The 288,358-nt window shown below is 41.8% G+C and overlaps 5 protein-coding genes and 1 long non-coding RNA gene across 12 annotated transcripts; 4 read left to right on the forward strand and 2 right to left on the reverse strand.

Moving 5' to 3' along the window:
* Window positions 1-786: 786 nt before the first annotated feature.
* On the forward strand, window positions 787-125,027 carry LOC109875454 (tenascin-R). Of its 2 annotated transcripts, none has more exons than XM_031810552.1 (22): window positions 787-1,044; window positions 68,481-69,088; window positions 73,518-73,994; window positions 82,764-83,027; window positions 84,220-84,335; window positions 86,650-86,800; window positions 90,029-90,298; window positions 90,744-90,947; window positions 92,118-92,207; window positions 92,530-92,793; window positions 94,526-94,792; window positions 99,738-99,857; window positions 100,502-100,645; window positions 103,668-103,787; window positions 104,530-104,673; window positions 107,456-107,586; window positions 112,854-112,986; window positions 113,339-113,490; window positions 115,480-115,576; window positions 118,663-118,824; window positions 119,608-119,771; window positions 120,442-125,027. In XM_031810552.1, the coding sequence occupies exons 2-22, from the start codon at window positions 68,539-68,541 to the stop codon at window positions 120,562-120,564; spliced, it is 4,143 nt and encodes a 1,380-aa protein (XP_031666412.1). In that variant the 5' UTR covers window positions 787-1,044; window positions 68,481-68,538; the 3' UTR covers window positions 120,565-125,027. The 2 variants fall into 2 exon arrangements, with proteins under 2 accessions (XP_031666412.1, XP_031666413.1); XM_031810553.1 differs by having other exon boundaries at window positions 90,762-90,947.
* A 15,498-nt stretch (window positions 125,028-140,525) lies between these two features.
* LOC109874909 (uncharacterized protein KIAA0040-like) lies at window positions 140,526-146,360 on the forward strand. The gene has a single exon (XM_031810192.1). It carries the CDS (start codon window positions 140,634-140,636, stop codon window positions 140,952-140,954), a length of 321 nt encoding a protein of 106 aa, XP_031666052.1. The 5' UTR covers window positions 140,526-140,633; the 3' UTR covers window positions 140,955-146,360.
* Window positions 144,739-176,515, reverse strand: LOC109875075 (tenascin-N-like). Of its 2 annotated transcripts, XM_031810190.1 has the most exons (16): window positions 176,372-176,515; window positions 170,916-171,341; window positions 169,663-170,034; window positions 164,943-165,206; window positions 162,345-162,527; window positions 161,637-161,726; window positions 156,882-157,145; window positions 155,032-155,295; window positions 154,049-154,312; window positions 150,573-150,703; window positions 149,985-150,123; window positions 149,531-149,682; window positions 149,277-149,373; window positions 148,966-149,130; window positions 148,621-148,784; window positions 144,739-148,072 (listed from the first exon to the last, which is right to left on the reverse strand). In XM_031810190.1, the coding sequence occupies exons 2-16, from the start codon at window positions 171,337-171,339 to the stop codon at window positions 147,947-147,949; spliced, it is 3,099 nt and encodes a 1,032-aa protein (XP_031666050.1). In that variant the 5' UTR covers window positions 171,340-171,341; window positions 176,372-176,515; the 3' UTR covers window positions 144,739-147,946. The 2 variants fall into 2 exon arrangements, with proteins under 2 accessions (XP_031666050.1, XP_031666051.1); XM_031810191.1 differs by lacking the exons at window positions 154,049-154,312; window positions 155,032-155,295.
* A 13,208-nt stretch (window positions 176,516-189,723) lies between these two features.
* Window positions 189,724-202,028, forward strand: LOC109875123 (uncharacterized). Of its 5 annotated transcripts, XR_004206416.1 has the most exons (8): window positions 189,727-189,822; window positions 197,012-197,075; window positions 197,240-197,330; window positions 197,524-197,603; window positions 197,778-197,969; window positions 198,084-198,171; window positions 198,906-199,030; window positions 199,577-202,028. It is a non-coding gene; the product is annotated as an uncharacterized LOC109875123 (long non-coding RNA). The 5 variants fall into 5 exon arrangements; XR_002252782.2 differs by having other exon boundaries at window positions 189,724-189,822; window positions 197,012-197,330; XR_002252784.2 differs by having other exon boundaries at window positions 189,737-189,822; window positions 197,012-197,330; window positions 198,906-199,417; window positions 199,577-199,933.
* A 13,281-nt stretch (window positions 202,029-215,309) lies between these two features.
* LOC109874846 (serine/threonine-protein kinase PLK3-like) lies at window positions 215,310-223,097 on the forward strand. The gene is made up of 15 exons (XM_020466874.2): window positions 215,310-215,625; window positions 216,505-216,612; window positions 216,715-216,831; window positions 216,930-217,059; window positions 217,257-217,344; window positions 217,445-217,540; window positions 217,821-218,019; window positions 218,365-218,491; window positions 218,593-218,702; window positions 219,238-219,361; window positions 219,635-219,718; window positions 219,821-219,983; window positions 220,130-220,259; window positions 220,489-220,599; window positions 220,736-223,097. Exons 1-15 carry the CDS (start codon window positions 215,419-215,421, stop codon window positions 220,928-220,930), a joined length of 1,989 nt encoding a protein of 662 aa, XP_020322463.1. The 5' UTR covers window positions 215,310-215,418; the 3' UTR covers window positions 220,931-223,097.
* A 1,737-nt stretch (window positions 223,098-224,834) lies between these two features.
* Window positions 224,835-227,741, reverse strand: dynlt4 (dynein light chain Tctex-type 4). The gene is made up of 2 exons (XM_020467582.2): window positions 227,604-227,741; window positions 224,835-226,841 (listed from the first exon to the last, which is right to left on the reverse strand). The coding sequence occupies exon 2, from the start codon at window positions 226,827-226,829 to the stop codon at window positions 226,119-226,121; it is 711 nt and encodes a 236-aa protein (XP_020323171.1). The 5' UTR covers window positions 226,830-226,841; window positions 227,604-227,741; the 3' UTR covers window positions 224,835-226,118.
* Window positions 227,742-288,358: the final 60,617 nt, after the last annotated feature.

Genomic DNA, 288,358 nt, shown 5'->3' on the forward strand with positions numbered 1-288,358 from the left:
TGTCTGGCTTAGGGTTTGGCCGGGGTAGGCCGTCATTGTAAATAAGAATTTGTTCTTAACAGACTTGCCTAATTAAATAAAGGTTCAATTTAAAAAATGCTGTTTTACGAGATGTTATGAATGCAGCATTAGACCAAGGCTCTACCTCTTCAAGAAAGTGTGGCTATGTCTGATGCCACCAACTGGATTATGGATTATTGTAGATGGTAAATATAATTTTCCTGTTAGACCTTGTTATGATATTCAGAAAGTATCAGAATTGTCCAACTAAGTGGTAAGACCTTAGTGGTGAAAGGGTAAGCTTCAACTTCGTGACACTTCAACCACAACCTTTAAAAAGTTCACAACCATCATCATTCCGCTGATATATCCCTCATGGGGTTTTAATCAATTTCTTGTCAGTCAGGTAGAAGCATCAATGAGTGTTTGTTCACCTCTGTGTCTAGTTATTTGGTTATGATTGCCTGCTGAAACATGAATTCACATCTCTGTTACAGAATATTTTCTTGAAGGCAGGGGTCCTGCTGCCTGCTGACAGCCCAGGTTGCACTTAGTTCTTCAGATGTATCATGCGTTTGCCCAGGCACCCTCCGCCTACCCTCCCCTTGTCAATGTGTGCTGAGCTGGGAGAATCATAGTGAGATGGCCACAAGCAGTGTCTGGAACGCCCACTAGGGGCTGCACTAGTAGAGGAGCAGCACAGAGAGATCAATACAGCACAATGAGAGAAAGCAAGGCGAGAGAGAGACAGAGGCAGAGAAAGAGAGCAAGAGCGAGAAGTGGACATTGCCCAGCTTCCCCACTGCAGCCGTGAGAGGCAGAGAGAAAGGAGAGCTCACAACTGAGCAGCCGTAGTAACAACGGGGCTGACAGATTGATACTTGGCTGAGAGATCGATACAGTCGCCAAAAGACACTGGGAGAGTGAGAAAGAAACCTCTTGGAGATCAGTGTAGAGTGAGCGAAAGGGACCTGCACCAGAGGGAAGATAGAGATAAACCCGAGGCAAATTTAAATTGTTCATCTGGCTGATTTCTCCAACTGGGTAAGTTACACTGCATGTTTAAATTATGGTGAAATGTATGGCAGGTGTAGCTCCTTTCCTGGCGGGGGTTTGGTTGAGGGTGGCAAGGTAACAAAATAATAGGGGGCTTTATATCAATAAAAACATAATGATGAGAGCAGATGGGCCACAACAATATAAGGCTAATGACCCCCAAGCAGGGACTAAACAGTGGACAAAATCAGGAAACTAAAACACTCTGTTTTTAGACTTAGATCAAGCAATAGAGCAATTTCACATCTTAAATTCAATGATATTGATTACATTTCACAGGCTATTATTCAAACAATAAAACATGTGTTTTTCTGAAATCCAAAAGAACCTGCATATCACAGAAAATCTGTATTGTTCATTAAACCTTTTTTTTTAAACCTAGTTTGCTGCTCTGTACCCAGTTAACCTATAATATACTATATGGAAATATGTTTATAAAAACAATTAATCTATTCTCTATTATTACAAAACCTTATCTAACAATGTTCAATTGATCACTTATGTGTAACATCTATTGAATACTCTAGATGTATAGCTTTTATCTGTGTGCCGTGGATACAATATGAGACATACTCATAACTAAGTTAATGCCAACCAAAGTTTTATGTTTCATTTGTGTTTCTAAGCTGTTTTGGGGGAACACCATGAGCATAATATCACTACGTGTCTCTAATTATTATAAGTATTTCCTTTTTAGTATTCCCTTTATTAAAGTGTCACACATGTCACACTTATTCCAAATTACGCTGGATTCTGAGGCTTCTGAATGGATCACTTAGCAAGAAAAGCAGGGATTGTCATTTACAGATGTAGGATCTTAATTTGATCCGCCTGTTGCAGAAAAACGTGTAGTGTATTTTTAGGTTTAAAAAGGCTTCTCAAGTTTGTAATTTCCACTTTTTGTTTCAGACTTGATTTTCTCTTACAAAATTTTTTATCAACCCCTACCAAAAATATTCATTAATTTATCATCCACATAATAATTCACATATCCTGTTGCTGCAGGATTATTTTCCTGCTCTAGCAAACTGGCTCAAAATAAGATGCTATATGTCAAATATTTACATGATTTTTCTTCAGAAAATATCAAAGGAACTCAATGTTTCATCTGCTGTTTATATGTGTGAAAAGTTTTAGTGCCTCATGTCAAAAACTCCTGTCTTTTAAATTCTGTGTAACACCAGATCTGTCACTGAGTCACTGAGTCTGGATCACATTGTTGTCTGAACCTAAATCACTGCTATCATTGTACTTTTGTTTATTTCCCCCATTCAAATCTTAGCCAAGTTTTATTGCTGTGCAAAAAATAATAATACTGTGTACATATCCAATTATTTTGTAATGCTGTGATAGTCAGATAAGGATGTCATGGTGTATCTCGATCTCCAGAAATAATATGTTTATCTCATGCTGTTCTTTAAAAAAATATACACACGGCTATATATCTGCTGTTCCACTCGACAGCATCACCCATCGAAGGTTATTATCATAGATTTCAGGTGTCTAATTTGTCGAAGTCAGCTGAGCATATTCTCCAAGAGGCAGAGAGTTGGGGGTTTGATGTTAGATATTGTATTGATATTATAATCTGGTGAGGGGGTGTCGTAGGACCTACCCTATCAGATGATTTACAGTGTACAGAAATCTCATACCAATGCAAAATACCTCTGTTGGTGCTTTCACTGTTGTGACTGTGAGATATAATTTGGTACATTTTAGGCACCACCTCTGTGTGGTGCTGAGAGAGTCTGCAGGTATAGAGTAATCTTTCTCTGTTGAGAGATATAATTTGGTTATTTTAGGCACTACCTTCGTGCTGTGTACGAATTGGATGTAGACTGGCTGTTAGTCTGTAGGTAGAAAGTAATCAGTCTTCGGATTCATCATACCTTACAGCCTCTCAATTCCCTTCTCCCCTGTGGCCCTGCGTCATTAGCCTGAGCCATGCTTTCAAAGGTTTTCCAAAGTCTCAAAATGTACATACCATTCTCTTCTATTTCACCCACGGTTACATCTAGCTTGCTAACCATACAGTGTTCAATGAATGTGAATATGTGTAAAATGGCTGGAAAATCACAAGGCATAATATGTCTGTGCCATATGTTAAGAGAATTGATAGAAAAACATAGTCACCAATTCCTTGTGGACTTTTCTTTCTTTCGTGAATCATACTTAGAAATAGACTCATTCATTAGGTTCGGTAACAAATATTCACATCATGCTCTTTCTCTTTTCCCTGTCAGCTTATTATACTACTCTAGAGCTCAGGACCGTTTCTTTTTGCACTCTATGTGAATAATTAATATTTACCGGAGTGCCAATGGGTGCCAAACAACACGATTATGTTAGTCTATGTGGTAATTAAAAATGTACATAATATTTCAATCCTGGGGATTTAGTTCTCTGTTGCGCCCAGAAGTGATCGTGTTAGGGAAGTTTCCCCCATTACTCCTCATTATTCAGCATTCAAATGGAGATATTTCAATCATTTGCATCATCAATCAGATAATATATTCAAACAAACAGAGCTGCCAAAACATACCAATAGCCAGATCCACCAACATCTGTATCATTGTGTTTGTATTAGGCTTCTGTAACAAATAGACTGACATTGTGATTAACAGCTTTTTGAACAACAGAGCAACTGAGGACTGATAGTCTCTGGTTCCATCTATCATGAAATCCCATATTAAGACTTTAAAAAAATAACAATATTCTAAAACTTAAAATCAAAGGTCATTAGTTAATGACAGTGGATGCATGCAATGCACAATGATCATACAGTATAGAGACGCTATGTGGATGCCCTGGGATATACACCTTCCACACACAGTCTTGGTCATTCCGTTGTGGTCATCATGGTCCATTCTGTCATATTCTCAATCTGTTTGATAAATGGTCTATAGACCCTGCACTGATTCGTCTTAACCCCTCGCTGAGAACGCCACACAAGCATTTCCATTTCACAATATCCGAGTAGAGAAAACAGAAAACACAGAAACAGAAACACACAGACTCAGGCTGATGCAAATCTTCCTACCTACACAGCCCTCTGTTTCCCTGGCCAGATATAGAGTTAGAGCCCTTTTGAAATGTACAATGTCACTTATTATCATGCAGCTGTGGTAGCATGGCTTTCTCTCCTCGCCAGTGGGGGGAGTTAAAGTGCATTGGCTTGTAGCGGTAGCCAGGCTTCTGGCCTGTGGAGAAAAGCTCTGGAGACCGTCCTCCGGCGCAACAACGCACTAGTGTTGAATTTAGACCATGACCGTCTTCATTAATGCGTTTATGATGAATATATGAATTATGCAGATCTTATCAACGCTGTTTCTGTTTGGCTGGTTGCATACTGTAGGAACGTTCTGGGTGTGTGTGTGTGTGTCCTCTATTCAAAAAGTCTGCATGCTTATTGAGCACAGAAACAATACCAGACTCAGATAAATGTTAAGTGACAGTGGGCGAGCAACAAGTCAGCAGTTTGGTGGTCGGAAGTCTGATCGGGCAAGATAGATTCTGACTGCCCACAGTTTGCTTTGAATAGCAGTGCTGAGCAGAGAAAATCTGCAATCGATGGAGGGCTAAGAAAGTCCACTTATATACTACTCACTGACAAAGAACATTTGTCTTATCAGCTCTGTTTGATCATGCCTGAGCTAACCGGGCGATTGATTATGCCATAAACCCGGAGGAAATGGGGAGAAAAAAACATCATAAATCAAATATGATTTACAGTAGCTGGACAGAAGCTTTTGATTAGCTTTAATGCTCCTCAGATTCACAGTGTATTACTGCTTGTGTAGATAGAAAGCCCAGAGAACACTGGAACGGAACAGCAATCAAAGGTTAGGAGGGATGATGATGAAGACCATCCATTTTCAGCTAAAAACTATTTGAAAGATAGGCCCACATCCGTTTTTCTTCTTTTTGCTATTTTGTTAGAAAACTTCTAAGATCAGACGATAGAAAGTATCATATTTAGACCTATACTCTTTATATTTGTTGAAGCATTTTAAAAATGTTGATCTTCACACCATTCATGGGATTAGGTCATCAGCCCCAGTTTGGCATCATTTCTGTGAAGCCTACAATATGATGCTTCAAATAAATCATTTTGAGGAGAAGATACAGTATCTCTTTTACAAGCATTTGTTTAAGCAATGTCATTTTTATCCACCTTTCCTCCTCCAAACGTAAGGGAACGAGGAGGGCCATGCTAATGACTTCTCATTAGTGGGATGGGAGATTGAAACTGAAACTGGATTTATTCCATTATCCACAGCGTCCATTATGCTGGTGTTATACTTTCTTCCTTCTTGATCCCTGGTCTGTTCTGGGAGATCACCTGCAAACATTTACAACTCTTAGCTATACTTCTTCTCTGAATCAAATCTGTTTTTAAATACCAAGTGTGAAGAGCAACAGAGCAACAGAAACAGGATGTTTGCTGTAGACCTCTGGTCCATACAGCATCTCCAAGGAGGAGGCAAGCTTAAAGTTCAGTCTCGGCACTCCCCAGCATGCAATGCAGGATGTTCCATAGATGCAAAGATATCTACCCAAGAGATACCTTAGCTGAAGGGTAAATATGTTTGGGGTGTTTAGATTCTCTTTCTCTTCTTATCTGTATTGCAGTATCAGATGTTACTTCCTAATAGTGTGTAGACAGATACCCAGCATGGAAGCACAGCTGTATCACTTCATTGCTTATCTAAATCTATATGTGCTTTAGGCCTATATAATGTGGAAACCAATCAGGATTGCACTGCCACTGACCCTCCCAAGTTAATTGATATGTGATTAAGGACTAAAGTAACTATTTGTTCCAGCAATTAGAGAGGAGGGTGTCATTAACCTAATATGTTCTTATAGGTCACACATTTCCCATTCTAAGCACATTGACGCACACAGTCACACATGCACGCATGTACGCACGCACACACATACACACAAACCAACAACAATTGTTCCATTTATCGCACTCGCCATGGTACAAAAGTATGCAGGGCACTTAAATATGCTTGCATAATTTGAGTTGTTTCTATTTTTAGCACCAAAAAGCTAAAATAGACGTATCCTAATGAATCAGATGTAGAGAAATAAGCAATTAGCAGAATACACCAGGGTACACTGTCTTTGTTGTCTGCAGTATTTAGTTACATACTTATTTTGGAAATGTGTTTTATTTCAGCTAGTGGCTGTCATTTACCCTTTGAAACCGCCTCTGTGTGCTATATGCTTAGTTTGCTTACACTAGTGAATCCTGTCAGGGGGCTTGCATTGTCGATGTCAAATCCTTATTGCCAAAGGACACTGTGTACAACAAATGTCCATGTGGTTCACTGTGCCTGCATCAGAATGGACAATGACAAGCCGATGGGGAATAGAGTTATCACAGTCCCGTGGGCAGTATTCATGTTTCTACTGTCTACAGTGTTGTTTCTTCTGTGTCTACAGTATTGTTTCTTCTGTGTCTACAGTGTTGTTTCTTCTGTGTCAACAGTGTTGTTTCTTCTGTGTCCACAGTGTTGTTTCTTCTGTGTCTACAGTGTTGTTTCTTCTATGTCTACAGTGTTGTTTCTTCTGTGTCTACAGTGTTGTTTCTACTGTGTCTACACTGTTGTTTCTACTGTGTCTACACAGGTGTATCTACTGTGTCTACACTGTTGTTTCTACAGTTTTTACTGTGTCTACAGTGTTGTTTCTACAGTTTCTACTGTCTACACTGTTGTTTTTACGGTTTCTACTGTGTCTACAGTGTTGTTTCTACGGTTTCTACTGTGTCTACAGTGTTGTTTCTACAGTTTCTACTGTGTCTACAGTGTTGTTTCTATGGTTTCTACTGTGTCTAAAGTGTTGTTTCTACGGTTTCTACTGTGTCTACAGTGTTGTTTCTACGGTTTCTACTGTGTCTACAGTGTTGTTTCTACGGTTTCTACTGTGTCTACAGTGTTGTTTCTACAGTTTATACTGTGTCTACAGTGTTGTTTCTACAGTTTATACCGTGTCTACAGTGTTGTTTCTACAGTTTATACTGTGTCTACAGTGTTGTTTCTACAGTTTATACTGTGTCTACAGTGTTGTTTCTACAGTTTATACTGTGTCTACAGTGTTGTTTCTACAGTTTATACTGTGTCTACAGTGTTGTTTCTACAGTTTATACTGTGTCTACAGTGTTGTTTCTACAGTTTATACTGTGTCTACAGTGTTGTTTCTACAGTTTATACTGTGTCTACAGTGTTGTTTCTACAGTTTATACTGTGTCTACAGTGTTGTTTCTACAGTTTATACTGTGTCTACAGTGTTGTTTCTACAGTTTATACTGTGTCTACAGTGTTGTTTCTACAGTTTATACTGTGTCTACAGTGTTGTTTCTACAGTTTATACTGTGTCTACAGTGTTGTTTCTACAGTTTATACTGTGTCTACAGTGTTGTTTCTACAGTTTATACTGTGTCTACAGTGTTGTTTCTACAGTTTATACTGTGTCTACAGTGTTGTTTCTACAGTTTATACTGTGTCTACAGTGTTGTTTCTACAGTTTATACTGTGTCTACAGTGTTGTTTCTACAGTTTATACTGTGTCTACAGTGTTGTTTCTACAGTTTATACTGTGTCTACAGTGTTGTTTCTACAGTTTATACTGTGTCTACAGTGTTGTTTCTACAGTTTATACTGTGTCTACAGTGTTGTTTCTACAGTTTATACTGTGTCTACAGTAGACTACTGGAACAATTAAAAGCTGCTGTATTAATAATTTTGGGCTTCAGCGGCATCAGAATGGCTTGATACAAAGGACTTCCTGATGGCTCCTGGGCAGTGGTAGTAATTACAGCAGTGGCGCTGATTAAATTTAACCAGTAATTAAACAAACATCATTGAGAGCCCAACAATTACACTTTTCTCTTGGCTGCCTCACTCCCATCATCTTGCCTTTATGCCTGCCTGACTTTCTGGCTTTCCAGCCCCCCTGCAGCTGTTGGCCAGTTAGATAATTTTAATTCCAGTTAGACAGTGGTCGGACACATTGATATTCCGTGCTTTGTTGACAACCTTTTCCTTTCTCTTGCTAGTTGAGACACGGATCAAAAAAGCAAACCTCATCTAAGAGGATAGATGAGGTTTGCTTGTGTTGGTGGTCTTTCAGTCGCTAGTTCTCCCCATCTGTGCAGGCAGATGGAGGACCGCTCTCACATAGCTATGTCTGCTGCCAACTCCTCTCCATCCTGCTCTATAGTTTAAAGGAAAGGAAGACTACTTCTCAGCATCACAGCTTCACCAGTATCTGTGTTTTGAGAGCCTGGCCATTATCTATCAACCCTGTTTGTTTCACTTGCTCGGTCAGTGGTGTGGTGATTGTTCTGCTGAGGATGGTGAAAATTGATGTGCACTCATCATAAAAGAGAGCTTCTGAGGCTGAAGCTTTAACATTGAGATACAAACAAATGTTGGTTGGCATAATATTTGAATAGATGGTAGTTGTGGAGGGATGCCAATGCTTGCTTAAAAACTTGAAAAGTGTTTACCGTGGGTATTCAGAGCTGGAGAGGGGAAATCCATATTTTTGTTCTCTTGGTGACCACAGTTGGTTTTATTGTCTGAAAACACATTCTGTGTTGCATGATATTCAATACTTCTTGCTGAAAGCCGCAGGTTTTTGTATTCTAGATAACTGACCTTTGACTAGTTTGTCTAGAATAACTGTCTACTGAACAACATACATGTCTTTTGTATTCCGTTGCTTCCCCAACTTCAAACTGGCTAAATTAACTTAAAAAACATATCATACTGAAGTGGTTCTTATGATCTATTAAATCTAACAAATACACCTCACAGTAGTTTGTTACTGTGAATGTGAGCAAGGACATCCTCTCCTACACCATAACAGAGAACATGCTGTTGTACTTCTCTATAAAGCAGATTCAAAGGCTGGATGTGGTTTAATAAGTCACACCTCCCACTTCCAGTCTGATCATCAGCATTTAAAAGCAGTCACACCTCCTCAAGTCAGTCTGCATTCATATTTCTCATTACATGAGCCAGTCCACCCAGAGAGATCACACAATGAGCTATTCTTCGCCTCAGCCCAGCATTCAGTCAGTGGTGCATTGCAAAGGGCTTTCATAGAGGAGAGGAGGACATTGGGACTGGCATGGAGCTTTGTTCCAATTAAGCTATTTGGACAAATGTCAGACCAGCCTCAGAGAAAGAGAACATCTTTCACAGATCCAGTAAGACCAGCTTCAGTGTATAGAAGATTTAGCAGTCCACTGGAAAAATACTTAGACATAGATGTTGAATATATGGATTAAGTTAAACATTTATTTTGTGAAGTCCTTGGGAGCTAGTGAAATAAAATAGCATTTCCACTGATTTCACTCAATATCCACTTGACCTCAATGTGCATTGACTTTGTAGACTGAAGCGAGACAGTTAGGGCCCAGAAAAAAAACTACGACCTTTACAATATTTCCTTAGACATCATGACACACACCAGGCATTTAAACGCCCCAACTTCTCAAATCCTCCCCCACGGAAAGCACTGGGTTGTTCTCAATTAGTGTCTCTTTATGCGTTGAGGTAGCACAGCCCAAAGAACATGATGCAGGCCTGATGAAGTAGTTCTGTTGTTGAATAATTGACCAAGCAGTTCCGTCAAATTTAGACATATTAATCAATGAGGTACAAATGATGTTTTAATTTATGGGTGATTGTTCATATGATGTGTAGGCATACTTATTATTTGTGGAATAGGCTTATGGAATTATTGAAAGTGTTGGTAACCAGACATTGAAATCAGCATGCTGAAAGAGAGAAGTCTGTCTATGGCGATAAGACAGCAACCATTTCAGAGTAGGCTGCAATTCTCTTCTCACAAGCTTGGGATGTCTTAAAATGAGGATCCCTTTGAAGTGTGATAATTCTAATTGGAATTGGCATAGCAAATGAAAAATAAAGGCATGCTAAGACATCTAAAACAAAACTGTTGTATGGGAAGAAAAATATATATTAAACAATAAGACAAGAAAGGTTAATTGGCTATTTTCTTTTCCAATTATCAGCATGAGCAGTGTAAAAAATACATTGAAACAATAGCTGGTCTATACTATTTGTTTAATATTGCATATTGCATGGTGCTGCATGCAATACTCACTATGTTTCCCTACCATAGTCGCTCTAGCCAGCAATACTAACCATGTCCAACTGCTTGTCCATTAATCGGTGAATGTTCCAGAGAGGATGTGGAAGCAAGGAGCCATGAAACGAATTAGATAAATGTTTTCGGAGAATATTTAAAAAGGAATGCATGAACCTTATTGAGGCATTCATGCTTGAAATTGGGTAAAATCACATATTGGGAGGTACATGTAAGATCCCATTCGCTCCTATTGTTAATGCTGGAACATTTACCTTTGTCCTCTCTTGTAAGACATGTATGAGGAAGAGTCTGGGTCTGCATCCCAAATGGCACCACATTCCCTACAGTATGTAATGCAATACTGCTGACCAGGGCCCATGGAGTTCTGGACAAAGTAGTGCACTATATAGGGAATAGGATGCCCTTTGGAACTTAACCTGGGATGACAGTGATTTTCACATCCTGTCTATAATTTTCAATATACCTGTATGTCAGAGCAATAATATAATATAGAATCCTTGTGGAGTGAGGAGACAATAGTGTAAGAATATAATGGGATGGGAGGAAAATAGCTTTAGTGTTTCTATCTACTCCCTCCCCTCACAGCAGGATGGCTATGTGGTGTAGCAGTGCTTTAGAGGGACTGTACATCTCATGTACCTGTCTGTTGGGTTTCTCTTGTAAATATGGCATAAAGATATACATTGGGGCAAAAAAATATTTAGTCAGCCACCAATTGTGCAAGTTCTCCCACTTAAAAAGATGAGAGAGGCCTGTAATTTTCATCATAGGTACACTTCAACTATGACAGCCAAAATGAGAAGAAAAAAAATCCAGAAAATCACATTGTAGGATTTTTAAAGAATTTATTTGCAAATTATGGTGGAAAATAAGTATTTGGTCAATAACAAAAGTTTATCTCAATACTTTGTTATATACCCTTTGTTGGCAATGACAGAGGTCAAACGTTTTCTGTAAGTCTTCACAAGGTTTTCACACACTGTTACTGGTATTTTGGCCCATTCCTCCATGCAGATCTCCTCTAGAGCAGTGATGTTTTGGGGCTGTTGCTGGGCAACACTGACTTTCAACTCCCTCCAAAGATTTTCTATGGGGTTGAGATCTGGAGACTGGCTAGGCCACTTCAGGACCTTGAGATGTTTCTTACGAAGCCACTCCTTCGTTGCCCAGGCGGTGTGCTTGGGATCATTGTCATGCTGAAAGACCCAGCCACGTTTCATCTTCAATGCCCTTGCTGATGGAAGGAGGTTTTCACTCAAAATCTCACGATACATGGCCCCATTCATTCCTTCCTTTACACGGATCAGTCGTCCTGGTCCCTTTGCAGAAAAACAGCCCCAAAGCATGATGTTTCCACCCCCATGCTTCACCGTAGGTATGGTGTTCTTTGGATGCAACTCAGCATTCTTTGTCCTCCAAACACGACGAGTTGAGTTTTTACCAAAAAGTTATATTTTGGTTTCATCTGACCATATGACACTCTCCCAATCTTCTTCTGGATCATCCAAATGCTCTCTAGCAAACTTCAGATGGGCCTGGACATGTACTGGCTTAAGCAGGGTGACACGTCTGGCACTGCAGGATTTGAGTCCCTGGCGGCGTAGTGTGTTACTGATGGTAGGCTTTGTTACTTTGGTCCCAGCTCTCTGCAGGTCATTCACTAGGTCCCCCCGTCTGGTTCTGGGATTTTTGCTCACCGTTCTTGTGATCATTTTGAACCCACGGGGTGAGATCTTGCGTGGAGCCCCAGATCGAGGGACATTATCAGTGGTCCTGTATGTCTTCCATTTCCTCATAATTGCTCCCACAGTTGATTTCTTCAAACCAAGCTGCTTACCTATTGCAGATTCAGTCTTCCCAGCCTGGTGCAGGTCTACAATTTTTCTTCTGGTGTCCTTTGACAGCTCTTTGGCCTTGGCCATAGTGGAGTTTGGAGTGTGACTGTTTGAGGTTGTGGACAGGTGTCTTTTATACTGATAACAAGTTCAAACAGGTGCCATTAATACAGGTAACGAGTGGAGGACAGAGGAGCCACTTAAAGAAGAATTTACAGGTCTGTGAGAGCCAGAAATCTTGCTTGTTTGTAGGTGACCAAATACTTATTTTCCACCATCATTTGCAAATAAATTCATTAAAAATCCTACAATGTGATTTTCTGGATTTTTTTCCTCATTTTGTCTGTCATAGTTGAAGTGTACCTATGATGATAATTACAGGCCTCTCTCATCTTTTTAAGTGAGAGAACTTGCACAAATGGTGGCTGACTAAATACTTTTTTGCCCCACTGTATATCAAACATATATTTCACACCTTAATATTTTATCTTTATACTTTTTATTAATTTAGAATTGTCTACAGGCCATATAACTCCCTTTATCATTCTGTCCTCACGAGATTGCCCTTTTAATCTGGATGGTGACACGTTGTGTCAATTTACGCGCTTTGAAATCATTCAATGTGACAATTTAACAGTGTCAACTCAAAATGATAGTAGCGCAGCATACCCATGGCGCAATTTATCCAGAGGAATTGTAACAATAGATGACTTAACCTGGAATTTGCCAGTAATTCCCGGGTTAGCTCTTTTTAGTTGGAGTAAGAGATGTAAGAGACTTAACCCAGCATGTTAATGAAATGTTGTCACTACATTGTTATTATACAGGTAACTAAGCAACTTCATGTAAAATATTATAAACACAATACCTGCATGAAAATAGGTGTAATATTAATCAATAATATTGATGTGTTATTGTGTTCCAGATAACACTATTGTCTCAGACAGTGATCAAGTAAAAGCTCAGAACGCACCTCAACGAAGTGAAGCAGCACTCTTCACAGTACCATAATTTACATTTTACAGAAGCTCTTATCCAAAGCAAGTGACTTGCTCAAGGGCACATCAACAGATTTTCACCTAGTCAGCTCAGGATCCAAACCAGCAACCTTTCGGTTACTGACCCAACCTCTTAATCACTAGGCTACCTGCTGCCCTAATAACACATTATTCCTACACTTCATCACAACCATGACTTAATGCAATTTCTATTTGCATTTTTCAAGTCTTGATAGGCGTAGATACAAGTCTATCTTCAAATCACTGCGTTTGTCGCAGCTCTCACACATCCAAAATGTTTAACATCACAAGTTTAACAGAAATCCGTGTCCACTTTGAATACTAATTCCCTTGTTCTTTTGTGTGAGGCTGCTGTTAGTCACAGCCTGTTTGACACCACCGCTCCTCTCTCTGACCGGCTGGACCTACAAGTGCCAAGAGTCAGTCGCTCTTCCAGACTGAGGCGTGCCTTAACATCCCGGTGCCCTGGGCTGACAACACAAGCCAATCCATGATTTTGTCCACCTTGGCCGAGACTAGGTGCTCCCATTTATCCCTTTGTGTTGTTAATACTCTACCAACTAAGCAGGGTGTTTTTTGAACACTTACACTGCTCTAGTTTCTAGTTACTTCATTAATTTTGGGGCCACTGACTGCTCCAGCACAAAGTTGGCCCATGCCAGGCATATTGCAAAAACCAAAAAAATAAGTCCTTGTTCACTGTGCCATATCTGTCAAATACTGTATGTATGTACCAGTATGGTGGATGGGGGTGTTAGCATCCCCATGCTAATACCAGTGTTCTACTTCTCCTCTAGCTCAGAGGTGTTTCCAAAGCATGGACTGATTTGACAGGGATCAATAAGTACCTCTGGCAGCTGGGATAAAAGACAACACCAGTGTGCAACACAGAATGTGACTGTTTAGCCGATGATTAACCAGGTCTAAATATTAGGCATATAAAGAGATAGGATCTGTATATCCCCATAGTGGTCAGTCAATTCCCCAGAGGATAATTAAGATTGGAAAATATGTCTATGTTTTAGGTCACTGTGATGGAACACAGACAGTAGACTGTTGAACGGGCCAAGAGGAAGTGGTGTTACTTGCAGCCGCTGTGAAGGGTCGTTAAGGTTTTATCAGTTACTCTCTGGTCTCACTGTGACAAGATAAGTGATTGTCCAAGAATCCCCTGTTTAGAGTGACACCAGATGCTGAGCTGAGGTAGTGAATGAGTGCCTGCATGAGGTCGCAACTGTCTCTACAATAAAAGCTTCCCTGTTTCATTCAACATTTTCAATGCCGCATTCACAATAGTAAAATGCATTGTCATGTTCAAGCACTTGACAAGTGCCATTAACAGTTCAAATTCAACCATATTGCGAGAAAGGTTCATGCATATGGTATACATTGCATCTCTATGGTTCTAAAATCTTCAGTGCATCTGTCACTGGAAGGGGAGAGAGGTATGATTAAGTACTAAAACAACCTGAGTGTCTTGACCACTCAGCCCCTCCCCTGGCAGAAAGCAGGTGGCGGAATGGATTAGTATTCAGTGCAACACAACATGCTCTGCCTTTTGGGAATAGAAATGTGCTCCTATACTCCCGTGGAGTACGTTATAAGGCTCGTCAGCATGTAGCCTGTAGCTTGCCTCCCCTGTTTGGGGAAAAGGATGACTTATCATTTTCTGATTGTTTTTATTAAGGGCTACATAAACAGCACTCTGAGGCCAAGACATTTATGGTAATGAAGTGAATTTTACATAAAAAGTTTAAAGACTTTGCAGTTACCAGCACACAGTAAGTGACCGACCAATGGAGAAAAGCCCTCATAAAACGTTTTTGGGGTGTGATTATGAATGGCAACTACATTCACTAGGTTTTGCATAAAAATTAAGAATTGAGAAAAACAGAAATAATGATATGATAAATTAGAATTGAACGTGAATTAATTGAAGAAATATGCATTGTCTCTTTGAAATCCATTAAACCATTGTATTCATTTATTAATGACGTCCATCTCATTTAATCCACCATGTCATTTAAATGAAGTCCAATTTCACATCCTAAATCCCTTACAATGCCTCTAAGTGCATTTCTTGCGCTGTAGCTAGTTGGCATTTAAACATTTCTGGCATGAATTAATACCATAATGACATTTGTACAGAATTGCAAGATTATGAATGTGTTGAATAATACCATTTTAGACGCTGTGCAAATCGTAAAACGTAGCCTACATTTGTATGGGATTTAATTGGTAGTTGCTGTCACTGGGTAATCAAAACAGAACTAAAATATCAAACTTTTTTTTCATTAGCTGGGACATCAGTAGATTATTGGGGCTGAAAAGTGACAGTCAGAAACAAAGCTATAGATATTGAGACTTGTTTAAGTAGTTGGATGTGCCTGGATGTTTTGACTTTGTGACTCCCCCCACTCCCACCCCATGTCAATGTGGTTGCCATGGGAACCGGTCAGGCCGAGATGAAGGGCACATGGGGTGGAGAGGGCCTCTCGAGGCTGCTGGACTCACCGGCTGTGACTCCAGCTCTGTAAATTAAATGTGGTCAACATTGTTCACACTGGTGTGTGGTGGACACACAACACACTCAGGTAATTGCCACACAGCCATGGCTTTGAATTCGAATGTGGGGGATAGCCAGAACTCCTGCTGTTGTACCCTTGAGCAAGGCAATGAACCTATGAACCTGTGGTGGTCCCTCAGAAAGAATACTTCATCCAGTAATATAACCTCAACCTGCATTTGAATGAGTCTGCGGTATGGTGCAGCCAAATCATGTAGCAAATCATACACTGCCAAGTGATCTGTCCAATTGGCTGGTTCATAGGGCCTGGGGCAGCTGCACTAATTGAGTGGCGAGCCTTTTGCTGGCTATGGAACAGTACAGTGGCCTTATGGAGCCTGGGCGCAGATCATATCACCTGCTCTAGTACCAGGTATGCGGTCAGTGGAGTGTTGACTGGGCATTGTATAGACTGGGTTCAGACCATGTAACCTGCTCTAGCACCAGGTCTGGGGTCAGTGGAGTGTTACTTGGCCATTATGTAGGCTGGGCCCAGACCTTTAGAAGAGGGCTAACACACACACACTACCCTGCTTATCCTGTTTGTGCTGTTGGGTGTTACAGACCCAAAATCAATAGACATTACCATCTGCTCTGGTACCAGGTCTGGGGTCAATGGAGCTTTACCTGGGCTGGCTACAAGAGTAGCGCTAGAGCCAGAGAGCACAGGGCTTTTTAGCCTCTGTTAGGGCCAACCACCATAATTCAGTATGGGCAAAAAGCACCAAGTGTATCATGTTATATAGATACATCTTACCTTGTGGTTCAGCTGTTTCCTTGGTCAGCCACTGAGAAATTGTGACCACCCACGTAAATGTGTGAAGTGGTGGGCTGGCTACATGGCCACTTTGCAGCAGCGGCCTGCCATAACGGAGGTTGACACCAATAGAAATAATGAATGTCCTCCATTTGGATTCTGCTGTGTCGGTTTATGACTTTTCGGTAGATGATGTCAGGGCTCTTAATGATAAATGGTGGCACTCAAAGTATATTTCTGCTCAACAGGTAAATCATTCCACCTGAGGTACGCTATTTTCTGGGCTGCCTGGGGATTCAATCTGGCGGTGTGGTGCTGTGATTTGACAGGCTAAGGATTGATCTGATTTTAGGAAATGGCTATTTTCTAGCCAACATTAAAATGAAGCATCTTTTAAAGGCTTTAACTCTACCATACTGAATTCTCTTTACTTCAGGATGTCCATGTTGCAGTGTGGGTCTCTAACTATTACTGTTTTATGAGGTATGTCTTTTAAAATGAGTTTACCAACATAAGTTTGAGACTGTCGGAAGCCCTGAAGCCTAAAACAAAACAATAAAAGTACTCTTGGAATTATCTCGTCCGAATTATTAATAAAGATTAACTAGTCAGCGGCCACACCCCTGTGAGCCCAGGCATCACATTAGGCGTCATAGAACCGCCCCTTCACACCAGACTAGAAAACATGCAGCTGACTCTTCATGTGAAATTGTTTAAACTACAACTATGCCAAAGAGATCCACGGTAAACCCGGACATCTCTAATGGTTAAGAAGTCAGAGAACGCAAGGACAGAGTCTCCACGTTGGAATGGCTACAGTTCTATAGACCATTAGACCATACAGCATAGTTTTGGCTACACGGCTGGAAATGGTTAAACTCTGAGACTATCGATCACTTCAGAATAAGAGCAAATTCTAGACTACACAAATTACTGGTCTGCAGCTAGAAATTACGTCTAGAACGAGAATACCGACAACCGCTGAAGCAGCTATTCTACGAGAACATTTCCGAATGGTGCTCTGAAGTATCCATTCTAACTGCCTACAACAACGAAAGACATTGTGGCTTCTGGGAAAATTAACCAGAGACTCTGATAAACTCTACAGGATGATTGAGTGTTTTCAACGGAGAGACAACAATGACATCCAGGCGTAAATATGTACATTGCAATTTCTTTCAGAATGAGCGGCCATTCATGCATTTCAACTAATATAATTATAGACTGTGTATAGTGAATCCATTTTGTCTTTCCTGCTCTTTCTCAGTCCCCACCCCTTTCCTTTGCCTACCAAGCCGTCATATCGGGCTTAGCCCACTAGGGACATTTCTATCATTGTTAGTAACCAATATCTACTGTTCGAAAATCCACACTCTCATTTATGTAAACGTATGTTTAATCACATACGTTTTCCAATATTTAGATGTAAACCTGACAGCTGGGAAATGTACACTTTAACATCTTCAGTGTAGGGGGCAGTATTTTGATGTTTGGATGAAAAACGTACCCAAATGAAACGGCCTGCCAGAATCTAGAATATGCATATAATTGTCAGATTAGGATAGAAAACACTAAAGTTTCCAAAACTGTCAAAATATTGTCTGTGAGTATAACAGAACTGATATTGCAGCCGAAAACCTGAGGAAAATCCAACCAGGAAGTATTGTTTTACCTGAAAGCTCTCTGTTCCATAGCCTGCCTTCGCTCCATTTAAAGGGATATCAACCAGATACATTTTCCTATGGCTTCCCCATGATGTGAACAGTCTTTAGACATAGTTTCAGGCTTCTATTTTGAAAAAATTGCGAGAAAGATCACATCCCGTCATTGTATGGCTGGGTGCTAGCAGCGTTTTGTATGCACAACAGCTTGGAGCAGACATTTCTCTCTCTCTCCTATTGAAGAAGCTACAGTCCGGGTTGAAATATTATTGATTATATATTGTAAAAACAACCTGAGGATTGATTATAAAAACGTTTGACATGTTTCTACGAACATTACAGATACTATTTGGAATTTTCGTCTGAGATGTCGTGACCGCTCGAGCCTGTGGATTTCTGAACATAACGCGCCAACCAAATGGAGGTATTTTGGATATTAAAAAATAATCTTTATGGAACAAAAGGAACATTTATTGTGTAACTGGGAGACTCGTGAGTGCAAACATCCAAAGATCATCAAAGGTAAGCGATTAATTTTATTGCTTTCCTGACTTTCGTGACCAATCTACTTGGCTGCTAGCTGTTTGTAATATTTTGTCTACTGAGAGAGATGTCCTTACATAAACGCTTGGTATGCTTTCGCCGAAAAGAAAGAGAGAGAGAGAGAGAGAGAGAGAGAGAGAGAGAGAGGTAGTGCCGGAGGGGAGCACGTACATGCAAGACACACTGGATGATCCAGGTATGTAATTAGTATTCCCTTGTTTGAAAGGAGTAAACCAAATGCAAAGAGACACTATCAACACTATTTTACGAGGTTGCCAAGGAGTTGAAGTGGGACAGGCATGGCTTGGTTTCTGCGGGTGCTTCTCTGTAAAGCTGGGCCCACTACATCACAGAGATCCAAGAGAACAGCTCTTGGTAATCGGAACCGGCTCATAAGCAACTCATCATTATTGGCCAGTAAATCTTGCTGGTCTCTGTAAATGTGCTTTCTCTGAATTCTTCCATTCGCCAAATCTTCCAACAGTGTCAAAGCAGCTATTGTGAGTCATTACGCATTTTAATTGAATGCCTTTTAATACCCACCCATTTGAATGTTAGTCACCCAATTGCCAAATACCTTCAGGTGTGGTAATTACCCTGATTGTAACTGACAATGACAGTGCCATTATCACATTGATAGTTCTGCGCGATAACAATACATGAAACTGTACACTCGTATATGCCCGACTGAGGCATCGGAAATGGCATCAGTTTAAGCTTAATTTGTCCTACTGTTGACCTTATTATTTATGAGAATACATTTCATAACATGCAAGTATTGATTAATCATTACAGATTAAATTAAATATGATTCCCAATTAAACTATGCAACATATTTGAGGGGTTCTTTTGCAAAAACAGATATCTCCATTTGTATTTATTATCCTAAATTGTGTTTTTTTGTGTGTTTGTTTTGTGTGCACTCCAGGGAACTCTTCATATATAATACGTGAGAGGTAATATTTTGATTTATTTTACACAATGGTATCACTTTCAAAGCGTCCTTCTGCTATCGGAGTCACAGCTTCTCATTTCTCGAGTTTATGTGCGTATGTACAGTATGAGTCAATGTGTCCGTGGAGGACCGCACATTCTCCCATCAAGTTTGTTTTATAAATCCCAAAGTTTGCTTAGAATGTGGCGTACGCCTTCTTTTGTGACTACACAACGTTTATAAATGAGAACCCAGGTCATCTGATGCAGCACTCCATCACTCTTCTTCTTGGCAAATAGCCCTTACACAGCCTGGAGGTGTGTTGGGTCATTGTCCTGTTGAAAAACAAATGATAGTCCCATTAAGCGCAAACCAGATGGGGTGGCATATCACTGCAGAATGGTGTGGTAGCCATGCTGGTTAAGTGTGCCTTGAATTCTAAATAAATCACTGACAGTGTCACCAACAAAGCACCCCCACACCATCACACCACCTCCTCCATACTTCACGGTGGGAACCACACATGCGGAGATCATCTGTTCACCTGCTCTGCATCTCACAAAGACACGGCGGGTGGAACAAAAACAATCTGATTTTGACTCATCAGACCAAAGGACAGATTTTCACCAGTCTAATGTCCATTGCTTGTGTTTCTTGGCAAAGGACATCTCTTCTTCTTATTGGAGTCCTTTAGTAGTGGTTTCTTTGCAGCAATTCGACCATAAAGGCCTAATTCACACAGTCTCCTCTGAACAGTTGATGATGAGATGTGTCTGTTACTTGAACTCTGTGAAGCATATATTTGGGCTGCAATCTGAGGTGCAGTTAACTCTAATGAACCTATCCTCTGCAGCAGAGGTAACCCTGGGTCTTCCTTTCCTGTGGCAGTCCTCTTGAGAGCCAGTTTCATCATAGCGCTTGATGGTCTTTGCGACTGCGATTGAAGAAACTTTAAAAATGATTGAAATGTTGCTGATTGACTAACATTCATGTCTTAAAGTAAGGATGGCCAGCCTTTTCTCTTTGCTTATTTGAGCGGTTCTTGCCATAATATGGACTTGGTCTCTTACCAAATATGGCTATCTTCTGTAGACCACATCTACCTTATCACAACACAACTGACAGGTTCAAATGCATTAAGAAGGAAAGCAATTCCCCAAATTAACTTTTAACAAGGCACATCTGTTAATTGAAATGCCTTCCAGGTGACTACCTCATGAAGCTGGTTGAGAGAATGCCAAGAGTGTGTAAAGCTGTCATCAAGGCAAAGGGTGGCTACTTTGAAAAATCTTGATATGTTTAACACTTGTTTGGTTACTACATGATTCTATATGTGTTATTTAATAGTTTTGTTGTCTTCACTATTATTCTACAATGTAAAACAGTGAAAATAAAGATAAACCCTTAAATGAGTAGGTGTGTCTAAACTTTTGAGTGGTATTGTATATACAGTGGGGTCCAAAATTATTTACACCCTTGATAACGATGAGCAATAATTAAATAAATAGTTCAAATTCTGTATGCTCCTAAACAATTGGTAAATTATATGATTTCATATTAATACAATTGCTCAGAGAAAGAGATTTTGTTTAGCAAATATAAATATTTTTTCTCAAAAAGGTAGGGATCAACATTATTGACACCCCTTAAGATATTCCCATATTCCTAGCACACAATGACTACATCAAGCTTTTGACTCTACAAACCTGTTGGATTTGTATGTGTAGTTCGTTTTGGTTGTGTTTAAGACTATTTTGTGCCCAATAGAAATAAATGATAAATAATATATTGTGTGCTTTGGAGTCACTTATATTGTAAATAAGAACAGAATATGTTTCTAGACACTTCTACATTGATGTGGATGCCAAAAAAGGTATTGTATTTTCACATACACCAGATAGGTGCAGTAAAATGTGTTGTTTTACAAGGTCAGCATAGTAGTACAGCACCCCTGGATCAAACTAGGGTTAAGTGTCTTGCTCAAGGGCACATCAGAGACTTTCCACTTTGTTGGCTCGGGGAATCAAACTAGCAACCTTTTGTTTACTCGTCCAAAGACATCCTACCCTCCCCTGCTATTGGTAATAGTGAATCGTCCAACTCCAACATCATCATTACTAAGTCGTTAGACTCCAACACCATCATTAAGTTTGCCGATGACACGGCGGTGGTAGGCCTGATTATCGACGACGATGAGACAGCTTATAAGGAGGAGGTCAGAGACCTGGCAGTGTGGTGCCAGGACAACAACCTCTCGCTCAATGTCAGCAAGACAAAGGAGCTGATCGTGGGATACAGGAAACGGCGGGCCGAGCACAACCCCATTCACATAGACAGGGATGTAGTGGAGCGAGTCGAGAGCTTCAAGTTCCTATGTGTCCACATTAGTTGTGGTCAGTGCCGTTTAACATGAGGGAGGACAATTTGTTTTCCATGAGCATGGCCTTATTTCTATTACAGCATATTGGTTGACTCTCATTCATATTTCATTCATCCAGTTCAATGTAACAGCGATAGGTTTAGGCTACTATATGATACTCAAATTTTCCCTGTCATTAGTCCAACATTTGAAAACGAGAGTTTCTATTGTACAAATGCAGGTGTTTATCCACATTTTATTCCGCTTGCTTCCGTTTAAGAAACGTTTCTCAACAGAATCGACGGAATGAATACACCTCTGATCATGCATAAACACAGTTCACTTTCATAGCAGCCACGTTGTATTCCTTCACGCATCTATGCGCTCACCTTCTCTCACTTTGCCCCTTCGCTTGTGGACGTCCATGCACAACACATCAGCTGTATGTGACCAGGTGAAAAAACCTTTCCAAGCCAAACTGCTACACACAGTTGTCACCATATAAGCTAAAGTAACATCAAAGTCAGCACAGTAATAGTTCCAGTCTTGTGTTGGAAAGTCATAGCCAGCTAGCTAATATAGCACCCCTCTGTTTGAGCAGGGTATTTCAGTAGGCTAAACTAGCTAGCTGCATTTACTAGCTATCTCTCTCTATTTTTCTCTTGCTTCTCCTTCCTTTTGGAAGAAATTAATAATGTTCAAAACTGTTCAACTACTGTCTTTCTCTCTCTTTGAGTTTACTACTCACCGCATCTTATGCACTGCAGTGCTAGCTAGCTGTAGCTTTTGCTTTCAGTACTATATTTATTCTCTGATCCTTTGACATGTCAGTTCATGCTGCAAGTGCTCTGATAGGTTGGAGGACGTCCCCTGGAAGTTGTCATAATTACTGTGTAAGTCCATGGAAGGGGGTGAGAACCCTGAGCCTCCTAGGTTTTGTATTGAAGTCAATGTACCCAGAGGAGGACGGAAGCTAGCTGTCCTCCGGCTACACCATGGTGCTACCCTACAGATTGCTGTTGAGGCTACTGTAGACCTTCTTTGCAAAATTGTGTGTTTTAATCAATTATTTGGTGACGTCATTATATTTTGTACAATTTCAATTTGTATTTTTATGAAATTCACTGAGGAGCCTCTACTGGTCCACATCACTAAGGATCTATCATGATCCAAACACACCAACACAGTTGTGAAGGGAGCATGACAACTCCTTTTCCCTCCCAGGAGGCTGAAAAGATTTGCCATGGGGCCTCAGATCTTCAAAAGGTTTTACAGCTGCACAATAGGTATGGCAACTGCTTGGCATCCGAACGCAAAGCTCTAGAGAGGATAGTGCGGACGGTACCAGTACCCATTTTTTTAGCATAGAATATAGCTCAGTATTTGAATGATTTCTTCTATACAGTCATTATTGCTCATCTTTATCAAGCGTGTCAATAATTTCGGACCAAACTGTATGTACATTTTTTACTAAGTGCTTCAAACAAGATACTAGGTCAGTACTTAATTCGGCTGGAGCTGCCGGATGTAAATAGAAACGTATTTTGACTTGTTTGACTTGTTGAAACAAAGTTTAGGGGTAGATTTTCGGATTCCTGTCTTGGCATGTTGAACGAGTGGATTACTCAAATTGATGGTGCCAACTTAACAGACTTTTGGGGTTATAAAGAAGGATTTTATCAAACAAAACAACACTAAATGTTATAGCTGGGACCCTTCAGAGGAAGATTTTCAAAAGTAAGTGAATATTTAATCACTATTTGTGAATTTATGAAACCTCTGCCGTAGTAAAAAATATTGTGGCGTTGTCCTCAAACAATCGCATGTCATGCTTTCGCTGTAAAGCCTACTGTAAATTGGACAGTGCAGTTATATTAACAAGAATGTAAGCGTTCAACCAATATAAGACACTTGTATGTACCTAAATGTTTAATATCCATAATTGATATGATTATTTTTTCACGGGAAGCCTAGCCCTAAGAAGATTTATTAACAGCATTGTTTGTGGGTGTCCCTAGCATTTCCAAAAAACAAGGAGCTGTGACTGGATCAGTGGTTCACCAATCTGGACCTTGATGGGCCTGGCAACAGTAACAAGGGGTGATGTGTAATGAAACAAGGGTGCCTGTACCCTGGGTAAAAAATATTATCGGGGAGGGGAGAACATTTCTTTGCAACCATCAGGTGATGTCCCTGGGACAAACAGAGAACTCAACAAAGACCTCCAGGGGACCAAGAACGTTCTGGGGACATTCAGGGGACCCTCACACAACATCCCAAGAAAGTCCCAAGAAAGTCGTTACCTTTCTTGCCTGTGTAGATAGGCCTAGTCTTTGCCATTGCATTTAGCCTACTTCCACCCAATTCTTAATTCACAATTGGAAGATTACAGTATTTTATAATAATAATATACAATTATATTATAATAATAATAATATACAATTATATTAGACCGCACAACGGTCTAAGGCACAGCGTCATCTGGGTTAGGAGAGGGTTTGGCCGAGGGGGCTTTACTTGGCTCATTGTGCTCTAGTGACTCACATGATTGTGGCAGGCTGGGTGCCTGCAGGCTGACTCCGGTTGTCAGTTGAACGTTGTTTCCTCTGACACATTGGTGCAGCTGGCTTCCAGGTTAAGCAGGTGGGTGTTAAGAAGTGTGGTTTGGCGGGTCATGTTTCGGGAGACCCATCACTTGACATTCGCCTCTCCCAAACCTGTTGGGGAGTTGCAGCGATGAGACAATATCGTAATTGGATATCATGAAATTGGGGAGAAAAAAAAGGCCAAAATACAAAAAAATGTGTGATCCACACATGGTGGTGTCTTCATCTCAATGTATTTTTTTTTGTGTGTGTGGGGGGGGGGGGGGACTTTCAAATATATTCCATTCTCCTTTCTCTTGTTTATATTATGGCTATATTCCCACTTTATGTACTTAAACTTTCACATGTGTGATTTTCCATGTTTATGAAGCTTGTTGGTGCTTGCTTCTGTGCACAAATAATTTGACAGCTGCAGTTTGAGATTATTTATTACCTTTATCTTCTCTGGCTGCTCCCAACAAATTACACTCCACTCCTTGCTCCACACTCATGGAGTCATATGAAAATGTCAGCAGTCAGATGTCAATAGCGCACTGAACAATGGGTTGACAAACAGGAGATCCACATTTGATGCGATGTATGCAACCCTTTACATGATCTGGCATTCAATAGCAGCCCTGATTTAGACTATCAAAGAACTGTCAATTAATAATCATATCAATTGATGGAATCAGTGAATGGATCGCTGCAGCAGAGGTCTGACAAGCACAACAGGCGCTGCATAGCAAATGAGCCCTAATTACACTAATAACAATTAAGTTGTTAGAACGATATAATAAATCTTGATCAACCAACTTAGTATCAAATTTGAACTACTCAGTAATTATTTTTTACTAGGTAATTGAAACGAGATGCTAAGAATAAATATCTTTTTTTATGAAGTCGTTTGGATGAGATCATTTCAAGAGTTTAGTTTTTTTTGGGGGGGGGGGCGGTGGGGGGGCTTCAGGGCTTCCGTAGGAGACTTCCTTGCGGGTAAAGTACACTTCATGCAATACAGTGCCACTTAAGAAAAGTCCAAACAAACAAACAAACAAAAATACAGCCTATTCATTGCTATAAAAGCTCAGTTTTAATTATGTATGGCTACAACAGCAATCCTTTCTTTTTGGCTCTAGCCAGCACTCTTTGCCAAGCAGCTGAATCTTTTGCACAGTCATGGAAGTGTTGCAGAAGCAGAAGCCAACATTAGAAGCCTCTTTCAACCGTGTCCAAAGCCATCTACCTTCCTGAATACAGAAGTTAGCTGTTTCTAGCCTTTCTCTCCCCCTCGCCATGGACTGTGGAGTCTGTGGAGAGAGAGTGAGGGAGAGAGAGATAGATAGAGAACATTGGAGAGAGAGAGAGGGTCTTGGCTGCAGGACAGGTGCTGGTTTTCATCTCTTTTGGCTGGACGAACACTCAGGAGTATGTGTTAGGTGCAGTTGGGTCCGCTCTATTACTCTGCCTGCACCTCCTGGCAGACAGAGATGTAAGAGGCTCCCAGGAGAGAGAGTCCAGCCCCAGTCTGGCTACAATCATCTCCTCAGCTTTCTGGATCTGGGGCTGTTCCCCAAATAGCACCCTGTTCCCTGTATAGTGCAGTATTTTTTGACCAGGGCCCATCAGGCTGTGGTCAAAAGTAGTGAACTATGTAGGAAATAGGTTGCCATTTGGGATGCAGACTGGCGCTGGCTCTGGGTCTGTCCCTGGCAATTGCTGGTTGTTGGTCACAGCTTTGATTCTCTCCCACAGCTCCCATATTCCTTTTAGTATCCCATAACAGTGTCATCGTGTCTCTCTCTCCCAAGATACAGTACGTCAATGCTCTGACAAAAAGGTAATTCACTTTGCGCTGTGGGAGGGTTTCATGGGGTTCTATTCCTCATATTATTAGTGGAGCCAATGAACTTGAATAAAGACAATGTGTTTTTACACAGGCAGGTGTTAAATAGTCAGAAAGCATTGCAGCATTTCAGTACATAAGCCTACCACTATGGGAGTAGAGATGTTGATGTGGTTGGTGAGAGGCTGTATGTGGTGAATGACACATTACACACAGGGCTGTGAAATCTGCTCTGTCAGTTGTGAGGGAGGAAATAACAGCTAGAGGAGGACAGGGTCATTTTGGTTGTAAGCCATGAATGAAAGCTTGTCTCAGCAAGGGAGCTTTACTGCCCTGGGTTATAACTGAACTGAATACTGTTTACAATGCACTTATTAAATCAATTAGGGATAGCTATTAATACCCCTAACTGGCACTGAAATTAATCAAACCCCTCAGGTTTAGGAATATCATGGAACTCATTTATCAAGCCTGTATGTGTGTGTTGTGTGTCTGTGTGTGTTCACACAAAGTACACTATTTATCAATAGCCATGTTGCTGCCCAATGATCATACAATTCTGCCACAGTGTTTGAATACATTTTCCCATAGTGGAATTATGGCAGATTGGCACTATAATTATGCTTCTCCTTCCATTGTTTTAATGGCATAGTAATAAATTGTTACTGTTTTGTTGCCATGAACTTGGTTACATAAACTATCCTAAAACATTATTTTGCCGTGATTAATTTAATCCAAATTGGCAGACTTGAACAAAAGCTTCAAACTATTCTTCTGCAGATGAATCAGAATTACTTTAACAATGTTTAGCATTTCTTATTGGAGCTGTAAATAGAGAGGCAATATAATAAGAGTTGAGAGAGTGAAATTAAGCAAAACAACATCAGGCTCTCTGTTTGCAAGAGTTATATTTGACATTTTTGAGAAAAATGTTAACTTTCATATGCATCCCGCTGGTATATACTGTCTGCTCATTGATGATGTAACACAAATTAATTAGAGAAGTAAGAAACCACTCCACCAACCCAATCCACATTCCCCACTACAACAAAACACTGCAATATTTGATATATTTGTATTAACATCATTTTGAAGGCTCAGGTTGCTGCTGGCAAGGTTCATATTTATACAGTAAGATTTCCCTTGTTAGATCTTAGGAGAGTTCAATCTCTTTCCTCCCGCTCCTGCATGTTTCAGCGACATTTCCCCTCCCCTTCGAGCAGTTGTGATTCATTACAAGGTCACCATAAACAAAAAGGAACAGTTGTTCTAATTCTCACTATATTATTGGCCAGCTTTATTCCTACAGTAGCCTTTCATTCATCACCTGCCCGGTGCCTGCCGCATACGTAAGCCTCTCTAATTAATATAATGGACTCTGGTTTTAATGCTGGAGAAATTATGCAGTCGTTTATATGCTGATTTGCCATTTTTCAGCATTTGCCGGAAGCAACCACGAAATCTGAGGGTCAGTTCACCAAGTATATCGCATCAGGGCATGTTTCACACTGAGTCAAACAATGCTGAGCTATTGACATAGGGCTCCCGAGTGGCATAGCGTTCTAAGGCACTGCATCTCAGTGCTAAATGCGTCACTACAGACCCTGGTTCGATCCCGGGTATCACAACCGGCTGTGATCGGCAGTACCATAGGGCGGCGCAAAATTGGCCCAGTGTCGTCCAGGTTAGGGAAGGTTTTGGCCAGGGTAGGCCATCATTGTAAAATAAGAATTTGTTCTTAACTGACTTGACTAGTAAAAGAAAACATTGAAGGTTGTGTATAGCTTAAAGAATACGAGTCAATTGCCTCGGCTCAAATGACTACCTCCCCCTGTATTATTAGGCTAAACCTGTATCAGGAACAGGCAGGGAGAAATAAACATCACCGGACAGTAGTGTAGATGCGAGTTTATGCATACGTAGGGAATGAGAATAATCTAAATTATATTTGTGCTCTTGTGAATGACATTATCCAACCTCTGAAGTTACGAGGAGATACATATTAATTTTGTGTTCTATCTTCTGGTTCATGGTTTTCCCTACAGTGCAGTGCATTTGTACTCAGACTCCTTACTTAGAGGATTATGAAGGAGACATGTTGTACTAGGACACATGTTCATTTGAACCAAAGAGTGCAGCCTGTCTCTCTGGAATGGAAATTAAGTGCATACTCACAGGTAGATTGCTACACCCAAGGTCAACCCTATACAACTATGACAAAGACCAAGGGTCCCCAATAAGGAGCTCTGGCAAACTCTGCGTTCTGTCTCAACAAGAAGGACCATTTATCTGCTTGTATGGATTAGATGTCCATTACCACATCTGTCCTTTATTACAGGGAGTCCCAGACTAATGTTTGCAAGTCCTTAATTTGTAGATTTGTTTCAATACAGTCTGGCTTAAGGTAACTAACAGGAGTGAATACAGAACACAGAGTTTGAAGCTCTGCGTGATACTAAATAACGAATTACCTTGTATTAAACATCTGACTGTTAACAGCATGGTTGTGTTTGCAATTGGTTGTATAGTGATTATTTTCTGTATTATCAAATGAGGAGAGACAAACTTATCAGACAAGTCAGAGTTATACTTAAACTAAATCTTTATTCACATATTAACATGGGAGCAGGTCAATACAACACACACATACAAAGTGAATCGATTGCGTGCTCTGCGATAATGATGGCTGCTCGACAACCCACCCGTAGGTGATTCGTTGAGGACCCCGACACAAATAATACAACACCTTTTTTATCGCAAAGATACACCCTCCTGAATGTTCATGACAAACAACAGATGTATGGAATGGGTCACAAGGTTAGGATTCGTATGAAAGATACTAATAATTCACTGCAGACAATATCTGCTGTAAAAACTGTTACCATTGTGTAGAAACCAGGGTCTGGCCCCCAAAACAAAGTTCCTCTCATAATTATCCATACTGGAGCCATCTTCACCGTGGTACCGCAGCAATCTCCCTCACATGAATGGAATGTGACTTGTTAGGTTTATCACCTAAGGCATTGTAAATCTACTGTCAGCATTAAACTCCCAGAGGCCCACTCTCAGCTCACACAGACACAATAGAGCTCTAAGAATCCCTGATTCTGTTGCATAAAACAACCATTTGATGCAGTTACAGTATTATAACAATCTTGCAATTTTCCTCTCACAGTTGTAACGGTTTACATGAATTGCTTGCTTTCCTGTCGTGTAGCATTGTAGAGGGTGAACCCCACCCCCCCTCCAGTGTTCTTTCAGCTAAGTCTTGTAAAATATCTGTCTGGCAAAACACTGGAACCTTCTCATATTCTTTAAACCTCTCAAGATATTAGCTGTATGGAGAGTTGTCAAGACGTTACATACATTTTCAAAAAAGTATCAATGCATGCTATACCTATGATGGAGTACCATTGGGATAACATCAACAAAAAGTACATTTAACTTCATCCAGGGGCTGAGCATTTGTAATAACACCCTGTTGTTGGTGTCATTGGGATATGGAGGCCATTAATTTATCATAGCCTTTCCACTCCACCCTACCGCCACTTCTAATATGCAAGCAGTATATCACTCTGCTATTGCACATCAATAGAGACAGGACTCTGGGTGACTGTACATGTGAATGGTTTGATAAAATCCACTTTATAGCCACACAGTAAATCACCAAGCCTATCTCCCTAGCAACAACACAATATGGTGTATGCTGAGGTTGTGAACTTTGCATCTTGGAAACTGGCTGAGAACAAATCTCACAAAGCATGTCAAATATTACATTTTTGGTAAAACAACAAACACGACAGGAGTTGGCCATTAATGGCTAAAGCAAAAACTGATCTGCTACCAGGCCAGTAGGAAGTTTTATAGGATGTGATTAATGAATGATATCCTCTCATCGTTAATTGTTTGTGGAAGACTGGTTTTAATCAGATTTTCCTAAATATCGAATGAAACATTGGTTATGGAGTCTCACATCTATAGCAACTGAAACTACTTTTCCTTTTTTTGAGAAGCTGCAGAAACAACCAGCATACCAAAATATTCTTAAATATTGTGCACGGTGTTACAGAAAATCTCTTGCCTACGGTGCTATCACAACTCGACATTAATAAGGACGACATTCATAACTCACGCTCTAAACCTCCCATCCCATAAAGAATTTCCACAAGACCTTTTACATAACCTTGACATTTTACGATCGTTCAGTAGAGATATTCAGTGACAACCTCTGACGCCACTAAAGCATGGGTGACATGCAAACGAGGGAAAAGCTTAGAACATGATAAGACAAAGCAGTACCTAGCAACCTTCAAATACCACCTTAGGACAAGTTTTCTATTTTCATTATCATAACACTTGAACAGCTCATAAGCCAGTCCCCTGGTGGGTATAGGGAGGAGTATTGACCTGTTAAGAATATGGGTACATTCCACATTACACCCAATTCCCTACATAGTGCACTACTTTTGACCAGGGCCCATAGGGAATAGAGTGACATTTGGGACACATCCCTGTTAAAGTATGGCCCCTCCCACAGTGAGGAAGTTGGATCAATGAGCAGAGAGCTCCTGGGGCCCTCCCATCAAGTTGGCAGCAGGACAGCAGGAGTGAGATGAATGGGACACAAGCTCCCGATCAATAATTATCTCAACAACACCCGAACGAATAGAGAAAGTTAGAAGGTAAACGGGGGTAAGGCAAATGCAAGCATCTGTGTTTGTTGGAAGAAATTCATCCAAAGGCTTGTTGTAATGGCTGACGCTATGTAATGTCAGATATTAAGCATCTCGCCACCTCCTCCCCCTTTCCTCAATCATTCCATCCCAGATAATGTTGAATTAATGTGTTAAATGTCCAAACCATTGTCCATGCTCATGGTACTCGTGGCTCTCTAATGGGACTGAAAACTTCTTTGTCATTAAAATCCCATCATTCAAGATGACATTGTCTAAGGATGTTGTAAATATCACTTTATGTGTTTCACAAAATCCAAGGACTAAATGACCATTCACCCATGCGGCATCAACCAGTGTGATTCTAGCACTTTCTGAATTTGCCTGGGCAGCGGAATTGCACCAGAGCCACTATTCACCAATGAGGAATTAGCAATTTATAATGAGACATATTTAGTACATAAATTAGTAAGAATGTAAAATTCTAATTTGGCAGTTAAAGAATATGGAAAACCTTGCTATAGCCTATGTTGTTGCAGATGGATTCTGATATGGACAGGCAGCTACAGTACCTGTCTTTGCAATAGTTTTACATGTTTTTCTGAGAAAGGGTGACAGCAGGTGGGAATGTCAAACAGGATCATTTCAGAAACAAAGATGTCCGTCCATTTGCTTCCAAACAGAGCTGCAAAGGTCAAGTCAATAACTCTCAGCTTGCACCCCAAATGGCACCCTATTCCCTATATAGCGAACTACTTTTGAACATTCCTTTGGGCCCTGGTCAGAAGTAGTGCTTTATAAAGGGAATAGGGTACGATTTGGGAGACAATTTCACTTTCTACCTCCGGCCATTAATCCCTGCGTCATACGTCTGTCATCATGGGGGGCCAATGAGATATACATAGATCATGTCATCCTTACGCTGCAGGGCACTCCAGCTCTTTAAAAACACTCCATTGATTTCAGTGGTTCATGTGGGTCACGTATTTCGTCCAGATCAGAGACCATGTTTTTGTTTTCATTTTCTCTATGTAAGTGTACATAATAGATTTGAACATGCCACAATAGGAATTTTGCCCATAATTCATCAAATGTTCATGTAATGTCATCATGAGAAATAGCGTATAGTGGAGTATGTTTATCATTAAGTGTACATTATAAGTATATCACCCAAACCGTACTTCAAGTTTTAGCAGAAATCTTGGTCCACATCTGTTCCTCAGTTGAGATATAACTAGTTGAGATATAGCTAGTTGAGATATAGCTAGTTGAGATATAGCTAGTTGAGATATAGCTAGTTGACATATAGCTACCTCTGCTATTGTCGCTGGGAGATATTTACTACTCTGTGACACGTCGCTGCTATTTTCTCCCAAACCTTCAATCAGGAGGGTAGGGTACACCAAAATAAACAACCACATTAATCAATCATCCTGTCAGCCAATCTGTAGATCAATAAAACTCTCATCAAACGTTGCTAGCAGAGCAATTCATCAAGACCTCAGACTGATTTCTCTTGGAAATAGACTTGGGGCGATACAAAATGATGTATAAATAGCAGGTAGATGCTTCCTGATCACTTGTCTCAGTTGACCACTGGATGTGGTTAGATGTTTGTTGATCAGAGGGCCTATGTACTCTTTGGGAATATGCTGAGTAAACCTTAAAACCTTATGGTAGTTTAACCTTCACGTGATTGAGTGTAGTAGTCCCTGTTTATGGGTTAATACATGTGTTTACCTTTGATCTTTTACAGTAGTTGTATATCCCAATACTGTAACCTACAAACAAAGTGAACAAAAAGTCATCCATTATCAAACATATTGCATTCAGTTTTTTTTGTGTAGTGAAGTTGATGTGCCAAACTGTCCTCGCCTGTGAAGGAAACTTATGTTAGACGCATCTATTATGCATGATGAACCTGAATGATACTCAAGAGACAACTTGAATATTTTGTCAAAAGTATGACGCGCTCGTCATGCTAAAATGAATATGGTAACAGCCTGTCAAAAGTAAATATAATTTGTACCTTGGGAGTCGGTGATGTGTAGAAAATGTCTAATTTATATCCAGCATCCATCTGGTTATACAGTGTTTTTGAAAATATATTGTATCTGTCTCCATCGCAGCTAATGCTACTGTATACTCAAATTATTGAATAGCAGTCATCCTCGAGATCTCAGTAGGCTTTGAGATGTTTTTATTAATGGCGTCTATCTGTGTTGGATGCTGAAATATAGCATTACAGAAGTAAGGCCTAGGCTGATATGTGTACCACAGACAGCGGAGTTCTTTATCCTCTCATGAAAGGACCTGATATGGAGCAGTGCATTATCTCCCATCCTTTTGTTGACTCCTGAGAGTGTTCTTAAAATCTTGTTTTAGAATACAAAAAAATACCAACTAAAAGCGAAGTAACACAGTGAAGGTAATTGTACTACTACAGAACATAAAGGTCTGTGTTGATACATTGACTATCATGTTCTAAAATGGGTTTATTGGATTTATTTGGTCCAGAGGCTTTAGACAACATTTTCCAGATGTACTATGGTCAACTTTAAAGCCAAATAATATTTGATAGTTTAAATAGGTTCACTGGCTCCCTCCGTTTGATTTCTATAGACCAAGATCTCTTTTAGTCCTCATTCAGATGTATCTTCCAAGGGTCCTGTTGTTTTGTGGAATATAATATTGATTTACTTTCTTTTGATTTATTTAAGAAATATCTCCTAAGAAATCACTGATTGTATTATTCATATATCTTATGTGATTTGGACATCAATACAGAGGCCTGTGAAGGCCTGTTAGTCTGTTTAACACAGGGCTTGCCTGGCCGCAGCTCAGTAATCACTCATTAAATTGCACTAGGACTAAAGGGCAGTTCCAAAGGCAGCATACACAATCAAAGTTACACCAGCTTAAATATAGCCTTTTCTAGCAGGTCATTGAATAGAACGTAATGGTATTACTATGCCTTCCACTAACCAAAGCTGTATTTCGCTCACCTCCCAGTGTGTGTCCTCTGTAGAACAATAGTACGTGGGGGGAGCTATCCAGGGTGCTGAAGCAGTATGCTGGACAGATGCTTTGAATGTGATGTGTGCTCTTTGCCACCTCTACTGCACTAGCTGTAAGGACATTTAGCCTATAACACAGAGTAGCTGAAGTGCGGTGTCAACAAGAGTAAGATCAGGGTATAAAGAAACACTGATATGAAACGTATTCTGCTGCTGGCCTATAGCCCTGTAGCCACTCCCTACTATACGGTATGTCAGTCACGCCTAATGGAACATGTCTTAAAGAATAAGTGTCATAAGCGGGCTGTGCATGGCAAAACAATAGTACCCTGTCTGGGATGCAATAGATGGTGGAAGTGTAAATACTGTGAACTATCCATGAAATCAATGGGCCACTGGCGGCTCTGTCTGTTCTGTCTGCTGTAGCTCTACAAAGTAGACTTGGCCACATAAAGGATGTTTATTAGCCTGACCATGCTACACTGGGGCCCTCTGTCATTTTCTGATAATAGGTCTGGTGCCACCAATGGAAGTTATATCTCAGCTGGCTAAGACACACTCAGTAAGAGGAGAGGGGAGGTAGTTAGTGCCTGTCTCGGGGGGGCTTCCGTTCTGTTTCGACAACACGCCCAGTGTTCTCAATTGGGGGTACGCTTGTTTTTCACAAATCATTTCAAAGGACACACATCTCCCAGGGTAATTATTTATCCAAACACAAGTGGAGCTGGCTGACAAGTATGTTGTTGTATGACATGAATACCACAAAGTGAAGTTTGTGAAGTTTATAGTTTGGGTTTAGAACCACAATGTTAGAGATAGTAAGAGATGAAACAATTGTATGATGTTATCTTCTTAAGATGTACCTTACATTTTATCATGCAATGTGACTCTAAACTCATAATCCCATGCAGATGTATGATATAAATAAGTTACTCAATATAGGTCAATGTGAGCCTTCAGACAAATTGCAAGGGAAAATGATATGAATAGTGCTGTTTTTAGCTATATAATGGACAAGAGACTTTGGCCTGCAGACAAGAGACTGGATGTCTGTTTCTTTTTTGTTTTCATTGGGAACCACTTTGCAAGAAAACGCCTAGAGATTTTGCAGAATGTGCAGATGCATTTTGTGTAAAACTAAATCTCAAGTTATTTTAGTTTCTACACACAAAAAATACATATAGTCATTGTTGGTATAATTGAATCCAAAAGTACAATAAAATGAGTTTAAACCTCTTTTCCTCGTTCTTAACTTTACAAACCAGGTCAAGGAAAGGAACATTTTGCAAGCTCGTCATAAAACCTGCCTCCATATCTCTGAGGGTCAGCCCTTTGAGTGAGCTCGCTGGAAGTTTTGGGACCGTCATGTCATGGAGGACAAAAAGAGAAAGAAGCTATTTTAATTAAAGCTGGCAGATTTACTTGTCGAAGTGGGTTTAAAACATCACCGGTCCGGGCTGATCAAGGCCGAGTGCCGGCCATAAAAATGACTTATGCCAGCTACCCCAGTAAAGGATCCCCCTGAGCGATTGGTGGTAAAATTAGTGGAGGCATTTGGAGGCTGTTCTGTAATGAGGAAAAATAGCACTCAGTTCATCTCCTGACAAATAGCAGAGTTGCCAGGCAAGCAGACGCCGGGTTCTTTTTTTCACCCAACTTCACCCAGTGACCTGTGTATAGGATTGTGGGTGGCACATCAAAATAGAGCAGAGGACAAAATGAGTGTTCCGCTTAGCAGGCTTTGTCACCGCAAGGCTTTCAGCTTTCATGATCTGTGATGTGGGGCCCACTTGCACTGCTATCTCTAAAGTGTATTTGTTATAACGATCCATTGTTCGAACATGATTAAGAAGTGAATAATGGTCCCACCCATAGTTGTAGGAACATTGACACCCAGGGCAAACTTAGGGCTGAATTAAAACAAAACCTTTACTGCAATGTGGATTTACCTTAGTGCATGTCCGATTGAATTCCAGCCCTAGTCTTATACAATAACACCCTTTATGTCATGGCTTTTCACATGTGATTTTATTGTTGGATAAAATAGTGCAATAATGTTATTGATTCTTTCTCTTATTATTCTGACAGTCAATACCCTGTTGGATATCAAATTGAATATCAAACACATTCATCTTATATTTGAGGAAGTATTATTTCCTACTGTTATCATTTCAGACATCTGTTCCAATAAATGAAGGTGCAACGGGAGGGTATATTACTAAGTTTACCAGAAAACTACCAGAATGTTGGTAACTTTAAAGGTATATATGGAATTTTATCAGGTGACATCTAGTGGCCCTTTTGGGTACTTCAGATTATCACAGGTGTCTGTAATTCACTCTGGCCCTGTGAGGTCTTATCACATGTAAAATATATATATTTTAAATCTAATAAAACGATTTTAAATTAAAAAATGGATGACAAAGCTGGAAAACATTATCGTAAATATAAACCATCAAATAATGAATATCATTGATGTTTAATGTGAGGGTTTCAGTAAGAAATACACTTAATAAATGTATATATATATAAATATTTTATATTTATATATTTAATATTTAATATACTTAACTTTTTTTTTTACTATGCCAATATGTCATTACTATTTGCAGTTGTAAACACAGTCAATAGTTGGAAGAGTTATGTTTTTCATTAAGTAGCCTATTTTCTCTTCAACCATATGGTCTATCTACTAGAAACGCATGGACAATATGGACACAGATGTAAAAAATGAATACTATATGAATAAATGTTCTAAAATGAATTCAAGCATATATTACCAAAGTTACAACCATAGATTACCTTTTAATGACCAAAATTACTAAAAATTCCAGTAACTGTGCCCTAGATTTCTTAAATACATGTGGGTGGTTTCTCAGGGGCCCTTTCTGTTGCTGTTCTCTGCCTTTCCCTGGTACTCAGCAGCAGCATGGCTTCTTCAAATGCAAGCTTCACGATTAACGTCATGTCTCCTTCAGCCCACCCACTCCAATAAACTGGGCTTCATTAATATGCTGTTCTTCGCAAGCGTGGAGCAAACGCCATGTGATACTGAGAGAGGCGCGTGGCATGCCGACAAACAAGCAGGGGGTTTTGAGAAGCACAGGTTTAATGTGCCATTGGCAGTCCTCAAACACACAAGTGTACTTGTGTGAAGTGCAACCCATGCAGCCGCTGTTGATTGCCTCGCTGCCAGATTCCATGAAAATAATCTGACAAGAACCCTCAAAAACGGGCCTGTTCTTTGCTTCACTATTGTCAAGCTTTGAGGTGAAATCAAGGCAATGCTTTTATATTGGTGTCCCTATGAAAGACTGATACATTTATTCCTGGGTGAAAAAACAAACATGTATAATCGTATTATCTTTTCTCCAGCTGAGAGACAAGCTGCTGTGAGGTGTGATCATTTACCACCTGTATAAAGGGTCTGCTTTTAAAAGGTTCTGTTTTTGTGTGAGAAGACATGCTTATTTTGGGAATAAATAAAGTACAGGAACTAGAAGAAAACTGACTTGCTAATAAGCACCATGCCATCCAGAGTGCTTCAAACAACGACGGCACTGAAAGATGGGAGAGTACTTTTTCATTCTGAGTAGCTAGCGCTATCTATGGAAACCAAGAACCACCACTCAAATTTGACGGGAAGCCCAAGAAAATGCCTGCTGTAGAATGACTATTTTTCTTAATCTGTGTTTTGAGCCATCACTTCAGCTGTTGTGTGCTCTATTGCTCTCTCATTTGAGCTCTGTTCTTTATTTTTGTAGTTGTGCCTTTGAACTACAGAAAAGCAGTCGGAGTGGATTGAAATGGGGTTTATTGATTTAAACATCTATTTGTTCCCAGGTTAGGATAACAATTTATAGCATTGGTGTGGGGGAATTTGCTGATATTTATGCATGCTTTGACATCCTGTTCACTTCATCCGTCTTCACTCTAAAAGTGCTTGTTTGAATGTGTTGCTGTGTATTGTGCAATCTGTTTTCGTGGTGAATAAATATTTAATTCAAGCTGAGAACTGACCTTGTAAAAGAGCAGGGAGGGAAATATATCATCACACTTAGGGTTGCGTCCTAATTGGCACCATATTCCCTATATAGTGCACTACTTTTGACCAGAACCCAATGTGGCCTTTGCTGCTGAATATGACCAGAGTGAATGTAATGAATTCTGTCATGTGCTTTGTGCATGAGAGCACTGTGTTTAAAGGGAAGAAAATGTGATCACAGAGCTTTATGACCTCAAGAGCAGGTTAAAAGGCTCAGGAGGATTGGCAGCACAGAGACGGCTCAGTGCAGACTGAGTCAAGGCCGGCTCTCTATATGCTGCAAAACCCTTGTGTTTGGGTTGTTTCCATTTCTTTCTAAGGCTTCCCTGTCTTTCATGTTGTCACTAAGGTCTGATAATTTCTAGTTTGCATTTTAGTTTGCTCTAAGTAGCTGTATCAAACTGAGCCCATGCTTCAAGGATTTTTGATGGTATCAGGTTAGTTTCAGGTGGCGATAGTGTCATTTACCATGATGAATGACATCACCTAGTCAACTTGCTTGAAACTGGCATTATGGGATTATTTATTGGCTCTGTTGTCATCGGCTACATTTGAGAGGAGGTAAATATGATTAACTGTCAGTGAATGCATGGATTCACTTCTGACTATATGACTTATGGCCCATAACGAGATATTTTGTCTCAGTTGTGGCTGGCCACCATTTTGTATTATTAGCATAAGAGATGTTTAACTCCCACTATCGTGGATACCTCACTCTCAGCAGTGGCACATTTGGTGGTATAACTTTGAAAGGATATTGGTCCTCTTGTAACACATATTTATGGTTCAGTGACTCCAAGAAGGATTGTTTTGTTTTTTAATCCAATCTGTGCACAGAATGTTGAGCAATTCAATGTAATACCCCATGACTATGGCACACAGAACTCATTTCAAAGGAGTTAGTGTAGTAGTACATTATCATAGAATTAGGAATTCTACTTTAAATACTAATTTAATAGGATCTCTATTTATATTCTATTCTCCATTGTGACATTATTTGAAACCCTCTCCTAATAAAAGCATTCGTTCGAGGCAGACAATGTTTCTGACAGAATCATACAATGGAAAGTCCAACACAGACATCACACAGAGCACAGTGCCCGCATAGATTTGACCTGCCAGCAATTCCTGCCATTGCTATCACCAATGGTATGTTTAATACTGTTATCAGTAGGTTAACACTTTAATCCAAAACTTTGAGAAAGCATGCATATTACATGCAGTTAATCTTTCAGAATTACAAGATGGAAAACTAGAGGATCAAACCATTTACTGTACAGCATAAACACCATTCAATATTGACATTTCTCTACACCTTTGTTTTTATCAACAATGTCTACATCCACAGACAGACCATCAGACAGACAGACAGGCCATTTACCGTTGGAGCTGAGACACAGAGAATGGAGGGAGTACAGGCCTGCGTCTCAAATGGCACACTATTCCCTCTATGTTGCACTACTTTTGACCAGGGGTGTTAGTGGAGAGTAGTGGCTAGCCAGCTAAGCTAACCATCACCAGCCGGAGCAAGGGGGGCGTGATGGGACAGCAAGGTGCGCTGCTGAGGCAATGGACCTGACTGTCTCTCTACTCTGACCGGCTCTCTCCTCTGCTCATCTGATAATCAGACCATCAATGATTCTTCCGATCGCACTGCCATCAGATATGCTTCCCTGATGATCCATCATACCTTCCAGTTCCGTTACTCTCACCATTTATTGTTGATTGTAGATGTTTTTGTACTTGTATATGCAATTCAGCTGCCATGTATGCTAAATACAAGTGTTTTAAAATAATTTGGGAAGCATCCCTGGTCTTCCTCCATCCATGTTTGCCTTTCTAATTACTCCAGATAGGAACCGGACAGTGGTTGTTGCAAATGTGCATTGATTTGGGGGGATTCTGAAGGTGTATCGTATGTCTTGAATTTCACAGAGCCTGCTGCGATAGAAAGGAACCCTGTGCTTTCTGCCTGGGCCCTGTCTGCAGCCAGACTGCAAGAGTACATCCCAAATGGCACAATGTTATTTATATAGTACACTACTTTTGACCAGGTCAAAAGTAGTGCACTATGTAGGGAATAGGGTACCATTTGGGACACACATGAGACATTGATCTGCCATGCAACAATTTACAGTATGTACGTACCTTGCCCATCCAGATGGCTCAGGCCAACTAAGTGCTTGTTTTCATCACTCAACATCACTAGTCCAAACAAATCAGTAGGAAAGGTTAGGGAGGTGATTTCAGTGCATCTGGTCAATGACCAATGACCAATGAGCCACTTTAGTATCAAACATGCAGTGATTGCAGCAATGCATCATACATACTTGAGATATGACTAGTTTGATTGATAATATTAAATTGGTATCTTGTGCTAACAGGGCTTGAAGAAGTCGAGTGCCACTCTTGCTGTGTGTGAGAGGGAGAGATCAGATGTGGTGTGTGTGAGAGGGATAGATCAGATGTGTTGTGTGTGAGAGGGATGGATCAGATGTGGTGTGTGTGAGAGGAATAGATCAGATGTGGTGTGTGTGAGAGGGATAGATCAGATGTGGTGTGTGTGAGAGGAATAGATCAGATGTGGTGTGTGTGAGAGGGATAGATCAGATGTGGTGTGTGTGAGAGGAATAGATCAGATGTGGTGTGTGTGAGAGGGATAGATCAGATGTGGTGTGTGTGAGAGGGATAGATCAGATGTGGTGCGTGTGAGAGGGATAGATCAGATGTGGTGTGTGTGAGAGGAATAGATCAAATGTTAAAGGTGCAGTGGGTGCAAGTGTTCTCGGATCAATCCAAGCATGGTCAGCAACAGGAAGGTTAGTCATTGGACAAAAAAGGAATTGGCTCCCTGCAATCATTGATATACGATTGTGAATCAAGTCTGAGACCTGCAATTGTTATTTTAAAAGAGGATTTGTTATTGAATGAATGCATTATGTTGGAATGTGTTGTTTTTCCTTTTGTAAGATTGTTCAATGCTGGTAGAGAAGTGATCTAAATGTGATTTATTTGAAGTTGTTCTACACGTCTTTCTTTTGGTCTTGGATCCTGTGTAGTGTCTATTTTGATGACTTGTCTTTTTCTTCCTGTATTGTTATATTTCAGGACCTAGGATCTTAATTTGAGGCAGTTTGCTACAACATGAAAATAATCCAGGAAATATTCATTATTATTTGGACAATTAATGGAAATTTTTTGAACGGATTGTCTGATTTTCAAATCAAGTCTGAAATTTGAAAGTGGAAATGACAAACTTCAGAAACCTCAAAAACGTTATTCCGCAACAAGGTGATCAAATTAAGATCCTACATTTGTGTGGGCTCCCGAGTGGCGCAGCGGTCTAAGGCACTGCGTCTCAGTGCTAGAGGCGTCACTACAGACCCTGATTCGATCCTGGTCTGTTTCACAACCAGCCGTGATCATGACTCACATAGGGTGGCGCGCATTTAGGGGAGGGTTTGGCTGGGGAAGGCCATCATTGCAAATAAGAATTTGTTCTCAACTGACATTGAAGGTTGTGTATAGCTTAAAGAACACTAGTCAATTCCCTTGGCTCAAATTATTACATTTCCCTGTACTATGTACCTACAGTAGGCAGACACTGCATACATACAGATGTGTAGACGTGAATAATGCTGTGGTATTCTTTGTTCCTACCCCTCTCTCTCTGGGTAGCTTTGAATAATGGAACACCTTCAATGACTGAGAATCTGTCAGCTTCACAGAAACTTGGAAAAGGACTGTACACCAACTGAATATGGTTTTAGATGAGATTTAATGTAATTTACCTGCCTAATGAGACACAGAGGCATTTGTCATTTCAACCGGAGCTCGCTGCTGGTCATGGTTTGCTGCATTGTGTACCTACATCTCCTGCTTGATTGGTGGCTTATTTTTAGTTGTCTGGGAAAGTCAGGGCGGCCTTTAATGAATGAGACCTTTTTCCAATTGTTACATAGGAGAAACCCACAGTTGCCGAGATGGCAATGTTCAATGGTAAGACCCAGCCAAAGAGGGATAGACCTTTGTGTTAGATTCAGTAACTACCCTACATACAGGACAGACATTAAACATACTGTATCTTTCCTTACAAGTACTGTACCTTACAGAGGCCTCCACAAAGAGTGGCCATGACCATGCCCACTGAATCCAGGATACATCAGATAACCACCCTACATACTGTACAGCACAGACATACTCTATCATAACATACAATATTAAAGAGGCATCCATCTAGAGTGTCAATGGCCATGTAGGTGCCCACTGAACTTGAAAAGTGATCATAAATATTCCCTGTGAAAATACTCAGATTGGACACATTGAGTACCTGTTATTTCCTTGTAAGATCCCCATTGATGCAGTCCATGGCCCTGATGAGAGGTACTTCATCAGCTCCAAATTCACAGGAACTGTCACAGTCTTGAATTCTCCATCTCCATTTCAAAGCAGTGACCAAGGGGTCTCTGCTCCAAATGACCCCAACTACTTTTGACCAGAGCCCTATTGACCCCCCATGTGCCCCACTATGGACCCTCCCATAGCCCCCCCTATGGACCCCCTATGCCCCCCCTATAGAAACCCCTATCAACCCCCCCTATAGACCCGCCCCCCTCCTATGGACCCCCCTATAGACCCCCCTATAGACCCCCTATAGACACCCCTATAGACCCCCCCTACGGACCCCCCTATAGACCCCCCTATAGACATCCCTATAGAAATCCCTATAGACCCCCCTATAGACTCCCCTATAGACATCCCTATATACCCCCCTACGGACTCCCCTATAGACCCCTCTATAGACATCCCTATAGACCCCCCTACGGTCTCCCCTATGGACCCCCTACGGACTCCCCTGTAGACCCCCCTATAGACCTCCCTATAGACCACCTATAGACCCCCCCTACGGACCCCCCTATAGACCCCCCTACGGACTCCCCTATAGACCCCCTACGAACTCCCCTATAGATCCCCTACGGACTCCCCTATAGACATCCATATAGACCCTCCTACGGACACCCCTATAGACCCCCTATAGACCCTTCTATGGACCCCCCAATAGGCGCTCTATAGACCCCCATATATACTCCCCTACAGACCCCCTGTGGACCCCCCAATAGACACTCTATAGATCCCCATATATACTCCCCTACAGACTCCCTGTGGACACCCCTATAGACGCTCTATAGACCCCCATATATACTCCCCTACTGACCCCCTATGGACCCTGGTCAAAAGTATTGCACTAAATAGTGAATAAGGTGCCATTTGAGACTGAAGCAAAGTAGAAAATCAAATCAAATGTTGCACAGTTTAGCAGTTGTTATGACTCAGTTGTTATGACTCAGTTGTTATGACTCAGTTGTCATGACTCAGTTGTTTTGACTCAGGTGTTATGGCTCAGTTGTTATGGCTCAGTTGTTATGACTCAGTTGTTATGGATCAGTTGTTATGGCTCAGTTGTTATGACTCAGTTGTTATGACTCAGTTGTTTTGACTCCGTTGTTATGACTCAGTTGTTATGACTCAGTTGTTATGACTCAGTTGTTATGAATCAGTTGTCAATGCAGTAAAACAACAAAACACAGCACACTACAGGATATATGTCTATATGCTATCCATTTTTATTTTTAATCCCAGGCCCCCGTTCCCGCAGGAGGCCTTTTGCCTTTTGGTAGGCCGTCATTGTAAATAAGAATTTGTTCTTAACTGACGTGCCTAGTTAAATAAAGGTTAAATAAAATAAAATAAATATATTTTTGTTATCAAAGAAAGTGTAGAGCCAATTGGCCAATAGCATTTAATTGCCTGGTTTTATGTAGGCTGCTGAGGAGTAATAGCCACTGAGCACTTCTGTCTACATGATAGATGCTGTTAGTGGATGTCTGGGTTGGTTGTGTTGTAGAGGGTGTCGAGCCAGGAGCACTGGGTTGAGGAAGTCCATGTAGTGGAGTAATAAGAAACTATGGTTCACACAAACCCAAAGGAGTTCCAATTGGAAAGCACTCGTGCTTGGGCCAAAGTACAGAACTGGTTAGCCCTTTCTGTGATCAGTCTCACAATTCAGTCCTATCAAAGCAATGAGTTGTCACAACGTGCATGCCGTACCGTTAGGGGAAAGATGTCTACACAGTATATGCTGTCTATTTTAGTTGAATTAAAGAAGTCTACACAGTATATGCTGTCCATTTTAGTTGAATTAATCACGTCTACACGGTATTTGCTGTCCATTTTAGTTTAATTAAAGCACATTTTCTTATTTTCCTTTAATTTTATTTGAGTGAATATGACATTTCCGAACCATTTAGAACAACACACAACCCAGTACAGACCATATTTGCACTTCAATTCAACTGTTGTTGTTTTCTTCCATAGTTATTAAATGGCTTGCAGAGGTCAATAGTCTGAATAGTAAGTCCTCTGCCATTGAATAGACAGCAAACACGAACAGTTACCATGGAATGTCTATTGTTGCCAGCAAAAATGTGAACTTGTGAAAGAGAACTGGGGAAACTGCTGAGCGTTCTCAATTCAAATGGAATCTTAATATCTTCACATAGAGGAATACTGTAGACTAGACTACCCCCACTGTAGAATTATAGAAATATTTGTGTTTTCCCATTTCTGGCACTGAAAATATATTTCATTTCTCATTGTGATGACACCATAGATTATTAAAGGATGTTGTGAATGTGTGATAGTATCAAATAGGATGTATGTGAAAATAAGTTCCTGTCATAGAAAAGGTAAACATCTAATTATACTGTACATGCCCAACTGAAATGCATAGTCATGATATTTGTTGTGGAAAGCAGACCTGGGTTCAAATACATGTTTTTGAGTATCTGATATTAGAAATACTTTTCTGTGTATTTGAGTATTTTCAAATACACAACCCAAAACAAGTACTTTTTTAAATGCATGGGAGTGTATTTGAGTCAGTGTATTTGACATTTTAAAATGTATTAAAAAGACATTTGAGTGTACAAACCATTAGGAACACCTTCTATTTCCATGACATAGACTGAAAAGGTGAATCGAGGTGAAAGCTACAGTGTCTTGCGAAGGTATTCACCCTCTTGGCATTTTTCATATTTTGTTGCCTTTACAACCTGGATTTTTGGGGGGTTGTATCATTTGATTTACACAACATGCCTATCCCTTAGAAGACGCAAAATATATATTTTTGTGAAGTAAACATGAAATAAGACAAAAAAAACTGAAAACTTGAGCGTGCAAAGCTACTGTATTCGCCCCTCCCCCCCAAAAGTCAATTCTTTGTAGAGCCACATTTACAGCAATTACAGCTGCAAGTCTCTTGGGGAATGTCTCTATAAGCTTCTTCACATCTAGCCACTGGGATTTTTGCCCATTATTCAAGGCAAAACTGCTCCATCTCCTTCAAGTTGGATGGGTTCCACTGGTGTACAGAAATCTTTAAATCATACCACATATTCTCAATTGGATAGAGGTCTGGGCTTGACTAGGCCATTCCAAGACATTTAAATATTTCCCCTTAAACCACTCAAGTGTTGCTTTAGCAGTATGCTTAGGGTCATTGCCCTGCTGGAAGGTGAACCTCCGTCCCAGTCTCAAATCTCTGGAAGACTGAAACAGGTTTCCCTCAAGAATTTCCCTGTATTTAGTGCCATCCATCATTCCTTCAATAATTCTGAGCAGATTCCCAGTCCCTGTCGATGAAAAACATCCCCACAGCATGATGCTGCCACCACCATGCTTCACTTTGGGGATGGTATTTTTGGGGTGATGTGAGGTGTAGAGTTTGCGCCAGACATAGTGTTTTCCTTGATGGCCAAAAAGCTACATTTTAGTCTCATCTGACCAGAGTAGCTTCTATCTTCTATGTCTTTTTTTTCTTTAAGCAATGGCTTTTTCTGGCCACGCTTCTGTAAATCCCAGCTCTGTGGCTTGTACAGCTTAAAGAGGTCCTATAAACAGATACTCCTCCGCTGTGGAGCTTTGCAGCTCCTTCAGGGTTAGCTTTGGTCTCTTTGTTGTCTCTCTGATTAATTCCCTCCTTGCCTGGTACATGAGTTTTGGTTGGCGGCCCTCTCTTGGCAGGTTTGTTGTGGTGCCATACACTTTGTTGTGGTGCCTTACACTTTTTAAATAAATAATGGATTTAAGGGTGCTCCGTGGGATGTTCATATTTTTTATGACCCAACCCTGATCTGTACTTCTCCACAACTTTGTCCCTGACCTGTTTGGAGAGTTCCCTGGTCTTCATTGTGCCGCTTGCTCGGTGGTGCCCCTTGCTTAGTGTTGCAGACTCTGGGACTTTCAGAACAGTGGGGCAAAAAAGTATTTAGTCAGCCACCAATTGTGCAAGTTCTCCTACTTAAAAAGATGAGAGAGGCCTGTAATTTGCAAATAAATTCATTAAAAATCCTACAATGTGATTTTCTGGATTTTTTCTTCTTCTCATTTTGTCTGTCATAGTTAAAGTGTACCTATGATGAAAATTACAGGCCTCTCTCATCTTTTTAAGTGGGATAACTTGCACAATTGGTGGCTGACTAAATACTTTTTTGCCCCACTGTATGCTGAGATCATGTGATAGATCATGTGACACTTAGATTGCACACATGTGGGCTTTATTTAACTAATTATGTGACTTCTGAAGGTAATTGGTTGCTTACAGATCTTATTTAGGGGCTTCATAGTGAATACAGATGCACACACCACTTTTCCATTTATTTTATTTTTTTAAATCTTTGTGTATTTTTAGAACAATAAAAAAAAATCATTTCACTTAACCAATTTGGACTACTTTGTGTATTCCATTATATGAAATACAAATAAAAATCCATTTAAATTACAGGTTGTAATGCAACAAGATAGAAAAAACTCCAAGGGGGTGAATACTTTTGCAAGGCAGTGTATGATCCCTTATTGATGTCACTTGTTAAATCTACTTCAATCAGTGTACATTTTTATTTATTTATTTTATTTTACCTTTGTTTAACCAGGTAGGCAAGTTGAGAACAAGTTCTCATTTACAATTGCGACCTGGCCAAGATAAAGCAAAGCAGTTCGACAGATACAACGACACAGAGTTACACATGGAGTAAAACAAACATACAGTCAATAATACAGTATAAACAAGTCTATATACAATGTGAGCAAATGAGGTGAGAAGGGAGGTAAAGGCAAAAAAGGCCATGGTGGCAAAGTAAATACAATATAGCAAGTAAAACACTGGAATGGTAGTTTTGATGAAGGGGAAGGAGACAGGTTAAAGAAGGATTTTTAAGTGTTGAGACAATTGAGACAAGGATTGGGAATGTGTGCCATTCAGAGGGTGAATGGGCAAGGCAAAATATTGAAGTACCTTTGAACTGGGTATGGTATTATGTGCCAGGTGCACCCGTTTAAGTGTGTCAATAACTGCAACGCTGCAAGGTTTTTCACGCTCAACAGATTTCCATGTGTATCAAGAATGATCCACCACCCAAAGGACATCCAGCCAACTTGACACACCTGTGGGAAGATTTGGAGTCAGCATGGGCCATTATCCCTGTGGAACACTTTTGTCACCTTGTAGAGTCCATGCCCGACAAATTGAGGCTGTTCTGAGGGCAAAAGGGGGTGCATCTCAATATGAGGAAGACGTTCCTAATGGTTTGTACACTGAGTGTATGTGATTGAAATGTTTGAAATAGTATTTGAACGCAGGTCTGATGGAAAGTAAAATTTGTATACATATTTAATAATCCGTAGAAGTTCAATTATGAATAGTTCACATTGACTTAAGTGATTGGATTTCAACCATGTCAGAATTCAGCCGTGAGACTAATAATTCTCCACGTCATTGCATTTTGTTGGTCTCCTCCTCGTGATAAAGTCAATTCAAAGTCTCAGTCCATGAAATCAAATGACCTGCCTTTGCTGCATGACAACGAGGAAGCTGTCATTATCGAAGAACATGAATTACAGTTTTTCACACGATGGACCACTTTCTTTGACTTATTTAATGTCACACTGGGCAGAGCATTTATCAGAATGTGTTTACTTCTCTTGGTTAAGTTTCACATTAAACCAATGTGTTTCTGTTCAGTCCATCAGCTGCCATATCCTTAATGCATGCATACATGCCCCCCCCCCCCCCCACAGAAAATACTTTTCCTGTTAGTGTTAAACCACTTAGTTCATCTGTCATATTATATTCTTTATTTTTCCCTTTATGCTCTCAGTATAATTTAGATTGACACTGTAGGTAATAAAGACTAATCTAAAACACTTATTTATAAACTTTCATGTAGGTATATTGACTTTCAATTACGATTGTTTTGGCAGGTATGCATATGGGCATATGAGCATTGGAGCATAGCTGACTGAGAGTACAAAGTTGCTTAGAGACAAAACACTATTTATATGCAAACTGAAGACACAAACGGAAGAGGTTTTAACCAACATTGTATAATTATGTTAATGTATATGCATATCAAAACCTTTCACATTCCTTGCAGGTTCTCACGCCAATTGACTTGACTTGAGATGGTATGGTTTAGGTCTTGCCAGTTTTTGTATGCCTTCATTGTAACGTGCCATTATGACGATCCCCATGTCATTTCAAATGAATGAATCCAACAAAACAGGAAACAAAAAAGACATGAAAATGTTATCAGTGGTTTTGACTTCAGGCGAAGTGACAATGCATGTGTTAAACACTAGTAGTATCAAATAGGCCACGGTTGTATGTATCTAATGATAGTCCAAAATAGCTGGTTTTCTCTGGTGAACTTATGTCCAGACTTCAACATGTTAAAAGTGTAATTGGGGTTGATGGTGAGGGATTTTGACCCTTTAGTTGCCAATTCCCTGGCTGTATCCCAAATAGTACCCTATTCAATATCTATTGTAATACTTAGGGAAGTAGTGCAGTTGATTGGGATGTAACCTCTGGCTTTGTGAATTGTTTCATGGTTGTAGGCGACTCCCTCTGCTGGTGACACTATATAGTTGCCCTGAGTTCCTGTAAGTTTATAGTTTCTAGCCCAGGAGATATTAAAATAACTGCATGATGCAATATAGAAAGTGGCCATTAAAGTAACGATTTACAATGCAGCATGTTCAAGTAACTATTGAGTAAGTAGATATTTGTTAATACAATTGATGACCATTTCTAAGTATTGCTATGATAATAATTCGAAACTACTATCTAAACGTTCAGCCCAAATGTCGGGTTCAGCAGAGAGTTTCCATGGTGATTGGAGTGAGTGGCCACCATGTACCATAGTTGAGTAGACGGTATTTCACACTGTATGGAAAACAGCCTCCAGTAAAAATGAGTTTTGATGACTTTTGACCTTAGCAGTAAATGACTCCCAGATGGAGTAATCCATTGCCTTTAAAAATCAACTCTGCCAACAAATTTGGTTGGGCGATAACAAAGTAGTATCCTCCCCATGTAAAATCCTAAAAATAGAATAATGTATTCCTCATTTCCACTCTCAACGTTGCAGATGATGGATGTCCTCGTCTCCAGCAGAGCCATATGCTCACAGGGTCCATCTGTGGGACCTTTAACATACAGTACAAAGGCAGCTTCTTATTCTTATGTTTGTGTTCTGTGCTATCCTATTTGAGCACTCATTGTATGCAGGCAGGGAGGCAAAACATATATTAAAATGCAAATAATTTCTCCTAGTTGTCTTGAATTAGAGGCTTAATGAATACTGATTTAAAAAGAGGATTTCATTATTGTGACCTTGCCATCAGTATTGAGAACAGCATCCTCCCATTACAGTATATGGATGCTGTTGGGTCTCACTATGCAGTTGCCATTCCTCAAATTTGTAAAAAGGTGCAGTTTGAAGCCAACAAACATAATTTAACCATGGTGAAAAAAGACAATTTAAGATACCAGATAAAAACGACTTCTCGGTTCATGTACTGTAGCAATTTCAGCTATATCAGTTGATGCTTTCTGAGTTGCACATTGATGATCCATGAAGCGGAACTCTCATCTGATAACAAAGCAAAAAATAATCAATAAAGAATAGACAGTATAGGTCATGAGGGTTTTTCTGTGAAATAACTTTCTTTGAAGTAGTACATTCATTGACAGAGAATGTGTTATGGTAGAATGCCAGAGTACATCAAGTAAAATCCCTGGTGTTCAAGTGTTCCCCTCTGAGGAGAGAAAGAACATGAGGCTGATTTTAGGACTGATTCACCAACAGTTCCCCTGATACACATCCGTTCTGCGCACTACTTCCACAGACAAAACTGGGCCAATTGATCTCTGTTTAGAGACAGCATGTGTTCAAGGGCAGCACCATCAATGCTTCCCATGCTCCCCCTCCACACAGCGCCAACAGCCCAACGGCCCAATGCATCCCAATGCATTGATCAGATCCTGGCCTCTTCTACAGGCCAGTCCAATATGTCAATCCACATCTGACATCCAGGCCAGCACAGTCCACTTTTAGTCTAGACACCACCAGAGGGTTGGTTGGCTTCACAGCCAATAACCTTGTCCCGGACGATGATGAAGTGGAATACTGCCTGTGGTGTGGCATCTACACGTCTATATAACCATCTATTGCTGCCTCATCCAAGCAGAGAAATCAACCTCCATGAGCTGCCTTGGCTTATAAACCGTAATCGAAAGGTCAGATATTTGCCAGCTAACACATTGTCAGTCAGAACTCTATGCGCATACCAAAATACTTTTGGTTGTGCCCCGTCCCCCATCCAGGGAGGCAATGTCATCTCTGAAGTGATAGGAGTGTCTCAGATGCTTGTGACAGTTGTGACAGAAGCCTTCAGAAGTCTGCCTGTGCCGTTGTCAAGACACTGTCAAGCTGACTGGCAGAACAAAGGCCTGACGTATGTCTCCGTGAGAACTGTGGTGCACAGCAGAACTCACTGTGAGATATTGTCTCAGCTAATCAGCTAATTAGAACATGTGTTTATTTTATGTCTGCAAACTTTTCAACGCACTTGAAGAGACGGTCAAATAAATAACCAATACTTCTATAACTTCATCACGGAAATGGTCAGTCTTAGTTGCATCTCCATCTCAGATGCATACGTTATATATAGGATGCAGAGAGCTTCATTTGCCAAAATTCATTGAGTGAGTCCTGCAGTGAATATTCTGAGGCACAGGAGGGAATCACTTTCAACATGTTGCTTGTGGACCTTGAACACTCCCCATTAATCCACCTTGTTTCCTCTAAATGATCTCCCCGAATGTGGGTCCTCCAAACGTCAGTTGTCAGTTGTTACTGTAAGTGATCTCTGTGACTCACTAATCTCAAAATGAGTTTGGTAAGGAACGTAATGTATGCCTTTGTTTGGTCATTTGAGCCTTGACTATATGAACAAGGCAGAATTCAGTAGAACTGGGAACCAAATCCATGAAGATTGTGTGACGGCATCCGATCTGAAATCAACTGACAAATATCTAAGGAAGCCTCTGTAGGTTAAGAAGGCTAGGCAAATAGATGGCTACATTGATTGTGTTACAATTTCCAATGAGCTCACCTAAGCACTCATTCCTAAGGCTACTCAAGTAATGAACCTTCCAATTGCCGACCCAAACATTTTTCACAATGTTAATTGACACGACATCTTACTTGTTACTGAGGGCAGCATATGGTACTGTATAACAGGCAGGGGTACCAAACAAGCAAAAAACAAATGCTTGTTTTTATCTCAGAGGTAGGCATATTCCTAATCCTATCCCTACTGTAATAAGGGTCAATAGCAATTGATTGAGGAGGGCACTTTCCCTCTCTCTCACGCTCTCTGCCTCTGTGTTTCAACCTGGAGGAAATCCATGACTGGCCTCCTGTCCTTACCTCCCACCCAAACACACTCTGCTCCCCACACCTCTCTGCTCCCCACACCTCTCTGCCTATGAGTGGGCTGCAGTCCAAGGAGAGAGTGAGGGTACTGTAGGTAGTCACTAGATGTAATAGATGCTATCTTTATTGGAATGCTCCTGCCTCACTATACTGATACGGATTGATTGGTAATACATTATATTAAGGTACCCTTTATAAGCTTTATAAACCCTATATAAAGGCCCTGGGTGTATAAAGGCCCTGTGTATAAAGTGTTAGCCTACCGATATATCTAAAATCATGTCTATTGTTTCTCACATCTAATGTGGCGGGTTGCTGCAAGGTTCTGTACTGTAATGCTAAAAAAAAGTGTGTAAAATGAATTAATTTCACTGTCTCTTGCTTTTTATCCAACAATACTATAAAGCGTTTTCTCAAGTATTGTAGACGGGTTTGGTCTTGAGAATCTGTACCTCCTTGCAACAATCTCTGATAGGCAGGGGATACATATTTAAGGTGCTTATGGTGTGTTTAGCATGAGAAATGTTTCCATTGAGGGAATGGGTCTTGTAGCGAATCAGCGGTGGCTTGTATGCCTCTTTACCTTCGCTGCTATGAGAAGTGGAAGTGCAGTAGCAGGTTATGAGTGTCTCCAGAAGGCTGTTGTTGTGTTTGCCACGAGCCATAAAGCCATTAAAAACCTCTTAATAAGACATGGCCTGCCTACAGCACATTACTTGAACTGTCAGTTCTTTTATGCTGCCTTTGATGGATACATTTACTCTTTGAAAGCATGGGAAAAACACAACACTGCTCTCAGCTCCCAGCCAGGAGTGCATGATGGGCTTATTTTAAGGCGTTGCTAATGTTGTACATTTTTTGAAGATAAATAACTGACTGAATGGACTGTGCAGATCAAACCTTTTTGCATGAGTTTTAGGGTAAAAGCCATTTGATTTTAATATGTTGCCCATCGCTAGTTCACTACCTGCTGCTTTCTGACTACTCTATAGAACTGTTCTTCATTGAACCCTGCCTCTCAATGAAATGCAAGAGATAAAAACACTTTAAAGATCCTTGAGTCTGGCAGGCAGGCAGAAAGAAAAGTCTCCTTTCAAGCTGAAACATGTCTGCTTTTTGTCCATCTCAATAGAAAGAGCAAGTGGCATGTCATTTTGAAGATGCATTTGAATAAGGTAAGTTTTTTGGTCCCCATCACTCCACTAGAAAGATTGTCTTATGTTATTGCCTCTAAATCCAGGGCTGTAATTTATAGCGGCCAGTGCCAAGAGACGGATTTATGGATTTTAATCAATTGTCTTATTTGGCATGCAGAAATGTCAGATAGTCATAGATATTCACTGCCAATTTTTTCCAGCCCTTGCCCTGCTGGGAACTGGCAACACCCAGATTAATAACTGTGGAAAGGGCCTGTAGTCCGCTGGGTTCAGGTTAATCCTACCTGAGACTGCTGAGTGAGAGTTGGCATCCTGATTAACTGAGGATTCACTTAATGGCTAGCTTAGCTCTGTAAACACCCTTCAGCAACTATTGTGTTTCCTTCCAAAATCCTGTTTCATCGCTCGTGGAATAGACTTATATCTACACTACCATTCAAAAGTTTGGGATAATTTAGAAATGACCTTGTTTTTGAAAGAAAAGCATATTTTTTTGTCCATTAAAATACTATCAAATTGATCAGAAATACAGTGTAGACATTGTTAACGTTGTAAATGACTATTGTAGCTGGAAACTGCATTTTTTTTTGATGGAATATCTACATAGGCGTACAGAAGCCCATTATCAGCAACCATCACTCCTGTGTTCCAATGTCATGTTGTGTTAGTTAATCCAAGTTTATCATTTTAAAAGGCTAATTGATCATTAGAAAACCCTTTTGCAATTATGTTAGCACAGCTGAAAACTGTTGTTCTGATTAAAGAAGCAATAAAACTGTTCTTCTTTAGAATAGTTGAGAATCTGGAACATCAGCATTTGTGGGTTCGATAACAGGCTCAGAATGGCCACAGTCAAATAACTTTCTTCTGAAACTCATCAGTCTATTCTTGTTCTGAGAAATTAAGGCTATTCCATGCGAGAAATTGCCAAGAAACTAAAGATCTCGTACAACGCTGTGTACTACTCCCTTCACAGAACAGAGCAAACTGGCTCTAACCAGAATAGAAAGAGGAGTGGGAGGCCCCGGTGCACAACTGAGCAAGAGGACAAGTACATTAGTGTCTAGTTTGATAAACAGACGCCTCACAAGTCCTCAACTGGCAGATTTATTAAATAGTACCCGCAAAACACTAGTTTCAACGTCAACAATGAAGAGGCAACTCCGGGAGGCTGGCCTTCTAGGCAGAGTTGGAACGAAAAGGCCATATCTCAGACTGGCCAATAAAAACAAAAGATTAAGATGGGCAAAAGAACACAGACACTGGACAAAGGAACTCTGCCAAGAAGGCAAGCATCCCGGAGTCGCCTCTTCACTGTTGACGTTTCCAGCTACAGTACGTAGCCATTTACAACATTAACAATGTCTAGACTATTATTTCTGATCAATTTGATGTTATTTTAATGGACAAAAAAATTGCTTTTCTTTCAAAAACAAGGACATTTCTAAGTGACCTTAAACTTTTGAACAGTAGTGTACATATATTAAACTGATAACTAAAAAGTATCTAACAAGACATACTTGGTCTCGCCTAACATTAAAAATGCATGTGGCATTTTTGTATGCAGTGATAGCAAGCTTATAGACTAGTTGCACAAATGTTTAAACCCAGAAAAGTTAACTCCATAGACAATTGAAAGGTTCTACAAGAGAAGCAAGTCAGCCCTTGCTGTCTCTGCCTGGCCGGTTCCACCCTCTCCACTGGGATTCTCTGCCTCAAACCCTATAACGGGTGCTGAGTCACTGGCTTACTGATGCTCTTCTATGCCGTCCCAAGGAGGGGTGCATCACTTGAGTGGGTTGAGTCACTGACGTAATTTTCCTGTCTGGATTGGCGCTCCCCTCGGGTTCGTGCTGTGGGGGAAATCTTCGTGGGCTATACTCTGCCTTGTCTCAGGGTAGCAAGTTGTTGGTTTGAAGATATCCCTCTAGTGGTGTGGGGGCTTTGCTTTGACAAAGTGGGTGAGGTTATATCCTGCCTGGTTTGCCCTGTCCGGGGTTATTGTCGGACAGGGCCACAGTGTCTCCCGACCCCTCCTGTCTCAGCCTCCAGTATTTATGCTGCAACAGTTTATGTGTCGGGGGGCTAGGATCAGTCTGTTATGTCTGGAGTATTTTTACTGTCTTATCCAGTGTCCTGTGTGAAATTAAGTATGCTCCCTCTAACTCTCTCTTTCTCTCTTTCTCTATTTCTCTCTTCTCTTGGAGGACTTGAGCCTTAGGACCATGCCTCAGGACTACCTGGCCTGATGAATCCTTGCTGTCCCCTGTCCACCTGCTGTCACCAGTCCACCCCATTCCACCTGCTGCTGCTCCAGTTTCAACTGTTCTGCCTGCAGCTATGGAACCTTGACCTGTTCACCGGATGGGCTACCTTGTCCTGCACCTGCTGTCTCTGACTCTGAATGATCATGATCATGGTCATGATCATGATCAACTGTCATTTACTCCTGAGGTGCTGACCTGTTGTACCCTCTACAACCACTGTGATTATTATTATTTGACCCTGTTGGTCATCTATGAATATTTGAACATCTTGGCCATGTACTGTTATAATCTCCACCTGATACAGCCAGAAGAGGACTGGCCACCCCTCAGAGCCTGGTTCCTCTCTAGGTTTCTTCAGAGGTTCCTGCCTTTCTGGAGAGTTTTTCCTAGCCACTGTGCTTCTACAGTACATCTGCATTGCTTTCTGTTTGGGGTTTTTAGGCTGGGTTTCTGTATAGCACTTTGTTACATTGGCTGATGTAAAAAGGGCTTTATAAATCAATCTGATTGATTGATTGACTGTAAAATAAAGAGCTATATTAAGCCTTGCTGGACTAAAAAGGATTTACTTCAGTTCAGTAGACCCTCAACCGTGCTGGTTTTTCTCCTGCTGTAATGCATATAATACAGCACACTGCCACTGTCATCATTTCTATTGTTTTCCTAATTCAGCAAGCAAGTTGGTGAGAGTTATGGATTTTGCAACCAGTGTTGAATTCATTATTCCAGTTAGTAGTTTCTTTAATAAAAGCTGGTATCAAAAGGCTTTGATACTCAGATAGTCTTAAACTGCTAACAATGGCTCTTTCTGCTTGTAATTATCCTTCTAGCCAACCCAAAATATTGCCTAACGACTCACACTGAATTCTTCCGCTGCTCTATGCTCTCCACCTACTTCACTCTGAGACTGCCATCATTAAAGTTGTTTGTGCTGATGTCAAAATTAGGGATGTGGTACAAAATAAAGTAATCAGCGATTTGATCATTTCTAACCAATCAGTGGAGCAATGCCAATGGCAAATTTTCGAAACGCTGCTTTATCCATGTGTGTTCTGACTCTGTCCCAACCCATTGGTATCTGGGACCATTCAGAACATTTAGAATGTGTCTGCGTTCCAGAAATCGTCGGCGAGGTGCTCAGATCCAGACTCATTGCGAAGAAGAAACTAACGTCCGTTGGCGTGGCGTAGTGTTTGGCCTGAGCAAGGAGCTAGCCAGGCAACCAAAAATATCCTTTACTTTAAAAAAAAAAGTATCATAAATTGAAAATCTCAATTTAATCGAAAGCGTTCCTTAGGGATGCTGGCCCATGTTGACTCCAATGCTTCCCACAGTTGTGTCAAGTTGGCAGGTAGTGGATCTCTACTACGAATAACTCGTTCCATCTCATCCCACAAATGCCCAATTGGATTGAGATCAGGTGACTGGGCAGGACACTGCAGTAAGCTGAATTCACTGTCACGTTCCTGGACAATCCTAGCTTTGTGACATGGGGCATTATTCTGCCGAAAAAAACACATTCGCAGATGGATACCCTGCTGGCATGAAGAGTTGCACCTGATTGACAATGATGTTCTAGATATCCTGTGGCATTCTAACATAGATCCACTTTCATCAAGGGGCCAAATGTGTGCCATGAAAACACACCCCTCACCATCTGTAATGTTGACATGAGGCATGATGGATGCATGTACTCATGTGGTTTTCTCCTTACCCTAGTCCTCCCATCAGTTTGAAACAGCAGGAAAAGGGATTCATCAGACCAGGCAATGTTTTTCCCATTCTCCAGAGTCCAGTGTTTTTGTTCTCTAGCCCACTGCAACCGCAGTGTCTTGTTTTTTGCTGAAAGAAGTGCAGCTCTGTAAGATCGTCGGCTGCCATACCCCATTCGTGTCAAGGTACGACGATTTGCGCATTCTTTTATGAGTCTTTGGGCCCCAATTTGGTACTGGACTGTCAGTTGACTAACTGTAGCCCATCTGTCGCTCTGCACAATTCGTGTCAGCCTCCTTAGTCCTCTTTCATCAATGATCCGTTTTCGATCAATGGCCTGCCGTTGGCCAGATGTTCTTGGGTGGTGGACCATTCTTGATACACATGGAAAACGGTTGAGCATGAAAAACCCAGCAGTGTTGCAGTGAGAAGTTTTCACATTGTTTGGCTTTTCCTTTTCGTTTTGTTTTGCAGTGAAGGCGAACTTGATGTTCTGTAGTCAAGGTTTTCAAACTCCAGTTATGGACTAGAATTCAGAGCGAGAATATGAATGGGTACAATGTTGGAAGCAAAGGTTTCCTTATATTGTTTGAGGAAAGTTTTACTGTATATTGTTTGAGGAAACTGCTTAGAAATACATTAAAAAATGGTTTAAAGCACATTTTTCAAAGAAAAGGGACAAAATAGGTTTCCCGTGGCAGGTGATAAACGATGACTGTGAGGCAATCCATCTGCTGCATCAACAAATTGGAAATAGGATCTCCAAAAGATTACAAATTACAAGATATCAGCAATGATTCACACTGAGAGACCAGCCACAAGTAGTACTGTAGAGGCTCTCTCCTTCTCCTTACAGTGGTAGTACCGCTGGCAACGTGACAATTTCCCTCCAAAATGTCAGCATCATATCATGTCTAATATTTTCTATCTTTCCAGTCAATAACCCAAAGTGTTTCATGTGTGTTCAGTGTTATGTTTCATTTATAAATAGTTTGAAGTGTAATTAATTTTGCATTCGAAATAATATGCAATTCTGTTTGGTGAAAATTATGATTATACTGTAGCAGAGCTTTCAAAATGATTGGGAACCAATAGGTCCTAATATTCTGAGGACCAAACCCAACATTGGGCAGGTTGGGTTGAATATAGATCCTGCAACCCTTACTCAAGCTGAGGAAATTATTGTTATACTGAAAAACAGTTCTATAAAAATAGTGTAGCGCATAGCAATTTCTATCATATGATCACCATACAGTACAAGCAAACATGTTCAAGTAATATTGCCATAGCAAAGCCATAATGCATTCCACAGATAATATACCACGGAAAGCCAATTATTTATTTATCTAGCTACCTTTATTTTGACCATCTAGGCCATTGAGAGAATGTGTCTTACAACAACCATCTCAATATTGTACAGTTTTAGTACAATATGTCTTATGGTTTGATACACTGCAGGACAGCCAGGACAGCTCTGACATGCTCAATAAGGCAGGAAGCATTTTGAATGATTTAAAATCCCTTTCTCTCACAACCACATAAAACTGAATTACCTGAAACAGGATTATCTGTATCGTTCTCCTCCTCCAGGACTGAGACAGCAGAGAAATACTAAAAAGTGTCTGTGTGTGTTTCTGTGTGTGTGCGTGTGTGTGAGTGCATGCCTGTGTGTGTGCGCTCATGTGCCAGGGTGCATGTTTGATACTGCTCTCCTATGGGACTGGGACAGCAGAGAAATATTAAACTCTGTGTGTGTGTGTGTGTGTGTGTGTGTGTGTGTGTGTGTGTGTGTGTGTGTGTGTGTACGTGTACGTGCCGATGTGTGTGTTTGTGGTACAATAGTACAACGTGGAGGGATTCCCAATGTAGCCATGGGACTTGTAATCTCTTTTCTCTTAGGAACACTGAGATAGGTATCATCAGCACCATGGCATGTTAAGATCTAACCCTGCAGCCATCCTCAGTGTATTTAATAAAACGGCACAGCTGTCGAAGAGGGAGGGAAAATGAAAAAAAAAGTTCATTTGCAATTCCTTACAGCTGACAACACAACTTGCAAAGGCTGTCACTTTATCTCCCAGTAGGTAAGCAAAGGCCCTGAGGAAGAGACAAGGCGAGGAAAGCAAATGAGGATGGTTTCTCTTTTCATGTAGAGACAAGCATCCTGCTCGCTACTTTGTGTATCCCTGCAGCAGAGTGTTGGTGTGGTGTGTTTGTTCTTTACCCCGACTGACAGAGAGCTCATGGCCAGGGTGTGTGTGTTCGCCTTTAACACCTCTCTCTGTGTGTTGATAGGTGCAGGATTAGACATTGGCACAAGAGGACCACTGCTTACGCTCAAGTTAAGACAACATCAACCATAAAGATATGCTTTATTATTAAGTATTCATGGTTTGGACTTCAGCATATTGTGTTGACATGTATTGCTTTTTAAGTGCATCCCTCGGGTATACAGATATGGGATTAAAGTGAAAGAGTACTGGTTTGTTATAAAGATACTGTACTAGTATACACATTTTGAGCATTTAGTGACCCGTTTTCTATCATCTTCAATTAAACTTCCAATTTCCTCAACTGGTTGAAAAAGTGAGTTATTCCTTGGTGCATGCTGCAGAGCATTGTGGGGCTCAAGAGACCAAGAGTAATTGTCTGACTGACTTGGCAACACTTCATTTTTTAAACTCGTGATCACAAAGATACAGCTAGGGCTTAGCAGTGAGTCGGTAATATCGTACTGTGGAGATTCATGTATTCTTTCCACACAACAGTAGATGAGGATTTTTTTTATGTGTGGCGGGCGATAGTGGGATCAGAGACTAGTCTAGATCCCTCTGGGATATTGCATCTTTAATGTCTTACTGAAATACTTAGAGGAACTGTTGTTATTGTGGTGGAGCAGCAAACATGAGATGGAGGTGAAGTACCAGCCACTGGAAGCCTTTGATCTCTGATTTCTAACCAATGGGGATTAGTGGCACCATCATAGTGAAGGCTTCAGGCATGACTACGTATGGTGGTGACAGTAACACACACACACACACACACACACACACACACACACACACACACACACACACACACACACACACACACACACACACACACACACACACACACACACACACACACACACACACACACATACACACACACACACACACATACACACTTACACACATACACACACACACACACACATACACACACACACACACATACACACACACACACACACACACACACACACACACACACACACACACACACACACACACACACACACACACACACACACACACACACATACACACATACACACACACACATACACACATACACACATACACACACACACATACACACACACACACACACATACACACACACACACACACACACATACACACACACACACACACACACACACACACACACACACACACACACACACACACACACACACACACACACACACACACACCCTTAGGCTGATGAGTTGTCCTCCCAGGATAAGGTAGACCTGGTGGTCTAACAGCTGCCTGTTAATTAGTTAGATCTGGAGATATTTCGGGAAGGATTTCATGCCCCTGGTACAGATAGTGGTGATTCATTATCAATCTAACCCAATATACCCCAATATAACCCTGGCTTGATCAATAATGGATGATTGGGAATGGATTGGTTTCACTTTCTACACTTTCAACTTTCTACATGGCATCAAAAGGCCTGTTTCCAAACTTCTATAGGTATATTAAAATATCTTATTAGTCATAACCAGTCAAATCTTACTAGGTGAAAGTCAGGATGAAACAAAGCTTTATGAGTCAGCCAAAGCTAGCAATGTCCATTCTTTTGTTGTTAACATTCTTGTGTAGAAGTGTTTGATATTTATGAAAGTCAACTCAATGTTCAACTTGTCTCTGAGCATATTTACACATTCTATTTTCTCTTCTCCTTGCAGCGTGTTATTTTCTCAACCTCTCTGAGTTGACAGGTAACTTATCTTCAGTTGATCTTTACAAGGTGATGCTGAAAACCTCTCGCGGACAGATTTCCATTTACCCGAGTGGAAGATAAGAGGCATAAACAGTAGTGGACGATGCATACTGGAGGCTTGTACTTTGATATCATCCTTAGACCCTCAAAATACCATGTTGCACCGTCCAAACAAAATCTCTGTATCACTGAAACCTATATTTTTTTATGATTGAATTAAATCCTAACGATGTAAAAGGATTGATGTCTTCCTCTGGTTTGGCATCTAACTCAAACAGGCACAAACAAGAAAACACATCTATCCCGTCTTGATTCCGATAGTTATTTCATCATTTCTCCGACACCTTGTGGTATTATCTTCTTGTGTTATGTTGCTCCGTCATTTCATCCTGCCTACATCTCTGACTCTTTCTCGTTGCACAAAGGCAGAGAGAAGACGTTTCTTATATTTTCATGAAAGGCAGAACAATAACTGTCAGTTCTGGCCCACAAAAAAAAAAACTGTCTCCTCTGAAAGAGGGAGATGAAAGGAGAAAATGACTTACGAGAGAGGGTGACGGAGACAAGACTGTTTCAAAAGGCGGGTTGGGTTGGAACAGAACAGTGCTGTATCCTAAGAGGGAAGAAGAAGCCACAGCACTGACAGATTATTTGATGCTTTGCATAAGTGGGATTCAATGTCAGGTTAGGAAAGAGAAAGCAGTTACAGAAACAAGGGTTCATTGGAATGAAGTTGGGTCTGAATCATTAGCAGTCGTGGGCTTATAGGGATTCCCAAATGCTTTAATGACAGCAATACTGCTGCAGGACCCAAGGGACAGAACTCAGTCCTCGAGTTAATAAAGAACATGCATCCTCTCGAAAGACACCTTGTGGATCACACATTCAATATTTTTGTGTTATTGTGTTATTGTGTTATTTTAAACTTGGACAGAACAAATGTTCCTCTCAACAATATTTGCACGAATGGAAAACAATACTGGGACATGTATTTTGACATATTTTAAATATATGGTCTGAAACAATAGATCACAAGAGAAGTAGTTCCTTTAAAAGCAGACCGTCACCATGGTGCCCAGCATGCCTCCAGCCTCTGACCTGGTGGGACAAATATGAAATTAAATTCCCCTGAATCATAGCGGCATGAACAAAGTGAGTCTTCAGCAGCATTTAAATGGACTGTGCTTGAGTCCCAAATGGCACCCTATTACTTATATACTATGGGCCCTGCACTAAGTAGGGTGCCATTTGGGATCCAGGCTGTGTTATGCTTTACTGTCCCTCCATTAAACAGGGAACCATTTGGTTGGTCATTATTCATGTTGTACCCCCTGAGCCCTCTGTATCTGCTGCAGCAGCTGGTCCCACAGCCTCTCCTCTGACAGATAGGAACAATGATAGCAGCTCAGAATTATGTTCTTGATCTGTATCTTGTCTACCTTTTATCAAAGCACTAGATAACATTCTTGCAGATAGCATATTTTTAGCAGATGGCATGTTCTTTCATTCCAATATCAGCCAAAATGTGACTTCTTGCTCACTCTGCACTATTGAGGCTACTGAGGACTGACGGGGTACTTCTTTTATTCAGAAATATTGCATTTCCCTTGTAATTTGCAGAGAAGAAACTTCTCCAAATATTACTTTGTTAAGCTGTATTTATTTTTTAAACAATGTGATCAGGTAGTAATGGCACGCGTCCTTATGTGAAAAAGGCCTAAGGACTGAGGAGTAATGGAGATCTTCAAACCTTTTAGGTCGCAGGTACTGAAAATGAGCAGTGGCCAATGATCCTGAAAGACAAGGCAATTTGCCAAGTGCTACTGGAGTAATGATAATTGAATCGGAATGTTGCAATACAGAGATTTACAAGGTAGAGAGGGGCAGAGCGCCTGTGGAGGCTGGATACTGGTACAGTGTGCATGTCGGGATGTTTGCACATTAACCTGTACAAATAGGGGTTACCAATTCACTTCCCAGGGCCTGGCTGGGCCTGTCTGGGCCTCTCTGTGGTGCGGCTAGCAAGAGCCTGCCCGAGCTCTGTAGCAACCCAGCTCACCCAGCTCCATCAGTGATTCAGCACCGTACACACAGACACCTCTTTATTCAGCAGTTCAGGTCTGGACCGATATACTGTGTGAAATAAAGGAGGACAGCTAGAGAGATTTCAAGAGAAAGATGGAGTTAAACAGACGCTAGGAGAATAGGGAGAAGCAGAATCACAGCATCCCTCTGGTGCTCTGCCCCCCCATGTTTTCCATTATGACACAGGACATTGGGTATGAAGTGACTCTGACAGTTAGTATACTGTAGATTATTCTGGAAAGCCCTAGTACAGTATGTTTAACAGGAAGTTTGACCTACTGACGGATCCAGGTAGTCGCTAGTCCCCCAAGGCTCACTTGTCTTTGTAGAGAGAAAGTCCTCTAAGGGACATACAGTATATACACACAATGTTCAGTACTGGGAGGAATAGAGAGGAGAAGGGAGAAGTGAGGAGTAGGGAGGAGAAGCGAAAAGTAGGGGAGAGAAGGGAGGAGTAGGGAGGAGAATGGAGGAGAGGTTAAAAGGCTTTAGGCCTCTTTTCCACTCGGATAAGCTGAGTTTATAAAGATATGCAGAGCGTCGCCTCAGAGTTACAACAAGGATGCTCTTCCCTGAGGGCGCCGGGAGACACTGTGATCTAGCATGGCACATGGGAGGTTAGGAACATCAATGGTGCTCTCATATATAATGCAGCAGGTGGTGTAATAGCTTGTGTAACCCCTCTTTAAGAAGCACTCAGGGTAATGTCAGCTGAATGAGAAATGAAAGCAGATCGAAAGAAGAGCAAAGTGTTGAACAGAACATTTTTACAAAAACTTCTATTCCCAATAGATGTCAGATGAAATATTAACTCCTCAAGGAATGATTTGCCTTTCTTTGATGTTGATTAGAGGTAGCCTAGTAACATTACTTATTTCTAACAATGATCTTGTCCTGGCGTTGTGCTTTATCCCAGCCTTTGTATTCCTTCAAACCTGCAGGCTTGAAGTGTGCTGTGCCTGAATTTGAGAGCCATCCATCTTTGTGCCTTTTTGTCTAATATAAAACCTTACTGCAGGTCATTCAGAAGGTCACTCATCATTACACACTGAAAGTATGCTACTGCAACATCTCCGCTATCTCCTTAATACAGCATGAGTAGGGCATCTGCAGATTGAATGCTTAGCAGAAAAATAGGATTGTGCATTATGTTAGGGAAAGGTTAATGTATTTTTTGACCTACTCTAGCAGTAACACTGTGTAGCTTTCAGCATCTTAAACCTACACTGTCTTTTTATCCTACTGTATGACCCTCATTGATGAGCTCATTACACAGTAAATACCCTCAAGAGTCAGAGTAATAGGCCAATTTCACAAAAAACAGCTCAGGGTTTTGATTATATTTACTGTTGAACAGACACTGATGTAGGTTTCCATTTGCATCATAAACATTCATCCTATATGAACACTTATGAAAACAATGGCGCTACATGTGAAATGTCACTGTTAATACACTGTTACACAGGTATGACAACAACGGAATTCTCAATTTCCAAATGTCCAAACATGCTATTCCACATGAGCTTTTGTCATACATGCTCCTCGTCCTGACATTTCAATCAAGCCAGCCAGTCTACTATCTGTTCTCAGGGAGAATTAAGGTGAAAAGTGCTATTGGCCGTCAACAGACAGGAGTTATTGCATGGTTCGGCTTGATGGTAATGTTATGTTAATACCAAGGTGAAAGCAAATGCTGCTGATATAAAGGGAGGCTCAGTATATTTGTTATTGGAATGGCTGCTTAAAATGTGTGACAACATAACATTAATGCCTGTGATGATACTTAGCTTTTGTTCCTCTATGATGTGTGGTGAGGAGTGGAGAATTTATCTCCAGTGGAAGAGTCCTCTACTGTAGACTCTCTCTAGTCATCCCTCTTCACTGTCTTCGCTGCAACTTTATGAGATAAGTCATCTTTTTAAACCTCTCTCTACATCATTAAGACAAAAACCTGATTCTGTGCATAATTGGAGCATATTTCATATCTTCTCTTGTATCATCTCCAGCCTGAGCCATAAAAAGAAGGCTTTGGATGGAAGGGATATTCAGCTTTATGACTATAGTCTCTGAAAGAACAGAAGTTAAGGGGGAATGTATATGGCTAAGAACAAAACCCAAGGTTTTACCCAAGGTTTTTTGCTTTTGGGTGTACAATGAAATGGAAATGGCTTTCTTTGTGAATTATCTGCCAGCCCACATCATGTTCAGAAATAGACACTTATTGCTTGTCAATGGCATCCCAAAGCTCCAGATGCTTACTGAGTGTCCTGTCAGAGGGTTTTGTCAGAGGGGTACACCCAAATGTGTATATGTAAAGTACAATTCGTTAATGTTTTATATTGAAACAGCCAGTTTTCTAGGGTTCGTGATCATCAACTTTGAACAGAATTGCTTTATGCCTCAGTGAGTTTTTGATCATGCCAGCTAGCAGGGGGTCGGCCCGGGAGAACCAATTCACATTCAATTTCCCAAGAAAATGACCAGTTGCAATAAAACTGACACTATTGTTCACTGGTCATCTGCCTTAGCAGGTACACTACTCATTTTTATACTACTAGTCATTACAGGGTATAGCTTAAAATGGCAATGTGCCATAGTAGCCCCAAACTTATTTCATGACTTGTCAACGTGCTCCCAACTCCCATAATGCCTCCTCACTTCCACCCGTCCAGCGGTAGGCGGCCCAATGGACGGATTGTGAGCCTCTACGCCGTCAGTTCTCATTACGGTCAGTCAGGAGGATGACCAATAAGTGCATACAGGGCAGAAATGTGTGTTAAAACACCTTGCCCTTGAACAATAAATTGAAATAGTCGTTGCTGTTGCCCCCGAGCCTTTGATCCTCATCCTCCTCTTTGTCGCTTCTAATTGAGAGGTGTCCTAATTGAGGCCTGACAACAGGCCTTGATAAAAACACATCTGTCTCCAAACACTGTGGCCTCATTGCAATTGCAGAAACCTAAAGGCCTGAGGAAAACGTCCTATGAATATCGAATCTCTATCCAACTTCAACAAATGCAGCCCATAGTCTCAACGCCCCTGTTTCCTGAGCTGGAGCGCAGGGCAATGGGGGCATGTTGGTGTATCTCCATTGCTGTGGCATAGAGGAGCAGGCCCATTATACAAGTCCCTGTGTGTGTGGTTGAGAGTGAGTCAGAGAGCCATTCCAGGCCATTCATTGAATATGTCATTTTGACTTTAGGACTGCATGTACCACGTTTTCACTTTAATCAAAGGGACCCTGCACTACTTAATGGGTGTGAAAATAATGTTCCAGTTGGGTTTGTCCATTTGATTTCTTTCTCATCTTTCTGGTTCTCATTTATTTGGTGGATTTGCTGGTTAAATGGCTTGCGTCGTGTCAAACGGGATCTTTTCGCATGAGGAGAGGTGGGAACATTTCTCATTCTCTACAGGTGGGGGAGGTTTAATAATGTACCCGTTCCCAAGGCCAAAGCCGTGTATATAAAGGTATAGCAGGCAAGCCTGATATGTTACAGTACGTCACACAGCATATTTGAACATGCAGGATCTCCCAATCCCTGGATGACTTACACAGCTCTTTAGTTGTATAATGACTATTTCAGTTCAGCATCAGCACACATGCACCACATCTGTTGTGTGCTCTCACCTTGAGGTTGTAGCGTGGTCATAAGTAACCTTCAAAGATTTGTAGCAAAGACAAAGAACCAAAGATCATACCTGTGGTTGGTTTCAAAGATGTAGTCAAGGGGAATTGCCCTGATTTGTGATACATAACAAGGAAATAACATGAAAGGTTGACTTCCCTTTCACTTCACAACGGGGCATTCGTCAACAACAAAAAATAACAAGACAATTTTCAGTATCTGTCACATCGTGTATGTAGGTGGCAGGGAAGTCAAGCTCAGGAGAATAAAAACTTGGTATAAATGGAGTATTTTAATAACTTGGCCGCTATAAACCAATGGAAAATGAAACATAGATCAATGATGGCTAGAAGACCGGTGACGTCAATCGCCGAGCACCGCCCGTACAAGGAGAGGCATTGACTTCGGCAGAAGTCCTGACAGTACCCCCCCCCCCCCCCCGATGCGCGGCTCCAGCAGCTGTAACCTGCACCTATAACATACCTCGTCCACTCTCCTCAGGACTTTAAATGGCCCCACAAACCGCGGACCCAGCTTCCGGCAGGGCAGGCGGAGGGGCAGGTTTCGGGTCGAGAGCCAGGCCCTGTCCCCCGGTGTTCACCGGGGCCTCACTGCAGTGACGGTCGCAGTACAGAGCCATTCCAGGCCATTCATTGAATGGTGGACGTGGGCGGCGTCCCATGTTTCCTCCGCGCACTGGAACCAGTCGTCCACCGCAGGAGCCTCTGTCTGACTCTGATGCCATGGAGCCAGAACCGGTTGATACCCCAATACACACTGAAATGGAGAAAGGTTAGTGGAGGAGTGGCGGAGCGAGTTCTTGGCCATCTCTGTCCAGGGCACGAACACCGCCCACTCCCCCGGCCGGTCCTGGCAATAAGACCTCAGAAACCTACCCACATCCTGGTTAACTCTCTCTACCTGCCCGTTACTCTCGGGGTGAAAACCTGAGGTAAGGCTGACCGAGACCCCCAGACGTTCCATGAACGCCTTCCAGACCCTTGACGTAAATTGGGGACCCCGATCAGACACTATATCCTCAGGCACCCCGTAGGGCACCCCGTAGTGCCGGAAGACGTGTGTAAAGAGGACCGTAGGGAGACCGGGCAAAGGGAGGAGACAACAGGACTTCGGCAGAAGTCGTTACAGTTTCAGATACAAACTTTTGAAAAGGCTGCATGTATTCAGCCTCTGTAGGCTTCTTGGTATGCTGTGTTTGACCTCCTACAGATACATCTTTGAGCCATAACCTTACATACTGTTTTGATTTGTGTCCTCGTACAAAGTCATTTTTTCTCCATGAACTGATACTAAGTGTGTGTCGTATAGTGTACGTCTCACATTTTTATTCTGCTGATTGAGCTTTGAGAAAATCCCTCCATCTAGTCTAACAGAGATGGAAAAATGTAATCGCAGATAATCACTTTCTGACCACAGGCTTTTCTAGACAGGAATCAGTCCCTCAATGTGATTCATTCTGTAGTTTGTTCCTGTCCTCAAGCCCAGTTGCTGAAGAGAGAGGATTACAGTGGAAAGAAAAGTCACTAAAGCCAGGCTCTATTGAATCCATATCAACATGTTCTATGTGCTCAATATTTCAACATCCCTCCCCTGTGAGAAAGATCAAATATTGTGTTGTGTGCAGAAATACGTATATTTAAGGATTCGAAAAACATCCCATAAGGCAATTATTCTTTCACAATAGATCAAATACTATTTTCCATTTCTCTCTCTCCTCTATAGATCCTATCAGAAGTCTGCCGGAAATTACGGTGGTGTCAGGAGAGCCCTAGCTAGGCCCATGGTTCTAACGCTGTGGTGTTTCACCATGGCCCCTGCACGTGGCTGGCTGCTGGGCCTGGCTCTGGCTTTACTCCTTCTGGGGTCCCAGCCTGCTCCATCCCTATCCGGTGAGGAGCAGAAGCTAGTCCGGACCACCAGGGTCAGACGACAGGCCCCTCCAGGTGGTCCCACCAGCCCACTTAACAACCAGACAGTCAAGGAGCAGCCCATGGTCTTCAACCATGTGTACAACATCAATGTTCCCCTGGAGTCTCTGTGCTCTGTGGATCTTGAATCAGCAGCGGCTCCACCCAGTCAGGCTTCCAGGGGAGCAATGTCCAGTGGGGGTGGGGAGGACCCCACAGAGTTCACAGAGCAGACAGTGGACACAGACAGTCAGGTCACCTTCACCCACCGCATCAACATCCCCAAACAGGCCTGCGCCTGTCCCGCAGCCAACAGCATGCAGCAGCTGGCCACCCGCATCGAGATGCTGGAGAGAGAGGTGTCGCTGCTCAGAGTTCAGTGCAGCTCTGGCAACTGTGGCTGTGAGGAGAGTTCAGCCATGGGTAAGTAGGGAATAATAGTACAGCTTGACACTGTTATTAGAGTTACTGTACCCTGGTCATAGGCTACTTTGAGGCCAATGTGGAATGTTAGGTTTTTATTTATTCAGTTACTGAGCATCTTGGTTCAAGTAGATAGCAGTCATATACAGTATATCAATTTCATTCTTGCATACAGTACCAGTCAAAAGTTTAGACACATACTCATTTCAGGGTTTTTCTTTATTTTTTAAATATTTTCTACATTATGAAATAACACATACAGTATGGAATCATGTTTTAACCTAAAAAGTCTAAATATATTTTATATTTGAGATTCTTCAAAGTAGCCACCCTTTGCCTTGATGACAGCTTTGCACACTCTTAGCATTCTCTCAACCAGCTGCATGAGGTAGTCAGCTGGAATGCATTTAAATTAACAGGTGTGCTGTCGTGGTGATTTCCTGTATTACTAAACATTGAGATGGCAAACCTCACACAAGTCAGAGTTATATTATAGTCCATCTTTAATTATATGAGCTTCACCATAGCCCTTTTTGACTCTCAGATCAATTCAGTGTCTATAAAATAATTCTCTGAGAGTGCTTACAAAACAGTTCTTAGTGTCATTTATAGCCAAGACACACCCATCTCAACTCACATGACGAAACCCAGATCTCAGGAACAGTTCACAAAGAACCTTTTACTTGAAAGAGGAGTATCCAATAGCTAGATAGCATTAGCTATAAATTATCGTTCAGTTTGGTCTCCTAAACGAAGTTCTCATCTCGTTCTTGGTACAACATAGCACCAAACCATTACCTCATCCAATGGCATATATCAATTGTCAATTCTAGATACTCCCATCTCAAATACACCCCCTCCTGGACAAGATCAGAAAAGACAGTGAGCCTCTTAGGTCGTGTACTAGATCAAGATAAGGGCAACCTCAGAGGGGATATACAATAGTTCCAGACACTGCCATACTCCTCCCCCCAATGGGAAAAGTAGGGAGTGACTGGTGTACAGACATTGTGGAGCCCTTCACATGGTTTAACAGATACATTGACATATGAAGACAAGCCTGACCTCTCCCCGCTCTGGGCCCCAAGTGACTAAGCCCTAGCAGAGAAGGGATAACTGCAAACTGCCAACAGTATTATCCAAAAGAAGACATCCCAATGACAGATATCTCACATAAGCATTATTATGTAAATTAAACATCCTATTTATCAATGTTACTTAACTAATTCTAATTCAGCCACGACAGTGCCTTGTTAATTTGGGGAATTTGTTTCCTTCTTAATGCATTTGAGCCTGCCAGTTGTGTTGTGACAAGGTAAGGGAGGTATACAGAAGATAGTCCTATTGGAAAAAGACCAAGTCCATATTATGGCAAGAATAGCTCAAATATGCAAAGAGAAATGACAGTCCATCATTACATTAAGACATGAAGGTCAGGCAATTCGTAAAATGTCAAGAGCTTTTTAAGTTTCTTCAAGTGCAGTCGCAAGTGCTATGATGAAACTGTCTCTCATGAGGACCATCACAGGAAAGGAAGACCCAGTGTTACCTCTGCTGCAGAGGATAAGTTCATTAGAGTTAACTGCACCTCAGATTGCAGCCCAAATAAATGCTTCACAGAGTTCAAGTAACAGACACATCATGTAACAGAATAGTCAACTCTTCAGAGGAGACTGTGTGAATCAGGCCTTCATGGTCGAATTGCTGCAAAGAAATCACAACTAAAGGACACCAATAATAAGAAGAGAATTGCTTGGGCCAAGAAACACGATCAATGGACATTAGACCGGTTGAAATCTGCCCTTGGTCTGACGAGTCCAAATGTGAGATTTTTGGTTCTAACCGCTGTGTCTTTGTGAGACGCAGAGTAGGTTAACGGATGATCTCCACATGTGTGATTCCCACCTTGAAAGATGGAGGAGGACGTGTGATGGTGTGGGGGTGCATTGCTTCTGACACTGTCTGTGATTTATTTAGAATTCAAGGCACACTTAACCAGCATGGCAACCCCAGCAATCTGCAGAGATACACCTTCCCATCTGGTTTGCTCTTAGTGGGAATTTGATTTTCAACAGGACAACAACCCAAAATACACCTCCAGGCTGTGTAAGGGCTATTTTAGCTAGAAGAGTGATGGAGTGCTGCATCAGATGACCTGGCCTCCACAATCACCCAACCTCAACCCAATTGACATGGTTTGAGATGAGTTGGACAGTAGAGTGAAGGAAAAGCAGCCAACAAGTACTCAGCATATGTGGGAACTCCTTCAAGACTGTTGGAAAAGCATTCCAGGTGAAGCTGTTTGAGGGAATTCCAAGAGTGTGCAAAGCTGTCATGAAGGCAAATGGTGGCTACTTTGAAGAATATCACATATAACATTGTTTAACACTTTTTTGGTTACTATATGATTCCATATATGTTATTTCATAGTTATAATGTCATCACAATTATTATACAATGTAGAAAATAGCTAAAATAAAGAAAAACCCTTGAATGAGTAGGTGTGTCCAAACTTTTAACTGGTACTTTACATACATATCAATTAACATAGGCTATACATACAAGTTATTTAGGTCAGATAACGGAGGGGCGTCCTGCCGTGAAGTGTTGTTTAAAAAGAAAAGTTTGCAAATTTGGCTGTTTGCTTGTGTAATTTGAAATGGGAGTTCAATGTAACCACGACTCTATCAAATTCTGTGTGTTGCCTTAAATTTGTTTTGGACTTGATGACTGTGAAAACACCCCTGGTGGTATGTCAGTTCAGTCACATCATTTCTACATGTACAATATGTCTGCTAATCAGATGTGCAGCCTGGCGTATTTTCCACTCCCTTTGCCTCATTTCTCTCAACAAAACAGTTTTTGAATTCCTTATCTATCCAGGGCTCTTAACAGTTCACAGTCACCCTGCAAACAGTAATGAGTCATTAGCACGTTCCTGGGACGTCACAAAATGGTCACCTAAAGTCGTCAGAACGTTGCCATGGTCCCCTGAAGTTTTTGTCTCGTTCCTTATTGGCCCGGGGATTTTCATAGGATGCTGTGTCGTGGTCCCCTGAACATTCTTAGGACGTTGTGTCATGGTCCCCTGGATGTTTTGGTCTATTTTCCGGTTTGTCCCAGGGACGTCACCTGATGGCCTTAAAGAAACATTCTCCGGTTGGTCATGGGGACGTTTTTAGAATGTTGTGCCATGGTTCTTTGGAGGTTTTGTCTAGTCCCCGGTTGTGCCCTGAGGACATTTTTAGGACTTTCTTGGGATGTTGTGTCATGGTCCATGGGATGTTGTGTCATGGTCCCCTTGATGTTTTTGTCTAGTTCCCAGTTTGTCCCAGGGACATCACCTGGTGGTTAGAAAGATATTTTATGGGTCCCAGGTTGGGGCATATTGAAAACGCAGTATCAAGTGATTATGTAAAATGTTGTTATTGATAAAAGAGTGTACCACTTACCTTAAAACCCACATACCATTACTTTACTTATAATGGTTTGGGACACCTGGGAATATCAGGTGACAAAAACCTCCAGGGGACCATGACACAATGTGCCAAGAACGCTCAGGAGACCTTCGGGGGACCATGACACAAAGTACAAAGAACATCGTAAAAACATCTTGGGGGATGTCCCCGGGACAACCGGGAACTGACAAAACAGCAAGAATGTTCAGGGGACCATCACACATCGTCCAAATAAATGTCTTAAAAAGGTCCCCGGGACAAATAGGGAACTATAAAAAGGTCCCCCAGAGAATGTTCCCTTCGCACCATCACGTGGGACCATCACGTGACTTCTGAAAGACTAGTAAAATTAAAGTCTTAAGAACGTCCTAATAAGGTCCTGACATGGTCCTGACAGGGACCTAGACAAAAGTCCCCAAGGGAACGTTCCCTTGGGACCATCAAGCAACGTTCTTAGAATGTTTAAGAACATCAGTGGGATGACGTTGCACCAAAACCATTAAGGGACCTTTTAGGAACATCACCGAAAGTCCTCAGGACGTCTCCTGTTTGCTGGGCAGTTTTTTAATAGATGCATGCTTATTGATAACTGTAAGAAACAATGTCATAAATGCATCAAGTGCACATCAACAACAAAACAAATCAGACCAAAAAGCCCTTTTTGCATCTTCAACATAGTAATCACTACAAAACCCTTTGTCTGAAAATCTTATACACTATTTTAGGCACAGCCTTTGAAACATTGGCTTTTCTCGATATAGCCACTATATTATGATCACTACATACAATGGGTGTGAACACAGCTTGAGAACAAAGTTATACAGCGTTTTTTAAGGTTCATAGGTTTATTTTACACTGTTACACTGTTACATTTTTTCAAAATGTACATTGTTACAACAGACGATGTTAGCATTAGTAAACCATACGGTATATTTAGTGATGTGATTTTGAGTCTTTCTTTCTTCCTCTAGGTCGCCTGGACTTCATCCCCCAGTGCAGTGGCCACGGCAGCTTCAACATGGACCTGTGTGGCTGTGTGTGTGAGTACGGCTGGACGGGCAAGAACTGCTCTGAGCCACGCTGCCCAGACGACTGCTCAGGACAGGGGGAGTGTATGGAGGGCGAGTGTGTCTGTGACCGCGACTTCGGAGGGGACAACTGCTCGGAGCCCCGCTGCCCTGCGGACTGCTCCGGTCGAGGGCTGTGCATGGACGGGGAGTGTATATGTGAGGAGAATTTCACTGGAGAGGACTGTACGCTTGGTCGCTGCCTCAATGACTGCTCTGACCAGGGCCTGTGCACCAATGGGACCTGCCAGTGTCGCCCAGGATATGTGGGAGAAGACTGCTCTCTGGCCTACTGCGCCAACAACTGTAGTCAGAAGGGCATCTGTAAGGAGGGCTTCTGTGCCTGCCAAGAGGGCTTCGCTGGAGACGACTGCTCTTTAGGTGAGAGAAAGGGAACAACAGGAAAACACAGTAGCTCCTCTGAGAGGATTATTTACCTTTATACTTTTTTCCATTGTTGTTTCGTAGGTTGAATATATGGGTGGATATTTGGTTATATGAGACAAGCATTAGCCTAATTTACTGACTAGAACGGGCACACGCGTGAGTCCGCTTGCATGTTGATTTTGTCTATCCACACCAGACACGATCAGGACACGCAGGTTGAAATATCAAAACGAACTCTGAATCATCTTTATTAATTTGGTGACAGGTCGAATATTCACAGAGGTTATGGTAAGAAGTTTTCTCAGTCTGCATTTGGTTCTTTGGGGATATCTAAGCCTGCGTGTCTGCCAAATATTTCCAATAATTATGTTTTAACAGCAATATTCTCCAAGCAATAGCAGCTGAATCCACAGATCTTGCCCTACAAAACAGTAGTCAAACACCTCTTGCAGCCCCTCTGTGTTTCAAATAGTAGCTATAAAATTGGTGATGGCTTGCTGTGTAACAGCATTCATTTGTCAAAAGTCACATTAACTGAAGCTGAGGCAATATCTGAATCACACTAGCCTGGATTCACAGCTAATTCTCAGAAAAAGGCTGCTGATTCACACTGGCGTAACGCAGTTTCTCCCCCTCCCACCCCTCACCATATCCCGGTGTGCCAGTACTGATTCCTCCTTTTGCTATAGACATCTGTCATCTCACAAGTGAAACGAAAAAGAGCCTATACTACCTATACTCTACCTCGTTTTCAGCAGAACCTGCTGGAGCTAAAATTGCTTATTTCTTTGCAATTAGAGATAAAATAGCAGAGGCGCGTGTGGGAGAGGTTGCGGAATGCAAAAAGAGGCCATTCAATTACCAGCGCTTATTCAGGACTCATAGGTTGGCCTGCATTGTAAGTGTTTCATATTATCAAAGTAGAAAAATCCGGATATGCTTTTGTAGCCCCATTTTCTCCTACTATGAAAATAATGAGACTATGGAATTTAAATGAGGCATTTGGCGATGTGAAAATGTAAAAACAAAGCAGCTGCATTCACATGATGAGTTTACCTATCATAGAATGCTAATTGCCTTAACATCACTATCATTCAAAATTCTAGTCATTATGACTCCACCACTTTGCTAAAATGTCTCATATTGGAAAATGATTATGCATGACTAAAAGGTTTTCACAGTTGTTTTTAACCCCCAAAAACAAATGTACTGTTGAAGTCGGAAGTTTACATAAACAAGGTTTAATGACTCCAACCTAAGTGGTTCAGCCACTACACAAATTTCTTGTTAACAAACTACAGTTTTGGCAAGTCAGTCAGGACATCTACTTTGTGCGTGAAAAGTAATTTTTCAAACAATTGTTTACAGACAGATTATTTAACTAATAGTTCACTGTATTACAATTCCAGTGGCTCAGAAGTTTACATACACTAAGTTGACTGGGCCTTCAAACAGCTTGGAAAATTCCAGAAAATGATGTCATGGCTTTAGAAGCTTCTGATATGCTAATTTACATAATTTGAGTCAATTGGATGTGTGCCTGTGGATGTATTTCAAGGCTTACCTTCAAACTAGTGCCTCTTTGCTTGACATCATAGGACAATCTAAAGAAATCAGCCAAGACCTCTGAACAAAAATTATAGACCTCCACAAGTCTGGTTCATTCTTGGGAGCCATTTCCAAACACCTGAAGGTACCACGTTCATCTGTACAAACAATAGTACGCAAGTACAAACACCATGGGACCACGCAGCCGTCATACCGCTCAGGAAGGAGACGCGTTCTGTCTCCTTGAGATGAACGCACTTTGGTGCAAAAAGTGGAAATCAATACGAAAACAACAGCAAAGGACAGGTACAAAGCATATCCACAGTAAAACGAGTCCTATATCGACATAACCTGAAAGGCCGCTCAGCAAGGAAGAAGCCATTGCTCCAAAAAAGCCAGACTATGGTTTGCAACTGCACATGGGGACAAAGATCCAACTTTTTGTAGAAATTTCCTCTGGTCTAATGAAACAAAAATAGAACTGTTTGGCCATAATGACCATTGTTATTTTTGTAGGAAAAAGGGGGAGGCTTGCAAGCCGAAGAACATCATCCCAACCGTGAAGCATGGGGGTGTCAGCATCATGATGTGGGGGTGCTTTGCTGCAGGGGGGACTGGTGCACTTCATAAAATAGATGGTATCATTAGGTAGGAAAATGATGGGGATATATTGAAGCTACATCTCAAGACATCAGTCAGGAAGTTAAAGCTTGGTCGCAAATGGGTCTTTCAAATGGACAATGACCCTAAGCATACTTCCAAAGTTGTGGCAAAATGGCTTAAGGACAACAAAGTCAAGGTATTGGAGTGGCCATCACAAGCCCAGACCTCAATCCTATAGAAAATGTGTGAGATGAACTGAAAAAGCATGTGCGAACAAGGAGGCCTACAAACCTGACTCAGTTACACCAGCTCTGTCAGGAGGAATGGGCCAAAATTCACCCAACTTATTGTGGGAAGCTTGTGGAAGGGTACCTGAAACGTTTGACCCAAGTTAAACAATTTAAAGGCAATGCTACCAAATACTGATTGAGTGTATGTAAACTTCTGACCCACTGGGAATGTGATGAAAGAAATAAAAGCTGAAATAAATATTATTCTGAAATTTCTCATTCTTAAAATAAAGTGGTGATCCTAACTGACCTAAGACATGGAATTTTTACTCGGATTAAATGTCAGGAATTGTTAAGAACTGAGGTGTATGGCTAAGGTGTATGTAAACTTCCGACTTCAACTGTTCCTAATGCAAATGGTTTTGAAGTTTGTGCCAGAGAGATACTGTACAGGAGCTCTCACTAGTAGTCAGGTGGTTGCATGTGAGCCTGTCAATCCTGTCACCTCCTCTTGTTAACAGAGTTGTTCACTGACTGACAGACATTTTCAGCCAGAGAGAACACATCAATGACCTTGCCTTTCCAGAATGCCCCACAGAAATAGAACCAACCATTTTGACTTCAAACATTCTTTGACAAAACCTACACTTTCAACTTTCATACAGTAGCTCAGCTGCATTAAATAGACAATTGATTTTCCTCCTACTCGGTCTTCATGACACCTGCATTTTGTATCACCCTTTTCCATTATTGCTCAACTGAACTGAGTGATGGAAGAGAATATGAATTTGGAATCGATAGCTCAATCCACCAGAGGTAGAAGTAGCTTTGCTTACCCTCCTCGGGAGCCACACGTCTTCACTGTGTCCTCATTCATGTATTCACTCCAAAAAGCATAGCTAACTTCAATGTTGTGTGTCATTTTTAGGATAACCTCATTACAGCAGTTTAAACAATGTAACAATCTTCCATAATGTTGTGTAATTCAATGACCTTTGGCCTATTTAGAATTTCTGATAAACAGTCCCAAAACACTAAACTCTAATTACGCTTTCATAAGTCATTCGCTGCCCTGTAAAAATAAGATCAGTCAAGCAGCGAGTCTGTTTGCTGTGAGCAATAATAAGTGAAATGGATGGAAACGGAAAACAGTGGTGTGATGTGGTACTCAGCTGTGCTGTGGGGCAATGGCCTCATCATTCCAGAGTCCTGACCCTCCTGACCCTCAGTGTAGCGCAGTGCAGCGGTACAATGGTTCACTCCCCTCCTCCCTCTGCTGACCCATCCAAATCAAATCAAATCAAATTGTATTTGTCACATGCAGTGAATACAACAGGTGTAGACTTTACTGTGAAATGCTTACTTGCGAGCCCTTTCCCAACAATGTAGATTAAAAAAGTTAGAACATTTTGCTAAATAAAAAAAGGAAATAGTAACACAATAAAATAACAATAACGAGCTATATACAAGGAGTTCTAATACCTCGTCAATATGCAGGGGTACGAGGTAGTTAAGGTAATTGAGGTAATATATCCATGTAGGTAGGGGTAAAAGTGACTAGGCAATCAGGATAGATAAAAAAACAGAGTAGCAGCAGCGTAGGTGAAGAGTGTGAAAGAGTGTGAAACTGTGTGTGTGTGCGCCTGCGTGTGTATGTGGGGCGTTAATATATATGTGTGTGTGTGTGTATGTGTTTGGTGTGTGTGAGTATATGTAGTGTTTGTATGTGTGTATTGGAGTATCAGTGTAGTATGTGTAAGTGGGTGGGTAGAGTCCAGTGAGTGTGCATAGAGCCAGTGCATGGGGGTCAATGCAAATTGTCCTGATGGCCATTTGTTTAACTGTTTAGCAGTCTTGTGGCTTGGGGGGTAGAAGCTGTTCTCTGTGATTAATGAGAGGCAGCTATACTGTAGGCTTAGTACTGGAGGGAGGGTCTGGCCTGTCTCAAAGACGGTGTCATAGTATTCATAGCTGATTTTGAAAAGGCCTTTGAGAAAGTATGACTAGAATTTATATAAAAATGCCTAATTTTGGAGAATAGTAACCCCAGTTGTAAAATAGTAAATAATGACTACTTCTCAGACAGTACTGTCAAGGGGAGTGAAGCAAGGTTGTCCACTGTCAGCATATCTATTTATTATGGCCATCAAGGTGTTATCTATTCAAATTTTATCCAACAATAATATCAAGAGGTTAGAAATACGCGGCTTAAAAACAAAGGTTGTCATTGTACACTGACTACATGTTTTCTTTTTCATTCGCAATTTGGGTCCCTGCACAGCCTCATAGAGGGTCTAGATAATTGATCTAATCTCTCTGGATAACAACCTAACTATGATAAGTGTACCATATTACGTATTGGATCGATACTGTGTAGTTTACCAATAAAATGGTCTGATGGTGAAGTGGACATACTCAGTATTAATTTCCAGAAAGAAAGAAACAATCTCACTACTATACATTTCAATAGAAAGTTAGAACTTGTTGCCATGGAAAAGTAAAAACCTGTCTATTTGTGGAAAAATCCCCCGCATTAATTTAGTCATATCCCATTTTACCTATTTACTTATGGCTCTGCCTTAAATTATATGAGCAAAAAATATGAAATACTCTCCAGAATATACAGTGCATTCGGAAAGTTTTCAGACCCCTTGACTTTTTTCACATTTTGTTATCTTACAGCCTTATTATGAAATGTATTAAATCTACACACAATACCTCATAATTACAAAGCAAAAAGAGGTATTTAGAATTCTTTGCATATGTAGAAACGGAAATATCACATTTACAGAAGTATTCAGACCCTTTACTCAGTATTTTGTTGAAGCACCTTTGGCAGCACTGGGAGAGCATCCTGACCAGTTGCATCACCACCTGGTATGGCAACTGCTCGGCACTACAGGCGGTAGTGAGTACGGCCCAATACATCACTGGGGCCAAGCTTCCTGCCATCCAGGACCTATATTCCAGGCGGTGTCAAAGGAAGGACCAAATAAAATGTCAAAGACTCCAATCACCCAAGTCATAGATTATTTTCTCTGCTACCGCATGGCAAGCAGTACCAAAGTCTAAGTCCAAAAGGCTCCTTAACAGCTTCTACACCCAAGCCATAAGACTTCTGAACTATTAATCAAATGGCCACCCAGACTATTTACATTGACACTGTGTTTTTACACTGCTGCTACTCGCTGTTTATTATCTATGCATAGTCACTTTACCCTTTATGTACAAATTACCTCGACTAACCTGTACCCCCGCACATTGACTCGGTACAGCTAAAATCAAATCAAATCAAATCACATTTTATTTGTCACATACACATGGTTAGCAGATGTTAATGCGAGTGTAGCGAAATGCTTGTGCTTCTAGTTCCGACAATGCAGTAATAACGAACAAGTAATCTAACTAACAATTCCAAAAAAAACTATTGTCTTATACACAGTGTAAGGGGATAAAGAATATGTACATAAGGATATATGAATGAGTGATGGTACAGAGCAGCATAGGCAAGATACAGTAGATGATATCGAGTACAGTATATACATATGAGATGAGTATGTAAACCAAGTGGCATAGTTAAAGTGGCTAGTGATACATGTATTACATAAGGATTCAGTCGATGATATAGAGTACAGTATCTACGTATGCATATGAGATGAATAATGTAGGGTAAGTAACATTATATAAGGTAACATTGTTTAAAGTGGCTAGTGATATATTTACATCATTTCCCATCAATTCCCATTATTAAAGTGGCTGGAGTAGAGTCAGTGTCATTGACAGTGTGTTGGCAGTAGCCACTCAATGTTAGTGGTGGCTGTTTAACAGTCTGATGGCCTTGAGATAGAAGCTGTTTTTCAGTCTCTCGGTCCCAGCTTTGATGCACCTGTACTGACCTCGCCTTCTGGATGACAGCGGGGTGAACAGGCAGTGGCTCGGGTGGTTGATGTCCTTGATGATCTTTATGGCCTTCCTGTAGCATCGGGTGGTGTAGGTGTCCTGGAGGGCAGGTAGTTTGCCCCCGGTGATGCGTTGTGCAGACCTCACTACCCTCTGGAGAGCCTTGCGGTTGAGGGCGGTGCAGTTGCCATACCAGGCGGTGATACAGCCCGCCAGGATGCTCTCGATTGTGCATCTGTAGAAGTTTGTGAGTGCTTTTGGTGACAAGCCGAATTTCTTCAGCCTCCTGAGGTTGAAGAGGCGCTGCTGCGCCTTCCTCACGATGCTGTCTGTGTGAGTGGACCAATTCAGTTTGTCTGTGATGTGTATGCCGAGGAACTTAAAACTTGCTACCCTCTCCACTACTGTTCCATCGATGTGGATGGGGGGGTGTTCCCTCTGCTGTTTCCTGAAGTCCACAATCATCTCCTTAGTTTTGTTGACGTTGAGTGTGAGGTTATTTTCCTGACACCACACTCCGAGGGCCCTCACCTCCTCCCTGTAGGCCGTCTCGTCGTTGTTGGTAATCAAGCCTACCACTGTTGTGTCGTCCGCAAACTTGATGATTGAGTTGGAGGCGTGCGTGGCCACGCAGTCGTGGGTGAACAGGGAGTACAGGAGAGGGCTCAGAACGCACCCTTGTGGGGCCCCAGTGTTGAGGATCAGCGGGGAGGAGATGTTGTTGCCTACCCTCACCACCTGGGGGCGGCCCGTCAGGAAGTCCAGTACCCAGTTGCACAGGGCGGGGTCGAGACCCAGGGTCTCGAGCTTGATGACGAGCTTGGAGGGTACTATGGTGTTGAATGCCGAGCTGTAGTCGATGAACAGCATTCTCACATAGGTATTCCTCTTGTCCAGATGGGTTAGGGCAGTGTGCAGTGTGGTTGAGATTGCATCGTCTGTGGACCTATTTGGGCGGTAAGCAAATTGGAGTGGGTCTAGGGTGTCAGGTAGGGTGTATATAGCCTTGTTATTGTTATTTTATTTTTTCTTAACTCTATTTCTTGAACTGCATTGTTGGTTAAGGGCTTGTAAGTAAGCATTTTCCGAAGCATTTCGGGAAGGTCTACCTACACCTGTTGTATTCGGTGTGACAAATACAATTTGATATGATTTAAATCTGTAGAAACTATGAGAATGAAAAGGTTCAGAACTTTTGTGAAACATTACAGCACAGTTGAAAAATATATGGCATTTAGTAATCACTGGATGGTTTTCAGAACTAGATGGAAGGGGCTGAGTGTAGCTGAAGGGTGGGACTAAAAAGAAGGAAAAAAATAAGTATATATGTATAGTATGTATACGCTGGAAGTAGAAGCCTTGTCCATTAGTTTACTCCAATTAATCGAGGGGTAGTAGGGTTAGGAAAATATATACATACAGATATATATGTATATGGGCGAATGGAAATTACATTTGCAGAACCCACAATCTGTCTGCAAAATTAAAGCTGATCTACCCCCTAATAAAATGTAAAATACAATAGTAAGACTGCATCTCAAATGGCATCCGATTCCCTTTATAGTGCACTACTTTTAACCAGGGCTCTATGGGACTTGGTCAAAAAGAAGTGCATTACAATTGACAATAAGGTGCCATTTGGGATGTACCCAAAGCTCTTCAGAAGAAACGTTGCTCTAAGCATCTAAGCATTGGCTTCACATGGAGACTCTCTTCATTCTGTTAGAAGGCTTAGTTAAAGTGCTCACTCCCTGTACCCCATATCAATCACCTTACTACTGGTTCACTTTTTTGTGTCTTACTTAAGACTGAATCTGGTCCATGCGATAAATCTTCCTAAGTGATGCCGCAGGACTTCTCCTCCTCACTCCAGGGTCAGTCTCAAGGAGGAGGCAGGCTCGGCTCCATCTGTCATGTGCGTGTGGAAGTAACTCAAACTCTTCCTCGAGTCCCTCAACGGCTCCCCTAGGAGGGTTTAATGCTCCACCACCACCACTGAGCCCAATCTACAGAGGAAAGTCCCACACCAATAGCTGCCTTCAGGACAAGATCTGTTACTCACTCTCTCTGATTGAGTTGTAAACTTATACACTCCTGTTTATGCAGGGCTTCATTTGCATTCTACACTCAAACCCTCTCAGGCTTATGGCATGGCTCTGTCCCAGTTGCCCCCAAGAATATCAATCCCTTCCACGAATCCACTCTCATATACAAGCTTAGTTGTGGTAGTGGCACCACTGGGCTATTGTAAGTTAAAATGTTTCCTCTGCATTTTGGGTCACTTTGGGTGATTTCAACACACATTTGGAAGTCAAGTGCACATCAGAATGTGTTGTTTATACAGTACATGTGGGTCAAGTGGGACATAAGCGAAAATAAGTAAGTCAGTCTTCACCTGCTACAGTAGGGGCAATATAATGCATGGAAGTTCAGGTTTGCAAGGTTTTGATTTCATACTATGCACACAACATTTCATTTACAGTGGCTCCGGATCTGAATCTGCGTGTGCGGGGAGTGACAGAGCGTACCATTGACCTGGAGTGGGAGGGGTCGGTGTTGATGACAGACTACCTAGTCACCTACGTGGCCACCAGCCCAGGTGGGGTCCAGCTGGAGATCAGGGTCCCTGGGAACACCACCACCTGCAGTATTCCAGACCTGGAGCCTGGCATCGAGTACAACATCAACGTCTACGCTGTGCTCAACAACATCATCAGTGTTCCTGCCAATGCTCAGGTGTCAACCTGTGAGTATTTTCTATTTCTATTTTATTTGGGACCTCTGCTTAAGTCCTCCACAAAGTCAAATTTGTTCTGCTTAGGTTTCCTTTCAGGTGTCAACCTGAGTACTACAACATACAGACATCCACTTTCAAATTATCACACTTCTTCTTTTACAGGAAAGTGGTCTTAGAAGGTTTATTGTACCATCACAGACCGGGGAGGGATTTTTGATTTGATTTGATTTATTAGGATCCCCATTAGCCAACGCCAAGGTCAGAACACTTGAAACTTTTCACACGCAAAAGTGATTGTACTATGGACGCTATGGAAAAAAAATGCTACTTGCCAGAATTGAAACATGTCACATAAATTTGACCTACAAACAAAACAACCATTGTTATACTGTATACACTAGGCACCTTGTCCTCACCATTAAAATCTGGGCAGGTTTTCCACAACAACAACGCAAAAACTCACACATACTTTCAGATCATCAAGTTTTGAGAAAAGTCCTGTAAGGAGGAGGCCCATCTTTGCCAACAGGATGTGATTAGACTCTTGCCACCTGCTGGGTATAAATGCCAGATTGGCAAATTGCTGCAGGCTCTCAGTTTCCAGTCAATATTTCTCAGACATATGCAGAACTCTCACTCAGGCCCAGAATAGAACATGTTTATACAGTAAACATTCAATTATCTGTCACGGACTGATTGGGCCTTTGCTAAAAAATTACAACTCTCATCAGCAGGCAACACTCCTGGTTCTGATATTATCACTAATTTTGAAATGATCAAGTAAATAGAGACAGGAGTATGTTCATGCAATTATGCTCAAGTTTTTTTCTCTCTCTCCCTATAATATAATTATTAAGCTTTGAATCATTCATTTTTTGCAAAGTTATTTTATGTTTCATATGACTGATCTGGACATGTTGTGTTTTCATTACGTGTTTATACCTCAAAGATGACCTAATGAAGAAACATTTTATATAGGGACCATGTAAACAATTACTGTATTAATTAAACAGTTTGTTCAAAAGTAATGGATGTGCACCTGCTGCCTGACCTGTTGTAGTCCACTAAGAAAGAAACTTTAGCCACAGAGTGAGGTCCTCTTCCCCCTGCCCCTACGCATGGAAAGCTCTGTAGTAAAAAGGGAGATTTATTGAGCATACAGAAGATGGAGGCCTATAATACAGCTCTCCTTGCCTCAAAGATCTCTCAAATCCAGACGGTTTAGTCTTCAAATCCATCACAGAGACGGCCGTGGAGGTGCAGTGGCAACCGTTCTACTACTCGTTTGATGGCTGGGAAATAAGCTTCATTCCAAAGGTAAGGTTTCACCAACAGAGAGGAGAGATATTTATTCAATACTGGCCACATCGCTAAACATTTGAATGAATGAATGTTGTTACAGGGTAGACATATTGTTACATATATTTGTTACATTTAACAGATGCCCTTATCCAGAGTGACTTACATGAACAATTGGCTACCTGCCACCCTATCTCTAGGATCCCCGACCATGCAGATAATCTTTCTGCCTAGGGATTGGTTGGAAAACTGGTTTGAATTTGAACAAAACTGAAGTTTGTATAAAACATTAATCAAAACCATAGAAATGTTGACATCAACCTTACCTATGGTATTTCTGAAAGAAAAATGTATTCAAGAACAGCTTCCCCATAGAGATGAAAGAATTCAGGTTTGGCGATGTTCTGGGAAGAGCAGTGTGGCACTGTACACAGCAGTATGCTGAACAACAACAACAACAACAAACACACAGTACAATAAAACCTGTCATTTTCAACTCAGTCTGCTTACATCTCAGGAAAGTTCCTTTTGAAATAGCAACATTATATTACTATATTTATTACTACAACATTATATTGCAACATTATATTATATTTTTGATATGATCCATGGTTAGATTTTTACTCTTGGATGGTAGAAATAGTGGAACATTTGGGGAGGGGATTGATTTTTTACCCTTCAACTTAAAGTACCAAATTAGATGATGGATTGCCCAAGGCTTATTGACGATTAGGTGGATCAGCAAGCAGGAGACATTTTCAAACCCATAGCCATATTAGCCACAGGTTCAAAGTTAGGAGAGCTTTCCCTTTAATTCCCTCTATAAACACCAGGTACTCTTATCCTCAGTCCCTCTCTCTATAATTGACTTTCTCCTTTAGGTGTTCCTAGCTAGGAGGATAGAAGTTTGGCTGGGCTCAAGGACTTAAAGCTGGGGCTTTTAGATGAAAAGCATAAATGCCATGGAAACAAACTCGGGAAAGCTCTTTTGGAGGTGACAGACTATGAATACAAAGCAACATGGGAGTATTTGGGTCACAGTGCACTTTAATCTACATCATTGGGTGTGAGGCTGCCTACTACAGTAGACTCTGCTAGCTAGCTCCTTCTCCATAAGGGGTCTGAGTTCAAACTCAACGTCGTCACTTAGAAATCACATTAGAAGTCAGAGTCTCAACCCCTCTGGATTTAATCCAAAATAAAAAATTAACAATAACGTAATGGATGTGAGCATAAAAGTGGCGGCTGGGGACAAACAAGAGTTCACAGTGCCAAAAGCACAAAGAGATGAGAGCTCGCCCACTGAGTCACCCCACACCAACAACCGTTATCTGAGACAAAGTGACCCTGGAATTAATATATTCACAGTTTTTTTTACCCAATATTATCATACCAATGCTTTATTTTTATTTTTTATTTAACTAGGCAAGTCAGTTAAGAACAAATTCTTATTTTCAATGACGGCCTTGGAACAGTGGGTTAACTTCCTGGGGCAGAACAACAGATTCGTACCTTGTCAGCTCGGGGATTTGAACTTGCAACCTTCCGGTTACTAGTCCAATGCTCTAACCAGCAGATAGCCTAGCTGTTCAACCGCTGGGCCAGTAACCGAAAAATCAACACATTACACTGCACCTATCAATCATCATCCTGTCAATCAAACATTGTGCACATCACCCTTTTTACTAAGTCATTTAGCACAGAACTCTTAACAAGACCTGGAGATTAACCACCAAAAGAACAACCAACGCAAGCAGAATTTATCATAAAGCCAATCACAATATCATATTTATAGATGCCATAACTTGGTGCCCGTCAGAGCAGTAAGAGTTGAGTTTTATTCAGATCCTTCCTCTGCATAAACATTTGTCTTCGTGGGGAGTAACTCACATGGAACCATGCATCACTCCTCCATCAACAGCAGGTGGGATTGTTAACCTGTGTATGTATGAGAGGACCAGGGCCAGATTACCGAACAGGCACGCAGGGCACCTTTTTGGGGGGAGGTTGGGGCTCCCCCTGGAGAATGGGGGCTCTCAGATAGCATATGATAGAAAAATGTGTAGAACTGCAGTAAATTGTATTTAAAACTGTCAGTGTCCCAAATGCAGTAGTCTGTCCCAGGAGAGGAGCCCAAGTGAAGCCAGAAAGTGTGTCCCAAATTGCACCTTGTTCCCTTTATAGTGCAGACATTTTTACCAGAGCCTTATTGACCCTGGTCAAAAGTAGTGGACTATATAGGGAATAGGGTTCCATTTGGAAACCATGCTGTATATAACAAGAGGAGCCAAAGTGAAGCCAGAGGGTTCTGCCTGTCTGTGTTCTCTGACAGGACAATGATGGAGGGATGACAGCCCAGCTGCCCAGCACCATTACTTCATTCCACCAGACAGGACTGAGACCAGGGGAGGAGTACACCGTCAACCTGGTAGCTCTCAGGGACCAGGGCCGCAGCCAGCCTGTATCCGCCATCGTCACCACATGTATGTATGGTTTCGTCGGTGATCCCATAAACCTCACAAAGCCATCATTATCAAACTTCTATCTATCTTCTATTATACATAAACATTTGGTTGTAGAAATATCCTTACTTGTGGGTGTTTGAGTGCGTAGACCTGTGGACGTCTCATTGTATGGCATCCATATTAGGAAGTCCCATAGGCTAAACCCTGTGACACTGAAAATGAGTCTCTTTGCCTCTCATATGTTGTCTCTATACGTTCCGGTATCCCCACCCCATACCCTGTTCTCACCATGTGACAGTCTTTAGGCTAATCCGTGTAGCTCAGACAAAGACCACTCAAGATGGGGGAACTCACACATACAAATCTCACACACACCACATGCATCACACAGCTGAGACTAACTGAAAATGTCACCTTGACGAATGGCTTGGTCTGCCAGCAATTATGCACTTAATGTAAACTTCACCCAGGAATTCCTCAGAGTGACAGTTCCAGACAGTAGGAGTAGATTCAATTGAACGTTTCCATAACAATTCAAATTACGTGTCCGCAGTGAAAACACCATCCATTTTCCAACCCTGGCCCACTGTCAGTTGTAATTAAGTAGGCATACATAATTCATGAGCATTCATACATTTTTCAACATATCCACCCGCAGATACCTTATTGGATAAATAAAGACACATTTGAAGTCACTCAATTATTTCTGGGTGTAAAGATTTAGCCATCCTTCTTCGAGGAAAGAGAAAAAAGAAAACAATATCAAACTTCTGGTGAGGGAATGAGGGAATTCATTCTTGGCCAAGAATCTTGAAACCCCTTGTGCAATCTTCAAGGAAACATCATACGCTCTTTTCTGTCAGGTTTGCTGCAGGAAGAGTTTCGAGGTCAGGTACAGTAGGTGTTCCAGGTGTTAATGTTTGGGTCAGAAGCATGGGAGAGGTTTAGCTTCGTTACAAGGTCTGTTGAAGCAGCAGATGTTCCCTGCTGCAGCCTCAGTGAAAAACAAGTTAATTATATGGAAAGCCAATTAGCACACTCTGAGAGACATGTGACTAATCAGACATGTGACTAATCACCACTCTGACATTGTTCCCTCCCAGAATGACAATGCTATGAAATAAGTGTTCTGTTCAGTAGATCTACACTGCAGCAAATGTTCCTCCACCTCCAATAATGTTTTTTTAATGCTCATATAGCCAACAGCATAATGTGTTTTTTCCCCCAGACGTAATCTAATTATTGTTGGATCCACACAATTGACATGGGGACAATTTGATTATTGGGTGTATTTTCGGTACCTATTTCTATAACGCCCCAAGTCTCTTGTGTTGTTTTACATGGTCAGCAATTAATTAACTGCATTCACTGCCAACAGCTTCATTTTACCTTTATAAATGTGATTCAAATTTCAGAAAGGCACTCACATGGTATATCTGGTATATCTTCTTGCAGGTGCATAGGAACAAAGCGATAATTTCAAAGAAAAGTGAAACCTGCACACTGCTCTTCCTAGTATCACTTTCTTTTAAGCTTATGTTTCTAAATGTGCAAATCCGTGTTTTTGTATCAATTCTGGTGCTTTTTGGTACACAACTAGACATGACTACCTCATGTCGTGTTAGTGTGAATTGTACATACAGTACCAATCAAAAGTTTGGACACACCTACTCATTCAAGGGTTTTTCTTTATTTTAACTATTTTCTACCTTGTAGAAAAATAGTGAAAACATCAAAACTATGAAGTAACACATATGGAATTATGTAGTAAACCAAAAAGTGTTTTCAAATCAAAATATATTTAATATTTGACGTTCTTCAAAGTAGCCACCCTTTGCCTTGATGACAGCTTTGCACACTCTTGGCATTCTCTCAACCAGCTTCACCTGGAATGCTTTTCCAACAGTCTTGAAGGAGTTCCCACATATGCTGAGCATTTGTTGGCTGCTTTTCCTTCACTCTGCAGTCCAACTCATCCCAAACCATCTCAATTGAGTTGAGGTCGGGTGATTGTGGAGGCCAGGTCATCTGATGGAGACCTTCATCACTCTCCTTCCTGGTCAAATAGCCTTTACACAGCCTGGAGGTGTGTTGGGTTATTGTCATGTTGAAAAACAAATGATAGTCCCACTAAGTGCAAACCAGATGGGATGGTGTATCGCTGCAGATTGCTGTGGTAGACACGCTGGTTAAGTGTGCCTTGAATTCTAAATAAAAAACAAACAGTACCACCAGCAAGCACCCCCATACCATCACACCTCCTCCTCCATGCTTCACGGTGGGAACCACACATGCAGAAATCCTCCGTTCACCTACTCTGCGTCTCACAAAGACACAGAGGTTGGAACCAAAAATCTAAATTTTGGACTCATCAGACCAAGGACAGATTTCCACCGGTCTAATGTCCATTGATCGTGTTTCTTGGTCCAAGCAATTCTCTTATTCTTATTGGTGTCCTTTAGTAGTGATTTCTTTGCAGCAATTCGACCATGAAGGCCTGATTCACTTAGTCTCCTTTGAACAGTTGATGTTGAGATGTGTCTGTTACTTGAACTCTGTGAAGCATTTATTTGGGCTTCAATTTCTGAGACTGGTAACTCTAATGAACTTATCCTCTGCAGCAGAGGTAACACTGGGTCTTCCTTTCCTGTGATGGTCCTCATGAGAGACAGTTTCATCATAGCACTTGATGGTTTTTGCGACTGCACTTGAAGAAACTTTAAAAGTTCTTGACATTTTCCAGATTGACTGATCTTCATGTCTTAATGTAATGATGGACTGTCGTTTCTCTTATTTGAGCTGTTGTTGCCGTAATATGGACCTGGTCTTTAACCAAATAGTGCTATCTTCTGTATACCACCCCTACCTTGTCATGACACAACTGATTGGCTCAAACGCATTAAGAAGGAAAGAGAAATCACAAATGAACTTTTAACAAGTCATACCTGTTAATTGAAATGCATTCCAGGTGACTACCTCATGAAGCTGGTTGAGAGAATGCCAAGAGTGTGTAATGCTGTCATCAAGGCAAATGGTGGCTTTTTCGTTTTCTACATTATTCCATGTGTTAATCCGAAGTGTTCATGTCTTCACTATTATTATACAATGTAGAAAATAGTAAAAATAAAGAAAAACCCTGAAATGAATAGGTGTCCAAACTTCTGACTGGTACTGTATGCTAACTACCCATATGGATCTCTCGATCATGAACCCTGTCTCCATATTTATCTATGCTATCCCTTACAGTGATTGATGGGCCGACTCAGCTGATAGTACGTGACGTCTCGGACACGGTGGCCTTCGTGGAGTGGACCAATCCCAAGGCTAAGATCGACCAGATAGTACTGCGTTATGGCCTGGTGGGGGGTGACGGGCCTAAGACCACCTTCCGTCTGCAGCCCACCCTCAGCCAGTACTCCCTGCAGGTGCTGAGACCAGGCTCGCGTTACGAGGTGTCCATCAGTGGTGTTCGCAAGGGCAATGAGAGTGGAACCATCTCCACAGAATTCAGTACCGGTGAGGACCGTCAAAAACAGCTGGACCATACAACAGCTGCTTCTAGATCATTGTGAATGCCATGTTTGATGGATTAAGTGTATTTCATGTGAACACAAACAACACTTTATACATAACTCTACATTCTTCAAATATACTGTACTATTTGTTAAGCTCTTTACATTTTCACAATGTCTTCCATTACAAATACATTAAAGAATGCCAAACATATAGGCCTACTGGTATGCTTTTTAAATATGTATTCAGGGCAGAAACAATACCAGTCATAGCCATCTAAATAAGTGTAGCTTTGAATGTAATATTTTAAAATCTATTATTATCCATAATTATTTTCTATTTCTATGGTCATATCGTCATGTTTTACTATCTGACTGACTGATGAAACTGCATGTGGAAACCATGTCCAACTTCTGATGATTGGTCTCAGTGGCCCAAACATTGTCAGTTCTGTTGTTCCTCTCAGAGATCGACGCACCCAAGAACCTGCAGGTGCTGTCCAAGGCCTCCACCACCCTGGAGCTGGAATGGGACAACAGCGAGGTGGAAGTAGAGGGGTACCAGGTGGTCTACAGCACCCTGGCAGGGGACCGGTATGATAAGGTCATCGTTCCACGCAACGATGGACCCACCAGCAGAACCACACTCACTGGTGGGGATAACTTTAGTTCATATTACACCTCTGTTTTTAGGACAAATAATATAATGTGGGGCCTCCGAAGTTGCAGAGTGGTCTAAGGCACTGCATCACAGTGCTGAGGCACGACTATAGCCTCGGGTTCGATCCCAAGCTGTGTCACAACCGGTCATGACCGAGAGCCCCATGGGGCGGCACATAATTTGCCCAGCGTTGTCTGGGTTAGGGGAGGGTTAGTCCGTGGGCCATTTCCTTGGCTCATTGTGCTCTAGCGACTCCTTGTGGCGGGCTGGGTGCCTGCAAGCTAACCAAGCTTGGGAGTTGGATGGTGTTTCCTTTGACACATTGGTTCAGCTGGCTTCCGGATTAAGCGAGCAGTGTGTTAAGAAGCAACTTGGCTTGGCCGGTCATGTTTCGGAGGATGCATGACTCTCAACCTAATATCTCCCGAGTCCTTGGGGAGTTGCAGCAATAAGACAAGATCATAACTACCAATTGGATATTACGAAAAATGGGGTAAAAAATATATATATATAAGATAACGTTCATGCTTTAGTGTGATATGATAAGGACGTCTGTTGAATAACTGAGCGAGATTCTAATGTCGTGGATTTTTATTTCAATTCTTATCAAAGTACTGATAGGTTTCCAGACATGAGTTTTCAGATGTCTGTCTTATGTAAAGGTAATATCAGAATAAGGGAACGCATTGTCTGTGGGATGACAGCTATCAATGCTTTCCTCTCTCCATTTCTGTAACCTTATCAGCTCACTGATGTAATAGCAATTTTTACTTTACTGATTAATTATGCAGTTGAAAAAAGGTTAACACAGATCTTAAGAAAACGTATTGATGAACAGGGTATTTGGCAAGCTCTTCATTTTTAACGCAGTTTTTAATAGGCAGGTCTGTAAGGCTCCATCTGCTTGCTAATCCTTTCTCTTTAATATCATCATACTGTATTGTCCGCCAGGGTATTGCATGGAGAGATTCATTCACATCACCAGCTAATGTTTAATCGTTTTCTATTCACATACTAATTAAAATCAATAGTTGGCTCGGTGTCTTGTGTCTCTCATCGTCCATCTGTCATACTCTCATACACACTCTCTTTCTCCCTCGCTCTCTCTCCCTCTATCTTCCTCCCTTTCTCTCCCTCTCTCTTCCTCACTCTCTACCCACAGACTTGTTGCCAGGTACAGAGTATGGCATTGGTATTTCGGCCATGCTTGGCACCAACCGGAGTTCTCCTGCCACAATGAACGCCAGAACTGGTAAGTGAGTTAATCGCCTGGCTCATCTGTGCAAATCAGTGATCTGACACAGAAAATCACAACTACCAGTATCAGTAAACAGAAATTCACCACCCTGTTCTCTTTTGTACCCTACGTGTTTTGTTTGTTTGAATTTCAATGAAGCATGAAAAAACAGCGTCAAAATACCATTTACTGAACATGCGTTTATTTATAGGCTATGCAAATGAGTCTAGTTACAGAATGTGTATTTTTGTCTCTTTGTTTTATTAGCTGCACTAAATCAAATTCCTAACAACTTCGGGTTGATTATACTTGAACTACACTTTACTGTGTGTTTCAGGTCTAGATGTCCCCTTGGACCTGACTGTGACAGCGTCCACAGACAACACCATCACCCTGCTGTGGGGGGTGGTCCAGGGGCCTATCGACCACTACATGGTCACCTACACCTCCTCATCTGGACTGACCATGGAGGTTACTGTCCCCAAGGACGTGACCACCACCACTCTCGATGACCTGGAGCCAGGCACAGAATACACCATCACTGTAGCTGCCCAGAGAGGCAGGCAGCAGAGCACTGCAGCCACCATCGATGCCTTCACAGGTACAGTAACTGTATTGTACAAGGGCCAAGTAAGTGACATAACTGACGTCACATTGTACTATTATTAATAGCAGAGCTAGAAGTAGTCTAACCATATAAACAGCGTTTACACCATGAGTTAACAGGTCAAAGGTTATATACCCCTTCTATGGATTCTTTTGGTCTCTGGTCCATTTAGCTATTCCATTTAGGACACAGCCTGTACTGTATCTGCACATGTACGAGCTCCAGGAACCTGAAAATATATTGTATTATTAGATTAATAAAATATGTAGTCTATTAATAACTATTTCTTTTCAAATACACTGGTTAAAGGTCAGCTTATTCAGTGAAGCTCCCACATCACTATACCTGAACAGGCAATTATGAGCTGAAGTGTAGCAATGACTGCTGTACTAGAGAATAGGCTTGCCTTGCATGCAATGTGGAACTACTGTTGGGAAGGTGAATACAAATCAAGCTATTAGGCAGTGTCAATCTTTGATGTAACAATTAATGTAAATAATTCACAGTTAGCTAACATGCTCATTACATGTGCTTGCTAATCGCATCACCATCCTTCATCCATTCATCTATCCAGCAGAGAAAATATATTATTTATTGCTTTTTTTCTTTACTCCATTTATCTTTCCTGTCCCTCTTTTCTTCACACTCCTGTACATCTGTCTACATCAGGCAGCAAGCTGTCTTGGTAGTCTTCATCTTTCCATTGCTTCTTGTTTTGACAACACACGCCTTTCAGTGTCTTTCATTGGTGAATCTTTCAAAAACAGCCAAGCCTCGTTGACGGACGTGTTTTCATCCCATCTCTACTGTAAACATTGACATCCTTCTTTCCCTTTGTGTTCATCATCATTCCATTGTCACTGGTCTCCTACTCTGTGTGTCTGTCATCTTCAGCTCTTCACATCCACATCACGTCTCACTGAGAGGGAGAGAGCCTCCAGAGAGATCTGTCCATTATTGACCAGACATGCCATCCACTGACTGACTGACTGTCCCCTGCTTCTTAATCACCAGCCATCCACTGACTGACTGACTGTCCCCTGCTTCTTAATCACCAGCCATCCACTGACTGACTGTCCCCTGCTTCTTAATCACCAGCCATCCACTGACTGACTGACTGTCCCCTGCTTCTTAATCACCAACCATCCACTGACTGACTGACTGTCCCCTGCTTCTTAATCACCAGCCATCCACTGACTGACTGTCCCCTGCTTCTTAATCACCAGCCATCCACTGACTGACTGTCCCCTGCTTCTTAATCACCAGCCATCCACTGACTGACTGTCCCCTGCTTCTTAATCACCAACCATCCACTGACTGACTGACTGTCCCCTGCTTCTTAATCACCAACCATCCACTGACTGACTGACTGTCCCCTGCTTCTTAATCACCAGCCATCCACTGACTGACTGACTGTCCCCTGCTTCTTAATCACCAGCCATCCACTGACTAACTGTCCCCTGCTTTTTAATCACCAGCCATCCACTGACTGACTGACTGTCCCCTGCTTCTTAATCACCAGCCATCCACTGACTGACTGACTCTCCCCTGCTATGCCTGCCTCTGAACCAGCCATTCACTGACTGACTGATTGTCCTTTGCCTGCCTGCCTCAGAACCCCAGCACCACCAGCCATATTGACAGCAGATGATCAGATCAAATAAATTCAAATGAAATACAGCCCTTTATGACCATGCAGCTGGTGTCTTTGACCTTTGACTTTCAGGCTTCAGCCCTGTCATTGCTCTCTACTTGTCTGACATCACGTGGGACTCGGTGACGGTGGCATGGAGCGCCCCGGCCCCACCCGCAGACCTCTACATCCTCAGCTACAGCTCTGAGGACGGCACTGACACCTCCAAGGTCACCCTGGATGGATCCAAGACCCGGTCCTCTGTGGAGGGTCTCCTGCCCTCCACACAGTATACAGTCAGCCTTATCACCATACAGGGAGAGGTGACGTCTGAAGCTGTCACAGCCACGCTCACCACAGGTAGGCTACTTATTGTATCTCTGCAAGGGAGACTCTTATCTCCCTCACTAACTTCAAGCACCAGCTGTCAGAGCAGCTCACAGTTCATTGCACCTGTACATAGCCCATCTGTAAATAGCCCATCCAACTACCTCATCCCCTTACTTTATTTGTTTATTTATTTTGCTGCTTTGTACCCCAGTATCTCTACTTGCACATTCATCTTCTGCATGTCTATCACTCCAGTGTTTAATTGCTATATCGTAATTACCTCACCACTATGGCCTATTTTATTGCCTTACCTCCCTTATCTTACCTCATTTGCGCACACTGTATATACTTTTTTTGTACTGTATATTGACTGTATGTTTGTTTCTTCCATGTGTAACTCTGTGTTGTTGTATGTGTCGAACTGCTTTGCTTTATCTTGGCCAGGTCGCAGTTCTAAATGAGAACTTGTTCTCAACTATCCTACCTGGTTAAATAAAGGTGAAATTAAATTAAATAAAAAAGGGAAATAGGGTTGTATTCATTAGTCACCAAATGGACGAAAACAGACTGAGGCAGGGAGAGACTACCTAAACTTGTCCAATGACAATAAAGTTTTGCTACGGTGTGCCCTATTGCTTACAACCCAGAACTATACTGAAGGTTCACATGGTTCAATATGGTTCATTCAGGGACAACAACAACACTAAACTACTGACTAATGCAAAACTGCTGCAACGTCGTATACATTGATTGACCACACTCACCACAGGGTGCATTGATGTCTGATTTCGGCTGACGGTTTGCTGACACAAGACAGTTGCTAACGAAGGACAGCATTTTCCCATACTTAAACTTTCCTGTACAAACTTCTCGTACTTAGGATATCAATCAATCAAATCAAATGTATTTATAAAGCCCTTTTTACATCAGCCGACACACGTCCCATTGTGCATGCTGTACGTGCTTGGAGTTTGGTGTGGTTTGTTCTGTTTGTCAGCAAGTCGTCTAGCTCCAGAAGAGAACACCACCCAGACACTTTTATGGCATGTCTCTTGCTCATTAAGATTATTACACTCCCAGCTGCACTACTGATGAAACACAGAACCACCTTTAATTTCTTTATTAATGCTTCTGTGTGTAATCCTCTCTTAATTACCCCTGCTTGAACGTGGAGGTGTCGGGAATATTCAGCTGTCGCATCAGCAGGCTGTTACTCACAGTCGCAGCTGCCAAGTACAAGGAAATGTGTATTGTCTGAGGAGGACCGGACAACTCTATAAACACTATGGAGCCACCTGCATACTGCCGTCTGATTACTGCTCTTGTTATTGCGTTGCTATTTTCAGCTTGTTGTTATCAAGCCACGTTATTATATGCAAATGAACCACAGGGTTGGTGGGCATGCTGTGGTGCCTGGCTGTCTTTGAAGGTTGACATATTTCTTTATGTTTTCAAGTGGCACTTCTTATGCTAAGTCTGAATAAAGGGATGACAACATGTTTACTGTACCATGTGTTGTAGTGCAACACATAGTATGCATCCAAAATGGTACCCTATTCCCTATTGAGTGCACTACTTTTGACCAAGGCCCATAGAACTCTGTTCAAAAGTAGTGCGCTATATAGGGGATAGGGAGCCATTTGGGACACAGACCTAGGTGAATGCAGGTTAGACTTGTACTATAGAAGCACATCTCATTGCTGCATTCTGTCTTCAGTTTGCCCACATTATGTCGCATTAATATTTAGTTTAAATTCAGAGCTATTACAGCAGCCTCCATTGCTGATTGGGAAATAAATAAAATATAGGCATTCGCCGCTGTTTTATACTTGCAAAATTTAAATGAAGCTGAAGACTAACTTATGAATTGTCCTCAATGTTGGTGAATAATATTCGTTATTGTAATGGAAATGGGAGGGTGGGGGTGTTGGTTCATCAAAAACAATTCTGTGTTCAGTCCACAACAGTAGAGAGAACCAATCCCTCTATCCCTCCCTTCCATAATGCATGCCGACCTTATAAGTCTCTTTAATTAAGATTCTATTGACGCACCCGGTCGCACTTGAGCTTCAATCTTCAATCTAAGTAACATAATAAAAGAATCCCCATCAATATCCGTCAGTTTAAGCTAGAGATATCAGGTTTTCGCCTGGGTCGCTTCTCAATCCACCACATCTGCATATGTTGGCCGAGCTACAGCAGTGTTTGTCAGACCTTGAGACATTGCGAATATCGGTCTTCTCACTAAAATGTCTGTAGCATCCAGAAAGAGGGAGACTCTCAGGAACATGATGGTGTTCTCTGTTGTGCTCTACGACTCCCACAAGTGTCATGGGACTCGTCTGAAGGTAACACGTACAAACAAAGGGAGGTAGTGTTGTGTCAACAAAAATAAGGGGTTAAATGTGTCCAAAAAAAACAAAACATTTCCTGAGCTTTCTTACTGTATATCTCCTAGATATAGGACATACACTTCAAAACCTTATTCCTTATTATTTCTTTTTGACTGTCTTTTTTTCCATTTATGAATGTGTTATTCAAAGTGTTTCTACGGGCCATAGTAAGTAAAGGCCAAATTCAATATTTGATCAAATAAATTCACTGTAGCACATTCAGAGATCGATTTATAACCGTTAATCCAAAATAATTCAAATTAAATTAAATTTAAAAAACACTTTCTGTTTGTCATAGATGGATGTAATTAATATGAGATGCAAGGCGAGGTCCTAACGAGTTCGGTAAGCCAAGCTATAGCTCTGTGGGACGTTCACAGAGATGGGGGCAGATGTTTTTATCACAAAACATACAACAGATTTTTCTCTCACAAAACACACAACTATGCATTTTACAGTGATAAGGAAGGTGAAATCTTATAGTCATTTCATAATTTCATTATACTATATTTAGAAAGCATAAAGGTAATTTCAAGCCTACAGTTTCGAAAATACATCATATAACATGTATCATATTTTCATATTTGTATCATATTTGTACTGTGTACTTGAGCTTGTGTCCTCAAAAGTGACTACACCTAAACAATTTATAACAATGTTTTCCAGAAAGGTGATATAGTTCATATTTCTTTGAGTGTGCAACATGACTAGCTATTGTTTATGGCCCTCTCATGATAAATAATTACTTTTGGTGGTTACATAGATTACATTTTCAATTACATTTAGTTACATTTAACCGGTTAGTACCCCCCATTCCCCAAGGGCTTAGACTTTTAGAGGTTAACTGTTTGCTCACATGGTCTCTGGTAACCTTTGCTGCTGCAGCAGTAATGGCCCTGGAGACAGAAACAAATCATGAACTAATCCCGTATGGGCAACAGCACTTTGATCACAATGCAAATATCCATCGCTGTTCTCCTGGCTCTGGCCAGCACAGCATGCTATTTACCTACATATTTTATAATGTACCTAATGTGCAGGATAAACACAGTGCTTCTTACACTATGACAGGAAAATGTGTTGGTTTTATCAATAAAGAAGTGTCTGTATATACGCTTCATTTAACTTCCACTGCCCTCCAAAAGTTGCCGAATTCCTTCTTCAGTTTTCTCCTCAATTCAGCCACCTTGGTTGGAGAGAGAGGTAGTGGCAGTATTCCCTTGAAACCCTTTCCTTTCATATATGGAAAGCATAGACTTCAAAGTGCTGAAATATATTGAACACACGGAGGTAGCAGCTTCGATAAGAAGGTTAAGTTAAATGTCAAGAGTGTCTTGTATGAGTGTATAGTGTGTGTCTTAATAGCCCTTTCCACTCACAGTCCATCTTCCCGAATTCAGGTTGAAAATGACAGATTTTATCATTGATAAGCACCTACATTGGAAAGCAGTGGTTTTACTGTAACATGCTATACAGGATGTCAGAGCTCAGTTTCTCCACTTCACATCGCTTTATCGGTTTTGACTGACAGCTGTTATAAACTTGAGCCCAGCATGCGACAAGAAGATGCCCCCATCCCACTAATTGGGCTACTTTTGCACATTTGTTGTTGTCTGAGGAGGGAAATGTTGTAAATTGAGAGGAGTCGATGTGTTCTGAAAGATGACACACACATGACTCCAAATGTGCACTTAACATTTCCATATGACAACTATGTTTGATCCAGAGCTGCAAGGATGACATGCGTTATACCCTGTGTTGTCCTGAACAGAATGAGCCTATGTTTGTCATATTGTGATCAAAATTTGCCACGGAAAACATACTTGAATGTGCTCATGACTCCATTCTACGCCCACCAAAATTACAATTTCTTTGTTTGAAGTGCCTTTTGAAAGCCTAACACTGTACAATTGTATTTTAAAATGTAGCTAGCCACGTTGTCAATAGAATAAGCTTTGAAATGATGTCCACCTGACCCAGATTGCGATTTAATGGAACGTTTTTTTGGATTGAGTAAACAACAACAGTAATTGTGTAATGGTGGGGATGCAGGGCTGTGTTCCAAACCAAAAAAATACAAGTGTGCTTGTTTCAGTTCCTCAATGGCAAAGCTATGAGAGTTAAAAATATATATTTTAAAAAGTATAGCTGAAAGCTCTTTACTTTAGTCATAAAAGAGCATTGAAATTACTTAGGAACTGAGCACAGTTTGGAGAGGTGTGTGGCCACTTGAAGGCACCAGTTAGACCTCTCACTCAAACCCTTGTAATTGTTTTTTCGTATCTTGCACCTTCTGCAAAATGTAAATTATCTTCATATTATGTTACTGAATGTATCCAGAGTATTTTCAGATTTCGTTACTAAGAAATGCTGTGAAAAGTACAGGAAATGTCAAATGCACATACAGTAAAAGCAACATTGTAATGTTTGGATTCAGTATTGTGTCAGGTGAACTGTTGTGTCTTCACCTTTGGTCTGATAATTTCACCATAATCTCCAACGTGTTCTCTCAATTAAGAGAGAGTTATTAAATTTGGCCCAATTTCAACAAGTATAACATGTACTATTATTTTCTGTCGTAGGAATGGACCCACCTAAAGAGATGACTGTGTCATATGTCACTGAAGACTCTGTCATCATATCATGGTTGAGACCTTTTGCCCCCTTTGACTATTACAAGATGTCCTACCAATCAGCAAGAGGTAGGCTAAGACATGTTTTATTTGAAAAGTTACTTAAAGGCCCATTGCAGCCATTTTGATCCTAATATCAAATCATTCTGGGTAACAATTAAATAACTTACTGGATTAGTTTTCCATTCAATGGTCAACAATAAATAAAAATTGCTTTTTTAGCAACAACAAAAAAACATTTCTCAAGCAAAATGTTTGTCAAGACTGTCTGGGAGTGGTCTGTGCGGGGAAGGGAAGGGCGCCAAAGAGGTGCTTTAAACACAGTGTGGATCAATCCACCAGAGCGGAGGGGCTTAATGGGAGGTATATGTAACCTGAAAACGAGTTATTATTGGCAGAAAGGTTTGGAACTTGCTTTGTTATTGGTCTATTGCACACCAGGCAAGCCAAAACTCCATCCATGTAAAACATGCTGATTAGAAGGTCCTGTGTAGATTGTATTTTCAACCAGCAACTATTGGGAAATAAAACAGATCACTTTTTCCACCCCTTTACAGTGTTAGTTTCCTCAGTTGAAAATGTGAAATTTGACTGCACTGGGCCTTTAAATAAAATACCAAACTGTTATTCCATGGTCTCGTGGAGGAAAGATAGCATGACAGCAGCAACAGTGCGAAATGAGATTAAAATACTTTTTATTTCATTTTCCTCAGGGCGAGTGGACAGCATCGTGATTGACAACGACGTGACCAACTACACCCTGTCCAGCCTCCACCCGGCAACAGAGTATGAGATCAACCTGAACGCCGTGAGGGGAAGCCAGGAAAGCAAGTCCATCACCACCAGTGTCTTCACAGGTCAGTATGGTCCCCATAAGGAGCAAACTTCGATCTCAGTCACAATGCCACTCTTCCCCTGTACATTTTTACTGGTCCAAATGTACATTGTAGTATATCATTTTTGTATCCACATTCCACTCCACATATTATTCCATATACTACACCAAATGTTTTGGTACCCATCACCCCTTACTATCTCAGCCACAATGCCACTATAGAAAGTGACTATGTAAAGGGACTGAACAATTTGTCAAATGTTTTTGCTCCAAAAGTCAATGCACACATTGTGTACACATTGTATTTATGGAATCTTTGTCTCCACATCCTGCACAATTCTACAGAACAACTAATGCAATTCTGTTTTGTTCAATAATTTAGCTTGTATACAAAAATGAAAGCTAGCCTTGTTATTATATGTCTGCGCCTAGGGGTCTGAGATGGGGGGACAAAATGTTCTGGAGTCAGACATTGCCTATTTCAAAGATAAATGGAATGTTCTGTCTTTTCAGTGAATTTTATTCCTAGTACCAACTCTGTGGAGCGCTCACATCGCCAGCTGCACACTGAGAAATTGTGTTCCAACACAGACATACAGACAGTAGAATAATGTCTGGCTACATGCCTCTCATTGCTGCCGCAGTGAATGTAGTTACTGTTACCCCCTTGACCTTATAATTGGTAGCCTCTCCTCCTATCTGTCTCTGCATTTCCTCTGTCAGTATATCAGCCAGTCAGTCAGTCAGATAGACCTCTCAGCATTGATCTGTGTGAGATGTGAGATATATTTCACTGATAGTGAGCCACCAGAGAGAGGTGTGTAGGCTGCAGCAGCTCCTCTGTGTGTGAAGTGAACTCCACTAACCTGGGCTTAACCAGCTCTCCACTGCATGCATAATCATCCAGCTGATCCTGAAGCGCACCACCGCATACTGATGAGCCAGTTAGAGATTTCTGCTCCAAAATCAGCAGGCTCATAACTAGAGAAGAGAGACAGAAGATAGAGAGAGACGGAGAGAGAGACAGAGAGAGATGGATAGAGTGAGAGGTAGAAAGAGCAAAATTCAAGTCTTTCTGCTTGTGCTGCTCTCCACTTTTAAAGTGGAAGAAAGTGCTCTGCATTTGCCAACTCTTCTTATAATGACGCAGGGCCTGTGGTGCTGCTACTGTAATAGCGCCAGAGGATAGCCTGGAGAAATAAAATGCCAGAGTGGCATCATTAAATTAGTTTAAGGATCGGACCCTTTTTTTTTCAATGTTAGCCTAAAATGACATACCCAAATCTAATTTATTTGTATTGTTGTTGTTTTTTACACTTGAATAGAATACAAATGCTTAGTAAATACATATTTGCTGCTACATAACACCCCAAATATACAGAAAAAAAGAAAACTATCTCAATTTTCACTACAAAAAGGTGCTATATAGAGCCAAAAGGGTTCTTTGACTGTTCCCATATGAGAACCCTTTTGGAGAACCTTTTTGAGTTCCAGGTAGAACCCTTTTTGGTTCCATGTAGAACCCTTTCAACAGAGTGTTCTACTTGGAAGCCAAAAGAGTTCTACCGGGAACCAAAAAGGCTTATCCTATGGGGACAGCCGCAGGATCCTTTTGCAAAAAAAAAATCTAGGAGTGTACAGTATCACAGTGTAATTAAAAACTAGAAAAAAAGCACACAATACCATTTCGTAGTTATAGAGTTTACTTTCCTAATAACGTATTGTCAGAGGAACACTAGAATTCTGCTAACGCAGACGCTATGATGAATCTCAGGCCCTGTTTCACAAAGTGGTGTGAAGGAGCATTATAGGACAAATGGCAGGGCTCATTAAAACAGGGTCATAGCCCGAAGAATATCATTCCACTGTGGTGTGATTCAGCCAGAGCGAGATAAAACATATTATGAAGAGAGGCGCTCTATCTGACAAATGGGGCGCAGAGGGTTCTCACCTTCTATACGAGAGAGAGATGAGAATTTGATAAAAGTGCCTCGAAATCCAGATTGTCAGATGAGAAGCTCTGCCCCGAACTGGGTCGGCGCCCCACTTGCAGGCCAGAAGCACGAACACAGTCAACTTGTTAAGATCCTTCGCACTAAGGGAAAGTTTGCTGCAGTCGCTGGAGAATCCTGCCTGCCGGGTAGCGACCAATGTCAAGCTCCGAGGCACTAGCTGCAATTCCAAAGGTAATGAGTGTCCACGATTCACTGGACTGGAGTCAACTGTCCAGCTGATGGCTGTGGCTGGGACAGAGACGTACTGTGGCTCAGCAGACTCTGGGTGTATGTTTCTGCATTGTATTGATACTGTAGCTGACCAGCATTCAAACAGTCAGGGCAATGTGTAACACTTTACTTGAAGGGTACCAAGAACTTCATAACACATTTTTACCCCATAGGCTACACTACATTCTTTAATTTATACAATGCTTATATAGGCTTCTGCTTATGGATGTGGTATAAATGGGGTATTGAATGTGTGCTGAAGTCCTTGGATACCCTTCAAGTAAGGTTTTGGTCTGGTTGGGGCACATAGTCAGCCATATCATAACTACACAGAGATTGATGAATAGATTATTACATACTTTTGATTGATTAATTAAGTAGTTTTGGCTTATTCAGTCTAATCTAATTACATTTGATTTCATTTCAAATTGTCAGCTTTCATTGGATTCAATTAAATATTTAAAGTAATGAGTGTAATTAAAGCCATTCTATCCATGGTGCGAGATGTGAGGCAGTGTGATTATGATTCCTAGATATGATCTTAGCTGTTTCCCATTAATGAGGGTGTGGTCTAGAACTATTCATGTTTGGATGCAAGCTGTTTTCTTCTGTGTTCTCAAGAATGGTTCTTGCAGTACCATGTGGACTATATACTTCTCTGCAGAAGTATACGGTATAGTCCACATGGTGGTCTGTAATTTGGAACATACAGTCAATGGAATTTAGTAAAGTGATGGGGTGAGATCTGTGAACCCCTCTGACCCACTTTTTTGTATTCATCTCTCGCTTTATCTCTCCCACTTTCTCTCTTTGATGCAGCGATGGACATGCCAATGGAACTGACAGCTCTCAACATTACCCCACAAGGAGCTTTACTGCAGTGGAACCCTCCTCTGTCCAGCGTTGACAACTACGTGCTCACCCTCACCTGCAACCAGGGTAGGCAGAATTATTCTCTTCTCACAAACTATGTATCTCCGCCACAGGGGTGGAGCGTGTGGAGCACCCTGAGTCTGTAGGTGGACTCCTGCCAGGTCGACTCTGAGAGAAAGTCTAGCGTTGTGTCCCAAATGGCACCCTATTACCCATAGAGCTCTGGTCAAAAGTAGTGCACTATATTTGGAATAGGCTGCCATTTGGGCTGGGGCCTAGGACAGCTACTTGTAAATCAGCTCAGACATCAACCTGTTAGTCGATGCCGCTTTCATCAATATGGCCACAAATGATGGTTCTTCAGCAACCTCTTGCCAATGTGCTCTATTGACTCTAGTGTGTTCATTAAGTGTGATTTCTCATTTACTAATCCAGACTCATCTAGGCAATAGCATCTTGGCATAAATGGTTTGTTAACCTGTTACTTTTCATCATCAACACGGAACCTATTTCTAAGGATATAGTAAGCCATTCATTAAACAGGCAATTTATCTAGATTGGTTATGCAAAGTTTTGTAGTGCAAGCAAATAAGAAATTGTGAATTTAAGTGAAATTGATTTCAGCAACATGCAATTAAACCTGACTAATAATAACCCCAATCTACCAACCCTGACAGCGACTGTGCATATCCTAGGCAACTGTTATATATTCAAATTGTTTAATGTAATCATAAAATCCAGGTTTGTTTACAATCTCATGTAGTCTCCTATTCTAATGTGAGTCTTTGTGTTCCTCCTTCTCCTTAAGTGACAGCTGACACCTTCCTGGTGGATGGTGGGAAACAGGAGCACCAGCTCACTAAGCTCTTGCCTAGCACCACTTACTCTGTAGCCCTCTATGCTACCAAGGGACCCCTGACCAGTGGAACGGTCATCGCCAACTTTGCAACACGTATGTCATGTACTTTACTTGCTTAGCTACTTACTGTTCCACCTACCCATTCAGAACTAGCCCACAAAGACTACTGAGAGCAAGGCAAGCTACTTAAAACTCCTTGAAATATACTTCTATTCAACTAACGTGTGCCCTCTCACATTTCATAGTTAAAGTGTGTCTAATTACCAACAGGAATCCTTTCCCCTCTCATTGAGGCCCTTGCAGTGTGATCACGGACTGACCATGTCTCTAATGCTGGTATACAGTGTTCATATTAGGACAACCTCAGTCTCATACATGAAAAAAAATTATCTCAGTTGCCAGGACTGAGGCTGTCCTAAAATGGACACCGTACTGCTAGCTAACAATCTTCACAAGCCAATCATATCATACCTACTCCACTCTAGGGAAGGGAGAAGAGGAGGGGAGGAAGATGGTGTAGATTAGCAGAGTTGGGGCTCTGGGCCCAGTTGCATAAAACATCTTAAGTGTTTCCCTTAAGGGTTTACCTTAAGGAATAATGTTCCCTTACCTAAGTTAAGGGTGTTGCATAGAGCACCTCAAATATTTCATTAGGGAAGGGCATAATTTAAGTGTTTTACTGTGGTTTGAAGGCATATATGGCAGAAAGACTATCAGGTTACCATGGAGAAGACCTGATTCACTGAATGAATTTCTCATCAAAGAGATTACATTTATTTTGTGATCGCAAAATAGAACTTCCACAATCAAGACAGGAGAAACAGATTGATTCAGAAGATAATGAAACAGGTTTTTTTTGTTACTTTTTTCTGAACTTCTAACACGTCAAGTTAGCAGAGTAGGTAGCTACCTAGACACCTAGCTATGTAGCCATGGATTATGCACCTTTCATTGTTTAGCTACCTAGCTTGCTGATGGATGTTTTGTTTTCGAAACCAGGGTAGAGGAAAGCAACATTCACCTCCAATAATGCGTTTTACATCGATATCCATACTCAATGAAGCACTTAAGGGACCTCATGGGCACCCTTAACTTTTTTCACTTAATTTAAGGGGTAGATTTGCTTTAAAATGTTTTGTGCAACTGACTTAAAGTTATGAAACTCTAAGGGGAAAAAAAGATAAGGGGAAAATGTACTTAAATGTTTTGTGCAACCGGGCCCTGAACTTTATTTTCAGTGTTTCATGAACAAAACAATTCTGTCAGCAGCAGGGCATTAATATCCCCAAGGGAGCAGCATGGCCCAGGCTGCACTATAGTGGAACCACATGAACATTTTCAGGCCAAGTGGGCTGCTGCCTGTGTAGTGTACACAAACAAATGTCCAGAAAAAAAGAACAACTAGTAGCTTTTTGGGACTTTTTTGTCTTGCGGTAAAAGTCTCCCTATGGGGAGGGGCAATTCCACTATATTTATTTAATCAACCAGTTCCCTTTGCAAAACTTTATTTATAGACACTGTTTTTCGACAAATTAATTTGTCTAAAAGTGTCACAGGCCATTGGTTTTGATACTCAAGGGCCAGCCTTGTTCTCTGATGTTGACACGTAATCACTGAACGGGGTAGCCAAGTTCACCAGACCTCAGAGACTTTTTACATTTTTAATTTGGGTGTTATTTAATTTTTCGATGCTGTTATTCTCCGCTTACGCTTTGTTTTTGCTGACTGTTATGCTCTGATAAAAATGTGCCTGTGTTGATGGCCTCTTATGAACATAAAGTTATTTGCTGACTCACTTTCTAAAAGACTTGACCAGCGAGAGAGATTTTATTTAGGGAAGTTTTAGAAATGATAATGTGTCTTCAAAATAAGTACTTTGTTTTAGTATACACCTGAACCGGTGCATGGCGATTCACTTATTAATTGTTTCTTGAAACTTCACTTGCCATCTGTTTGCATGTTGAGACACCTCTACATTATATGTCCAAAAACCCCATCTCTCAGAATAGTGTTCACATGGGGTATAACTAGAGAGAGAGAGCGAGAGAGAGAGAGAGAGAGAGAGAGAGCGAGAGAGAGATAGAGAGATAGAGAGAGAGAGAGAGAGAGAGAGAGAGAGAGAGAGAGAGAGATAGAGAGAGAGAGAGAGAGTGTAGGCATTGTCATGGCTTGAAAAGATTCAATCAAAATTAAAGGGGATGAAAGGAAAATGAAGATTGATGCCCTCTCAGGCATTGCAGTCATGTTGAGGAGAGAGGAGGAGAATGGCAGTCTGTCAGATAAGACCTCGAAGAGGCAGATATGGTAGTGTGGACACCCACATTGTAATTTCTCTAGTGGGTACTACTGCTGTGTGGAGATGTCATTGCATCTCATGTAGAAAGTCCTTCAGTCCAGAGGCCTGAGGCTATCAGTGGTAAAACACTGTTAATTACTGAACTGTCATAGATCTCCCCTGAAAACACCTGAGGACAACAGGAGGAGAGCGAGATAGGAAAAAGAGTGAAACCGGAAAAAGAGTGTGCAGCAGGTGTTCAAGAGTGTTGGGCCAGTAACTGAAAGGTCGCTGGTACAAATCTCTAAGCCAACTAGGTGAAAAATCTGTCGATGAGCCCTTGAGCACAGGTAGGCTGATTAGTTTTGAGCAGTAAAGGATGCTGGGTTAAGGACGATTAGAATGCATTCGCAGTAGGATGACTCCAACTAAGGTCCGCTAGAGGGGTGTTCATCAAATTAGGAGATAGATCATAATTGGGCAACTTTTCCAATTTAAGTACAGTATTTGGATACTAGAAATGGACATACTGTAGCCACTAATGATTTGACTCAATGGAACAGGGACATAGTTATCTGCTATCTGATTTCTCCCCTCTAGCCATGGACGCTCCTTTGAACCTGACCGCCAGTGAGGTGAACCACCGCAGTGCCCTCATCTCCTGGCAACCGCCCATCGCAGACATAGACAACTACATGCTTACATACAAATCAGCCGATGGCAGCAGAAAGGTAGGCAGAAAACAGTAGGGCGTATCTACCTTTATTAACAATAGTTCCCAATCACAGACACACACTGAACTGTGAACTGTAGTATCAAGCCAAAGCGGCTCAAATGGGAAATGAATATGAGCCATACGTGTTACGTGTAGTGTTTACAAGCTTCCAAAATACTAGCCTTTCCCAGATCTATCTGTGCTCTTGTTTTCTCCATTGTTGTCATTGTCAAGTCAAACATTGGCATGACAATGAGTGGCAAGGTGTCACGACTTCCGCCGAGTTGGGTCCCTCTCCTTGTTCGGGCGGCGTTCGGAGGTCGACGTCACCAGCTTTCAAGCCATCCCCGATCCACTTTTCATTTTCAATTTGTTTTGTCTTTGTCTTACACACCTGGTTTCAATCCCCCCATTTACTTGTTCATTATTTAACCCTCTGTTCCCCCATGTTTGTTTGTGAGTAAGTGTTTATTGTATTGTGGCCCGTATTTGTGGCCTTGTACTTATACGACGTGTATTTTTTTGGTAAGAGTTGTCTTTGTCTATGAGTTTCCAATCAAGCTCCCACACGATGCTGTATCAATAAGCCAAAGGTCCTCCCAGGAGATATGATTGATAATACAAGAGCCATAATATGACTGTTACCGGTAGAGTTTTGAAGCTATCAAAACAGTGTAAATATCTCCCAGACAAATGACCGCTTAGTACAGATCCATTGCACAGCTCTACTCGGCAATAGAGCCGTTTAGATCTTTTAATTTGACTCCTGGAAACGTTTTCATTTTAATTACATTCTTTGATGTAGCTGAGTAATATTAATAAAGTAGATTAGGAAGGTTATTCCATTGCAATATGCCTATTAATGACTCACCAGGAACAATTTCCCCTGATATTCTACAGCAGATATCTCTCTCAACTAATTACATCGTTCAGGCAGAGCCCAAGAATGGGTCCCTAATAGCACCCTATTCCCTATATAGTGCACAACATATGACCAGAGCCCTATGTGCCCTGGTCAAATAGTGCCCTATATCGGGAATAGGATGCTATTTGGGACGAAGAGCCCAACACTGTACTGTCCTCACGGTCTTCATCTTAACTAGCTTTTAACCTTTTTTTTTAATGTATATACGTATATACACTGCTCAAAAAAATTATGGGAACACTAAAATAACACATCCTAGATCTGAATGAATGAAATATTCTTATTAAATACTTTTTTCTTTACATAGTTGAATGTGCTGACAACAAAATCACACAAAAATTATCAATGGAAATCAAATATATCAACCCATGGAGGTCTGGATTTGGAGTCACACTCAAAATTAAAGTGGAAAACCACACTACAGGCTGATCCAACTTTGATGTAATGTCCTTAAAACAAGTCAAAATTAGGCTCAGTAGTGTGTGTGGCCTCCACGTGCCTGTATGACCTCCCTACAAAGCCTGGGCATGCTCCTGATGAGGTGGCGGATGGTCTCCTGAGGGATCTCCTCCCAGACCTGGACTAAATCATCCGCCAACTCCTGGATAGTCTGTGGTGCAACGTGGCGTTGGTGGATGGGAGTGAGACATGATGTCCCAGATGTGCTCAATTGGATTCAGGTCTGGGGAACGGGCGGGCCAGTCCATAGCATCAATGCCTTCCTTTTGCAGGAACTTCTGTCACACTCCAGCCACATGATGTCTAGCATTGTCTTGCCAATCGCACCAGCATATGGTCTCACAAGGGGTCTGAGGATCTCATCTCGGTACCTAATGGCAGTCAGGCTACCTCTGGCGAGCACATGGAGGGCTGTGCGGCCCCCCCAAAGAAATGCCACCCCACACCATGACTGACCCACCGCCAAACCAGTCATGCTGGAGGATGTTGCAGGCAGCAGAACGTTCTCCACGGCGTCTCCAGACTCTGTCACGTCTGTCACATGTGCTCAGTGTGAACCTGCTTTCATCTGTGAAGAGCACAGGGCGCCAGTGGCGAATTTGCCAATCTTGGTGTTCTCTGGCAAATGCCAAACGTCCTACACGGTGTTGGGCTGTAAGCACAACCCCCAACTGTAGACGTCGGGCCCTCATACCACCCTCATGGAGTCTGTTTCTGACCGTTTGAGCAGACACATGCACATTTGTGGCCTGCTGGAGGTCATTTTGCAGGGCACTGGCAGTGCTCCTCCTGCTCCTCCTTGCACAAAGGCGGAGGTAGCGGTCCTGCTGCTGGGTTGTTGCCCTCCTACGGCCTCCTCCACATCTCCTGATGTACTGGCCTGTCTCCTGGGAGTGCCTCCATGCTCTGGACACTACGCTGACAGACACAGCAAACCTTCTTGCCACAGCTCGCATTGATGTGCCATCCTGGGTGAGCTGCACTACCTGAGCCACTTGTGTGGGTTGTAGACTCCGTCTCATGCTACCACTAGAGTGAAAGCACCGCCAGCATTCAAAAGTGACCAAAACATCAGCCAGGAAGCATAGGAACTGAGAAGTGGTCTGTGGTCACCACCTGCACAACCACTCCTGTATTGGGGGTGTCTTGCTAATTGCTTATAATTTCCACCTGTTGTCTATTCCATTTGCACAACAGCATGTGAAATTTATTGTCAATCAGTGTTGCTTCCTAAGTGGACAGTTTGATTTCACAGAAGTGTGATTGACTTGGAGTTACATTGTGTTGTTTAAGTGTTCCCTTTATTTTTTTGAGCAGTGTATATACAGATGAAGTCAGAAGTTTACATACACCTTAGCCAAATACATTTTTCACAATTCCTGACATTTAATGCTAGTAAACATTCCCTGTCTTAGGTAAGTTAGGATCACCACTTTATTTTAAGAATGTGAAATGTCAGAATAATAGTAGAGAGAATAATATATTTCAGATTGTATTTCTTTCATCACATTCCCAGTGGGTCAGAAGTTTACATACACTCAATTAGTATTTGGTAGCATTGCATTTAAATTGTTTAACTTGGGTCAAACGTTTCGGGTAGCCTTCCACAAGCTTCTCACAATAAGTTGGGTGAATTTTGGCCCATTCCTCCTGACAGAGCTGGTGTAACTGAGTCAGGTTTGTATGCCTCCTTGTTCGCACACACTTTTTCAGTTTTTGCCCACAAATTTTCTATAGGATTGAGGTCAGGGCTTTGTGATGGCCACTCCAATACCTTGACTTTGTTGTCCTTTAACCATTTTGCAACAACTTTGAAAGTATGCTTGGGGTCATTGTCCATTTGGAAGACCCATTTGCAACCAAGCTTTAACTTCCTGACTGATATCTTGAGATGTTACTTCAATATATTCACATACTTTTCCTGCCTCATGATGCCATCTATTTTGTGAAGTGCACCAGCACCCCCACAACATGATGCTGCCACCCCCGTGCTTCACAGTTGGGATGGTGTACTTCGACTTGCAAGCCTCACCCTTTTTCCTTCAAACGTAACAATGGTCATTATGGCAAAACAGTTCAATGTTTGTTTCATCAGACCAGAGGATATTTTTCCAAAAAGTACTATCTTTGTCCCCATATGCAGTTGCAAACCGTAGTCTGGCTTTTTTTATGGCGGTTTTGAAGTAGTGGCTTCTTCCTTGCTGGGTTATTTCAATATAGGACTCGTTTTACTGTGGATTTAGATACTTTTGTACCTGCTTCCTCCAGCATCTTCACAAGGTCCTTTGCTGTTGTTCTAGGATTGATTTGCAATTTTGACACCAAAGTAGGTTCATCTCTAGGAGACAGAACGCGTCTCTTTCCTGAGCAGTATGACGGCTGCGTGGTCCCATGGTGTTTATACTTGCGTACTTTTGTTTGTACAGATGAACGTGGTACCTTCAGGCGTTTGGAAATTGCTCCCAAGGATGAACCAGACTTGTGGAGGTGATGATGTCATGATGTCAATTAGCCTATCAGAAGCTTCTAAAGCCATGACATAATTTTCTGGAATTTTCCAAGCTGTTTAAAGGCACAGTCAACTTAGTGTATGTAAACTTCTGACCCACTGGAATTGTGATACAGTGAATTATTAGTTAAATAATCTGTCTGTAAACAATTGTTGGAAAAATGACTTGTGTCATGCACAAAGTTGATGTCCTAACCGACTTGCCAAAACTATAGTTTGTTAACAAGAATTTTGTGGAGTAGTTGAAAAACGAGTTTTATGACTCCAAACTAATTGTCTGTAAACTTTTGACTTCAATTGTATATGTCTTTCAACACACATGCATGCACACTCACGAACACGCACTAACACTATATTGACCTTGTGTGTTTTTGGTGCTTGTGTTTGTCCAGTGGGTGTCAGTCATGCACAGAGGATTTGGTTTTAGTAACACGCTCTGTTGTTTTACTCTGCTTAGGTTAATTTCATTCCCCAGAAATTCTTCCCAACCTGTTCTCTCTGCTAATATAATCGTCATATTCACCACAGTAATCTGTGTTAGTTTGATTATGAATCATATGTTGACCTTCCAGATTAGAATAAATAATACAAAAAAACTACAGCTGCATAATTCACCCAACATGTCTTAAAATGTGTAACTTTTTCCAAAATGGCTGAATATTTCATTCAGTTCTTCATAGATATTTCATATGGCTCAAAGCCTCATCAGATTCAGCAGTTCAACGCTGCTGTCACGGCCAGCTCCTAGAGAGCTCATATTTTTATTTCATCTGCCAGAAAAAGAGATCTCTGAGAAAAATGGTATGCCATCCACTCTGCGACAGAAGATAAGCTTGATAAAAGTGAATTTGTCAAAAACAATGAAAGGGAACTGAGTTTTAGACTGAAATAGCCATTCTTCTTCCTCTTCCTGGCAGCTCCTTATAGCACCGGTGTCTGATAAGGTCCTTTTCCTTTCCTTTTTAGTGGGAGGCTCTTATCATTTAGAAAAACACAGGGCAGATTGTACAAGAGCCAACAACAGTGAAAAATGAATTCAACATTTATATGGGCCTGACATAAATGTTTTATGTCTGTAAATGTGCCTGGGTGCTTTTGTTGTTTGTTGGTAGGAGTCAGATGGTATCACCGCTATGGGTTACTGTCTGCTGTACACTTTGGATTGGATCTAGCTAAAACTATTTGCTGTACCGTATCCACTCACAGGCCCATAAATGATGATAAAACCCCTAGGTAAATGCTGTGCTTACACTCCTATTCATAACAACAGGGATTATCAGATCAGGGCCTGCATTCAAAAAGCGCCTCAGAATAGGAGTGCTGATCTAGGATCAGTTACCGTTCCCTTATCTGTGTGTTCTCCCCTCTGGGTGTGTGTGTGGTGCTACAGGAGCTGATCCTGGATGCAGAAGACACGTGGATCCGTCTGGAGGGCCTGGCAGAGATCACAGAATACACTGTGAGGTTGCAGGCTGCCAGAGGATTAGAGACCAGCGATATCATCTCTACAGCCTTCACAACAGGTAAACACACATGCATGCGCACACACATGCTCTCACACACACACACACACACACACACACACACACACACACACACACACACACACACACGCACACACCATTCATCCCCACTCCACACTCTATCCAGATTTCAGGGCCATATTCAATAAGCATCTCAGAGTATGATAGCTGATCTAGAATCAGATCCCCCCCCCTGTCCATATAATCTTATTCATTATGATCTAAAAAAACGGACCCTATATCAGCAGTCCTACTATGACACACTTTATGAATACAGGCCCAGTCCTCGTCATTCTCCATTATGTTGAGCTTATGTCATGTATGTCATGTATTCTGTTCTTCTCCGCTCCAGGAAACCGTCTGTTTGCCACCCCTCAGAACTGTGCCCAGCATCTGCTGAACGGGGAGTCCGTGAGCGGCGTCTACACCATTTACATCAACAGAGACGCCAATCAGGGAGTGCAGGTCTACTGTGATATGACCACAGACGAAGGAGGCTGGATCGTAAGTGTCTCATAGCAGGAGATATACCTTGCAGACAAAACCCCAACAGCACCCAACATTATAGTGCATAGGGTGCCATTTGGGACATGTACTTTGTCAATATGTACAGTTGTGGCCAAAAGTTTTGAGAAGGACACAAATATTAATTGTCACCAAGTCTGCTGCCTCTGTATTGGAGTGGCAATAACAAAGCCCTGACCTCAATCCCATAGACAATTTGTGGGCAGAACTGAAAAAGCATGTGCGAGCAAGGAGGCCTACAAACCTATGCTGGCAATTTACATATACTCCAGAATGCCCAGCATCTGGCAGGGTAGCCTAGTGGTTAGAGCATTGGACTAGTAACTGAAAGGTTGCAAGTTCAAATCCCTGAGCTGACAAGGTACAAAATCTGTCCCCTGAACAGGCAGTTAACCCACTGTTCCTAGGCCGTCATTGAAAATAAGAATTTGTTCTTAACTGACTTGCCTGGTTAAATAAAGGTAAAAAATAAAATAAAAAATAAAATAAAAATGTTATGAAGAGTGATCAGATGAATTGCAATTAATTGCAAAGTCCCTCTTTGCCATGCAAATGAACTGAATCCCCCCCCAAAAAATCCTCTGCATTTCAGCCCTGCCACAAAAGACCAGCTGACATCATGTCAGTGATTCTCTCGTTAACACAGGTGTAAGTGTTGACGAGGACAAGGCTGGAGATCACTCTGTCATGCTGATTGAGTTCGAATAACAGACTGGAAGTGTCAAAAGGAGGGTGGTGCTTGGAATCATTGTTCTTCCTCTGTCAATCATGGTTACCTGCAAGGAAACACGTGCACAAAAAGGGCTTCACAGGCAAGGATATTGCTGCCAGTAAGATTACACCTAAATCAACCATTTATCGGATCATCAAGAACTTCAAGAAGAACGGTTGAATTGTTGTGAAGAAGGCTTCAGGGCGCCAAAGTAAGTCCAGCAAGCGCCAGGACCGTCTCCTAAAGTTGATTCAGCTGCGCGATCGGGGCACCACCAGTACAGAGCTTGCTCAGGAATGGCAGCAGGCTGGTGTGAGTGCATCTGCACGCACAGTGAGCGGAAGACTTTTGGAGGATTGCCTGGTGTCCAAGATGGGCAGCAAAGATGCCACTTCTCTCCAGGAAAAACATCAGGGACAGACTGATATTCTGCAAAAGGTACAGCGATTGGACTGCTAAGGGCTGGAGTAAAGTCATTTTCTCTGATGAATCCCCTTTCCGATTGTCCGGAGCTTCCGGAAAAAAGCTTGTACGGAGAAGACAAGGTGAGTGCTACCATCAGTCCTGTGTCATGCCAACAGTAAAGCATCCTGAGACCATTCATGTGTTGGGTTGCTTTTGCCTAAGAACACAGCCATGAATAAAGAATGGTACCAACACATCCTACGAGAGCAACTTCTCCCAACCATCACGGAACAGTTTGGTGACGAACAAAGCCTTTTCCAGCATGATGGAGCACCTTGCCATAAGGCAAAAGTGATAACTAAGTGGCTCGGGGAACATCGATATTTTGGGTCGATGGCCAGGAAACTCCCCAGACCTTAACCCCATTGAGAACTTGTGGTCAATCCTCAAGAGGCGGGTGGACAAACAAAAACCCACAAATTCGGACAAACTCCAAGCATTGATTATGCAAGAATGGGCTGCCATCAGTCAGGATGTGGCCCGGAAGTTAATTGACAGCATGCCAGGGCAGATTGCAGAGGTCTTGAAAAAAAAGGGTCAACACTGCAAATGTTGACTCTTTGCATCAACTTCATGTAATTGTAAATAAAAGTCTTTGCCACTTATGAAATGCTTGTAATTATACTTCAGTATTCCATAGTAACATCTGACTAAAAATATCTAAAGACACTGAAGCAGCAGACTTTGTGGAAATTAATATTTGTGTCATTCTCAAAACGTTTGGACACGACTGTAGGTGGAATCAGAGTGGTGCCACCTGGTCTTCACTCTGTATCTGGTCTGTGTTCCAGGTGTTCCAACGTCGTCAGAATGGCCTTACCGACTTCTCCAGGAAGTGGAGTGACTACAGGGTCGGCTTTGGGAACCTAGAGGATGAATTCTGGCTCGGTAAGTTTTCTCAGCAGCTCATTTCAGCCCCATAACACTTATTAGGAGGTATCTCTTGGGGCTACTTACACTATTTAATATAGGAATAGGGGGCCTTTGTGTTTGTGTTGCAGTCTCTGCTTCTGCTTATCTCTCCCACCTCAGAATTAACAGTTGACTTAATTTACACATGTTTCTAGTCTGTTGTTTCTAGTCTCTCTCTCTCCTCTCTTTCTTTCATTACTTTACTTCACAAATACTAGCTCTGTGATTTATTAATGGATGTATTCAGCTCTCATTTCTCTTTGAGATTACGTGGTAATTGTTTTTCATAAATGCTTTGATTTTGATACAAAACAAAAGGGCTCTCTCCTTTGATGCACTCTGGAATATTTCTGCAAAATTCATTATAATATATATCCAGAATTATATTCATTATAACATCCAGAATTATATTCATTATAACATCCAGAATTATATTCATTATAACATCCAGAATTATATTCATTATAACATCCAGAATTATATTCATTATAACATCCAGAATTATATTCATTATAACATCCAGAATTATATTCATTATAACATCCAGAATTATATTCATTATAACGTCCAGAATTATATTCATTATAACATCCAGAATTATATTCATTAGAAAAGCTAGAAATGAACAATGTTTCTTCATGGGCTAGTTGTTTTTGTAAATAGATAAAAGATGACGTCAACATCAATATTTCATAGCAGAGATCCCAACCTTGAAAACTAGTTTTTGTAATTTTATTAGAAAAATATAATTAAAGTAGAGTACACTTTCATAACCAAAAAAATGATTGTTAATGAATTTAACCATTAGAACACGGGTCAAACTCATTCCACGGAGTGCGGAGTGTCTGCGGGTTTTCACTCCTCCCTTGTACTGGATTGATGAACTAAGAGGACTAATTAGTAAAGAACTCATCTCACTTGGTTGTCTAGGTCTTAATTGAAAGGAAAAAACAAAAACCTTCAAACACTAGGCCCTCCATGGAATGAGTTTGACGCCCCTACTTTAGAATATTGCAGAATATCGATGACCCTGCAGAAGATTAGTCCCCAGTCTTTGTCATGCCTCTTTCTATGTTACCAATTGCCACTGCGTTCCTACCCAAGCTGTACTTCAGTATATCATCTACTAATGACACACAGATCCAATGTGCTGGGAAAACAGTATGAATCCTGACTCATTCCTGATTGGTAAAAGCTAAAAGCACTTCTCACCCAGTAGATATTCCTTATGGCCTGTTTCATTTCTGCTGACTCAGTGCTGTGCTCACTCCTGTTGGGGACGGTAGGCGTCAGCTCTGGCTGAGCCAGGCTGCATTCCAGATGGCTCCCTATTCCCTATATAGTGCACTACTTTTGACCAAAGTGTTGCAGTGTACAGTATAGGAAATAGGGTGCCATTTAGGATGGGTGCCACTCCAGTCTACACTGCCAGGCCCATCCCATATCCCCTGTCTGTCATTAACTACACAGTAGGAGGTCACCTCTGGCTCTGGCAAGCACACCCAATGCTCCTCCTTGCCCAGTCTCGTACTAATAGATAACTGTCTGTCCACACTGCAAAAACACCTCCTGCCATGACAGGAGCACTGTAGCCATGTACTGTACCATTCCTGTGACTGACACTGATATGGTAAAGCTATGACCTCAAGAGAATAGTGGTGCTCTCAGAGGACATCATAGTGGGCTTCAGATGATGTAAGCACACAGCACCTGATCTTTTTTTTAACCCGACATCGTGCCGCAGAGACTGTGTGTTAGACCTGGCATTTGGTTGAACTATTCTGCTATGGACAGAATAGCTCTTTCTACAGGGAAACACTTCACATTAAGGTTGCCTCACAGTGAAGAAACAGGAATTAACGGATGCTACGATCAGTAGTTGAAAAGAGAACATTTTCATTTCAGCTGCGGTGCTATCCATTAGTCTGACTGACTAACCCGACCCTGGCCAAATATATTGTCAATTTGAGGACGTATTATAAAGAAACTGACACAGTTGTGCAATATGCGATCATTTCAGCTCTTTTTAATTTGCCTCTTAATTTCTGTGGAAGTGTAGGAGTAAGCTTGGTAATAAAATGATAAGAGATATTAATTTATGAAATATAATGAGAACAGAATACAGCCTCCAAATGCATTTTTAATCCTGCTGGCTATTTCTAATCAGGCTGACGCAAAAGCTTTGCTATCAGGTTAATAGCAGATGATCCTGCATTATGCACTGGCAAATTGGACTTCACTCAATGTTTAACAAATCTTATTACACCAATTGCTTTTCCCCTGTCACCAGGGATTTCTTTTGTTTGTAATGCCGATTGTATCTTTCGCTGACATGTCGGAGCCCGAGCCCAGTTTCTCCCTCGTTCAGTCCAATGCTTATCATCAGAGGCTTCAAGTTTTTCGTGGGGTAAAAAAAAACTGCTATCTGCTATCATGAGGCATGTACAACATCATATGATTTCTAGCTTGAGGTTAAACTTGAAACATCCCTGCCAAGAGGGGAGATTTGTTATCTTGGGAAAGCAAGGTCTAATCTCCCTGGTCCTTATCACAGCCTGGCTGGGCTCTGGGCTGGCAGCAGCAGTGGCAGCAAGGCCAAATGGACCAAAGACTGTTGACTGGAAGATATGGAAAAATGTCACTTCACTGTCCACCTCCTCTTATCTCTATGTCATTTCCTGAGTGCATCGGTTCTTTCCATGTCAAAGTGCAGGTAGAGATTTATGTCAGACTTGAGTGAGTTCATTAAGCAATAAGGCCCGAGGAGGTGTGGTATATGGCCAATATACCATGGCTAAGGGCTGTTCTTAAGCACGATGCAACGTGGAGTGCCTGGACACAGTGCTTAGCTGTGGTATATTGGCCATATATCAGAAACCCCTGAGGTGACTTATTGCTATTATAAACTGGTTACCAACATAATTAGCAGTAAAAATAAATGTTTTGTCATACCCGTGGTATACGGTCTGATATACCACGGCTGTCAGCATATCAGCATTCAGGGCTTGAACCACCCAGTTTATAATTTGAACGGCCATTGGTTATCTATTTTTCTTCTTCAGGTTTGGACAACATACAGAAGCTTGCAGCTCAAGGTCGCTACGAGCTTCGGATCGACATGAAGGATGGCCAGGAGTCTGTCTATGCCAACTATGACAAATTCGCCATCGGTGATGCCAGGAACTTATACAAACTCAGGATAGGAGAGTATAATGGCACAGCTGGTGAGCATTTATTTACTCTATGTGGCACTGATTTAAGATCAACCAAATGATCGGCAGGTAGCCTAGTGGTTAGAGCGTTGGGCCAGTAACTGAAAGGTTGCTGGATCGAATCCCCGAGCTGACAAGGTATAAATCTGTCATTCTCCCCCTGAGCAAGGCAGTTAACCCACTGTTCCCTGGGCACTGAAGACGTGGATGTTGATTAAAGTAGCCCCCCGCACCTCTCTAATTCAGAGGGTTTGGGTTCAAATGCAGAAGACACATTTCATTTGAATGCATTCAGTACAACTGACTAGGTATCCCTATTAAATGTACAGTATATTACTTTGAACAGTGAAGAGATGCTTAATACTGAACCCTTAACCTGAATACTTAACCAGTTAAAGGTTGTTAGCTCAAATCCCGAACCGACAAGATGAAGAATCTGTCATTCTGCTCTTGATTGAGGCAGTTAACCAGTCCCCGTCCCCGCCACAACAGCAGCTCCCTTGGCGCCCATTGTGGCAGCCCCCCAAACCTCTCCAATTTAGAGGGGTTGGGTTAAAAGAGGAAGTCAAGTATTGGTTGGACCTTGTGTGCAATTGACGATCAAAATACATTTCTTTAGAAAACCATAAAAGCCATTCTCTTCCATCTCTCTTATGGTGTCTTGAAGGTACTTATTTAAACCCATCCACCCACCGCTTGGCTCCAGCCCTGCAGTATTATTCAGTTCAGACTGTCAGTGTGCCCATGTCTTGTGCTGCTTCCTTCTATTTCATTTATTTCCATTCCCTGTCACAGGGGATGCACTGATCTATCACCAAGGCCGTCCCTTCTCCACCAAGGACAGAGACAATGACATTGCTGTGACCAACTGTGCTCTGTCCTACAAAGGAGCCTGGTGGTACAAAAACTGCCATCGGGCCAACCTCAATGGAAAATATGGCGAGTCGAGACACAGTCAGGTGTGTGTCCCTGTCCTCCATACTGAAACTGAGGGGTGACGACTGACATTAAACACCACAGTCCCTGTCATTTCAATTAGAGACATAAAGAAAGTGAAGGCAGTAAGGCCAGCTCCTTTGTATTTTACTTTAAAGCTCCTGCTGCTTTCACACCAGTGTGATTTTGTTAAAAAGTACAAATCTTGAAAAGAGCTTTTGGTGAGGCTACTACAAAAGGCTTGCAACATCACACAAATTCAGCAGTTTCCCAATCTCCTCAACCTTATGATGACATGAAATGAAACCAGAAAGACATAACAAGAGGAACTAGCGACATTGTACTGTAGGTAAGATAAGACTGTCTGCATACTTTAATCCACTAATTGAATGCTGAGCTACAATGACCACAGTGAGTTCAAACCACAAAATATACAGAAAATGTGTTCCAATGTCCAAAATGTTGCTGAACATTTCAATACTATAGGAAATACCATTGTAAGGAAAAAGGTTGGTCTGATAATAAGGAGAAGGCCTTCATTTGTTATGTTCAAATTAGAAGAGAACTGTCCATTTGAGAACCATATCTAAACCTATCTCACTTGGCACATAAGCAATATGTAATCAAAAGTGACATAACTAATACAGTATGTCAGTGTAGGTTTCTAACCAATGTCCTCTCTTGATCTTACAGGGTATCAACTGGCATAACTGGAAGGGTCATGAGTTCTCTATCCCATTCGTAGAGATGAAGATGAGGCCATTTAACTACCGCAGCATCAGTGGCAAGCGAAGGAGGTCCCCTCCTCCAGAATAAACCCCTTACCCCTGTACACTCTTACCCCCAATCCAGCTAGCTGTTCCCACTTTTACATGAGGCTGAAAGACAATAGGATGAGCTATGTCATTTATTAAAACAATTGAATGACAATGGTTGTGTTCGCTAGCCCGGAAAACCAGACTGAATTCAGTTCTGTTTTGTGTTTGTTTCACTCCACTAGTGAAACGAGTGAAACATAGTGTGAGTCAATCTGAATTTTGAGGCTACTGTATCTATTTGCTAATATAGGAAGAGATGTAAACCACTGGGTTTTTGTTTTTAGCCAGTTGCCCTGTCCTGGTGAGCTCAGAGTAGAGTTCATGAACATCTCTCTATCTATAAAATACGAGTACATAAGAGCTAAGATTATTTCTCCCATTTAAAATAGTAATCTTAACCAAATTCTATATGCCCATAAACATGTAAGATATCTCTATTTTTATAACTGATATGGTAAAAGTCCATTTATTACATGATATGATTTGATGCCTTGTTATTGAGATTTGTATTGAAATAGCAACCCTCCATGAGTTTTATAGACAAAGGCCTGCATGGAGCAATTCATTGGTCATAGACAAAACATTGCCACTCATAATGAGCTAATCAGTATTAGCCATCACCAAGTGACATACTGTACCAGCCTGTAATAGTGGATTCAACATCAGTTATTTATATATTTATGTCCATGTGGCCAATTTACTTTTGAATGTAAAATAAAATCCAAAATCCACACCCTGATTGGAATGGAAGAAACGTTGAGCACCAAACAATGATTGTGCACAACTTGAAATGTACAAGCTTATCTCCAGTGCCCATTTATTAAGAAAACAACAGTGAGCAAGTTATTTGCACTGAGGTTATACATAGTATGACCACTGTCATTCAATACTGGTCTGTATACTGCCCTGCATAACTCAAATATATAACATTATTGACCAATATTCACATACAGTATTCTCCTTGAGGAAATATAAAGTGGTATAAAGATACTGTATGTGAATTAGCACTCTCAAATGTTTCCTCATTGTGTTACTTGCAGTGATGGTGCTAAAAATTGTTCAGACATGAAACCAAAGATTTGCTGAAGAGAAACTGTCAACAGAGCTCCCTTTCTTTGTAACCTCATCCTCACTTCAGCAGATTTTTTTGGTGGGGGATTCTTGGTTTTAATCTCAGAAACAATTGTCATGGTTACATTCTGAGCAGTTGTTCTTTGTCAAAATTAATTGAAACTGGTGAGCTCATTTATACACAGTTATCATGTTATGGTGTTCAATAGTCGTCCTATATACAGTACATTCTTCCTGTCTCACCCGTATTTACCGGCTAACTGTGTTACGCCACCAGAGCGAGTAACATTTGGCCTGCTATAGCGAACCCCTTTGTCCTCAATGTACATTGGATGGATGAATACACTGTTCTACTCATCCAATCATTTTCATCAAACCATTTCATTTACCATTGTTCTCCGTTTTTGTGTGTTTTTTATTGACCAATTAACTTTATTTTCTCTCACCCAATCTCTACAAACTCTACCAACCACACAGTGTGTTTGTAACATAATAACTGTGTATGTTTTTGGTAATTCACTGTCCTTTAGACTTGATGACTTAAAATTTTGGTGATTGTCCATCCTGTAGACTGCTGGTACTAATATATTGGTATAGGAATCAGGAGCTTTATGAAACGCTGATACTACTTCCCCTATTGTTCTAATCATAGTTGTTAAGACAGACTTGTTTTGAGAAGGGAGGAGGCTATTGCATGCTAACAGAATGAGCAATACCTCCATGGTAATAAGAAATGTGTAATGAGAATATTCTTGTATTTAAGTCTTGAATTTCTCCTCAGAATTCCACTTGTCAAGTAACTGTTTCAGAGCTGTTAATGCAATGCATCCAAACTCCCTGAGCAAGACATTGTTTAGTTTTTACTAGAATAGGTTGTGTACTTATTTATTAACTACATAGACTAACTACTGTATGTCTCGGTGCATTTTGTGCAAGGAATGAGAGTGATGAAGCTCTGTAGATAACAGATGGAATGTACTTTACGTAACAAAAGAGGTGTCTCTTTTGGCAAATCCTGGTGTGCCCAAATTCTAACCCGAATGCTCATTGACTCCTCCCCCAAAAATGTCACGCTCTTTTTCAGAATTTATAATAGTCAATCAATCAGAATTGTACAGCGTTATTGTCCACAAAACATTTGGTTAGGTGTGGTGTTCTGACAAGATTATCCAGAAGGCCTATTCCAAACTTTGGGACATGTTTACTGTAGTTCTTATTTATGTTATGATTCCTTTCTGCAAGTCATAGCCTTTTCCTTCACACCCCTGTTATGCTTGTCAGTATGTCAACCCCCAGAACCTCTGCCAAGAATTCAAGTCTGAGCTAGTAAAGTTATGTTTCAATTGGAGTGACTAAAGAGAGAATATCTACAAAATTCTGCTTGAATTTTGCATGAAAGGTAATAGAGCGTTAGGACACTGTTATCCATTGGCTTGTGATGTAATAGGACATCTAGCTATTGAGGGAACCTCAAATACAAATGCATGTAATCAATGATGGCTTCGAAAATGCTGAGTGCTAAAAAAAGAATACAAACAGATCGGGAAATACTGAGGAGGGTAATAAAAGCGAGATAAACTCTTCACAGAAGAAAATGTATTGTCAGTAAGAAAGATAATAGAATCTCAATATGCTGAATATCAAGTTATTTTCCGTGCCTTTGCACTTCAGGACTACGGTAGACAACACATTGCACGTGTGTGACAGGAATAGTATACGCGATGCTGTTACTAACTCCATAAGCTGTGAAAACCGAGTCATGTAGATCAAGTATACCTCTCCCAGGCGTCGTCAGACCTCCACCAGACATCGCTGAAGCAGAATAATATGTGAAATAATGTGATTAACACATCTGGCCCCTTAAACCTGCCACTATTGTTCCTACTATTACTTCCATGCCATCACTTGAAGGAGGGTGAATGTATAGTTCTGATTATAGAATGGAATAACTCGAATGGGAATAACACAGACCACTGTGATTCTATTTCTATGGTTCTGATGCGTCATATAGCCATGAGTAGAAATGTATTTTGACATAATAGGACTGCAGTTCACCACATAATCCACCTCGCAGAATATACTCTAATGCTTTAATCACAATTCATCACAGTCCATATGTAAATTAACTAAGGGACAATTGCATGGCTGTACAAAAATTGTGCAGATTGTGGGTGAATTATCCCATCACTTTAAGATGATTACATTGGCCTAGAATAATAAGTGCTTCAACATGGATATGTCACATGCCACTCATATTAGATAAGTAAATGATCCAACATGAAATAGCCTACATACTTTTTAAAAATCAGAATGACACATTTCACCTATTGATATGCTGTAGGACTAATATTGCTGTTCCCCTCTTAGTATGCATTCCAAGTGAATGTTGTTGCTGTTGCTCTACCCAGGAGCTGTGGTAGGAGGATCAGATCAATAGGTGAATTTGGGTCTGCATCCCATATGGCACCCTATTCCCTATTTTTTGCACTACTTTTGTCCAGAACCCTATGGCCATGATCAAAAGTAGCTCATTTGGGCAGAGCCCTATGGTCCTGGTCAAATGTAGTTTACTAAACAGGAAATAGGGTGCCATTTGGGACACAACCTGTTTTCGAATGCCATAACCAGAGGCCAAGTTAACATGTGGTCTGCTCTTCTATTTGAACAGATGAGATACTATAAAGTATCTCTCTGTTTTATCTGGTGCACAGCATGCAGATCTTTGTATTTACATCTGAGAGAAGGTTTGAAGATTTTTCTGTGTGAGGAGGGGAGTGTAATCAAAAGACTGCATTTATCCAACAAGGTTGAGAACAGACTTCTACAGACTTCTATTAATCATTTGCATAGCAGATGCATAGCAGATGGAAAAGATAATCTAGTGTTTCAGAATTGTCAATCTTCCCCCCCATTACTTTACCAATCACAGGTTCACAATGCACTGGAGCAACAACTCACACTGGATCCCAACTCAAACCCACAATCTGTCCCTTTGTTGTGTGATTTAATCAGGCATAGTTAATGAGTGGAATCATTCCCTGTCCTTTATTTATTTCATTGTATTTATGACTACTAGACACAGCTATGTAATTCATTTGTCAGTTGATGCAACATTACTGTTTAGCTGAGAAATAGCCACAAGGATTGTTGAAATGTGTACTTTACCTGTTTGGATTAAGATCCCAGTTCTATAATATCTGTATTATTTGCCATGAAGAATGTGAAGGAAGGTTGGGACTGTGGAAAAGCTCTTTTGATGAGTATCTGGATTGTGTTGGATAATCCTGGATATTACTGATGAGATTAGTTCTAGTTTAACTTAAAACATGTACTGTATAGTTCCTTTTTTAATACATTTTCTACATATTAATAAAATATTCCAATTGTCAATTTTGCTGTTTACAAGTGCAGTTCTTGTTTCAGATGTCCTTTTTTGTCTCAACTTCCTTTCACATGCTTTATAAATAAACACAACAATCTAACAATAATTTCAATCACGCCAATAGTTTTTTAAAATAATTCAATACTCTTCTTATCACTTGGCCTATTTTTTACAAAGAATGTCTTCTCATTAACTCACACTTATAGTTTGTTGTGATGATGATGGGGTTCTCTGTGGTGGCTGCAGCAAAGGGTCTGCCATCAAACTAGACGCTGACTGAACCACAGAGTTTGAGCCTAACACAGACACGAGCTGTATCCAAAAATGGCACCCTATTCCCCATATAGTGCACTACTTTTGACCAGGACCCATAGACCTCTGATCAAAAGTAGTGCACTACATAGTGAATAAGGTCATGACCAGGTCAAGGCCACACAATTTGCATAGGATCATGCTTAAACACACAAAACAGTATCTACTTCAGAATTGTATAATGTTGAACACTATACACTACTGTATTTGAGAGCATGCTCATATTTACAGATAAATCATTTGTAGGCATATAATAATGGCATGTCCTAATTAGTCATTAATTCATAAAAAATGGCTAGCATGCAGAAATGGTCCACTAAATAATGAACAACACAATTACAATTACATGATGCAGTTATGATTTAAACAGGACAGCATAATACTGTGGGAATGATCAAATATTAGGCCCAAGCCATGGCTAGCTATATTCTGTCCTTATCAAAATATACCATAGATAGCGCTGCTTTTGAAAAACAGATTTATTTCTGCCTTAATCAAAACCAACATGTCACTGACTGCCATATGACAACCCGAGTGTCACAAGATATTGCAATATACTGTGATAGAAAATGATGAACTTGAACTTTTGCCCTATAACAAACAGTAACATTGGGTAAATGTAATTAACGTCTAGATGTCTGCTGTCTGTTGCGAGCTTGAGCGTTACACCAGAATAGGTATTCTTATGTGCTGTTATTAACACGTGCACTCCTGCTTAATTGTTCAATTGTCTCACACATACCGTATGAAGATGCCAACCATTAATGGGTCATGAGGCCCCTTCACCCCTCTTCATTTCCCTCCAGTCATCCCTCCAGTCATTTCACAGATCACTGGTTTGAATGTGATGAAAGGCGGCACTGTAAAACCAGCCCCAAGACTGGCTGAGCGGCTTGCATTGGCTTCACAACTGACTGAGCCCCGGAAGCAAATTGGGGCTGACAAGTGAATAGGAGGAGGTGCTGCTCCCCGTTGGACTGGGTAATAGTGCCGTAAACACGTTGGCTTAATTGAGAATTGAGGGACGGAAATGGATTGATGCACGGCATTGATACTTCTGACTTAGCTAACAACTCAACATGAATGTTTGCAGGGCATGAAGAAGACTAGGGACAACTCCATTGGAGGCAGACAAATAAGAGGTAAGAATTTTTGGCTGCATGGATTGCTGTCTCTCTCTTGCTTTTTCTCTTCTTGTAGGTCATGATTTACTCAGTGATCTAGTAAGTTTGTGTGCAAGGTGATGATATCATTAATTTAACTGATCACGTGGAGTTGTAGTCCTAAACCTTTGATTGGACGGTATATAGTAGGAAACATCTTGTGATGTGGGGACATACTGTATCACACTTAGCCAATATATATGGGGTTTTGCATTAAAAAGGAACTATATCTAGTATTAGAGTTAATGTAAGTCAGAGTCTATAGCTTTTCTTTTCTGTATCTCAATGTACTGTAGTACTTGATTAGAGACGGCGTCATTGCTCAACCAATAAGGCTCAGTCCTGATGATCATCTACTCTGACAGCTGTGCTTTTTGCATGTTGCAGGATGTCTGCACAGTGGAGAGAGGAGAGGAAAGATCCAAGTCTAGAAGAAAGATCTAGAGCTTTAGCGGTGGTTTAGAACAGGAAGTTCATGTCAGGGTGCTGACCCACATACTTGATACAGTGGGGCAGCTTAGGTCAGCAACCACAGTGAGACCACATTGTTTTCGCTATTCCCCTCTTAAGAAGAAGGTGTAGTCAGCGAGGAGTGTGACCTGACCGTGAGAATGTAGACTAGTTGGTCATGAACTGAACAGGTGTGTTGACCACGGTTGTAAAATTCCATCAAGTTTCTCAAAATAGCCATATTTTCCAGAAATTTCAGTTAGAGGATTTTTGCCAAAGTTACCAGAATTTTGCTGTGACTGTAGGCTCATCAATAGCCATGATTACATGATTACATAGCCATGATTACAAAGGCAAACTATGTCAGCATTGAATTATAAGGTCTTCATGTGGTCTTCATATGTTGATAAACAGTCCATGGAGAGGACCATGAAAGACGTAATAATTGCATGTGGAATGTACATGTTCTTGTCTGAGTTGAGTCTCATTACCTGCAGAGTGAAGAGACAACACAGGACAGAGAGCATCTGTGCATAAGACAACATGGCCAGAAGGTAAAGACCTACTCTGCAAAGTACAATCTTTTGTTAACTTCCCAGCCATGTAGAAATTGATGCTCACAGGTACCATCTGTGTAGAAATCCCTTCCTCCTTCCATCCATGGGTCTATTTGAACCCTTCCCTTTTGTCCAATGTATTAACATGTCACAGCATACACTGTATACAATCACAAGACTGCCTCTTAAGGCTGTGGACTGGGCAAGCATTGTTAATATTTTGCTTCTTCAGCTCCAAAGTAAGATGTGTTTTGTCCTGGAGATCTTAATTCTGATTTATTGGATGATCTCTCTCTACCCCTCTGGAGGGAGTCCAAGCAAGTCTTCACCATTCTGCCTCAGAGCTCTGGGCCCGGTTGCATACAACATGTTAAGTGTTTCCCTTAAGGATTTACTTGAATTAATCATTTCCCCTTACCTAAGGGAATTGTTTAATGGCATTAGAGACCATCAAATATTAGGTAAGGGAATACTTAAGGGGCTTTCTCTCTGCATTGTTGGGAAGGGCCCGTAAGTAAGTATTTTACTGTTATTTGCACCTGTTGTTTACGAAGCATTTGATGAATACAAATGTATTTGATTTGATTTTACGGTAGTTTGAAGACATGTACAGCAGAAATAATCTCAGGTTACCATGGACACGACCTGATTAACTGGCTCAACATCTCCTCAAAGAGATCGCATTTATTTTGGAAGATCGTAAAATATAACTTTTACACTCAAGACAGGAGAAGCTAGAAGATAATGAAATTGTTATTTCAGTAACTTTTTTTATTACTTTCTAGCATGTCAAGGTAACTAGCTAGCCAGCTAGCTTTGTAGCCATGGATTGTGCACCTTCCAATGTTTAGCTAAGTAGTCAGCTATCTATACACCTAGCTAGCTGGTTGATCAGCCTGGTCTAATAGACTAGTTGTAAACTAGTAAAAGTAAAGGTTGATGTTTTCCTTTTGCAACCAGGGCAGAGGAAAGCAACATTCATCTCCACAAATGCGTTTTACATTGATATCCATACTGAATGAAGCACTTAAGGGACCTCATGGGCACCCACAACCTTTTCACTTAATTTAAGAGGGAAATGTATCTTAAAATGTTTGTGCAACTGACTCAATGTTAAGGAAACGTTAAGTGAAAAGATAAGGCAAAAAAGCAGAATGAAGGCGGAGTCTTCATTGAATAGCAATGGAGAGTGGGCATTCTATTAACCATAGCCATGTAAAGATATTCTAAGAATAGCGTAATTGATTTTATTTTTTAAAATTTGATTTAACCTTTATTTAACCAGGTAGGCTAGTTGAGAACAAGTTCTCATTTATATCTGCCACCTGGCCAAGAGAAAACAAAGCAGTTTGACACATACAACAACACAGAGTTACACATGGAATAAACAAACATACAGTCAATAATACAGTACAAAAAAATGTATATACAGTGTGTGCAAATGAGGTAAGATGAGAGAGGTAAGGCAATAAAATAGACCATAGTGGTGAGGTAATTACGATATAGCAATTAAACACTGGAGTGATAGATGTACAGAAGATTAATATGCAAGTAGAGATACTGGGGTGCAAAGGAGCAAAATAAATAAATAAACACAGTATGGGGATGAGGTAGTTGGATGGGTTATTTACAGATGGGCTATGTACAGGTGCAATGATCTGTGAGCTGCTCTGACAGCTGGTTCTTGAAGTTAGTGAGGGAGATAAGAGTCTCCAGCTTCAGCGAATTTTGCAGTTCGTTCCAGTCTGGCAGCAGAGAACTGGAAGGAAAGGCAGCCAAAGGTGGAATTGGCTTTGGGGGTGACCAGTGAAATATACGTGCTGGAGCATGTGCTGCGGGTGGGTGCTGCTATGGTGACCAGTGAACTGAGATAAGGCAGGGCTTTATCTAGCAAGACTTGTAGATGACCTGGAGCCAGTAGGTTTGGCGACGATTATGAAGCGAGGGCCAGTCAACATACAGGTCGCAGTGGTGGGTAGGATATGGGGCTTTGGTGACAAAACGGATGACTTGCTGTACATAGATCTCCCCTGAAACATGTATATTTGAGCCTTATACAAAATGTATATACAAAAGTATGTGGAAATAAATTATATTTGAGGACAAATAAGAATCTTAGCTTACTGAGACTTTATAGTTGTTCCTTAATTGGTATCATTGAAATACCTGTGGAGAGAGAGAAAAATTCATAATAGTGGATTCGCCTATTTCAGCCACACATGTTGCTGACAGGTGTATAAAAATCGAGCACACAGTCATGCAATCTGCATAGACAAACATTGGCAGTAGAATGGCCTTACTTAAGAGCTCACTGACTTTCAACGTGGCACCGTCATGGGATGCTACCTTTCCAACTAGTCAGTTTATCAAATTTCTACCCTGCTAAAGCTGCCCCCGTCAACTGTAAATGCTGTTATTGTGAAGTGGAAACGTCTAGAAGAAACCATGGATTAGCCGTGAAGTGGTAGGCCACACAAGCTCACAGAACGGGTGCTGAAGCCCGTAAGTACGACGGACAAATCTGTGTTTGGCGGATGCCAGGAAAATGCTACATGCCCCAATGCATAGTGCCAACTGTAAAGTTTGATGGAGGAGGAATACTGGTCTGGGGCTGTTTTTCATGGTTCGGGCTAGGCCACTTAGTTCCAGCGAAGCGAAATCTTAACGCTACAGCATACAATGACATTCTAGACGATTCTGTGCTTCCAACTTTGTGGTAACAGTTTGGGGAAGGCCCTTTCCTGTTTCAGCATGACACTGCCCCTGTGCTCAAAGAGAGGTCCATACAGAAATGGTTTGTTGAGATTGGTGTGAAAGATCATGACTGGCCTGCACAGAGCCCTGACCTCAACCCCAATGAACACCTTTGGTATGAATTGGAACGTCAACTGCGAGCCAGGCCTAATCGCCCAACATCCCTGATTTATTGAATGAGGGAATAATTTTATAAAGATAAAAGTATTTGGATGTAATGTTGAAAAAGCCAAGCCTGCACACCCAGGAGCTCTCCAGATGTTAGCAACATGTGACTACCAGTGCAGTTCTATGTGGGGAGGCTATAATAGACTTTATAGACTTTGTCATGAAGGCTATAATAATAGTCATGGAATTTGGCTAAAAGTCATGGAGAAGTCATTAAAAATGTAACTGTGTATAAACCATTTTAACAGCAAATAATCAGATGTCTCTATAGTATAATGTCATTTGTGAATGTAGTCTAATAGACCGACTTGGAAGACATCCGCTCCTGCACTTGTTACAACCCAAGTCAAGCACTGATGATGGAAAGCACTATGTTTCACCTCTATTAGGGGAAGGGGGATACCTAGTTAGTTGAAGGCCTTCAACTGAAATGTGTCTTCCACATTTAACCCAACCACTCTGAATCAGAGAGGTGCAGGGGGCTGCCTTAAATCAACATCCATGTCTTTAGCACCCAGGGAACTGCCTTGCTCAGGGGTACAACAACATTTTTTTTCCTAGTCAGCTCGGGGATTTGATCCAGCAACCTTTCAGTTACTGGCCCAATGCTTCAACCACCTACCTGCCACTTACGGTTCCTTCTTTACTTCATTTTTACATTGATGATCGAATCATAATCGAAATCATGCTGTGTAGCATGTGCCTCCAGACTCCAGACTAGCTCGGAGCTATAGCTCATATTTGTTATGTTTGTCTTATTTCAAGAGAGCTCATTGCTCATGAAGTATTTTAGGCCAGGAAAGAACATGAGGTCAACCCACTGCCTGGTGGGAAACTCTCTACAATGTGTCTGTTCTTTTAGACAAGGGGGGAAATGTGCTTGTTATCATAAGACGCCTGAATTACAAATTTAGAAAACAAGAAAACTTTGAAAATTTAGAAAACAATCTAGTTAGAAATGTTGTGGCAGGTTTCCTTATGGGAACTGTATAGATTATTACCAGCAATTAAATGATTGCTTATTTGAGTTGCATATAATGATTGACTAATGACAGTTACGTGGAAAATGGATGTCAGTGGCATTCATAATACAAAAGAGATCCGACATTAACCAAGCCTCTCAATTAAGGAAAAATACTGGAGACTGGATTGTGTTTATTGGACAGAAAATGAACATGAAAGGTGTTTTCTTCTTCATGACAGTGTGGGAAATTACACTGAACCAAAATATAAATGCAACATGTAAAGTGTTGGGCCCATGTTTCATGAGATGAAATATAAAATCACAGAAAGGTTCCAAACGCACAAAAAGGCTTATTTTTCTCAAATGTTGTGCACCAATGTGTTTATATCCCTGTTAGTGAACATTTCTCCCTTGCCAAGATAATCCATCCACCAGACAGGTGTGGCATATCAAGAAGCTGATTAAACAGCATGATTACACAGGTGCAACTTGTGCTGGGGACAGTAAAAGGCCACTTTAAAGTGTGCAGTTTTGTCTCACAACACAATACCACAGATGTCTCCAGTTTTTAGGGAGAGTGCAATTGGCATGCTGACTGCAGGAATGTCCACCAGAGCTGTTGCCAGAGAATTGAATGTTAATTTATCTACGATAAGCTGCATCCAATGTTGTTTTAGAGAATTTGGCAGTAGGTCCAACCAGCCTCACATCCGCAACAGTATTTCTGTCTGTAATAAAGCACTTATGTATTCTGATATGCTGCGCCTGGCTGCCAAGTGGGTGGGCCTAAGCCCTCCTATTCCCACCCATGGCTGCAGCCCTGCCCAGTCATGTGAAATCCATAGATTAGGGATTAATTCATTTATTTCAATTGACTGATTTCCTTATATGAACTGTAACTCATCAAAATCTTTGAAATTGTTGCATGTTGCGTTTATACTTTTGTTCAGTATACATTGAACTTGCAGCTCATTGTGAATACAATAATGTAGCTAACTATTACTTGAAAACTAACAATTTTACGCACTTCTTTACCAGTTTCTGTGGAATTTCTTCCTCTCTGTGTACAGGCCACATAGTGATACTGGGTAACTTATTGAGAAATTGAGAAATGCAACAGACAGAAAAACAGGAAGTCTGTTCACAGTGTTCTAAGTAATCTCATGACAACACAAGTTCATGACTCGGTCTTGTTGCTTTCCTCCTGAAACTGCCAATCAGACACTTCTATTTATACTGTAGATGTTGTCTGATTTACTTCACTGTATGTACCAGGCAGTATACCCTTGTAGTGAACAAATGGGAATAACAATTCAAAACATTGGTAGAGTCTCTTAATCCATGTTTGGACAGGTACCTTCTTAATTCTGCCTTTTAAAAGACTTGACTAAGGGGATCGAAGACATGAGTCATTTGGGAATAACCAACCGGTTCATACAGTGTGTCCAATATATCATGTGGTCAAATGTACCTCGACCTTTGGCCTGGAATTAATTGGCTACTTATTGAAGTACTTTCAAAATCAATTATCTCTTCAACATCTATCTGATATTACAGACATAGTCAAATACATTTAGTCCAGTGGCATTAACACAGCTGTATATTGGACCAGTCCGTCAGAAAGTGGATTGGAAAGTACCTAAACAAGGCCTTTGTTTCCATCAGAGCTAATAACTACTTTTTACTATGCCATTACTGAAAGGGGGGAGAGGTACTTCCATATATAGAATAATCCCCATCAACTCCACTTTGTGTGCTCCTCAGATCCTTCCTACTGTTTTCATAGCACTGGGCCGAAACATTTTACAGGAGTGACTCATGGCCTGTTTTGCTTTTGGGACTGGTTAGCAACGGAGTGGCCTAGCCTATTTTTGGCATCCTGTCAGATTCCAATACAGTCCTCCTGGTTTACTTTTCATTAGCAGACAAGCTCATAAGCTGTGCGGCGTAATGTTTAATGCATCTATGCAGTGCAACATCTAGCCTCTCCCTAAATATCCAATAAGATTAGGAGACATACTAGGTTGATATACTAGCACATACAGTTGAAGTTGGAAGTTTACATACACCTTAGCCAAGTACATTTATACTTAGTTTTTTAAATTCCTGACATTTAATCCTAGGAAAAATTCCCTGTTTTAGGACAGTTAGGATGACCACTTTATTTTAAGAATGTGAAATGTCAGAATAATAGCAGAGAGAATGATTTATTTCAGATTGTATTTCTTTCATCACATTCCCAGTGGGTCAGAAGTTTACATAAACTGAATCAGTATTTGGTAACATTGCCATTAAATTGTTTAACTTGGGTCAAACGTGTCGGATAGCCTTCCACAAGCGTCACACAATAAGTTGGGTGAAATTTGTCCCATTCGTCCTAACAGAGCTGGTGTAACTGAGTCAGGTTTGTAGGCCTCCTTGCTCCTTGCACATGCTTTTTCAGTTCGGCCCACACATTTTCTATGGGATTGAGGTCAGGGCTTTGTGATGTCTCCAATACCTTGACTTTGTTGTCCTTAGGCCATTTTGCCACAACTTCGGAAGTACAGTGAGGCAAAAAAGTATTTAGTCAGCCACCAATTGTGCAAGTTCTCCCACTTAAAAAGATGAGAGAGGCCTGTAATTTTCATCATAGGTACACTTCAACTATGACAGACAAAATTAGAAAAAAAATCCAGAAAATCATTTTTATGAATTTATTTGCAAATTATGGTGGAAAATTTGTATTTGGTCAATAACAAAAGTTTATCTCAATACTTTGTTATATACCCTTTGTTGGCAATGACAGAGGTCAAACTTTTTCTGTAAGTCTTCACAAGGTTTTCACACACTGTTGCTGGTATTTTGGCCCATTCCTCCATGCAGATCTCCTCTAGAGCAGTGATGTTTTGGGGCCGTTGCTGGGCAGCATGGACTTTCAACTCCCTCCAAAGATTTTCTATGGGGTTGAGATCTGGAGACTGGCTAGGCCACTCCAGGACCTTGAAATGCTTCTTACGAAGCCACTCCTTCGTTGCCCGGGCGATGTGTTTGGGATCATTGTCATGCTGAAAGACCCAGCCAAGTTTCATCTTCAATGCCCTTGCTGATGGAAGGAGGTTTTCACTCAAAATCTCACGATACATGGCCCCATTTATTCTTTCATTTACACGGATCAGTCGTCCTGGTCCTTTTGCAGAAAAACAGCCCCAAAGCATGATGTTTCCACCCCCATGCTTCACAGTAGGTATGGTGTTCTTTGGATGCAACTCAGCATTCTTTGTCCTCCAAACACGACGAGTTGAGTTTTTACCAAAATGTTATATTTTGGTTTCATCTGACCATATGACATTCTCCCAATCTTCTTCTGGATCATCCAAATGCTCTCTAGCAAACTTCAGATGGGCCTGGACATGTACTGGCTTAAGCAGGGGGACACGTCTGGCACTGCAGGATTTGAGTCCCTGGCGGCGTAGTGTTACTGATGGTAGGCTTTGTTACTTTGGTCCCAGCTCTCTGCAGGTCATTCACTAGGTCCCCCCGTCTGGTTCTGGGATTTTTGCTCACCGTTCTTGTGATTATTTTGACCCCACGGGGTGAGATCTTGCATGGAGCCCCAGATCGAGGGAGATTATCAGTGGTCTTGTATGTCTTCCATTTCCTAATAATTGCTCCCACAGTTGATTTCTTCAAACCAAGCTGCTTACCTATTGCAGATTCAGTCTTCCCAGCCTGGTGCAGGTCTACAATTTGGTTTCTGGTGTCCTTTGACAGCTCTTTGGTCTTGGCCATAGTGGAGTTTGGAGTGTGACTGTTTGAGGTTGTGGATAGGTGTCTTTTATACTGATAACAAGTTCAAACAGGTGCCATTAATACAGGTAACGAGTGGAAGACAGAGGAGCCTCTTAAAGAAGAAGTTACAGGTTTGTGAGAGCCAGAAATCTTGCTTGTTTGTAGGTGACCAAATACTTATTTTCCACCATAATTTGCAAATAAATTCACTAAAAATCCTAAAATGTGATTTTCTGGATTTTTTGTTCTCATTTTGTCTGTCATAGTTGAAGTGTACCTATGATGAAAATTACAAGCCTCTCTCGTCTTTTTAAATGGGAGAACTTGCACAATTGGTGGCTGACTAAATACGTATTTGCCCCACTGTATGCTTGGGGTCATTGTCCATTTGGAAGACGAATTTGTGACCAATCTTTAACTTCCTGACTGATATCCTGAGACAGATGAACGTGGTACCTTCAGACGTTTGGGAATTGCTCCCAAGGATGAACCAAACTTGTGGAGGTCTACAATTTTTCTTCTGAGGTCTTGGCTGATTTCTTTTGATTTTCACCTGATGTCAGGTAGGCCTTGAAATACATCCACAGGTACACCTCAATTAGCTTATCAGAAGCATCTAAAGCCATGACATCATTTTCTGGAATTATCCAAGCTGTTTAAAGGCACAGTCAACTTGGTGTATGTAAACTTCTGACCCACTGGAATTGTGATACAGTGAATTATAAGTGAAATATAAGTATGTAAACAATTGTTGTAAAAATTCCTTGTGTCATGCACAAAGTAGATGTCCTAACAGACTTAACAAGAAATGTGTGGAGTGGTTGAAAAACGAGTTTAAAAGACTCCAACCTAAGTGTCAGTAAACTTCCGACTTCAACTGTAAAGGGGATCATAGTTTTAAGAGTTGAATGTGGTGGTGCTTATCCAACTATCTCTAAATCCTGATGTCTAGCCTGCTTACAGTTATTGTACCTCTTTACTCTCCACACCCTACGATCCAGCCAACACCCCCTCAATGTGATGTATGACAGAATAGCCGACAGACAAGGAACTGGGCGTAGATTATGACATTAAATGCCACTTAAAATCATGGCTTGGAGAAAACAGAATAAAGCTCACCTTCTAGTATAGAACTGTTGGAATACTATGGTCATGAAACACAGATACTCGTATGGCCAGCATATTCAAGGATCAGTACGAGGTTGAAAAAATACGATACCCTTTTTGGTGCCAGTCAGAGCACCTATTTGGTTCCGAAGAGCACCTTTCAGTGGGTCATTTCCCTCCTGTTCCTCATCACTTTCTGTGAATTACTGTACAGGAGAGAAAGTCAAAGTGTGTATGTTTTCTGATATGACAGTCTCTTACCAGTAAGTGCCTCCTGTTTGCTATAGCCATGGATAATACATTTTATGAACCTTTATTTAACTAGGCAATCAGTTAAGAACCAATTCTTATTTACAGTGATGGCCTACACCTGCCAAACCCTCCCCAAACCAGGATGATGCTGGGCCAATTGCGTGCGCCCTATTGGACTCCCAAACTCGGTTGTGATACAGCCTGGGATCAAACCCAGGTCTGTAGTGACACCTCTAGCACTGGGATGCAGTGCCTTAGACCGCTGCACCACTCAGGATCCTGAAAGGAAATGGATGAGGTCCATTCTCCTCGCAACCAGGGTCACATGACCTCTCACAACTTTCTACAGAACAGTCACACATCCGTGCATCTCTCTCTCTGCTTCACCTGATTCCCTGCTCTGTCCACACCCTGAGCATACAGGACACACACATGCACACACACACTTTCATTTCCTCTTTCCAATTAAAGTTAGTGAGGTGGGGCTGAAAAGGGTGAGGTGTTTTGGTTATTTTTAGATCGCCTTTCATAATTATGTTCTGGTACTGTTCAAACACTCTGAAGTCAGCAGCTCTTTTGAAAAACTGTTGAAAAACTGCAGACAAATCAAATGAATTATGACCAGCGAGACTCTCTCTCTCTCCCTCTCTCTCTCTCTCTCTCTCTCTCTCTCTGACATCACTGGGAACTTGTGTGTGTATAAAGTAAACACAAGAATGCAGCGCGTCAGGCAAGGGAGTGTGAGCACAGACAGAGGGCCCTTTCTTACACAGGGTGGGCAGGGCAGGGAGAAGTGACTCTGCCCTGAGAGAGTGACACACACAGGGAGAGAGGAAGAGAGAGAGAGGCAGAAAGAGCGTAATTCAATACAGACCAAGTATGGGGAAAAATTGAGAGCTTAGAGTATATCAACAATAAGCAGCAGCAGATATTGAAGAGGATATACAAGGAAGAGGAAAGGAGGAAGAGGAGCTTTACTGGCCTGGACTTCTGAAGTGTTTGCCGGTAAGGTTTACATTTCAAAAGACCTTAAAAGCTCTTGATCTTATTTGGTTGAGTACCTGTGATTCAGGAGCCAATGAATATACCTATAATACAATGTGTGAACTGGAAGTCTGTTGTTTCGGAAAGTCCCTTCCATCATCCCTAAATGGTTTTTATTCATAGATACATATATTATGTACATATCTACCTCAGTTACTTCATACCCCTGCACATTGACTCAGTACTGCTGCCTCATGTATATAGCCAAGTTATCGTTAATCATTGTGTATTTATTATTACATGTTATTCCTTTTCTATATTTATTTCTTTCTCTCAGCATTGTTGGGAAGGACCCATAAGTAAGCATTTCCCTGTTAGTCTACGCCTGTTGTTTACGAAGCATGTGACAAATAATATTGGATTCGATTTGATCAGTTCAACAGGTACTGTGACGTACCAGATGATACTTTGCTGTTCAGTCACTACTCAGTGCCATTCTACAGCATGACTCTTTTAAGTAACGTAAACCTCATCTTAAATATAGTCTTGGGCGTTGAGCCGTGTACAGTTTTGGTGATGGTTCAAACCTAAGGTTCACCATAAGATCTTGTCATGCTCTCTCCCTCCTCCACCGCTTACACTATTTCACTCCCACTGACTCAGAGGTTACCTTTTCGGCATGAGCTGTAAAGCATTAAGACAATGTCCTGTCTTATACTGTGAGGCGATATGATAATGTTTGCATTTGTATTTTGTATTTATCATGGATCCCCATTAGGTGCTGCTTAGGCACCAGCTACTCTTCCTGGGGTACAGCAATATCAAGGCAGTTATACAATTTGACAAACATTACAATACATTCACAACAGATTTCACAACACAATAAGTGTGTGCCCTCAGGCCACTACTCTAGTACCACATATCTACAACACAAAATCCATGTATGTATCGTGCGTATGTTATCGTGCATGCATGTGTCTGTGCCTGTGTTTGTCTCTTCACAGTCCCAACTGTTCCCATAAAAAATATTCCATCTTGTGTTTCTTACCATGACACCGCGAAGTTGAGTAAAGATGTGAGTTGGGTACACTCTTACGCATGACTTTCCGTGTCTCTAAACTATTGACTGTTCCTGCAAAAGAATGTTGATTGTCTCACATTAATAAGAGGATAAAAATGTCAAATCACACATTTCAAGTTTGTGTTGACGAGTCAAAAGGGTTTTGCAACAACTGATTGACTTGGGCCATTCCTGTGTGCTCTTGTATTGCCTTCTGTCATTCAGGCTTTTAGGTTGGGCAGAGCAAGGTCTCAAGCTTCCTAAATAGCTGTAGCTTATGCATGCAGTCATAACAGTTTCTGCCCCATCCTGGCTTTGTGTTGCCACTGAAAGTATCTTTCTGTCTACCGCTGATCCTAGGCCAAGACAATGTTAGGTAATTATGTTACATGGTTGTTATTTTACATGAATTTTACAGCCTGGCCAGGTTACAACGTAGATAATATGATGTCATGATCGATGAAATGGGGATGTTGGGGTGAAGAACAAGACATCGATATCTTTTCTCCCCATTAAAAGCATTGAGTTTGAATTAATTCTTTGAATTGTCAATGTATGTTTGAAAACTAGTCTCTAAGGTCTTCACAGCCTCTGTAAGTACATGTGGAGTGCCCTACAAAAGACCTGTGACCATTTTGAACTTTGGTGAGAAAAACGTTCTCACACCTTGCTAGGAAATGCTAATGAGTCATAGTGATACTCATTTATTCCAGTCAACACGTCTTCCTATGTGTGATCATTTAGTGGGCTGTATGTCTCAACATCAGGCTCAACTTCATCAAACATGAAATGCAAAGGCCTTCGTACATGAATAATGGATAGGATTACATTTAATGGATTTGGTGAACAAATTCGTTTAGAGGAAATGGGGACCTTAATGTTGACAAACTGCAAGTAGGTACAGCCTTCTTACGTCAACGCTACAAAATAGCAGTTTCCTGTTGAGTGATGCGGGAACGGAAGGGAAACTGACTATGGGTAAACCGATTTCACCTATGGGCTGTGAGACATAAAACATAATGCACAGCCTATTTGCAGTTCAGTTGCAGTCAGATACATTGGGCTTAGAATGTGGAGCAGGCAATAGAGGACAGAGGAAAAACCTGGCCAACATTTTAATATCCATAATCCTAGTCACTGTAAACCTATAAACTAGAGACAGCTACCATTTGACCTCCTGGCTAGCCATAAAGGTTACCGTTCATCCAAGTTGCAGTGGAATGCTACAATCAGTTAATGTTAAAGTCAAAACCATCAAAGCTAGGCTCTGTCCATCATTGCCAATCCCCTCAGAGCTCCATTAGCCGGTACATTTAAATTAGTCCAGAACGAGTGCATTTCCCTCTATGGTGCAATCAGGCAGCCAGAGCCATGACTTTCTCCTCCAACTTTAATGAGAGTAAAGCTGAATAATATACTTGAGCAGGAGAGGGAAGAGGGGGGAGAGAGCGAAGAGGCACCAGGGGGACTGGAGTTCATTCTGCTCACCTTCTTCTCTCTATTTCTCTCCGCAGAAAATCTCTCAGAGCCAGAGGAGAGTGGATTAAAATAGACAGGAGACTTCAGAGGACCTGAGGTAGAATCCCCAAATCCCAAAAGAGGGACACAAACAAACTACTCTGAGAGGCAGACTCCATAGACCTTTCCATCGCAGCAAGGAAAGATCGGAATCATTACAGCAACTGAAGGATTTCAAAGGAAAACGTCCATCTCTCATAAAACAATTAATCTTTGGTCTTCAAACTTTCTTAAATAATGCTTTGGTCTTTCACCCCCAGACAAGGCACTTAAGGAAGGAGGGGAGGATAAAGAGATTCTCCCTGCATCAATGAATTTTACAGTCTCTTGCTATCCTCCCTTGGCATGTGCTACTATATCAGCAACATCTTCACTATCAAGAGTTCACAAGCACCAGTTCAGGGTCAAATCACCATAGAAACAATCCCCTTCCTGGTAACAGCAACACCCTTGGCTGACTAATTCAATAATCTATCCTTGTTTGCTATTGTGGTTGGCTACTTCAATAGATGACCCTCAAAAGGAGTTGCTAAGACACTCACTGTCAGTGAACCATGAAGGAAGACATCTTGGATTTTTTCAGTAACTTGTGGAAGGTGGCCACCACCAAGCATGACCAGGGGATCTACAATACAGTCTGCCTGGTGGTGCTGCTAGCCCTGCCTATGGTGGTGCTCTTCACTTCTCTGGTGGTGTGCTGCCACTGCTGCTGCTGTCGCCGGGCCAACTCCACTGGTTGCTGCGGAGACAGCCCAAGTTCAGACACAGCCAAATCAGACAAAAAGAAGAAGAAGAGTCCCAAAAATGAGGACTTGTGGATCTCGGTCAAAACAGGACCTATGACACAAGACAGGGTTGCCCTGACGATGGTGTAGTAGTCGTGACTGATGTTCAGATAAGGTTTCATTCTTTTGTATTTATATGAAGCTCTTTTTTACTGCAAGGTACAGGTACATAATGCTGGGCAAGGCCAGGCCTTAGCCTTTTAAAGGCCCTAAGCGATATTTGTTTTTAAGTTTTAAAGTTAATTTCCTGCAATTCTACACATTTTGCCATGGGGTGTACAGAAAATGTTTTCGTTTTAAATCACCCTTTTCCAGTTCTACACATTTTGCCATGGCGCAGAAAGAACTTTTGCAATTTTATAACAAATTTCATGCCATTCTACACATTTTGCCATGGGGTAGAGATACATTTTTTGACCGTTTGAAAGCAACTTTCCTGCAATTCGACATATTTTGCCATGATTTAATGATACCTGAGTGACAGTGACGAACAAAATCAACGAGGGCCCCATGGAGGTCAGGGCCCCTAGGCACGTGAACTGCGTGCCCAGTCGGTATTCAGCCATGATTATGCCTGGAGCCGGCACTGGTGTTCAATATGCTCCATAGAAACTCCTGAAAGAGACTAAAAGAGCCAATAATATGTGATTGATTGTGTGTGTGCGTGCATGTATATGTGTGCCTGTGCATATGCACGTACGTGTTACTCTCAAACTCAACTCTGTACCTTGAAGCTAGTTCCACAGCATTTTTTGTATTGTTTCCTTCTAATCACAGACTGATTTAGACCTGAGACACCAGGTGTGTGCAATTACCGATCAGGTAGAACAGAAAACCAGCAGGCTCCAGACCTCAAAGGGTAAGAGTTGAATACCCCTGTGTTAGAGTGTGCACTCAACCAGAAGGTTGAGGACTGCTTTTTATTTCCAATGCTGGAGGCCAGCAATCTAGTATTGTGATTCGATTAGAAAGATCATGTTTTTTATAGGTTAGACCATTTCAAGTTCAAAGCACTTGCAGTTATTGCACTTACAATGTGAACAATGTGAACTTATGTAACTACTTTGAAATCTTTTGCTGTATCTGCTATATCCACTAAATGGAGATCTCAATTCCATTCATGAGTTGACTATCAATCGCTGAATTTAATAGAACAAAGTGAAGCACTGAGATCTTTCATTTACATTCCCGTAGAGTATGCTAAAGCTCAGTATTGTTGATGAATGAGTGTTTCTACCCAACAGTTCCATGTGTTACGTTACCTTATGCTCACATTGCCATGTGTACTGTCTTGCACTGTCCCTATTGGTTCATAAAATCATTATGCGTTATTATTATTATCTCCAGGCTCTCAGACTTTGGGGTGCTAAGTGAATCCTTCTTACATCTTTATCCCTCAGTGCCAATAGCCATCATTTCACATGTAGTGATATTTACTGGCATATCATAGTTGAGGTACTATGCCGTCATTCAGTATTTTCTACACCATTGTGTTGATAAAATATAAGTTGTGTGCATATGGGGCATTGTGTGCTAAATGCACACATTTTGGCGTGGCAGGTAGCCTAGAGGTTAGAGTGTTGGGCCAGTAACCGAAAGGTTGCTAGATCAAATCCCTGACCTGACAAGGTAGAAATATGTTGTTCTGCCCCTGAACAAGGCAGTTAACCCACTGTTCCTAGGCTGTCATTGTAAATAAGAGTTTGTTCTTAACTGACTTGCCTAGTTAAATAAAATAAAAATGTATGCAAATAGAAGTTTATAATTGATTTACAAATCCGGTGACAAATCAGTTTCATTTGTTTTGTTTTTTATTATCCCTGTTTTAAGATCCATATTTTGTGCCTAATAGGCTTCTGTATTAGTTATTCACTAATCTTTGATCGAGCCAAATTATGCATTAGAACATACAGGTAACTGACAAAATAAAGGAAACACCAACATAAATAGGGCGTTGGGCCACCACAAGCAGCAAGAACAGTTTCAAGGTGCTGTGGCATAGATTCTACAGTCTGGAACTCCATTGGAGGGACACAACACCGTTTTCCCACAATAAATTCTATAATTTGGTGTTTTGTTCATTGTGGTGGAAAACTCTGTCTCAGGCATGATCTGGTGAATGAGGCATGCATGCATGCACGCACACACACACACACACACACACACACACACACACACACACACACACACACACACACACACACACACACACACACACACACACACACACACACACACACACTTTAAACCCCCCTAAGCTCCTTTGAGACCCCTCTTTCAAAGTCAATGAGATTTCTTCTTCTAGTCATGCCAAAACAATGGGAAACTGGGCATTTTACATATGACCCTAAGCATGATGGGATGTTAACTGCTTAATTAACTCAGGAACCACACCTGCGTAAAAGTACTTGCTTTCAATATAATTGGTATCACTCATGCAGGGCTATATTCCAACAGATCCGATTTAGCCGACATCCAGATAGCGGTTGTTTTGACGTGTCAGAGGTGGAACTGTGTTACAGCTGTCAAATCCACAAGCGGCTCCTGGCATTATAGCCTACCTAAAGGGGACATTGCCATTGACTGCACGGAGTCGCATTAAGATAAATCTCCTGCAGCCTTGTTTACAGGTTTGAACACTGGAATGTGAGATGTAATCTACACCTCGATTAGGCTGATAGAAATCCTCATTACTTTAATGATTTTTGATTTGAACATCATTATTTCTGTATAGCCTACACTCTCCTTTTGAACTTTTAATGCAAGGGTGATTGATGGGTTACAATGATCAAGAGCAGCTGCTCTCCAATTTGACAGCTCCAACGCAGTGACACCTTCGACACCGCCAGAACATCAGTTATGTGGGGGGCGGCTACCGCCAGTTAATGCTCGATCTGATTGAGTCTAGGCCTTACTCAAGTGTTTCCTTTATTTTGTCAGTTACCTATATATTCTGTCTGTTTGTCATCACACAAGAAATCGCTGAGGTGATACATTTTCGAGTTATGAGCTCAGGCCACACTGGCGGCTGCGTGAATCATTTATCCTGTCATTTGATTTTACAAAACAGCTGGAGAAAAGAGGGACAAAATAACGTATTTTTGTAGCTTTGTTGATTCTTTGTTGGTTGGTTCATGTGTGGTTCACAATAGATGTGTTTAGAAGATTTCTGTTATCTTGTTTGTTGCATAAATTGACTTCATCCCTAGAGAACTTGGGCAAATGTATCATAATTTAATCCTATATTTGGTAACCAACATAAAGCATTAGCATCCACACACTCTGGATGTTTGTTGTTATTTCAAACTGATGTAGTGATAGTCTGGTTCTGGAGCAGTGACTAGCCAATTCTATGTGTCGAGATAATGATTTGGGGGTTTCCTACTCTCTGTCAGACATGCCGTGTTGCTGAGTTCTACAGCTCTGACAGGCCTAGACATTCAGAGGCAGAGCACAGACATTCAGTGGAAAGTCTATGTGGGCTGATGGCAGTTTGTCTGCCATGACACAACCCACCAACCCCAGCAGTACTCCACTTCTAAACAAAACAAGTCTTGTTTGAATACTACACTACCACTCATGGAAAAATTACATCAACCCTTTCCTTAGCCTCACACACACTTCAATGGAGATTCAGCCTATGCTCATGGGTAGGTACTCTGTTGTATGAAAGCCTGTTTGTCAGATGCCACTTTGGAATCTGAGCACCAAACTTGAGCTCATGTTGAACTTGTTCTCTGTGAGTGAGGTAAATAGCCACAGACTCAAAACACTGCTGCATGTATACTCAAAAGTGTTGGGATGACAAAATAAGCATATGTTAATTGACAATTGAAGTAACCTTTGAAGCAAGAATAAGCGCATAAAGGAGTCATTCTCAGGGTAAAACTGTTTTACTTATTTTTTCTACAGGAGATTACATGTGTCTAACTGGATAAAAATGTGTGAAGAATTGTGTGTGAGGCATTTCCTTCCCTTTCCATCCCTATTACATTCATCTCAGCATTAAAGACATGCTACGCTACTTTGCCGACTAAGAAAGTATTTTTTAATAACCTCCCACTTTGGGCTGGATGTGTGAATGTGTAGTTCATACATGTATAATCTAAGAGCAGAATACTGTCTTACCTCAATTATTCACAATTCCTAATTTCAAAGTGACTGGTTTCTTGAACCTGTGCCGCACCATTTCCCCTATATTTCCCCCACGTCGACAGCCCCCTAGAAATTAGAGTTCTAGCCAATGAGTTTCAGCCCCTCGCATTTGTGTATTTCTAGCAAGAGACCTGCCCTTCATTATCTAATGAGGTTGCAGGGCGGGCCCAACAGCTCATTGGACACAGCAGAGAGAGAGAGAGAGAGAGAGAGAGAGCAATGATGTGGTCCACATATCTGCACATATGTGGCGTACAGTAGTACGCAATTGTCGGGGACCACTTTTGGCTCGTGAGTGTTACTTTCAGACTAGTGGCTGAAAAGTATTAGAGAATCTCTTTAAGAGCTCATTTGCCCCGCAGTGCTGTTATAGGAACCAATCTTCTTTATAGTAATTTGCAATCAATGTGGTTCAAATAGCTATTGCATCAATTGGCTCCTGTGAGACATTTCAAAAGCTCAGCTAGAATATTCCACAGTAGGCCCCATCCTCTTCTTCCTTCTTTTTCATTCTCGCTTAACTTTGTGAATATCTTTCTTGCATTGTTATTCACACAGTCCAATGTGTGAAATCATTCCTCAGCAGTAAATTGAAACGACAGCTGAGAAACCAGGGGAAGTTGAGAAACCTCAACTTTTGGTATGATACACAACTCAAGTGTAGGTTATCCTAGACTGTGTCTGTCAAAGAGAAAACCATAGTCATTCAACTCAAAAAGGACATAAATAGGGACCATTTTCAAATGTCCTGTCAAGATCAGGTTACCTGTGAGGTTATGTCACAAAGTGATATGAATGGTAAAAAGCAAAAGGAAACTGCAAATCTGCTATTCTGTTTTTCTGGTATATCTAACCTTTTCTGCAAATCTAACCCTGTTTCTGGGAAAGAGATGGTGAAAATCAAACGTGTTCTACTTCGTTCCTCTTCAAGTATGAATTTAATTAGTTGATTAACATCAACTGCATCTTTTTGATAAACACTGTGTGAAGTCATGTCCCATTCAAATAGCACTCTCTGTCACTGCAGGCATAGATGCTACTGTGTCACGCCCTGACATTAGAGATCCTTATTATTTTCTATGATTGGTTAGGTCAGGGTGTGACTCGGGTGGGAAAGTCTATGTTTTCTATTTCTTTGGTTTTTGCTGAGTGTGGTTCCCAATCAGAGGCAGCTGTTTATCGTTGTCTCTGATTGGGGATCATATATAAGTTGTCATTTTCCTTTTGGATTTTGTGGGGTCTTTGTTTTCTCTTTAGTGTCTGTTACCTGACAGAACTGGGCGCTTTCGGTTTGTTATTTTGGTTGAGTGTTTTTTGGATAATAAAATCGTGAACACTTTCCACGCTGAGCTTTGGTCCACTCCTTTCGACGAGAGCCGTTACATAGTGCTAAAAAGGACTTCAATATAACACAGCAACTGGGTCATTCCACCAATTCGTTGCCTTTTGAGAAATGTATAAGAAAAAAAAGAAAGAAAGAAAAAAGTTTGATTTCACTTAACTTTAACATTTTGTTATTTAACATTCAACTTCATGAAAATCATGTTTTCTCATCTCAAATGACTATAGTAAATGTCTATTAAGTGTGAAATAAAGTAACAGAGATGGCCATAACAGGGCTGACAATTTCTTCTGAAGTCAGCCATAAATCCCCCTGTGACAGGAGGAATGGAAGTATGTTGTGTGCAACAGGCAGTGGCAATTGGATACAAGCTTCACCAAAAAATGAACTTGTTGAAACATTTATAGCCTGTCAATCTATGGGTAAAAAGGTTGACATGTTATGCTTGAAACCACAAAACACCAGAAAATGGCAAATAAAAGCTTGTACTCTATGATTTGACTATTAGATATTCAATGTTTCTTTTGCAAAACATATTTAAAAAGGAATAGTTTCACCATGTTCAGTTCACATAAGTGTTGACCTTAAAACGAGGGACAGATGTAAATTAATCACTAATCACATGAAATACATAATAGTCTTCAGAAATGACTGTCATAGCAACACTTTAAGTATGGCTTTTCAATGATGGTAAAACTTGGAGACATTTTGGGTTCAAGTCGGTTAAAATCTTCCTAGAAGTGATTCAGGGTTGATGGAGGGACATGTCAAAATGCTGAATTTTGGCATTTTAGCAAGCCTATATTCATTTTAGGAATCCGATTGATTGAATTCTCAATGTGGTCTATATTAAAGGGCACTTCATTTAATATAGCAGGCTTTTAATTTCTACTTAAAATATCAAAGGGACCCAAAAGGCACTCTTCGTGGAACGACACAATTACAATACACACTTGAAAATACAATCTTACAAAGGAGCATGTCATCCATTTCTTATGCAAAACATCTGAAATGTGAAATGTGAAATGTAGCTAACTCTGTAGGCTGGGTAGGCCAGAGACCAGAACTTAGAACAGAGAGTCAGGGTCTATGCTATGTTATGAATGTGAACAAGAGCAGTATAACTATTCTAAAAACACGGTATCATTGGGTAATCTAACTGATTATGCATAATAGGAGCAGACAGTGTTATGAATATGGTGACTGTTTTATGCCATGGAGCCAGCCTATAAAATGTAATCATATACAGTACAATAGGACAGAGGTCATTTGCTAAGAATCTACGTCTGCGAGGAATGCCGCTTTAGGACAGAGCCAAGATACGAAATCCTTTTACTTTGCCCATGTGATAACACTATACAGTGAAAGTTGCAGTTCACTTGTTCATAATATATATGAAATAAACCAATATAATACAAATATCCTATGAAAAATAAAGACGTTTATGGCTGCAGCCATATGATATGTTAAAGTAAAGTAAGTTACAATAATCTTGAGATAGATTGATGTTCCTGGTTTGAGGTTCTAGCTACTTTGCCTGGTTTGTAAGGAGGTTCCCATTGACTGCTTTAGTTCATCAGAGGGACTATTTTCTGGGAGCTGTACTGCTTCTAAGCGACCTCCTCTTCCTGGCAGTGCCCACAGGCCGAATCTTCATCTCAGTGAAATCAAGAGACATCAGGTGACCCTTCCATGGCTCCCAGTTCACACCCTGGTAGAGGTTAGAAAGAGAGACAGGACAACACATTAGCCACAGTCAGCCAGATGTTTCATGATACTAGTAACTGCTTCACACTGAAGAGGATTTCATACTGTCTCATATCTATCAAAATAAGGTCAAATATAGAATGATCCAGAATTAAACTTCTATCAAGTTCTATCTGTGCCAGTGATGTCTTCATCAATACTGACACAAACGTATTATGCATCTCGTTAAGAGAGGCATGGTATAACTTGATATGACAAAACAATTTCCTCCCAATTCCTCTCAATGTTCTTCATGCAGACACAAAACAGTTCTTGTTAGGCTCCCTGAGAATGAAAGTTAGCTATAAACACCTGCTATTTATAAGGCTTTTTGAGAAAAGTGTATCTTTATGGAAGCTGATAAATCTAGGACAGCCATTTCACACTAAGAATAGAAAACCCCTACCAGACGCTCACGTGCAACTACCATGGATTCTGTATTATGCTATCAGCGCCATCTGCTTGTACGATCTTGCACTACAACCCCAAAAAACTATGCCACACAAGTCTTACCATGCTGTGTCTGTTGTCTCCGAATTTGCCGTTGAGGTTGGCAAGGTGACAGTTTTTGTACCACCATGCACCACGATGTGTCAGGGCACAGTTACCAAGAGCAATGTCATTGTCATTGTCAACCGTGGAGAAGGGGCGACCTTGATGGTAGCTCATGGCATCGCCTGGAAAACAATCATATACCAGATTCACAGCATCCATTGTGAAAATTCTATTCATTACAGTCACAGCTGTGTGGTAATTGGTTATGCGTGTGGGTTGGAGCCCTGAGTTTGTTTAATGTGTGGAATATTTATGCTTGTATTCCTCAACAAATTGTTAGAAAGATACAAAGAGATGGTCCACCTGCTGTTCCACTGTATTCACCGATGGTCAGCTTGAACTTCTGCTTAGCCGGGGCTATCTTGAAGTTGTCATAGACAGCATAGGCCTTCTCTGAACCCACACCAAGGTCCACTCGCAGCTCGTACTGCGTGGGAGTATTGGTCAGCTCATAGATATTGTCCAGACCTGTGGGTTAGAGTAAGAGAACTTTGAGGACTTATTACATTTACATCATCATTATCGTCAATATCAATTCCATGAGAGGAACTCCTAGGGACATAACAGTCCTATTGAGATGCAGGAGATGAAAAGGATGTTTATACAGTACTAACCAAGCCAAAATTCATCAGTCATGTTCCCAAAACCAGCCATGTACTGTCTCCAGCGCTTCATGAAGTCCATCTGTCCATTGTTGCGTCTCTGGAACACCTGGGGAGTGATGTACTGTAGATCTCAGTCTCTGCTCACACACAAATTTGATTGATAGTTTGATTGACCACTTAAATCGATGGTCCATCTATCCAGACCGTTTTTTTCATTCAGTCATCAATACCATCAATCAAAATGTACTTTAGCTTGAGCGTACCACCCATCCACCGCCATCAGTGTCCATGTCACAGTACACCTCCATGGGCTTGGTGCGATCACTGTTGACGTAAATGGTGTAGATTCCACTTGCCACGTTACCATTCTTCTTAATCTGAGTACAGTCCATGGGGAATGGGTACAACAAACCCACTGTGAAGGATACAAGTGCAATGATGCCAGTAAACTATAACGTTATGGGGTTCAGGGGGGAAAAAAATATGTAACGATGTGTCAAGTAATTTACTCTGATATAGCAGCAAGCTAATTGCCCTGAAAGTTGGCTTTCAGTTATATTTCACAAGTGACCAATTAATTGTAAGATGAGAAAGAAATGAAACATTACTAATCAAATTGAAATTATAGCACAAGAGTGTAGTGAAATGCTAACGTCTCACCACACTGTGTCAGACTAGTCTGGTGTGTGGTAGATGATCATAGAGGGCACAGTGTACCTGTTTTGAATGTGATCTCTATCACTCTGCTCCTCTTTGGTCCTCTGTAAGCAAGGAGGGTAACAATGTAGTTCTTTCCTTTCTCCAGGTCCGACATGGCAAAGCTGCTCTCTCCTGCCCTCAGCTTCTTCTCCACAGCCTATTCAGAACACAGTGGAATTGCAATCATTCACTGAGACAAGGAAGAGTCACTGACACAGAACTAAAGACCACTGACGTTGGTTTTTACAAATGTTTCGCCACTAGAGGTCAGGGGTATAACACTGAGAATACTTGTATTTTGTACACGATGCACACCAACAGTAACTTTGTCGATTAAGGCAGCTCCCCGCACCTCTCTGATTCAGAGGGGTTTTGTTAAATGCGGAAGACACATTTCAGTTTAAGGCATTCAACTGATTAGGTATCCCACTTTCCCTTTCCTTTCCCTTTCATATAGGATGAAATTAAATTGTGATCTCCAATACCGAAAGCTACGGAAAAAGCACAACTGGCTAATATAATAGGTTTCTATAGCTACATACATATATCATGACATTGCATATTTCCATGCCCACAACTAGAGTGTGTGTTACTGAGAATTAGTACCTTCAAACTGCCATCCTCAGCTCTCAATGTGAGGATGTAGCCATCGATTCTGGCTAAGGGAGCAGTCCAGGTCAGGGTAGCTACATTCAGTTTAACATCCGATGCTTTCAGGTTTTTTGGTGCGTCAATTTCTATGGAGAGAACATCCCAAAACAGAAGCCATTTAGTCAAATGGAATGCATGAATGAAAATGTCCAGATGCAGTAATTGGATGGCAAAATAAGAATATGACAGCTGATGAAGTACTATTTATCATGCCTTACATTCCTCCATCTCTATTCTCCAATAAATGTCACTGTTTGTATCTCATATTGAGCAGATCCTTGAACTGTTGGTTTGGGTTGACCAGAATTCCACTAAGAGCGAAGGAACCTGACAGCTCCTCAAAGATGATTATGCCTCCACACAGGATGTCCTAGCCTTGTCTGAATCCTGGCGTAGGAAGGCCATCAAAAACCCTGAAATGTCCATCCCTAACTATCCATCCCCAACATTTCCTGACAAGATAGAACTGCAATCTACTGCAGAGATAGCCTGCAGAGTTCTGTCTTACTATCCAGGTCTGTGCCCAAACAATTTGAGCTTCTACTTTAAAAAAAACACCTTTCCAGAAACAAGTCTCTCACCGTTGCCGCTTGCTATAGACCACCTTCTGCCCCCAGCTGTTCCCTGGACACCATATGTGAACTGATTGCTCCCCATCTATCTTCAGAGCTCGTGCTGCTTAACACCCCGGCCATCCTACAATCTAAGCTTGATGCCTTCAATCTCACACAAATGATCAATGAACCTACCAGGTACAACCCCAAATCTGTAAACACGGGCACCCTCATAGATATAATCCTAACCAACCTGCCCTCCGTATACACCTCTGCTGTCTTCAACCAGGATCTCAGCGATCACTGCCTCATTGGCTGCGTCCTTAATGGGTCTGTGGTCAAACGACCACCCCTCATCACTGTCAAACGCTCCCTAAAACACTTCAGCAAGCAGTTCTTTCTAATTAACCTGGCCCGGGTATCCTGGAAGGATACTGACCTCATTCCGTCAGTAGAGGATGCCTGGTTATTCTTTAAAAGGGCTTTCCTCACCATCTTAAATAAGCATGCCACATAAAATTTAGAACCAGGAACAGATATAGCCCTTGGATCACCCCCGACCTGACTGCCCTTAGCATCGAATAGCCCCAGCGATATGCAACTTTTCAGGGAAGTGAGGAAAGAATATACACAGGCAGTTAGGAAAGCAAAGGCTAGCTTTTTCAAACAGAGATTTGCATCCTGTAGCACAAACTCTAAAAAGTTCTGGGACACTGTGAAGTCCATGGAGAATAAGACCACCTCCTCCCAGCTGCCCACTGCACTGAGGCTAGGAAACACTGTCACCACCAATAAATCCAGGATAATTGAGAATTTCAATAAGCATTTTTCTATGCTAGGCCATGCTTTCCACCTGGCTAACCCTACCTCGGTCAACAGCCCTGCACCCCCTACAGCAACTCGCCCAAGCCTACCCCATTTCTCCTTCACCCAAATCCAGATAGCTGATGTTCTGAAAGAGCTGCAGAATCTGGACCCCTACAAATAAGCCGGGATAGACAATCTGGACCCTCTCTTTCTTTGAGAAAGCGTGTTCAGTCTCTTTTTCGTACCGTCGGAGATCCCCAAAGATTGGAAAGCTGCAGTGGATATCCCCTTCATCAAAGGGGGCGACACACTAGACCCAAACTGCTACAGACCTATAACTATCCTACCCTGCCTTTCTAAGGTCTTCGAAAGCCAAGTTAACAAACAGATCATTGACCATTTCAAATCCCACCGTACCTTCTCCACTATGCATTCTGGTTTCCGAGCTGGTCATGGGTGCACCTCAGCCATGCTCAAGGTCCTAAATGATATCATATCCGCCATCAATAAGAGACAATACTGTGCAGTTGTATTCATCGACCTGGCCAAGGCTTTTGACTCACCACATTCTTATTGGCAGACTCAACAGCCTTGGTTTCTCAAATGACTGCCTTGCCTGGGTCACCAACTCCATCTCAGACCGAGTTCATTGTGTCAAATCGGAGGGTCTGTTGTCAGGACCTCTGGCAGTCTCTATGGGAGTGCCACAGGGTTCAATTCTCGGGCCGACTCTTTTCTCTGTATACATAAATGATGTCGCTCTTGCTGCTGGTGAGTCTCTGGTCCACTTCTACGCAAATGACACCATTCTGTATACTTCTGGCCCTTCTTTGGACACTGTTAACTAACCTCCAGACGAGCCTCAATGCCGTACAACTCTCCTTCCGTGGCCTCCAACTGCTCTTAAAGGTAAGTAAAACTAAATGCATGCTCTTCAACCGATCGCTGCCCACACCTGCCTGCACTTCCAGCATCACTACTTTGGACGGTTCTGACTTAGAATATGTGGACAACTACAAATACCTAGGTGTCTGGCTAGACTGTAAACTCTCTTTCCAGACTCACATTAAGCATCTCCAATCCAAAATTGTATCTAGAATCTGCTTCCTATTTCACACCAAAGCATCCTTCACTCATGCTGCCAAACATACCCTCGTAAAACTGACTCTGCTGTCGATCCTTAACTTCGATGATGTCATTTACAAAATAGCCTCCAACACTCTACTCAGCAAATTGGATGCCGTCTATCACAGTGTCAACCGTTTTGTCACCAAAGCCCCATATACTACCCACCACTGCGACCTGTATGCTCTCATTGGGTGGCCCTCGCTTCATTTGTTCGCCAAACCCACTGGCTCCAGGTCATCTAAAAATATTTGCTAGGTAAAGCTCCGCCTTATCTCAGCTCACTGGTCACCATAGCAGCACCCACCCGTAGCACGCGCTCCAGCAGGTATATTTCACTGATCACCCCCAAAGCCAATTCCTCCTTTGGCCGCCTTTCCTTACAGTTCTCTGCTGCCAATGACTGGATTGAATTGCAAAAATCACTGAAGCTGGAGACTCAAATGTCCCTCACTAACTTTAAGCACCAGCTGTCAGAGCAGCTCACAGATCACTGCACCTGTACATAGCCCATCTGTAAATAGCCCATCAGACTACTTCATCCCCGTACTGTTATTTTTTTCTACTTGCACATGAATCTTCTGCACATCTATCACCCCAGTGTTTAATTGCTAAATTCTTATTATTTTGCCACTACGGCCTATTTATTGCCTTACCGCCCTTATCTTACCTCATTTGCATACACTGTATATAGACTTTTTCTATTGTGTTATTGACTGTATGTTTGTTTATACAACTCTGTATGTCACACTGCTTTGCTTTATCTTGGCCAGGTCGCAGTTGTAAATGAGAACTAGCCTATGAGAACTATCCTAAATGAGAACTAGCCTATCTGGTTAAATAAAGGTGAAAAACAAAAACACCATAACCTCTTGTTCAGAAATGACTATCACTCTCATTGGACAATGAATGTGTGGGATTATCATGAAAATACAGATAGAAAACCTGTCTCAGCTTCTGTGGAGCTCTTCCTGCTGACCCGGGAGCCCTTGACAGCCCAGATGTAGACTGTGTAGATGACTCCAGGCCTCAGCCCAGTCAGCCTGTAGGAGGTGCTGTCTGCCCCAACAGGGATCTCCCCACTGGAGCCCTCAGCAGAGCTGTAGCTGATCAGGTAGCCGTCAATGTCCGCTAAAGGTCTGTCCCACGACACATCAGCTGTGTCCTCTGTCACTTCTCTGGTAAAGAGGTTAGTAGGAGCATCCAAATCTGGAGAACCATTAGTAAATGGATTATTACTATACACAGTCTACCATGCATTACATTTTCTTTTCATCTGGGAGATTAAAAGTTGTGTTTCCCAAGAGCGAGATCATTTTCATGTCAGGATTTGTTAAAAAAGCAGCACAAGTATTTTGCATAGAATAATTAACAAACTAATATTGAATTATTGGGGAATTACAACCCAATAGCAATGTTTGTTGGATGTTTTTAGGCCTCAAACGTGATCATCTGTTGAGATAAGTTCACGTTACAGGCCATCCGTTTTGTAGCTGCAGCTATATGGCAAAATTCTAAATTACCTGGGAAAGATTATCCCTATATCATTTCAAGCTTTGCAATGCAAATTTGTTTCAAATTTTTAGGGGGTTGAGGAATATCGCTGGATGTACTCAGTCAATGGTGTGCAGAAAGTGGACTAATCTTGACAGTAAGATATTAAAACATCAGACAAACTTCAATTTTGAAGTCGAATGTATTTTTGAGTATACATATTATTAGAATATATCATTTTCTGTGATGGTCAGTTGTGGAATGACTAAGGATATGTGAGACAACTTTGATTGATTATCTCTTTGCCACTTTTACTGGTAACACTACTTTGTATAGTCCCAGATGAATTATCTAACACAAACACTTCCTATTCTAAGTAACATCCATATCTACAGGGTTTTTCAACACTTTGAATCACAAGACAAGTTAGTGACCTGTCTCAGCGTCAACGAAGCTCTTCCTGCTGACCCGGGAGCCCTTGACAGCCCAGATGTAGACTGTGTAGATGACTCCAGGCCTCAGCCCAGTCAGCCTGTAGGAGGTGCTGTCTGCCCCAACAGGGATCTCCCCACTGGAGCCCTCAGCAGAGCTGTAGCTGATCAGGTAGCCGTCGATTTCAGCCTGGACTTTATCCCATGTTACTGTCGCTGTGTCTTCTGTCACTTCTCTGGTCAACAGGTTAGTAGGAACATCTAGTTCTGGAGAGGTATGAGTGTGAGTTAATTTCAGTAGTTTCAGCACATACTATGTAAGTAGCAGGCACTAAAAGCTAGATGTGTTAGGAACTATGTTAAAGCATATGTTATGTCATTCTACTAGTGCAGAGTTATCACATGAAGATCTTTAACAATGTATTTTTTAATTATCAGTGTTCAATTTAACCTCAATGACTAACCCTATCTTAAAGTGTACCTACCACCACCCTGTTTGTTACCACTTGTTAACACTGGTTTGAGAGCAGAAAGCTCTATGTACCACCTTCCAATAGTCCTGTGTCACAGTTCATCTACGTTTACTGATCCAGTAATCCTAGCCTTCCCCAACCTACCCCCATCCAGTCAGCAGACCAAACATGGGAAACATGGGGAGCCCTGCTTGAATTTCACCACTCTCAGATGTTTGTATCCATGTGGAATCCCGTTGTTTGACTTATGGGACAGGTTAGTGTACTATGTCTGTTTCATTTTCTCACTGAAGCAGGCGTCCATGACAATGCAGCTGTAGGCTTCCAATAGGCTTCCAATGTCCCACACCAACAGTCCCTGAAGGCCAGACGACCAAACCTCACCTACAACCTAATGTAGCATATTGTTTACTTTTGGTATCAATGGGATTGTGGGGGAGGAAATGTATACACTGATACGGAAAGTATAGTACCACTGGGTGTGATATTTCTGCGCTATGAGATCCAAGAGGAGATTTCCTACACAGTGCTTATCTATAGCCTGTATTTCCTGATGGTGGGCGTCAGCTGGTATAGTACTTGAGCCTTCTGTTTTAATGCCATAAACAGCAGTTAAAATGCACTCTCCTCTCTTTCTCTCTCTCTCTCTCTCTCTCTCTCTCTCTCTCTCTCTCTCTCTCTCTCTCTCTCTCTCTCTCTTTCCTTTATGTATAACGTTGATCTCAAGTATTTGATAGTATTTTGCTGACTGGATTGCCAGTAAGTGAAAGTTAAACAAATAGTTATGTGAACCGAGGGGTTATTGAAATGGCCCCACCAAGCCGTTACTGCTTCCTCCTTTTATCCCATCACATTGACACACAAGGGAAGCATATGTTTGGTGTTTCTTTCAAATGAGCAGAATTAAATAAGGAAGGAACCATTTCTAGCTCCCTTAAGCTCTCCTTAAATGTCTCTAAAACATTTCCACAAACATGCTCCACAGCTATAGGCAAAAGAAGTGTCTACCTAATTACTTTAAATAGCTTGCCCAGCACAGGTCTGAGCAAGAGTTTCCCTCTTGGAAAAGATGTAAAGAAGATAAATATTCATAAAAGTGCTGAGGGTGAATGTCTGGCTGGCTGTTTTTTTTGTTGTACCATGTTGTCATTTTGTAAAGTGCATCCCTTTAAAAGTGAAAATATAGCCCTAAGAACTATCCACAAGACCCCAACATTAAAAAATGTCCTCTTGCACAAAGGACCTACATAAAGCATAGGATGAGAAGTTCTCTGCCATTCATCCACAAGCCATCAGGATCAAAGTATAAAGACAGACGTCACTTAAGACTATTTCGAGAACTGAAACAAAAACAAGTCAGGCATTTGGTTAACAGTTTACCTGTCTCAGCTTCTGTGGAGCTCTTCCTGCTGACCCGGGAGCCCTTGACAGCCCATATGTAGACTGTGTAGAGGACTCCAGGCCTCAGCCCAGTCAGCCTGTGTGAGGTGCTGTCTGCCCCAACAGAGATATCCCCACTGGAGCCCTCCGCAGAGCTGTAGGTGATCACGTAGCCGTCAATCTCTGCTTGTACCTTCTGCCATTCCACGGTAGCGGTATCCTCTGTCACTTCTTTGGTCAAGAGGTTAGTAGGATCGTCAAGATCTGTTGACATATTTGAGATGTAGGCAGAGAAGACGTTGTATGAAGAATCACTATTTTCTATAAGGACACTCAGGTATGTGGTTTATAAAACACCATTCAAGCATTCATTTTATCCAAGTCGGTCAAATGATTTTCTGTTGGGCTCTTCACTCCTGTGAGGAGCAGACAGAGACCCTTGGAACAGGCTGGAAAAGGAACGCAGACCCAGCATATACATCTACATTGGCACAATGTTGGCCCAATGCGAGTAAAAATATTGACCATATATAGGTTGCCAATGCGCCTTTGCTCATCAGCTTCACGTTGGTCCCTAAGGCATTTGTGTGGGCAGTTCATATCTGTTGAAGTCAGTCCTTACTTTGCCTGAAATAAGCCAATCTTTTCCCAGCACAGGTCTTCATTTGGCTCCCTGATTTGCATACTGCTACTACCACAGGAGGTTGGTGGCACCTTAAGTGGGGAGGACGGGCTCGTGGTAATGGCTGGAGCAGAATTTATGGAATGGTATCAAATACATCAAACACATGGTTTCCAGGTGTTTTATGCCATTCCATTCGCTCTGTTCCGGACATTATTATGAGCCATCCTCCCTTCAGCTAATTTACAACATAATTCTCTAAAGGTGAATCCTCACTGCAGAAACAATAAACAGCACGTCATGCTGGTCCATGCACATTTTTTCAGTGCATGAAAAAATATTAACAATAATAACTACAGGCCATCTAAGAATTTGGCCAAATAAAAAAATATTTTGAACTTGCATTTCATGATCTGACATAAAGGCAGCCTACGTTTTGGGCTTTACATTGGAGATTTGCTATTTTTTAACATCATGAACGAAGAGCCAAATGCGCCAGCTCACCGAAAAGACACGAAATGCCCATCTCTAATACATAGATTTTTTACAAGAGAAACTATTATCTCATACGGTATGTTATTTAAGTATTTTTTGAGACTTCATCATTGGCTGTAAACAAGATTTTAAAACATGTGGGCATTACACAACAGAACACTTTAACTGGAACCAAATATTTGAATGAGCCCCCACCTCTAGCTGGGACTGGTTTGGGATAGACTGTGTTGGGCTTGGTGTGGGGCTAACCTGTGTCGGCTGGTGTGGGCTTGGAGTGGGCAAGCCCACGCTGGGATAGTCTCTGTTGGGCTGATATGGAATTACTGTGGGCTAGCCCGTGTTGGGCTGGTGTGGGCTTGGTGTGGGCTAGCCTGTGCCCACCTTGCCAACCAGATACCCAGATGGGGCCAATGCTTGCTGGGGCACGCTCTCTCTATGACGAGGAAGTCAATGGGCTTAAGGTCTCAGGGGACAGAGAAGATATATGGCGGATGTGAGCAGACTGACAGGGAGGACCCAGAGAGGAGCACCCAGCAGAGCAGGGTGAGTGAGGGGAATGGAGCTTGCAGCTCTACGGGGGTCAGGGAAGGCAAGCATCAGTGGCATCAGCAGCCAGACAGAGAGAGGAAGTGAGAAGACATGTAAAAGCAATCATCATTTAGGCTATCCCTCTGCGACTCCTCCAAGGTCAGCTCTATGTCACCACGCTATCCGCATCATGAAAACGGATTATTGATGCGTCCAAAGAGAGAGTGCCGGCATCGGGAGGCACTTATAAGGTTTAGCTGCTGTCTTTTTGCCACTGTATGTGGGTACATTGCTTGACAAGCTGACAGGGGTTAATCACAAGAAAATGCAAATGAGTTACACATAGTATCAGTAGCCTCAGAGAAAGGCCTATGTACCGTGTAGGAGTTTAAAATGCAGACAGCCACACGTGCCACAGCTTTCTGATCCTTTCCCATGTTTGGTTGCTCACACTTAAACAGATCAGCACGTTGGTAGGTGTTATGTTTCCGTGGGAAGAGACCACGTTTGGCGAGGCCATGTCGTGATGTATGACGGCTTTGGATAGCTCAAGCTTCTGCTGCCACGGTAGCTGAGTGGGGAGACTACAAAACACCGGTTGCGGTTTACCATGTGGAAAACAGCTTATCCATCAGTAGGCCTCCTTACCATCCTTACAGGCTGGGGAGAAAGCTGCTAGTAGTTTGTTCCCATTCACAAGCTTTATTTAAACGGACAATGACAGCAGAAAGTCTAGTGCTCGAGGAGCCAGAAGGGTGCAATTCGTCCCATGTGGGTCAGTCTGTACGTGAGTCCATCCACACTGCAATTAGGTGGCAGGAGAGATTAGTAACTTCAGTGCCTCAGACTAACTCTGAAAGATGCCAGAGTACTCCTCCACCCACATCACTGACTGCAGCCCAACTGTACTGCACAGCTCCACATGGCCTTAGAGTCCAGGGACCATGATGAAGACTAAACACTTTCCCTGACTTTCACCTAGCCATGCATCTGCTTCTAGTTATATGGCCGCTCCTGTGTAAACCTTATTGAATCTGATGCGGTAGCACCAGTAGACTACTATGTTGTGTTTATGAGCCTTACAATCCTCTGGCAGGTTACTGTGACAGGTAGCAATTCTGTTGATTTTGGCTTGTCCCGAATGCTTTCAGGTTGCTACAATTTATCTCTCCTTACTGAGCCCTGGCAACAATACTGACGCAGGAACTGTGCACACGTTACAAGGTCTAACGTCGTAGTCCACCGTTTCATTGTCTATGAAATAAGGATTTATGATTTATGACAGGAGAAGAGAGACATTTGTTTCACAAAATACTATAATGCCATTCAATAAAAGAAGAATGCATTCTAGCTGATTTTCACAGTAAATAAATAGCAGATCTTTCCTGAAAGAGAGAGGAATTGAAAAGCCATTTCCCCCTCTTGTTGTAAGTGGACCGGCCACTTGTGAGAAAATGTTCTGTAATGTATAACTTGCTGAGAGGAAGGAACAAAGCTCCTCTAATTGAGGCTTACATAATGTGAGCTGTCAGGGGTGGCCCCAAAGGATACAGTTTCATACTCTGTACGGTTATTAGGAGGCTCATATACTCACAGACAGTCACAATAAACTGCCTCTATGTGATTGCTATTATGTTCGAATTTTCCTATTTTTCTATCGCGTGTGTGACCATATCGCTCTGAGGAGAACAAACTGGGCAGTAGCAACAATAGGTGACCTTTTAAAAGTTCCCGGCCCACACACTCATCTTGAAACAATTCTACGCCTATCTAAGGGAACTCTGGAGTTCCAACTTCCAAAATCACTATAAGCCTTTCGTGCAACTCCTCAAGTAAAGGTTTCCGTGGTGGAAGTTGAGACAGGCCACCTTGTCTTGTGTGAAGATTAGCTCTGTGAAGACGGATGTGTGAGGTAATAGAAAGACACCTGACAACCATCAAACCGGAAACGCTACAATGGTTAACTCCCAAATGAAACCCATTAAATGTCACCTGAGGGTTGAGAAAACAAAAAGCACCATCACCGTAATGAGACAGGGACAGCTCTGCTTTTGAACTACTGTAATACATCTCCTGAAATAAACAGCCAACAAAAGGAGCAGGCCAAGCTGCAATTGTAGACAGTCATTTCAGTCGGTCAAATAAGTGGCAGGTATCGGGTTGGCAGGACCGGCTGTAGAAGTTAACATCCTTTATGAATTCATCCTCACGCAAAATACTCAAGAGAATGCTTGTGAGATCCAAATAAGTGATTCCCATGTTCATATTTTTAAAGGACCAGGTGGCTTATGTAAATCATGGACTACACTGGCCTTAGGGCTCGGATCCTGGTCCAGACACTCTTACCACGATCATTAGAATCTATCCAGATTATTAAACTGTGATTTATGACCCATAATCACTACCCATAATTATTAGTCTTCCTGACCACGTTCATATTCTACTATCATTGGCTGTTATAGTGAGACCTAACACCAGGTTACAGTACTTTACTTTATCAAGCTATGGACTCTAACACATTCTGTGCCTATTTTACTCCGCTGTTCTCACAGTAGAGTTGGGAATGGTTTAGAGCAGAAGTGTCAAACTCATTTTCTCCGCAGGCCACATTCGGTCTTCAACGAGGTCCAGGGGGCCGCACTTAAAATGGATTATATTGCCTTGCCGTCAAAATGTGCAAAAATAGTCCTTTATCTATCGCTTTTGGAATTTTCGATGCTCCCTGACAATCTAGCTTCCATTACGATGACTATTAGCAAGCTGGACAGAGTGAAAAGAGACTATAAATGAAGGTCTATTATAATTTCTACATAATTTTGATTTGGTTATAGTCCTTTCAATGTCCATTGAGATCGTCCCCCCCACATGTGATTTTGAGTTGGACTATGGTCCAGTGTGCCACAGAGGGTGGTTACCGCTCGCTGATGTTGGATACAGTACCCATGTCCCAGGTGGCACCCTATTCCCTATGAACTACTTCTGACCAGGGCTCACTGGTCAAAAGTAGTGCACTATATAGGGAATAGGGGTCCATTTGGGACGCAGACACTGTCTCCTCACTTTCTGAAACCCACAGAAAGTCTCTGTTGTTTAGTATCAGCAGCAGTCACCTGTGACCCCGGTGGCGAAGGAGGCTTTCCCTTCGATGGTCCCTTTGATGCCTTGCACTGTGATGAGGTACTCAGTGCCAGGTTGCAGTCCTGTATAACACACACACACACAGGGCAAGTAAGCATACAGGTTTGCAAAACCTCATAGTAGTTCAAGGTTCTTAATCTACCACAATACATTTGAACACAATTTAATGATTAGCCGTTACGGGTACATAGATCTGTGAATACTCAAAGGGTTATGCGTGTTCTGCTCAAATGGGGAGAGGTGGAGACCATTAGGGAACAGACAGTTACACAGGTAACAGTTGTAAAACATGAAGTCCTATTCTATTCAAAGGTTGTAAAATATGATGGACTATTTGTCATGCCTGCTCCCGCTCCCCCTCCCTGGCGCTCGAGGGCGCCAGGCTACCCGTCATCATAAGCACCTGTTACCATCATTACGCGCAGCTCTGCTCATTGGGCTCACCTGGACTCCCTCACTTTGTTGATTGCCCCTGTGTATATGTCTGCTCCTCTGTGTTGTTCCCTGTAGTAGCATTTTGTTGTGTCGTGTTTATGTCCAGACGCTGTCCCTGTTCCGTTACATGTGCGTCTGTATTAAATGGTTCACTCCCTGTACCCGATTCTCATGTCCTGCATTGGGCCTCACACTATTCTATTCAAATCTATTTCAGACGGTGTTCTCCAATTTAAATGACATACCTACGATGGTGTGGGTGGTCCTGGCCTCTGCAATCATTGGTACGTTCTGCTCCTCCTCCTGCCCGTCAGGGTTAGCATAGGTCAGCCTGAAGTGGTCCAGAGGTGCTGCAGGGTTCTGCCAGTCCACCTGGATAGAGTCCTCAGTCTGGCCCAATACCCGGATACCATCAATACCAGACACCTCTGTGTAGGTTCAACATAGTCTCATTAGAATATGCCAGAATAATAACATTTACAGTGCCTTGCGAAAGTATTCGGCCCCCTTGAACTTTGCGGCCTTTTGCCACATTTCAGGCTTCAAACATAAAGATATAAAACTGTATTTTTTGTGAAGAATCAACAACAAGTGGGGCACAATCATGAAGTGGAACAACATTTATTGGATATTTCAAACTTTTTTAACAAATCAAAAACTGAAAAATTGGGCGTGCAAAATTATTCGGCCCCTTTACTTTCAGTGCAGCAAACTCTCTCCAGAAGTTCAGTGAGGATCTCTGAATGATCCAATGTTGACCTAAATGACTAATGATGATAAATACAATCCACCTGTGTGTAATCAAGTCTCCGTATAAATGCACCTGCACTGTGATAGTCTCAGAGGTCCGTTAAAAGCGCAGAGAGCATCATGAAGAACAAGGAACACACCAGGCAGGTCCGAGATACTGTTGTGAAGAAGTTTAAAGCCGGATTTGGATACAAAATATTTCCCAAGCTTTAAACATCCCAAGGAGCACTGTGCAAGCGATAATATTGAAATGGAAGGAGTATCAGACCACTGCAAATCTACCAAGACCTGGCCGTCCCTCTTAACTTTCAGCTCATACAAGGAGAAGACTGATCAGAGATGCAGCCAAGAGGCCCATGATCACTCTGGATGAACTGCAGAGATCTACAGCTGAGGTGGGAGACTCTGTCCATAGGACAACAATCAGTCGTATATTGCACAAATCTGGCCTTTATGGAAGAGTGGCAAGAAGAAAGCCATTTCTTAAAGATATCCATAAAAAGTGTTGTTTAAAGTTTGCCACAAGCCACCTGGGAGACACACCAAACATGTGGAAGAAGGTGCTCTGGTCAGATGAAACCAAAATTGAACTTTTTGGCAACAATGCAAAATGTTATGTTTGGCGTAAAAGCAACACACCTCATCACCCTGAACACATCATCCCCACTGTCAAACATGGTGGTGGCAGCATCATGGTTTGGGCCTGCTTTTCTTCAGCAGGGACAGGGAAGATGGTTAAAATTGATGGGAAGATGGATGGAGCCAAATACAGGACCATTCTGGAAGAAAACCTGATGGAGTCTGCAAAAGACCTGAGACTGGGACGGAGATTTGTCTTCCAACAAGACAATGATCCAAAACATAAAGCAAAATCTACAATGGAATGGTTCAAAAATAAACATATCCAGGTGTTAGAATGGCCAAGTCAAAGTCCAGATCTGAAAGAACTGAAAACTGCTGTTCACAAATGCTCTCCATCCAACCTCACTGAGCTCGAGCTGTTTTGCAAGGAGGAATGGGAAAAAATTTCGGTCTCTCGATGTGCAAAACTGATAGAGACATACCCCAAGCGACTTACAGCTGTAATCGCAGCAAAAGGTGGCGCTACAAAGTATTAACTTAAGGGGGCTGAATAATTTTGCACGCCCAATTTTTCAGTTTTTGATTTGATAAAAAAGTTTGAAATATCCAATAAATGTCGTTCCACTTCATGATTGTGTCCCACTTCTTGTTGATTCTTCACAAAAAAAATACAGTTTTATATCTTTATGTTTGAAGCCTGAAATGTGGCAAAAGGTCGCAAAGTTCAAGGGGGCCGAATACTTTCGCAAGGCACTGTAGCCATTTAAATGTCACCTGCGTTGACACATAAATTGTCACTAATGGTGTTATAGTTAGATACAAGTTATGAGAGACGTCTAATAGGGTACCCAAGAGTGTCATCGCTATCATACAGAACCAAGGACCAGGGCATGTTTCCTACTGGTTTCTATGAGGTTTCCTATATGTGATTTTGCATATAAATCCATTCCAGGCCAGGGAAAATAGTCTGGATAATGTTCTTTAACAGTTCTTTCTAATCGGAAAAAAAATGATTTAAAACCATTTGAAAGGGATAACGTTTGAAGTTAAGCATACTGTGTGACTGAGAACTGTTTGTCTCACGCTAATTCTTCATCATAGCCGGATGATCAGGCCTTTTCTCATACCCAGACAGGAATGTCATGCACTGAGATGTTTTCCATGGCTAACCGCACAAGCAGAGCCCAGGGCCCAAGGCTCAGTGCTCTGTGTCTCTCTTTCCATAAAATGTGTCTACAGCTTCATTTCCTTTTAATTAGGCTGACTGGTGTAATTACCTTAAACCTAATGGTAAGCAAACGATCACTAAGTGAATCATTTAGTACAAACAGTATTCAGGGTTATTGGGGTGATCTGTACATAGAGAGTTTTATGTGACGACAGGACATTTAAATTGGCATTCAGAACCACTTACCACAAACAAAAGCACCTGGACTTTTGAGTAAAATATGAAAATCAATGTTATGTGAAACATACTGTACTTTCCTCTGTAGTTCACTTCACTCCCTTACCTGTGGTCGCCTCAATCCTGTCCCCCTTGCTCTGGATCTCCTTGATGACAGCGTACACCTGCACAATGTAGGTGACACCTGGGCTGAGTCCTGTGATCAGGTAGGAGGTCTCTGTGTTGGGCACGGTGAACCGCTCCAGCTCTGCCTCATTGCCCTCAGGGTGCCAGGTCAGGATGTAGTACTCTGCTGCTTTCACAGCCTCCCATTCCACCAGCAGAGAATTATCAGTCACCCTTACCAGACGCAGGCCGTTAGGGCCCGTCACTGAGGGGGACACAGAGGTATGATTAGTTAAGGTTCAAAACTTTATGTTACTCACTATGTTATTGTGATGAATTTGAGGGGTAGCCCCAACCAGGATAGACATGGGGGCCTGTTAGGCCAACACTTCAGTTGTTACGCCAAGAATTCCGGACCTCTTGGCGAGGTCAGTAGGTGTAATAAGTTCACTATGTTATTGCTCTCTCTTTTTTACTCTTTTCACATTTCACTCAATGTAACTCTGACAGAAATAACATATCTGATTTAAGGAAAACACCATTTAGAAAATTGGGGAAAACATATTAATTTTCTGCAGTTACAGCGTGATACTGTATCTAGACACGATCCTTCAATCAAGATGGTGGAAATAGGGTCGGGCGAATCAGACAGTATGGGGGGAGACGGCCAGTCAGCAGTGTACGAAGCAAACTTTCCAAGCCAAGATATTCCTGCGGATACAGGGAAATACGGACACAGACGACCGAGCGTATGTGCTGAATTCGAGGAATTAAAGTGCAGAAAAAGCGTGTGTACATTGGGGGAAATATGAAATAGGTGCTAAGGAGACCACATTTACCAGGAAAGAATTCACAGCAGGCTTGGACCTTGTTCCATATGTTAAAGGCAGGAAGCTCAATGTTTTCTTTCTCTTCAGGAGGAGCATTTCCATCCAGTGGCAGTTAATACAACTGTTGCTGCCGTTTTCTACAACTGTTGCTGCCGTTTTCTACAGCTTCTGCCAGTAACAATTATGCCCTTAAATAATATTTCAGAACAGCCAAGATACATTTTTGTCCTCACTGATCGAGGGAGGCATATTTTGAAGAAGAAAATTATTAAATTATGTTTGGACTTCATAAAGAAGAGAATCATACATCTACAAATCAAATCACCAAATCAATTCACATTTTATTGGTCACATACACATGGTTAGCAGATGTTAATGCGAGTGTAGCGAAATGCTTATGCTTCTAGTTCTGACCATGCAGTAAAATCTAACAAGTAATCTAACAATTTCACAACAACAAAGGAATGAATAAGAATATGTACATATAAATATATGGATGAGCGATGGCTGAACGGCATAGGCAAGATGCAGTAGATGGTACAGAGTACAGTATATACATATGAGATGAGTAATGTAGGGTGTGTAAATATTATATAAAGTGGCATTGTTTAAAGTGACTTGTGAAACATTTATTACATCCAATTTTTTATTATTAAAGTGGGTAGAGATTTGAGTCAGTATGTTGGCAGCAGCCACTCAATGTTAGTGGTGGCTGTTTAACAGTCTGATGGCCTTGAGGTAGAAGCTGTTTTTCAGTCTCTCGGTCCCAGCTTTGATGCACCTGTACTGACCCCGCCTTCTGGATGATAGCAGGGTGAACAGGCAGCGTTTGATGTCCTTGATGATCTTTTTGGCCATCCTGTGACATCGGGTGGTGTAGGTGTCCTGGAGGGCAGGTAGTTTGCCCCCGGTGATGCATTGTGCGGAACTCACTACCCTCTGGAGAGCCTTACGGTTGTGGGCGGATCAGTTGCCGTACCAGGCGGTGATACAGCCCGACAGGATGCTCTTGATTGTGCATCTGTAAAAGTTTGTGAGTGTTTTTGGTGATAAGCCCAATTTCTTCAGCCTCCTGAGATTGAAGAGGCGCTGTTGCGCCTTCTTCACCACGCTGCCTGTGTGGGTGGACCATTTCAGTTTGTCTGTGATATGTACGCAGAGGAACTTAAAACTTTCCACCTTCTCCACTAGTGTCCTGTCGATGTGGATAGGGGGGTGCCCTCTGCTGTTTCCTGAAGTCCACGATCATCTCCTTTGTTTTATTGACGTTGAGTGTGAGGTTATTTTCCTGACACCACACTCCAAGGGCCCTCAGCTCCTCCCTGTAGGCCGCCTCGTCGCTGTTGGTAATCAAGCCTACCCCTGTAGTATCGTCTGCAAACTCGATGATTGAGTTGGAGGTACGCATGGCCACGCAGTCATGGGTGAACAGGGAGTACAGGAGAGGGCTGAGAACTCACCCTTGTGGGGACCCAGTGTTGAGGATCAGTGGGGTGGAGATGTTGTTTCCTACCACCTGGGGGCGTCTCGTCAGAAAGTCCAGGACCCAGTTGCACAGGGTGGTGTCGAGACCCAGGGTCTCGAGCTTAATGACGAGTCTGGAGGGTACTATGGTGTTAAATGCTGAGCTGTAGTCGATGAACAGCATTCTTACATAGGTATTCCTCTTGTCCAGATGGGTTAGGGCAGTGTGATTGCCATTGCGTCGTCTGTGGACCTATTGGGGCGGTAAGCAAATTTGAGGGGGTCTAGGGTGTCAGGTAGGGTGGAGGTGATATGATCCTTGACTAGCCTCTCAAAGCACTTCATGATGACGGAAGTGGGTGCTACAATAGTCGTTTAGCTCAGTTACCTTAGCTTTCTTGGGAACAGGAACATGGTGGCCCTCTTGAAGCATGTGAGAACAGCAGACTGGGATAGGGATTGATTGAATATGTCCGTAAACACACCAGCCAGCTGGTCTGCGCATGCTCTGAGGACACGGCTAGGGATGCCGTCTGGGCCGGCAGCCTTGCGAGGGTTAACACGTTTAAATGTTTTACTCACGTTGGCTGCTGTGAAGGAGAGCCCGCAGGTTTTGGTAGTGGGCTGTGTCGGTGGCACGGTATTGTCCTCAAAGCGAGCAAAGAAGTTGTTTAGTTTGTCTGAGAGCAAGACATCGGGGTCCGCAACGAGGCTGGTTTTCTTTTTGTAGTCAGTGATTGACTGTAGACCCTGCCACATACCTCTCATGTCTGAGCCGTTGAATTGTGACTACTTTGTCTCTATACTGAGAGCTTGTTTGATTGCCTTGCGGAGGGAATAGCTACACTGTTTGTATTCGGTCATGTTTCTGGTCGCCTTGCCCTGATTAAAAGCAGTGGTTTGCGCTTTCAGTTTTGCACGAATGCTGCCATACAGTGGCAGGTTCTCAGCCAAAGACACATCATTATGGTGTTAAACATTTTTTGAGACAACTGTAAGTAGGACTTCCATCAACTGGGCCAAACGTGTGCTGTTCAGTGTTCTCTGTCGTGATTAATATGATAAACAAGTGGGGAAGCACATGTACTGTTTCCATGTAGTTAAAAGTGACCATAGATAATGTCAATGCATTTGGGCATTGCTAAAGGGTACAGTATGTTATTCAAATAATAGTCAAGACCACCAATTTGAAAATGGACGTGACTCTCAAATGTGAAGCAGAAATGTGAATGTACATTTCTGCATGGAACTGTCATTTGTCGGTGTGAGACATCCCACTTTTCAGTGACTCACATAAGGTCCTGTTTTTACAGAGTCTACTGTATCATGGTGAAAAGAGCGTTAAGGGACAACTCAGGAGACGTACATGGAAAGCAGACCAAATCCACATGCAGCATCTGTAGGACATTGATCTGGCTTTTACAAATCCACATGCAGCATCTGTAGGACATTGATCTGGCTTTTACAAATCCACATGCAGCATCTGTAGGACATTGAGCTGGATTTTACAAATCCACATGCAGCATCTGTAGGACATTGATCTGGCTTTTACAAATGGACATGCAGCATCTGTAGGACATTGATCTGGCTTTTACCAATCCACAGAAATCCACCAAGGCTTTTTGTGGGCAGAATAAAACAATTTAGGTTTTCTCTAGATGATTTATTTGAAATGTGTGTCTGAGTTCTTTATCAATGTACAAATCTCCAAAGGCCTAAATTCAGATCCCAGTCTCGATCATAGTTGTGAAATATGGTTAGCATTGCTTTTGATGGTCACTAAAAAGAAAACAGCATTGGTGATGATGATGCACCTCAAGGTCTGATCACACAAAACAGAAAATGTCTCAGTATACTGTAGCTTTTGTCCTATACTCATAATATTTATCCTCCAAATCTAACTCGTAAACTCACATAGCCTCCCTCTTCCCCCTTGACACGTCCCTGTTGTTGTTGTAAGCAACAGTTCAACAGTTCCTACATGCACATTACTATAAAGCTATTGAGTGCAATAGCTGACCAGCTACCATGGGTCTGTGCACAAACTTGGTTTTAACAAAGTGAAATCTTTAGACAGTTTGAGGCTGCAGCAATTGCTGTCACTTTCACAAGTGTGGAAGCAGTGAATTTATCTGACAGAATGTTTTGACTGCAAATTTTCTGCTTAACTGCTATTTAACTAATAATCAAATAACCAGTACCTAATGGCAAGTTTAAAGTGTTTATGAAACCTTAGAACCCTAAGGATCCTACAGCTGTAGATTTTCTGCATTTCAGTTCTGCGAATCAACAAAAGGTAGAGTTTGCCATGTAGATCTAGGCCATTTCAAACTAGGAATGCTGATCTTGGATCAGTTTTCCTTTTATATAATAATGAATAAGATATTATGACCTGATTATAACCTCAGCCTATATAAGAACTTCTACCTGTAGAGCAGTCTTCCCCAAAGAAGCCTTCGTCACAGATACACATTCCGTTCACGCAGGTGCCGTGGATGCAGTCAGGATCGCATTTCTGTTCGCTGCAGTCCTCGCCAGTGAAGTGGCTGAAGCAAACACACTTGCCGTCCACGCAGTGTCCCTTATCGTTGCAGTCGCCTGGGCACATCAGCTGGCTGCAGTCACTCCCCGTATAGCCAGCGTGGCAGACACACTTGCCATCCACACAGCGGCCGTTGTCGTTGCACTCATCAGGACAGGTGGAAATGGAGCAGTCAGGACCCTCCCAGCTAGGGTTGCATTGACAACTGCAGGTGTTGTGCTGGTAGGTCCCGTGGCCACTACAGCTAGTGTCCACACCTGTGGAAGTTTAGGAAATCACGTTATGTGACATCTGAAGTGTCTGTACTGTAAGTGTAATGTAAGTGACCGTGCATCAATCATTTTTTCAAACAGTGCAACAGTTATATATATATTTTTTGTACTTATTACCCCTTTTTCTCCCCAATTTTGTGATATACAATTGGTAATTACAGTCCTGTTCCATCGCTGCAACTCCCGTACAGACTTGGGAGAGGCGAAGGTCGAGAGCGATGTGTCCCCCCCGAAAACACAACCCTGCCTAGCCAAACTGCTTCTTGACACACTACTCGCATAACCCAGAAGCCAGCCGCACCAATGTGTCGGAGAAAACACCATCCAACTAGCGGCCGGCTGCAACACAGCCCGGGATCGAACCCGGATCTGTAGTGATGCCTCTAGCACTGCGATGCAGTGCCTTAGACTGCTGCACCACTTGGGAGACCAGTTTCACAGTTTTAAATAACATCTGGGATTAAGTTCCACATTTCTTTTCAGATATACACTGAGTGTACTAAACATTAGGAACTCCTGCTCTTTCCATGACATAGACTGACCAGGTGAATCCAACTGAAAGCTATGATCCCTTATTGATGTCACCTGTTAAATCCACTTCAATCAGTGTAGCTGAAGGGGAGGAGACAGGTTAAAGAAGGATGTTTAAGCCTTGAGACAATTGAGACATGGATTGTGTATGTTTGCCATTCAAAGGGTGAATGGGAAAGACAAAATATTGAAGTGCCTTTGAACAAGGTATGGTAGGTATAGGTATCAGCTGCACCCGGTTGAGTGTGTCAAAAACTGTACACTCAATGTATTTTAGCTATTGAATATAGATGTTCTGTCAGATCTCATGGTGATGGACTGCACTGTAGGCTTACCTCCTGCTCCACCACCTTTTCCACCACAGCAGCCCTGGGAGCACTGACTCTTCAGATGTTCCACCTCCTCCTCCAGCCCGTTGACTCTGTACAGCAGAGACGTAAAGCTCTCCGACTCATCACAGTCACACTTTGGGGTCTTGAGGTTGATTTGGTGCCTGAAAACGATGTTGTTTTCCCCCTCCAGAGTAGTGCCCCCTTCCAGCTCTTGCAGGCCTGAAAACTGGTCCTGTTGGGAAGGGAGGGTCTGCAAGGCGAGTTTACACTCAGGGCTCTTGGCCAGGTCAATCTTATAGACGTGGCTGAAGGTGACTTCTTTCTCAGCGGGGGATGAATAATCTTCTGTCACATACTTGGAAGTGACAGTGCACAGTATGCTTATCAGGCATAGGGCTCTTGTGAGCCAGTGAAGTCTAGTGGTCATGGCTAGAGGGGAAAATAAGTGGAATAATTGGTGAAATTGATATGCAACTTTTGACATGCACAAAGAGCACTGGTCTTGATACCTTTTTGGTCTATTATGGGTGATTTTCCAGAGAGAACATGGCTTTTTTTACAAGATTGTTAAAGAAGTCACATTCGTTCTAGTTAAGGCAGACTATGTTTTACAAATGGGACATGAAGCAATCTCGTAACCTCCAGCAGAAAGTCAGCAGTCATCACTCGAAACGAAACACTTTTATCCCAAGTTCCTAACTATTAATAGTGCTCAGCCAACCATAAGGGCTTCAAGGAGCATGGAACACTGTCTTCCAAAAGATGTCATGTCTAATGACAGTGATGTCATCCAGCTTTTGACATCCCCAGAAAGAGAAATGATATGCTATCAAAATAATAGGCCAAATATATATCTGAAAAGACTTCTTCAGAAATAATTTGGTTCAAACCTCTATGGTGAATAAGAGGTTACCTGTTTCTAAAGCATGTTCGATTGAACCGCTGCGTCCTTGGCACGCAGCCATTAGAAATGTGGTCGTGGAGCAACTTATAGTCGATGTCTGAACTTGTGTGGTCTGTGGAAACTGAAAACCAAACTTAAGTGACTGTCTGCTCCGCTCTCCTCTAAAAGAGAGGCCATGGTGCTTGACAACTGGAAACTCCACAGTAATAGCATACATGCTTTAATAAATTGCGCAGGGTACTTTTAAAAGAATGTTGATTGGTCAATGAAATATGCATGTAGCGCAAAAACACTAACGGGATAGATAATTGGGAGCACACAATGTGGAACTATCAAATAAGTGAAATGACTCAACCATGCACAAATACTAGGCTTTTTACCTTAACTCACATATGGTATATTGCAACTATGGGAACGATAAATGGTGTACAGTAGATCAATAGTGCAAAGCGATTGTTCCTGTAACATTGTAAACCAGTATAAAGAAATCTTCATCAATGGTTATATCAATCATACAACACTAGCAACCTCATCTACAGGCTGAATTCATTACGTTGGTGTCAGCTGTGACACAAGCGGTGCTACAGTATCTGAGGCTTGTCCATATAGTCACCTGAAGGATTGTGAAAGTAACCTATAAGTGATAAGCACAATGGCATAGGTGTTATGGCGTCATAAGCAGCCTACAACATTAGTGTAGATGTTCATAGTTTGACATAATGGCTTTGATGCTCCTGGAGAGTTTACAGTATGTGTGTGATACTGCAGTGTGCAACGGAACAGTTTTTGTACCCATGTTGGTTATTTCTTTATGTCATTGGTTTTGAAATTAAACTGCTCCGGCTTTTACCTAGTTCTGCTCTCCTGCGATTGACTTCCCTGCAACCAGTTACGCACCCCTTACACTAACATTAGCCTAAATATTATGATAACTAACCCAAGATAGGACAGAGGCATCATTTACAATAGGAGCCAATAAAGCACAGTAGTCAGAACAGGCAATGAGGTGGGCAGAGCCAAGCAAGAGCTAGCATGATCCTATTAACGTGCTTTTGCATGTATTTGCATATTTACGTTAGGGAATGCCTAATCTCTGAGGTGTGCAAGTGCAAGAACTCGAATTCACCCTACATTCCTAAACCATGCCATTTAAAAAAACTTTGGCAAGGAGTCAAATCTACAAAACGTGCACTCTGTTTGTAACAGATTCTAGTTTTGGAACAGAAAACTGCATTCAGATCATTATGAGAAAATGATGAGCTCTTGCTCCTCCTTGACCCTCTGCCTGCCAATACACTTCATTATTACCATTTAAGGTGTTGAATAGAAGCCCTCACTGGATGCTTCAAGTTTATACCCCGTGTGACACATCTGCGTTTTCTCTTTCTTCTGTGATTAGCATAAATGAAAATGGCTAACATGAAAGTTGCGAACATTAGCCTAAATAAGAAAATGGCTAGGATTTACCTGAATGAAAGTGGTTAGCATTAGTCTAATAATGACCTCTTAGTCAAATAACCCTTGGCATTAAGCTTCCATCCAACAGTAGACTTCACAAAGGGAAAATGGCTCAACACTTGTGAAAATGTAGTATCAGTAAGCAACGTGTTGGGAGAAATTATGTTGGCTATGCTGCTAATGACTTACAGTAACTGTATTAGTGCCACACAAACTTTCCACCATGTTTGCTACGAGTCCTGTGTCTGTTATCCAACTCAGTGGGTGAAAACCTTGAGGTTAGAGTAGCCAGACCGTAGAGACTATGACATCACAGCTATGGCCATTCATCCCCATTGACTCTCTGGCAATAATTACAGTAGATGGCACTTTATCAGCAACCAGGACATAGATCAGACCAAGGGGAAAGACCAGCAAGTCAATGACAGCCTTATAATAACCCACATCACAGGAACATTATTCAGCCCTGTGGAATGGCACCAGGCGCTGGCGCACACAGATCCTTAACAAGCTCATTTATAGTTTACTGTCAAGGTTTTATTTGATGCTTGCCATTTTAAGGCTTTTATTTGTCTTAGAGACGATTCCAATGTGACCTTCTTCCAGCTACCATGAACTCCTAAATCTCTGCAGGGAAGGAACGTCAGGAATGATACAGCAGTAAGACCAAAGATTCTCCTTAGTCAGTGAATCCATGGTTGTGTCCCAAATGACAACCTATTCCAGCATTTCCCAAACTCGGTCCTCGGAACCCCAAGGTGTGCACATTTATTTTTTTGCTCTAACACTACATAGCTGATTCAAATTATCAAAGCTTGATGATTAGTTGATTATTTGAATCCACAGTGTAGTGCTAGGGCAACAACAACACAAATGTGCACCCTTTGTGGTCCCAAGGACTGAGTTTGGGAAACCTTGCTCTATTCCACCTTATTGGGCCCGCAAACTCAACTCTGGACCTCAAAGCCAGTTCCACTGTTTTTTTAATTGTTCCCCTATAATCAGGAACTGATTAGACCTGGGACACTAGGTGTGTGCAATGAATTATCAGGTAGAACAGAAGACCAGTAGGCTAGGGACCTTGTAGGGTAAGAGTTGAATACCACTGCTACAGGGAATAGGGTGCCATTTGGGACGCATTCTATGTGAAGCATGTCAGATGTGCAGTCATGGAAGAGCCGAAGCAGTCTCAAAGGCTTCGAGAAAACAGTATCCGCAGTTCCGCACTCAAAGTTGGCATGGACACACAGGGGAATTACCTTCACATAACAAGGAATTCAAATAGTCAGACACAAGGATGTCTGTCTCATCTTTTCAGCCTCCATTCTTTGCAGGCTTGTCGACTAGCTGTGAAGTTTGACAGACTTCCAACCGGGATTGGCAGGAAAGTACCTAAGCAATTCCAGCATGCATTGCAGACTGGCAAGTTGTGCTGGTAGTAAACTTCAAACAGCTACTAAAAATGTTAGACTCACTCCTCTAATTGTTAAGGTTCAACAAAGGGTAGAGGAAGCTGCATTTTACCAAAAAGTGGAACACTGTTGTGCATCATCTACTTACGGAATAAGAGGAGGTAGAATGTTTCCCCTCACTCACTAACAAGAAACACTTCAGACTCAGACTGTGAATGCAATCAATATCAGATCCTCACAGGGACCCAATTTTCCCTCCAAAATCATTGCATGGGGAGGAGAGAAAGGAAGGGAAGCAAGTAAGGACAGACTGTGTGCAATGCCCCATCCTCTCATGAGACACATTAACCAACAGACAGATGGTCAACAGACAGGCAGTCTGTTCTTTTCCGTTTCAAGGGGAATTGCACTGGACCAACAAGCCTGGGATGAAAAGTTTAGCGCTCTGCAGTCTGCACACAGGGGGAAGAGCTCAGAGCTCATGGTCTTTATGTGGTTGCAACATTTGTCGAATTTTCCTTTACTAGCAGGCAGAAAAAGCTGAAAGCAATTAGAGTAAGTCTGAGCTCAAACTCATATCCCCCTGCTCTGTCTGCTGGTCCTGCCATCAAAACCACAAAAAAACCTTGATAAGGTTACAAAAGCCCAATAGTCACCCCATTGGCTTTATGTAGGCCTTATGATCACATATTAGAAACCACCCCGTTCATGGCTAGCTGCAGGCAACGCTCTACATCTGTTGTTCGTTTTATCACTGCTTCCAAGATAACTTTGAGCCAGTACAGTAGCATTTCATCAAGTTGAGCCACAGGCAAGCACCGTTCATGTCTATGAAGCTTGTTGAAACTATTTATTTTCAGAAGAAAAAAAATCCACCTTCAATAAAATGGTTTACAAGAAAAGAAAAAGAAATATAATTAATCTACTGAAGCTGTATGTTGTATTAACAACATATTTACCCCATGGTAAGGACATAGCTGACACTTCAGCTATTTCCCCACTGGCTCTATGTCTGACTGACTGAAGTATAATTTGTTAATGCTTAGTCTGATGCTTGACTGCCCAGCATTTCCGTCTGGTACCAGAGAGGCTGGAGTTTAGTCTGTGATGAAAATGTGAGGAGTGAGAGAAGGCAATTTTATTAACAAGGAAATGGACCTCTAAACGTATTGGGTTTGATGCCTAAGTTACAACTTGTGCAGTTTTTTTGGTGTTGATGCAAAATATCAAAAGAAATCGAACCCATTTCTTTTTGTTTGTTTGTTTCTTTCTATTTTACTGTATAACTTGTACTGAAAGAGCTTTGTAATGAAGTCGTTATAATAATTGTGAAACTTTGTTTAAAGGACTACTACTATATGTTAACATCTCATGATCATATATCATATAATGACTTGCAAATTACTTATTTCGTAGTAAGTATAACTTTTTCAAGGTAATTACTTACTTCAATAGTAAGTATGAATCTTGTCTGTAATTGCATTTGTTAAAATAAAATAAAAAGGTATGTAAAATATTAAACAGGTCATAATATGAATAACAATGTATCAAATCAGATGCAACCTCTAATTTAAAACAAAACTCGCAGTCATATAAAATGTTTATGCGCATATTACAAAGCCTCTCAAATTGAACATTCAAGAATAAAACAATCAAACCATGACATAAAGCAGTGTTTCACTCACCGTTGCAGTTCCCTGTGACTACCTCCTCTGAAAGCCTGAGAATCTGTCACTCTATTTCTTCTCTCTCTGACACCTGTTGACAAGCTCAGGGCATGAGTTTGAAGGGGCCCTTATAACCAATGCCTCTGTGGCTCCTGCAGCAACAGCCTTTCCCTCAAGTAGTTAAATCCCCTTCCGAAATGCCTTTGGCCAATGGGCAGTAGTTTGGGAGTGTCTCTTCTCTTGCTCCTCAATAATGGAATGAGAATAGAGATAGATAATGAGAGACATTCCTCCTTTGAAAAAGAAATTAGGCTGGAACTAATCATAATACTTCAACATGACCCCCACACATGTTGCCCCCACCCCGTCACTACCAACTTTTGAGTTTGAGTTTTAGAAACTTTTTTTATATGTTTCCTGTCACAGTAGCAGCGATGGATGCAATTAATCATTTTACCAGTCCAGGACAGTAGTAATATGTGCTGTAAGGCAATCAGAGAAAGCTTGGATTTAATGGTGAGCTCAAGCCAAGAAAGATACGGACGTTCATGAAGAAAACACAGGTCTAGTCATATCAGGGAATTAAGTTTCCAATCACATTAGCCAACATGTGTCAGTCTATCTGAAGTGTGAATTTAGTTCTAGATTACAGACGTTAGTTACAGTAGGATTTGGACTGTAGGATTTTTTTCATTACATAAACTACTACAACACAACACATGGACATCCTTATGTGGTCTGAAATCAAATAAACACAGATTTTATAAACCACTTCAATTTGGCACAAACACTGTGCTTACCATTGAGAAATGTCCACATTAACTGCAAAAAGAAGCAAACACAGATATTTTGTTTCTAGAAAACAATTGGCAACTCTTCAGCTAAGCCAGCATGAAAGCATAAATCACACCATCATTGTGCAACACATGTACAATGTTAAGGTAGGGATAGAGCAAAATCATCAAACAGTACCAAAGTGTTGTGTTTATTATGAATTGAATCGCTAAGCATTTTGGTTTGTTACATAACAACAATGACGCAAATACAATAGAAACCCATGCAACAGCATGAATTCACACCAACACCACAGCCCCCCCACACTTGCCTAATGGACAGGCAGCATCACCAAAGACTAGGTGTCGAGGTTGGTCATATTTTTCACCGGCATCTGTTTGTCTCTAAATATATAGTTGACGTTGGAAGTTTAGATACACTTAGGTTGGAGTCATTAAAACTCATTTTTCAACCCCTCCACAAATCTCTTGTTAACAAACTATAGTTTTGGCAAGTCAGTTAGGACATCTACTTTGTCCATGACAGAAGTAATTTTTCCAACAATTGTTTACAGACAGATTATTTCACTTAGCACTCCCTGTATCACAATTCCAGTGGGTCAGAAGTTTACATACACTAAGTTGACTGTGCCGTTATACAGCTTGGAAAATTTCAGAAAATTATGTCATGGCTTTAGAAGCTTCTGATAGGCTAATTGACATAATTTGAGTCAATTGGAGGTGTACCTGTGGATGTATTTCAAGGCCTACCTTCAAACTCATTGCCTCTTTGCTTGACATCATGGGAAAATCAAAATAAATCAGCCAAGACCTCAGAAAAAAAATTGTAGACCTCCACAAGTCAGTCTGGTTTATCCTTGGGAGCAATTTCCAAATGCCTGAAGGTACCACGTTCATCTGTAAAAATAATAGCACGCAAGTATAAACACCATAGATGTCACGCCCTGACCATAGAGATCCTTTTTATGTCTCTATTTGGTTTGGTCAGGGTGTGATTTGGGGTGGGTATTCTATGTTCTATTATTTGTATTTCTATGTTTTGGCCGGGTAGAGTTCTCAATCAGAGACAGCTGTCTATCGTTGTCTCTGATTGAGAACCATACTTAGGTAGCCCTTTCCCACCTGTCTTTGTGAGAAGTTGACTTTCTTGATGGCACATAGCCTTTAGCTTCACAGTTTGTTTTGTCGTGTTTATTTTTTGTTTGGCGTCTTTTCTAAATAAAATAATATGTACGCTCACCACACTGCACCTTGGTCCAGTTCTTTCAACGGCCGTGACAGAACTTCCCACCACCAACAACGGACCAAGCAGCGTGGTAAGGAGGACTGGACATGGGAGGACATCCTAAATGGCAAAGGATCCTGGACATGGGAGGAGATCCTGGTGGGAAAGGATCGCCTGCCGTGGCAGCAGCTGGAAGCAGAGAGCAAGGTGGAGGCAGCTTGAAAGAGGGCCCAGGTTTACACAGGGTCACGGCTGGCACTAAAGACCGGGAGGCCACTCCAAAAACAATTGGGGGGGGTGCTTACCATGGCGAGCATGTGACTGGTCAGGCACCGTGCTGTGGGGTGATGCGCACAGTGTCTCGAGTGAGCATTCACAGGCTGGTGTGCTCTGTGCCAGTGTCCCGCATTTGCCGGGTAGAAGTGGGCATCCAGCCAGAACGGGTTGTGCCAGCTCCGCGCTCGAGACCGCCAGTGCGCCTCCACGGCCCAGTGTATCCGGTGCCTCTGCCAAGAACTAAGCCTCCTGTATGTCTCCCCAGCCTGGTGAGTCCTGTGCCTGCTCCCATATCCAGGCCTCCTGTGTGTCTCTCCACTCCAGTGATGATCCATGGCAAGAAGCCTCCAGTGATGATCCATGGTCCGAAACCTCCAGTGATGATCCATGGCACGAAGCCTCCAGTGATGATCCATGGCACGAAGCCTCCAGTGATGAACCATGGCACGAAGCCTCCAGTGAGTAGTAATGGCACGAAGCCTCCAACGTTAGCCTCCAGTCCGGAGCCTCCAGTGACGTCCTTCAGTCTGGAGCCTCCAGAGATGGTCTCCAGTCCGGGGCCAGCAGCGAGGGTGCCCAGTCCGGGGCCCGCAGCGTGGGTGCCCAGTCCGGGACCCGTAGCGAGTGTGCCCAGTCCGGGGCCCGCGACAAGGGTGCCCAGACAGGGTCCCGCGACAAGGGTGCCCAGTCTGGGGCCTGCGACAAGGGTCCCCAGTCCGGGCCCGCACCAGAGGTGCCACCAAAGTGGGGTGAGCCAGTGGTGGAGCGGGGCCTGCGTCCCGCACCTGAGCCGCCACCGCGGATAGATGCCCACCCAGACCCTCCCCTATAGGTTCAGGTTTTGCGGCCAGAGTCCGCACCTTTGGGGGGGGTGACTGTCACGCCCTGACCTTAGAGATCCTTTTCATGTCTCTATTTGGTTTGGTCAGGGTGTGATTTGGGGTGGGTATTCTATGTTCTATTATTTGTATTTCTATGTTTTGGCCGGGTAGGGTTCTCAATCAGCGACAGCTGTCTATCGTTGTCTCTGATTGAGAACCGTCCTTAGGTAGCCCTTTTCCCACCTGTCTTTGTGGGAAGTTGACATTGTTTATGGTACATAGCCTTTAGCTTCACTGTTTGTTTTGTAGTGTTTATTGTTTTGTTCGGCGTCTTTTCTAAATAAAATAATATGTACGCTCACCACACTGCACCTTGGTCCAGTTCTTTCAACGGCCGTGAAAAAAGGACCACACAGCCATCATACCACTCAGGAAGGAGATGCGTTCTGTCTCCTAGAGATTAACCTACTTTGGTGCAAAAGGTGCAAATTCATCCCAGAACAACAGCAAAGGACCTTGTGAAGATGCTGAAGGAAACAGGTACAAAAGTATCTATATCCACAGTAAAACGAGTCCTATATCAACATAACCTGAAATTCCGCTAAGCAAGGAAGAAGCCACTGCTCCAAAACGGCCATAAAAAGCCAGACTACAGTTTGAAACTGCACAAGGGGACAAAGATCGTAATGTCCTCTGGTCTGATGAAACAAAAATAGAACTGTTTGGCCATAATGACCATCTTTATGTTTGGAGGAAAAAGGGGGAGGCTTGCAAGCTGTAGACACCATCCCAACTGTGAAGCGTGGGGTTGGCAACATCATGTTGTGGGGGTGCTTTGCTGCAGGAGGGACTGGTGCACTTCACAAAATACATGGCATCATGAGGTAGGAAAATTATGTGGATATATTGAAGCAACATCTCAAGACATCAGTCAGGAAGTTAAAGCTTGGTCGCAAATGGGTCTTCCAAATGGACAATGACCCTAAGCATACTTCCAAAGTTGAGGCAAAATGACTTGGGGACAACAAAGTCAAGGTATTGGAGTGGCCATCACAAAGCCCAGACCTCAATCCTATAGAACATTTGTGGGCAGAACTGAAAAAGAGTGTGCGAGCAAGGAGGCCTACAAACCTGACTCAATTACACCAGCTCTGTCAGGGGGAATGAAGCTTCCCACTTATTATGGGAAGATTGTGGAAGGCTACCCATAATGTTTGACCCATGTTAAACAATTTAAAGGCAATGCTACCAAATACTAATTGAGTGTATGTAAACCCAATGTCTGACCCACTGGGAATGTGATGAAATTAAGTGGGGTTCCTAACTGACCTAAGACAGGGAATTTTTACTTGGATTTGAAAAACTGAGTTTAAATGTATTTGGATAAGGTGTATGTAAACTTCCAACTTCAACTGTATATGGTATCACATTGCTACGACATAGGCCGGGCTGTGCACAGACCTTTTGGCGGGCATGTGTTAAAAAAAAAAAAATATCCAACCCCCCCAAAAATGGTATTTTATGTTAGCAGCTAATATCAACTCGGTATATGTCATGTCACTTCTCTGGAGTCCAGAGCAAGAAGAATCACACAGTCTATTTGTAACAGAGGTAGCAGGATGGAAAGCATGTTCTGTCTGTGTCGCGCCATCCCTTTGGAGGGCAGCCTGCCTGCAGAGTGCTCGTTGCCATTTCCCCCAGTGCTCATTGCCATTTCCCCCAACGATGATGTCGTCCCCACAGTGACCACGTACATACCCCAACCAGAAGCCAACATCCGCAACATCCGCACTCAGCTAAAGGCTAGAGCTGCCACTTTCAAGGAGCGGGACTCTAACCCGGAAGCTTATAAGAAAACCCGCTATGCCCTCAGACGAACCATCAAACAGGCAAAGCATAAATACAGAACTAAGATTGAATCGTACTACACCGGCTCTGATGCTCGTCGGATGTGGCAGGGCTTGCAAACTATTACAGAGTACAAAGGGAAGCACAGCCAAGAGCTGCCCAGTGACACAAGCCTACCAGACGAGCTAAACCACTTCTATGCTCGCTTCGAGGCAAATAACACTGAAACATGCATAAGAGCACCAGCTGTTCCCGGAAGACTGTGTGATCACGGTCTCCGCAGCCGATGTGAGTAAGACCTTTAAACAGGTCAACATTCACAAGGCCGCAGGGCCAGACGGATTACCAAGACGTGTACTGCGAGCATGCACTGATCAACTGGCAAGGGTCTTGACTGACATTTTCAACCTCTCCCTGTCCAAGTCTGTAATACCATCATGTTTTAAGCAGACCACCATAGTCCCTGTGCCCAAGAACACTAAGGTAACCTGCCTAAATGACTACCGACACGTAGCACTCACGTCTGTAGCCATGAAGTGCTTTGAAAGGCTGGTCATGGCCATTATCCCAGAAACCCTAGACCCACTCCAATTTTCCTACCGCCCTAACAGATCCACAGATGATGCACTCCACACTGCCCTTTCCCACCTGGACAAAAGGAACACCTATGTGAGAATGCTATTCATTGACTACAGCTCAGCATTCAACACCATAGTGCCCTCAAAGCTCATTGCTAAGCTAAGGACCCTGGGACTTAACACCTCCCGCTGCAACTGAGTCAGTTAAGAACAAATTCTTACTTTCAATGACAGCCTAGGAACAGTGGGTTAACTGCCTGTTCAGGGGCAGAACGACAGATTTGTACCTTGTCAGCTCGGGGGTTTGAACTTGCAACCTTCCGGTTACTAGTCCAACGCTCTAACCACTAGGCTACCCTGCCACACAGGGAGGAGGTCAGAGACCTGGCTGTGTGGTGCCAGGTCAACAACCTCTCCCTCAACTTGATCAAGACAAAGGAGATGATTGTGTACTACAGGAAAAAGAGGACCGAGCATGCCCCCATTATCATCGACGGGGCTGTAGTGGAGCAGGTTGAGAGCTTCAAGTTCCTTGGTGTCCACATCACCAACAAACTAACAAGGTCCAAGCACACCAAGACAGTCGTGAAGAGGTTACGACAAAACCTATTCCCCATCAGGAGACTAACAAGATTTGGCATGGGTCCTCAGATCCTTAAAAGGTTCTACAGCTGCACCATCAAGAGCATCCTGACTGGTTGCATCACTGCCTGGTATGGCAACAGCTCGGCCTTCAACTGCAAGGCAATACAGAGGGTAGTGCGTACGGCCCAGTACACCACTGGGTCCAAGCTTCCTGCCATCCAGGACCTCTACACCAGACGGTGTCAGAGGAAGGCTGTAAAAATTGTCGAAGTCGCCAGCCTCCCTAGTCATAGACTGTTCTCTCTACTACCGCACGGCAAGCGGTACCGGAGCTCCAAGTCTAGGTCCAAGAGGCTTCAAAACAGCTTCTACCCCCAAACCATAAGACTCCGGAACATCTAATAAATTGCTACCCCCCCTCCCTCTCTTTAACACCGCTGCTACTCTCTGTTGTTATCATCTATGCATAGTCACTTTAAAAACTCTACCTACATGTGTATATTACCTCAACTAACCAGTGCCCCCTCACATTGACTCTGTACTGATAGCCCCTGTGTATAGTCTCGTTATTGTTATTTTATTGCTGCTCTTTTATTACTCGTAACTTGTATTTATTATTCTTACTCATATTTTTTTTTAACTGCATTGTTGGTTAGGGGCTCGTAAGTCAGCATTTTACTGTAAGGTCTACACCTGTTGTATTCAGCATTTTACTGTAAGGTCTACTACACCTGTTGTATTCGGCGCACGTGACCAATGGAATTTTATTTTATTTTATTATGAGACATTCTTCCCTCAGCAGCCTCCACATGCATTCCATTCAACCAAAAACACTCACACAGGCTTCCATTTGTCTTTTTGATTTTTCTATACTATACTTAGGAATGTTTTTAGAAAATGTTATTGCATTCATGATAAGGGTTACACGTTTTCAAACTGTTGGCCCCTAGTCATGAGCTGCTAGCATAGGGAGATGTATTCTTTCAGGTAACATTATAGCCAGGGCTGCAGTTAGGTTTGTTGTTTTGAGTTTGACTGTTATCACTCTCCTATAAAATCAACTACATACTTCTGATGTTGAAGTAATCCATTGGATTTAGGTACTACTTTATAGTAGCTCATTGGACCCGTTTGAATGAGTTGCAGATGGCATGATTCCCCCCATACATTCTCCTACTGACAGTAGCCCTGGTCTGACATTATTAAACTCCTTTAGTGGGTGAACAGAGCCGATAACAGGCCCACTAAGCATAACCTCCATAACCCTGAAGAGTAACATGATGGAAAGGCATGTATTCCATGGAGAGGGACTTTCAGTAACTGTCAATATGTAAGTATGGTTTCAATGTACTTGTGGGGGTAGAAGAGTACACTACAAAAGGCTGCTGTGTTCCATTTAGTTGGTTGTTCTAATGCCAGTTTTCTAACATTGATGAGTCCCAGTCAGCCGCGGTTTGAATTTCATGAGAATATTCCCAAGTTCCCTTTTTGTTATTCACAGCCTTTGTCAAAGGAATGTTAATTTCAGTGGCAGAATCTCACTTCATTTCCTCTATACCCCCCCCCCCCTCATTTTACACATTCTCCTCTTACTGTACGTGTACTGTATTTGATTTAACATGTGAAATAGATTTTATCGTTGTTGTTGCTGTCTTCCCCTAGCTGCTATTCAGGTGGTTGGAATCAGCAGATAGTGTTGGCGGTTTGGGTTAATTTACTGAGAGAGCCTTTTGTTGGACATTCAGCTTGGCTGAATCCATACGGCACATAGATTTACCATGAGGATATACAGTGAGTGTACAAAACATTAAGAACACCTGCTCTTTCCATGACATAGACTGACCAGGTGAATCCAGGTGAAAGCTATGATCCCTTATTGATCTCACTTGTTAAATTCACTTCAAACAGTGTAGATGAAGGGGAGGAGACAGGTTAAAGAAGGATGTTTAAGCCTTGAGACATGAATCGTGTATGTATCCCATTAAGAGGGTGAATGGGCACGACAAAATAATTAGGTGCCTTTGAACAGGGTATGGTTGTAGGTGCCAGGCGCACCGGTTTGAGTGTGTCAAGAGCTGCAACGCTGCAACAGTTTCCTGTGTGCATCAAGAATGGCCCCAAGGGACATCTAGCCAACTTGACACAACTGCGGGAAGCATTGAAGTCAACATGGGCCAGCATCCCTGTGGAACACTTTCATCACCTTGTAGAGTCCACGCCCTGATGAATTCAGGCTGTTCTGAGGGGAAAAAAGGGGGTGCAACTCAATATTAGGAAGGTGTTCCTAATGTTTTGTGCACTCAGTGTACATGAGCCCCTTTAGTTAATAAGAACTACGCAGAATCTTCTTACCTGTGTCCTATGGAGGACGCCAAAGATGTTATTTATTTATCCATTACATTACCAGGTAAGTTGACTGAGAACACGTTCTCATTTGCAGCAACGACCTGGGGAATTGTTACAGGGGAGAGGAAGGGGATGAATGAGCCAATTGTAAACTGGGGATTATTAGGTGACCGTGATGGTTTTAGGGCCAGATTGGGAATTTAGCCAGGACACCAGGGTTAACACCCCTACTCTTACGATAAGTGCCATGGGATCTTTAATGACCTCAAAGAGTCAGGACACCCATTTAACGTCCCATCTGAAAGACAGCACGCTACACAGGGCCATGTCCCCAATCACTGCCTTGGGGCATTGGGATATTTTTTTAGACCAGAGGAAAGAGTGCCTCCTACTGGCCCTCCAACACCACTTCCAGCAACATCTGGTCTCCAATCCAGGGACTGACCAGGACCAACTTTGCTTAGCTTCAGATGCAAGCCAGCAGTGGTATGCAGGGTGGTATGATAATGTCTTCATGCCTCTCCCATTGTCCACATCCTCTCCATTCCTCACTGGAATACAACATGCTATAACATGATTAAAGGTTGATCCTTTTTACTTGGCAAGATCACAACTTCTTTTATAAATGTTGAAAGAAATGTATCAGCAACGGTGGTTTTGGTCTGTAGGCCTATGTTGAGAAATGTCACTCTTCTTTTCCCCTCAACCCTTGACAAGTGAAATCTCATTTGGATTTACGGGCCAAATGTAATGTTCTGCCAGAATGTGTTAAAATAGACAAAGGAAATGTTTAGCTAATGAGAGGAATTGATGGACTATTGATGAAGAAGTTAATAAGGAAAGCACTCGTCTGGTTTGCCCAAGCTTGTCATGGGCGTGTCTGTGAGGACCTGACTGTCTTGGTAGTTAATTGTGTCTGTGAGGACCTAGCTGTCTTGGTAGTTAATTTGAGTCGCATTTGAAAGTTTTAGATCAGTGACAGTGCCTAGGGTCTTAGTGGTAGTCACACAGCAGTGTGTGTATAGTGGCCTCTAACCTAGTTTCAAGATTTTCGTTTTAATGTTATAACAGACAGAGCTTTTAGGAAATACAAGTCACCTTAAAATAGTACCCTAATACACCTGATATTTGGATTTAGAGTTTCTTGCTTGAGCTTTAGGGATCTCACTTCCTTTTATTCCTGGTGGTCCCACCCTAAGTGACTTAACAGACGCTGCTCCGAAACTATTCAGAAACGTTATGATCCCCTTATCATTTTGTTTGGCATTTAGGATCAAACCAAATAAAAGTAGCTTTGTTCTCTTTTTTTGATTAACAGTTACAGTCAGTGGGAATACAGACTAGCCTGTGATTTATTGTGATGCTTGGCTGTTAGCTTACAGCTCACTAAATGTCTTTATATCCTCTTTAATGGTCAAAACCAGTTGTGGTATGAGAAGGACAAAACATTATTTGAATGATGGCTGTAGATGTGAGGTGAAGTGCTAAACAAACGATTCAACGTGGACAAACATTCCATTGAAAATATGTCAATGTAACTAAAAAAAGTGTATTACCAGTAGCCTCCATAAAGCATGACTATAACCTAACACCTCTTAGAAATCCAGCTTCATCTGAACAGAACGAAACCATTTTACTTCGCCCCAAAAAAGTTCCAGATCCCATGTCATGATGTCTCCTATCAATCACAATTGACAACAATTGCACTAGATTATGTTTGATAAGATAGTTATCTATAAGAGAGCACCATACACCATATGGCCCATAAGGACTATTGAACTGAGGGAATGGAGAGGGGAGAGACTCCTCTTTGGAAACCCTGAGTAATGACTGGGGGGAGATATCTGAAGTTAAAATTGTAACTCGGGCACTCAGGAACATATACTGCCTTCTTGGTAACCAACTCCAGTGTAGATTTAGCCTTGTTTTTAGGTTATTGTCCTGCTGAAAGGTGAATTAATCTCCCAGTGTCTGGTGGAAAGCAGACTGAACCAGGTTTTCCTCAAGGATTTTGCCTGTGCTTAGTGCCATTAAGTTTATTTTTTATCCTGAAAAACTCCCCTAGTCCTTAACGATTACAAGCATACCCATAACATAATGCAGCCACCACTATGCTTGTAAATATGGAGAGTGGTACTTTGTATTCAGGACAAAAAGTGAATTGCTTTCCCACATTTTATGCAGTATTACTTGAGTGCCTTGCTGCAAACAGGATGCATGTTTTGGAATATTTTTATTCTGTACTTGCTTCCTTCTTTTCACTATGTCAATTAGGTTAGTATTGTAGAGGTTAGTATTGTATTGCAGTATTGTAGAGTACAATATTGATGGTCCATCCTCAGTTTTCTCCTATCACAGCCATTAACTCTGTAACTGTTTTAAAGTCACCATTGGCCTCATGGTGAAATCCCTGAACTGTTTCCTTCCACCCTGGCAATGGTGTTAGGAAGGACGCCTGTATCTTTGTAGTGACTGGGTGTATTGGTACACCATCCAAAGTGTAATGAATAACTTCACCATGCTCTAAGCGATATTCAATGTCTGCTTTTTCTTTTTTTAACCTATTTACCAATAGGTGCCCTTCTTCGCAACACATTGGAAAACCTCCCTGGTCTTTGTGGTTGAATCTGTGTTTGAAATTCACTGCTTGACTGAAGGACCTTACAGATAATTATATATGTAAAGTACAGCGATAAGGTAGTCATTCAAAATCATGTTAAACACTATTATTGCACACAGAGTGCAACTTATTATGTAACTTGTTATGCACAGCTTTACTCCTGGACTTATTTAGGCTTGCCAAAACAAAGTGCTTGAATACTTACTGACATTTTTATGAATTTGTAAACATTTAAAAAAACATAATTCCACTTTGACATTAAGTGGTATTTTGTGTAGGTCAGTGACAAAACATCTCAAGTGAATCCATTTTAAATTCAGGCTGTAAATCAACAAAATGTGGAAAAAGTCAAGGGGTGTGAATACTTTCTGAAGGCATTGGTTCTGCCATTAAATGGTTGGTATCGTTTTATGTCATGTTTGTCAGTCCACGGATGTTAAAGTAGGTGGACAAATTGTTAGATTTGTTTCACTGTTTATGAATGGTTGCTTTGTCAAGGATTTATCAAAACCCCAAAATAGGTCTGCACTGTTTATTTCATTTTGCAGTCTTTCAGGGAGATTTGGATAGTATTAATGGTCCTCTTTAATGTCTATAGTAGCTAGGTCTGAAGTTTGCATTCATCCCTGGTACGAGCTTTACGACATCCTGTAGATAGTAAGAGTCACTTGTTTAACTGTGGGGTATAAAGAAATGTGTTGTTTAAAAAAAAAAAATGTGAATCCTATTCAAGTATGCCTGTTACAGATTCTCTAAGTGGTATTACAAGAAGTTGACAATGAGGATAAATAATGAAGTATGTAAAACGATGTGCTAGCAATATTCTACCTGCAGGGCAACTCTGTGTGGTCTGTACTCTGCAGCTGATTATAGTGTATGTGCTGTCTCACACTGTGTACAGGGATGTCAAATCTTACAATGCCCACCCAGGTAGATGGGCATTTCGTTGTTGTGTCTTAAAGATACATTCTCAGTCACAGGAGGATAGGTCCTATTTGATTATTGGTTTGATAGACTACTTTAAATACCATAATGGTATTCTACTCAATCCTTATTAAGGCAAAGGTACGAAGTTATACTTGCAGATAATATCCAGCAATACCATCATGAGGGTAGATTTTGAACACCAGCTGTCAAACTGCCCTATCGTTAAAACATAGAAATCTAAACAATGTGGTATAAACACATTTTACCCTTCTATCCTGAGATGCTCCTGAAGGTAGACCGGAGGTTTAATGTTTGCATCTTGTTTACACCTAAATCATTCTGCTTTGTTCGATCTCAGTGAGGAAGGTATTCGTGTTGAACTAGAGTGCAAGCTCTAACACTCATTCGGTCAATGTCGAATGATAGTAGATGGTAGTGAATTGTGCAGAATTGTACTTCTGGTCTTTTGAAAGACTAAGACAAAATGAAACAAAGGAAATAAATATTGAATATGTGTGAGTGGGGGTATCTCATTAAAAGAGACTTAGCTCCATATTGTGTCCCTTTATTGTGAACACGTTCGCAATTTAGCATCTGTTAGTATTTATCCAGGAACGCATCTTCAAGTGGTTACTTACAATGAATGGAATTGTGGGAAATTATGAAAGAATTTACTTCTATTGTGTTATGATCACTGTCCTCTTAACCAATGTGATGTGAAACAAAGCACCACAGAGCACTGTGGTTTGAAACTCCTAAGAATTAGCCTGAAAGGTTTTCATTGGGTTGTGGTCTAGGGAGATGTTTCCTGGGGTTTTTACAAACAATAATTTGGCTTGTGATGCTCTGTAAACATTTCATTTAACAAGATGGGGCAAAAACATCCCCTGTATTCAGAGGATGGATGTGTGTGTGTGTGTGTGTGTGTGTTTGTGTGTGTAGAAGCAGCTGTTTTTCAGTTTTGTTTTTCAGCTTTAGTGATTTGACTAGTCTTTGAGTGTGTGTTTTCTCAACCGCTCAAATACATTGAATATGCTTTCTGATTACATCCTAACATTATTCAGACTGAGACATCAAAATTACTTCATCACGTGAACAAATACTGCCATCCTTAGGTGAAAATGGGGTTCTGCATAGTCTCTCTCTCGCGCTCTCTAGACACTGAGATACTTGTAAACATATTTGAGACATGAAAGTCTCATTTTAATGTATTATTATTAAAGATATGTGTAATTTATTGCATTTGCACTGAACCTGACCTGATCAAGTTCAGGCAAGTGAAAATTACTGTCAAGCCAACTCCCGCCTAGCCGCAAGGTGGTAGTAATTGTGCAAATCGAAATTTCGAGCACTACAGAAGAAGACTTAATTTTCAAGATGGCAGCGGCCTGTAGGACTGCATTTGCGGGGGTAAATGTTTTTCACTCCTCGTTTTGTGCAACTAAACAGGTATGTCGTTGAATTATTGCTAATGTTTTCGTCCATGGTGAGATGTCTGTGTTATTGTGACTTTCAATTATGGACTTTATAGCCTGAAAGAGAAGCAAGAGACGGTTGCATGTTAACGAAAGGCTAGGTCTCTTCCATCGCACGACAACAACTAACATTAGCGAGTTGCCTTTGCGGATTTCGATGTATCCTTTCCTAGAAAATGTGTTTGTTCCCCCAAATGTGTTAAGTGACTGACTGGCTTCAATCTACTTTAGTAACTCCCCAAAGTAAAGATCCAAGTAAGCTAAATGAAAATACTTATTTTCTAGACGTTGACATCCCGTACATTTCAGGTGCTGAATGAAAGGTTAGAAGATGTATTGTCGAAAATGCGTCTTATACAGATGTCATGCGTATTTTCCAGAAGTTTAAATCAGTTTAATTTTAATGGACGAATGAAAGGTAAAAATGTCTCTTCTAGATATTTAAAATATGTAATCTTTGGTGGCACAGCTGGCACTGCAGTACAGCGCCCTTAACCACTGCGCCACTCGGAGGCCCTAAAAATTATATATTTTTTAATCACCTTTTAATATTTACATTTCCATCATAAATGTCTTGTAATGTTTTCAATTCTTCATTATTCTATTTATATCACGTTATGTACTTGAAATGAGTGTTTAGCAATTAGTAGTAATGTAAATTCTGCATTTCTTCAGTTTTATCTGTGAGCAAGAATAAACTCCCAACTCAGTGCAGTACGGTGTGGTACAGGACAGATTACATTACAGTATATTGTACGGTAGTTTTATTAGAGCATAATGGAGTTAAATTCAGTAGAGTACAGTTTAGTTCAGTAGAGTACATTAGAATAAAGTAGGGTACAATACAGTATACTATACTGGTGTTCCCTCTGGAAGAATTTGTAGCAGTGGGGGGAGGTTGCCAACCTCCTTGTTTTGGGGGCCCGTGGTGTCCCCCCTAGATATTTTCTTAATCTATAATCACTGAGAAACTCAGTTCTAGTGACTTTAAAAGGACCGTCTACTCAAAATGTATGAAAATGATGCTAAAATATAATTTCCTCTTCCAGAGATGAGCTCGATAACATATTGGTAAAATTATTTAAGCTATTTCAACATGTTTGACCATGCAAATAGGCTATGCATGGTCCATATTATCAGGTATATTATTAGCAATAAGCATTATCACCTGTAGCCCAACTGATGCAACATAGTGGCTATAAATAAATAGGCTGAAGAATGGGGTTGCCAATCTGCATTTACCCTATTGGGTTAATCATTAGCTAGATCCCAAATGTAGGCAAATATTTTTTATCTAGTTAGCATCTACTGTACGTACAGTCACCGACGTCGTCCCCACTGTGACTGTACGTTCATACTCCAACCAGAAGCCATGTATTACAGGCAGCATTCGCACTAAGCTAAAAGGGTAGAGCTGCCGCTTTCAAGGAGTGGGACTCTAACCCGGAAGCGTATAAGAAATTCCGGTATGCCCTCCGACGAACCATCAAACAAGTAAAGCGTCAATACAGGACTAAGATCGAATTGTACTACGCCTGCTCTGATGCTCGTCGGATGTGGCAGGGCTTGAAAACTATTAGACTACAAAGGGAAGCACAGCCGATAGCTGCCCAGTGACACGAGCCTACCAGACGAGCTAAATAACTTCTATGCTCGTTTCGAGGCAAGTAACACTGAAACATGCATGAGAACCCCAGCAGTTCTGGATGACTGTGTGATCATCCTCTCTGCAGCCGATGTAAGACCTTTTAAACATAACATCCACAAGGCCGCAGGGCTGACCAACTGGCAAGTGTCTTCACTGACATTTTCAACCTCTCCCTGTCTGAGTCTGTAATACGAACATATTTTAAGCAGACCACTATAGTCCCTGTGCCCAAGAACACTAAGGTTACCTGCCTAAATGACTACCGACTCATAGCACTCACGTCTGTAGCCATCTCTATTGCACTCCATACTGCCCTTTCACACCAAGACAAAAGGAACACCGATGTGAGAATGCTATTCATTGACTACAGCTCCGCGTTCAACACCATATTGCCCCCAAAGCTCATCGCTAAGGACACTGGGACTAAACACTTCCCTCTGCAACTGGATCCTGGACTTCCTGACGGGCGCCCCCCCAGGTGGTAAGGGTCGGTAACAACACATCCTCCATGCTGTTCCTCAATACAGGGCCCCCTCGGGAGTGTGTGCTCAGTCCCCTCCTGTACTCCCTTTTCACTCATGACTACACGGCCAGGCATGACTCCAACACCATTAAGTTTGCAGACGACACAACAATGGTAGGCCTGATCACCGACAACGATGAGACAGCCTATAGGGAGGAGGTCAGAGACCTGGCCATTTGGTGCCAGGACAACAACCTCTCCCTCAATGTGATCAAGACAAAGCAGATGATTGTGGACTACAGGAAAAGGAGGACCGAGCACGCCCCCATTCTCTTCGACGGGGCTGTAGTGGAGCATGTTAAGAGCTTCAAGTTCCTTGGCGTCCACATCACCAACAAACTATCATGGTCCAAGCACACCAAGACAGTCGTGAAGAGGGCACAACAAAACCTATTCCCCCTCAGGAGACTGAAAAGATATGGCATGGGTCCTCAGATCCTCAAAAGCTTCCACAGCTGCACCATCCATCGAAAGCACTGCTTGCATCACTGCCTGGTATGGCAACTGCTCGGCCTCTGACCGCAAGGCACTACAGAGGGTAGTGCGTAAGGCCCAGTACATCACTGGGGCCAAACTTCCTGCTTTCCAGGACCTCTATACCAGGCGGTGTCAGAGGAAGGCCCTAAAAATTGTCAGACTCCAGCCACACTAGTCATAGACTGTAATCTCTGCAAATGGTACCAGAGCACCAAGTCTAGGTCCAAACAGCTTCTTCCCCCAAGCCATAAGACTCCTTAACAACTAATCAAATGCCTACCCAGACTATTTGCATTGCCCCCCCCCCCCCTCTCTTTTACGCTGCTGCTACTCTATTATCTATGCATAGTCACTTTAATAACTCTACCTACATGTACATATTACCTCGACACCGGTGCCCCTGCACATTGACGCTGTACAGGTACCCCTGTATATAGCTTCGCTATTGTTATTTTACTGACTTAATTATTTGTTACTTTTATTTTATTTTGGTATTTTTCATAACTGCATTGTTGGTTAAGGGCTTTTAAGTAAGCATTTCACTGTAAAGTCTACACCTTATGTATTTGGTGCATGTGACAAGTAAAAAATCATTTGAAGAATTTTATGTCCCTAACAACATGCATAAACAGTGCCTTCAAAAAGTATTCATACCACTTGACTAATTCCCCATTTGTATTACAGCTGGAATTCAAAATGTATTAAAACATTAAAAAACAAAAAAATCACGCAATACCCCATAACGACAAAGTGAAAACATGTTTGTAGACCTTTTAGCAAATGCTTCTATTCATGACAAGTTTTGTTTGCAGAGAAATTAAATGTGGACTGTTCTAGCATTTAAAGTGTGACTCCACATAAATATAAACAAGCATTCGCTTGGGAACAGCAGAGAATCCCCTCCTGGGTCAAGAGCCTTGCTGGCTAATATTTGTTTTGTGCATGCAACAAACTGTCAGTAGCGATTTGAGGTACTTATAGATTTTAGGTCAGAAACTTCCAAAAGTTCGCAATGTACTCGTTAGTATTTAGTTAGCGTTGTCTATAAGGCTTCCTTAGTACTTTTTGCTAGCATTCTGGTAAGTGCATTTTTGGGGGGGGGCTTAGTTTGAATATTAGTACTTTTGAAATAAATACCTGCAGTCAACTTGTGCACTGGGTAATAAAGCAGATTGCGTTCATTTCGCCTGTTTAAATAATTTTTCTTTATGAAGCTTACCGGTACTCGTTAGCCCAAAACAGAGGTTTGAGCCAGTCACTTGTGTGACAGAAAATGTGAGGGGAGTCGCTCCTGCAGCACAACTTAAGTGAGGTGAAGTTACACTTGTATGAAATTCACTGTTTGCTAGCTATAAATCCTATAACTGTTAAGTTAACTATCCAAATAAATTATTTCCAGCTGGGTTTTGCTAACTTGCTAATGTCAGCTAATTGTTTAATGTTATCTTGCAAGATCAAGCTTCTTGGTAACAGCAGCCGAGATAATCCCCTCCTTAATTTAGATCCCGGCTGCCTGTTATTTGTTTTGTGTGTACTGCAAACTGCATTTTGACATAGTTGCATAACCTTATGAGCTGGGTTGTGTCCTAGTAGTAAATGTTTGCATGCGCTCATTAGCATTTACCTCGCATCCGCTATAACTTCCTTAGAACTTGTTAGCATTTTGTCATCATTCTGGTAATTTACATTTATGGGGCAATATTTACATTTGGGCAAAAAATGGTACCCCTTGTGAGCACGGAAATAATATATCCCCGGACGGCACAGGCATGGTATGAAGGTGGATATCTGGTTACCGCCCAATCCTACTGTGCTCTACTGTGCTGGCCAGACTTGTGACGTCTATGTTTGGGCTAAATCGGGGCCGGTCCAGACCAAATCTGAACTTCTATGTTTGGCCCAAATATAGGCCGGACGTTTGTGGAATTTCAAATTAAGGCCGGACCGGACCAAATCTGAACCAACCAGTCTATGATTGGTTCAGATTTGGTCCAGACCGAAGCAAAAATCAACATCCAAAGGTGCTTCAACAAAGTACTGAGTAAAGGGCCTGAATACTATCATAAAAAATAATCAAAGAATTATCAAACGTTTTTTTCATTGTCATTATGGGGTATTGTGTTTTGAGGGGGGGAAAACTATTTAATACATTTTAGAATGAGGCTGTAACATAATGTGTAAAGTCAAGAGGTTTGAACACTTTCCAAAGGCACTATATACACACTACATGACCAAAAGTATGAACATCCTATTCGAAAATCATTGGCATTAATATGTAGTTCAGGCCAATCAAGTTCTTCCACACCTATCTCGACAAACCATTTCTGTATGGACCTCTCTTTGTGCACGGGGGCATTGTCATGCTGAAACAGGAAAGGGCCTTCCTGAACCTGTTGCCACAAAGTTGAAGCACACATTTGTCTACAATGTCATTGTATGCTGTAGCGTTAAGATTTCCATTGACTGGAACTAAGGGTCCTAGCCCGAACAAGATTCCAATGTTGATGTAAAGAAATTGTGGTGTGTAATGAGGAGCAAACAAACACTGCGCGTGACACATTTATGAAATTGCTTATTCCAGTTACTAATAAGCATGTACCCATTTAAGAAAATGACTGTTAAATGACTGTTAACTATTAAATCCACATGGATTGATGACGAATTGAAAAATGTTATGGTTGAGGGATGAGGCAAAAGGAATTGGGAATAAGTCTGGCTGCACAACCGATTGGGCTAGTGTTGCAAATTTAGTAAACTTAGGCATGACATTGCAGCAACAAACGCTGACACTACACATCCAAGTATATCTGATCAAATTATGAAAGACAACCATTGTACTTTTGAATTCCGTAAAGTGTGGAAGAGGTGAAAACATTCTGTCAACAATGACGAGCCACCGGGGTCTGACAACATGGATGGAAAATTACTATGGATAATAGAGGATGATATTGCCACTCCTATTTGACATATTTTCAATTTAAACCTACTAGAAATTGTGTGCCCCCAGGCTTGGAGGGAAGCAAGTCATGACGCTATCAAAGAATAGTAAATCCCCCTTTTACTGGCTCAAATAGCCGACCAGCCTGTTACCAACCCTTAGTAAACTTTTGGCGAAAATATTTGACCAAATACAATGCTATTTTACAGTAAACAAACTTTCAACATGATTATAGGGAAGTACATTCAACAAGCACAGCACTTACACAAATGACTAATGATTGGCTAAGAGAAATTGATCAAATGTTTTGGGGGCTGTTAGACTTCAGTGCGGCTTTTGACATTATCCATCATAGTCTGCTGCTGAACAAAACGTATGTTATGGCTTTACACCCCCTGCTATATCATGGCTACAGAGGGTGTTCTTTAATGGAAGCCTCAACATAATCCAGGTAGAATTAGGAATTCCCCAGGGCAGCTGTCTAGGCCCATTTACTTTTTCAACCTTTACTAATGACATGCCACTGGCTTTGAGTATGACTGCAACACTTAACAAAGAGCTTCAGTTAGTTTCAGAGTGGGTTGCAAGGAATAAGTTAGTCCTAAATATTTCTAAAACAAAAAGCATTGCATTTTGGACAAATCATTCACTAAACTCTAAACCCCAACTACATCTTGTAATAATGTGGAAATTGAGCAAGTTGATGTGACTAAACCTTTTGGAATTTCTCTGGAATGTAAATTTGTCATGGTCAAAACATATTGATACAACAGTAGCTAAGATGGGGAGAAGTCTGTCCATAATAAAGTGCTGTTACGGTAGAGCAGCACTTATCAACCAAGCAGATCCTACAGGCCCTAGTTTTGTTCCACCTGGTTGAGTGTTCAAGTGCCACAAAAATGGGTTTAAGAAATTGCAATTGGCTCAGATCAGGGCAGCACGGCTTGCCCTTGGATGTACACCGAAAGCTAATATTAATCATATGCATGTCAATCTCTCCTTGCTCAAAGTGTAGGAGAGTGACTTCATCACTACTTGTATTTATGAGAGGTATTGACATGTTGAATGCACCGAGCTGTCTGTTTTGAACTACTGCCTCACAGCGCGGACACACATGCATACCCCACAAGACATGCCACAAGAAGTCTATTCATAGTCCCCAAGTCCAGAACAGACAACACACAGTACTACATAGAGCCATGACTACATGGAACTCTATTCCACATCAAGTTACTGATGCAAACAGTAAAATTTGATTTAAAAAAACCAAATACACTATGGAACAGCGGGGGCTGTGAAGCAACACATAGGCATACACGATAACGTACACACAGATTTTCTACTGTAGATATGTGGTCGTGGTGGAGTAGGGGCCTGAGGGCACGCAATGTGTTGTCAAATCTGTGAATGTATTGTAATGTTTTTAAAATTGTATGAACACCTTAATTTTGCTGGACCCCAGGAGGAGTAGCTGCTGCCTCGGCAGCAGCTAATGGGTATCCCTAATAAATACAAATGAACTGCTTAATGAATATGGAGGACGTTGTTCACTCATACTTGTTCACTTCATTTTACAGGGGTGCCCAGGATCTCTAGCCGGGGATGTGCTGCGATCCAAAATCCAGAAACTGGACATAGCTGGTGTGTTTGGAATGGCGTGCAGGCACAAGCATCCACTGAAATTCCTGAACCTGAAGACAGGAGAGAAGTTTGTGGATGGAATGGATGCTTCAGATGTATAGTTTCTGTATTTTATTTATGTATGACATTGGCTATGATGACTGATGTTGAACTGTCATTTCAAGGCTTGCAAATGCTGTGTTCTTACTGGGGACCTGAAAGCAATGCAGGAACCAAACATCACAACGTTTCTTCACTATGACATTGCTATGTCAGGTATAACAATACATTAGATTATGTATTTAATATTTAACCACCAGCCTGTAGTAAGAGATTCATGAATTGCATGATACGGTTTTATGAATGGCTTGAAACAGATTGCTTCATACCTGCTTTGTAATCATAAGTAATGTTTTACACAAAAATTCACAAAAGACCTGCTCCTACGCTAAATTATTTTTCCATTTAGAAAAACAGTCCCGATCTGATGGTGGACCCCACATTTGCAGGCCAGCCTTTCATGCCTATGCTCGTAATGCTGACTGTCAGGTAATGAAGAAAACATTTTCTTTATCATTTATTCTGTTAAACAACACTTCTTTGTAGTTGCAGACAGTTGCCCAAACAGGGTTAAGAAACAGCTAGTTGTAATTTGTCCTAGTCCCTTAATTAATCATCTTCTCCCATTGTAATTATGGCTTCTGATTTTACTTTAAATTTCAGGTCACTGATGGTACCAGGTATGTGACTGGTAGTGGGCTTGCTGACAGAGAACAGATGTCGAGGTTGTTCTAGTTTGGAAAATTTGAAAGATCACAAAAGAGATGACACCATCTCATCGTGTTGACACCCTCACCGATGCCCTCTATTACGTGGTCCAGGAGAAGCAAGGTATCAATGTGTAACAGGAAATCAGTTAAGTATTGCGATGACACATTGTTCAGGATTCTTTTAATATAATTTTGCGAAGAACATTCTGATCTATTTGAAACAATCTATGAAATGTATGTTCACCTTCATGTGTTATAGCAACGGCAATACAACTCTGTCAGCAGAAGGTCCTAAAGGAGGAAACTGAGGCAAAGGAGGAGTTGTTGTGTGCTCGACAGCATTCCAGGTTAGATTCTGTGTTTTGCTCATAATTTTTGTTTATATGTAATGATCCTTTTTTGCTAATTCAATCAGATAATTGGAAGCAGGGCTTCAGTAGCTGGAGACAAGGCTTTCTCCTACAGAGCTCCTCTTTATGGAATGGTTTGCCGATGTGAGAGAATCAGACTGTCTCAACCTTCAAATATAGACTGAAGACTTCTGTCAGTCCTATGGTTGAGTGTAGTCTGGCCAATTTGTGGGAAGGTGAACAGCAAGTTACTAGCCCTCACAACCCACCCATAAACCTTCACTTCCTAAAACATGAAATCCATCTGATCCTAGAGTCTTGAAGTGTTTACACCCCTTATAGCCATTATGGTCTTTACCTGGCCCTGCTGGTCATCTATGAATGTTTCCTGTTCTGATTATTCATCAGTCTGACAAGCATGTACACCATGAACCGCTTGTATTGTGCTTCTACCTCTGCATTTCTTGCCCTTTGGGGTTTTAGGCTGGGTTTCTGTAAAGCACTTTGATGCTGTTTCACAACTGCTGATATAAAAAGGGCTTTAAAATACATTTGATTAATTTGGTGATGAAATCCTTGCTGTGGTTTCATTGACAATTCAATATTTTAGTCAAACTCCCAACATTTTCCATAAGACATGTTTGTCTACTTTGTGGGCATTGCACATAACTGGCCGTGTGGTTTTATTTTGTTCGGCAATAGATTTAATTAGGCCTGTGATTATGTCGTAGGCAGCACACGGTCGGGCGTGGAAGTTTGGACCTGTAAGATAAAGGAAAACCTCAGACAAGAGGATGTTGTTCCTTACCTGGCAGGAGAGAGACGTGGAAACTCTTGCAGAGCAACATCGAGTCCCGTAAGTAGTTGCTACATCTCTGACCTAAGGTTTTATCCCATCTCTAAATAGCCCTTTCTGTCTGGCTTAGCCCTACCAGTCATGACTGACACGTTCGTATACCCTACTATTTATCCTGGTCCCACAATCTACTAGATCTCCCTGTTACTTTATTCTCTTTTCACCGCCACCTGCCCCTTTCCACTGCATATCCCAAAGACTGAATGCCCCCCCTCTCCTGCTTAATCCATTCAACATTAAGTCTTCTGACTGGATTGAATGCTGGTCTCTACACTGCAGCAATTTTGGAAAGTCTGCAGACTAAGATGACTCACTGTCTGCTGGCAACAATCCATAGGCTGGTCCTGAAGTGCTCTCTCTATTGTGGCCTGGTCTGAAAGTATGCAGGTACTGCAGCCAATTCAGTCTTGTTGAACACGGCATCACTCCCTGGCATATCACTGCTGTTGATATCTAATTGTCATTCCCACAGGTGTTTTGAACTATATGAAAGATTTCTATCAAACTTCAAGATTTTCATGATCATTTCTTTCAAATGTTTTTCAGATGCACAGACTATTGCTGTGCAGCTCTCCAGAAAAGCCAGGTGGACATCGGAGAGAATAAAAAAGCAGATCATCTCCTACAATGGAGGGAACAAGTCACCTCAATTCCCCCTAAGACTGGAGTACATGGATGTTCTCCAGCAAGACCATCCAGTCTGGTCCCAGGTGTCCAAACGTTTGGGGGATAGTCTGCTCCGGGCCAAGCAGCATGCGGTGATGCTGCACAAGGTCCTAAACCATATCATATCATAAACCATACCACCATCGATAAAAGACTGTACTCTGCCAACTTCATCGACCTGGCCAAGGCTTTTGACTCTGTCAATCACCGTATTTTTATCGGCAGACTCAACAGCCTTGGTTTCACTAATGACCTCCTCGCCTGGTTCACTAACTACTTCTCAGATGGAGTTCAGTGTGTCAAATCGGAGGGCCTGTTGTCCGGACCTCTGGCAGTCTATGGGGGTGCCACAGGGTTAAATTCTCGGGCCGACACTCTTCTCTGTATATATCAACGATGTCACTCTTTCTGCGGTTGATTCTTTGATCCACTTAGGTATTGACTTAGGTATTTAAAGTTGTCCACATATTCAGAGTGTCTGGCTAGACTGTGAACTCTACTTCCAGACTCCTATTAAGCATCTCCAATCCAAAATTAAATCTAGAACCGGCTTCCTATTTTGCAACAAAGCCTCCTTCATTCATGCGGCCAAACATACCCTTGTAAAACTGACTATCCTACCGATCCTTCACTTCGGTGATGTCATTTACAAAATAGCCTCCAACACTCAGCAAATTGGATGTAATCTATCACAGTACCATCCGTTTTGTCACCAAAGCCCCATATACTACCCACCACTGCAACCTGTATGCTCTCGTTGGCTAGTCCTTGCTACATTTTTGTTGCCAACCCCACTGGCTCCAGGTCATCTATAAGTCTTTGCTAGGTAAAGCTCTGCCTTATCTCAGCTCACTGGTCACCACAGCAACACCCACCTGTAGCACGTGCTCCAGTACGTATATTTCACTGGTCATCCCCAAAGCCAACACCTCCTTCCAGTTCTCTGCTGCCAATGACTGGAAGGAATTGCAAAAATCACTGAAGTTGGAGACTTATATCTACACAGCCCATCTGTAAATAGCTCATCCAACCAACTACCTACCTCATCCCAATATTTGTTTTTATTTTTCTGCTCTTTTGCACACCAGTATTTCTACTTGCACATCCTCATCTGCACATATCACTCCAGTGTAAATTGTAATTACTTTGCCGCATTTGGCTTATTTATTGCCTCCTTACTTCATTTGCACACACTATAAACATTTTTCTGTTGTGTTGTGACTGTTTGTTTATCCCATGTGTAACTCTGTTTTTGTTGCACTGCTTTGCTTTATCTTGGCCAGGTCACAGTTTTAAATGAGAACTTCTTCTCAACTGGCCTATCTGGTTAAATAACGGTGAAAAAATAAATAAAATATGTGCAGCTAAGGACAGGCACCTTATACAGGCAGACCTACACAATGTAGGCTCGGTCAGCAGATATGTATAGGAGGACAGTGATTCAGAAGATGAAAGTGGTTGAGGTGTGTGTGTGTTATATAGGGGCAAAATATACACTGAGTATTCAAAACATTAAGAATACCTTCCTAATATTGAGTTGCTGGATGTCATTTGGTTGGTGTACCATTCTTGATATACACAGGAAACTGTTGAGCGTGAAAAACCAAACAGCATTGCAGTTCTTGACACAAACCGGTGTGCCTGACACCTACTACGATACTCCATTCAAAGGCACTTAAATATTTTGTCTTCACCCACTGAATGTGTTTGATAATTTTTCTTGTTGTAAGCCATTTTGTTCTTCCCTGGCAACTCAAGTCTGAGAATGTTAATTGCCACTAAAGAAGGTGATAACTTGGTGTCTCTCCAGGAACTCCCCTTTGCCCCCATAATGGATGATGATATGCAAGAATGAATTGGTATCCATGTTTGATTAAGTACCTGAAGGTTTTTAGTTATGTTGTTAATTGACAGCAACCGTAGAATGTAATGGAAAAAGGATCAGATATGAAGATGGAGTTTTGTCTATTGTAATGCCTATTGTATGTAAGAATCAGTATTTACTAAATGCACTCCTGATGATAGACTGACTATGTTAAGTAAAATGTATTTTTATTATCCCATATGGTGGTACAAGGATGGAGTATAATAGAAATGTTTAATGTGTTCTGTGACTACATGTAACGTGTTTCTTGTTGTTGGGTTAGGATGTTCTGTGACTGCTCTCAGGGAGGACTGATAGAAGGGAACACAGTTTCTAGGCTTAATGCACGCTGAGAGCAGCAACGCCTAGTTTGTGCATGAGCTTCCGACAGACTTGTATAAGCTTCCGACAGACTGTTAAGTTTGTTGTAACCTCTCCGGCCATGATGATAAAGATATGTTAATTTAACTTGGAGTCCTTAGTGGTATTTTCTACGGCAGTAGTTACCCATGCTGCTCCAGGCATACATCAACACTGAACATAGCATCACCGGGCTTACCCCATTCTTTGTAACGTGTGGCAGGCATGCCTGTCTTCCTGTTGAGGTTTTAGGTGTAGAGGCCCTGATGCTGCGGATGGACCTAGATGGGTGGGTGAGGCACCATCATGACCAGCTACGATGGGCCTACAGTCTGGTTGAGACAAGGACCCGATATCAGCAGGAGCGAGAGAAACAGCGGTACGACAAGCAGGAAAAGGACCTTCCATTGATGGTTGATGAACGGGTGCTCCTGCAAAACTTCCGATGATGTGATCAGGATAAATTAATCCCCCGATGGCAACCGCGACCGTTTGTCATTCTAGGACACCTTCGGCCTGGACTGCCAGTCCTTCGTGTCCGACCAGAGGGAGGGGGAACAATACAGACAATTCATTGGATCCATGTGCGGCCTTGCCCCTAACCAACCTTCAGACTTCGCCCAGATGTATAGCACTTTGTGACATCGGCTGATGTAAAGGTGATTGGTTGGCTGGGGAGTTACTTCAATGTTCAGCTGAGCCAGGCACCTAGGCCAGACGGGCAGAACTACACATGGTACCCAGTCAGACTCCCTGCCATTCCCCAGGCCAGAGAAGAGCCCGCTGCACCCCCAAGGGTACAGGTCCAACAGAGAGAACCGAGGACCCCTCCTTAGGTACTGGGCTCCGTTGGTTAGTTCAGTATAGTCGGGACGACTACAGAGAAAGTGTGTGTGTGTGTTGGGGGGGGGGGGGGGGGGCTGGTGTGATCAGACGCACCTGCAGGGAGTTAGCTAATCAGACAGGTAGCTGGGGATTGGCTGTCATTTCCTTTTAAAGCCCTGTGTTTTGTTGTGTTTGATGCTTGGAGTTGAGTGGAGAATGTCTCTGAGGTGGGATCAGGCCCTTATGCAAGTGTCCATGTCTTAGGTGTTTGCTGTGATCACACTGGACCAGTGTCTGCAGGACAAAGTCTTAGTGGCGAATTCAAGTGAGGAAGTGGGCGGCCGCCCTGACGACGAACTGGGCTGTGGGGAGCAGAGGACCAAGAGAGGCATTGGTACAATGCACATCTAGGAGCTTTAGCTCAGCCAACTAAGGGATGTGATTCTTCCTGTGTTCACCTTTACACTACTCTTTCTCTCTGGGCCATTTTGCCACACTACTGCCACTATTGTCGGCAGGTTTCCCTGCCGTCTGTCTCCCTCTCGTTCAGCATCGTAGATGGGGCCATCGGTGTAATAGGCAAGCCAGAGACCATGTGCGCTCCAGGACAGGGAGTTGTGTGGATCTGGGTATCACCAGACAGATGTTAATATTTCAATTTTTGTGGGGATCTGGTTTTGCCACCCTCTGTCTTTTCCCCTCCCTATTTTGTCTCATAGCAGTAGAAAGTAATTTTAGAGGGGTTGGCAGAGTAGAGCAGGGCCAAGAGTGGGTCCCATATTGTGTGCCGCACCAGAGTGAGATTGTAGTGCCTTTCACCATATTGTTTGCAGTGCCATATCAGAGTAATTTGCAGTGTGTCACTTTTGCATGCCTGATATTTACTTGAGGGAGTAAGGGGGCGGTCTATTTTGTGGACACCGTCTGGGAAATCGTACAGTCTGCTGTGGGGAAACGGGGTCCAATCCATTTTAACCCATGAATTGAAACTAAAACTTACCTTGAGCATACTTACCTGTCCTGGTCTTCTGTGGTTGGGGTTGTGTGCTGGAGAACATTAAATTCCTTTGTTGGGTGCAGTTAAAAGGAATTCACACTAAACTGTTACATGTGTCTGTGTGGAGTCTAGAGTTGCTAGGGCAACTGGGCCTGCCTGCTCAGAGAAGATAGGGAGGAGCAGACTGACCAAAATGGAGAGGAGAAAAAAAGGAAATCAAGCTGCAGTGGAATCTGTCCAGATAACTCATCCAAAGGGCTTTGACTTCTCAAACACAGCAAAAAGCAAACACAATATTAATTTAGCTACTTACTTAGATAACTAGCAAGTTGAACTTAGAGGTTGCCCTAATGCAGAATTCTTAGTTTTTTCACGCAGGAAAAAAATATAAGAAATATCTTGCTGCGTTTTGTAAATGCAGATCTAAAATGCTTCTTATTGTAATATCTGCTCAGCATCAAACTTATTTTATGCCTCAGTTGCACATCTCTCAGATGAGAATTCAATAAAGGGCATTCTATCAAAAGACAGCACTCTGACTGATACGTAGCTACTTTTCTCTGTGTAGACTACTTTTCTAAGATGAAATGCAATATTAACTTCAAACAAAACATTAGGAAATGTAGCTGGTTACTCTATGATAAACATTAGCTTTGCAAAAAAAAAAAATTCATTGTAAGCTCATTAAGGAAAACTATAGTTGCATGTCCCTGATCACCATTGAAGCAACAACAAAAACACAGACTTTAATTACACAGCTAGGTGCACCTGTTCCCGCTTTCTCACGTTGTGCCATTTACAAACAAACAGGTGACTGGCTCAGCTGTTCTGGGCAACTACAGTAAGCTTCATAATGTCAAATAATGTGAGGTAAAAAAGAATGCGATCTGCTTTATCTCGTAACGTATTGCACAAGTTGACTGCAATTGTTTTTTTAAGTAGATACAAATATTAAAATGTATTAGAAATACCATCCATTGGCCATTTCCAAATACCCCAATATACGGTATATATGGTATACTGCCCAAGCCTAATCTGTAACGCCTTTAAACACTCATACAGCACTGCGTCAAAGTACAGACCTGAATCCAATCGAGAATCTGTGGAAAGAACTGAAAACTGCTGTTCACAAATGCTCTCCATCCAACCTCACTGAGCTCGAGCTGTTTTGCAAGGAGGAATGGGAAAAAATGTCAGTCTCTCGATGTGCAAAACTGATAGAGACATACCCCAAGCGACTTACAGCTGTAATCGCAGCAAAAGGTGGCGCTACAAAGTATTAACTTTAGGGGGCTGAATAATTTTGCACGCCCAATTTTTCAGTTTTTGATTTGTTAAAAAAGTTTGAAATATCCAATAAATGTCGTTCCACTTCATGATTGTGTCCCACTTCTTGTTGATTCTTCACAAAAAAATACAGTTTTATATCTTTATGTTTGAAGCCTGAAATGTGGCAAAAGGTCGCAAAGTTCAAGGGGGCCGAATACTTTCGCAAGGCACTGTAATTTTATTTGACATATCTATTAAAATCTGATAAACAATTCAACAGTCCTGCGCTGCTTTTAAACAAATGAACCACTAAAATTCAGACAGAGTTCTGGATGTCAGGGCTGACAGATTTATAAAAACATAAAGTACAAGTCAAAAGTTTGGACACACCTACTCATTAAAGGCTTTTTCCTTATTTTTAAAATTTTCTACATTGTAGAATAATAGTGATGACATCAACACTATGAAATAACACATGGAATCATGTAGTAACCAAAGAAGTGTTAACAAAATATATTTTGACAGATTTCCACCAGTCCAATGTCCATTGATCGTGTTTCTTGGCCCAAGCAAGTCTCTTCTTATTATTTGTGGCCTTTAGTGGGGGTTTCTTTACAACAATTCGACCTTGAAGGCCTGATTCAGATGATTGAGATGTGTCTGTTACTTGAACTCTGTGAAGCATTTATCTGGGCTGCAATTTCTGAGACTGGTAACTAATGAACTTATCCTCTGCAGTAGAGGTAACTCTGGGTCTTTCTTTCCTGTGGCGGTCCTCATGAGAGACAGTTTCATCATAGCACTTGATGGTTTTTGCAACTGCACTTGAAGAAACTTTCACTGTTCTTGAAATGTTCCGGATTGACTGACCTTCATGTCTTAAAGTAATAATGGACTGTCGTTTCTCTTTGCTTATTTGAGCTGTTCTTGCCATAATATGGACTTGGTCTATTGCCAAATAGGGCTATCTTCTTTATACCAACCCTACCTTGTCACAACACAGAAATTCCACAAATTAACTTTTAACAAGGCACACCTGTTAATTGAAATGTGTTCCAGGTGATTATCTCATAAAGCTGTTTGAGAGAAAGCTTTGCACACTATTGTCAATCACCAAGGGCGGCTACTTTGAAGAATCTCAAATATATATTTTTATTTGTTTAACACTTTTTTGGTTACTACATGATTCCATATGTGTTATTCCATATATACGGCTGTGGCTGCCAAGAAAGTGGTCATTGAAGTAGAGGGCATGCCAGGTTGGAAAGAGAAAAGCCCTCCAAATATGGCGTAGACCAACTATTTTAATTTTGGAGGCAGGTCTTGGCATCAAATTCACAATAAGTAAGATGCAATGCTCTCTACAATGTTTCAATGCAGGATTGTAATGTCTTGGTCATTGAGATGAACAACATTGACATGTACAGTACAGGCAGTGACTTGACCCATTACTTTAGACAATCAGTATATTCCCTTTGAACAGATACCCATTGTGGGATTTGCTATACATATCTTGGCCATCCATCACTTGTTGTTTTTTTCTACGTAAATGTGTTTGCAGATTATGAAATGATGGAGCAATTATTTGATTTTAGAATATATCTTTGCAGCTGTAGGTGATGCTGGTCCTAGAGCTGGAGATGGAGCTGGGCCTGTTGCTAGAGCTGGATTGTGGCCTATAGTTTGTGCTGCACCTTGGCCTTTAACTGGAGATTGAGCTGTTGTTGGGCTAGGGGAGGGGCTATGGCTAGGGGAGTATTCAGACCCTTTACACCGTACTTTGTTGAAGCACCTTTGGCAGCAATTACAACCTCAAGTATTTTTGGGTATGATGCTACAAGCTTGGCACATCTGTATTTGGGGAGTTTATCCCATTCTTCTAAGATCCTCTCAGGTTGGGTGGGGAGCATTGCTGCACAGTTATTTTCAGGTCTCTCCAGAGATGTTCGATCGGGTTCAAGTCCGCGCTGTAGCTGGGCCAATCAAGGACATTCAGAGACTTGTCTTGAGGCAACTCCTACGTTGTCATGGCTGTGTGCTTAGGGTCATTGTCCTGTTGGAAGGTGAACCTTCACCCCAGTCTGAGGTCCTAAGCGCTCTGGAGCGGGTTTTCATCAAGGATATCTCTGTATTTTGCTTTGTTCATCTTTGCCTCAATCCTGATTAGTCTCCCAGTCCATGCCGCTGAGGAACATCCACACGTCATAATGCTGACACCACCATGCTTCACCATAGGGATGGTGCCACATTTCCTCCAGACGTGACGCTTGGCATTCAGGTCAAAGAGTTCAATCTTGGTTTCATCAGACCAGAGATCTTGTTTCATGGTCTGAGAGTCTTTAGGTGCCTTTTGGTAAACTCCAAGCGGGCTGTTATGTGCCTTTTACTGAGGAGTGGCTTCCATCTGGTCACTCTACCATAAAGGCCTGATTGGTGGAGTGCTGCAGAGATGGTTGTCCTTCTGGAAGGTTCTACCATCTCCACAGAGGAACTCTGAAGCTCTGTCAGAGTGACCGTCGGCTTCTTGGTCACCTCCCTGACCAAGGCCCTTCTCCCCCGATTGCTCAGTTTGGCCGGGCGGCCTACTCTTGGAAGAGTCTTGGTGGTCCCAAACTTCCTCCATTTAAGAATTATGGAGGCCACTGTGTTCTTAGGGACCTTCAATGCTGCAGAAATGTTTTGGTACCCTTCCCCAGATCTGTGCATCGACACAATCCTGTCTCGGAGCTCTATGGACAATTCCTTCTACCTCATGGTTTGGTTTTTGACATGCTCTGACATGCAATGTCAACTGTGGGACATTACATAGACAGGTGTGTGCCTTTCCACATCATGTCCAATCAATTGAATCCACCACCAGGTGTTGTAGAAACAATCGAAACAGGATGCACCTGAGCTAAATTTCGAGTCTTATAGCAATGGGTTTGAATACTTATGTAAAAAAGGTATCTATTTTGTTTATAATACATTTTCAAAAACTAATAAAATCCTGTTTTCGCTTTGTCATTATGGGGTATTGTGTGTAGATTGATGAGAAAAAGAATGCATTTAATCCATTTTAAAATAAGGCTGTAACGTAACAAAATGTGGAAACGTCAAGGGGTCCTAACCATCAGTGACCTGAAATGTAAAGTACAATCAGAAACCATAATGAGCATTACAATGGGTGATGATGATGATGATGAATTAAGGTACTGTAGAACAAACTAAAAATATCTGTTTCTTAACCCTGTTTGGGCAACTGTCTGCAACTACAAAGAAGTGTTGTTTAACAGAATAAATGATAAAGAAAATGTTTTCTTCAAATCAAATCAAATCAAATGTATTTATATAGCCCTTCGTACATCAGCTGATATCTCAAAGTGCTGTACAGAAACCCAGCCTAAAACCCCAAACAGCAAGCAATGCAGGTGTAGAAGCACGGTGGCTAGGAAAAACTCCCTAGAAAGTTTGCTTCATTACCTGACAGTCAGCATTACGAGCATAGGCATGAAAGGCTGGCCTGCAAATGTGAGGTCCACCATCAGATCGGGACTGTTTTTCTAAATGGAAAAATAATTTAGTGTAGGAGCAGGTCTTTTGTGAATTTGTGTGTAAAACATTACTTATGATTACAAAGCAGGTATGAAGCAATCTGTTTCAAGCCATTCATAAAACCATATCATGTGATTCATGAATCTCTTACTACAGGGTGGTGGTTAAATATTCTATACATTATCTAATGTATTGTTATAGCTGACATAGGTCAATCAATCAATTTTACCTGTAAATGAGGCTTCAGCTGGAAAGCAATGTCATAGTGTAGAAGTGTTGTGATGTTTGGTCCCTGCATTGCTTCTAGGTCCCCAGCAGGAACACAGCATTTGCAAGCCTTAAATGACATTCAAGTTCAACATCAGTCATCGTAGCCAATGTGATATACAACAAAAATGTATCAACTAAACATTAGCCTCCATCCACATACTTCTATCCTGTCTTCAGGTTCAGGAATTTCTGTGGATGCTCGTGCCGGCCCGCCATTCCTAACACACCAGTTACGTCCAGGTTTTGGGTTTGGATCGCAGCGCATCCCTGGGTTGAAATTCTGGGCACCCCTGTAAATGAAGTGAATAAGCATGAGTGAAAAAAGTCCTCCATGTTCACTAAGCAGTTCATGTCATCTGTAAAAATTAAAAATAAAGAAGAAAAAAGGGACAGAATAGTCCAATGACAGTCGTATCACCAAGGATAAATGGCTTCTCCCTGATTTCAATCAAACTTTTCAACATTAGCCCAGCTGTTGGTTATACACAAAAACAGACATCACACAAGTCACACAGAAGAGGGTTAGTGAAACTAACCGATTGTGAGATACATCTCATTCTTCAAAATCCAGTATACATCAGTTGGTGTGTCTGATGCTTCTACTGATCAGTCAACTTTGTCTTGGTCACAAAATCAAATCAAACTTTATTTGTCTCATGCGCCGAATACAACAATAGAATAGACCTTATCGTGAAATGCTTACCGAGGAACCGCTCAACATGTTTGGGACCATCAATGCTGGTCACAGACAATCTTTTCATGGAGAGTCCAAATAGTGCACAAGCTGCAATAATTTGATGAATGTTTTCCTTTAAAACAATGATGCAAATAATGAATTATACAAAATGATTAGGAATACAGGGAATGTACATTTGCATGGGTATTACTTAAACCCCTTTGCTCTTTGGGAAGCATAGGTCATTTACACTGTAGTTTATTTGTGATTGTATCTATAATCGGTAGTATCCACTAAGGGGACGATTGGTCCGCCTAACTTTACCAGAGCCCCATTATCCAGCGTGTGATGGATCCAGACAGGCCTTCATTGCAACCGTAGCAGCCTGGGTGGCAAAACCACCCACAAAACTTTGCCCTGCCTGGAAATCCCGTACCTCAGCTGTTTCCGCCTCCCACAACTTGGATGAGGGGTTAGGTTTTTCAGAGGCTTGCAGTGGTATTGCTGCATAACATTACTACTGTTTGGCAAGGCAGTGATAGTTGTCTTTTTTATAGATCTTCTGAGGTGGTAGGATCCAGATATACAATTATGAACAACATTAAATTCAAAATATATGAGGACAAATAAGAATCTTAGCTTCCTGAGACGTTATGGTTGTTCCTTAATTGTTATCATTGACATACCAGTGGACAGAGAGCACACTTTGTTCCGTCTGAGGTCTGGTGCCAACTTCCTGGCAGTCTCTTGTTCAAACTGCCAGCGTTTGAACTTCTCAAATGACTCATTTTTGAGCTTCCGTTAGAGCTCAAATGTCTGAAGATAACTGCTCCTCATAGCAAGAAACACTTGCATGTATAGTTTGATTTCCAATTTAAAATACAATAACTACCTACCAGCATGCATTGGATTTATGGAAAGTCAAGCTAATCCCCCTCAAAGACACCCCACACTCCAGCTGCAGGAATTCAACTGAAATTACTGCTTGCGGCTGATTGGGGGGTGGCAGGCCAGAGTCTGTAGCAGATCAGGGTGACAGGTTCCAGCTCACAGCTGCAAACTGCAGCCAGACGTCATGAGCTCTTCCTGAAATGAGGACATTCCATTTCTTAGATTGCATTGCTAAGCATTACATCCGTTGTTGGTGAGATGCATGTCTTAAAAATGTTCAAAATGACTTCATATTTTCATCATAACAACAGAGTGAACAGGGTTGTAGTAAACTAGATCAAATTAAATCTAAATCAAAGTTGCGCAGGAATACAGCATAGTGTGCACAATACAATGAAATAAGTAGATAACTTCAGTATATTAAGTACAGATCAGTAGGTGCCATAGCAGCAAAGAGTTTTCATCAACAGTCTTATTGCTTGGAAGGTGAAACTGTCTCTGTTCATGGTGCTACTACACTTGATGTTCTGATACAGTTTGCTAGGAGCCAGACATCTTAGTTTCCAATTTTGATATAAGGCCTACCTCTAACTTCAACAACAGTCACAAGACGGTTGTACTGGCTGTGACAGTCATGGCCATCTTGTCTCTTCCACTCCCATCGTAGGCCCACCAGGACACATGGGATGAACTGCCCTTAGAAAGAAAGACAGACAGACAGACAGACAGACGGACAGACGGACAGAAAGACAGAAAGACAGACAGACAGACAGACAGACAGAAAGTTGTTGTGGAACAGACTACAGTAGCTGCAGATTTGAAACTACACGATCAGGGGAATATTGCATTACACAAGTTGTTTGTAAATTAAAAATCAACTAGGTGCTTGGAATGACAGATTTAGTCACATTTACATTACCACTGCAGGGAACAGTAACTGTTTTAGAAACTGAACTGTGTGTACATGAACATTTTTGACTGAAGCAGTTTTTAAGGCAGAAGTTGACAGGTTTGTTGACATAACATGGAACACATTACCTTCCATAACTCCAACTGGTGGAGAATGTGTTGTGTGTTCTCACAGCACAGGTGGCACAGACATATTTATCTGAGCCACATTCCCCACAGCGCCATAGCTCAACCTCCTCCAAATCTCCACACACATTGCAGATGGCATTGGGTGGAGGACATTCAAGTTCCAATGCAGGCATATGGAGTAGCTCCCACAAGCCCTTCCAGGCCTCAACATCCGCTGCCTTACTTTTTTTATGCTGGTTAAGGTGGAGGAGGCGCCTCACTGCAGCTGGGCACAACTTCTGCTGCAGAAGGAACCGGCTCTGTTCTCCCAGTACTCTCTAGATAGCAGGGACAATTGTTACTGAGTGGACTATCCTGGTTAAATTAAGTTTAACAGGACTTAACAGAGAAACTTTCTCTTCTATCCAAGTTGATGGCAGGGGTATATGTGCTATCACGCTTCTAGTCAAGTCTCTGTATACCAACGTGTCTCTTTTTCATCACACCTCTAGTCAGGTCTCTGTAACCCAGCGTGTCTCTTTTTCATCACACCTCTAGTCAGGTCTCTGTAACCCAGCGTGGCTCTTTTTCATCACACCTCTAGTCAGGTCTCTGTAACCCAGCGTGTCTCTTTTTCATCACACCTCTAGTCAGGTGTCTGTAACCCAGCGTGTCTCTTTTTCATCACACCTCTAGTCAAGTCTCTGTAACCCAGCGGGGCTCTTTTTCATCACACCTCTAGTCAGGTCTCTGTAACCCAGCGTGTCTCTTTTTCATCACACCTCTAGTCAAGTCTCTGTAACCCAGCGGGGCTCTTTTTCTTCTAAAAGATGACAAGAAAAACAAGACAATGACCACTAAGTTTGGTTAATTCTAAATAAAGATATAATTTGAATTACATTTAAATGATCTGATACATAGGACACAATTCTATATCATAATGCATGACTAGTGGAGTTACTTTGCATTCATTCAATTATTTTCTTATAGAGAATCTAAAGACAGTTATGGGTAGGAAGTTTGGCTTCGCATTGGACATAAGTAGTCCGAAATTGGCTCCAGAGACAGATGATGACACATCTTTGGGCTTCAACAAGCATGGGGCAGGAATATATTGGGCATCTTGGCTAATGGATGATTATTGTTGGAATTGTTATAATGTACTATCTAATACTTGCCTAGTCCAGTGGTTTATAGTGGTAACCACCCCTCAGAGCCTGGATCCTCTCTAGGTTTCTTCCTAGATTCCTGCCTTTCTAGGGATGACCAGCAGGGTCAAATAATAATCACAGTGAACTGGCCACCCCTCAGAGCCGGGTTCCTCTCTAGGTTTCTTCCAACAGATCCACAGATGCTGCAATTTCTATTGCACTCCACAATTCCCTGTCCCACCTGGACAAAAGGAACACCTATGTGAGAATGCTATTCATTGACTACAGCTCAGTGTTCAACACCATATTGCCCTCAAAATTCATCACTAAGCTAAGGACCCTGGGACTAAACACCTCCCTCTGCAACTGGATCCTGGACTTCTTGACGGGCCGTCCCCAGGTGGTAAGCGTAGGTAACAACACATCCACCACTCTGATCCTGGATGACATACTGACTATTTTCTCTTGCAACATATTCTTAAACTTGTAATAATTATTATTTTAATGGAAAACTGAATTTTGTTTCTTAGACTACGTCATTAACAATTACGTTGATATGAATTCTTAATACGCTCGATAACGTTATGGAAAAAGGGTTTATTGGATAAATGTGGCAACTTCTCTCTTACTGGGCAAATTTTTGGCCGGACAGTTTTCAGGCCTTGTGGGCAGATATTACGAATTCTACCAATGAAATGTGTTATCTGTGATGTTATCGTTCATTAGCAAGCTAAAGATAGCTGACTTGCTGGAAGTCACCAGTTGTCTGGAGAAGTCTGATAAAGAGCGTGTTTCAGATTTCCTTTAACTGGAACAGAAGAAGATTTCAGTGAAGCAACATCATAAGGAGCAGCAGGCAAAAGGGGAGGCAGACCCAACTTCTGCCTCAAAAGCATACACAGTAAAAAAAATATATATTATGGTACTGCTTTTGTAATATCTAAAAGGATACATTACTTTGCTAGCAGCTCAGCTAGCAAACACTAATATAAATGTAGGATGCATGTCTTCTAGGCAGAGTTGCAAAGAAAAAGACGTATCTCAGACTGGCCAATGAAAATAAATGATTAAGATGGGCAAAAGAACACAGACACTGGGCAGAGGAACTCTGCCTAGAAGGCAAGCATCCCGGAGTCGCCTCTTCACTGTTGACGTTGAGACTGGTGTTTTGCGGGTACTATTTAGTGAAGCTGCCAGTTGAGGACTTGTGAGGCATCGTTTTCTCAAACTAGACACTCTAATGTACTTGTCCTCTTGCTCAGTTGTGCACCGGGACCTCCCACTCCCCTTTCTATTCTGCTTAAAGTCAGTTTGCGCTGTTCTGTGGAGGCAGTAGTACAGAGCATTGTACCAGGTCTTCAGTTGCTTGGCAATTTCTTGCATGTAATAGCCTTCATTTCTCAGAACAAGAAAAGACTGACGAGTTTCAGAAGAAAGGTCTTTGTTTCTGGCCATTTTCAGCCTGTAATTGAATCCACAAATGCTGATGCTCCAGATTCTCAAATAGTCTAAAGAAGGCCAGTTTTATTGCTTTTTTAATCAGAACAGTTTTCAGCTGTGCTAACATAATTGCAAAATGGGTTTTCTAATGATCAATTAGCCTTTTAAAATTATATATAATTATTATTATATAAAAATATATAATTTAAGAATTGTTTCTAGTAGCCTTCCATGTTCTGGTTCTGAAATGCAAGCTAAGTGATCAAGATGCAAACCCCAGAGACATTTACATGAACAGGGGATTGCTGTTGTTCAAATTACAGGGGAGTTTACTGAGGGGCCAATGATTAGCTGGATCTTTATTAAAAAGAGCAACATTTTACGAATAAAAATGTATTTTATCCCTAAAACAAGGGATCAGCTTTCTAGCTGCCAAACATTCTGTTTTGAACACAGCTGCTCAACATGTCAAACTGAGAAAGGATTATCCTAGGTGTTTCCAAATACTGTAGTCACCCAGCCACGGATTATTTGCCAATAGCCAATGGCTAATTGTTGAACAGGCACTGGTGAGATGATTCCCTAATCCCTGTCCCTATGAAAGAAAATGGCTTTATATGAAGGAAACCGCAGCTGCGCATGTCAGATGGATACAATTTTCACGTGTAGTTCATGCTGAAACCATTCAATGTTTACTCCACCAGATGGCATCTCGAACCACTTCCTTTCACTGTCAGACGTGAAATGAGTTGGCAGCCTCATGTTCAGCCTCGTGATAATGGCACTGAAGTCAATATGATAAAATGCTGTGGATTGATTGTTGTCTTCAGTTTTTTAAAGAAACATCTATTACAGTAATTTAATTTCCAAAATACAGGTTACATATTTCTATTTCTAAGACAAAATCCTACTAATAAGAGAATAAATGAATACATATTTATTTCATCTTGGTATATAGAATATCATGTTGATAGAGCATAAGTGTAATGTGCTTTGATAGAGTTATGTGTTTCTCTGATAATACCATTTTTAAAATATATTTAAAAAAATTTAAGAGTGGTTCAAAACCTCCATGCCTAAAACAAAATCCCCTCATTCAACAGCAGTTGAATCAATGCAGTCACGTGACTGGGTGCATTGTTCATTCGTTCATTCAGTATTTCACGCACATATGAAAAGCACATTTAAGCACACGAATAATTTAAATCATCTTTGATTGAGAAGTATTTCGAGCAAATAGGATTGGTTCATTTCAGTAATGCACCACCTATTCACCCGCCCTCCATGACGTCAGGGATAGTTTATATAGTTGAGGAATTTTCTGCGCGGTCATGTCAGATGGATACGAATTGGGTTTGAGGACACGACTCCGCTGAAAGGATCAATCGTTGAATCAGAGGATTGTTGGAAAATATTTATTTTGGATGAATGGATACCCCATGTTTCGCCACCTCTCAGGGTAGTTCATGTCTCACGATGAATCCGAATCTATTCAAACCTTGTCCAGAACGTGAAGTTATTCCTCCTACTAAACCGAACAGGACTAAATCAGAACAAATCAAACCAGAACTCGCCCAGGTGGTGACAGATTCCAAGACAGGGAAGTCTTACAGCAAAGGAAAGCTTCTGGGAAAGGTATATCAATTTGCTCTATGGATTATGTATCTCACCGAATTCAGTTGTTTGTACACAATTCTGGTGACGATGTGGTCGGATGGTAGTAGTCTAAAGAAATTGGAGATTGCCGCGTCAGTGTTACGTTGTCAGTTTTCATTCATTGACATGATTTGTTCACGGTTAGGTCGCATGTTCTACAAAGTTACACGTTAGTCACAGGTGAATGTTGCGGGATAATAACCTCGTGCGGTGTTGGATATGACTAACTTTATCCTAGTTTCTCTCACGACGAGTCTAGGGAGATGTGCATTAATCTAGTCTACTATCCCAAATATCGATGTTTATGTATTATCTCTTGTGACTGAGGTGGTGGAAATTGGCACATTGGCTAATCTTAACCAGCCACTGTTCAAATACCACCCGTCATGAGTCTAGACTACATTATTTTGCCAGTGCAATAATGTATTCTAACGCCCTACTTGTCACTGGTCAGTCATTTGTTGATAGAATGTATACATTCTAAGTGTATATATTCTAACTGTATCAACACAAGCGCGGTGTCACTGTCTAAACATCGTTGCCTCAGTCTTTGCTGCTGCATGTGAGAAAGAAATCATTGTTAATGATTATGTGGCGTTACCCTAAATATAATAATTTCATTTAATTTTAAATTAAATGTGTTTAACACAGGTACTAATAAATATCGAATGTATTTGATGAAAGGAAAGCGTCACAATTCTGTACGAGGTATATGGTTGGAACATACGTCATTGGATATAGAATACAAACAAGCAGCCTAGTGTTGAATGGCAGCCAAACCAACATTGTGAAAACCCAATTAATGTTATTTTATGGCTAGAAAATTGTCTGATGCTGATTTGTTGTGTTTCTTCTAAGGGTGGCTTTGCACGATGCTATGAAATGACAGACCTTTCTAACAAGAAAATGTATGCTGTAAAGGTGATACCACAGAGCAGGGTGTCAAAACCTCATCAGAGAGAGAAGGTAAGGAAACATTTGAATGTAGATCTACAGATGAACTGTTTTCCAAAGTGGTCTCTCTTCCTATTTATATTCTGGTTAACAGTTTCATAATTTTTCTGTCAGATAACAAATGAAATCGAGCTTCACAAAACCCTTCATCACAAGCATGTGGTCAAGTTCTCCCATCATTTTGAAGACCAAGACAACATCTATATTTTCCTTGAACTCTGCAGTAGAAAGGTGAGCTGTGCTGCTGCTTTCTGTTATGGTACAGCGTGTGCAGGCATTCTGAAGGGTGCTTGCTGGGTACTGACAGAATTCTCACCTTGTCTTCGCAGTCCCTGGCACACATTTGGAAAGCAAGACACACACTGACAGACCCAGAAGTGCGGTACTACCTCCGGCAGATCATTTCTGGGCTGAAGTACCTTCACAATAGGGGCATCCTTCACAGGGATCTCAAATTAGGTATGTAGAGTGATTTGTCAAACATCATATTATTTTACCACCATGTCTCATTCAGTTCAGCCATTTAGAAAATGTCAATGGTATTTTTAGAATTTCCTATTTGGTTGTAGTTTTATGTCAAGCCATTTCAGGTGTGTGCCTATTCCTCGTGGGAGGCCTAGGGGGGGAAAGGAATTTGACAAATGTTGCTCTTGCAGGGAATTTCTTTGTGAATGAGAACATGGAGTTGCGGTTAGGGGACTTCGGCCTGGCAGCAAAGTTGGAACCAGTTGAGCAGAGGAAGAAGTAAGTCAACTGATGGAATATCTCCTTTGGCTGGGAAGGAAAAAATAATATTCCAGCAATCTGAGGTGAACACCTCTAACGCAAACCTGTTTCTCCTCAGAACTATATGTGGAACACCTAACTACCTTGCACCTGAGGTATTGAACAGGCAGGGCCATGGAACAGAGTCTGACATCTGGTCACTAGGTTGTGTAATGTAAGTATACTTAAAATGGTGGTTTTGTGGTGTCTGAGCTACGTTGTATTTGACTTGGCGCATACTTGCTGTTGACTGTGATCTACAGCTCATACTTGGCGCTTGAACGTTTAAAGCATGTACAGAATTTCACATATGCAAAAAGTTGTTTTATAGTTATGAGGTAGGCCATTACTAAGCTAGTTTAGGCTTGTATAACCTTACTCAAATTAAGCATATTTCAACAGTTGAACTCAATTGGCATTTGGGAGACTTACGGATTAGTCTTGTCTTTAACCAGGTACACGCTGATGTGCGGGAACCCTCCCTTTGAAACCCTTGATCTGAAAGAGACGTACAAGTGTATAAAGGAAGTGAAATACAACCTGCCCTCAACCCTGTCTCCTGCTGCTCAGAAACTCATCTCTGGCATTCTGCAGAAGAACCCCAGCGACCGCCTCACACTGGACCAAATCCTCAACCACCAATTCTTCACAAAAGTATGTCACCTATGCCCTGGAATTAGGCTAGAACTTATAGCAGCAATTCCTATAGCTTTTTTACGTATTGGATTACATTTTTAGTCTAATCAGCCTTGATTTGTGTTTTGAGTGACTTTCTAATTGGTTTATGCTTCTTGATCTTGGGATGACATTTGGGTACAATTAGAGGCCTCAGCCTTGGCTATAAAGTGTACTTTCTAAATACCAACACTGAATAATAGCACATGGCCACTGACTGAAGAGATCTCGACAGGATGTCAGTATTCATTGTGCTAAGTGTTTGATTTTGAAGTGCCGACCTTGCATTTTCCCTGTCCTAAACCTCTTCTCTCCCTCTTATAGGCTTTCACCCCAGACAAGCTTCCTCCCAGCAGCTGTGTGACAGTGCCAGAGCTCAACCTGCCCAGCCCTGCCAAGAAGTTTTTCACCAAGATGGCCAAGAGTCTTTTTGGAAAGAGAAAATCCAAAGGTAAGCATTGTGGCAAGTCATGACTGACCTTCAAAAGGCTGCAGCTTAACCCCAGGATTAATCTTAGAATCAGAGTTTAATTGAACATGTTTGTTTTATAGTGGATAACAGCCATTGTGAAGAGCGGGAGAGCATCTCCAAGCTTGTGTCTGGCATCGTCAAATGCTCCATTAGTCGCCAGATAAGCTATAAAACAGTTGGAGCCAATGAGGTATGTACTTTGCACATGACAACACATGGTACCGCAAATGTTTTTCTGTAGTATAGGCTAGATAGTTTATAGCATAGGCTAGACATGTTTAATTACTTTAAGTATGCAGCCATTTTGCACTTCCTCTTGTTAGCTGAGATGCATTAGCTGAGGACCGAGCTCAGCAAGGGACTGTTATGGGGTTGCTATAGTAGTAAATCGCTCAGAATAGTTTTCTACTGTACTTAGCAGAATACCATTTTAGCCAGAAGACATATGGCGAGACTGGATGATGGCTTGATTGAACACATTTAAAATAAAATAAAATAAACAGGCCTGTGGAATAGAATGAATGTGCAGCAGTATATTACACTGCTAATCCTTGTTCTCACAGCCCCCTGACATCTGTTTCCCTAGCGGTGCTCTGATTCAGTACAACTGCATTTGATTCATGTGCCATTCTTTGCTTTTTGGGTCAGATTTAAAACTCTTGTAAGGAAGGAAAACCAGTCTTTGTTTGTTTTCTGATGCTCATGAAAGATGTTTCCTGTTTCAGCCTCCCACTCCCACAAAAGGCCAGCAAGTCAGCTCTGGTCCGCTGGATACTCCAGCTGAGGAAGAGTCCAGGAAGTCCGCAGCATCAGGCTCCTTTAAAGGCACGGTGGCCAGCAGCACAGAACGTAAGTCGCTACTCTGGCTGTTTGATTTAACACCAATCAGCAGTTTTACTGAACATGATCAATGCTTTAAATATAGATTATTGTTTCCATACCTATACTGTTCAATAACTGTGAAACAGCCTTTCACTTGTCTTTTTTGGTGTATCCAAATTGATCGCTTTTGAAGTGGCTTGAATGCATTGATCGTTTCATATCTTAGCTCATGGACCTGATAAGTGGTTGAGTCAGACTGTTGGTGGTGGTAAATTAAACCTCACCCTCATTTCTCTCCAGCATGTGAAGATGGCATTACCCCTGCTGCTATAGCGGAGTCAGCCATGAAGGTCCTCAACAGCTGTTTGTCTGCCATGCCTGCAGGTGAGCTTTCAGCCCCTCTGCAAGCTAGTATACAGTATGTTTAAATGGTTATACTGAAATTCTCGTAACTAGCCTTTTCTTAATAAGTATTTTCCTCTCCAGCTACAAGAAATCCACCTTGTCTCTCCAGACCCAAATCATTTATCTGGGTCACAAAATGGGTTGATTATTCCAATAAATATGGCTTTGGCTACCAGCTCTCAAATCAAGACATTGGTGTGCTCTTCAACGAGGGGACACACTTGAGTCTGTGTGATCAGCGCAAGTAAGAGCCCTTCAACTAATTGAGTAATATTCAAGCAGTTATTATCCTTATTTTAATGCTTTGAACAAACCCTACTTGTGCTCATTTTGTAGCCTTTTGATTGTTTCAAACCCTTGTCTAATGTATCTCCATTGTCTTCTCCATAGGACTGTGCACTACTGCATGACCAACAACAAACACTTCACCTTCCAGGCCAGTGCTTTACCAGAGCAGCTCTGCAGCCAGAAGCAGATTGTGGAGCTTATGGCCAACTACATGGAACAGAACCTCATGGAGGTAAGGCATTGGAGAAGGAAGTTATAGGTTTCCTCCCAAATGGTACCCTGTTTCATTAGTACTCTACTTTTGACCAAAGACCTATGAGCCCTGGTCAAGAGTAGTGCATTGCATGGTGAGTTGGTTACCATTTGAAACTCGGACAGTCATTTTATCTCATCAGAGTATCAGTAATCAGCTTGCAGTTTGCTTATCTAAGTGAGATTTTAATGTAATTTCTCTTTTCCAGGGTGGAGACCTCCACTGTGAAGAACAGCCTCCCTCCCAGCCACCTCTCCTTCTACAGTGGGTGAAGACCGACCATGCTCTGGTGATGCTCTTCAACAACGGTACTCTGCAGGTAAGACTGACTGCAACACTTCTGTGCTTTGCATAGCACAATTTAACTGCAGCACTCTGTTATACACCACTCACTGTAATTATATTGTACAAAATTCCCTTTGTCTTATTGTGTGTTTACCATCCTTTTCTCACAGGTGAATTTCTACACTGACCACACCAAGATCATCCTGTGCAAGTCTTCTGGCTCTTACCTACTGACCTACATCAGCCGAGAGCGGGTGTCCTACACCTACCTCCTGAGCATGCTGTCAGAGATGGGCTGTTCTGCCGAGCTGCGGCACCGCATGCGTTACGTGGTCCAGCTACTCGAACACCACGCGGATTCATAATGGACTCCTTCCTCACAGCTCCAGAGTATGGTGAAGTTTCCCGTAAATGCTGATCTAGGGTCAGATTTGAATTCCCCCATGGTGAAGGTTAGAATTGGGGAGGGGAAGCTGATCCTGGATGACCTAGGGAAAACTTCACCCCAGTGCCATAACGCCTGGCTCTATCCACAAGCCTCAGCCAATCAACCCGCTGCTTTCTACTTCCACTGGGAGTAAATAACCAGGAGGCTCTTAATTCAGGGAGTCTCCTATCTTCGGCTAGTGTCTGGCCTCTTTGGACTATGGTGCACATCTATCTTTTTCAGTTATTCTTTTTGGATGCAGCCTGACAACAGTAACACACTACTGGCTTGACTCACTTCATGCGCACAAACAACCTGACCCTGTTCTCTGAGTAGATGCTCAGACTTGATTCTGAAAATGGCAGCCTGGGATCACAAGCTGCCTAGTGACCAGCCCCATTGTGGTTGAAAAGCTGTGTGAAAAGGGGCTCTTCTGCTTTTCATGCTTTGACTTCACTTGCCTTTTATGATAATTGAACTTCACTAATTGGTACACAATGGCATAAGGAGGGCAGTGAGTGACACTATTTGCACAATCTCTTATTATATTTCTTTGGATTGGCAGTAATTTTACCACAAGTTGCTGAATTTATGTTCAGTTTTTAGCTATAGATACCAAAAGGTAATTATTTTAACCTTAACTGGTTCATGTGCAACTCATGCCAGCATTGCCCAAAAATATTTTTGGCATGTTCTGGTAATTCTTACATATACGTTATTGGGCAGAAGTAAATTTGACCATGTTTTTACGTCTATGAAAAGTTTCACAAATTAGTTGCTTTTTTTAGACCTATACATGCCTCTTGTAAGACCCTATGATCTGTGAACTCTACATGATATAGACAATGTCTTTGTTTCATTCTCCTTAGTTTGCTCTAAAATATGGAATATCTCGATTCTGGAAAAAAAATATCACTTCATGTTTGAGACATTTAGCATTATCTCAAAGTACCTGTTTTGATTTAGCTTATTTTTAGACATTGTTTGGAACCAAATACTCTTCAAACAAATCACACTTCCAGTGGGCTCTTGTACTTTTAAGGAAATTACATGGGTCATTATACCAACCACAGCCCTCCTTTTTAGGATTGCACATTCAACAAATCACCATTCACTGTTTAGGTGGTGCTCATAAAATTGATATCTTCAGAATTACTAGACCACACAGTGAAATTTTGATAGACTTGTATGTGGTGTGTTTTGTTCCAAACGTGGTATTAAAATTAACAAAAACAGTGCTTTGAGAGATTCATACTAATATTTTTTATGTGGAAGTGTTTCAAAATGTTGAAGTGTTAGCGCACAATAAGGAGTAACGACACCAAGATGTCTATCATGTCCGGATCATAAGATCTTGCAGGAGGCATGTGTATAGGTCTACAAATGGCCACTTTCATCAGGATTTTCTGAAGTTGTAAATGTAAAACATCCTTTTGCCCAATGAGGTCTCTGAGAAGTGCCAGAACAATATGAGATCAAAAATATGTTTTGTCTTATGTTGCCGTGGAATCGCCCTAATATAGTCTTTTTTTTCTGTGTTCAGGAGTGAATGTGTGCACTCCAGTTGAAATTGGCTTAGCTAAATTGCATTGCTGTTTGGCAAAAGGGATAAAGTGCCTTTTTGAGAATTCTGTATTGTGCAATAACAGCCCTTTTGAATGTCAGGTTGTGGTGTCATGGGAAATGGGCAATGGCGGCAAATACTTTTTTACATGGAATTGGTTCAATTAAAATGAAGCACTAGTCTCAGTACCTGGTATAAGCGTTTGGTAAAATGGTATGATAAACCTGTATCAATATGTAAAATTCCGTTTCGTCATACTGTACTCATCCCTCTTTGGTTTACCTTGCTGGCCGTGTCTGCCAAGAGTTGTATCCTTAAACTGTGACCCATGAGTGCAAGTATTATACAACTTCCGGGTAATGTCTTTTCAAAAATACAACATTGTGAAAGCATCTGCTTTTTCAGAAGAACCTTTATTTTTTTGACAAATGTTGTCTATTTATTTTATTTATTGTGTAATTCTATGGTCTTGACATGTGATATGATCATGTACTGTATTTGGGCGAATGGAGGAAAATAAAGTTTATGGTAATCACATTGATCATTTTGAATTCTTTGACAATTGCCCGATCCATCAAAATACAGTTGAAGCTTTTTGTCCCATTAGCTTAACATTCGTAAGCACATTTGGCAATGGTGTTGAAATACAAAATTAATTCTCAAACTTGTCTTTGCCATACACCAGAGTTGACATATTCTGTCCCTAGGAACTAGGACTTTATCAGTGTTCATCCAGGTGGACTACCTAATTATAAGCAGAAATTTGGCTCTACACTGAACAAAAATATAAAGGTAACAATTTCAAAGATTTTACTGAGTTCAGAGAATCTGTCTTGTGAATTTTGTTAGGCCCTAATCTACAGCTTGCACAAGACTGGAAATACAGATGGGTATCTGGTCACAGTTGAAGTCAGCAGTTTGCATACACCTAGGTCGGAGTCATTAACTGGTTTTTCAACCCCTCCACAATTTTCTTGAACTGTAGTTTTGGCAAGTCTGTTAGGACATTTACTTTGCATGACGCAAGGAATTTTTCAATTGTTTAGACAGTGAAATAATCTATCACAATTAGTGGGTCATACATTTACATACACTAAATTGACTGCCTTTAAAAAGCTTGGAAAATTCCAGAAAATTGTCGTGGCTTAAGCTTCTGAAAGGCTAATTCATATTAGAGTCAATTGGAGGTGTACCTGTGAATGTATTTTAAGGCCTACCTTCAAACTCAGTGCCTTTATGCTTGACATGGGAGAATCAAACGAAATCTGCTAAGACCTCAGGGGGGAAAAAAATAAATGTTGACCTCCAAGTCTGATTCATCCTTGGGAGAAAATTCCAAATGCCCGAAGGTACCACGTTCATCTGTACAAACAATAGTATGCAAGTATAAACACCATGGGAACACGCAGCCATTCATACCACTCAGGAATATGTTTTCTGTCTCCTAGAGAATGTATTTTGATGTGAAGAAAAGTGCAAATAAATCCCAGAACAACAGCAAAGGACCTTGTGAAAATGCTGGAGGAAACAGGTACAAAAGTATCTATATCCACAGTAAAAACGAGTCCAATATCGACATTACCTGAAAGGCTGCTCAGCAAGGAAGAAGTCGCTGCTCCAAAACTGACATAAAAAAGCCAGACAATGGTTTGCAATTGCACATCGGGACAAAGATCGTACCTTTTGGAGAAATGTCCTCTGATCTGATGAAACAAAAATAGAACTGTTTGGCCATATTGACCATCGTTATGTTTGAAGGAAAAATGAGGCTTGCAACCCGGAGAACACCATCCCAACCCTGAAGCACGGGGGTGGCAGCAACATGTTGTGGGGGTGCTTTGCTGCAGGAGGGACTGGTATACTTCACAAAATAGTAGGCATCATGAGGGGAAATTATGTGAATATATTGAAGCAACATCTCAAGACATCAGTCAGGAAGTTAAGGCTTGGTCGCAAATGGCAAAATGGCTTAAGGACAACAAAGTCAAGGTATTAGAGTGGCCATCACAAAGCCCTGACCTCAATCTTATTGAAATTTTGTGGGCATAACTGAAAAAGCGTATGCGAGCAAGGAGGCCTACAAACCTGACTCAGTTGCACCAACTCTGTCAGGAGGAATGGGGCAAAATTCACCAAATTTATTGTGTGAAACTTGTGGAAGGCTACCCGAAACATTTGACCCCAAGTTAAACAATCTAAAGGCAATGCTACCAAATACTAATTGAGTGTATGTAAACTTCTGACCCACTAGGAATGTGATGAAAGAAATAAAAGCTGAAATTAATCATTCTCTTTATTATTATTCTGACATTTCACATTCTTAAAATAAAGTAGTGATCCTAACTGATCTAAGACAGGGAATTCTTACTTGGATTAAATGTCAGGAATTGTGAAAAACTGAGTTCAAATGTATTTACTAAGGTGTATGTAAACTTCTGACTTCAATTGTACCTTTAAAATAAAAAACATAAAAGTAGGGGTGCAAATCAGAGAACCAGTCAGTTTCTGGTGTGACCATTTGCCTCATGCCGCATGACACATCTAATTCGCATAGAGTGGATCAGGCTGTTTGTGGCCTGTGGAATGGTGTCCTGTTCCTTTTCAATGGCTGTGCAAGGTTGCTGGATATTGGCGGGACCTGGAACACATACACGTCAATCCAGAGCGTCCCAAACATGCTCAATTGTTGACATGTTTGGTGATTATGGAGGCTGTGGAAGAATAGACATTTTCAGCTTCCAGGAATTTTGAATATATCCTTGCGACATGGAACAGTGCATTATCATGCTGAATCATGAAGTGATGGCAGATGAATGGCACGACAATGGGCCTCGATCTTGTCATGGTATCTCTGTGCATTCAAATTGCAATTGATAAAATGCAATTTTGTTCGTTGTCCGTAGCTTATGCCTGCCCATAACATAACCCCACCGCCACCATGGTACACTCTGTTCACAATGTTGACATCTGCAAACTGCTCGCTCACAGGAAGCCATACACACTGCCATTTGCCCGGTACAGTTGAAACCAGGATTCATTGGTGAAGAGCACCCTTCCCCAGCGTGCTAGTGGCCATCGAAGGTCAGCATTTGCCCACTGTAGTCGGTTACTACGCCGAACACGTAGATGAGCTTTCCTGAGACAATTTCTGACAGTTACTTTAAAATGTTTCTGGAGGCTTGTGAAATAAACATCAAATTCTCTGGCAACAGTTCTGGTGGACATTCCTGTAGTCAGCATGCCAATTGCGCTCTCCCTCAACTTGAGACGTGAGAAAACGTTTAGTGGCCTTTTTTTGTCCCCAGGACAAGGTTCACCTGAGTAACAATCATGCTTTTTAATCTGCTTCTTGATATGCCACACCTATCAGGTGGATGGATTAACTTGGCAAATGCTCACAATGATATCAACAAATTTGTGCACAAAATTTGAGAGAAATAAACTTTTTGTGCCTATGGACCATTTCTGGGAGCTTTTGTTTCAGCTCATGAATCATGGGACCATCACTTTACATGTTGCATTTATATTTTTGTTCACTATAGTTGTTGCCAGTGCATATGACTCACTCACAATAAACTCCATGGACTATGACCAACGTGAAAAGGGAATGGTTTTGGAACATGGCAACTGCAAAGTCGTCATGTTGCGAGTCCCAAAGACAGCGACTGGCCACTCGTAGACCCTGGTTCCTGTTCTGCCCCACCACCACCTGACACACCAGCTTGTACCGCGGAGGACTCATCTCTTTCACTTTGCTCTTCACCATGTCTGACAGAATCTGGCTAAGATGGCTGCCTGAGGCAGCGTTATAGCTGGCCCCATCCAGATAACTATCCAGCATGGCTTGCACAAGCTTCTGGACCTTACTGGCTTTAAAAAGACATCCCTTCTCTGGTTCAGTCTTATAGGTGTTCTCTAGCTGGACAGGCTGATGGAGGGGCAACCCAGAGAAACTGGCCCGACTGCCCTGAAGCCAACCGCCAAAAGAAAAACGCTTGGTCAGGGCGACCAAGTCCCGGCGTATGAAAGGGGAGTTTGGGTTGCTGATATTGGGCCTCCTGGATGAGGACTCAATAGGGAGGAAACCCCTTGGGAGTAGAAGAGGGTACCGGGGATGCTGCTGCTGCTGTTGGTCCCTAGAAAGGGAGCTGCGGAGGGTGGAGATGGAGCCTTGGCGGCTCTGGCGAAGCTTCCGGGAGCCCCATGGTTCCATGGCCTGCTGGTTACACTGAGCCAGAATCTCCTGGGAGAGAGGGGGCTGCTGGGTCGTCATTTCGAGCCAAACCTGAAAGTTGAGGGCACTGTACTGTTCAAGGATGCAGTTGCTTGCCGGTGCATTCATTTAATCACATTCATTTGTGTCACTGTTATTTGCCAGAGGAATCAATCAGTCCTGAACTATGGATTTTCAGAGTGCTGCCCTAAGTCTTGTCTATCATATTAGTAAACATCTCCCTTTCTGCATGTGGAGAATAAAAATCTCCTTTACATTAAATGTAAATAAGACACAAAGAACAGCATTTCACCAGTTCTTTCTGAATGAACATAATCCACAGCATTTTGGTTCACATCACTGTATGTCCTAAATTTAACCACGTTGCTAATTCCATCCACCCCTAATACCCCCATGAGAGTTCCTATCAGCATGATGGCTAAAATACCTTCATTTACAATTTCCACTTGTGCTTATCAGTAGCTTTAAATAACATCTTTAAAACTATGTATGTGAGATTAAGGTCAACTATTCAAAGGACAAGCTCTGAAGCATACAATAGTAGGTCAGAAAATGTGCTCTTTAAACAAACCAAAGGGAAATCATTTTGACATATACTATGATTTCATGGGGAAGTTATGTTTCCTTAAAAAACTAGTTATGTTGCATGTGTCACACTATATACAATCCAATTATGTTGCTTACAACCTTCCCCTTTTTCAAATGAGTCAATCATGCTGCCAGTTGCAAACATTAGCTTTACCACACCCCGAAAAATAACAAAATACTGTGACCACAACCAGTAACAACAGTAAAATATAAGTATAACCTTACCTTTTAAAATCACCGGAGAGACTACTGTATGATGATCAACTCTCCCGCAAAAGCTTTGTGACTCAGACACTGCTTTGTGACTCCTCTGCATGCTAAGGAAAGTTATCAGGCGAACACTGGCCAACCCACCAACAGGAGTTTTACTAGTTTGGGTTCTCAGCAAGCCACTGTGGGTAAATTATTGGCTAGAAGGCCAGTGCAGGTCAGCAACTACAACAGGCTGAGAGCTAAGCAATCATTCCCTGGGAGAGATGTGCAGTCTCTGGCTTACTGCCACGTCCTCTGCTGTTGTCATGGCAAATTGTTTTCTTCAACCTGAACAGTGACCTTCTGAATCAATGGGCTTGTCTGTGTTTGCTGTCTTTGGAATCATTCGATTAAGCAATCGAAATACGAATGGATGAATATGACAGTGTCAACAAATTCAATAGTGAAAAGGATCAGTCATTTCATGTGGGTATTTCATTACTATATTACCAATGGCATTGGTGTTGGAGACACCATTAGCATTGGACAATTTGATTCTGAGTTCCATGCATGATTGACAGGTGTCCTTCCCTATAATACCATGGCTTTGGACTCATAAAACACAACACAAAATGTGCATGTAAGAATGTAGATGCAAGCATGTATGCATATAAGATCATTTGGGTTGGCCACAAGGGCGATGCAGTACACACAGATTAACAGAGACAAATGGAAGATAGTTTGTATGATGTGGACTGGGAATCCAGCTAACTCTGGAGTATCTCTCTCTTGATTGCAAGTCCTAAAAGACGTCCAAGCATCTGAACTGGGGCACTAGCAGGTGGTCATCAAAAGGCATCTGGCACCCATGAAGAGAGTGACAGCTAAATGTGCCATTCCAAATGCTTAATGGCAACGTGGCTTTAGCTTTTCATTTCAGGGCATTCAGAATTATGCAACAGTGCGAATGAGAAAATGTTTTCCTCTAACCAAAAATATCCCCAAAGCATGAGACTAATTGTGCCATCCATCTGTTTGTGCCTAGGGTGTTTAACATTCTGACGTCAGAGGAAGAGTAGAAGGGCAGAGGCACTAATGAGCAGAGCACCGTCTAATTCATTTTCCTAATTAACAATGCTATCTTCTCACAGTCGCAGGTACTATACTGTGCTGTACCACCTCCTTCCTGTTTTCATGACTACAGAATAGACCCCTGAAGGTATGAAGGGATGATTCAGGGATATGCTATGTCTTACAGTATCATCTTCAGATGGAAATTGAGGGTGTCTGCTGAGAACCTGTCATATTCTTGCCTTAATTCTCTCTCTCTCTCTCTCTCTCTCTCTCTCTCATTTAAAAAGATCAGGTTATCATCCTAACAGTGAGGTGGTTATGGAGCTATACCTGTAACATTGGCAAGCCTGGGCATGTCTGTCGGTGGAAGCTAATAGAGATCAATAACTCTGGAGTTGAACAAGCAGATGGGAGAGGTTGATGACTTCTCCTTTGAAGGGAAAATATGTTTATAGTTACGGGAACTTTTCTGTTAGACGTTGAAGACTTTCTAAGGTGGGGGTTTGTTTGCTTTTGCCTTGATTGAAAAGAGGGACATTTTTAAAAAAAAGTTTGTTTTGTTACAGTTTAAGAGCAATCTATTTGATGGAGTGGGATCTATTTGATGGAGTGGGATTTAAGTCGCCTGTAATCCAAACTGATATGTGTAGTACTAGTCTGGTTTAACCAGGCTAGAAGAAAAGAGGTATTGGCTCCGACCACTTCAGTCATATTGATATGTTTCAATGGCCCATTTGACCGTAAACAAGCAGCCTGTAATGACATAGAATCACCAGCCAGCCCTGTGTCACTAACAATAGACCCTTAGATTGTTCAGAAATGAGGTTGAAACCTTCATCTAATCCTGATGGATCAGTATATTAGTGTTCTTTCCACCTTTTCATTCATACATTGGTCATTTGGGAATCCAAATCAATAACTTTTGTCTATTACTCAACATAGCTGCACATTGCTGTTGCCAGAGACTTAGATAACTTGAATTGATATGAATTCTGCATTTTAATAACAAGGTCCTTTTCACAGAATTGTACATTTAAATACTGTGGAAGATGAACATGAGGTTTCTATACACTGACATACCTTGTTGCTTCTTGACAAAAATAAACGTATCTCCATGTTGCACAATTTACCTTTTTGATATCAAGGAATGTGAGGTAAATCACTAACTGGCTATGAAGCACAACTGTAATAGCAGCCAAACCTAATAGTTTTTATCCATTATGAAACTGAAGAATTATGTTGCCTTGAATTGCTCATCTTGTGTTAAGATGATGCATATTTCATCTCTTTTAATTATGGCTTCTACATGAGCTCTGAAGTATACAATAGGCATCATTAAATTGTGTTGACAAACCACAGTGATTGGATGTTTGCATCCTGTATTTTGACCTTCTGCAGTAAGCTGAAGGATTTCAGCAGCTATTCATCTGTGCTATCTTTGGCCAGGTTGCCATCCTCTCACATGTGTACACATGGGAGTACGCTATCATTACAATCTGCTTGGTGAGGTACCTGGGAGCCCATTTGGAGAGCCTCTATTGGAGAGATTCTATTTCTGGTAAGTATTTGCTGAGTCCCCTAAGGAGAACAAAGCATCTGTTTCAAAGCTCTTTCAAAGCTTGATGTTATGTATTTCCTTCATTCCAATACAGAAGTTCATGTATGTGCTTTTGTATAATCATGGCATGCTCTGCTGTACATTCAGGGAGGATCATTTGAATGTCAAATGCAATATTGCAGAAGTAAGTTCAATGGATTGTATTTGCATATGACCCTGTATTTATAACTTTGCAGAAGAGATGTAATCAACTGACAACTAGTTCAGAACTGACCGACCTGGTCATATAAAGGTTAAAAAGGGAAGAAAATATAGACTGTAAATGTTTATTAGAGACAGGAAGAATCAACTAAATAACCTCATAGCTGTTTGTGGGACATGTTTGTAACCCACATGGTTTCATGGTTTCTTGATATGCGGTGATTTGGTTTAGAATTTTGGTCTACATGCCAACTGATTTATTTGTGAATATGCATTGCTCTTTACATTAAATTTGTGCACTCCCTTGTATTTCTATATGTTGCGTTGGGTTGAGTGCTAACTGAACGTTGTTTTTATTAAATGCTCGAGCAGGGATTCAATTGTGTTTTTTGCTGGTGGTGGAACTTTATTCACTCTTCCACATCCTAGTCACTCCCATATTACCCCTTATGTGATCCCTGCTTAGCTCAAGTGAATGCAATCAATTTATTCTCAGTCGGCCTGGGATTCACTGGCTGATGTCATAGATGTGCTATTAACAACTCCAGCGGCCCACGAGGACTGAATCACACAGGGAGAGTAACGTCACTCTGGAAGACCACAGCAGGATGTGCTCTGCCTTTTCTTTCTCAGATCCTTCCCTCTGTTACTCATCAGAACAACAGAGGAAAACCTAGCTCCCTTTCCCCCTCCTTATTAAAATGTTTCTACTTTTTATTCATTTAGCAGACGCCTTATTCCGAGCGACTTACAAGAAGTGACATGAGTGGAGTGAGTTACCAATAACTTCACTTCTCTCTGATTATAGTTTCTCCCCGAATTGATCCGGGACCTGTTCTAGAATATTCTATCAGTCCTCTGTTTTGACTATTCTACTTCCGGCCCTGTCCTCATTTATCTCTGTCTACTGATTAGCGTGGCTTCCTAGTATGACAGCATCCACAGAAGGCTATGAAAACTACCCAGGAAGTAAAACATTTGGAAAAAGGCATTCAGACATTTGGTTCTGGGGGCCGGAGAATGTTCCTAATTATTAACTTGTGTTTTCCCAGCCACATGGCAGCTCTGGGAAAGGCAGCCAGATCATTGCCTTCTATTATGGTGTTCGGTGCTTTCCTTACAACAACAAAAAAGCAGGGTCTATGTGGGTGGCTGGGAATTGGTCTGGACTGGGTGGGTGGATGATGGAGGACTGACTGACACTAGCTTCCTCTGAAAAGAGGTGCTGCTGCTGGGCAGGGAGAGGCCAGGCAGATAAGCAGCCATTGTGAGGAGAGGAGGGTCAGAGTGGAAGATATGGAATGCTTTTTTTTCCCCTCGTAGAAGACTAATGGAGGCCATGTTTGTTTTAGACATGGTGGATTTCTTCTGGAGGCATGGAGCTCATCATGTGAGGGAGGGAAATGGGAATGAATGACTTCATTCATTTGTCATAGAAGAGTCAGCAGTGAAGTAGAGCAGCTCTAGTAGGTGTGCGTCCCAAATGTAGTTCACTATGTAGGGAATAGGGTGCCAATTGGGATACAGACTCTGTCTCGTGAGCTGTCCACTCCAAAATACCTAATTTAAGATGGTTGGAGTGAAATTGACCACCTTCACGCTATTGTTACATATGGGAAATTCCACAGTAACGGAATTGCCTTGAGACTTTTTACTTATAATGTATGCCAAACAAAAACCATTGATTTCAAAGTTTAACAAACCATGATATGATACCTTGACTTTGAAAAAAATCTCTTTTGGTTATTGAACTACTACTTTCAATCAAGGCCAGGGCGAACTGACCAAATTTCAACTACTTCATGGATATCTCTTGTTTACCGGTGCTCAGTGGGTGAGGATGCTCCCGAGTGGCGCAAGATCAAAGGCACTGCATCTCAGTGCTAGAGGTGTCACTACAGACATAACTAATTGATATATCTACAATTTATGTTACCCCTGCTCCCGCTCCCCCTGTCTGGTGCTCGAGGGCGCATCAGCGCCTCATGGGACCCACCTGGACACTATTACTTTATTGATTCTCTCTGCTAAATCTATTACTTCCTCAGTTTCTTCCCCGTGTCTGCATTAATGTTGTTAGGTTTCCCCTGTCCATGCGCTGTCCTTGTTTCATGTCGGTTATTCATTAAATATTCACTCCCTCTACTTGCTTCTCGTCTCCCAGCATCTGTCCTCACAATCTATCTCTACTTGTTACTTCTGTGATCATCCAGTATGGTAACGGAATTTCATGGCACAAGGCAATGTTTCATAAAGTTACAGAAGGCGTTACCTCAGCGTTATTGTGTTTTGATGTACTTTTTATACCTTTTAAGAATTTTTCTGTGAGACGCTTTCCATATGTTTGACAAGAAATCAAAGCCTTTTCTTATTCCTAATTTCTAGGATGGAAAATGGTTGAAAAATGTATATGCCTTATTATTATTTTTAAATAGAGACTTAGCTTTCATTTTACACCCAATTTGACATGCTCCTATGAACTTCACATGTTGGTGCTCATGGCTCCTTTTACATGGAAATGAACATGTGTTGCAATCCCTTCATTGACTGACTATCTGCACTGCTTCATTGTGTGTAGAGCATTCAAGGCACGGTTTAAACTCTACCCCTCCATTCTTTAGTCTGTGCGTTTTGATGTGTCAGCAACAGCAACTATTTGCCAAAGACATTAGGGGATTAGATTAGCATTTCACACTCGGTGTCTCCACATTATTTAAGGGTGCGGTTCATGCTGTTCCAGAAAGTCTTATCGTCTATGTCATCCGAGAGAAAAGTATTCAAAGTAGTGCTTTTCCTGATAAACAAATGTTGGTCTAGACTGTCAGATACACTGTATGGTGTTGTACATATGCTGATAAAAGGTATATACTGTAGTACTGTACATACTGTATTGGAGAATGACTTAGCCTTATGATATTTGTTGTCTGTCTGTCCGACGCTTGATCATTTCAAAACTACAGTAAAACAATGCATCGGGTTGACTTGTTAACTCTAAAATGGCTTTTGTTCGTCTATGCGTTTATGAATGTATATTACGTCCACCGGCATCTGCCAGTGAAAATGAGGCGTTGCAGAGCTGATGGAAAGTATTGCAACATGCGATAGAAAGTACAGCACTAAATGCATCCCTCAGACTGTTGCTTTGTTTTCCATGGGTGCAGGTCATAAGCCTTCTCTCAGCACATTACTTCCTGTGTACCTGGTAAACAGGATGTAACCTGATGATCTCCAAGCAACTGCACACCCACGATAGTCTGATGACTTAATCAGCACTATAAATAGGTATTCTGGGACACTAGGTGGGTTTGTCTCTTTCAGAAAGCCTGCATTATTAATGGGAATCTTTACTTATCTCTGGCAGCTACAGTCTTATGGCATCTGGATAGTAAGTGTATTTCGCTGTGAGCGTGATACGTGTAAAAATGTGAACAGCATTCACAATCAGATATTATGTCTCCAGAGGCCTAGTTTGTGTATTAAATGGCATCCTTTCCCCTATACATTGCACTACTTTTGACCAGGGCCCATAGGGTGCAAAGGGTGCCATTTGGGATGCACACCAGCACTATTTCAGGTGAAGCACTTAGACTGACTGTTACTGACTATGAGAAAGGCTGTTGAGTAGAGGGTCTCTCGTCTGAAAGCCACCCTTTGTTTTTTGTTTGGCTTGTTGCATTTATTGGAAATCCCCAAGAGGCTGTAACGTTTACTAGGCTCTAATTCAAAGTCATGTCTGTCTAAGAACCTAATAGCTGAAAAATATGTCTCAACTCGAACAATTGCAGGTTCTACTTCAAAATAGGCTAATGTGGTATAATTCAGAATAATACCATGATGCTAAATGTGAAAGTAGGCTGTTTTCTTTCTTCTTATTTCTCTGTCTTTCTTCCTCTAAAACCCAAACAGCCATGTGATGTGTGCCAGAGAGAGATTCCAGAAGGCTAGATAAGGGGGAATTCCCACACTCACTGCACTGTTGATCATTCCAACAGACTCCCTCCCTCCCTCTTTCCCAGCTGAACAAAGTTCAGCCCAGATCAGAACAGTTCACGTTACAACTATGTGTCTGACTGTAATTCGTGCTCGGGAGAAACAGGCAGATTTATTTGTCTCTAACTTTTATATTTTGGGAAGCGATAAAGGGAATGTCATTTTATTTAAAGTACAGCCGGGAGGTTCCTCCTGTGTATTTCCCCCTTAACCTTACATCAGGGTTTATGTGAGTCTCTTGTGAGTCTTGGGGGTTTTGCCTTTTTGATCTAGAAGAAGTTTCCAAAAATCATCAAGATAATCGACTGATGTCTGATGGGATAGACTAAACACAAATAAAACTTGAGTGACAGTGTGTTACTGCGTGGCATTCCAGTAAGACTAGAGGTCCAGACGAAGAAGAAGGAGTCCAAGGACACCATTTTGATGGATGGTGTTATAATGCAGAGACGTGGTAGAGCTCACCACTTTAATGGATACAAATAAATCACTTATACTACGCCTATTCATCGAAGACACTGTTAGATAAGGTGCGCCGATCTCATCACGGAGACTATTGATCAGACACTGTATGTAGGGCAGGTTTATATTTATTGTGCCATATAACAAGCTGTTTGCATATGCCAACAGTACTATTTGGACTTATTTCAAGCCTGTGTGCCAACTAATCTCGCAATATATGCCAACCGTATCGCATTGATCTACTTGATGACCTACAGGCACTGAGCAGGATACAACATCTCATTTTAAAACACGTGGTTGATAACAAAGGTACATTTTGACAGGGTAGTTAGGTAAGAAAACATGACATTCCCCACAGGGGCGAGTTTCGGTGTAGTGACGGGCATTTTCTTAGTCACTTAATGAACTGGGGAAATTTGAGAAGGAACTTGACGAATAACCCAGACATAACAAGTGCAGCAGACACATCAGAGAGAAGGTGAATTTGTGGGAGGGGACAACAAGGTATAATTGACGCTGCAGAAAACCCATACAGTTTCTCATCCTGTAAATCTCCCCACGATGTCCGCCTCCTCATGTACAAACTGGGCCTCTGTAGTCTCTCTAGTGATGAGACGGTCAGGGGTTTCAGGGGTGTTTCAATCCACCTAACTGGGGCTGTCCCAGGTCTACCTCCCCTCCCCTAGCCAGAACTCCCCAGCATCTTTTCTTGGCAGTTCAGACATAATCTACCTGTGGGTTTATGCACTGTAATTTGTTATGGGTAAAATGATTATGTCTTCCCAGAAAACACAAGACAATGGGCAATTAGGGAGACCTTATCGTCAAACCAGGATATAGAGAGAGCACTTTCGAAGGGCAATAGAAACTCTAGTCCTTACGTTGCCCATGGAGATCAGCCTGCATAATCTTGTCGGTTGTTTCAACTACTATGGTAAGATAAAACGCAGATACCTGTTGTTTACAATGTTTAATGGGAGTGGAGATAAGTTTGGTATTCACTGTCTCATTGCACCTCTGACATGTGTACTGTACCAATCTAGTGTGTCTCGATTTTGATATACAGTATACAGTGCATTCGGAAAGTATTCAGACCCCTTGACATTTTCCACATTTTGTTATGTTACAGCCTTATTCTAAAATGGATTAAATTTTTCCAAAATCCTCAGCAATCTACACACAATACCGCATAATAACAAAGTGAAAACAGGTTTTTGAATGTTTTTGCAAATGTAAAAAACAGAAATACCGGGACTCCCGGGTGGCACAGTGGTTAAGGGCACTACATTGCAGCGCTAGCTATGCCACCAGAGACTCTGGGTTCGCGCCCAGGCTCTGTCGCAGACACACAATTGGCCTAGCATCGTCCGGGTTAGGGAGGGTTTGGCCGGTAGGGATATCCCTGTCTCATCGTGCACCAGCGAACCCTGTGGCGGGCCAGGGTTGGATGCACGCTGTGTTAAGAAGCTTGGTTGGGTTGTGTTTCAGAGGACGCATGGCTTTCGACCTTCGTCTCTCCTGAGCCCGTACGGGAGTTGTAGCGATGAGACAAGATAGTAACTACTAACAATTGGATCCCACGATATTGGGGAGAAAAGGGGGTAAAAAAAGGTAAAAAGTAAAAATAAAACAGAAATACTTTATTTACATAAGTATTCACACCCTTTGCTATGAGACACAAAGAATTTAGGTCAGGTGTATCCTGTTTCCATTGATCATACTATGAGACACAAAGAATTTAGGTCAGGTGTATCCTGTTTCCATTGATCATACTTGAGATGTTTCTACAACTTGATTGGAGTCCACCTGTGGTAACTTCAATTGATTGGACATACCTGCAAATGCACATTGCACATACCTGTCTATATAAGGTCCCACAGTTGACAGAGCAGGTCAGAGCAAAAACCATGAGGTCGAAGGAATTGTCTGTAGAATTGTCTGTAGAGCTCCGAGACAGGATTGTGTCGAGGCACAGATATGGAGAAGGGTACCAAGGAAACAGGACACAGTGGCCTCCATCATTCTTAAATGGAAGAAGTTTGGAGCTCTACTCAGTCCGAGCTGTTGTACATTAACCTGTGTGCTGGAATCATTCCACTACATGTTCAATCACTTGGGCAGCAGGGCTGAGATATTATGTGAGAATGCTTAGGTCATTACCATCCTGAAGGCGAGGTCAGTACAGGTGCATCAAAGCAGGGACCGAGAGACTGAAAAACAGCTTCTATCTCTAGCCATCAGACTGTTAAATAGTCACCACTAGCCGGCCTCCGCCCAGTATCATGCCCTAAACTTTAGTCACTGTCACTAGCCGGCTACCACTTGGTTACTCTACCATGCATCTTAACGAGGCAGCATGCTTCAGTTTGCTGGTGCCTAGCCGAACTTGGCTTGTCGAACCGAAAGAGTGTGCTTGCATACTCACTTAAAAGACCTTCGCTTGAAAAATTTGAAAAAAAAACGGCAATAGTACTGTTTGTTCATTTTGAGATGACTTAGTCAGTATACATTTCCTCAAAATAGTCTGAATGAATCTTAAATAACTGTCATTAATTTTAACGTTATTGCCGAATTGATCTTAGTCGTGCATTTTACTTGTAACTAAGAAGTTTGGTACAGTATTTCTCAATTAAAACATTTGCATGAAAACGAGTAGGTCATATCGTCGAATGACAACAAAGACTTTATTGAATCCCCAGAGTTGATCAATCACCGACGAAGGGGAGTAGACTTCAGCTTCCAATCTTCAACCTGCGTGTGGGAAAAATATTGTTTGCCTGAACAGCTGAAAAAATCCTCACCAAAGTCCAAAACAAAAACAAAAAAAATCACAAAATGTCCTTATAATATATGCACAAACTCTGCCAAACTGTTTCGGCTGGGATGCATGTGGACGTGTTTAGGGGCTGCTGCCCTATGTACATATTCATGGAACACTTGTCACTTTAATAATGTTTACACATTGTTTTACCCATTTATACAGTATGTATATACTGTATTATAGTCAAGGCATATTTCAATTATAACTATTGCTGGGCATATACTATTCTTCAGATATACTACATATTCTATCCATATACTGTCCATATTGTCTATACATCCCATCACATATACATGTATATTTTCTATGGTACTCCAACATTTCTCATCCTAATATTTCTATATTTAATTACTCCATTATTTTACTATTTAGATTTGCGTGTATTGTTGTGAATTGTTAGATATTACAGCACTGTTGGAGCTAGGAACACAAACATTTTGCTACACCCGCAAAAACATCTGCTACATATGTGTATGCGGCCAATACATTTTGATGTGATTGATTTTTATTTTGCTATGTAAAGCAGAGAGACAGTCACATGTCTGTTGTGGACGATGACGATTAATGCCTGGGCTTGCAGACAAGCCTTTCACCATAAGATCAATAGATTTGACAGAAAAATGCTTGGTGTCCTGAAATGATGAGCCTGTAACTTGAACATCTTTGGGAAGCATATCCCTGTAGGGAAGGGAAATCACATGAGAAACATAGAGAATTATAGTCTCACCAGATATTTACCTTACAAACTTTAGCCTAATTGAAGTTACAGCCATTGTTATAGGCTTCGCAAATATTCCACAATAAACTACAACCTACTCATATGCGTAGCTGTGCTGGCTGCACATGCTGTGCAATTAAGGCCTAGTGTGACGATCTATTCAGTCTCCCACACACATGGGAGGAGCCTGTGTGTAGAACAGGATGTGTTGCTATGGGAAACACATCCAGGCCTATAATCAGGTCTTGTCCTTGTGAGTGACATCACCAAGTATCAATCCATATTTCTATCCAATTCAATTCAATCTATCTCTCTGAGTCTCTGAGTTGTCACAGACAATGGCCTGACCTCGCTCTGTGTGATGCGTGTACAGTGAGGTATGTGATGAGCAACCTGAGCAATCAGGTTCCCACCCCTTCATGAGGTAAAAGGATGATGTCGACATCTGTAATCATTGTCGTATAGCCAATCAAGGGAGGAGGGAGGCTGTGACGCATGTAGAGGCTAGTCTAAGAATGACTGTTTCCTCTGCTCCTGGTTGCTCCTGTAGGCATTTGTACTTTATGTTGTAGTCCGCTGTATTGAGATATTATAGTTGGCTTGTTTTTCTCTATACACCACAACATGTATTTGCTCTGCACAAACACAGTTTATGTTGTACAGTGTTACATACCATAAATGTTCAAGTCACCTAGAATCCCCTCCTCTCTTGTGTGATGTTGTGATAGGTCCGTCTAGCACTACACATATGTCTACACCGTTTTTTTGTCCGTGTTATGTACAGAAACACATTCAAACAAGCCTGTTTCCCATGATGTTCCAGAGAAGGAGACGTGTGGGAATGTAATCACCTGGGTGAGACATGTTTACCACGGGAGGGAGAGAATGTTTGACCCCCCCCCCCCCCCCTGAGCTGCCCCCACCACACCCCACTGAGTTTACAGTCTGGAAGTGTGAGACACTTCAGATCCAGGGTTACTTCCTAAGTGAAATAACTCACTCCGAGGCGCTCTATGGCTGCTGACCTCTCTCGTGGTGGTGTGAACATCTCACAGCTATTCTCAGGCTGTTACGGGCAGGTGGGGTTGTCCTTCTGAGCGGCACAGAGGCTGCCTTTGTGATCCACAAGATATAGTGTAGTTGGGAAAATAGCTTGGTCACACTTTTTTGGGATAGTCCAGATTCTCTACACATGGTCAAACTATCTGTTGATAAGCAACTGCTTGCTAAGGTTACGGTTAGGGTTAGGGTGAGGGTTAAGTTTAGGGTTAGGATACAGATTAAGGTTAGGGTTAAAGCTACAGTAGGGTTAGGGTTAGTAGGTAGTTAGTTCAAATGTATGTTGATAGTTTGTAGAGCATCTACTGATTATCCAAATAAAGTGTTACCAATAACTTTGCTGGTGGACGGCAGCTCTTGACGCTTTTTTCTTATTGTCAGAGTGTACTGGTAAAGAAAGTATAAGTGCGGTGGTTGGAATGTTTTCTAGTGTTTTGTAATGAGGTATGATGACTCACAACTGCCTCTCCACTCCTGGAAGTGCAAACACCCACACAGTAGTTTAATCAAACACATGTAGGCTATCACAGACTAATGGCTGTTATTTACTTTTTATGGTGTCTGGCTTATCTTCTTTCCTTTTTCTCCGTTTTTTCAAACTGTTGTTTGTGGATTTTGGAGGAATCCGAAATGTGCCATGACAGGTGCTTTGCAAGTAATCAATGAGAGACGTGAGTATTGTTAAGTCAATGGCTTAATCTGTGTGCCACTTTGTCCATTACCCAGATACCACTAACTTTTTGAATACTCATATAGCAACAAAGTGGCACACAGATTTTCCCTATCAAGTGGGACACATGGTATCCAACGCTAGCAAAGAGAAGAAGCAGGCTTTCGTGTGTGTTCCCCTAATCTTCTCTTACTTCAAAGCCCTGCTTTTAGCATACAGAATAAATTGCCTTTTCATGTGTTCAATTCATGTGTATGAATGCTCTCAGATTAGTTAATTGACCTTCAATTCCTGAAATAGTTTCATATGAAGTCACAAAGCATTTTTTTTGCATTCATAGACGGCTTGTTTTGCATGCTTACAGAATTCTAAAATACACTCATCTACATTTTAGTAGATAATAATTGAAGCCACTGAAAATGTCTGTGCCTCTAACGTCGAATGATCAAGGGGATTAATTCAGCTGAGTCTTTCATGAAAACAGTTGACATGTTTAAAATATTTAGGCAGACATTTTACACAGGAAAATAGCAGCAGTAGTAAGCAATATCATCCAAATCAAATTCGGAATACTACAACTCGCAATTGCATTGTGCGCATGCATCGCCTCAATACTGAGCCCCTGACGGGAGTTCAATGTCGTAGATGTGGCATTTAAGGAATGTTTACCCAAGACCATAACAGTCTTGTTGTCATGTGTCTGAAATCTTCACAACAATTGGATAGCCATGAAACAGCCTCTGTCTTATTTGTTTAGAATGTGCCGGGCTGCCAGCCATAGAGAGAAAGAGAGAGAGAGAGAGAGGGAGACCCACTGTGTACCCTACTAAACTGTAAATGAAAACCCCAAGCCTGGATGAGAGGGGAAAATAGTCCTTCAGAGCAAACCATCCAATCAATATTCTCCTGACAGGCGATCGATGCTTCCTCTAGACCTGCACGTCATATCCCTGTTTACACTATGGATCTACCAGCCTAGACTAGAATTACTTTACACTGCACATCATTCAATGACCGTTTGTTCTCTAGACCCTTTTCTAACTGATCACTAACACTCTCATTGTATTAGACTTAGCCTATAGCCCCCTTCACCCAGAGGCCTTTACCCAGAGGCCTTAATTTATACATTTTATTTAACCTTTATTGAACTAGGCAAGTCAGTTAAGAACAAATGCTTATTTACCCAGAGGCCTTTCATAATTTTTCCCTTCTTTTTAATTTGTATATTTGAAAAACAGTTTAGTTTACAATGGGGTTAAGTGTAAATGACAGCACACAGAGGAGACCTCCATAGACTATACTACTAACGGTCTCTGTCTCACTGAGGCTGTGTTGTCCCCAATAAGGCTTCACATGATAGCCACTAGACTTTTCAATAGCAGAGAGCTGTATAAAAGCTACTTGAACTGTTTCAGGGGCAGGGAAGCAGCGCAGCAGGAGTGATTGTGAATAACAGATCCATTTGACTGGTGGTGGAAGCCTTTGTCTCTGAGTAGCAAAGGAGATGGGAGAGAGAGAGAGAGAAGGAAACAGAACAGTGTCTCTCTTTTCCTCTCTCTCTCTTTCCTTCTCTTTCTTCCCTTTCCTCTCACTCTCTCTGTCCCTCTCTCTCTCCCTTCTCTCTCTTCTCCCCCCCCCCTCTCTCTCTCTCTCTCTCATATTTAAAAAATATCAGATTATCATCCTAACAGTGAGGTGGTTATGGAGCTCTCTCTCTCTCTCTGCAGCAGCAGCATACCGAGCAGAATGATGTGACAAAGCACAATGACGTCACCTCCTTCAGACATGGTCTGAATACCTAATCACAGGCAAAAGTACTAAAAACAAAGTACTACTTTCATCCACCAGGTAATGATTCATTTACATTCAGATATACAGTACCAGTCAAACGTTTGGACACACCTACTCATTCAAGGGTTTTTCTATATTTTTACTATTGTATATTTATACAATAAAGGTAAAGATATAAAATATGAAATAACACATATGGAATCATGTGGTAGCCAAAAAAGTGTTTAACAAATCAAAATATATTTTAGATTCTGCAGTCGCCAACCTTTGCCTTGATGACAGCTTTGTACACGCTTGGCATTCTCTCAACCAGCTTCACCTGGAATGTTTTTCCAGCAGTCTTGAAGGAGTTCCCACATATGCTGAGCACTTGTTGGCTGCTTTTCCTTCACTCTGCACTCCAACTTATCCCAAATCATCTCAATTGGGTTGAGGTCGGGTGATTCTGGAGGCCAGGTCATTTGATGCAGCACTCGATCACTTTCCTTCTTGGAAAAATAGCCCTTACGCAGCCCGGAGGTGTGTTTTGGGTCATTGTCCTGTTGAAAAACAAATGAGTCCCAAGCAAGTCTCTTCTTATTACTGGTCTCCTTTAGTAGGGGTTTCTTGCAGCAATTCAACCATGAAGGCCTGATTCACGCAGTCTCCTCTGAACAGTTGATGTTGAGATGTGTCTGTTCCTTTCCTGTGGCGGCCCACATGAGAGCCAGTTTCATCATAGCGCGTGATGGTTTTTGAGACTGCACTTGAAAAATCTTTCAAAGTTCTTGAAATGTACCATATTGACTGACGTCCAGGTCGTAAAGAAATGATGGACTGTTGTTTCTCTTTGCTTATTTGAGCTGTTCTCGACATAATATGGACTTGGTCTTTTACCAAATAGGTCTATCTTCTGTATATCACCCCTACCTTGTCACAACACAACTGATTGGTTCAAACGCTTTAAGAAGGAAAGAAATTCCACAAATGAGCTTTTAACAAGCCATACCTGTTAATTCATAGTTTTGATGTCTTCACTATTATTCTACAATGTATAAAATAGTAAAAACAAAGAAAAATCCCTTGAATGAGTAGATGTATCCAAACTTTGACTGGTACTATATTTATTTCAACCAAAATCATTTGTCCCCAACAAACATTTGAGTGGGTATATCGGTCACACTTTATTTGGATAATCCGGATTTTCCGTCTTTTGATGCTCTACAGATGGTCATCTTACTATCAACAGACTATCTATTGATAATCAACTGCTTGCTAAGGTTACGATTAGGGTTTGGGTTAGTTTTAGGATAAGGGTTAGGATAAGGATTAAGAGTTAGAGGTAGGGTTAGTAGATAGTTAGTTGAAATGTTACTGATAGTCTGTAGTCTGTCTCTAGAGCATCCTTTGCCTTTAGATCAACCATCCAATCAATATCTCACTGACAGGCGATCGTTGCCGCGTCTGGACCTGCTATTTACAGATGGACTATCTAAATAAAGTGTTACCGAGGTATCATTGCCTGAATGTAGGGATTTCTAAAATTGCATAATTAATAAGGGATGTGTGGAAGAATAGCGTAGCAGGCCATCGCCTATCCTAAACATATGCAATTATTTAATTGTATTTATATTTTTGGTGCACAGTGAGATTTATTTAAGATACTCTTCAAAGAGGTAGAATTTAAGACGTTTTCGAAAGAAGGGCATCGACTCCGCTGTCGTCACTTTAGGGGAATACTTGTTCCAACATTGGGGTGCCAGGACAGAAAAGAGCTTTGACTGGGCTGAGTGGGAGCGGACCTCCAGTATCTACACATTATTGTTGACAAATTGTTGGATGCTTCTCCTCAAATGTCTTTTTGTGAATCTCTATGTCTTGACTGAACAGTACTTTTCCATGTTCTCCTGATTACCCAGCTTATACTACTCCTCTACCAAACCACTTCTGGCATGGAACAGGACAAAACAACATAGGCCTTCATGTTTCATGACTATAACACTTTTGCTGCTGGCAGCAGTAGAAGTAGAGACCATGAGTGGAGGTAGCTAGCTCGGAGCCAAACAAGCAGCAGCTGTGTATTGTTAATATTCATATGACTTCCTTTAGAATTTGTTTGGAAATCCTTTTAAGCAGTATTTACGCCCTCGTCGACAAAGACACAGTGAAGAAAAGCCTCCTGGGTCTGACAGGCTGCAGTGCGGGGTGTTGTGATGACACGGGCCTGCTTTGTGTGGCCCCGGCTGGTGGGACCAACCCCCCCTCCAGCCTGGACCCTCGGCAGGGCGAGAGGGTATCCAAACCCCATCTGCTGCAGTGACAGCGGGGAACACAACCCTACGGCCGCCACCACTAAACCTCAACCTATGGGCTGAGTGAGTAGGGGCCCCTCCCCTCCACTTCACTCCCTCCGCTCCCCACCAACACAAAGACAATCTGCTCATCTTTCAGCCAGGGAATAGAAAGCGATCCTGGGCCCCAATGACTCCTATTCACTCCACTGAATGCAATTATTCAAATCCTATCCCAGCTATGAATGTGCATGTGTACACCTGTCTCTAGGGCTGGCCAAGGCGATGAAGGTTAGAGGAAAGGAATGTTATTATAGTAGGCTGTTCATGACAATATTGGCTGCGATAGTGAAACAAGGGCTCAGCAAAGTTGGGGAAACACAGGTGTGGTGGTAGATATCTCTATCAGTGATCTTTCTTGAACTTAAAGGTTTTCTGTACTTTTTAAAATTTAACTAGGCAACTTTGTTAAGAACAAATTCTTATTTACAATGACAACCTACCAGGGAACAGTAGGTTAACTGCCTTGTTCAGGGGCAGAAGGACATTTTTTTGCAGCTCAGGGATTCTATCCAGCAACCTTTCAGTTACTGGCCCAACGCTCTAACCACTAGCCTGCCACCCCAATGTTGATATTGAGATAAATGCAGACTGACTTCAATTAGGAAATGTGCAAAGGACACCCCAAAACAATGAAATATGTCCATAAAACAATGTTTGTATAGTTCTATTGATTTGTTGTGACTGTTATTGATCCATTGGTCTGCGATTCCTCAAGGTCCAAGACTTGTAATTTGTGAGTTTTTTTTGTCAGTTGTTGAACAGTTTCTCAGTAATGTAACAGTTTATTAGATACACCCATCTAATACCGGGTTGGACCTTCCTATGCCTGCAGAACAGCCTGAATTCTTCGGGACATGGGAAAGTTGCTCAATTGGTATCAAGACCAAATGTTTTTCCACTCCTCAATTGTCCGGTGGTGATCTCGTACCCACTGGAATCCCTTCTTCTTTTTTTTAGCTGATAAGAATGGAACCCGGTGTGGTCGTCTGCTGCAGTAGCCCATCCGTGACAAGGATCGATCAGTTGTGCGTTCCGAAATGCCGCTCTGCACACCGCTGTTATTTACCAGTTTGTGGCCAAGCTGTTTTCTCCCACAGGACTGCCGCTGACTGGATCTTTTTTGTTTGTTGCACCATTCTCGGTAAACCATAGACACTGTCGCACATGAAAAGCCCAGGAGGCTGGCCGTTTCTGAGATACTGGAACCGGCGCGCCTGGCGCCGACGATCATGCCACGTTCAAAGTTGCTTAGGTCACTTGTTTTGCCCATTCTAACGTTCAATCGAACAGTTAATGAATGGTTCTATACCGGTCTCCCTGCTTTATATAGCAAGCCACGGCCACGTGACTTACTGTCTGTAGGAGCGAACCATTTTTGTGAAAGGGGTACCTAATAAACTGGCCACTGAGTGTATATTGTCAATTTAGAATACCAAGCACTTTTTAGGAAATCTATAACTTCTGCAAGGATGCAGATTGAACTTTTTTTTAACCATCCCTCCAGGCAGGTATTGTCTTGGGACCCTTTTGCTCCATATTATTTACTATTAGCAGCACTGCTGCCACAGGAGAAAGGCAGTCATAATGGTTAGCGTTTGCGACAGACAAGGGAAGGCAGCCTGTCGTCCCACTTAGGCTGAATATATTACCTTACTCACTGACAGAGAAGAAAAGGGTACAGCCTGTTCCTCCTTAACGCTTGCTTCAACAACAAGGGAACAGAAAATGAGCAGCATTGGGTTTGAAATGAATATGCAAAGAAGGGCAAGTGAGCTTAGAGAATGCAGTGTGACCTGCGAACTTCGTTTCTTTCCAGACCTGGTGCCTTTAACTACTTTAAGATATACCTATTGTGTACGGGCTGAATCTAACTTGAGATATCCGAGCTTAACTCTGACTTTTGTGTATGCATTCATTTGTGAGAAAAATCAAGTCACATGCGCAAAAATGTATATTACTTCATTTTAGCCTCTCTCTTTACTTTACATATGTATAAACATATGGCTTGCTTTACATATGTATAAACATATGGCTTGCTTTACATATGTATAAACATATGGCTTGCTTTACATATGTATAAACATATGGCTTGCTTTACATATGTATAAACATAAGGCTTGCTTTACATATGTATAAACATATGGCTTGCTTTACATATGTATAAACATATGGCTTGCTTTACATATGTATAAACATATGGCTTGCTTTACATATGTATAAACATAAGGCTTGCTTTACATATGTATAAACATAAGGCTTGCTTTACATATGTATAAACATATGGCTTTCTTTATATATGTATAAACATATGGCTTGCTTTACATATGTATAAACATATGGCTTGCTTTACATGGCTTGCTTTACATATGTATAAACATATGGCTTGCTTTACATATGTATAAACATATGGCTTGCTTTACATGGCTTGCTTTACATATGTATAAACATATGGCTTGCTTTATATATGTATAAACATATGGCTTGCTTTACATATGTATAAACATAAGGCTTGCTTTACATATGTATAAACATATGGCTTGCTTTACATATGTATAAACATATGGCTTGCTTTACATATGTATAAACATATGGCTTGCTTTACATATGTATAAACATATGGCTTGCTTTACATATGTATAAACATAAGGCTTGCTTTACATATGTATAAACATATGGCTTGCTTTACATATGTATAAACATATGGCTTGCTTTACATATGTATAAACATATGGCTTGCTTTACATATGTATAAACATATGGCTTGCTTTATATATGTATAAACATATGGCTTGCTTTACATATGTATAAACATAAGGCTTGCTTTACATATGTATAAACATATGGCTTGCTTTACATATGTATAAACATATGGCTTGCTTTACATATGGACCAAACAGAAGAGGATGTCCTCTGTTGGTACAGGATCTGTGACATAACTCTATAGACAGCGTCCAAACTGAAGGAAGGGAAACCCCTAGTCCTGGACCAGACACCGTATCCTGATCCTGAATTACAGGCCTGACCTGTCAGCTTCAAAAGATTCAGCATCCCATGGGGGACATGATTCATGAATAAAACAGCTGAGGAGAGCACAGTCCTTCTTCCTTGCTTAGCGGTATCCTGCTGCCTCTCCCTAGTACATGACAGGACATGTCCAGACACATCCTCTTTTTGGGACAGAATCAGGGAAGGCTTTACATTAACAAATTGCTTTTTTCATTGTTCTAGGACAATTTTTAACAAATAGACATTTGGGATCCAAGTGAACAGCTGTTTTAGGTGAACAGAGGCAAATGATCCAGCTCACCCCAAAACATGTTTAAATGTCCATCACTACTTGGCTGTTCTCCTGCCTCCCAGTACAATTCGTAACATATCATATGAAATGGATGATGGACATCCACAAATGTATACATATTTTACTAAATGGAGGGAAAGAAAAGTACCTTTACTATGTTATGTATAGACATGATTTCTGGTTGTTGTTTTCGGGACAGAAAAGGAAGTGAAACAGCCTTTGTTGTGGTAGCAGTTGGGAAAGGGTTGGAGGGAGGGGTGGTTATTTCCGACAGAGTTTTTTAAACCTTTGACCTCTTCCATCCCCCGCCCCTGACAGCTGTCACAAGGCCAAGGGCCTGTCCAGAATTTGCCCCATCTGCCATCTGCCTCTGAGGGGTCAGGTAAAGGCAGCAGGGGCACGGAAGTGCATTTCACTTCATTAATCTTCAAGAGGGACGGAGGTGCAGCTTTCTGTATCTCAGGCACACTTCTCCAGACATAGGTTGTTTTAGTTTAGACCCTCCCCATGGTTCTGCCAGCTGTCTTTAGAACCGCTAACAATACAAGGGATACCTGCATATTCATTACTCTGACGTCGATATCGTACTATGTTTGGGTCCCAAATGGCACCCTATTCCCTATTTAGTGCACTGCTTTTGACCAGTGCTCATAGGGCTCTGGTCAAAACGAATGCACTATAAAGGGAATATGGTTCCATTTGGGACGCATCCTACATGCCTCCTGTGGTATTGTTTCATTCAACACCAGTATAAATCTGTTAACTCTGTAAGTAGAACTACCGGGACATCAAAAGAGTCTCTCCATGAATCTTGATCATAGCTCCCGTGAAGTTCATGGGCTAAGCCTTCTCAGGTCATAAATTCCTGTGCTTGTCTCCAATATCGTCTCCTCCCTGGCATTCTGTTTATTTGGGAAATTCCCCCATATGCATTCTCCGCTACATAAAATACATTGAAACATTCTTTAAAGATGATATGAATTACAGGTTCAGATTGTATCTAATAAATATGCTTTGTTCTCTTTCCAAGGTATGGAACTTGGAAGTATTTCCAATAAACCGTTTTAACATGCAGGAACTTGTTTAAAATCAAAGACGAACTCTAGCCAATAAATGAACATTACACAAACAGATAACAAAGGGGTTCTCAGACATAGATTAGTTGGGTCATTCACCTTCTTTTTATTAACTCTTAAAACCCTCTTGAATTATCTCCATTTCCGAGAGCCAGGCTTTTAAGAAATGAAAACCAGATGCTTCAGTCCAGTTATGTAATATCTAGTATTTGGTGGTACTTGAGACAATTAGGATGTTATGTAGGCCTAATGAGTTTCAGCAACATAAATAATTGCAATTAAATACCACAAGTAATCAATTATTGGTGGTGCATCCATTACAATGATTAATGGCTCGATTGTTTTTACAGTGCTGATACTCTATCATATAAATGTTAATCAAAATGATATAATCTAAAAGGCTAGCTATACACTATGACCTAAGAAAGCTGTGCAACATGTATGTTGTTGGGCACAACACCACATACAATGAGTATACCAAACATTAGGAGCACCGTCCTAATATTGAGTTGCACTTCCTTTTGCCCTCAATTTTGTCAGCCTCAATTTGTCGGGGCATAGACTCTACAAGGTGTTGAAAGCATTCCACAGGGATGCTGGCCAATGTTGACTCCAATGCTTCCCACAGTTGTGTCAAGTTGGCTAGATGTCCTTTGGGTGGTGGACCATTTTTGATACACGCGGACAACTGTTGAGCCTGAAAAATCCAGCGGCGTTGCAGTTCTTGACACAAACCGGTGCGCCTGGGACCTACTACCGTACCCCGTTCAAAGGCACTTCTTGCCCTCTGAATGGCACACACACACAATCCACACAAATCTAACTGCCTGTAGCTCCTGAAGCAAGGATATGCATATTCTTGGTACCATTTGAAAGGAAACACTTTGAAGTTTGTGGAAATGTGAAAAGAATGTAACACATTAGATCTGGTAAAATATAATACAAAGAAAAAACAGTTTATTTTTTATTTTTTGTACCATCATCTTTGAAATGCAAGAGAAAGGCCATAATGTATTATTCCAGACCAGGTGCAATTTCGATTTTGCAGAGTATGTGCAAAGATTGATCCAATGAACCATTGCATTTCTGTTCAAAATGTTGTGTTGACTGCCCAAATGTGCCTAATTTGTTGATTAATAACTTTTCATGTTCAAAACTGTGCAAACAATAGCATAGTATTATTTCACTGTAATAGCTACTGGAAATTGGACAGTGCAGTTAGACAAGAATCTAAGCTTTCTGCCAATATCAGATATGTCTGTATCCTGGGAAATGTTCTTGTTACTTACAACCTCATGCTAATCGCCAGAGGTGGGACCAAGTCATTGTTTTACAAGTCTCAAGTCTTAGCACTCAAGTCCCAGGTCAAAACAGGCAAGTCCGAGTCAAGTCTCAAGTCAAGACCGTCAAATATCAAGTCAAGTCTCAAGTCCTAAACTTTGAATTTCGAGTCCTAAACAAATCATAATGTGCTCTTCACCAAATGTAATACCATTTCATATTTTTAACAAGAGCAATATAACATTTATGCAAATCATGAATGCTTTTAAAAATATCTATATATTTATTACTTTCCAAAAAAACGTTATGGGTAGCCATAAGAAATACCCCCCCCCCCAATAGCACACACACACACTCTCTCTCTGTGGTTACATTAGGCTAACGTATGTCAATGGTTTTAGGAACAGCAGTAACATCAGGCAGGATTTAGGCTACCAACTGCCTAGCCAGTTGTAGCTCAATCTTGGGTGCATTGATCACATTCCCACACTGACTGACTGTGTGGAGGCTCATTGATTTAACGTTAGGTTAGCCTACATGATTCACCAGTAAAGTAATAAAATATATAGCTGTCGGCTATATTAGTCACGACTTACCATTCTTTCTGCAGCTTCAAATGTCGAACAAAGATGGAAATTGTTGCGCCTCCGTCTGTCATTTTCTTCCCGTATGTTTTGCAAGTTGCAATCTGTTTTTTGTTGATACAGCGTCGTCTTTATATCCGAAAATAATAATTTTGGGTATCATCTATCCAAGGGCTCCATCTGAATTCACCCACCGACATTCCTCTGCACTGCCACGCACAACTTTTTCTCAGCTGGCACAATTTGATTGGCTGCTGTCCAATTCAAACTATAATCCGTTAAATGAAGAGTTGATGCGCCTCACACTTATTTTAATAGCATCATTTTTAATATTTGGGCTTGGGGAGGGTATCAAGTCAGGTCGAGTCATAAAGCTGAAGTCCAAGTCAAGTCACGAGTCATTGGGGTTAAAGTCAAAGTCGAGTTGCAAGTCATCATATTTGTGACTCGAGTCTGACTCGAGTCCAAGTCATGTGACTCGAGTCCACACCTCTGCTAATCGCATCAGCCTACGTTAGCTCAACCATGCCACAGGGGACCCACCAATCCTGAAGAAGTTTTAACAAGTGACATCAATAAGGGATCATAGCCTTCACCTGGATTCACCTGGTCAGTCTATGTCATGGAAAGAGCAGGTGCCCTTAATGTTTTGTAAACTCAATGTATGTGCTGCAGTCTAGCAATCATCAAAACAGGAAACAATGCTTGTCTGTCTGAGTAATACGTCTTTGAGCTCAGCAGCACACAAAAGGCCCCAGGAAGTGATCTATTGGTGTTGTACAATGGGTGGGAAGTGTTCGGAGATGCAAGGGAACTTGCCCAGAGGGAGGGAGGGAGGGAGGGAGGGAGGGAGGGAGGGAGGGAGGGAGGGAGGGAGGGAGGGTGAAAGGACTGGTGGGTGATTGTGAAGTGCAAGGCAAGTGACAGCGTTGAGGTGACGCAGCGATGGTGTCATCAGTCGGTTTGATAATTGGATTGCAGAAGAAAAGGGAGATAGGAAACCCCAGTACCTCCCACGTCGACATGACAGACATACAGACATGTGGGTGGTTAGTGGAGGTAGCTATTTCCATAGTAACAGGCAAGGATTATAGTTGCCATATGCCCTTTCTCTCTCCATAGCTGTGTTGTGCGTCACGCTCTCTCTATCTCTATTTCTCTGTAGCCCTCTATAGTCCTCTCTCTCTGCACACGCACACACACATGTACACACACATACAGTACACACACAAACACACACATTCAAATCACTCTAGTCTAGAGTTGAGTCTCTGTAAAGTAACACTCGGCAACAGAGTCTCACTGTGTCACATGCTGTGACCTTCAACACATCCTGTCATTACACCACACACAGCTTGTCATGCATATTATTGTTTTGCTTATGAATACAATCATTAGCGTTGAGTCCTAAAACAAAAATAACCTTCATATAATGTGTGATAGAACAGAATTGGCATCTACAGTAAGATTTCACTTCATTCTCCAAAGTGTTTCAATATCACTGTGGTGGACTGTATCAGTATCTCTTTGAGGTGACTTTCAAGTGCTAACAGTTCAGCTTTTTCCAAGATAAACCACTAGCACAGCTTGCAGGTCTTGTCAATTTCTTTGTCCTCCTGAGTCCTGGCCTCAAAGACAGACCGACAACTGTGTGGTGCTTTGTTGATGTTGGTTCAAACCAAATTAGAAAGCTTGTAGATGTTCAGAATGTGAAAAATAAGATCACTGGCCAAAGTTAGGGCTCCCGAGTGGTTCAGCAGTCTAAGGCACTGCATCTCAGTGCAAGAGGCGTGACCACAGTCCTTGGTTTGAATCCGGGCTGTATCACATCTGGCCGTGATTGGGAGTCCCATAAGGCGGCGCACATTTCGCCCAGCGTCGTCCGGGTTTGGCCGGGGTAGGCCGTTATTGTAAATAATAATTTATTTCTTAAATGATTTGCCTAGGTAAATAAAGGTTAAAAAATGTACAATTAAAATAAAGACAACTAGATTAGAAAGGCCACAAAACGCCTGCCTGCCTGGCCACTCTAAGCTGATCTGTAAACTTCTTTATTGCAGGCTAACAGATCAATCATCCATCACCTCCCCAGTCCTCTTCCACTCAACTCCACAGTGTCCTCACAGATGCCTGCAGTACAGGAGTGGATCTATTCGTGCTAGCTGTGTGCAATTGTGCAAGAATATCCACTCATGGCTATCATATTCAACAGCCCTTCATATTTAGCATACTATATTCATTTAATACATTTTTTTGACTGATCATGGACAGCCTGTATTGGTACACAAAACAGTGATGACTGAGGAAACATTGTGATTGACAGAGATCCCTTATGATTCAGCATTGCTGTGCTAGGATGACAGCACACCGTCTGACAGAGCTAACAGCCAAGAGTTGACTGTACTGACTGGGGACATGACAGGGCTGGGAAGACAAGCAGGAAAGTTTCTGGCAGCCAAAAGAAAAATGAATCAGTCTAGACTTAGGAAGAGAGACAAAAATAAACAACCTTTTGATCAGAAGGGGTCTTTTGACATTAGAGTACTTTGTATATATCAATGTCAAAGACAATCCAAGTTAAATCCATTTTCATTTCTAGGTTGTAACTCAACAAAATGTGAAAAAGTGCAAGGGCCTGAATACTTATGAAACCCACTGTAGGGGGATGGTAGCCATGGTAGCACAAAGGTCTCTATTACTCCTTTCCTACAGTCTTTTAGTAATCCCAGAAGGGATTGAGTGTTAATGTGTCCAAGCTCCTGGATTTTAGATGTTGCAACTTACATAAAGCAACTACAACATCAGCCGTTCTGGCCTGAGCTGGCAATACAGCCAAACAAATAGAATCGGGTGCATTGTACTGGCTGGTAACTGTCTCTGCTACCCAGTGCTGTAAGTATCAAAGACAGGGCATTTGGGCAGGAGTGCCCCATACATACCTACATGTAAGCCTGTTCAAGTTGCCTTGATTACCTAATGCTTTTACAACAAGCAGCATAACCAAAGTCTCTGCTCACAACAATTGAGGTTCGTAGAACTATAAAAGTCGACTAAACTACATTCCTTTACTCTTGCTTACTACAATGTATTACTAAATATTGTTACATGATACGTAGGCTAGGTTGGTACACCTGTACTTTCACCTCTGTCATGTGGACCTGTTATCTTCCATAATGAGCCACCTGCCTCACGCTGATGTTCAGGGTTAATGTCTTATGCAGTAGTATTGGATCCAGAGGACACACCCTTCCCAACCAGGCCAGTCCTCCAGCATTTAACTGCAAAATCTGATTGGACAGGAGAGCAGAAACCAGTTGGGTGTTGGAACACAGCCAACTAATAGAGTGATCAATCTGCCCAGACTGCAGCTGGATTGCGGCAGTGTCAACCTTAGGGAGAGACATCAGGACAATACTGCAATCAGACAGAACCACTATGAAACCACCTTACACTAACCATGCAGAGCCGCACTGGGCTGTTTGACCACATTTGCAGTGAGAGGAAGAGAAACATGTTTTTCTATTCTTCAGCAGTTTCGACTGCTACCAATCAACAGCAGGTGTGTGATATTTGTGTGCACTGTTGCTTGCCCTTAATGCATGCACTATAGCATGTTTATGTCAATCTATACACACACTAACAAAAGAGGGTTCCTCAAGGGTTCTTTGGGAAGCGTGATGGTTCTATATGGAACCATAATGACTCAAATCACTATTTGAGCCCTTCAATGGTTCTTTGCAGTTCAGAAAAGGGTTATTTCCTCTTTTAGTGATAGTTCAAATGAAGGGTTGGCAGCTCATTTGAACATTTTGTGGCGTGGTTTGCTCACATCTCTTTGGAGCAGCCATGAGTTATAGTGTCATTCCAGTTGATCTAACATGTTGTGTTATGTCACTGCATGATAAGTATGACTATGGCCCGTAAACCATGTCTTGTGAAAGACTCACATAAGGCTTTGTCTCAACTTTCTCCCCAGTTTTTCCAGAGCTAACGCGTGATTCAACTGGTCAACGAACACAATAATGACACCAATGGAAATGTGATTAATCACAAACCCTGTGTGATTCATCAAAAGGATCTATACATTTTTTTTTTTATATTAAGGAAGGTTCTTTATGGAACACTTTTCCATAAAGGTTCTATAAAGATCCATAAAAAGGGTTCTACTGTATATAGCCCCAAAAAGGGTTGTAACCATATAGCAGAACCCTTTTTTTGGCACTATACATAACATTTTATTAATGGTTCTGTATAGAACCTTAAGAAAGGGTTCTTAATAGCACCATGCATATTCCAGTTAGAACCTTATAAGCATGGTTCTTATAGAACCTTCAAAAAAAGGTTATTTTATACCACCAAAAAGGGATCTGCTATGGTTACAAGACAAATCATATTATTTGGCATTATATATGACTTTTTTGTGTGCCGTCACTATAATATCTGTAAACAAAGCCTACAGTAAGAATTCAGAAACTGTGTCAGAAACTGCATCTTGAAGGCATTGACTGTTTGCTACATAGTATTGTTTACTTTGAAGGTCATGTGGACACTACATGCGGTTTGTGGACCCTTGTCGCCCACGCGGTTGTTTTGTCTTACGAAAGGTCTCTGCTCCAGCGTCCTGTTGATCTCTGTGGTCTGTCAATAACACACAGGTTGTTGATGCACATCCAGGGCATCATTACCCACTGCAGATAGAGGCCCATCTGTGATAAGACCAATGTATTTTTCCACCCACTTTAATTTCCATCTACGTAGGTTATATCAGAAGAAGTACAAATAGTACAGGTCTTACAGTGCAGCTTTAAGATTTTAGTGACGCATTTGTGTAGCTGCTGGCCGCCACACTCAGACACTTTCTATTTACAACTGACACTGTTCAAGTCCCCGTCTCTTGAGCTACACAAATAGAACAATGCTATATGTAAAAGTAGGCCACGGACGCAACAAGTCATAGACGAAGAAACAAATAGCGATAAGACAAACATGACAAAAAAAACAGTTGTGTGTTAATCAGAATCAAGTTCAGTAGCATTATTTCAGCTGTTCTAAGGATGTGCCCTTGAGCCATTATGAGAGGTCAAATCCAACTCCACTCTCTCTACATATTTGACTATGGCGCATCAGTATCAGAGTGGTGTGTGACAAGTATACACCCGTGTGTGTGTGTGTGTGTGTGTGTGTGTGTGTGTGTGTGTGTGTGTGTGTGTCTGTGTGTGTGTTTCATGCGACAGTGCGAGAGTGTGTGTATGCTGTATGTGACACGGTACACACAACCTCCCATCTCATCCCAGGATCTATGTAATCACATAACAGGCCAGATTGATCTCTGTGTTGCCAGACCACTCGTCATCTCAGATGTAATTATTCCACTGGCTCATAAGGGACTGAGCTACATCAGTGCACAGCTGTCATTTAAGCACATCTAAAACAAACTCCATCAATCAAGCCTAAACCATTACACATCCCCCGCCAACGGCCTCCATGATCTGCTCTCAGCTCTCTAACAGTCCCTATGTCTCCTTGATCTTCAAACATTGTCAGAGTATCTGTGACTGTCATTCCCAGGAGATGAACAACATTCTGTGGGACAGTGCTGTGACCGGGAGTAAATATGGCCTACTCATACTAAATCATCAGTGTTCTGGTATTGTAGGTTAACAGACATACAGGATCATCTCCTCCAATGTGTTGCTATTTGAGCTCACATGTCTGTGTCATGTCCGGGCCCAAAATAGAGGAGGACAGACAGTGGTGCCTGGCTCCATTTTATTGAATATTCCTCATATGATTGTGTCTCTGTGCGTTATTGCTCTACGTTAGCTAGATGCATAATGACTATATGGTGCGGTGTCATTGATGTGCTGGTTAGGATACGTTTTATTTCAGGCAACTCTTTTATTTATAGTCATGATGACTAGTCTGATTGCTTTCTTTGTTTAGTTTGGACACATTTGGAGACATTTTGTTTTGGTTTCCATCACAGGGCAATATTCCTCTGTGTTGGCTCAGCTGTACCAGTCCCATGGTTAACCAAGTACCAGCAGTCTACCAGTCAGAGTCCCTCCAAACCTTCTATGGTTACATGTTTAGTTCTGAGTGATTCGGGTTTCGATCCAAATTGAGAGTATCTAGGCCACCATCCAGTAGAACCTACCTCCTCGTTTAAAACAAAACCTGGAGGAATAATAAGAGAGAGAGAGACCAAACGAGAATCTGACATCATTAAGGGATTATGGTGCAATAACAGGCCAGAAGGTTTCTCTAATTTTAACAATGGGAGAAATTCTGGGTGATAGGGTATTGGGGTTTTCCCTCTTAGGAAAAGGGCCTTATCCCGAGCTGTCTAAGAGCTGTCTAAGAGCTGTCTAAGAGCTGTCTTAATGAACCGTTAGTCAGGATTAGTCCAGAAGTTAGAATGATATGAATGCCAAATAGATTTGAGATGGGGAGAAAGAAAATATTTCATGAATTTAAGATCCTTTTTTTCTTTAGAAACATCCTCAGAGAAGTTTTCTTCTTTTTCTTTATGCTGAATCACACTAGATATGCTGTGTTTCTATCTGAACTTCAATAAACTCACATCAAATGTGCACTGAGAGGCACTGAGAATAACGTGGTAGAACAATGTGACAATGTGACCCGCTCATCTGTGTCTGTTCACTGTTGCTCATATCAATCCTACAGTAGTCAACAACACTTCATGGGCCGTTATTTACCTGGCCAGAGCAGAGCTGCAGAGCAGGACACAGATGCTGTTTTGTTCCCTGGTTCTGCACCATCAGAGCAGAAGAGGGAACACAGTCTTTAGAGACCCTGGAACTCAGTGGTTAAATGAGTTTGGTACCCTGAGGGGGAAAAACATAACCACAGCTGCTACTTAAGCCAGTAGTGGCCAAACGACTACCACAAAGGTTGATGATTGGGAGGATGGAGGACTCACACTATGGTGATGGATGTGTCTGTACTGTGCTGTATGGCCACCAAGGAGGTGAAACAGGAGAACATGTTAATAGCTGTCTTTATGGATGTTAATTGGAGTACATTCAATTGTATGGCATAAGTGTATTATTATCATTTAGACAGCCCTCTTCTCTCTATCTCTCTATCTCTATCTATCTATCTCTCTCTCTCTCTTCCCCCTCTCTTCCCTATATCTCCCTCTCTCTCTTCCCCCTCTGTCCCTATATCTGTCCCTATATCTCTCACTCCCTCTCTCTCTCTCCCTCTGTCCTTCTCTCTCTCTCTCTCTCGCTCTCTCTCTCTCCCTCTGTCCCTATCTCTCTCTCTCTCTATCCCTCTCTCTCCCTCTGTCCCTATCTCTCTCTCTCTCTCTCTCTCTCTCTCCCTCTGTCCCTATATCTCCCTCTATCTCTCCCTCTGTCCCTATCTCGCTCTTCCCCCTCTGTCCCTATCTCTCTCTCTCTCTCTTCCCCCTCTGTCCCTATATCTCTCTCTATCTCCCTATATCTCTCTCCAATGTTAGTAATAGTACAGTGCATTAGAATCTTCTCTGTGTAAAAATGGGGCAGATATGCAATTATGTTCAGATTTTCTTTCCGATGGTACAAATAGCAGTCAGTTACAGATGCATTAGAAGGTCAGTTGGAAAGTTCAGGAGGGAGAGATGGATAATAAACCCTGTATGGCAGCCATCTTTGCCATAACATTGGGAATGTGTCAAATTCTCACAGTCCTAACTCCTGATTACTTTACTTGTGACTTGCCAACAGTTTCTGTAATTTGTTTGTCATAGACTAGATGCCTGCTGAATGACCCCTTGTGACCCCTTGTGAATGGTCATCTCCAGATGACCAACTCTTCCCGAGCCACCAAAAACCTTCTACCAGAACAAGTCTTTTAAAGAATTAGTGACCATGGACAACGTCTTAAAAGGTACTGCATTTTGTGTTTACTATTTTAGTTCAATACTGTAGTTACGATTAGGGAGCTTGTTCATATACATTTTCATTTTGGAATGAGGCAACCAGATATGATCTAACAGTAGTTCAGACTGTCTGTTAAAACTGCATTTGTAGAGAGCTGTTCATACTCAGTGATCAGAAGGAAATGGAAAACTCAGCAGACACATTGTGGTTAGCTATTATCTACTCTCACTTTGAAGAAAACAAAAAAAACTCCACCTGTGTTGTGGTTGTTTTTTTTTTCTCTTTTTTTTCCACAACTACCCGTTTGAGGTTGGGCCCAAAAATAGGACTCCATTCTAAGTTTGTATGATGCTGGCCTCTGCTGGAGAATAGGAAAAGTTCTAAACAATTGGCAAACATAGATCACATAGATCATTGCCAAGATGCATTTGAGCATTTAATTGATAACTGTTACATTTGATTTCAAGCTGAATACACTATGGTTCACTTCCAAGAATAATATGTATTGTCTTGGACTCTGACTTCTAATTCATATTTTCACTGATATGATTGCAGTCAGAATATTTAGACCTCATCTTGTATTCTAGGGGATTTTTCTATCTTGTGGATTGTTTATATCGTTTTTTTAACCATGTGTCAGCTGATGGGGATTCCTTGGTGGGTCATGGTGACTTTTTCATTAGAAATCATCCCAACAACAAGAAAAAAATGCATCACAACTCCCCCCCCCCTACCACTTCTCCTTCAGAATCACATGGCTTCTATAACCCTCTTTTCTCATTGATATATTTATAGACTTTTCGCTCTGCCTCATTGGCAAAATGTGAACAATAGAATGAGATGATGTATAAACCAGCAATTGTTTCTCTCTGACTCATTGTTTCTCTCTGCCCCCCCCCCCCCCCCCCACGCTGCTGCTACTCTCTGTTATTATCTATGCATAGCCACTTTAATATCTCTACCTACATGTACATAATTACCTCTATTACCTCAACACTGGTGCCCCCGCACATTGACACACTGACTCTGTACTGGTTTCCCCTGTATATAGCCCCACTCTTGTTATTTATTGCAGTTCTTTAAGTAGTTGTTATTCTTATCTCTTACTTTTGTTTAGGTATTTTCTTAAAACTGCATTGTTGGTTAAGGGTTTGTAAGTAAGCATTTCACTGTAAGGTCTACTATACCTGTTGTATTCTGCGCATTTGACGAATAACATTTGATTTGATTTGATTTGAAAGTGTAGAATTGCAGGAAATTAGCTTTAGAACTGCAACATTTTCTCTTAGCCTCATGACAAAATGTGTAGAATTGCATTATAAAACTGCACATTTTTTCAACACATATCCCCTAAAAACAAATCTGCTACAGTCAACTATAGACTGTTAGGGCTGATATACAGAGAAACACTGACATCTTGTGGAGGAGAAGTGATGCATCACATTGAATCAAAACTGTTTTTTTCGATGAACTCCTTACTCCCATCTAGTGGAGTTGAACATTCACAGCATGTCATCTTTTTTTATACCGACTAGGCTGAACATGTGGCTCAGGCCAAAAGACTAGTCAGTGGTTATATAACACATAATTGCACCACGTGGTTTCCTGCAACAATATGAAAGGCAGCTGTCAATATATGTATGTTTAACAGGGTTATTAACCCAATTACCAGAAATCTTATTCTAGGTATTAATTCCCGAGGTTAGAATTCTAATCAAATCAAATTGGATTCATCACATGCGCCGAATACAACAGGTGTAGTAGACCTTACAGGGAAATGCTTACTTACAAGCCCCAAACCAACAATGCAGTTTAAAAAAATACAGATAAGAATAAGAAATAAAAGTAACAAGTAATTAAAGAGCTGCAGTGAAATACAATAGCAGACTATATACAGGAGGGTACCGGAATAGAGTCAATTTGAGGGGCACCGTTTTTTTTAGGTAATATGTACATGTAGCTAGTGTTATTAAAGTGACTATGCCTAGATGATAACAGCAGAGAGTAACAGCGGTGTAAAAGGGGGGAGGGGGGCAATGCAAATAGTCTGGGTAGCCATTTGATTAGGTTTTCAGGAGTCTTATGGCTTGGGGGTAGAAGCTGTTTAGAAGCCTCTTGGACCTAAACTTGGCACTCTGGTACTTCTTGCCGTGCGGTAGCAGAGAGAACAGTCTAGGACTAGGGTGGTCCCAAATGTATTCCATTTAAGAATAACTGAGGCCACTGTGTTCTTGGGGACCTTCAATGCTGCAGATTTTTTGGGGTACCGGTTTTTGGGTACACCATCCTGTCTCGGAGCTCTACGGACAATTCCTTTGACCTCATGGCTTGGTTTTGCTCTGACATGCACTGTCAACTGCAGGACCTTATATAGACAGTTGTTTACCTTTCCAAACCATGTCCAGTCAATTGAATATACCACAGGTGGACTCCAATCAAGATTTAGAAATGGAAACAGGATGCACCTGAGCTCAATTTCGAGTCTCATAGCAAAATGTCTGAATACTTATGTAAATAAGGTATTTCTGTTTTTTATTGTAGTAAATTTGCAAAAATGTCTATAAAAACCTGTTTTCGCTTTCTCATTATGGGGTACTGTCTGTAGATTGATGAGGAACATTTTTTATTTAATCCATTTTTAGAAAAGGCTGTAATGTAAAACACTTTTGAAAAAGGGAAAGGGTTGGAATACTTTCCCGAATGCACTGTAACTCTATGGCAGCACCCAAGGGGCTTGAATTTTCAATGTTCTCCCTGTAGATTTTACGTTGACGTAGTCTCCCCATGAGTGACAGAACACTGAGCCAATCACGGCGCAATTAGAGAACATTACCAAACCCTACGCTCTGTATTTTCCGCTGGTTTCCCCACCACCACAGAAAGCACTGAGCTAGGCTGAAACATCTGCACCCCCTACAACCACTGTGTTTGTTATTATTATTTGACCCAGCTGGTCATCTATGAGCGTTTTAACAGCTTGGCTATGTACTGTTATAATCTCAACCCGGCACAGCCAGAAGAGGACTGGCCACCCCTCAGAGCCTGATTCCTCTCTAGGTTTCTTCCTAGGTTCCTGCTTTTCTAGAGAGTTTTTCCAAGCCCCCGTGCTTCTACGACTGCATTGCTTGCTGTTGGGGGTTTTAGGCTGGGTTTCTGTATAGTACTTTGTGACATGATGTAAAAAGGGCTTTATAAATACATTTGATTTGATTTATTGATTGTTTGATTTTGGAGCTGCCTTACTCAAGAAAGCTAAGAAGAGACAATGTTTATATGCGGCTTTATTAACCCATTGATTTTTATTTTTTAAATTGTTTGCAAACTGATATTTGACACATATTAATGACAAAATAACATGAATGACGGGTCACAACCGTTCATGCACAAATCTACAGCCGCACCATCGAGAGCATCCTGGCTGGTTGCATCACTGCCTGGTATTGCAACTTCTTGGCCTCAGACCGCAAGGCACTACAGAGGGAAGTGCGAATGGCCGAGTACATCACTGGGGCCAAGCTTCCTGCCATACAGGACCTCTATACCAGGCGGTGTCAGAGGAAGGCTCTAAAAATTGTCAAAGACTCCAGTCTCCTTGAGCTGTCTTCCTAGAGCTATCCGACTAGCCAAACTGAGCAATCGGGGGAGAAGGGCCTTGGTCAGGAGGTGACCAAGAACCGGATGGTCCCTTTGACAGAGCTCCAGAGTTCCTCTGTGGAGATGGGAGAACCTTTTAGAGGGACAACCATCTCTGCAGCACTCCACCAATCAGGCCTTTATGTTAGAGTGGCCAGACGGAAGTCACTCCTCAGTAAAAGGCACATGACAGCACGCTTGTAGTTTGCCAAAAGGCACCTAAGGACTCTCAAACCATAAGAAACAAGATTATCTGGTCTGATAAAACCAAGATTGAACTCTTTGGCCTTAATGCAAAGCGTCACATCTGGAGGAAACCAGGCACCATTCCTATGGTGAAGCATGGTGGTGGCAGCATCATGCTGTGGGGATGTTTTTCAGTGCCAGGGACTGGGAGACTAGTCATGATCGAGGGAAAGATGAACGGAAAAAAGTACAGAGAGATCCTTGATGAAAACATGCTCCGGAGAGCTCAGGACCTCAGACTGGGGCGAAGGTTCATCTTCAAACAGGACAATGACCCTAAGCACACAGCCAAGACAACACAGGATCAACTCTACTGTAAATGTCCTTGAGTGGCCCAGCCATAGCCAGATCCAACATCTCTGAAGACACCTGAAAAGGGATGTGCAGCGACGCTCCCAATCCAACCTGACAGAGCTTGAGATTATCTGCAGAGAAGAATGGGAGGTACTCCCCAAATACAGGTATGCCAGGTTTGTAGTATCATACTCAAGAAGACTCAAGGCTTTCAGCTTCAGTTTTTATTTTTGTATGAATTTGTCCCAAAAAAAATCTTAAAACATGTTTTTACTTTGTCAGTATTGTGTATTGTGTGTATTGTGTGTATTGTGTGTATTGTGTGTATTGTGTGTAGATTGATGAGTTTAAAAAAATCCATTTTAGAATAAGGCCAAACGTAACAAAATGTGGAAAAAGTCAAGGGATCTAAAAAACTTTACGAATGCACTATACTTTAGAAGTGCCCATCCAAGAAGGCTCTAGGTCATTGGCCACAGATAAAATTACATCAAATCATGATATATCTACAATAGCTTTAATTGGACTGATCATGTCAACATCATACTTTCAAAATCTTGGCTAGCAAGCTAGACAAGCAGTCATGGTCATGAATCAAGTTGACAATCTACTGTCAAATCCTTTTCAATCCTTGTCATATGAAGAGAAATTATAGATAAAACGTATCTGTGCTCATCGACCATTGGACATAAACATTACACAACAAGTTGGAAATCGCAAATTCAACAATGAGTGGTTTGGAAGGAATCAGTGACTAACTGCAATAGTTTCAAAGCAATCACTAGCCTTCTATTCAGTGGGGTGGGTGTGGTCCAAGTCTGGGTTTAAGGGTCTCTTAAAAAGCTTAAAAAGGATACATTCAACACCAGAAAAGGTTAAATAGATTGGCCACGCTGTCAACACAACAAGACTTCTGCCCCATTCCAAACAACTGGAAACTGGTAAATCTCAGACTTCAGTGAGTTCAAGACAACTTGGAACTCTAAAAAAAAAGAGTTACGACTGGGAAAATACATTTTGAACGCTCGTCCAACTCGGAATTCCAAGTAGGGAACTCTGACCTCTTTCTAGAGCTTCGATGTGAAAATCACTGATGTCATGATTCAACCTTGTTTTTGTCAGTTCCCAGTTGTCTTGAAAGCACCATAAATCCAGAGAATGATGACAGAGTCTGATGACAAAATTTGGCCACAAGAACAACCGTCGTGCCACCTTCCTGTTCAAGTGAGCACAGCACAACAAGGTGAGTCCAAAAATGTCTTGTATTATATAAATTATGCAATATGCCAGGGAGATATGTATACTGTAGCTAAGAAAGTAATACTAAGTGTATGTTGTGTAGTAATGGTGAACCTCAAGAACTGCATTTGGCGAAAGGCCCGGCACACGCATACTCAGGCTAACTGGCTATCGTTCAGGTAAATGAGAAATAAGTGCAGTCAGGCTATCCGGAAGGCCAAAGTTAGTTACTTTAAGGAGCAACTCTCTCTCTCTGTGGGTCTAACCCCAGGAGGGTCTGGAAAACGGGCTAAGATCTGGAGAATAAACCCTCCTCCTCACAGCTGCCCATGTCCCTTAATGTTGATGATGTGGTTGTTACTGACAAGAAGCACATGGCTGAGCTCTTTAATCACCACTTCATTAAGTCAGGATTCCTATTTTACTCAGCCATGCCTCCTTGCCCGTCCAGCATTCCCTCATCTCCCACCCCTTCTAATGTGACTATCCCCGATGCTCCTCCCTCTTTTTCCCCTGCCCCGCTACAAAGTTTCTCCCTGCAGGCAGTCAATGAGTCCGAGGTGCTAAAGGAGCTCCTTAAACTTGACCCCAAAAAAACATCTGGGTCAGATGGTTTAGACCCTTTCTTCTTTAAGTTTGCTGCCCCTATCATCACCAAGCCTATCCCCAACCTTTTTAACCTGTCTCTCCTTTATGGGGAGGTTCCCATTGTTTGAAAGGCAGCCACGGTTCGACCTTTATTTAAAGGGGGAGATAAAGCTGATCCTCACTGTTATAGGCCTATTTCTATTTTGCCCTGTTGTCACGCCCTGGCCATAGAGAGGTTTTTATTCTCTATTTTGGTTAGGCCAGGGTGTGACTAGGTTGGGCATTCTAGTTTTTATTTCTATGTTTTCTATTTCTTTGTTTTTGGCCGAGTGTGGTTCCCAATCAGAGGCAGCTGTCTAGCGTTATCTCTGATTGGGAATCATACTTAGGCAGTCCTTTTTCCCTCTTTCATTTGTGGGTTCTTAATTTTGCACTGGTTGTTATTTTGCCCTGCAGAACGTCACGTTCGTACTTTGTTTTGTTGTTGTCTGTGTTCAGTTAATAAATAAATAGAATGAACATGTACCACGCTGTGTTTTGGTCCACTTCTTCCCATGACGCTCGTGACACCTGTTTATCAAAAGTGTTGGAAAAACATAATCAACTGACGACTGGCTTTCTTGATGTCTATAGTATTCTCTTGGGTATGCAATCTGGTTTTCGCTGAGGTTATGATTGTGTCACTGCAACCTTAAAGGTCCTCAATAATGCCACCATTGCCCTTGATTCTAAGCAATGTTATGCTGCTATTTTTATTGACTTTATAGACCCCATGCTCTTCTCAATTTACATCAACAACATAGCTCAGGCAGTAGGAAGGTCTCTCATCCATTTATATGCAGGAGATTCAGTCTTATACTCAGCTGACCCCTCTCTGGATTTTGTGTTAAATGCTTTACAACAAAGCTTTCTTGGTGTCCCTACCCTTAACCTGGTTCTGAACACCTCCAAAACAACAGTCATGTGGTTTGGTAAGAAGAATGCCCCTCCTCCCATAGGTGTTATTACTACATTGAGGGTTTAGAGCTTGAGGAAGTCACCTCATACAAGTACTTGGGAGTATGGCTAGACAGTGCACTGTCCTTCACATATCAAAGCTGCAGGCTATAGTTAAATCTAGACTTGGTTTCCTCTATCATAATCGCTCCTCTTTCACCCCAGCTGCCAAACTAACCCTAATTCAGATGACCATCCTACCCATGCTAGATTACAAAGACATAATTTATAGATGGGCAGGTAAGGGTGCGCTCGAGCGGCTAGATGTTCTTTACCATTCGGCCATCAGATTTGCCACCGATGCTCCTCTCCTACATATCATGTAGGAGAAAATTCATGACTATGGGTGATTTTTCAGTATCTAGACTGTTCTCCCAGAAGTAGTAAGCAGAATCAACATAAGGTTAATTAATAGACAGGTGCAAGCAGCATAAAAGCTGAGAATGAACAGGGCTGGGTCAACATGGAGTTAATCACTACACATGTAAAAACAGAACGTAAGCAGAAAATGTATGCCTGTGCTGTTATAGGCCTGAGGGAAGTCATTACCTGGTCCTGTGACTAGCATTGAGACATCAAATTGCATTATGTATGTATGCTTGTGCTGTTGTAGGCCCGAGGGAAGTCATTGCCTGGTCCTGTGACTGGCTTTAGGGCATGTAGTTGTATTGTATGTGTATGTCTGTTCCATTACAGGCTTGGGGAGAGCCATTGTGTAGTCCTATGAGTATCATTGGACAGACACCTGCATTATGTGTATGTCTTATTTTTTGTATCATTGCTATGGATACGCCACCAATAGAATCTGTAAACAAGTAAGAATTGAGACAGAAAGATAATGGTGGCGAGAGGCCAAGGGGTGTTAATCATCTACATAGAGGGGAGTGACCATGTGTGTTATCTGAAGGTGGAAACCTATAAAGCCTGAGGTCTGTGGCAAGAGAATTGAGTTCTTCCATGGAATTGCTCGGCTTTGTTACTTTTTGTAATAAAGTCTATTTGAATTAGACTCCGGCGATGTCGTCTATAAAATAGCCTCCAACACTCTACTCAACAAATTGGATGCAGTCTATCACAGTGCCATCCGTTTTGTCACCAAAGCCCCATACACTACCCACCACTGCGACCTGTACGCTCTCGTTGGCTGGCCCTCTCTTCATACTCATCGCCAAACCCACTGGCTACAGGTTATCTACAAGTCTCTGCTAGGTAAAGCCCTGCCTTATCTCAGCTCACTGGTCACCATAGCAGCACCCACTCGTAGCACGCGCTCCAGCAGGTATATCTCACTGGTCACCCCCAAAGCCAATTCCTCCTTTGGTCACCTTTCCTTCCAGTTCTCTGCAGCCAATGATTGGAATGAACTGCAAAAATCTCTGAAGCTGGAGACTCATATCTCCCTCACTAGCTTTAAGCACCAGCTGTCAGAGCAGCTCACCGATCAATGCACCTGTACATATCCCATCTGTAAACAGCCCATCTATCTACCTAATCCCCATACTGTATTTATTTATTTATCTTTCTCCTTTTGCACCCCAGTATCTCTACTTGCACATTCATCTTCTGCACATCTACCATTCCAGTGTTTAATTGCTATATTGTAATTACTTCGCCACCATGGCCTATTTATTGCCTTAACTCCCTTATCTTACCTCATTTCCACTCACTGTATATAGACTTGTGTAACTCTGTGTGTAACTCTGTGTTGTTGTATGTGTCGAATTGCTATGTCGAATTGCTATGCCTTATCTTGGCCAGGTCGCAGTTGCAAATGATAACTTGTTCTCAACTAGCCTACCTGGTTAAATAAAGGTGAAATAAAAATATATAAAAAAATTCACAAGCTCCATTATCTGAGAAATATTTGATTCAATATTTCCATGACAATCACTGTACTCTATACTCCTCTGTAAACTAGTCATCTCTGTATACCTGTCGCAAGACCCACTGGTTGATGCTTATTTTTAAAACCCTCATAGGCCTCACTTCCCCCTATCTGAGATATCTACTGTAGCCCTCATCCTCTACATACAACACCTGTTCTGCCATTCACATTCTGTTAAAGCACACACATCCCTGGGTCGCTCCTCTTTTCAGTTCGCTGCAGCAAGCAACTGGAACGAGCTGCAACAAACACTCAAACTGGACAGTTTTATCTCAATCTCTTCATGCAAAGACTCAATCATGGACACTATTACTGACAGTTGTGGCTGCTTTGCGTAATGTCTTGTCTCTATCTTCTTGCTGTTGTCTGTGCCCAATAAAGTTTGGGCACATATGACAACACACAGCATGGTAGAAACACAACATATCAACAACATGGTAGCAACACACTATGGTAGCAGCATAAAACATTATGCTGCTACCATAGTGTGTTGCTACCATGTTGTTGATATGTTGTGTTTCTACCATGCTGTGTTGTCATATGTTTCTGCCTTGCTAAGTTGTTGTCTTAGGTCTCTCTTTATGTAGTGTTGTGTTGTCTCTTGTTGTTGGTGTGTGATTTGTCCTATGTTTATATTGTATTTATTTTACATTTTAAATCCCAGTCCCCCGTATCCACAGGAGGCCTTTTGCCTTTTGGTAGGCCGTCATTGTAAATAATAATTTGTTCTTAACTGACTTGCCTAGTTAAATAAAAGTTAAATTAAAATAAATAAATAAATAGTAAGCTATTAGTAGCCTATGTGCCTCACCCTAATAATTTGGTATCTTTCCCCCTCATAATTTAGCCTACTGCTCTGACTTGATGGTGCACATGTAGCCTATAGCCTGTTATAGAGAAATTTCATCGTTGAAAATTACAAGAGCTTTTATTGTCTGCTTAAATGCCCCCTTTATTTATCCTATGGTTCTGACTTGTTGTACAATTTTAAAAGTGCTGAAAAATAGTTATATTGACTACGTCCGTCGTAGCTCTCTCATTAATTTCTTAAATGAAATTACAGATTGCCTCTTATCTGCTCGTCGTCCCCTTATGCCATAGTTTGTACATCTTAATTGTCAACAGAAACCAGCAAGTCAGTCATATCAGCTATGTTTTTAAAAGGCAGTAAATGAGGCTGAATGAAATGTTTCGCTGCCAGACAAGGCGTCGCTGATAGCCAGGTGTAGCAGCGGTAAGGATTCACTCCATGGTGCTGAAAAGAAAGCTCTGCTTTTGGGACAGCTTTATGTAGGCCCTAACAGTTTCTGGGAACTATTTGTCACCATTATAGTGCAATTAATGTATTATTTAGTGTTGTGTTGTGTAGTGGCTTTGCTGGCATGCATCAAAAACATATAATTTGTTTTGTCCCACCAAGATTTACATGCTAAAATCACCAGAGTGCATGAATGAGTGATTTTGCAGGGTACAGAGATGTTTAGGTATCTGTGTGTATGTGTGTGGTCACAATCTTGTCTATGACTGATATATGTGTTTTTTCCTCCCTTTTATCATCGGTGGCTCCTGAGATAAAATGTGCGTGCTTTTGTCTGTTTCCCTCCAAGTGTGCTATGCTGTGCGCTAGCTCTCTGTGTGTTCCTGTGAGCGTGCGTGAGCATGTTCTCCCAGCCCACCACTCCTCTGAGGGGCTGACTGACAGTGATCCCGGCGGACTGAATAGCGCTCTTATGAGGCTGCATTCTTCCATCTCTCAATGGAATGTTTACAGAATGGTTTACAAGCCCAGCGATCCCTGCTCTCTCCCCCAGTCCTAAGCCTCTTGCGCCAATGTCTTATTATACGCTTTGGCGAATGTTTTAGAGGCTGCACTACACTGCAGCCAATGGCCGAACAGGACGATTGTAGGTCTTGCTGCATTGGAAAAGATGAAATCAGGGAGAAAACCCAACACTGCAGCCCCCAACAGAGCAAACATGGCCACAGCTCATCTCCTGCCTGTGTGGGTGGGTGGGAGGATGTCACCTAAGACACAGCCACACACACAAATGCACGCACCCACGAACACACGCACACACACACCTACATTCTGAATTCAACCTTATGACATTGTTTTGTATTGTTGCTTTATGCTGATTATGTATCGTATTTAGACTTAGATTTGTGAAAGTTCATACTATTATATCCGCCAAGCGCTTCTGGACTTCTGGACTGATCGACAGTTACGAACCTAGATTTCGACATATCTACCTCAATTAATACCCCTTCACATTGATCTGGCGCTGGTACTCCCTGTATCTCCATTCTTGTGTATTTTATTCCTCTTGTGTTACTATTTTTAATTCTGCATCGCTGGGAAGGGCTCGTAAGCAAGCATTTAATGGTTAAGTTTACACCAGTAGTATTCGGCACAAATTTGGTTTGTGTTCTTTTTTCTTTGCTGATTGATTTATTGATTGAAGACTGGTTTCATAGGTCAGTGGATTGTTTTCATAGGTCATTCTCTGTGCCAGTTTCCCAAATGCTTAACTTGCAAGCCCGACCTCAAATGTGCAGTACTCAATGTCAAAAATGATTACTAATAAAAAATGGATTCAAAAGAAACCACGAGACCCCTTGACTTTTTCCACATTTTCTTAATTTACAGCCTTATCCATCAATCAACACACAATACCCCATAATGACAAAGCAAAAACAGGTTTTTAGAAATGTTTACAAATTTATAAAACATAAAAAACTTAAATATAACATTTATATAAGTATTCAGACTCTTTACTCAGTACTTTGTTGAAGCACCTTTGGCAGCGATTACAGCCTTGAGTCTATTTGGGTATGGCGCTACATATTTGGTGAGTTTCTCCCATTCTTCTCTGAAAATCCTCTCAAGCTCTGTCAGCTAGGATGGGAAGCATCACTACACAGCTATTTTCAGGTCTCTCCAGAGATGTTCGATCGGGTACAAGTCCGGGCTCTGGCTGGGCCACTTAAGGACATTCAGAGACTTGTACCAAAGTCACTCCTGCGTTTTTTTGGCTGTGTGCTTAGGAACTTTGTCCTATTGAGGTCCTGATCGCTCTGGAGCAGGTTGTCATCAAGGATCTCTGTGTACTTTGCTCCGTTCATCTTTCCCTCGATCCCGAGTAGTCTCCCAGTCGCTGTCGCTAAGGGTGTGGGTGTTAGGGTGTTAGTGTTAGTGTGAGTGTGTGGGTGTTGTGTATGTGGGTATGTGGGTGTTAGTTAGTGTGTGGATGTTAGGGTGAGTGTGTGGGTATTAGTGTGAGTGTGTGGGTGTTAGTGTGAGTGTGTGGGTGTTAGTGTGTGAATGTTTGTGGGCAAGTGTGTCAGTGTAGGTGTGATAGGCAAATATACATGTAAAAAGGAGTAATAGTGACGAGTAGCAGGCTAAATAGATACATACTAATGGTAATGGCAATCAATAATCATTGCACAGCAGCGTAGTGGTAGTAATAAATGTAATCAATAATCAAATTAGCAGCAGCGTCGGCGTGAGGGGGAGCAGTAGTAGCCATTTAACAATCTTATGGTCAGTGGATAGAAGCTGTTTAGGAGTCTGTTGATCTGAGCCTTGATGCACCGCTACCTCCTGCTGGACGGGATCATGGAGAACAGTCCATGTCTCGGGAGGCTAGAGTCTTTGGCAATTCTTTGGGCCTTTCTCAGACACTGCCTGGCATGTACATCCTGGATGGCTGGGAGCTCACCCCCAGTGATGAGCTGGGGCGTCTGCACCACCCTCTGTTGGGCCTTCCAGTCGAGGGCGCTCAGTTGCCATACCAGTCAGGTATGGATGCTCTTGATGGTGCAGCTATAAAGTTCCTAAGGATTGTTTCAGCCTCCTGAAAAAGAAGAAGCACTGCCGTGCCTTCTTCACAACTGTGCTGGTGTGAGAGGACCTTGTTAAGTCCTCAGTGGTGTCGGCACAGAGGAACATGAAGCTCTTGTCCCTCTCCACTGCGACCCTGTCAATGTGGATGGGGGTGAGCACCTGTCCCTGTTTCCTATTGTCCACTGTCAGCTTGCTGATGTTGAGGGAGAGGTTATTGTCCTGGCACCACACTGCCAGGTCTCTGACCTCCTCCCTGTAGACTGTCTCATCACCGTTGGTGATCAGGTCTACCACTGTCGTGTCATCAGCGACTTTGAGGATGGAGTTTGAGGTGTGCATGGCCACACAGTCGTGGGTAAACAGGGAGTACAGGAGGGAGCTAAGCACACACCCCTAGGGGGCCCCATGTTGAGGTTCAGCGTAGCAGATGTGTTGTTGCCTACTCTTACCACCTGGGGTCGACCCATCCAGTCAGTCCAATGGTCCCGAGCTTGGTGGTGAGCTTGTAGGGTACTATGGGGTTGAAAGCTAAGCTGTAGTCAATGAACAGCATCCTCACATGGGTATTCCTCTTTTCTAGGTGGGAGAGGTCAGTGTGCAAATGAGATTGCATCATCTGTGGATCTGTTGGAGTGGGTCCATGGGGTCTAGGATGATGGAGTTGATGTCAGACATGACCAGCCTTTAAAAGCATGTCATTATTACAGAAGTGAGTGCTATAGGGCGATAGTCATTGTGACAGGATGCCTTAGAGTTTTCAGGAACAGGAATGATGGTAGATTACAGACTGGGACAAGGAGAGGTTGACAATATCTGTGAAGACACCTGCAAGCTGATCTGCAAATGCCCTGAAGACATGTCCTGGAATACCGTGTGGCCCCGCGGCCTTACGAGTGTTGACCTGCTTTAAAACCTTACTCACGTCAGCCTCGGAGAGAACGATCACCTAGTCCTCAGAATCAGCAGGGGCGCTCATGCAGGGCTCTGTATGGTTTTTGTCAAAGCGTACATAAAAGGCATTGAGTTTGTCTGGCAGAGAGGCATCGTTGTCCAGATCACAGCAAGGGCTTCCTTTGTAGTTCGTAATCAGAGATGTGCAGTATTTCTGTTACATGTATTTGAAATATTTATTTTAATTACTTCTGACTTTTTAGTAATTTGTATTACACTGAGCTGAACTACACTCAAATGTATTTTGTAACAAGATACTTTGAGAGCTTTAATTTATATTTTCAAAATATAGCATGCTGTATATTCTTTTTTTTTTGCGGTTTACCATTTTGTGGTCCCCTTTCACCCTGCCTTGGTATGAGAAGTCTGATGGCACCACGTTGTGATGACAGCATCTGCTAAATGAACTAAATATAAATGTGTATGTAAAAATGGACAATTGCAAAGCATGAGTATTATTCTATTGGCCTCAACCCCAAAACAATGTTTTGCCTAAAAGGGATACTCCTTTTGTCAAAATTGATTTTTTTGTAGCAGGTTAGGAGAATTAATGTAGCAGGTTAGGAGAATAAATGTAGCAGGTTAGGAGAATTAATGTAGCAGGTTAGGAGAATTAGGTTAAGCTGTATCCCATCTAGACATGACTCTGAAATAAGGCCAATAATTATACCCTGTGTGCTTTGCAGTTCATTTTGATATGTTCATCTTCACATGTACATTTACATGTTGGTCATTTAGCAGACACTCTTATCCAGAGTGACTTACAGTCAGTGCATTCAACTAAGTTCGATAAACAACTAAATATCACAGTCGTAGCAAATAAAACATTTCTGTAACCGTTACAGAGAATGTTGTTCCTGTTCGGGCTGCTACTTGCAAATGTATTTCTGTATTTCAAAATACAAAATACATGTATTTTAATGAGCCATTTAAAATACAAGTATTTAGCAGTTTATTTTGATACATTGATCTTTATGGTATCTTGTCATTGTATTTGGTCATTTTTACCCATCCCTGTCCATATAGCCCCTGCAACATGTGTTGACCATTGGAAGCCGGTATAATAGGATTCTACCTTGTCCTTTTCCCTGTTTGATGGCTCTGCGGAGGTCTTAGCGGGACTTCTTGTATGCGTTTGTGTCCTCAGCGGTAGCCTCAACCATAAGGGATATTAGTGTAGTGATGTTGTGGTTTCTAGGTGGCGTTGCTTCTTTGATGGCTTTGTTTCTTTTTTGGACTGAGCCCTCCCTCCGCAGTGTTACTCCATTTAGTCAGGGTGTAAACCTGTTGGATTACTGCCCGCTGGCTGCATTTGTCTGGGTCAGAAAACGGAGTGGCGTAACCGTAACCATACAGACTGGCACGGTGGCACCCCAGGCTCGGATGAGTTCCAAATGGCACCCTTTTCCCCATTATAGTGAACTACTATAGGGCTCTGGTCAAAAGGAGTGCAATATATTGGGAATAGGTGTCACTTGAGATAGCAAATAAAATATGTTTATCTGGTTGCGTACACAGTTTTGCAGATGTTATCGTAGCGAAATGCTTCATTTCCTAGCTAACAATACAATAACAATTCACACATAATACACACATAAAAGTTTTTAAAAAGAACAGGAAATGTGCACAAGCCTGAGTCTTATTTGTAGAGAGATGTTAAGGAATCCAGACGGTACAGCCATAACATGAAAAGAAACAAACGTGCAATGGACATGAAAATAGGCAACAGAAAACAAAATTAAAAGTGTGAGCTGACAACATGCCCTTTTCTGACACCCAACTTCTCCACTATAACTCATGTTATTGTAACACTGAAACAGATATAATGAAATATACTGAAAAAAAGTGTACTCAGAATATATTTTTGTGTTGCATAAATAAAGCTGTGACAGCCCAGTACTTGAACTTGATCCAAATTGGAATGAGTTCAATTTATTCCATTGGGCAATGCACATGGAGACACATACCATTAGCGAGATTGCAAGTGAATGGCACAGTTCTTGCACAATTGAAATGCTTTGCCTACGCCCCTCAAACGGTTTGTGTCCCCACAAAACATTTTGTGGGGAGGCCTGTGCAAGAGGAGCAGAGGCCCCACTAGCCCTCCTCACTCTTAAAGTGCCCATAAATACTTTGTAGCGCCGCCAAATGCCCAGCCTCTTTCTGTATTTGGTGTGGCACTCAAGGGGGCGAGTAGGCAAGGGATTAAAGAAAAGTGCAGATATCAGAGGCTTAAATTGGATACGCAAAAAAATCCCTGATAAATAAATACACACACAGACAGACGTGGACACTCGATGAAAAGCTAAATTGAAACATCTTGAAGTCATGACATGGCCGCTTTTGTCTTCTATTGCAGAGTCGAAGCAAAAAAAATATTGACACCACCCTTTGAAAACAGACCTATCACGCATGGAGAATGATATCAGGGGGTCTGTTTTGAAATCCCCCCCCCCCCCCCTGGGAAAACAGCGACAACAAATTAGCCTTCTTTTATGTCCAGGCCCAGGGACGACACTTGGACAGCCCTGAGATTGTCCACCCGGGTTCCCATGAACCTCGCTAACCTTCCCATTCAGCTAAGAAGGAAGCAGCCATTGTGCCAGCACCTGTTTCTGTGGAAATTGGTAAAATGATGGCTTTGTTAGGCATCACCCAGGCAACCAGGAGAAAAGGGACATATTGGGGGATGGGGCAGGGGTTTGACAAGGAGGGTCCAAACATGAGCGGCGATAAGGAGAATACTTTTCTGGAGAGCAGGAGATGCATTCCATCTCCCTGATCGTGGTGTGACAGAGAGAGGGTTCCAATCATGGGTCTAACCAGGGGTTTTCAGACTGAACTTGCCTGGCTGGCCACACTCAGAGTCCGACCATGCCTTCTTCCACAGATATGTCCTGTTTGACATTGTCTTAGTAACCTGGTTGGGCCGGTTGAATGGCTGAAAGGAAGAGAGAGGGGGGATGAGGTCATTCACATCATGTCCCTGAAATATTCCTTCCCAGTCATAAACAGCAGTTTCAACAGGAGGATTTATGTTATTGTAGGATAGTGTACTGGAGAAGAAAGGGTCATTTCAAGTGGCCATTCACTCAGCAGGAGAACACTTCTGATACCTGTTGACAACATTGGTCAATTTTAGGGGATAATATGAAAAGTGTGATTTACACATTTAACAAAAAACAAACAAACAAAACAATTATATATAGATATAAATAAGAAAAGTTAACATTCTTAGAAGAAAATATAGTAATAATATATATCTAATATACTGTATGTATATATACATATATACAATATATATATATATATATTTCTAAAGACAAGATTTTTTGTAAAACTTTTGGTGAAATATAATCCTCAATTACATGCTAAATTGCCCTCCCTTGTTTCCTCAGCAGATTTCCAGGAACAATCTTGTACCATGGACTGGAAATTTCCACAGAGAGATCTTACTTGACTTTACCACCAGATGGTGGTCATTCCTTAGTACTACAGGTAAAGTCAAAACATTTGGAGGGGACATGGTAATGAGCTGAATGCAATAATGTGTATAAACCCTGGATAGCTGATTCTTTGTAATGAGAGGCTTTGAAGCCGCTGGCTGCCATACTGGTACTCCCCAGAAGGAGCAGTCCTCCATGGGAAGGAATGGAATTGGTATTTCAATCAAATTATTCAAGGACAAAATTACATTACACTGCATGTAGTAGTAGGGACCGTAACATAAGTAATCTCAACAAAAAAACACTTTAATTAATATATGAATATATGAAAAAATATTTATATATTTTTGTATATGTTTTATATGTATTTTGATGTATTTTTAATGTTTTATTTTTAAAATATAGTTACATCATATATTTTAAAAGTACGAATTAAGGTGTCTGTAATTTAATATACTGGGCAAAAACGAATGTAGAAATTTGTATCATTTCCAAAATCTTTTTTTACAATGGAGGAGTACCAAAATGGCTGTGCCATGGCTTCAATTCAGCGCCCCCTGTTAGTCATCCAGGATTTATACACAGTTTTCAGGTTTGATGCTGTTCAATGCCTCACAAGACTCAGTGTTATCCAATTTCTAATAATCCCAGATTCATGCACAAAGTTGTTGTCCTGGCCTATTCATTTTTTAAATTTATTTTATGCTAAGATGACACATTTGGGAATTATCCATATTAACCTGTATTGTATAAATGGATCCTTGCTTCTATTTTAAGTTACTTATAGGATTTTATTCCCTAGATAGACATGCTCATTAGCCTTGGTCAGGTTTGGAAAATTCATCTGGGGGACCAACCATCCTGGACCAACCAGACCACGTATGAAGCACTGATTGATAGAACCTTTCCAACAATATAGGACTTACCAGGTTTTCATCCCAAAATATATCATCCTTAATTTAGAACTTTCCTTGGCATAAGATTCAAATCAAGTACTTTCCAGTTAAACACACACCATAAAATAGTATGATTATATTCACTGGAAATCTGCCTAATAGCTCATAACTACCTATGAAGGCTTGGAGTGGTGAGGACAGGACAATAGGCACTAGTTGGGCAGACAGGGAGTAAATCATTGGGCTAAGGTTGGGGCCTCCACCACCATCATCCTCTCTGTTTCAGTAGAGGGTCTCTCTTTCTATCCCCCCCACCCCTTCACTCCCTCCCTTTCCCTGTCTGTGTGTGGTGGTGGTATACAGGCTGGTGGCCAAGCAGGAGGAGAAACGAGGCCTCTTTGGGTGTCTAATGGGGGGTGGCATGGCATGGTATCCACAGGGCCTTTCAGACAGAGAGGTGGTCCTCTCTCCTTAGGGGCACTCACATAGGCTTTGTGCCAGGGATCAAAAGAGACTTCATTTAGTATGTGGGTGCACTCCAACCACTGCTTGGTGCCAGGTTGACCTGCCCTTTCAGGACCAACCACTCTGTCTTAGGCTGGGTAGGCTGGTCGAGTAACAGCTCTCTCTGACTGAACATTGAGGAACACTGAGGCCATTAGGGGCATAGGGATGGACTCACTCATTCAGGAAGGTGCAATAGTGAAAAGTGAAATGGAACAAAGAAAAGGGGTGTGCAAGGTAGAGGAATGATGGATATTGAAATTATAGGGTTGTGCAGTAACATGATGTGCAATGCTCAGGGGCCTTGGGCATTAAAGGGATGTGTAATAGTGAGTATATGGGGGGGGGGTACAGTTATGTAATGGCCAAGGGAGGGGTAAGAGTCCTTAAACTGTACATTTTGTTTGATAATGTGTCGAGCCTATGCCATGTCTCCCACCCTATCGCAGTGCATTTTATTGTACGTAAAGCAAATATCTGTGAAAATCAGACAATAAAGAAATATATCATCTGGGTGTATAATTATATAGGGACAGTTTTCCCGGACACAGATTAAGCCGATTCCTGGACTAAAAAGCTATTTCAATAAAGAATATCCATTGAGCTTTTTAGTCCAGGAATCCGATTCATCTCTGTCCTGTAAACTGGCCCATAGAGTTTATGATATACAGCATGCTATATGATATACAGAATTATATAAAGCAAAATGTCAGGCCTTTGCATGTCAATATATCCAACAAAACATTTACTTTCATGTGTTATTACTTTTCAAGTGTGGTCCTTTGAAACAGACACGTAAACTACTATCAGTACCGTATATCAAACAGTCTGTGTGTCAGGGTACTGTATATGAAACAGTCTGTGTGTTAGGGTACTGTACATGAAATAGTCTGTGTGTTAGGGTACTGTATATCAAACAGTCTGTGTGTTAGGGTACTGTATATGAAATAGTCTGTGTGTTAGGGTACTGTATATTAAATAGTCTGTTTAAGTAGTCTGTGTGTTAGGGTACTGTGTATGAAATAGTCTGTGTGTTAGGGTACTGTATATCAAACAGTCTGTGTGTTAGGGTGCTGTATATGAAATAGTCTGTGTGTTAGGGTACTGTATATGAAATAGTCTGTGTGTTAGGGTACTGTATATGAAATAGTCTGTGTGTTAGGGTACTGTATATGAAATAGTCTGTGTGTTAGGGTACTGTATATTAAAGAGTCTGTGTGTCAGGGTACTGTATATGAAATAGTCTGTGTGTTAGGGTACTGTATATGAAATAGTCTGTGTGTTAGGGTACTGTATATGAAATAGTCTGTGTGTTAGGGCACTGTATATCAAACAGTCTGTGTGTTAGGGTACTGTATATCAAACAGTCTGTGTGTTAGGGTACTGTATATCAAACAGTCTGTGTGTCAGGGTACTGTATATCAAACAGTCTGTGTGTTAGGGTACTGTATATGAAATAGTCTGTGTGTTAGGGTACTGTATATCAAACAGTCTGTGTGTTAGGGTACTGTATATTAAATAGTATTTTTAAGTAGTCTGTGTGTTAGGGTACTGTGTATGAAATAGTCTGTGTGTTAGGGTACTGTATATCAAACAGTCTGTGTGTTAGGGTGCTGTATATGAAATAGTCTGTGTGTTAGGGTACTGTATATGAAATAGTCTGTGTGTTAGGGTACTGTATATGAAATAGTCTGTGTGTTAGGGTACTGTATATGAAATAGTCTGTGTGTTAGGGTACTGTATATTAAAGAGTCTGTGTGTCAGGGTACTGTATATGAAATAGTCTGTGTGTTAGGGTACTGTATATGAAATAGTCTGTGTGTTAGGGTACTGTATATGAAATAGTCTGTGTGTTAGGGCACTGTATATCAAACAGTCTGTGTGTTAGGGTACTGTATATCAAACAGTCTGTGTGTTAGGGTACTGTATATCAAACAGTCTGTGTGTCAGGGTACTGTATATGAAACAGTCTGTGTGTTAGGGTACTGTACATGAAATAGTCTGTGTGTTAGGGTACTGTATATCAAACAGTCTGTGTGTTAGGGTACTGTATATGAAATAGTCTGTGTGTTAGGGTACTGTATATCAAACAGTCTGTGTGTTAGGGTACTGTATATTAAATAGTCTGTTTAAGTAGTCTGTGTGTTAGGGTACTGTGTATGAAATAGTCTGTGTGTTAGGGTACTGTATATCAAACAGTCTGTGTGTTAGGGTACTGTATATCAAACAGTCTGTGTGTTAGGGTACTGTATATCAAACAGTCTGTGTGTTAGGGTACTGTATATGAAATAGTCTGTGTGTTAGGGTAGTGTATATGAAATAGTCTGTGTGTTAGGGTACTGTATATGAAATAGTCTGTGTGTTAGGGTACTGTATATTAAAGAGTCTGTGTGTCAGGGTACTGTATATGAAATAGTCTGTGTGTTAGGGTACTGTATATGAAATAGTCTGTGTGTTAGGGTACTGTATATTAAGTTGTCTGTGTGTTAGGGTACTGTATATTAAGTTGTCTGTGTGTTAGGGTACTGTATACAAGTGTCGTTACCTCCCAACAAGCGTCTTTAAATACGGCACTGTGGGAACTAGCTGGATGACCAGGGTCTTATGAAACCTACTAAAACTGTCTTCACTGCAGTCAAATGTGTGTTATTTATCCCTGCTGTGTGAACTTACCTTCACTGTAGGATGAGACCAGGACATCTGGCCGAGGAGGTATACTTTTCTGTGAGAGAAGAGAAGGTGGGGGGTGTAAGTCAGTCTCCATGAGGCCTACTGTTACTATTAGACCACCGTCTCTCTGTTTTCTGTGAAATACTTTTGTGCAGGAGGGGGAATATTGTTCCAGGGGATTGGAGAGAAAGATGGATCCAGCTGCACACACACACACACACACACACACATACACAGAGTGGAGAAACAAAACATATGGCAGGTTTTCTAGCCTGGGCTCAGTATGGTGTTTAAGGGGGGTTTGTTAAGGGTGATTTATTCACGTTCAACTGATTTCCCAGAGCCACCGGAAGCTGCTACCAGCCACAACAGGCAGGAATTCTCATCCCTTCTTCATCATCCGCGTCTGATCTTGTGGGGTTTAAACGGTACCGTAACCTGACCATAACAGCCCTGTTTCGCTGGCCGAGATGAAATATGAATCCAGCAATTCTCCAGATTTACCACAAGGGAGAGCTGTTACAGAGAGTCATATCCAATTATCAAATCAGAGGTAATAAATCAAATCAAATGTTATTTGTCACATGCTTCTTAAACAACAGGTGTAGACTGACAGTGGAATGTTTCCCAACAATGCAGAGAGAAACATATAATAATAACAATAGTAATAATAATAATAATACAAATAATAATAGAAAAATGAGTAGACAAATAAATAATTGGTGAAAGCCCGGTGGGGTTGTGTTTTTGTTTACCTTTATATGGGCCTCTGGATACACACAATTGTTTCCACACATTTTATGGTGCTTGGAGTTACAGTCCTATGGGGAAATGTGCAAATGCTGAAACATGTTGTAGTATAACTTAGTAGAGAATGCATTTACAATGCTTGTGAGACCGTTTCATATAGTGAAAACCTATAACCATGTTGAAGAAACAATGTTTGACTTCTAACTCTGCATGGTTATTAAATTCAATCTTCAACCTGTTCAATCATATGTTAGATGTCCATTTCATTTGTCAGGTGAGGTAAATACAACATCTATGACGTAATATAGAATTGCCTAATGACAATAACATAATGTGTTTGAAAGTATCTTGTGAGACGTGAGCCAAAAGTAATCAGGGCTGTGACTCTAGTAGTCTCAGCCTCCGGCAAGTCCTGGTGCTAGGACTGCTTCCCAAATGGCACCGTATTTCCTATGCAATGCACTACTTTTGACTAGGGCCCAGGTCAAAAGTAGTGCACTATACAGGGAATAAGATACCATTTGGGATAAAGTCTAGATCTGCAGCTGTGCATTCAACATTCAAACAGCCGGGGTGGAGCTCTGTTTGTTTGTATCTCAGAAGGGAGTTGTTGCTCCATCTCAACAATTTGACATGTAGGCCGAGGCTAGCCATGGGTGTTCCTGCAGAGGTAGCCACATCGCACAAACACACACACAGATATGCACATACGCACATACACACGCACACACACACACACACACACACACAGATATGCACACACGCACACACACACACACACACACACACACACACACACACACACACACACACACACACACACACACACACACACACACACACACACACACACACATACACACGCACACACACACACACACACACACACACACACACACACACACACACAGATATGCACACACGCACGCACACACACACACACACACACACCTTGCCTACATTACCCTACATTAGGTGCTAACAGGACCACACATACTGTCTCACTCAGAATGTTTGGAATGCTAAAAACATTTATTTCAACTTAATACAACATGTCTTAAAGGAAAGTGTAACTACATGTACACTATAGTAAAGGATAAACCAATACATATTTGGGATGTGTTGTCCAAAGTCTGGATTTGTTGAAATGTGAAGAGGGGGTAACGTGAACTACATTGACTGTTGCAGTATTTTATATTATTTTGGTACTATTTTCACAAGTATGTGGTGAATTTTCTAAACTCTTAGTACAAAACTCCAAACTGGTAACACTTGTTACACAGTCTTACATTCAAAACCTTTCTTTCACCACACAACCATTGAGACAAAATATATGTTTGCTGTGAAATATAATGACTGCATTGGTTTAATCACCAATACACAACATAATTATATATTTTCAATTTAGTTATCTAACAATCAGTTAATCCAACAGCATTACATGTAACATGCATATTTCAACATTGCCCTTTGAATGTAGCATGCTACAGTACTGTACATTAGAGTACATTACACTGGTTTCATATTTTCACTCTTGCACTACCCATTAAAATTGACTGAACATCACATTTCCATCATTTCTATTCCATCAAATCAAATCAAATCAAATGTATTTATATAGCCCTTTGTACATCAGCTGATATCTCAAAGTGCTGTACAGAAACCCAGCCTAAAACCCCAAACAGCAAGCAATGCAGGTGTTGAAGCATGTTGGCTAGGAAAAACTCCCTAGAAAGGCCAGAACCTAGGAGGAAACCTAGAGAGGAACCAGGCTATGAGGGGTGGCCAGTCCTCTTCTGGCTGTGCCGGGTGGAGATTATAACAGAACATGACTAAGATGTTCAAATGTTCATAAATTACCAGCATGGTCAAATAATAAGTCTGGGACATGTAGCACGTCCGGAGAACAGGTCAGGATTCCATAGCCGCAGGCAGAACAGTTGAAACTGGAGCAGCAGCACGGCCAGGTACACTGGGGACAGCAAGGAGTTATCATGCCAGGTAGTCCTGAGGCATGGTCCTAGGGCTCAGGTCCTCCAAGACTGTGACAGTGAGTAGGTCCAGAGACATGTTGGACAAAACCCACTGAGTCGATGATGTCTCCGAAAGCCTCTTGGAGTGGGTCTGTGTCACGCCTTGGTCATAGTATTTTGTGTTTTCGTTATATATTTGGTCAGGCCAGGGTGTGACATGGGTTTATTTTGTTGTGTTTCGTATTGGGGTTTTGTAGGCATTGGGATTGCGGCTGAGTAGGGGTGTAGCATAGGCTTGGCTGCCTGAGGCGGTTCTCAATCAGAGTCAGGTGATTCTCGTTGTCTCTGATTGTGAACCATATTTAGGTAGCCGGGGTTTCACTGTGTATATTGTGGGTGATTGTTCCTGTCTCAGTGTAGTGTTCACCAGATAGGCTGTAATTAGGTTTTCACGTTTCGTTTGTTGTTTTTGTATTTATTTAGTTATTTCATGTATCGCATTTTTTTCATTAAAGAACATGAGTAACCACCATGCTGCATTTTGGTCCGACTCTCCTTCAACAGACGAACGCCGTTAAAGAATCACCCACCACACACGGACCAAGCAGCGTGGTAACAGGCAGCGACAGTAGGAAAAGCGAAAGGAGGAATGGACATGGGAAGACGTGTTGGATGGCAAAGGTTGTTACACTTGGGAGGAGATACTGGCCGGAAGAGATCGCCTCCCATGGGAACAGGTGGAGGCACTTAGGAGAGCAGAGGCAGCCGGAGATAAGAGCCGACGATACGAGGGAACGCGGTTGGCAAGGAAGCCCGAAAAGCGGCCCCAAAAATGTATTGGGGGGGGGCTCAGGGAGAGTGTGGCAGAGTCAGGGTTCAGACCTGAGCCAACTCCCCCTGTTAATCGTGAGGAGCAGCGATCGAAGGACTTCTGGACTTGGGAGGAGATATTGGACGGAAAAGGACCCTGGGCACAGCCTGGTGAATATCGACGCCCCAAAGAAGAATTGGAAGCGGCTAAAGCGGAGAGGCGCTGGTATGAAGAGGCAGCACGGCGACGCGGATGGAAGCCTGAGAGTCAGCCCCAGAAATTTATTGGGGGGGGGGGCTCACAGGGAGTATGGCTATGCCAGGTAGGAGACCTGCGCAAACTCCCTGTGCTTACCGGGGGGCTAAAGAGACCGGGCAGGCACCGTGTTATGCTAGTGAGCGCACGGTGTCTCCAGTGCGGGTGCATAGCCCGGTACGGTACATACCAGCTCTTCGTATTAGCCGGGCTAGAGTGGGCATCGAGCCACGTAAGGTTGGGCAGACTCGGTGCTCAAGAGCTCCAGTGCGCCTGCACGGTCCGGTCTATCCAGTGCCACCTCCACACACCAGTCCTCCGGTAGCAGCTCCCCGCACCAGGCTTCCTGTGCATGTCCTCGGTTCAGTACCACCAGTTCCAGCACCACGCACCAGGCCTTCAGTGCACCTCGCCTGTTCAGCGCAGCCAGCGCTTTCCTCCTCTCCTGCACTGTTGGAGTCTCCCGCCTGTTTAGCGCAGCCAGAGCCTTTCTCCTCTCCTGCGCTGCCGGAGCCTCCCGCCTGTTTAGCGCAGCCAGAGCCTTCCTCCTCTACAGCGCTGCCGGAGCCTCCCGCCTGTTCAGCGCAGCCAGAGCCTGTCTCCTCTCATGCGCTGCCGGAGCCTCCTGCCTGTTCAGCGCAGCCAGAGCTGTCAGTCTGCATGGAGCAGCCAGAGCTGTCAGCCTGCATGGAGCAGCCAGAGCTGTCAGCCTGCATGGAGCAGCCAGAGCTGTCAGCCTGCATGGAGCAGCCAGAGCTGTCAGTCTGCATGGAGCAGCCAGAGCTGCCAGTCTGCATGGAGCAGCCAGAGCTGCCAGACTGCATGGAGCAGCCTGACCTGTCAGTCTGCATGGAGCAGCCTGAGCTGTCAATCCTCATGGAGCAGCCAGAGCTGCCAATCTGCATGGAGCAGCCAGAGCTGCCAATCTGCATGGAGCAGCCAGAGCTGCCAGTCTACATGGAGCAGCCAGAGCTGTCAGTCTACATGGAGCAGCCAGAGCTGTCAATCCTCATGGAGCAGCCAGAGCTGCCAATCTGCATGGAGCAGCCAGAGCTGCCAATCTGCATGGAGCAGCCAGAGCTGCCAATCTGCATGGAGCAGCCAGAGCTGCCAGTCTACATGGAGCAGCCAGAGCTGTCAGTCTACATGGAGCAGCCAGAGCTGTCAGTCTGCATGGAGCAGCCAGAGCAGCTAGATACGCCAGTCAGCCATGATCTTCCAGATCTGCCAGTCAACCAGATTCTTCCAGATCTGCCAGTCAACCAGACTCTTCCAGATCTGCCAGTCAACCAGAATCTTCCAGATCCGCCAGCCATCCAGGATCTACCGGAGCCAACTACCTGCCCGAGCTTCATCTCAGTACTGGGCTTCCTCTCAGTACTGGGCTTCCTCTCAGTACTGGGCTTCCCCTCAGTCCCGGGCTTCCCCTCAGTCCCGGGCTTCCCCTCAGTCCCGGGCTGCCCCTCAGTCCAGGGCTGCCCCTCAGTCCCGAGCTGCCCCTCAGTCCCGAGCTTCCCCTCAGTCCCGAGCTGCCCCTCAGTCCCGAGCTTTCCCTCAGTCCCGAGCTTCCCCTCAGTCCCGAGCTTCCCCTCAGTCCCGAGCTTCCCCTCAGTCCCGAGCTGCCTCAGTCCCGAGCTGCCCCTCAGTCCCGAGCTGCCCCTCAGTCCAGTGGGGTTCTGGGTGAGGACTATTAGGCCATGGTCGGCGGCGAGGGTGGATTATCCCAGGACGCGAGGGGGAGGAACTATGACATTAATGGAGTGGGGTCCATGTCCCGAGCCGGAGCCGCCACCATGGACAGACGCCCACCCGGGCCCTCCCTATGGTTTTGAGGTGCGTCCGGGAGTCCGCACCTTAGGGGGGGGTTTCTGTCATGCCTTGGTCATAGTATTTTGTGTTTTCGTTATATATTTGGTCAGGCCAGGGTGTGACATGAGTTTATTTTGTTGTGTTTCGTATTGGGGTTTTGTAGGCATTGGGATTGCGGCTGAGTAGGGGTGTAGCATAGGCTTGGCTGCCTGAGGCGGTTCTCAATCAGAGTCAGGTGATTCTCGTTGTCTCTGATTGGGAACCATATTTAGGTAGCCGGGGTTTCACTTTGTATTTTGTGGGTGATTGTTCCTGTCTCAGTGTAGTGTTCACCAGATAGGCTGTAATTAGGTTTTCACGTTTCGTTTGTTGTTTTTGTATTTATTTATTTATTTCATGTATCGCTATTTTTTCATTAAAGAACATGAGTAACCACCACGCTGCATTTTGGTCCGACTCTCCTTCAACAGACGAACGCCGTTACAGTCTGTGGACTTTTCCTTGTGAATATTTAAATCACCAAAAATTAGAATATTATCTGCTATGACTACAAGGTCCGATAGGAATTCAGGGAACTCAATGAGGAACGATGTATATGGCCCAGGAGGCCTGTAAACAGTAGCTATAAAAAGTGATTGAGTAGGCTGCATAGATTTCATGACTAGAAGCTCAAAAGACGAAAACGTCATTTTTTTTTGTTGTAAATTGAAATTTGCTATCGTAAATGTTAGCAACACCTCCGCCTTTGCAGGATGCACGGGGGATATGGTCACTAGTGTAACCAGGAGGTGAGGCCTCATTTAACACAGCAAATTCATCAGGCTTAAGCCATGTTTCAGTCAGGCCAATCACATCAAGATTATGATCAGTGATTAGTTCATTGACTATAATTGCCTTTGAAGTAAGGGATCTAACATTAAGTAGCCCCATTTTGAGATGTGAGGTATCAAGATCTCTTTCAATAATGACAGGAATGGAGGAGGTCTTTATCCTAGTGAGATTGCTAAGGCGGACACCGTCATGTTTAGTTTTGCCCAACCCAGGTCGAGGCACAGACACAGTCTCAATGGGGATAGCTGAGCTGACTACACTGACTGTGCTAGTGGCAGACTCCACTAAGCTGGCAGGCTGGCTAACAGCCTGCTGCCTGGCCTGCACCCTATTTCATTGTGGAGCTAGAGGAGTTAGAGCCCTGTCTATGTTGGTAGATAAGATGAGAGCACCCCTCCAGCTAGGATGGAGTCCGTCACTCCTCAGCAGGCCAGGCTTGGTCCTGTTTGTGGGTGAGTCCCAGAGAGAGGGCCAATTATCTACAAATTCTATCTTTTGGAGGGGCAGAAAACAGTTTTCAACTAGCGATTGAGTTGTGAGACTTTGCTGTAGAGCTCATCACTATCCCTAACTGGGAGGGGGCCAGAGACAATTACTCGATGCCGACACATCTTTCTAACTGATTTACACTCTGAAGCTATGTTGCACTTGATGGCCTCTGACTGTTTCATCCTAACATCGTTGGTGCCGACGTGGATAACAATATCTCTATACTCTCTACACTCTACACCAATTTTAGCTTTAGCCAGCACCATCTTCAGATTAGCCTTAACGTCGGTAGCCCTGCCCCCTAGTAAACAGTGTATGATCGCTGGATGATTCGTTTTAAGTCTAATATGGCTGGTAATGGAGTCACCAATGACTAGGGTTTTCAATTTGTCAGAGCTAATGGTGGGAAGCTTCGGCGTCTCAGACCCCGTAACGGAAGGAGTAGAGACAAGAGAAGGCTCGGCCTCAGACTCCGAAACGCTGCACGAGCGACACCGGTTGAACATTCCTACAGCATTTCCCTCCAGAAACCATGAGAAAGTTGTCCGGCTGCGGGGACCGTGCAAGGGGATTTATACTAACGTTACTATCTGTACTTACTGGTGGCACAGATGCTGTTTCCTTCTTTCCTACACTGAAATTACCCTTGCCTAGCGATTGCGTCTGAAGATGGGCTTGCAACACAGCTATCTTCGCCGTAAGGCGATCGTTCGCCTGTATATTATGAGTACAGCGACTGCAATTAGAAGGCATCATGTTAATGTTACTACTTATCTTCGGCTGTTGGAGGTCCTGACGAACCACGTCCAGATAAAGCGCCCGGAGTGAAAAAGTTTAATGAAAAAAAGGGAAAAAACATAAATATAAGCGGTAATTAAAAAGTAAAAACCGTAAAGTTGTCAGGTAGCAAAGTAAGGTTGGCAACAAAACGGACAAAACGCACAGCAACACGAAAACAAGTCTGCAAGTATCCCATGTGTGATCAAAGGTGGGATCATTGAAGGCAGCTTTCACAATGTAATGAAATGAAAGAAACAATGTTTAGTAGGCACTAGTTTGCATCAAGCCTGTCTTGAGCATTTGCCATAAGCAGTAAATATCCTCATTGTTCATGGACCTAGGGAACATCCTTTTGGCATGGTGAATCCAAGCCTGACATACAGTAGGTCTGGATTGATGCCTCATCCATGGCTTGAAGGAGGGTGGTACACTCACAGGAAAGGCAACCACACATCTTCCACCTGTATTGTATTCATGTATTGTATTTTACAGTATTGAATTGTACATACAGTTGAAGTCAGAAGTTTATACACACCTTAGCCAAATAAATTTAAATTCAGTTTTTCACCATTCATGACATGTAATCCTAGTAAAAAAGTCCCTGTCTTAGGTCAGTTAGGATCACCCCTTTATTTTAAGAATGTGAAATGTCAGAATAATAGTTGAGAGAATGATTTAATTTGAGCTTTTATTTCTTTCATCACATTCCTAGTGGGTCAGAAGTTTACATACACTCAATTAACATTTGGTAGGATTGCCTTTAAATTGTTTAACTTGGGTCAAACGTTTCGGGTAGCCTTCCACAAGCTTCCAACAATAAGTTGGGTGAATTTTGGCCCATTACTCCTGACAGAGCTGGTGTAACCGAGTCAGGTTTGTAGGCCTCCTTGCTCGCACACGCTTTTTCAGTTATGCCCACAAATGTTCAATAAAATTGAGGTCAGGGCTTTGTGATGGCCACTCTAATACCTTGACTTTGTTGTCCTTAAGCCATTTTGCCATTTGCGACCAAGCTTTAACTTCCTGACTGATGTCTTGAGGGTTATGTTGCTTCAATATATTCACATAATTTTCCCTCATGATGCCTACT

The sequence above is a fragment of the Oncorhynchus kisutch genome, linkage group LG30, assembly GCF_002021735.2.
Source record: "Oncorhynchus kisutch isolate 150728-3 linkage group LG30, Okis_V2, whole genome shotgun sequence".
In the NCBI taxonomy this organism is placed as follows: Eukaryota; Metazoa; Chordata; class Actinopteri; order Salmoniformes; family Salmonidae; genus Oncorhynchus; species Oncorhynchus kisutch.

Coding starts and splice junctions, on each gene's coding strand:
- dynlt4 (XM_020467582.2), bottom strand. CDS start 226,829: ATGACGACCCAGCAGCCCCCTCTCTCCCAGGAGATTCTGGCTCAGTGT.
- LOC109875454 (XM_031810552.1), top strand. CDS start 68,539: ATGGTTCTAACGCTGTGGTGTTTCACCATGGCCCCTGCACGTGGCTGG. Junction 90,299..90,743: donor CTCCACAGAATTCAGTACCG/GTGAGGACCGTC, acceptor AAACATTGTCAG/TTCTGTTGTTCCTCTCAGAG. Junction 92,794..94,525: donor CACCATCGATGCCTTCACAG/GTACAGTAACTG, acceptor TTTGACTTTCAG/GCTTCAGCCCTGTCATTGCT.
- LOC109874909 (XM_031810192.1), top strand. CDS start 140,634: ATGAAGGAAGACATCTTGGATTTTTTCAGTAACTTGTGGAAGGTGGCC.
- LOC109874846 (XM_020466874.2), top strand. CDS start 215,419: ATGGATACCCCATGTTTCGCCACCTCTCAGGGTAGTTCATGTCTCACG. Junction 218,020..218,364: donor ACCACCAATTCTTCACAAAA/GTATGTCACCTA, acceptor TCCCTCTTATAG/GCTTTCACCCCAGACAAGCT. Junction 219,719..219,820: donor TTTGTCTGCCATGCCTGCAG/GTGAGCTTTCAG, acceptor TTTCCTCTCCAG/CTACAAGAAATCCACCTTGT.
- LOC109875075 (XM_031810190.1), bottom strand. CDS start 171,339: ATGACCACTAGACTTCACTGGCTCACAAGAGCCCTATGCCTGATAAGC. Junction 155,296..156,881: donor CTCCACAGAAGCTGAGACAG/GTAAACTGTTAA, acceptor ATACCTCTCCAG/AACTAGATGTTCCTACTAAC. Junction 149,374..149,530: donor CTGATGGCGGTGGATGGGTG/GTACGCTCAAGC, acceptor ATCACTCCCCAG/GTGTTCCAGAGACGCAACAA.